This window comes from Lynx rufus, unplaced genomic scaffold (assembly GCF_022079265.1).
Source record: "Lynx rufus isolate CCGP_SWC_20201006 ecotype Redwood Valley unplaced genomic scaffold, mLynRuf1.p SCAF_14, whole genome shotgun sequence".
In the NCBI taxonomy this organism is placed as follows: domain Eukaryota; kingdom Metazoa; phylum Chordata; class Mammalia; order Carnivora; family Felidae; genus Lynx; species Lynx rufus.
The window spans coordinates 43485420-43773777 of record NW_025814828.1 but is presented as its reverse complement, the minus strand read 5'-3'; the positions used below and the strand labels follow the sequence as shown (position 1 = coordinate 43773777).

Sequence of the window (288358 nt, the reverse complement as noted above, 5' to 3'; positions counted from 1 at the left end):
GTCAGTGGGCAAGTTACCAAACCTTTCTGAGATTTAGTTTTGTCATCTGTCAAGTGGGAAAATTAATAGTACTACTTTCTATAGATCTGTAGATCTATTCCACAAAAGTGTGAATATACTTAATGGTAATGAACTGTACACTTAAAAATGGTTAAGAAAGTAAATTTTATGTTATGTTCTTTTTACCAAATTAAAAAAAAAACGTATGGGAGGAGACAAAACAACTAAATTATGAAAAATACCAACAATGCCTCCAGACTCACAGGCTAGCGGAAATCACTAGAGCAAATTCCTAGCATATACACCCTATGTCTTTAGCTCCTTTTTCCTCCCACATATTTGGGAAAATAGTTCTTCATGGTTTTTTAGCTATAAAGAAAAAAAAAAAAGAAACGTGGCACCCATTGCATCTTAAGTGTTGTGGAAAAAGCAAAGCATAGCTGCTCTAGTTGAACTCAAGGTAGTGTAGCAGCCCTGCCGTTTTCACTTGACTTTTCATCACACAGTCATCCTGTCATCAGGACTGTTGTGCAAATTAAGTGAAAATAAAATAGGTAAAAGTTCTGCTACATGGCAGATGTTCGTTAAAAGTTTGTTGATTTTGGGATGAGCACTGGGTGTTGTATGGAAACCAATTTGACAATAAACTTCATATATTTAAAAAAAGTAAAAAAAGTTTGTTGAATGTGGAGATGGAATGAGAGTAATACAGACCAGTTCATATTATAAACACATGCTGTTCTCTAAAGAGGAACCCAGGAAAGAACAAAGACCAGGACTTACTTTGTGTGCCAAGCACCATGAAAAGTAATTTATAAATGAGATATAACAGCCATTTATGAAATCCCACAGCTAATATCATCCTCAATGGAAAAAAACTGAGAGCTTTCCCCCCTGAGATCAGGAACATGACAGGGATGTCCACTCTCACTGCTATTGTTTCACATAGTGTTGGAAGTGTCAGCATAAGCAATCAGACAACAAAAGGAAATCAAAGGCATCAAAATTGGCAAAGATGAAGTCAAGCTTTCACTTTTTGCAGATGACATGATATTATACATGGAAAACCTGATAGACTCCACCAAAAGTCTGCTAGAAGTGATACATGAATTCAGCAAAGTCGCAGGATACAAAATCATTGTACAGAAATCAGTTGCATTCTTATACACTAATAGTGAAGCAACAGAAAGACAAATAAAGAAGATGATCCCATTCACAATTGCACCAAGAAGCATAAAATACCTACGAATAAACCTAACCAAAGATGTCAAAGATATGTATGCTGAAAACTATAGAAAGCTTATGAAGGAAATTGAAGAAGATATAAAGAAATGGAAAAACATTCCATGCTCATGGATTGGAAGAATATTGTTAACATGTCAATACTACTCTAAACAATCTACACGTTCAATGCAATCCCAATCAAAATTGCACCAGCATTCTTCTCGAAGCTAGAACAAGCAATCCTAAAATTTGTATGGAACCGCAAAAGGCCCCGAATAGCCAAAGTAATTTTGAAGAAGAAGACCAAAGTGGGAGGCATCACAATCCCAGACTTTAGCCTCTATTACAAAGCTGTAATCCTCAAGACAGCATAGTATTGGCACAAAAAAACAGACACATAGACAAATGGAATAGAATAGAGGCTCATATAGCCAACTAATCTTTGACAAAGCAGAAAAGAGTATCCAATGGAAAAAAGACGGTGTCTTTAACAAATGGTGCTGGGACAACTGGACAGCAACATGCAGAAGAATGAAACTAGACCACTTTCTTACACCATTCACAAAAATAAACTCAAAATGGATAAAGGACCTGAATGTGAGACAGGAAACCATCAAAATCCTAGAGGAGAAAGCAAGGGAAAACCTGTCTGACCTCAGCTGCAGCAGTCTATTACTTGACACATCCCCAAAGGCAAGGGAATTAAAAGCAAAAATGAACTATTGGGACCTCATCAAGATAAAAGCCTTCTGCACTGCAAAGGAAACAATCAACAAATCTAAAAGGCAACGAATGGAATGGGAAAAGGTATTTGAAAGTGACATATCAGACAAAGGACTAGTATCCAAATTCTATAAAGAACTCACCAAACTCCACACCTGGAAAACAAATAATCCAGTGAAGAAATGGGCAGAAAACATGAATAGACACTCCTCTAAAGAAGACATCCAGATGGCCAACAGGCACATGAAAAGATGCTCAACGTCGCTCCTCATCACGGAAATACAAATCAAAACCACACTCAGATATCACTTCATGCCAGTCAGAGTGGCTAAAATGAACAAATCAGGAGGCTGTAGATGCTGGAGAGGATGTGGAGAAACGGGAACCCTCTTGCACTGTTGGTGGGAATGCAAACTGGTGCAGCCGCTCTAGAAAACAGTGTGGAGGTTCCTCAAAAAATTAAAAATAGATCTACCTTATGACCCAGCAATAGCACTGCTAGGAATTTACCCAAGGGATACAGGAGTACTGATGCATAGGGGTACTTGTACCCTAATGTTTACAGCAGCACTCTCAACAATAGCCAAATTATGGAAAGAGCCTAAATGTCCATCAACTGATGAATGGATAAAGAAATTGTGGTTTATGTACACAATGGAATACTACTTGGCAATGAGAAAGAATGAAATATGGCCTTTTGTAGAAACGTGGATGGAACTGGAGAGTGTTATGCTAAGTGAAATAAGTCATACGGAGAAAGACAGATACCATATGGTTTCACTCTTATGTGGATCCTGAGAAACTTAACAGAACACCATGGGGGAGGGGAAGGAAAAAAAAGTTAGAGAGGGAAGTAGCCAAACCATAAGAGATTCTTAATACCTGAGAATAAACTGAGGGTTGATAGGGGGTGGGACAGAGGGAGGGTGGGCATTGAGGAGGGCACCTGTTGGGATGAGCACTGGGTGTTGTATGGAAACCAATTTGACAATAAATTTCATTTTAAAATAAATAGATAGAGAGATAGATAAATATCACTTAACCTTCTACAGTTAATGCTGAGAAAGTAGTACTATTAATTTTCCCACTTGACAGATGAGAAAACTAAAGCTCAGAAAGGTTAGGTAACTTGCCCACTGACACATAGCATAAGAAAGAAAGAAAAAGAAAGAAAGAAAGAAAGAAAGAAAGAAAGAAAGAAAGAAAGAAAGAAAGAAGCTGAACTAGGATTTGAGTGTCTAACTTCTATCTCCCTCAACCAACCATTAGATATTTATACCCTACTGTTTCTAACATCTATGCTTTGTTCCTAGTGTCCTCAATTTGGCCCCCTCTTCCTCTCCCATTTACATGGCTAAGTCACCTCTTTTTGGAAATCTTCTCTCTCCATGTCTCCATAATCTGTGCACCCTTATGACTCCTACTTATTCCCTGTGCTTATTTATATTGAATTGTCAATGTATATTTACTTTTATGTGAACTCTTTGAAGGCAAGAACCATTTCTTATTCATCTATATTGTGACTAACATGATTCCTGGTACATACTTGTTATCCAGAAAATGCTTGTTGAATGAATAAATGATTGAGTGAATGAATGAATGATGCTAAGCAGTGTTTTTTCCTCTTCAACCATTCACCTCTCCTGTTCTGAATTTTAGAGACCTATTTTTGTGCCAATTGCCTTCACTGATTATTTAATATTTTTCTTTGACTCAAGTCACTTGCAATATTTTAAATCAACTTAGTCTTGTTCTAAATACTAGTCTAGTCTAGTCTAGTCTAGAACTAGTCTAGTTCTATATACTATATACTATATATACTATGTATGCAATGTATACATAATATATAATGTATACAATAATATATATGTATGTATACATACATATGTACGTATATATGTATATAATAATATATGTATTAAGATAAATGCATAACTATTGAAATAAAAACATTCACCTGTTTACCACCTAAATAGCCTTGTGAACCTCCAGTGGTATATATACCATACATAAGGAAATAATTATCTAATGATACTGATGCTATTGCATGAAGCCTGGATCTGATGGGCAGAGGAAGCAGGGAAGGGTGAATGACAGTGGGATATCTTTGCGACAATTGCCACTAGAGCAGGTATTTGACTGAGACAGGAAGTCCCTAAACAGCAGCAGTTTCTCATGGTACTGCATGACCAGTCTTTGGAATATGGCATCCGAGACTTGAGCTCAGGATGTCTATGTGGTACAAGAGGCTCATCCCAAGCCACACCTGGCCCCATCACAATGCACCTGTTCTTTTAAAATTGAGTTTAACTCCAAGTCCAGAGTGCAAGCCTTTTCCTTGTGGCGCCCAGTGTGTGGTACTGAATGCAAGGCAGTGTAGCCTAGTGCTGGTTCTTAACTGGGTGACCTGGTGCATATTTTCTGAACTTAATTGTTCTCATCTGTAAAATGTTTTTTATATATACCTTTCATACAGTGGTTCTCAACCCTGGTTATACATTATGATTATTTGTGGATATTAAAAAAAAAACTTCTGCTAGAAATTCTGATTTAATTGGTACAGTGAAGGCTACACACTGATATTGTTTTTCAAGTTCCCCAATGTGTAGCTAAGTTTGAGAATTACTGAGTTCATTGGAGAATTAAATGAAAGCATGTATAAAGCACCTGGTACACAATAAATACACAAGAAATGTAAGCTATTATTAATATTATCATCATTACTATTAGACTTATTCATTGGTTACCTTTTCTAGTTGCCATTCTGGTAACCTATCCACAACCTCTTACTCTCACAAGCCCACGCACCTCTGGCCCCAAAGACCAGGCCAGCTGTCTGAATCATGTTTGCTGATAATGGTTTTGAACATCATCCTTTGCCCTCTTAGCAGAACCTCTGTGAATAGTCCCTGACACTGGGACCACACATATTCCATACACCCTGGGTTGAAACCACTCATGGTCAGGTTTGTGGGTGATTGCAAATAACCCCTCATGCCCTGTTTCCCTCTGTGGAATCTGAGATGCAGTGGGTGGCCATGGCAATCACACGTTGCCTCTCTCCCCCTCCTTCTTATCCAGGGACATCAGGTTACAAGAGAACAAGCTGTTCTTGTCTTAGTAATGGGCTGGGGGAAGGGGAAGAGACCAGCTGTATGCATATGAGTTGCATATGAGCTGCATATGAACCTCAGGTGAGTTTGTTATTATGGAGGGTGTTTTGCTTTTTATTTATACCATCAGCTACTAAAGCTGGTTTTGAGCCCTTAGGCCTTCCTTAGAAGGCTGTTAATGTGGCTACTTGCTAATGATCACTCTAAAAACACTAGCTAATATTTATTGAATGTAATGTACTGTCTTAAAGCACTTATATATGGGTGATCTTGTTTAATTTCCAAAGCAACCTTTGGAGACAGGGTCTATTTTTATTATCTTCATTTTTAAGGTAAGAAAACAAAGAGTCCAAGAAAGATAAAGTAACTTGTCTCAAAGTAGTAGGTAAAGGATCCTAAGAAATCTGGCTCCAGAGACTGCTTTATACCCAGATCTCTAGACTTTGTCATAGAGATGCAAAAGACCTGAGAAACCATCCATTCCAACCCTCTTATGTTATCAATGGGGGAAACTAAGACCCAGCTAAGGAAAGAAACACTTTTCTGAACCATGGGCATCTTTTAAGAAAATTCATTTAACAAATATTTATTTAGCACCTACTAATGCCAGGCCCTGTGCTAGGTGCTAGAAATATATAGTTAAAAAAAAAAAACAAAAATTCTTACCCTAATAAATCTTATTTTGTAGGGAAGAGATGGATTATAAACAAATTAATAAAATAAATAGAGTATACTAAACGTCAATAAGTACTCTAAGAAAAATAAAATAGATAAGAGAAAAAAAGAGTATGGGGTAGCTGCAACATTAAATAGAGAAGTCAGGGAAGATCTCACTGAAAGGGCATTATTTTTACTAATATATGAATGTGAAGGGGTTAATTATTTAAGTATTTGGGGGAAGATTTTTTCCAGGTAGAGAAAACAGCTGGTACAGAGCCCCTGTGGCAGGGGCAAGTTTGGTATGTCCAAGGACAATCAAGGAAGCCAAGATGGCTAGAACAGAGTGAGTGTGAGGCAAAGTAGTAGGACTCAATGTTATAGAGCAAAAGATAATGCAGGGGTTTGTAAGCCCCTATAAGGTCTTTGATTTTTACTCTGAATGAGATAATAAGTCATTGGAGGATTTTGAGCAGGGTGATATAATCTGACTTGAGAAATAAAAACATTCCTCTGACTACTGTAAGGAAAACAGATGGTAGAGGGGCAATGGTAGAAAGAGAGGGATGAATACAGAGGCTATAACGAGTGAACAGTAGCTTAGAACAAAGTGGTAGTAGTGAAAAGGATAAAAAAGTGATCAATTTATGAGAAAATTTGGAGGTAGAAAATTACCCAGTTGTAAGGGAAGCACAGTTGTGAGGTATGAGAGAGAGAGGAGTCCAGAATGTCTGGTTCACACTCCTCTAGCACACTCTCTGTTGGGCCCAAGAATTGTTTTGACCAAGCAACCGCCATTAATTTTCATCCTCTCTTATTGTCCCAGTTTTAATTCAATTCCATGGATCCTCTAGGGAGACTACTACCCTCTAGGGAATCATGGGAAAGAGCTAAAGCCAGTAGAATCAAGTCACTATACTGAAGGTGAGGCAATTTGGCCTCGTGTGGCCTATCCTAACCTGCATTACCAGGACCACTGCAAGAAAGGAGAATAGCCTGAAATTGGCAGCCACACATGCTCATTTGCCTCCTGGGTCAGGCAGCCATTATGGCCTGAGCAGGAAATAGTGTGGCTCTCCTGGAATCTCTTGCAGATGGTTATCAGAGACCTACCTGACAGCTTACAGACAAAATCTCAGAGGAAAGAATTCACCCTACTTCAGTTATGTCATCTTTAGGAAGTCCCTCAGATCCCTGTGGCAGACATTTAGAACCTAGAAAAGAGAAAATCTTTTGGTTTTCTATTTTAGGTGACAGCTGTACATTAAGATATTTGGAGACATGTGAAAAGTAAAAGGTTTTTCTCCTCCTCCTCTCCCTGAGTTTTGGTCCTGACTACTAGGATTTACAGTTTCAAGATTCTTGAGAATAGGAGCTAATCCTAGTCATGTTTTCAATTATGAACCTCTAACAATTGCATTTCCAAGAAGATATCAGGCAGATTAACAATTTCCTTAGCAAATCCAAAAACTAAAATGACATTTCATTAGAGAGGAAAGGAGGTGTACTAGCAAATGGGGAGAAGCCAGAGTCCCAGCAAGATGCCCAGACCATGTGTTTCACAATTATTCACTGCTATCTTCCCAGAACTGGACTGATATTGATAAAAGAGACTGAGCAATGAAGATATCTCCAGAGTCTAGCAGTGACCAATGGACCAATATCAATAAGAGAGTTAAGATATAGCCTCCGTCCCTTCTATCTGTCCTCATCCCAATGGTAGCACCCCAAAGGGATCACTACCTCTTAGGAATGATGAGTACACATGTGGAAAAACTACCCTAACTCAAGCCAACTGCAAATCACCAGCAACCCAAGGCTGTAGCATTCCCAATTGTCCACAAGCTATGAGGAGAAGAAATGATTTTTTTTGATTTTTTTGATTTTTGAAAGAGAGAGCATGAGTGGGGGAACAACCTGTTCCTCAAAGCAACTTTACAGAATGGCACTGACATACCCATTGGAAAGGTTAGGAAATGGAGGCCACCACTGATTTTGTCCTATGTCACACCTAGAAAACTTATCTGAGGATTAACACAACAATTTGCACAACCTGAACCACAGAATTCAGCAGGTATGTGGAGCGGAGAGGTGAACTTGGGGAGAGAGAAGCTGCGGAGGGCAGGGAGCCACTTTTGTGGGCAGAGAGAAGATGGAGATGGGGGACAGAATACACGAAAAGCACCCCTCCCCAAAAGCAGCTGGAGAGAACATGGGAAGTTGGAAACAGCTGCAGGGACTAAACTAAAAAGGGAGAAAGGAGAAAGGAGAGGGTTTAAATTCCATTAAGACTGTAAACAAGGGGAGTGCAGAGTCTGCAACTCTGAAGCTCGATACCTGGCAGTGCTCTGGTGGGGAGGGCAAATCTCCAGGAGCAGAGTGGGGCCTGGGAGGTTCTCAGACCACACAGGGAAAAGCGGTTCCACTGCTGGAAGGACATTTGGTAGAGATTGTTGAAGCCACCTGGTCCCAGCAGACCCCAGAGAATGACCACATTTGCTGGTGCTGGAACAAAGTCATTAACGGTGAAGTCTGGTGCCAGATGCATGTTGTGATTTTCCATAATCCCTGAAACGCTGCTGCTACACTGTTTGGAGAACTTATTCTGGGGTGGGCTGGCACCTGGCCACAGTCTCAGAGCTCCGGCAGCAACAGGGTGCAGCAAGCATTTCTTGGTGCACCCAAAATTCGGCCACTGTTCGGCCATTGCTCGGTGAGACCCTCCCACAGAGGGGCAGAACGGTTCAAAGCCACAGTCCTTTGGAAGTAATGGGCCGGGGATAACAGCCACATCTGATACAAAACTTGGGAGAGAGGTACTGCCAGGGGCCTGGTCATGGAGAGTGAAAAAGCGGGAGTGGACTAGAGCTGAAGACAGAGGACGGGTGCGCGATTGCTGATCCAGAACAGACTGTAGCTAGGTGGCACCGTTTTCACCACCCCGCACATGTACATAGACACCTATGAGCACAACAACCACTCCAGTAGGCTAGCAGCGCCATCTAGTGGAGAGTGGAGCTGTTACACTGAGCCCCGCCCAACAGGGCCAACTTCACTCTTCAAGAACATAAGTCTCACCGCCGGCTTGCTTTATGGACTATAAAGAGAAACATAGACTGACTTCTAGGGGAAAACGAAGCAATTTCAGTCCTTCTTCAATCTGTTAGCAGATTCATCTATTCAATTTACTTTCTTTTTTCTTTTTCTTATTTCTCTTTTACAATTCTTTTCTTTTTCTTGAATACAGAAAGAGAAAAATTTATTTTTATTTTCAATTTTTATTAAAAATATCTGTTTTTAATTTTTATTACTATATTTTTTACTTTTGTGTAATTTTTTTTTCAAATTCTACTTTACTTCCAAGATTTTATTTTAGTCCTTCAGTGTACTCACCTTTTCAAATTTTCAAACAATTTCCTTTTTTTCTTTCTTTTTCTTTTTTTTCTCTTCATTTCTTTTCTTTTTCTTGCATGCAGAAACAGAAAAACTTCATTTTTACTTTCAATTTCTATTAAAAATATTTTAATTTAATTTTATTACTATATTTTTTATGTAATTTTTTCAAATTATATTCTACTTCCATCATTTTATTTTAGTCTACTACAGTGTATTCACTTTTTCAAATTTTCAAATGATTTCTTTTTTTTTCTTCTTTTCTTTCTTTTTCTTTTTTAAATCTTTTTCCTCTTTTTTGTTTCTTTTATTTTTTCCTAAATACAGAAAATGAAAAATTCATATTTATTTTTAATTTTTATTAAAATATTTTTCTTTAATTTTTTTCTACTATATTCTTTACTTTTGCATATATTTTTTCAAATTCTATTTTGCCCCATTATCTCATTTTAGTCTACCTCAGTATATTCATTTTTTCCAATTCTCAAACGATTTCCTTTTTTTCTCACTCCCCCTTTTTTTTCTCTAATCTGTAAAGCCACTTTCAACACCCAGACCAAAACACACCTAGGATCTAGCATCATCTATTCGATTTGTGTGTGTGTGTGTTGAATTTTTAATTTTAATATTTTATTAGTTTCAATTTTTCTACCTCATTAATTCCTTTTCTCCCTTCAAAATTACAAAACGAAGGATTTCACCCCAAAAGAAAGAGCAGAAAGAAATGACAGCCAGGGATTTAACCAACACAGATACAAGCAAGATGTCTGAACCAGAATTTAGAATCACGATAATAAGAATACTAGCTGAAGTCAAAATTAGATTAGAATCCCTTCCTGTGGAGATAAAAGAAGTAAAAACTAGTCAGGATGAAATTTAAAAAATGCTATAATTGAGCTGCAATCACAGATGGATGCCACGGCAGCTAGGATGGATGAAGCAGAACAGAGAATCAGTGATATAGAGGACAACTTATTGAGAATAATGAAGCAGAAAAAAGAGGGAGATTAAGGCAAAAGAGCATGATTTAAGAATTAGAGAAATAAGTGACTCATTAAAAAGGAGCAACATCAGAATCATAGGGGTCCCAAAAGAGGAAGAGAGAGAAATATGGGTAGAAGGGTTATGTGAGCAAATCATAGCGGAAAACATTCCTAACCTGGGGAAAGACACAGACATCAACATCCAGGAAGCACAGAGGACTCTCATTAGACTCAACAACAACAAAAAAAATAGATTCAGAGAAAGCATTTGACAAAATACAGCATCCTTTCTTGAAAAAAACCCTCAAGAAAGTAGGGGTAGAAGGAGCATACCTTGAGTTCATAAAAGCCATATATGAATGACCCAACGCTAATATCATCCTCAATGGGGAAAAACTGAGAGCTTTGCCCCTAAGGTCAGGAACAAGACAGGGATGTCCACTCTTGCCACTGTTATTCCCCTTCATTTTTAAAAGATAGTTTTACTGTATATAATATTCTTGCTTGACAGTTTTTTTTCTCCAGTCTGAAGATGCCATACCACTGCTTCCTACCTTCCATTGTTTCTGATGAGAAGCCACCTGTTAATCTATTGTGTCCCCCTTGTATATAATCTGATTTTTCACTTTCTGACTTCATGATTTTCACTTTGTCTTTCAACATTTTGATATGTATGTGTGTGGCTCTCCTTGAATTTATTCTTGGAGTTCATTGAGTATCTTGGATGTGTAGATTAATAGTTTTCAGCAATTCAGGAAATTTCAGTCAGTATTTCTTTAAATACTTTTCTGCTCATTTCTCTCTCTCTTCTCTTTCTGGTATTCCTGCTATACATATGTTGGTATACTTAATTATGTGCCATATTTATCTGAATCCCTACCCCTATATTTTATTTTTTCCTTTCTGTTCAGATTGCCTAATCTTTATTAATCTCTCTTCAAGTTCATTATTTTTTTTGCCATATCAAGCCTACTTTTAAGTCCTTGTAGTAACTTTTTTTCCATTTTGTTTACTGTACTTTTTATCTCCAGAAATTATATTTGGTTCTTTTTATAATTGTTCTCTCTTTATTGATTATTTAATAAGATATTGTGATCATAGCTTATGTTAATTCTTTAAGCAAAGTTTCCATTACTTATTTGAACATATTTGTAATAGCCACTTTGAAGTCTTTGTCTACTAAGTTAGGATCTGTGTTCCCTTAAAGCAGTTTCTATTGTATTTTTTCTGTATATGGGTCATAATTTTATGTTTCTTTTTACTTGTCTCAATTTTTTGTTGTTGTTGAAATGGACATTTTAGATAATATATTAAAACAACTCTGGTTACAGATTCTCCCTCTTCTAGGATTTTATTGGTTGGTTGGATGCTTGCTTGCTTATTTTGTGATTTGGCTGGACTATTTCAGTGAAGTCTATTTCCCCCTTGATGTAGAGTTTCTGTTGCTCCCCAGAGGATACAACCTTAGGCATGCACACAGTTTTCCTAACCATCATGCATGACCGTGGTTTTAGCCTGTCTCTCTTTGTGTCTTTCCTTGATGTGCTTGTTAAAATTCTGTCTGGTATGCTTCTATTAGTATTATACCTAGCTGTTAGTCTCTATTAATTGTTAGCTGATTGCTCTTTTATTTTCAACCTTGCTCTGCAGCATAAATTGCTCCACAGTCTGATCCAATTGTGTTGGGTTCTTCAACAGGGACACAGTATTACCAGTCTTTTATGCTTTCTCAGATCTGTCCTTAAGAAGAATCTCTGAGTTATAAATCAGGAGCTGGAGGTTAGGGTAGGAATGGGAAATGTAAAACCCATTACTCACTAGATGTCCTTTCTAGATCTCTTTGTAGCAAGTGATGTGTGTATGCACATTTGCATGTACAGGAGGCATTGATACCACTCCCAGATTCTGACACTTACTATGGATCTTCTGCAGCTCATCAGTGGGAAGGATGGGATCTAAAATGATCTCTGGCTACTGATTCTCCCTGGACTAGGTCTTATACTTTGGAAATTTTGGCAAGATGGAAACTACACTAGACTGTAAAGTGCTTTGGAGCATTTCTCTCATAACACAGGACTGTACACAATCACGGGACAGTTTTGTTCACCAGATGCCCTGCCTGGATCCTGCCTACATAGTGAGAGTTGAGGGGTGGAGAACAGGCACCTCCTGGCTACTGCCACCTACTCTATATAGGCCTTCTACATAACAGAGCTGTGGAAAAAAGGACCTGATTATGTTTATCAACTGCCAAAAGCATACAAAATAGCTTTTCCATCCCAGGGGTCTGGGCAAATGAGATTTGCCACTTGACAGCTGAGCCTGATGAAATAGTTCTTCTGCATGGAAGAGCTGTCAGGGATGGCTGCAGTCTCTAGCTCAAAGGCCATGTTTTCCTACTGTTTTTATTGAGTTTCTAAACATTTTAAAAATAATTGTATCTCAACTTTTTTAAGCCTGTTAATCAACTTCCACAGATTTTGTTAATTTTGATCAGCTTACTAGATGTTTTTCTGTGAGAGTTTTCTTGAGCTCCTTACTTGCCATTCTGGGAATTGGAACATCCTCCTTTTTCCTTTTATAGCCACTTTTGAAGAATGAGTTGTTTACACTCATTACTCATTACACTCATAGTCTCTCTACTCCTTCCTTTTATTTCTTTCTCAACCTATTGAAGTTTGGCTCCTGTCCCTACTATTCCCATGTGGTAAAACTCCTAATGACCTCTTATCTGCCAGTTCTAATTTTGTGAGAAACTCTGCAGAATTTGACATTGTGGACCAATCCCCTTTTGAAACTCTCAGTCTTGCTTTTCACGATGCCATTCTCTCCTGAGTGTCCTCCTACTTCTCAGACTATGCTTTGATATTCTATCTTTTAGACTCTTCTTTATCTACCTGCCTCTTAAATATTGGGTATTCCCAGACCTCCCTCCTTGTTGTTTCTTCCTCTATGAACTCTCCCTAGGTAATCAAATCCACCCTCTTGTTGAAGTGCTATAAATATTAAAATGTCTTCCAAATTTACATCTATGTAACTTAGCCTAGAACCTGATACTTGTGTATCCAAAAGCTGCTGAAAATTTTCACACAGCTGTTTCTTGGGATTTTCAAATTTACTATCTACAAATCAGGTTTTATCATCTATACCCCCTCAATCCTGTTCCTTCTTTGTATTCTCATTTTCAATAGATTATGACAATTTCCACCTAACCCCCCAAAAGAGAAGCCTGTAAGTCATCCATAGTTGCCCTCCCTTATTACCCTCTCAATTCAATCGGATCACCAAGTCCTATTGATTTTATTCCCCAACTATCTCTCAAATTCAATTTTTTATCTCTAGTCTTATTGCCCGTGCATTAACTTAGCAACCACCATGTCTGGCCTTGACCTAATGGTCTTCATGTTCTAGTCTAGCTCCATCCCCTCCCCATCCTTTACATAGCAGCCAGGATGATGTATTTATAACACACAAATGATGTTGTCATTACCTCTGTGTAAACTTTATGACAGTTCCTCATCAGTAACAGAATATTATTCAAATTTCTTGTCCTTAAGGCCCTTCATGACCTGGTCCCTGACCACTTTCCTGGTTGCATTTTACCAATTTCTACCCTCCACCATCTTTTCCCTCATGTATTCAAAGCTACCCAGTACTGTTTTACTTTTTTTTCAACATATGAAGTTTATTGGTTTCCATACAACACCCAGTGCTCATCCCAAAAGGTGCCCTCCTCAATACCACTCACCCACCCTCCCCTCCCTCACACCCCCATCAACCTTCAGTTTGTTCTCAGTTTTTAAGAGTCTCTTATGCTTTGGCTCTCTTCCACTCTAACCTCTTTTTTTTTTCCTTCCCCTCCCCCATGGGTTTCTGTTAAGTTTCTCAGGATCCACATAAGAGTGAAACCATATGGTATCTGTCCTTCTCTGTATGGCTTATTTCACTTAGCATCACACTCTCCAGTTCCATCCATGTTGCTACAAAGGGCCATATTTTATTCTTTCTCATTGCCACGTGGTACTCCATTGTGTACATAAACCACAATTTCTTTATCCATTCGTCAGTTGATGGACATTTAGGCTCTTTCCATAATTTGGCTATTGTTGAGAATGCTGCTATAAACATTGGGGTACAAGTGCCCCTATGCATCAGTACTCCTGTATCCCTTGGGTAAATTTCTAGCAGTGCGATGGCTGGGTCATAGGGTAGGTCTATTTTTAATTTTCTGAGGAACCTCCACACTGCTTTCCAGAGCGGCTGCACCAATTTGCATCCCACCAACAGTGCAAGAGGGTTCCCGTTTCTCCACATCCTCTCCAGCATCTATAGTCTCCTGATTGGTTCATTTTGGCCACTCTGACTGGCGTGAGGTGATACCTGAGTGTGGTTTTGATTTGTATTTCCCTGATGAGGAGTGACGTTGAGCATCTTTTCATGTGCCTGTGGGCCATCTGGATGTCTTCTTTAGAGAAGTGTCTATTCATGTTTTCTGCCCATTTCTTCACTGGATTATTGGTTTTTTGGGTGTGGAGTTTGGTGAGTTCTTTATAGATTTTGGATACTAGCCCTTTGTCTAATATGTCATTTGCAAATACCTTTTCCCATTCCGTTGGTTGCCTTTTAGTTTTGTTGGTTGTTTCCTTTGCTGTGCAGAAGCTTTTTATCTTCATAAGGTCCCAGTGGTTCATTTTTGCTTTTAATTCCCTTGCCTTTGGGGATGTGTCAAGTAAAAAATTGCTGCAGCTGAGGTCGGAAAGGTCTTTTCCTGCTTTCTCCTCTAGGGTTTTGATGGTTTCCCATCTTACATTCAGGTCCTTCATCCATTTTGAGTTTATTTTTGTGAATGGTGTGAGAAAGTGGTCTAGTTTCAATCTTCTGCATGTTGCTGTCCAGTTCTCCCAGCACCATTTGTTAAAGAGGCTGTCTTTTTTCCATTGGATGTTCTTTCCTGCTTTGTCAAAGATGAGTTGGCCATACGTTTGTGGGTCTAGTTCTGGGGTTTCTATTCTATTCCATTGGTCTGTGTGTCTGTTTTTGTGCCAATACCATGCTGTCTTGATGATGACAGCTTTGTAGTAGAGGCTGAAGTCTGGGATTGTGATGCCTCCTGCTTTGGTCTTCTTCTTCAAAATTCCTTTGGCTATTTGGGGCCTTTTGTGGTTCCATATGAATTTTAGGATTGCTTGTTCTAGTTTCGAGAAGAATGCTGGTGCAATTTTGATTGCGATTGCAGTCAATGTGTAGATAGCTTTGGGTAGTATTGACATTTTGACAATATTCTTTCAATCCATGAGCACGGAATGTTTTTCCATTTCTTTATATCTTCTTCAATTACCTTCATAAGCTTTCTATAGTTTTCAGCACACAGATCTTTTACATCTTTGGTTAGATTTATCCCTAGGTATTTTATGCTTCTTGGTGCAATTGTGAATGGGATCAGTTTCTTTATTTGTCTTTCTGTTGCTTCATTATTAGTGTATAAGAATGCAACTGATTTCTGTACATTGATTTTGTATCCTGCAACTTTGCTAAATTCATGTATCAGTTCTAGCAGACTTCTGGTGGACTCTGTCGGATTTTCCACGTATAATACCATGTCATCTGCAAAAAGCGAAAGCTTGACTTCATCTTTGCCAATTTTGATGCCTTTGATTTCCTTTTGTTGTCTGATTGCTGATGCTAGAACTTCCAACACTATGTGAAACAACAGCAGTGAGAGTGGGCATCCCTGTCATTGTTCCTGATCTCAGGGAAAAAGCTCTCAGTTTTTCCCCATTGAGGATGATGTTAGCTGTGGGCTTTTCATAAATGGCTTTGATGATGTTTAAGTATGTTCCTTCTATCCCGACTTTCTCAACGGTTTTTATTAAGAAAGGTGCTGAATTTTGTCAAAGGCCTTTTCTGCATCGATTGAAAGGATCATATGATTCTTACCTTTTCTTTTATTAATATGATGTATCACGTTGATTGATTTGCGAATGTTGAACCAGCCCTGCATCCCAGGAATGAATCCCACTTGATCATGGTGAATAATGCTTTTTATATGCTGTTGAATTCGATTTGCTAGTATCTTATTGAGAATTTTTGCATCCATATTCTTCAGGGATATTGGCCTGTAGTTCTCTTTTTTTACTGGGTCTCTGTCTGGTTTAGGAATCAAAGTAATACTGGCTTCATAGAATGAGTCTGGAAGTTTTCCTTCCCTTTCTATTTCTTGGAATAGCTTGAGAAGGATAGGTATTATCTCTGCTTTAAACGTCTGGTAGAACTCCCCTGGGAAGCCATCTGGTCCTGGACTCTTATTTGTTGGGAGATTTTTGATGACTGATTCAATTTCTTCGCTGGTTATGGGTCTGTTCAAGCTTTCTATTTCCTCCTGATTGAGTTTTGGAAGAGTGTGGGTGTTTAGGAATTTGTCCATTTCTTCCAGGTTGTCCAGTCTGTTGGCAAATCATTTTTCATAGTATTCCCTGATAATTGCTTGTATCTCTGAGGGATTGGTTGTAATAATTCCATTTTCATTCATGATTTCGTCTGTTTGGGTCATCTCCCTTTTCTTTTTGAGAAGCCTGGCTAGAGGTTTGTCAATTTTGTTTATTTTTTCAAAAACCCAACTCTTGGTTTCGTTGATCTGCTCTACAGTTTTTTTTAGATTCTATATTGTTTATTTCTGCTCTGATCTTTATTATTTCTCTTCTTCTGCTGGGTTTAGGCTGCCTTTGCTGTTCTGCTTCTATTTCCTTTAGGTGTGCTGTTAGATTTTGTATTTGGGATTTTTCTTGTTTGTTGAGATAGGCCTGGATTGCAATGTATTTTCCTCTCAGGACTGCCTTCGCTGCATCCCAAAGCGTTTGGATTCTTGTATTTTCATTTTCGTTTGTTTCCATATATTTTTTGATTTCTTCTCTAATTGCCTGGTTGACCCACTCATTCGTTAGTAGGGTGTTCTTTAACCTCCATGCTTTTGGAGGTTTTCCAGACTTTTTCCTGTGGTTGATTTCAAGCTTCATAGCATTGTGGTCTGAAAGTATGCATGGTATAATTTCAATTCTTGTATACTTATGAAGGGCTGTTTTGTGACCCAGTATGTGATCTATCTTGGAGAATGTTCCATGTGCACTCGAGAAGAAAGTATATTCTGTTGCTTTGGGATGCAGAGTTCTAAATAGATCTGTCAAGTCCATCTGATCCAATGTCTCATTCAGGGCCCTTGTTTCTTTATTGACCGTGTGTCTAGATGATCTATCCATTTCTCTAAGTGGAGTGTTAAAGTCCCCTGCAATGACCACATTCTTATCAATAAGGTTGCTTATGTTTATGAGTAATTATTTTATATATTTGGGGGCTCCTGTATTCGGCGCATAGACATTTATAATTGTTAGCTCTTCCTGATGGATAGACCCTGTGATTATTATATAATGTCCTTCTTCATCTCTTGTTACAGCCTTTAATTTAAAGTCTAGTTTGTCTGATATAAGTATGGCTACTCCAGCCTTCTTTTGGCTTCCAGTCGCATGATAAATAGTTCTCCATCCCCTCACTCTCAATCTGAAGGTGTCTTCAGGTCTAAAATGAGTCTCTTGTACACAGCAAATAGATGGGTCTTCTTTTTTTATACATTCTGATACCCTATGTCTTTTGTTTGGTGCATTTAGTCCATTTACATTCAGTGTTATTATAGAAAGATATGGGTTTAGAGTCATTGTGATGTCTGTATGTTTTATGCTTGTAGGATGTCTCTGGTACTTTGTCTCACAGGATTCCCCTTAGGATCTCTTGTAGGGCTGGTTTAGTGGTGACGAATTCCTTCAGTTTTTGTTTCTTTGGGAAGACCTTTATCTCTCCTTCTATTCTAAATGACAGACTTGCTGGATAAAGGATTCTCGGCTGCATATGTTTTCTGTTCATCACATTGAAGATCTCCTGCCATTCCTTTCTGGCCTGCCAAGTTTCAGTAGAGAGATCAGTCACGGGTCTTATAGGTCTCCTTTTATATGTTAGATCACGTTTATCTCTAGCTGCTTTCAGAATTTTCTCTTTATCCTAGTATTTTGCCGGTTTCACTATGGTATGTCGTGCAGAAGATCGATTCAAGTTATGTCTGAAGGGAGTTCTGTGTGCCTCTTGGATTTCAATGCCTTTTTCCTTCCCCAGATCAGGGAAGTTCTCAGCTATTATTTCTTCAAGTATACCTTCAGCACCTTTCCCTCTCTCTTCCTCCTCTGGAATACCAATTATGTGTATATTATTTCTCTTTAGTGCATCACTTAGTTCTCTAATTTGCCCCTCATACTCCTGGATTTTTTTATCTCTATTTTTCTCAGCTTCTTCTTTTTCCATAGTTTTATCTTCTAGTTTACCTATTCTCTCCTCTGCCTCTTCAATCCTAGCCATCGTTGTCTCCATTTTGTTTTGCAACTCGTTGATAGCATTTTTTAGCTCCTCCTGGCTGTTCATTAGTCCCTTGATCTCTGTAGCAAGAGATTCTCTGCTGTCCTTTATACTGTTTTCAAGCCCAGCAATTAATTTTATGACTATTATTCTAAATTCAATTTCTGTTATATTTTTTAAATCATTTTTGATCAGTTCGTTAGCTGTTGTTATTTCCTGGATGTTTTTCTGAGGGGAATTCTTCCGTTTTGTCATTTTGGATAGTCCCTGGGGTGGTGTGGGACTGCGGGGCACTTCCCCTGTGCTGTCTTGAATAACTTGTGTTGGTGGGCAGGGCCTCAGTCAGACCTGTTGTCTGCCCCCAGCCCACCGCTGGGGCCACAGTCAGACTGGTGTGTGCCTTCTCTTCCCCTCTCCTAGGGGCGGGATTCACTGTGAGGTGGTGAGGCCCGTCTGGGCTTCTTGCACACTGCCAGGCTTGTGGTGCTGGGGATCTGATGTATTTGCTGGGGTGGATTGGCAAGGTGCACAGGGGCGGGAGGGGCAGGCTCAGCTCGCTTTTCCTTTGGAGATCCACTTCAGGAGGGGCCCTGCAGCACTTGGAGAGAGTCAGACCCGCTGGAGGGATGGATCCGCAGAAGCACAGCTTTGGGTGTTTGCACGGTGCAAGCAAGTTCCCTGGCAGGAACTGGTTCCCTTTGGGATTTTGGCTGGGGGATGGGCGAGGAAGATTGCGCTGGCGAGCGCCTTTGTTCCCCGCCAAGCTGAGCTCTGTAGTCCGGGGCTAAACAACTCTCCCTCCTGTTGTCCTCCAGCCCTTCCATTCTCTGAGCAGAGCTGTTAGCGTATAACCTTCCAGATGTCAAGTCCCTCTTGCTGTCGGAACACACTCCCTCCGGCCCCTCCGCTTTTGCAAGCCAGACTCAGGGGCTCTGCTTGGCAGGCAGGCTGCCCCTCAGCCCCAGCTCCCTCCCACCAGTCCGTGTAGCGTGCACCGCCTCGCTGCCCTTTCTACCCTCTTCTGTGGGCCTCTCGTCTGCGCTTGGCTCCAGAGACTCCGTTCTGCTAGTCTTCTGGTGGTTTTCTGGGCTATTTAGGCAGGTGTAGGTGGAATCTAAGTGATCAGCAGGATGCGCAGTGAGCCCAGCTTCCTCCTAAGCCGCCATCTTCCCAGGTTCTCCATGTCTTATTTATTTTTATAGTTCCAGTGTGCCTAGTAGCATAGTGCTTGGCAAGGAATAGGTATCATAAATATCTATTTAATAAGAATCAGCTTCCAACTTAATCCACAATTTCACCTTGAAAATCAAACAGAAACAGACATGAATCATGTTTATGGATGAAATTAGGCAAGGTAGTGTGGCTTGATCATCAATTCCATTAGTCATTAGTGGCAGGGTGATGTCTGCATATTCTGGAACCTGAGATAAGCTTCTTTTTGTCCCTCTGTCTTTCTTTCATCACTCATTCATTCAACAAACTATAATAGAGGTAAAAGCATGCATACAGCACTGAGGGAGCATAGAGAAAAGAACTAAGGGGAGGGGTGGGCAGAGGGAGGGTGTTGGAGAAGGTTTCTGAGAGAAGGTGGCATAGCCCCATTCAGCAGCCACTGCAGTACCATTTCAGTAAGTGGATGCATAATAAATGGTAATAATAATACCATTACCTAAATAAATAATGGAAATGGAATAGAGTTGGCAGAGATCACTTGATTTTAGAATTCTTAGAGAAAGAAAGTTAGGGAAAGGATCTTGAGGTTTAAGGGCATGGGATTTGCCAGGACTTATAGCATAGGTTCTTAGTAGGTAAAAGATGGGGGTATAAAAAAAGATTCCCCAGGTATTCAATGCCTCTTAGGTACCAGATGTTTGATATATATTATTTAATTTAGTCCTCAAGTTATCATGTGAAAATGAGGTTTTCCTCCCAGTTTATCATAACAATTCTGAGGACAGGAAGGTGAAGTGACTTATAAATGGTTAAGATCAGTTGCACTTGTTTTAGTGTTCTTTCATGAATATTGGTAACAAACTCTCATATAGAGTTTATTAATTACAAAACATGTTTTTTTTTTATTTTTAATGTGTATTTATTTCTGAGAGAGAGAGAGAGAGAGAACAGGGGAGGGACAGAGAGAGAGGGAGACACAGAATCCGAAGCAGACTCCAGGCTCTGAGCTGTCAGCACAGAGCCCAACGCCGGGCTCCAACCCACAAAACTGTGAGATCATGACCTGGACTGAAGTTGGACGCTTAACTGACTAAGCCAATCAGGTGCCCCACAAAGCATATTTCTTAGGATATTACGTTTATTAAGTTATTTAATTCTCTCAATACTCCCAATGAGGTAGCCATTAATATTATCATATTATTTTACAGACAATGACAATGAGACACAAGGAAATTAAGCAATTTTCCCTAGATCATATAACAAAGAAAATGATGGATCTAGAATTCAAACACAAGTCATCTATCTCTTAAATTATGTACATTAGGCTGCTTCCATTATGTTAGGCCTGGTTAGCTAGAATGAGGTATTTGCCTTCCCAATTCTACCAGGCCATTAGCACAAATTCTTCCTGTGAAGGTGACTGATTAGGGGAGGTGTGATAGAAAGTAGGAAAAGAGATTTGGTGTCAACAGAAGAAATCAGCATTTCTTTCTTTCTCTTTTCTTCCTCTGCTTTACCCCAAAGTCAGAGAGGTGGGTGTGTGGCAGCCTAGGGGCATAGAGGTCACAAACCACTTCCTCACCCCTGTCCCTGAGTCTAAAAGATCAGCAGAGTCAATCTTTTCAGAGATTCCCTCTGACTAAACTTCAACCTCATCTTACAGAATTCACAATGATTGGTGTTAGAGCATTAAATTTCTTCTCAGTTTACCCTGTTTACCACCCAGGATAAGTACCACGCCAAAGAGAAATGCCAGAGCTAACTCATGATGGGGGTGTCCCCTTTAAGGAAGTCTGAACTTAGTTAGATTCCTGTTTCCTCTTTGTTAGGGGATAGAACACAGTCCAGGGGAGAGGAGGCATGACATTTTCTAGTTTTGAACTGCAGGGATCCAAGGTAGGGAGTGTAAAAATATTCTAGACCTGAGCAAGCCCCATGAGAACTTGCTGTCCTTCCAGCAACAAACCTGTTGATTTGTCCTGATATGGGCTGTCAAAATAAATGTTTCTCCTTACCCCTTACTGTCCAACTTACCTTTCACTTCACTTACCTTTTGTTGCCTTGTTTTTTTGACAAAGTAAGTGACTATTATGTCAACAACATTTGTCATGTCACTTTGGTGAATGAGTTTTAATAATGTTGGTTTTAATGGATGGCCAAATAGAGCAGACAAGAATCTGGCCCAGACTCTGTCTCCTAAAGGCACTTCTATCTGACATGCCAATACCTCGCTGCATGCCACCCAAAGACATTCAACTTAAGGTCCCCACATATTTGGAACTGAGTTTATCATGCCAGAGCCCCCTCTGAGCTGGCTGTGATACCTCTGCTTACATAAAGGCATACACTAATTGAATTGGGCACCCCCCCAGTCCTATCATGAATAAGAAATGAAACGTATACTTGATCCCCCCGCCCGAGTTTCCAATCTGCAAGACAGTACAGAGAGTGGTTTGTAACAAGCCAGAGAATTACCATTCTAGTGTTTTCTGCAGCTTGACTTTATTACACCTTTAATTAAGTCAATGTTTTGGCACCCACCCCCAGTAGAGATGATAAAGGGTAGTTAGCTCAGGGGATCTCTGAGGGAATAAAGGGCTTCTCCAACCAGTAGACAGAGAAAAGTATTGGCTGAAACCAAGCCTGCAGCAACTGTTGTGGGAAAGAAAAGAGGGAAAAGGGAGAGGTAGAGGAAGGGAAATAAGAGGCACATAGAGAAGTATGAGAGTGAGTGGAATACTGGATAGCCAAGACCGGAGAGAAGGTGAAGGATGCAACAGCTGATGATCTAGCCCCATAGTACAGAGCTGAGATATTTGGAAAGTTTTTTTCCTCTGGGAAATAACCAGATCAGTGAGCATATTAAGAACCTCATTGAGCATAACTGTGGCTACAGCTGCTGGACCTATGGAGTGGGGGAGGGCAAGAGACAAGCTTCTGGATGTGGGAATGACTTCAAGGGGTTGGGGAAGAAGGAGGATAGAGGATGGAAGGGAAAAAAATGCAACAATATGTAGGAGAATAGGAAAAACATATTAAAGGTGGGACTCAGAATTTGACATTCTCTGTGCTGTTTAGTGTCAGAGTCTCATGGGAGAAGAAAGAATCGCACATTACTCAAGGTGAAAGGAAGACACGTGCAGAATCACTGAGGGGAAGAGAAAACATCAGTAAACCATTCAAATGATGATTTGTTGTCAGGATTAGATACCCAGTGATATAAGTAAATATTCACACAGAGACTGTGTGGTGGAAACATTAATAATTCATACATTGGGATGCTTCCCGAGGATCTATTTGCTCCTATACAAATCTGAGGCGTGACAGAATTTGATGTAAGTTGGAGGCCCCAGGGACAGCTGCATATTGTGGGATTAGAAATAAAGCTTACAAAGGAGAGAATCAGATAAATTTTAGAACTAAGGAATCAGCTAACTGAATCCTCCCTTTGACAGATAAAACACTGTGGCACAGAACGGAGAGGAATTTGCCCAGTGAATTACTATGGGATCTGGGCTTTTAGGCCAGGAACCTGTGCTCATCTCCATACAATTGGTCACTAGTGCCATCTGTATGGATCCAGAATTGAGGAGAATTGGGACAAAGAGACAATGGAACTAAATGCAATCCCTCACCCCACCCCCATCTCCAAGATTCACAAAGTAAATATATATTAAAATGGGTAATAAGAGAGAAAAATGCCTGTAAGAAAGGCTGGGCCATCATAGCAATAAAGAAATTGGCTCTTCATCTCATTATCTAAATTAATTAAATGGAAACAGCATCAAATAACTTGCAGCTAAAATGATGCTGTAGCATTATCTATAAATTGAAAAGTACATTTTGAGATGCTTCTATGTATTCCATAGTATGTAAGGCTGTGAGAGATTAGTGAGGATTGATTCTTAATTTTATTTCTTAAAGAAGACTTCCATTTGGGTGGAGAAAACAGCTCTAGCAAATGAATTTGGCTACCAAAAGCCCCGAATTTTTCAGGTCAGTTCTCATTTAAGATATTCAGGTCCATGATTCTCTTTGTATATTCATAGTTGTAAATCAACATCTTAAACTACTGGGCTTAGAAATTTTGGTCACTCATTCATTTAACATATACTTATTGGGTATCTACTGTGTGGCAAGCACTGCACAAGGTATTAGGGATCCACTTATGAACAAAACACAGTTGTTGGCTTCATGGAGCTCACAGACTGTTGAGAGACACAGACAACTAACTACAGTTACAGTCATGGGATAGGGTTATTATGGAGTGAAACATACAGTACTATAGGAACATAGAGGAGGGGACAATATTATGCCTCCTGGAGACTGAAAAGACTTCTGAGAGGAGGTGATGGCTAGGGTAAGGATTGAAGGGCAAGTAGGAATTAACAAAGCAAAAAGAGACAGTGAGGAAGGGGACAGAAAGATATTCCTGTCAAAGGAAATAGCATGTGCCAAAGCAGGAAAACAAAATATGGAAGTTATTTAATATCAACTATGTGTTAAATTGTGGGTTGCAAATATTAAGTATATTACAAGGTAAGAAAGGGAGGAAATTAAAGGCTTTTGTGGGGAATGGTAAGAGGGAACAAAGTCTGGAAGAAAATCCAAATACTTAAAGTATGCAAATAAAATTTTGATTTTAAAAAAAATGGAGAAAGAAGGATTCTGCAAAACTATTAGCCAGTGCGTTTGATGTTAATCCAGGTCCACATTTCAAAATGTATTGTTAAAGGACTGGTTTAAAAACACATTGTTTTAAAAAAGAAGGAAAAAACATAGCAGAACTCACCAAGTATTAGCCATGGCAGGCTATTTTTTTTCCTATTTATGGGATTACTAACTCAGGGAAATGCTATAAGCAGGGCATGTCTGAGTGACAGGCAGTCTCTCCTGATATTTTTTCCACAACTGAAGAAATGAGGCTGGATGATAGTAGAATTTGATGGATTTCCAACAGGGTGAATTACCATCCCCATGCATGCAAATGATAGGATATCAAATATGATGGAAAACAGAATAAGGAGCTACAAAAATCTTTTTTCTCAACCAGGTCATAAATGCTAACAAGAATGACCACATAATTTATCCAAATTGGGACATTTTGAAGTGACAGGGGTCATTTTTAACAATTATGTCAGCAAACTATGCAAAATCAGGACTGTCCCGGGCAGACTAGGGTATATGGTCCCTGATCTATATGTATTGAATGAATGAAATGAATGAGTGCACAGATGAATCTCCTCTAAGAACACCACTTCTCCTTAAATCCTTTTGAAGTGTGCCATAGTCATGAAACAGTATGACTGCAACAGCATAGTCATACAACAGTATCTCTAATTCTCCACTGTAGCTTCCAAAGAATTATTCCTCATGTAAAAATCCTCCTCTTCTGAGGTTCATATCTTCAGCACGTGGTCAGTACCATGTAAAAACCTCTTGGCCATTCTTTCACATTCATTTGAAGACTTCAGAACCCTAATCTCTCCTTCTCTCACATAAGCCTCCCTGTCACCCTTGGAGGGCTTCAGTAGTCACTAAAGCATTCAACCTTGTGCTCTCACAGTTTCTTTCTCTCTTTAATTCTGGTTAACTTCTCTTTTCTCCTTCAACTATAACCACACCTTGGACTTTTTTAGCACTTAGAACTACTCCATTTCTGAAACTTTGAACTCAAATATCCTACTGTCTAATTATACCTTCCTATCCTTCTAAGTCTCTCACTCCCTTACTCCTAGGACATCATTTTTTTAAATCTAATTGAGATATTAAGTTACTTTCTTTAACCAGCATAGACCCCCCTAAGCAATAACTTCACCTCTTCACTATCCTGTCTCTGCACTCCCTTTCCATCTTGTCCTTCCACTGCACTCTAATAACCAAACTCTTATGTGGGTCGCCTGCCCTTTTTTCACCTATCTTGGGCAAAGTATGACTAGAAAAAAAATCACACAAGCATGTGCATAACTACCAGTATAATATCTTGATGTCCAACTTTAACTTGATCTTCAAGCAGTAAGATAATCCTCCTATGTGACCCTAATCAAGTTCCTTTCCCAATACACTCAGTGGCTATTTGAAATTTTCACCAAGCACCTCAAGTCCTCTACCCACCATATTTCCCAACACATACAGTAGACGAGCTTGCCTCTTATTTCATTAAGAAAAAAGAGGTCATCAGGACACAAAATCTCCCAACTTTTTATTCCTGTACCGAGAAACTTAACTGCACTGGCAACTACCCTAACCTGATCCCGCATTCCTCAGAGGAAGAGGTGTCTCCTAATAAAGGTTTATTTCTCCATCTGTGCTCTTAATCTCACACTCTTCTTCCTCAAAAACCTTGATCCATTATCTTCTCTCTCTTTCTGTACCTTTTACATCTCCCTCTCTATTAAAATGGTCCTTTTGAAGGTCTCCAATGATTACTTGGACACAGTCTTTTTTTTCAAAAGTTGTTTAACTTATTTTGAAACACTTTAATTCACAGTAAATGGCAAAGATATTTCAGGAGGGACCCCATGTATCCTTCACCCAGTTTCCCCCCAGTGGTTACAGTTTACTTAATACCAAATTAGAAAATTGACATTGGTACAGCATGTGTGGACAGTTTATTTATTTTAATGTTTTTAATTTAATTTAATTTTATTTCATTTATTTTTAATTTTATTTATTTTTAATTTACATCCAAATTAGTTAGCTTATAGTGCAACAATGATTTCAGGAGTAGATTGCTTAATGCCCCTTACCCATTTAACCCATCCCTTGTCCCACAACCCCTCCAGTAACCCTCTGTTTGTTCTCCATATTTAAGAGTCTCTTATGTTTTGTCCCCCTCTCTGTTTTTATATTATTTTTGTTTCCCTCCCCTTATGTTCATCTGTTTTGTCTCTTAAAGTCCTCATATGAGTGAAGTCATATGATTTTTGTTTTTCTCTGACTGACTAATTTCGCTTAGCATAATACCTTCCAGTTCCATCCATATAGTTGCAAATGGCAAGATTTCATTCTTTTTGATTGCCAAGTAATACTCCATTGTATATATATACCACATCTTCTTTATCCATTCTTCTATTGATGGACATTTGGGCTCTTTCCATACTTTGGCTATTGTTGATAGTGCTGCTATACACTTAGGATGCATATGTTCCTATGAAACAGCACACCTGTATCCCTTGGATAAATACCTAGTAGTGCAATTGCTGGGTCATAGGGTACTTCTATTTTTAATTTTTTGAGGAAACTCTAGACTGTTTTCCACAATGACCGCACCAGTTTGCATTCCCACCAGCAGTGCAAAAGAGGCCCTCTTTCTCTGCATCCTTGCCAACATCTGTTGTTGCCTGAGTTGTTAATGTTAGCCATTCTGACAGGTGTGAGGTGGTATCTCATTGTGGTCTTGATTTGTATTTCCCTGATGATGAGCGATGTTAAGCATTTTTTCATGTGTCAGTTGGTCATCTGGATGTCTTCTTTGGAGGTGTCTATTCATGTCTTTTGCCCATTTCTTCACTGGATTGTTTGTTCTTTGGGTATTGATTTTGATAACTTCTTTATAGATTTTGGATACTAACCCTTTATCTGATATGTCATTTGCAAATATCTTCTCCTATTCTGTTGGTTGCCTTTTAGTTTTGCTGATTGTTTCCTTCACTGTGCAGAAGTTTTTTTATTTTGATGAGGTCCCAGTAGTTCATTTTTGCTTTTGTTTCCCTTGCCTCCAGAGACAGGTTGAGTAAGAAGTTGCTGCAGCCAAGATCAAAGAGGTTTTTGCCTGCTTTCTCCTCGAGGATTTTGATGGCTTCCTGTCTTATATTCAGGCTTTCATCCATTTTGAGTTTATTTTTGTGTACAGCATAAAAAAGTGGTCCAGGTTCATTCTTCTGCATGTCACTGTCCAGTTTTTCCAGCACCACTTGCTGAAGAGACTGTCTTTATTCCATTGGGTATTCTTTCCTGCTTTGTCAAAGATTAGTTGGCCATACGTTTGTGGGTCCATTTCTGGTTTATCTATTCTGTTCCATTGATCTGAATGTCTGTTCTTGTGCCAGTACCATACTGTCTTGATGATTACAGCTTTGTAGTATAGCTTAAAGTCTGGGATTGTGATGCCTCCTGCTTTGGTTTTCTTTTTCAAGATTGCTATGGCTATTTGGGGTCTTTTCTGGTTCCATACAAGTTTTATGATTTTTTGTTCTAGCTCTGTGAAGAATGCTGGTGTTATTTTGATAGGGACTGCATTGAATATGTAGATTGCATTGGGTAGTATCAACATTTTAACAATATTTGTTCTTCCCATCCAGGAGCAATGGAATCTTTTTCCATTTTTTTGTGTCTTCTTCAATTTCTTTCATAAGCTTTCTATAGTTTTCAGTGTATAGATTTTTCATCTCTTTGGTTAGATTTATTCCTAGGTATTTTATGATTTTGGTGCAATTGTAAATGAGATCGCTTCCTTGATTTCTCTTTCTGTTGCTTTATTGTTGGTGAATAAGAATGCTACCAATTTCTGTGCACTGATTTTATATCCTGCAACTTTGCTGAATTCATGAATCAGTTCTAGCAGTTTTCTGGTGGAATCGTTAGGGTTTTCCATATAGATGTCATCTGCGAAGAGTAAAAGTTTGACCTCCTCCTGGCCGATTTGGATGCCTTTCATTTCTTTGTGTTGTCTGATTGCAGAGGCTAAGACTTCCAATACTATATTGAATAACAGAGGCGAGAGTGGACATCCCTGTCTTGTTCCTGACCTTAGGGCCAAACTCTCAGTTTTTCCCCATTGAGGATATTAGCATTGGGTCGTTCATATATGGCTTTTATGAACTCGGGTATGCTCCTTCTATCCCTACTTTCTTGAGGATTTCTATCAAGAAAGGATACTGTATTTTGTCAAATGCTTTCTCTACATCTATTGAGAGGATTATATGGTTCTTGTCCTTTCTTTTATTGATGTGATGGGTCATGTTAATTGTTTTGCAGATATTGAACGAGCCCTGCATCCCGGGTATAAATCCCACTAGTTTGTGGTGAATAATTTTTTTTAATGTATTGTTGGATCCAGTTGGCTAATATCTTGTTGAGGATTTTTGCATCCATGTTCATCAGGGAAATTGGTTTATAGTTCTCTTTTTTAGTGGGGTCTTTGTCTGGTTTTGGAATCAAGGTAATGCTGGCCTCATAGAAAGAGTTTGGAAGTTCTCCTTCCATTTCTATTTTTTGGAACAGCTTTAAGAGAATAGATGTTAACTCTTCCTTAAATGTTTGGTAGAATTCCCCTGGAAAGCCATCTGGCCCTGGACTCTTGTTTTTTGGGAGATTTTTGATTTTTAATTCGATTTCTTTACTGGTTATGGGATGTATGGATAGTTTATTGTGACTTAATCATATGTGTGGATTCCTGCCATAGCCACTAGAATCAAGATATTGAACTATACCATCACCATAAGAATCTGATGCTACCCCTTTATACTCCAACCTTCCCTCCTTATCCTCATTATCCCTAATTCCTGGTAAACACTGATCTGTTTTCCATCTACATAATTTTGTGATTTTGAGAATGTTATATAAATGGAATCATACAGTATGTGACTTTTTGAGGTTGACTTTTTTCACTCAACATAATTCCTTTTAGATCCATCCAAATTGTTGTATGTATCAATAGTTCATTCATTTTTATTGCTAAATGTTATTTCATCATATTAATATACCACAGTTTATCCACTCACTTGCGTATGACATTTTGGTTGTTTCCAGTTTGGGGCCATGAAAAACAAAGATTCTTTTTTATTAAATATAAGTTATTGTCAAATTGGTTTCCATACAATACCCAGTGTTCATCCCAACAGATGCCCCCCTCAATGCCCATCACCCACTTTCCCCTCTCCCCCCCACCCCCTATCAACCCTCAGTTTGTTCTCAGTATTTAAGAGTCTCCTATGGTTTGCCTCCCTCCCTCCCTGTAACTTTTTTTCCCCTTCCCTTCCCCCAGGTCTTCTGTTAAGTTTCTCAGTATCCACATAAGAGTGAAAACATATGGTATCTGTCTTTCTCTGCCTGACTTATTTCACTTAGCATAATACCCTCCAGTTCCATCCACGTTGCTACAGATGGCCAGATTTCATTCTTTCTCATTGCCCAGTAGTATTCCATTGTATAAAGATAAAAACAAAGATTTTTAAAAACTATTCTCGAGCCTGTGCATTTCCATATACATTTTATAAAAAATGTGTCTAATATCTAAAATCTTGCTGGGATTTTGATAGGGACTGCATTAAAATTATATAACCCTTTGGGGAGAATTGTCATTTTTACCATGTTGAATCTTCCAATCCATGAATGCCATATGTATTTCCATTTATTTAAATCTTTTTAAAATTGTTTCATTGGCAGTCTGTAAATTCAACAAACAAATCATGTACGTGCTATGTTAGATATAAACATAAGTATTCAATTTTCATTTTTGAGTGATTTTATAAATGGTATTGTATTTTAAATTTTAGTTTCTACATGCTCATTTGCTGGTAAATGGAAATACAATTGATTTTTGTATTTAATATCATATCCTGTGTCTTCTCTGTATTTACTCATTAGTTCCATGAGTTTTTGCAGCTTTCTTGGGATTTTATACATAGACAATCATGTCCTCTGCGAATGGAGACAGTATTATTTCTTCTTTACCTATCTGTGTGTCTTTTTTTTCCTTATTGAACTGGCTAGAATTCCCAGTACTGTGTTGAATAGTCATGGTGAGAACAGATATCCTTGCCTTGTTTCAGATCTTAGGGTAACATTCAGTCATTATTTGTTAAGTATGGTGTGAGCTGTAGGTTTTTTGTATATGTTCTTTATCAATTTGAGAATGTCTTCTTCTATTCTTAGTTTCCTGAGAGTTGTTATTACTAATTAATGTTGAATTTTGTCAAATGCATTTTAGCATCACTTGATACAATCATGTGATATTTGTTATGTAAGTCAGTTAATGTGGTGGATGACATTGATTGATTTTCGAATATTAAGGCAACTTTGTACCCCTGAAATAAACACCATTTGTCTTTCTGTTAGTGATTTCTAGTTTGATTCTATTGCAATCATAGAACACATTTTGTATAATTTCACTTTTAAATTTGTTGAGGTTTGCTGTATAGCCCAGGCTATGGGCTGTCTTGGTATATGTTCTTTGAGCCCTTGAAAAGAATGTGTTTTGGGGTGAAGTGCTCTATAAATATCAATTAGATTCTGTTGGTTGATGGTGTGTTCAGTTCTGCTATAGTCTTACTGATGTTCTGACAAGTTGTTCTTTTGATTGCTAAGACAGGAGTATTGAAGTTTCCAACTTTATTTCTGGATTTGTCTATTTCTCCTTTCAGTTTTATAAATTTTTGATTCACATTCTTCTTTCAGTTCTATCAATTTTTGCTTTCTTTTTGGTTTTTTAATGCATATTTAGGATTCTTACATCTTCTTTGTGGATTGATCTTTTTATCATTATGTAATATTCCTTTTTCTCTGGTGATTTTCTTTGCTCTGAAATTTACTTTATCTAAAATTAGCCACTCCTGCTTTTTTAAAATTATTGTTTGTATGGTATATATTTTTCCATACTTTTACTTTCATTATATATATGTCATTTTATTTTAAACAAGTTTCTTACAGACACCATTAATTTTGGTCATTTTTAAAAATTTACTCTGCCGGGGCACCTGAGTGGTTCAGTCAGTTAAGCGTCTGACTTCACCTCAGGTCATGATCTCATGGCTCATGGGTGTGAGCCCCACATCAGGTTCTTGTGTTAACAGCTCAGAGCCAGGAGCCTGCTTTGGATTCTGTGTCTTTCTCTCTCTGCTCCTCCCCTACTCACACTGCCTCTCTCTGTCTCTCAAAAATGAATGTTTTAAAAAATTTAAAATTTACTCTGCCAATCTGTCTCTGAATTGATGTATTTAGACAGTTTGCATTTAATACAGAGAGGGAGGCAAACCATAAGAGACTCATAAATACAGAGAACAAACTGAGGGTTAATTGAGTGGTAATGGGTGGGGGAATGGGCTAAGTGGGTGACGGAAATTAAGGAAGGCACTTGTTCGGATGAGCACTGGGTGTTATACGTAAGTGATGAATCACTAAATTCTACTCCTGAAACCATTTTTAAAAATTGCATTAATATAATTAATGGTATGTTAGGATTTAAGCCTATGATTTTATTTTTAACAAATCTGTTTTTCTTTTTTTCTTTTTTTTTTTTTACATTTTTATTTATTTTTGGGACACAGAGAGACAAAGCATGAACGGGGGAGGGGCAGAGAGAGAGGGAGACACAGAATTGGAAACAGGCTCCAGGCTCTGAGCCATCAGCCCAGAGCCTGACGCGGGGCTCGAACTCACGGACCGCGAGATCGTGACCTGGCTGAAGTCGGACGCTTAACCGACTGCGCCACCCAGGCGCCCCAACAAATCTGTTTTTCTATTGTACTGGGTTGGGGGGATGGTTTTGGGTTTTGGGGTTTTTGGGTTTTTTTGTGTTTTTTTGTTTTTTGGTTTTTTGATTTGTTTTTTTTTTTAATATATGAAATTTATTGTCAAATTGGTTTCCATACAACACCCAGTGCTCATCCCAAAAGGTGCCCTCCTCAATACCCATCACCCACCCTCCTCTCCCTCCCACCCCCCATCAACCCTCAGTTTGTTCTCAGTTTTTAACAGTCTCTTATGCTTTGGCTCTCTCCCACTCTAACCTCTTTTTTTTTTTCCTTCCCCTCCCCCATGGTCTTCTGTTAAGTTTCTCAGGATCCACATAAGAGTGAAACCATATGGTATCTGTCTTTCTCTGTATGGCTTATTTCACTTAGCATCACACTCTCCAGTTCCATCCACGTTGCTACAAAAGGCCATATTTCATTTTTTCTCATTGCCACGTAGTATTCCATTGTGTATATAAACCACAATTTCTTTATCCATTCATCAGTTGATGGACATTGAGGCTCTTTCCATAATTTGGCTATTGTTGAGAATGCTGCTATAAACATTGGGGTACAAGTGCCCCTATGCATCAGTACTCCTGTATCCCTTGGGTAAATTCCTAGCAGTGCTATTGCTGGGTCATAGGGTAGGTCTGTTTTTAATTTTCTGAGGAACCTCCACACTGCTTTCAAGAGTGGCTGCACCAATTTGCATTCCCACCAACAGTACAAGAGGGTTCCCGTTTCTCCACATCCTCTCCAGCATCTATAGTCTCCTGATTTGTTCATTTTGGCCACTCTGACTGGCGTGAGGTGATATCTGAGTGTGGTTTTGATTTGTATTTCCCTGATAAGGAGCGATGTTGAGCATCTTTTCATGTGCCTGTTGGCCATCCGGATGTCTTCTTTAGAGAAGTGTCTATTCATGGTTTCTGCCCATTTCTTCACTGGGTTATTTCCTTTTCAGGTGTGGAGTTTGGTGAGCTCTTTATACATTTTGGAGACTAGCCCTTTGTCCGATATGTCATTTGCAAATATCTTTTCCCATTCCCTTGGTTGCCTTTTAGTTTTGTTGGTTGTTTCCTTTGCTGTGCAGAAGCTTTTTATCTTCATAAGGTCCCAGTAATTCACTTTTGCTTTTAATTCCCTTGCCTTTGGGGATGTGTCGAGTAAGAGATTGCTACGGCTGAGGTCAGAGAGGTCTTTTCCTGCTTTCTCCTCTAGGGTTTTGATGGTTTCCTGTCTCACATTCAGGTCCTGTATCCATTTTGAGTTTATTTTTGTGAATGGTGTGAGAAAGTGGTCTAGTTTCAACCTTCTGCATGTTGCTGTCCAGTTCTCCCAGCACCATTTGTTAAAGAGGCTGTCTTTTTTCCATTGGATGTTCTTTCCTGCTTTGTCAAAGATGAGTTGGCCATACGTTTGTGGGTCTAGTTCTGGGGTTTCTATTCTATTCCATTGGTCTATGTGTCTGTTTTTGTGCCAATACCATGCTGTCTTGATGATGACAGCTTTGTAGTAGAGGCTAAAGTCTGGGATTGTGATGCCTCCTGCTTTGGTCTTCTTCTTCAAAATTCCTTTGGCTATTCGGGGCCTTTTGTGGTTCCATATGAATTTTAGGATTGCTTGTTCTAGTTTCGAGAAGAATGCTGGTGCAATTTTGATTGGGATTGCATTGAATGTGTAGATAGCTTTGGGTAGTAATGACATTTTGACAATATTTATTCTTCCAATCCATGAGCAGGGAATGTCTTTCCATTTCTTTAAATCTTCTTCAATTACCTTCATAAATTTTCTATAGTTTTCAGCATGCAGATCTTTGACATCTTTGGTTAGATTTATTCCTAGGTATTTTATGCTTCTTGGTGCAATTGTGAATGGGATCAGTTTCTTTATTTGTCTTTCTGTTGCTTCATTGTTAGTGTATAAGAATGCAACTGATTTCTGTACATTGATTTTGTATCCTGCAACTTTGCTGAATTCATGTATCAGTTCTAGCAGACTTTTGGTGGAGTCTATCGGATTTTCCATGTATAATATCATGTCATCTGCAAAAAGCGAAAGCTTGACTTCATCTTTGCCAATTTTGACGCCTTTGATTTCCTTTTGTTGTCTGATTGCTGATGCTAGAACTTCCAGCACTATGTTAAACAACAGCGGTGAGAGTGGGCATCCCTGTCGTGTTCCTGATCTCAGGGAGAAAGCTCTCAGTTTTTCCCCACTGAGGATGATGTTAGCTGTGGGCTTTTCATAAATGGCTTTTTTGATCTTTAAGTATGTTCCTTCTATCCCGACTTTCTCAAGGGTTTTTATTAAGAAAGGGTGCTGGATTTTGTCAAAGGCCTTTTCTGCATCGATTGACAGGATCATATGGTTCTTCTCTCTTTTTTTGTTAATGTGATGTATCATGTTGATTGATTTGCGAATGTTGAACTAGCCCTGCATCCCAGGAATGAATCCCACTTGGTCATGGTGAATAATTCTTTTTATATGCCGTTGAATTCGATTTGCTAGTATCTTATTGAGAATTTTTGCATCCATATTCATCAGGGATATTGGCCTCTCGTTCTCTTTTTTTACTGGGTCTCTGTCTGGTTTAGGAATCAAAGTAATACTGGCTTCATAGAATGAGTCTGGAAGTTTTCCTTCCCTTTCTATTTCTTGGAATAGCTTGAGAATGATAGGTATTATCTCTGCTTTAAACGTCTGGTAGAACTCCCCTGGGAAGCCATCTGGTCCTGGACTCTTATTTGTTGGGAGATTTTTGATAACCGATTCAATTTCTTCGCTGGTTATGGGTCTGTTCAAGCTTTCTATTTCCTCCTGATTGAGTTTTGGAAGAGTGTGGGTGTTCAGGAATTTGTCCATTTCTTCCAGGTTGTCCAATTTGTTGGCATATAATTTTTCATAGTATTCCCTGATAATTGTTTGTATCTCTGAGGGATTGGTTGTAATAATTCCATTTTCATTCAATATTTTATCTCTTTGGGTCATCTCCCTTTTCTTTTTGAGAAGCCTGGCTAGAGATTTGTCAATTTTGTTTATTTTTTCAAAAACCCAACTCTTGGTTTCGTTGATCTGCTCTACAGTTTTTTTAGATTCTATATTGTTTATTTCTGCTCTGATCTTTATTATTTCTCTTCTTCCGCTGGGTTTAGGCTGCCTTTGCTGTTCTGCTTCTATTTCCTTTAGGTGTGCTGTTAGATTTTGTATTTGGGATTTTTCTTGTTTCTTGAGATAGGCCTGGATTGCAATGTATTTTCCTCTCAGGACTGCCTTCGCTGCGTCCCAAAGCGTTTGGATTGTTGTATTTTCATTTTCGTTTGTTTCCATATATTTTTTGATTTCTTCTCTAATTGCCTGGTTGACCCACTCATTCGTTAGTAGGGTGTTCTTTAACCTCCATGCTTTTGGAGGTTTTCCAAACTTTTTCCTGTGGTTGATTTCAAGCTTCATTAGCATTGTGGTCTGAAAGTATGCATGGTATAATTTCAATTCTTGTAAACTTATGAAGGGCTGTTTTGTGATCCAGTATATGATCTATCTTGGAGAATGTGCCATGTGCACTCGAGAAGAAAGTATATTCTGTTGCTTTGGGATGCAGAGTTCTAAATATACCTGTCAAGTCCATCTGATCCAGTGTCTCATTCAGGGCCCTTGTTTCTTTATTGACCATGTGTCTAGATGATCTATCCATTTCTGTAAGTGGGGTGTTAGAGTCCCCTGCAATTACCACATTCTTATCAATAAGGTTGCTTATGTGTGTGAGTAATTGTTTTATATACTTAGGGGCTCCGGTATTCGGCGCATAGACATTTATAATTGTTAGCTCTTCCTGATGGATAGACCCTCTAATTATTATATAATGCCCTTCTTCATCTCTTGTTACAGCCTTTAATTTAAAGTCTAGTTTGTCTGATATAAGTATGGCTACTTCAGGTTTCTTTTGGCTTCCAGTAGCATGAAAAATAGTTCTCCATCCCCTCACTCTCAATCTGAAGGTGTCCTCAGGTCTAAAATGAGTCTCTTGTAGACAGCAAATAGATGGGTCTTGTTTTTTTATCCATTCTGATACCCTATGTCTTTTGGTTGGCGCATTTAATCCATTTACATTCAGTGTTATTTTGGAAAGATATGGGTTTAGAGTCATTGTGATGTCTGTATGGTTTATCCTTGTAGCGATGTCTCTGGTACTTTGTCTCACAGGGTCCCCCTTAGGATCTCTTGTAGGGCTGGTTTAGTGGTGACAAATTCCTTCAGTTTTTGTTTGTTTGGGAAGACCTTTATCTCTCCTTCTATTCTAAATGACAGACTTGCTGGATAAAGGATTCTCGGCTGCATATCTTTTCTGTTGAGCACACTGAAAATCTCGTGCCAATTCTTTCTGGCCTGCCAAGTTTCAAAAGAGAGATCAGTCACGAGTCTTATAGGTCTCCCTTTATATGTGAGGGCACGTTTATCCCTTGCTGCTTTCAGAATTTTCTCTTTATGCTTGTATTTTGCCAGTTTCACTATGATATGTCGTGCAGAAGATCAATTCAAGTTACGTCTGAAGGCAGTTCTCTGTGCCTCTTGGATTTCAATGCCTTTTTCCTTCCCCAGTTCAGGGAAGTTCTCAGCTATAATTTCTTCAAGTACCCCTTCAGCACCTTTCCCTCTCTCTTCCTCCTCTGGGATACCAATTATGCGTATATTATTTCTTTTTAGTGTATCACTTAGTTCTCTAATTTTCCCCTCATACTCCTGGATTTTTTTATCTCTCTTTCTCTCACCTTCCTCTTTTTCCATAACTTTATCTTCTAATTCACCTATTCTCTCCTCTGCCTCTTCAATCTGAGCTGTCGTCGTTTCCATTTTGTTTTGCATTTCGTTTAAAGCGCTTTTCAGCTCCTCGTGACTGTTCCTTAGTCCCTTGATCTCTGTAGCAAGAGATTCTCTGCTGTCCTCTATACTGTTTTCAAGCCCAGCGATTGATTTTATGACTATTATTCTAAATTCACTTTCTGTTATATTTTTAAATCCTTTTTGATCAGGTCATTAGCTGTTGTTATTTCCTGGAGATTCTTCTGAGGGTAATTCTTCATTTGGTCATTTTGGATAGTCCCTGGAGTGGTGAGGACCTGCAGGGCACTTCCCCTGTGCTGTGGTGTATAACTGGAGTTGGTGGGCGGGGCCGCAGTCAGTCCTGATGTCTGCCCCCAGCCCACCTCTGGGGCCACAGTCAGACTGGTGTGTGCCTTCTCTTCCCCTCTCCTAGGGGCGGGATTCACTGTGGGGTGGTGTGGCCCATCTGGACTACTTGCACACTGCCAGGCTTGTGGTGCTGGGGATCTGGCGTATTAGCTGGGGTGGGTAGGCAAGTTGCACGGGGGCAGGAGGAGCAGGCTTAGCTCGCTTCTCCTTAGGTGATCCACTTCAGGAGGAGCCCTGTGGCAGCAGGAGGGAGTCAGATCCGCTGCCAGAGGTTTGGCTCCGCAGAAGCACAGAGTTGGGTGTTTGCGCGGAGCAAGCAAGTTCCCTGGCAGGAACTGGTTCCCTTTGGGATTTTGGCTGGGGGATGGGTGGGGGTGATGGTTCTGGCGAGTGCCTTTGTTCCCCACCAAACTGAGCTCTGTCTTCTGGGGGCTCAGCAGCTCTCCCTCCCTTTGTCCTCCAGCCTTCCCGCTTTCTGAGCAGAGCTGTTAACTTATGACCTCCCAGACGCTAAGTCGTGCTTGCTGTCGGAACACAGTCCGTCAGGCCGCTCCGCTTTTGCCAGCCAGACTCGGGGGCTCTGCTTGGCCGGCGAGCCGCCCCTCCACCCCGGCTCCCTCCCGCCAGTCCATGGAGCGCGCACCGCCTCGCCACCCTTCCTACCCTCTTCCGTGGGCCTCTCGTCTGCGTCTGCGCTTGGCTCCGGAGACTCCGTTCTGCTAATCCTCTGGCGGTTTTCTGGGTTATTTAGGCAGGTGTAGGTGGAATCTAAGTGATCAGCAGGACGCGCGGTGAGCCCAGCGTCCTCCTACGCCGCCATCTTCCCTCTCTCCTTGCCAAAATAATTTCTAAAAGAAAATATGAACTGTGCTTTGGAACATTTCAGGCCTGGCATGGAATGCAGTTTTTACACAAGCTGCACTGACGCAGCGGTGAGATACCGGGGAGAGAGAGCTGTTTTTTTTGTTTGTTTGTTTTTTGGGTTTTTTTTTTTTTTTTGGTTTTCTGTTTTTCCTCTAGCGTCCCTGTAGGTTACTTAAACAGTTTTAGTTTAGTTTCATTTTTAATTTTGATCTTTTTGTATAGCATCTTAGTGACTGATCTTAGTACTCCACTATACATGCATAACTTAACACATTTTACTAGTGTTAACATTTTTCCAGTTACAGTAAAGTATAGAAATCTTCCCATTATGTTCCTTTGTTGTCTTCTATTTACAATATAATTATCTTAAATATTTTCTATATATACATTGAGAACAACATCAGTGTTGTTATCATTTTTCTTTAACCACCAAACATAATTTATAAATTCATAAGAAGGAAAGCATGTTACGAGGGCTGCAATAACAAAATAACACAGATTGGGTGGTTTTAACAGAAATTTATACTTTCACAATCCTGGAGGCTAAAAGTCTAAATTCACATTTTTAGGTTTGAGATCTTCTGAGACTTCTTTGCTTGACTTGCAGATGAACATTTTCTCACTGTGGCTTCACATGGTTTTTCATTTGTGTGCATGCATTTCTGTGTCTTAATCTCTTCTTGTAAGGACACTAGTCATATTGGATCAGTGTCCACGCATATGAGCTCATTTTACCTTAATTATCTCCTTGAAGTCTTTATCTTTAAATACAATCACATTCTTAGGACCTGGGTGTTAGGAGTTCAACATATGAATGGGGGGGGGGACATAATTCAGTCCATAGCAGAAAGTGTATTGTATTTCCTCATAGTTTTGCTCTTTCTGCTGTTCTTTCTGATGTTCCAAGATCCCTTATTTTATAAATTCCTTTCTGTTTTGAGAAATTCTTTTGCCATTCTTTTAAGGTAAATAGGTCTACTAGCCACAAAATTTCTTAGTTTCTTTCCTCTGATTTCCTCTTGATTTCTCCATCATATCTAAAGGATATTTTCAGCAGCTATGGAATTCTGATACAACAGTTTTCTTTCAGCTCTTAAATCTTGTGCCATTTCCTTCCAGCCTCCATGGTTTTTGTTTTGTTTTGTTTTGTTTTGAGAAATTCACTGTCATTCTAATTGGTTTTTTTCCCCTTTAGGAAATGCATCATTTTTCTATGGTGCTTTCAAGATTGTTTTTATTTGTCTTTAGTTTTCAGAAGTTTTATTATGATGTGTCTTGGCATGCATTTCTTTTATTATGTTTTATGTTCACTTAGCGTCTTGAATCTATAGGTTTATAGTTTATGCCAAATTAGGGGAAATTTCACCCTTTTTGTTTCTCCAAATACTTTTCCAGTCTCACCCTTTTTTCCCCCTCTCCTTCTGGAACTCCAATGGCATGGAAATTAGTGAGGCTCTCTTTATTTCTTTTTAGTCTATTATTCACAGTGGGAATTTTCTGTTGCTCTATTTTCAAGTCTACAGATTCTTTTCTCTTCTTTTTGATTCTGATATGGAGCCCATCCATTGAATCTTTTAATTTAGTTATTGTATTTTTCAGTTCTAAAGTCTCCATTTGGTGTTTCTTTATATCTTGCATTTCTTTGCTGAGAATTTCCATTTGTTTGCTGATATTTTCTATTTTTTTATTTCTTTCAAACGTGTTTGTAATTGTTCATTGAAACACTATTATGATAGCTACTTAAAATTTTTTGATAGTTATAACATTGGTGTCATCTTGTTAGTGTTTGCTGATAGTCTTTTTTCATTCAAGTTGACATCATCCAGGTTCTTGATATGATAAGTCACTTTTTATTGAAACCTGGACATTTGGGAATTTTGTTATGAGACTGATTCTTATTTAAATATTTTGTTTTGCAGGTCTCCTCTAATACTACTCTGGTGTGGAAGAGTGGATGCTACCTCACTACTGATATGCTGGAATTAAAGTCCAAGTTCTCCATAGTCCTCTATTGATAATCAGGAGGAACACTGTTGAAAGTTTCAATTGTCCACAAGATGTTCTCTGACACCACTCCCCCAAGTACAGGGTAGTATCCCTCAGTACCACGAGGTGGAAATGAAAGTCCAAGCTCTCCTTGTGATTTTCACTGACACCATTGATGAAGGTTCTTGTTACCTATTGGTGAGGATGAAAATCCCAGATCCCCACTCAGCATTCTCTGACACCTCCCTGGCAGGCAGTGGTTAAGGGTTTGATGCCTTGTTACCAGGTATAAGTCTGGACTTCCTATTTGGTCTTTGCTGACAGCGATAAGGGTGGAGCCACAGATTTTTCTGTGGTGTTTAGTTGGAGTTTTCTCTTGCTACTTTTTCCCTTTCTCAGTCTTTTGTCTGAAGACAGCAGGCCTTCCTAGTTTTTTTTTAGGGGGGAGGGGGACACTCTGTGTCCATTGTTGCTGGCTTATCCAAAATCCAATCTGAGATATATGAAGAGTAAACCCAGAGGCCTCACCCTGTATCATTCATTGGGGTCCAAGGTCTCTAAGGTCTTCTCTTCACCTTGTAGAGTCTTATTTTTGTTCTATACATAATTTACTGGGGGAAATAAGGAAAAGTATGTCTACTGCATCTTACTGGAAGCAGAAGTCCCATAATCCCAAATAATCATTTTATATCTTTGATTTATTTGACCTCCCTGCAGCATTTGACTCTGTTGACTTTACGTTTCCTCTTGAAATTCTCTTTATTTGACTGTTATCTCTCTCTGTGCATTTCTTCCTAATTGTTTTGCTGTTTATTCTTAGTCAACACTGTGAGCTCCTTTTCCCCTGCCTACCTGATAGATTTTGGGGTTTCCCAGGTTTCACTATCAGATTTATAATTTTTCGCTCTATATCCTATCATGATTGACTGTCAGATTTAAATATCAAGCTCATTTCTTTTTGTCACTCCCCATCCATATATCCAATTACCTACAGGACATGAGCATTGAATACCTCACAAATATCACAAACTTAACATGTCAAAAATTAAGCTTACCATTTTCACCTGTAACCTGACTTTTTGCCTGTATTCTCAGAGAGGTGGTATGATGTAGTGGTTAAGCATGCACACTCTGGAGCCTAGATTTAAATCCAAGCACAGTTTATTACTAGCTACATGGCTATGGGCAAAGTAATTTAATTTTTCATTGCATTACCTTCATCATCTGTAAAGTGGGATACAACTACCTCATAAGTTGAAATGTAGATTATTATGACTTAAAATTCCTCAAAGGCTTTTCCTCTCTTTTAAGATCCATTCCAATCCCATTACCATGGCAAACAAGGCTTAGTCCCATGTTTTGACACCCTCCCTGTCACAACCTCCCCTGAAGGGTTGTGTATAACGCTGTCTATACTCTCCTTATGAACGTTGTATTCTTCAAAATGTACCATGTTCTTCCTATTCCTACTGCCTGCAAGATTTTATCTTGCCCCTTTAAAACAACTTCTCATCTTATAAGAAGTTGCTCAAATGTTCAAGCTTATGCTGCTGATGATCTTTCCTTGATTTATTTAACACTAACATAACCCCTATCATGCCCAAGAAAGTATGCTAAAAGCTCCATATGCATTAACATTTTTCCCTACAATTCAATTGGTGGATAATATTATTATTTCCATTTTATTGATAGAATAAGGCACAGTGGTATCACAGAACTAATAAGAGGCTAAGTGAATCTATGACTCTAGGATCATCCCTCCCAAACCCAAGCTCAGACTGGGTACCCTTTTTATGTGTTTTTACATAACCATAAACACACTTCTAACTTAGCATTTATCTTTCAGTCGTTTTATTCTCTATTCCTTTCACAATATATGAAGGTCAGGCACTGTCTGTATGATAGCATCCAGCACAAGACCTGTACACTAAATTTTTTTCTGAGTGAATGAACAGAACGATGAGTCAAATGAAACAAAATGAAATTTACCAGGAATGAATGTAAGGGACTGCCTTTGAGTTCCAAGAACCAACTGTACAGTGCAGTATGGGCATCTTTGTCTTCACACCAGCCAGTGTAAGAATTATATAGATGTGTGGTTTGACAATAACCCCTATTCCAGCCAACAGTGAGATGTAGGTGTCAAAATCTAAAGGGATAGCAATCCTCATTAGTTCAACCCCTCACAGCTAGAGTCATTGCAGCTCAGCCCTGTCCTCATCATGAGCCATCTTGACTTAGGCAAGGCATGTAGTGCATTTCAAGTCTAAAATGGCATCAAATGGAAGTAACATCTAAATTTCAAAAACATCAAAATGAAAAATGGCTGAGGGCCATTGTAAGATGCCATTGATTGTAAGATCTATCTTGTTTACAAATAAAAGAATAGTGTGCATCTTAAAGTTGATTAAACATGAATATCTGCAGCTTTAGCCCACCACTTGGTGGGACTTAACCTCACTAGCAACCCATTGGCAATGCTAGGGCTAAACACAAAGCTTTTGTATAACCTCTGACTTGCAGTACTTCTTTATAATTGTATTCCCCTTTTTCCACTCCTTCTTACTTCTCTGTGTTAGTACAAGCATTACAACAGGGTGCCTGTCTGTCTGTCTGTCTCCATTTCCTTCTTAAATTCTATTCTATAGCCTCCTTCTAAAGGTCTTACTCCAAATCTTAGTCCATGTGGATGAGGCTGAACCCAGATCTCTGGACCTTCCAGTCCCCAAATTGAATCTACAGCTAATAAGTTAATTTTCCAGAAACCCTGGCTTTGAGGACCCCTTTACCTTTTTGGTTTCTGATTTTCAATCCACTTTTTCTGATAGCCTGAGGCTTGCCCTACCCTTTAAACACTATGAACTAGACCCACTGGGGGCCCCTCAAAGGCTGGCCTCTGCAGCTCAGTTAGTGTCTGCAGTACTGCTCTTCTCTGTTATGAAAAGCAGCCTCAACAGCTGCGACAAGAACAGCTCCAAAAAACACTTCATCATGGCTTGAAGCCTGCTGCAGTGTTTAAAGCATATTCGCCACTTTATTATCAGCCTGTGGATCATTTATTTTGTGAATTATCTGTGGTCATTTAGCCCTAGTTTGCCCCTCCTCCCAATTGCAGAGGCTGAATCCAGGCACCTCCACTCCCAACCACCAGGCTCCCCTCTCCCTTTGCCAACAATTCGTGTGTGCTCAGGAAATGCAAACTCATTCTAATATCAGTCCAAGAAAAATAGAATTAGGAACAGAGGTAACTATAAAACAAATTCTTAAATACATCTCTAAACCAAAAGGAGAGAATTCAGAGCTTATCAGGACCAATGATAACTTCAAGTAGTGTGTATAATTAAGAGTAGGCTTGATTCTCTGAAGGCAACTCTGAGGTACATGAAAACATGTAACCTGATGAAACCCATGCAGTGAAAATAGACACTATATATATTTTAGCTGTCCAGACATAGATCACATTTGATATCTGGCTGAGAATATACTAGAAATCAAAGAACTAGATAAAACCCCAGAGAAAAGAATATAATGGCCTGAAAGCTCATTGCCAGTGAAAAATAAAAGATTTATAGATGCTAAAGTGATGGGGGGGGGAGATAAAGAACTAACAAACATGGTAGAGAGGAAGAGGGGAAGAATAAAAAGGGATTGGAGAGGGACTTATAGACACCCTGGGAATGTTTGATAGTAACAATGATTAAATGGAGAAGAAATTAGCAGTGCTGACTTTCTGCCTGCTGCAGGACCACGGCCATGAAGGGGACTGACTCCAAGGTAGAACACAGTCGGGGCAACTGTAGCAGGCAAGGGGCAGCTCAGAGACATCTACAGGGATGAGCTGTAGATATTTGCATTCATTTTTCAACAGGGTCAAAGTAAAAAGGACAAGTAAGAGGTGGGAAAAATGGTAAAAAGTGAAGAAAAGATGAAGAAAAGAAAAACCAGAAAAAGGAGGCCTGAAGAGGCTGGGACCAGTAAAAAGAGAAGCATGTGGTGAAAATTCAAGCTAAAAAGTACTCAGGGTACAGCTATTTTAAGAGGTGCCTGATGTGGAGAATCAAATGGACACAGCCTTAGTCATCATTGTGCCTTCCATGCCTAGTGCCTGGCATACTGTGAGTGTTCACAAATGTTTTATATGATTCAAGATATGTATGTGTGCACACGTGCACATACATATACATGAATACTCCTATAGAAAGTTGAGAGTGAGCTAAAAAATAAAATTCCCTTCAGAGATATGATGAAACTAGCAGAATTTATTTTTACCTCTGTCTCTACTAACACTTGGTACTCCAGATCACATCAAGCCTTAATAATGCCCTGCTTCTTAGGACCCCAACTGCCCTGTTTATGGCATCTATCTTGTTCTGGGAGTCTGATTATATATATTGTGGCCTTTTCTGTGCACTCATTGATGGTAAAGAGCAATTTCCCATAGCACTGCCTGGAATAGGGCTAGACACATAGCAGGTGCTCAAAAAAAAAAAAAAACAGTGGAAAATCCCACTATTCTTCAGATAAATAACAAATTGATCTTTTTCTCCAAGGAACTGCCTTAAGGTAGAAAGGGGGAATGGCAACCTCCCAGAAATGGTGGCTGAAGGTTGCTTATATGCTGGGAGAACATGGTGGATGGGACAGTTTGCTTATTCCCTCCACCTTTTCCTTCCAGAGAGCATCCTGAGATCAAGGGTAATATTGGAAATCAGAATACTCTGTATCTTGCAAACAATCTGCCTTGTTGGAAAAACCCCTTGATATACTTCTGCACAAAGTCAGTTCTGTTGCAAGTAAAGTGTGACCTCACATTTTAGGACAAAGCCAATTTTAAGTATTTTTATTTTTTTTCAAACAGATAAATATCTGCATATTATGTTAAAGAGTTTATATGCATCTTGCAGGGCTGAATTTCCTCTTACACATAATAAAAAGGGTCATTCCAAATTCATATTTCCAATGGCTTTACTGGGTGGGGTTACCCAGTTGTTTACTTTAAAATAATTTGTTAAGTTGCACATTTATGTTTCATGCATTTTTCTGTATGTGTGTTATATTTCACAAAAAAAAATTCTTAAAAAGTTCTGTTGTTTCCAATTGACACAGTGAAACGTACTTGTGGAAATTATTTGAAATCTTAGAATGTAACAAATGATTATAAGACAGTGCTTTTGAAATTTGTAAAAGTAATGGTTGTCCTTGTTATCTCTGGAGCAACATATCATATGTGATAAGACCTCCATTAACTCTGAAAGCCTCATTAAAGGGTTAACTTTGCCACTACCAAATGAAAGCAATCACCTCTAGAAGATACACAAGAATTAGTTTGGGGTTAAAATCACTGAAAAAAAAATTGTATGTGTGTGTAGTTGTCCTGTAGCATCCTGTTGACATTATCTGAAGCTAAATGACTAGATAAAATGCTGCGATGGGAGAAACAAGCACCTAAGAATGGTCATCTTACACCTCTTTCCCAACCTACCCAAGACTAGTTGGAAATACAAGAATGGTGGTAGAGTTACTTTGTTGTTTGCTATTGGATATTTCTTTGTCTTAACCAAAGATGATTCACTAAGGGTTGCTAAGTGGAAAAGAACCTGATTGCTAAGGAGCAGCTATACAAAATCTCTTGTTGCAGATTCAAATGATGGCTTACCCAATAAAATATCAGGAAATTGTTATTTTCATCCAGCCTATTCTCTCTGTCTCACTCCTTCCCTCCTTATGCATACTTCAAAGCCTTACCACATGCTGCTTCCTCTGCCTAGAACACAGTCACCCATTCCTACCCCAGCTCTGACTCAGCTAATCTGTACTCTTCTCTCTCAGCTTACATGACACCTCCAAGAAGCCCATCCAACGTTACCCAAGGCTAGAGTTGATGCCATTCCTTTGTACTCCTCTTCTCATAGCCCTGATAACACTCAATCGTAATGGCTTATTTATAGTCTTGCTCATCATGGTAGTCCCAGCATCTATCACAGTTTCTGCCACATAGTGAAAGCTCAGTGAAGGCTGTTGAATGAATAAATGAAAGAAAATTCATTTCTCTGAAGCCTTTCCCACCTCTCCCAGTCAGAAGAAATTGCTCTTTCCATGTTTCAGAACACTTTTTACAGACCTCTATTCTAGGCTGTCTCATGTTATAACTAGCTGTGTACTGGATGTCTTCCCTCACAATGTTTCATGCTTCCAGGGGCAGGGAATTAACCTTACTTATCTTTGTATTTTCCCGAGGACCTACCTTCTTCCTTATTTGTACAAAGTAGACCTCAATAAATGTTTGTTGAATTGAATTGAATTTCTCTGCCCTCTAGCCCCACTGCCACACAATTAATGATTAGTAAGGATTGCTTCATTATCTGTAAACAAAAACTTAACTGCACTAGAGAAATTGCTATTTAAAACAACAGGTTAGAGAATGTTTGGGGAAAGGAAAAAAAGGAACGTGTAATGTGAATAATTATCTCCTAATTATCTGGTTAGTAAATCCAAGACTTCATAAACAGGATTTTGGGGTTTTGTTCCTGAAAACATAAACATACTCTTGTTATTACTTTAAATTTTTCAATTTTACTGTTTTTGCTCCTTGGAATACATATTTACATATTAGGTAGAGCCAGAATTAATTTTAGGGAACTAGATGAGAAGATACTGACATCACACACACACACACACACACACACACACACACATACAGAAAAGGGGTTGTAAATCAGAGAGATCTTTTTGGTCTCAGCTCTAACCTGGGAGGGTCCCAGTTAACTAAGATAAGAGGCAGCATAATGAATATAGCATGACACTTTTGCGAGCCACTAATTTAAACTCAGGGCATGCAAATTGAGTCTTTTTAATTTGTTGCTTATACTGCATACTTGTCTGGTCACAACTTTAAAAAATTAAATGGAACATTGCCAGCTCTATTCCACTGATCTCCCAGAATCTACTTTTTCCCTTGCACAGTCCATTTTGTACACAGCTTACCAGAGTGTTCTCATGAAAATATAAATTATATCATGTATGTGCACTGCTTACAACTCTGTAAAGACTTCACATGAGAACAAAAATACATACTTTCTACCTACCAGGCCCTGAATGACTCAATCCATACCTACCACTCTTAACTAATTCTCTACCTTGCTCTGATTTTCTTTCAGTTTCTTGAACAAGCCAAACTATTCCCAGCTTAGAGACTGCAAATACTCTTCCCCATGCCTGGAATGTTCTTCCCATAGATCTTTTCAGGACCAGTGCCTTCTCATCTTTCCGGTCTCAAGTCAAATATCATTCCCTGACTATTCTATTTAGTAACCCTCCATTCTGGCACCTGAGTGGCTCAGTCGGTTAAGCGTCTGGCTTTGGCTCAGGTCATGATCTCACAGTTCGTGAGTCTGAGCCCTGCATCGGGCTCTGTGCTGGCAGCTCGGAGCCTGGAGCCTGCTTCGGATTCTGTATCTCCCTCTCCCTCTGCCCTTTCCCTCTCGTGCTCTGTCTCTCTCTCAAAAATAAATAAACATTAAAACAAGTTAAAAAAATTCCTATAAAGTAACTCACCAGTCCAACATTGGTCACTTCCTAAATCATTACTTTCATAGCACTTATCACCATCTAATATCATTATCTTATTTATATATTTACTTATTCTGTGTCTTCCTCTTTAAGAAAGTCAGTTCTAATAAAGCAAAAGCCTTATACAGTGCTGTGTCCTCAGCAGCTAGAATAGTTCCTCACACAGAGGAAGTGCTTAATAAATATTCATGAAATAAATTATTGTGAAAATCAGTTGGGATCCTTTTCAGTACCAAGTTAGTTCTGTTTTTTGCCCAGGGCTGAGAAATTCAGATTCAATTTAATTTTGTTCAACAAGCATTTATTTGTTTCATTCACCTCTGATTTTCCAGAACGTAGGAAACACCTGGCACATTGTAGATGCTCAACTAATAATGATCAAATGAAGGAATGGGCTGTGCACCTACTGTGTGCAATATTAAGATAGGGAGAGCCACTGGGAAGGAAGGCCACAATAATGAGGAAAGCAGACTAAGAGCCATTTGTTGACTGCCAACAGGCCATAGGCAGAGGCTGGGCCTGGTCTCCATGGTAACCTTTCAATAGAAAGCATAGGAAGGAATCTATCTTGTATCTTCCCACCAGGCCAAATAGAAGTTATAAGGAAGATGAAAAAAAGGAGAGGTGTTGTTTTTTTTTTCTGAGGCCCACATCACCTTTCTTTTCCATTAACAGGGTGTGGATCTCTAAACTGCTTTCAGGGTAGGCTTGGGGGAGAGGCTTCTTCATCAATCTTGTTCCCACTGGAGCTCATTTATGGGAGGAGTGCAGCACAGCGCCAGCTTCCCAGGAAGGTGATCCCTTGGGGCCTACCTGAATCACTGCCCGGGGGGGGGGGGGGGGAGTTTCCATGGAGAGGGCTGATTCCTTTAGCTCCATTAGGCCTAGGTGAAAGGTAGGGATGGCAAGGGGGAAGAGGCCTAGCCTGAATTAAAGCTGCAATTTGTTAAGCATGAGATAGGCTCTGTGCAACCTCAGGGGCTCTTTTTATAGCTGCAGCTCTCTCCTGCTGCCCTAGTTACACTATTGGTGGCATCTTTATGGAAAAGCATCATCTATACTACAGATTCTACAGAAAGCACCATCTATACTACAGATTCTACAGAAAGTTCTTTCTAAAAGCATCAGTTCAGCAGGGCTGAGCTGGACTACCTATTAAGAATTGGTCCAAGATATATGACCTCTATTTCTCTAAATTTTCCAAATTAAGATAATACTAGCCCCATTTTGCAAATGAGAAAACTGAGACTCAAGTTAAGTACAAGTTTAAAAGCTCAGACTCTGGAGCCAGACTACTTGAGCTGAGTTCCATCACTGTGAGATCTCTGACAACTCACTTAACCTTTCAGAGCCTCAGCTTCCTTGTCTCTAAAGTGAGGGTAAAAATAATATATATAACTCCATAGGGATTATAAACACACACACACACACACACACACACACACACACACGTCTCTTGAAAATGCTTAGCACATTATCTGGTAAATAGTACATCATTGCTCAATAAATATTAGCTGTTGTCATTATCCAAGGTTACCTAGGTAGTATAGCGATCAGATTCAATCCCAGGTCTCTCAGGCCCCAAAGCACAAATTTCTTCCATTATATCAGGTGTTCTCAGGCCATAGCAGGCATCAGTACAACCTGGAGCACTTGTTAAAACAGGTTACTAGGCTTCACCCTTAGAGTTTTAGGTCTGGGTAGATCCTGAGAATTTATATTTCTTACAACTTCCTGTGTGATGCTGATGCTGCTGGTCTATGGGACCATACTAAGGATCACTGCACAAAAATCCTAAACTAGAGCTTCACTCTCAAAGACCATCTAAAAGCAGCTCAAGAGATTTTAGATGATAATAAGGTATGAACAATTCCAAAGCAACTGCATTTTAAATAGGGGATTATGGTAGCTGAGAGACTGCAGCTCTGCCTATGGAAAAGCACAAAGTAGGGTTGCTTTTTTGGAACAAGAAACTTGCCCCTCCAATTATAAAAAGTTGTAAGACAGTTCTTTATCCAGAGATTATTTAGCTACTGTATGCAACATGAGAAGGGCCTAGGGAAGAATCTCCTCTTCACTGTTCATCAGAGCCACAATTGCAAACAGCCAACCCTGGGGGGTGTTTTCAGTTGTTTTAATCATGTCCAAACCACACTGTTGGCACTAGTTCATGCCCAAGCTCACATCTTGGGTATTTGGGAACTAATGGGAGACATGGAGCCTATAGGTCTGTTTTAACAGTGAGTCCACTTGGCTGGGATGGACTTTTCCTTCCAGTGAAATGACTACAGAATATTGCCTCACCAAGAATTCATTCCAAAAAAGGATGGAACTTGGATACAGGGACCTTCTCAGTTATCCCACTAACCAAAGTCTACGCTAAGAAATTCTGCACCCTGGAATATCCATATTGACATTCTTAAACTCCTATCTCTAGTAGTTACCATCAGAAGTAACAATGCACCACACAGGGCTTATGTGAAGCCCCTCTCCCCACTGTTTGTTAAGGCCCTCTTCTCTATGCTTAATGCACATAGCAGGCATCCATTTCCATGGTAGACTCTCATTTAGTTCCCCCCACACCATCACAGGCATCCAAAAACAAGATTTCAATCTCGTGATAGGCAATCATTCCTTAAATTTTCCCATAAACATTAGTTTGAAATACAGTCCTTTGGCATAGGCTTCTCAAAATGCAAATATCCCTGGCAGAATAACACTTTAAAGCATAATGAGTCTTAATAATTGAATGTCAGTGGTTCTGGGAGTCCTTTCCAAGCAAGTTAGGAGAAGATGCATAAACGTCAAGCTCCTTGAGGAGGGCTAGGCCTATGACTGACACATTTGTATATTCAGCCCCCAAGAAGGCCCTGCTTTTATTCTGCCCTGTTTTGTTTCATATTTTGCTATTTCTTTAGGAAAGGCAGTTGAATGTCTATATGCATTAGCTGCTAAGTCTTTCAAAACACATCTGCACACTGAAAATGTAGAAATTTTACATTAATGTCCCAGGCCCCTGATTTTGAATTTTGTAAACAATAGATAGCTTCTTTTGCAGAGTGAAGATATCCTCTCTCTCTCTCTCTCTCTCTCTCTCTGTCTCTAACACTCTCTCCCTCCTTCCCTCCCTCTATCTCTCATCTTGTCATGTATTGTTACAACTGGAAAGTCCTTAACAATCATCTATTGCCCATGTTTCTCTATTGGAGGTATGTGTTAGAATCAGCTAGGTCACTGTTTAAAACTTCACATACCTGGCTCTACTCTATATCTTTTGAGGCTGGGTCTCAATACAGGGGGACATAGGAATCCATATTTTACTTCCAATGCACAAACCTAACTGATCTCATTCAATCTCTTCATTTTTAAAATGTAGAACCTGAAGTCCTGGAAGGGAAGGCACTCATCCAAGGTTACACAGCCAATTAGTGGCAGGACTGACTCCCCAGTCCAATCTTGAAATAGCCAATTAATTGTCTTAACTCACAACTTTGTCCAGAACTGCTCTTTCTCTGGGTACCTTACAAACTTAAATGTACACAACAAAACTATTTTAAAAAATGACACAGAAGGGATAATGGAAAAACAGAGAGAGGGAAAAAGAAAGCACAGTAGAATTTCAAACTACTCAAGGACTTAGATGGGGATAAGAACCTGTGAAGGTCTGAAATTTCCAATGCTTACTAGCTGGACAAAATCTGCACAGAAATTATTTGAGAGTCACACTACAAACACTATTGGGAATTTTATGATCCCTGAGCTCAGCAGCTGTCATCTTTGTATTGCTATTAATCACCCAGGCTTGGTCTTCCATTCCTGAGTATAATCTTTCCAATTGTCCCTATCCCTAGGCTGTGCTATGTGATACTTCCACCCCACATTGAGTCCTACCCAATTCTCTGTCTCTTTGTAGGTCAGACAAGCTCCATCCATCCTTTCTGTATTAAAGCCACTTATGGAGTGGCAGAGACAATGTCTCCATGGACCTGATTTACATTATTTTGTTTTATTTTCAGATTTATTTGGGGGAGGGGCAACCTGGAAGCCTCCAAAGCTTTTTCTACCAATGCACCAATGACATCCCAATCTAGAGGAGGGATTTTTGGCTGTCACAATTTTCTATTTGAAATAGGATCCTGAAACAAAATTAAGCTATTGTAAATTCAACATTAAGAAAGTGGTTAGGGGGTTTGTTAGCACCAGTTTTTCAACCACCTTAAACTTCTGCCAATGCACAAGTAACCCCTGTCTTCTGCATTTGTGATTTCTGTTATTCTAAGCCTTGATAAAAGAGGTTATAAACTGATGCTGAAGTCATTTTATACATAGCTTTTGGCTCCCTGTCACATTCACCATAGTATCTGTTATACACCTCCTCTGCTCATACAAGCCCCCTCTACTCAGTCTTACCTGCCACCTTACTGAAACCAAAGTTACTCTAAGTGAGCTCCCTAGAAATCCATTCTCCCTACATTTATACCCAACATTCTATTTCCTTCTTTGCATCACTTATCTTCTTTGCAACAACTGCCTATATCCATCTACTTTCCCTTTCCTTAACCTCCAGCACTCTGGCTTCTATCCCCACCACTTTTCTATACTCCTCTACTTTCATCAGTAAACCCACGAAATGAAATAATATTGGTAGAGCAGATGGCACAGTTATTGACACAGAATAAGTACTCAATAACATTGTACGTCTTCCCAAACATAAGCAAGCATACATGTGCACCCATGCATCTGCACATGCACACACATACACAGGGTCAATTCCAATGGCTTTTCCTCTTTCATTCTTTACTTCATTGTGGTGTTTGACACTGTTGACCACTCTCCTTCCATTCTTTTTTTTTTAAGTTTATTTATTTTGAGAGACAGTGTGTGTACCCATGAGTGGGGGAGGGGCAGAGAGAGGGAGAGAAAGAATCCAAAGCAGGCTCCACACAGGCAGTGCAGAGTCTCACACTGGGCTCAAACTCATGAACCATGAGATCATAACCTGAGCCAAAACCAAGATTTGGTTGCTTAACCAACTGAGCCACCCAGGCGCCCCTACTCTCCTTCCATTCTTGAAAGTTTCTGACATTTGACTCCAGGGACACTATGCCTTGGTGTAGTGTCTTATTACTTCGTTCTGTTTTCTTCCTATCTTCTCCAAATGTGGTCACATCCAATGACTCACAACTGAAATCCCTTATCTCTCTAGATTCTCTTTCATAGATCACATAGATCATAATCTCTTTCACAGATCAAACTATAGTCTTTGTACCAGTACCCATCAGCACTAGTTACTGGTCCACAATAAGATAAGAGGCTTATCCAGAATGCAAATCACTCACATCACTAAGCACATAGATTAGTTCACTGGCATTTTTTGGTAACAAAGCTTTCTTGATGAAGGAAGCAGTGCATTGATTTACATTCTGCCACAGATGTCTCCTCTTGTCATGGCCTAGTGCTTCAAGGTTCTTTAGACTGTTATGACTTCAGTATTCATCTTTATTCAAAGAAAGTTCATTCAAGTCAACATCTCTAATCCCTGCTTCTTCCCAGGACTCCAAACCTGTATCTTAGCTGCCTGCCAGACCCCAACCACTACTACCAACCTGGATATTCCATTAGCTCTTTAAGCGCAACAAGTTAAAAACTAAACTCAAACCTGAAATTCTTTTTTAGACACAAATATACAAATAAACAAACCTACTCCAAATATGCCTTTTTTAATATAATTTATTGTCAAATTTGTTTTCATACAACACCCAGTGTTCATTCCAACAAGTGACCTCCTTCTTGTCCATCACACACTTTTCCTTCTCCCCCACCCCCGATCTGCCCTTAGTTTGTTCTCAGTCCTTAAGAGTCTCTTATGGTTTGCCTCCCTCCCTCTCTGTAACTTTTTTCCCCTTCACCTCCCCCATGGTCTTCTCTTAAGTTTCTCAAGATCCACATATGAGTGAAAACATATGGTAGCTGTATTTCTCTGCCTGGCTTATTTCACTTAGCATAACACCCTCTAATTCCATCCATGTTACTGAAAATGGCCTGATTTCATTCTTTCTCATTGCCAAGTAGTATTCCATTGTATATATAAACCACATCTTCTTTATCCATTTGTCAGTTGATGGACACTTAGGCTCTTTCCATATGTCTTTTTTATGTACTTTGTAATCATACACATAATACATGAATTCATTTTCCTTGTAAACATTTTTAAAGTTAAAAATAAAGTCCATTTTGTATACCATCAACAATCAAGGTCTACTCCTCTCCTCCTCAGGAATAACTGCTGTTGATAGTTTGGGTTTTGGTATCATTCTATATCCTTTTCTACACATTTGCATACATATACAAAATATGAACTTAAAGAAAACATAGGGCATAGTTTTGTTCTTTTTTAAAAATCTCAGTGTTAAATCATAATGTATCATTCTCAAATTGTTCTTTTCAATAACAAAATATTCAGTAGATCTTTCCATGTCAGTCCACATAGATACATCTCATTCTTTTTTTTTAAGTGCTGAATAGTATTCCATAGAAAAGACATCCATAGTTTACTTACCCATTTCCTGTTAATAATGGACCTTGTGTTAGAGACACTGGTGTGTTCAGCAAACCACTCTATTATCTCCTGGGCACACAAAGTCACAGGTGGGCAACATGACTAGTCCTGGCCAATGGAATATGGATGGAAAGAACACATCCTATTTCTAGGCCTGGCACTAAAACCTATAACAAATTCCTCTGCTCTCTCTCCTTTCTACTGTGACCATGGGGACAATATGTGGAAGATGGTAGTACTACATGTTGGGAGAAATTGGATCTCTAAATGACTGCAAGGATAATCCCTCTCCTCAGTGACCACATTATAATGCCATGTGAACAAGCAGTGTATCCTTATGGTGTTAGGTCACTAAGATTTTAGGATTGTTTATGACATCTATCATTGTTTAGCCTGACTAATACAGACTTTTAGGTTGTTTCCAAGTTTTTGCTATTTCAAACAGTGCCACCGTGAATGACTTCTGTATGTGTGCAACTGTTTTCCTATGATAAATTCCTTTCTTACAACTTATCATTTTCTCTGACTCAAACCTCATGGTCACTGTTAACTACTCCCATTTTTTTGCCCTCCTTCCCACCCAATTAGTTGCAAAGTTATTAATTTTTACTTGGTAACATCTCTTGCATTTCTCCCTTTCTCACTTGTTATAGTATCAACCCGGGCCAGGGCCTCAACCTCTTATCTGATCTCATGGCATCAATCCTCTACCCGTTCTAATTTATCCTCATAACAACAGCTGATCCAAGTTTCATAAGCCTCCACTTTGATCATACCACTATTATTTCTCAAGAAAAGATCACGAATTCCTCGTTCCATATCAGATAAAATATAAACTCCTTGACCTGGCACTTAAGGTCACAATTGAGCCCCATTCTACCTTTATAACTTTACCATCAGTTACTTCCCCAAAGAGACTCCATTTCAGTTGGAAGTACCTTCTCTTAAATCTGAATATGCTGCCTATATTCACAATACTGCTTTTGTTTAGGCCCCTTCTCTATTTATTTGAGTCCTAATCATCCTTTAAGACCAAGATTATACCCTCATTCTTCTGTGAAACCATCTGTGATCATTTGACCTCACTGGAATCTCCACAAATTCTGTCAGCCCTTTACTTCCTCATTTGGGTCGTGGATACTCTCTCTTTAGCCTTTAGAACAGTTTTATCATGCACGTCAAGACCTCTCTGTAGAATAATAAAGCTTCCCTGCCTTAGTACGCCATATTCTCTGATACTTATCATACATCTTTTTCCTTTCCACTTAGAAGTACTGTGCTCCCTCCTTTTTGTCTCTCTTCTACCTCTCATATTTCTTCTTCTGGGATTTTTAAAATAAACATTCTCATAACCTCAACTTCAGTTACTCTTTCTCTTCTAGCTCATTTAGCTCTTTTTCAGTGACCCAGAAAGACTCCCTCATCTTCTCTTGCTTAAATTAGGGTCAAAATGGGTACAGGTGGGAAGTTACAAGTACAATTGTTGCTACTTCAAGAAAAGTGGGAGCAGCAAAGATCTTGTTATGTTGGGCAGCTCTTGGAAATTTCACAAAAGATATCAGAGGCTAGGTATCAAAATGGGTAAAAGTCACCCTGGAAGTGATGAAAGGAGATGAATGGACAAATGAAAGGAGAGAATAAGGCAGTGGGAAAAAAATGGGAGGGGGGGAAAACTGAAGGCAGAAACTGGGGCAGATATGCAACTAAGTCCTTGGATTGAGAAAATAGGCTGGCTGGAAACTAGAGGCCAAATGTTTAAAAGGTGAAAAGTTTACCACTCCTAGGTAGCCAAGAATCTAAGGTGGCCTGAACATTTTCTTCTTTGTTCCATTTGTGTTTCAACCAAAAGCTCTAATTATGGTTGATGAATGTTAAGAGCAGTGCTGATGCAACCAAATCAAAGAACGAAAAGCCATATGCTTTAAAGTGAAACTAGACATGATAAAAAAAAAAAAAACCTGTGCAACATCCTCTAACGTCCTTGAAAGTGCCAAAAGTCCTATTCAGAATCTCTACTAAAGCCTTCATCTTACTTTATCCCACTCCTAATTAAACTAGCTTCTCTTAAAGTACCAGCACTAAAACTCATTCAATTTTATAGCTTATTTTATTTAATTGTTAGTACATTATTTGTCATATAAATTTTCATAACAAATATACAGAGTTTCAGCTATGCTATGGAACAAATTGGATTTATGGATGCATCTATAAAACACCCATCTTTAGCAAGTTTCTGATATAAAATGCACTCCAAGTTCCAAGCAACTGCCTTACAACTCAGCTTTAAAGGCGCTACCTATTATTTACTTTTCTATGTGTTTATTTCTTTCCTCATCAAACAGCCCATAAGCAACTCAAGAGTTAGGGAACCTACCATTTTCATCTCTTACCCTCTCCGGTGTTTCCCCAATACTAGGTGAGGAACACAGCCTATATCTTCTTCAGGACTGGGTTCAGATAAGAATTCAGTTGAATGGCAAATTAAACCTGCATTATCCATGCCTGTTCCTTTCACTTTCTCCCTTCTTTCACTACCACACTTCTTAAGACAGTCATCTGTCAGGGCAAGTTACTCAACTTCTCTGACTTAGTTTCCACACCTGTATCTTGGGTACATAACAATTTACTTAACTGATGTAAAATGTTAAGAACAGTGGTTATTTAACAAAAGTGGTCCATCATTATTTTACTCCTTGGCTCACTATCAATGAATAACTGTTACTAATAATGAAAGTCAGAACCCACCCATTGGGTGTGCTACAGTGAAAAAAGGATTGACTACCACTGCCTGAGATGGTGCCTCCATGGATTTCAGAATTTAGTCTTCATAACTGCCTTGAGGATTTCTGATAGACTCAGGAGCACTCCCCAGGCTTGATTTGCAGAGATGTCTTTATGCTCAGTAAAGGTACACAGAAAGAGGAGTGTTTCCAGCATGTGTAAATTCAGATGTTTCCAGGAGAGCTTCATGCACTGCACAATAACATTCCCCCTGGGCTAAGGATTGGGCTGCTTTGAGGCAGATAGGAGCTTTTCTAGAACCAAAAGTGTCAGTATGTCTGTGGGCCCTACTCTCCGGAAGGGATATCTAAAACTATAATTGATTGCTTATCTTATCAGAAACAAAAGATACCCTCATATATATATATATATATATATATATATATATATACATATGTATATGTATATACATATATATATATAGTATAAAACAGTAAATATACAAAAAGAAATACTAAATATTAGATACAAATCAAAAGGCATCTGTTCCTAGCCATTCTGGCTCAGTGTACAACAGACCCTCAGGCAAGATTCATTGTTATTGGAATGTTTATGAGTTTGTATTTCAAAGTAAAAAGGGGGGACAATCTGTACTCTTAGTCTCTACTTCCTTCCCTGCAATTTGTGTCTCAGCCCACTTGGCTTGGGTTTCTTCTGGCACCATTCTACTGAATATGTTCTCATTAAGGTCACCAATACCTCAAATACAGAAACAAGTGGGCCCTGCTCCTGTTATCATTTTTTTTTTTTTACTTCTGTGCAGTATTTGACACTGTGGACCAGACCTTCCATCTCTCCAGGTTTTCCTCCTATCTTTCTGATTATTCATTCTGCTCTTTCAACAATGTTTCTTCCTGTGTCTATCCCTTAAAGGCTGCTGTTTCTAGAGGTCCCATTCATAATGCCCTTTTCATATTTCACAAACTCTTCTAGGGAAATCTTCTCCACTCCCTTGGCTTCAACTATCACATTGATGATACATACATTTTTTTTATCTCCAGCCTACACATCTCTCCCCTACTCTAGACCCATTTATTCAACTATCTACTGAATCTCTTCAACTAATCTCTATTAATGGCACCATCATCCATAAAGTCATCTAAACTAGAAATCTGGGAGTCACAAGAAAGTTTTCCTTCTCCCTAGTCCCCACATTCAATTGTCCACAAAATACTATTATAACATTATTTGGAACTGCCTCTTAATCATATTCCCTCCTCATTATTTCCATTGTTACTGACTTTGTTCTGACCCTTATCACCTCTCACTTGGATTTTTGCAACAGTCTTCTAATTGGTCTCCCAGTACCCATTCTTGCCTCTTTCCAAATTGCCCTCCATGTAGCTGTTGTAGTGAACTTTGTAAATTGCCAGTAATATATCATGCCCCTGCCCCCAAAATATTCAATGCTAAATCCAAATGCTTTAGCATGGCATAGGGAGGTCCTTCCTAATTCACTCTAATTTCCTTTTTCTAGCAAGATCATCTGACATTACTTCAATCAAACTGAACTTCCTGCAAGACCCTCACCACTCTATGCCCCTTTTTATTTCTGTATCTGTGCAAATGCTGTTCCTCATGCCTACAATGACTCTTCCCTTCCTCTCCATATTTGAAACATAACTCAAATGTCACCTCCTTTATGAACACTTCCCCAGTTTCCCTGGAGCAAAGAGAAACTATCCATCTTCTGAGTTAGCATTTTGTCCAGGCATCTAATCATCACACTTATTATTCTGTATTTCAATGATTTGTGTGTGCCTTTGTCTTGAAGAAAGATCTGTGTGTAGAGCTATAAATGAAACAAAGTCAAGAAATTGTATCTTATGTATCTTCATACCTTCAATACTACTACAGTACCTGGCATATGGTAGATGATTAATAGCAGTTTGGTGAAAGGATAAGTGTGGTTGGCTGCCTAGAAAGGCACTAAACCAATAAAATCATAATTTAAAAGAATCTCCACAGAGTTGCGTGCATGCATTGAGACCCATGGATAACTCATATCCCAAATATCTGGGTTCATGGTCAATGACTATATGAACTCTATTCTAAAGGTGTCTAGAGCAATAATGAAAGACTCTATAGCAGCAACAAGAACTACAATAACCAAGAAACTAAGTTACTTAGTTATTTATGGCACTGTGATATCCCTTTCTATTCTTTAGTACATTCATTCTTGGCACTGAAGAAGAAAAACACTAACCCTTAGGCTAGTGATGGAGGTGGAGTGGAGGGGGCAGTGAGGATTAGCTGACTTCTTCATTCACACGTTTTGGTTTCCATGGGAGAGAGAGAGCACATGTGTGATGTCGTCAAGATTACAAAATCTTCCCTCCTCACTCTTGTCTCCAAAGAAGTCAAACCTCTTTTAAGAGCTCTATCCTCTGACTTATGCTCACCCACCTTCACTTGTCACAAAAAAAGAACCTTTATCAAGAGAGGGAAGTCTATGATATTTCAGTATGTAGTCAATGTAGTCACCTCTTTTATCATCATACCAGAGGGTGTCGTGATGAAGCTTAATATACCACAGAAGAAAGAGATTTACAGAATAGTAGTGAAAATCCAACCCGAACTCAGCAGAAAGAAAGTAGTTAAGGGCAAAGAGTGAGTCAGCTCTACAGACACTGCCATAGCTGATGGTACCAAGGAAAACGTGGATATTCATACAAATCTCATCGAGGTTTGCTGACTGACGCTGTTGTTAATGCCCTATGTTTTCACCATATTAATTAATACCGCAGAGAAAGTTTACTGAGGACCTGGCAGTGCAGTTTGATTCTCTGCTGTGGACTGATTTGTATGTCACCAAAATTCATATGTTGAAGCCCTAACCCCCAATGTGATGTTATTTGGAAGTGAGCCTCTGAGAGATCATTAGGTTTAGATGAAGTCATGAAGGTAGGGGCCTGTGATGGGATTAGTGACCATAAGAGAAGAGACACCAGAAAGCTTGTTATTTCACTTTCTTCATCATATGAAGACACAGTAAGAAGACAGCCATCTGCAAGTCAGGAAGAGTGCTCTCACCAGAACCCAATCAATCTAATCTCAGATTTTCAGCCTCCAGAACTATGAGAAATAAATTTATAATGTTTAAGCCACCCAGTCTATGGCATTTTGTTATGGCAACCCAAGCTGACTAAGACATCCTCCTAGGATTCTCCCTAAACTTAGCACCCCCAAGTGATTAGTGGTAAGTTACTTTAGTGTATACTTTCTGCTCCCAGTACCTTCAACTCTTCCATTCCTCAAAAAAAGCTCTAGAAAATTTTCAAATTGCATTGAAATAACTTCTCTTCACTCCTCTTGTTTGTTCTCATCAAGGCTATGTCCAGGTGAACAATTCTAGACATTTCCATCCTTATGCCTTTTGTTTATGAGACTTCAAAGAAGCTTGCAGATTGGGCAAAGTTCTCATCTCCACTCCAAGTTTCCATTTCTCCTATGAAAAATTTCTGGGGTAGAATAAAGCTGCAGTTGGAAGAAAAGTCAGTATTCTTGGGAAAGAATGCAAGTGCAAGGGAGCATTTTGAAAGGAAATAATATTCTCAGGCAATAATGAGAGGAAGTGGTTAATGGGAAGGGAAGATAGTATTGATAAAAAGCAGATGCCTCCTACCACAGGTTTGGAGTAGACAGAAAATGAGTAGAAATGGCAACGGCTAATGTAATATGCCTTTCTATCACTTCTAGAGACCCTGACAAAATTTGTAGTGAAACTATCCTTCCCAGAACTTGATTGATTTGGAAAGCATTCACTTGTAGGATTCAATGGTGTGAACTACAGATGAGTATCTACCTCACAAGGCTATTGGGTAAATTAAATGAAATAATATATGAAAAGTGTTTAGCATGGACCCTGGCTTATGGTAATCAATCCATAAATGGAAGCTGTTATAGTTGCTGTTGTTGCTGTTGGTGGTGGTTAAATTAGGGTTTCCTTATCATGGTAACTGTGTTCCTGTCAATGTCAGGTTTTCTCTAAGTTAGTTTTGTCATAACAGCAATTGTAGCGAGGGGAGACAAGAAGCTGATAGCAGTCCTGGAAATAACCTGAGAAACCATGAATCAAGAGATAGATGAAATGCACCATCCATCCCACTACATGAACTTAAGAGTCATCAATGACATCTCTCTCTCTCTCTTTCTCTCTCTCTATCTCTCTCTCTTTCTTTCCCCCTCACTCTCAATCTACCACCAAGCTCTAATATTTCTTCTCTCAAATATCTATTGACTGGCTGCCTAATTGTTCTCCCAACTTTTCTTATTGCTCCCTGATAATCTATTCTTCACAAAAAGGTCAGTGTAATCATCTTAACATGCAAATTATGACATCCTACTGACTAGAACAATTTGAAGTCACACATTTACCTCCATTCTTTTGGCAAATCTCACTAAAATGATGGTAATTTCAGGAGAGATGATGTTCACAATACAATTTTTGAAGCTAGAAAATAGAAGTACAAGGGTAACTGACTTAGCAGACCTGAGGAAATTGAATCCAAGACTGATATTGGGAAAAGTTGAAAAGCAACATAATTCATAACAAAAAATTTCCAAAGGTTCAGAAATTGGTGGTACCAGTATTTCTGGAAGTGGGGGATGAAATTGAGGCTGAAAAGGATAATATTGCTTAAAATTTTATTAAGTGGTTAGATCCCAAGATCCTGTCTACAACTTCACACAATTGGCTGATTGTCTTTGCCCTTCTCCCCATCAAATATGTGAGGTTTATTCTCTGGAGAGAGTAAAAAGAAAGGTCTCTGGACTGGGGAAACATTGAGCACAGTTGAGGCAGAGGTACTCTATGAAAAACAAACAGGAAAATTAAGAAGTTTACATATTGATTGTTGAGACTCTTAGCCCCTTACCCCACTTGGTGCTCAGAATTCTGGCAACCAGACTTACAACCTCCAGGCAGGGTATTGAAATATTCTTCTTTGGGAATATTAAAAAAATGATAAAAAGACCTAAAGATGCTTGTAGAAGTGGTTACCCAATGAAAAACCCAACCAGATCATCTTGTAGTAAATCCCATTATAGTAGACTAAAGTGATCCTCCTGGTGTTCATGCCTTTGTGTAATTCTCTCCCCTGGAATGTTGTTGAGACCTGTGACTTGCTTCTAACCAACATAATATGGAAAAAGTAATAGTATTTACTCCCACTATTAAGTTACATTATATAAGGTTCTGCCCTAACAGACTGTAGTCAAGGTGTCTTCTTGTGGGCTTGATGAAATAAGAAACCATGATGAAGAATCCCACATGGCAAGGAACTGCCAGTAGCTTTAAGGAACAGTGGGTGGCCTCTAGCTAACAGCTAGCAAAAAGCCAGGGCCTTCAGTCATATGGCCACAAAAAAATAAATTCTGCCAAAATCCTGAATGGGCTTGGAAGCAAATCATTCCCCAGTTAAATCTACAGATGGGAATGCATCCTAAACAACACCGTTATTCATCCTGTGAGACCCTGAGCATCCTATGCTGGGCTTAACTCCTGATACATAAAAACTATGAAATAATCAATATATGTTGTTTTAAATCATAAACTTTGTGGTAATTTGTTACACAACAAAATAAAACTTGCACTCATAGTCCACAAGTCTCACTAAGCACTCTGATTTTCTAATCAACTTTTTAGGAACCTACTTAGAAATATGAGCAGAGGGGCGCCTGGGTGGCTCAGTTAAGCATCCAACTCTAATTTCAGCTCAGGTCTCATGGGTTCATGAGATGGAGCCCCATGTTAGGCTCTGTGATGACAGTGTGGAGTCTGCTTGGGATTCTCTCTCCCTCTCTCTTTCTGTCTCTCTGTGCCTCTCCCCCACTCATGCACTTGTTTGCTCTCTCTCTCTCTTTCTCTCTCTCAAAATAAATAAATAAACATGAAGAAAATAAAAATAAATAAATATGGGAAGATAACCAAGGATGATGAGTTATCTGAGGCATGCTTCCAATATCAAAGATAGAAATATAAACCAACAAATAAACCAAAAACTAAAAAGAAACAGAGAGATGAAAAATAACCACTATTAACATTAAAAAGATTAAAGAAGATATTGCATCCACCAAACAAGAACAAGATGATATTTTTAAAATAGGATGCTGAGAGAAGACAATTTTAGTCTTAAAAATTCCTTGAATTTCTTATAAAGAGTTGTGTAATAAAGAATTTGTCTAGTCTTCATCACAGGTTCCTGGAAGGGAGCTTCTAAACCCCGAGAATTTCTTGAGTGATAGGACTGTCTTTGAGGTTCATGTTAGGCCTCTGGGACCATGTTTGAATTTATGCTCATGAGGTGACTCATGGTGGGCACCTAGATACTTTCAGGATGGGGGCTGGCCATGCTGGAAAGACCAATCATGCAACTAGGGCTTTGAGCCAGATGGTATCAGCTCAATTTGATTTCTGAGGAGAAGAAGGGGGTTGGAGATTGAGTTCAATTACATGGTCAATTAATTAATCAATTATGTCTAATAATAAAGCTCCCCACACATAAAAAATCTCTGGACACCAAGGTTCAGGTGAGCTTCCTGGTTGGTGAGTACATTGATGTGGCAGGAAAGTGCATCCTGACTCCATTTGTGGGGGGGCTGTGTGCAGGTAGGGCATGAAGCTCAACTTTAGGTACCCTCCCAGAATTAATTCTACAGGTCTCCTCATTTGGCTAGTCTTGATTTGCATCCATTGTAATGAAAATATAATCATAGCACTTTCCTGAGTTCTATGATTTGTTCTAGAGAATAATCAAACCTGAGTCATGGGAACACCTGAATTTGTAGCCAGCAGGGAAGAAATGTGAATGTCCTGATGACCCCTGAATTTGTGACCAGCATCTAAAATGTGGGCAATCTTTTTGGGAACTACTCACTTAACCAGTGAAGTTTATGCTAACTCTGGGTAGTTAGTGTCAGAAATGCACTGCAGTATTGCAAAAGGGTTGGAGAATATAAAACTGAAGAAATATCCCAGAAATAGAGCAAACAGACAAACAGACAAAGAGAAGGGAAATAGAAGATAAAATATAAGCAAGTTACAGGATCAGTCCAGAAAGTCCAATGTAAGAATGAGTTCCAGAAAAACAGGTTAGAAGAACTGAAGAGAATAACATGAAAAAAATAATGCAAGAAAACATCTCAGGATTAAAAGATAGTTCTAAGATTTAAAGGGCCCACAGAATTCCCAGTGCAATGGAAGAAAATAGACACATGTATGCCATGTGATGTTGCACACATAAGGGCAAAACAAAGAACCTAACAACTTATAGAGAAGAAAAATTAAAAAGATAACTTACACGAGATCAGGAAGCAAAATAACCAGTCTTCTCAAAAGTTAGGAGTCTTCAAAATTATTCAAAATTATTAGAGATATGGCAGGGTGGGAGCAGTGCCACAAATCTAAAGAACAATTAGGCCATACTGAAGCAATTCATAAGGATGTCTCCCAGAAGATGAAATTGATAGAAGAGCCAATGCTTTCAGTACTGTCCATCTTCACACATTGGGAGAAGAGTTATTCAGTTGGGGAATAGGTTATAGATAAAGTAATTTTAAATATATAGAAAAATAATAAATTGAATAAACAAGACAATTATCAGCTCTATAAAAACACAGATGTACAATAAAGAAAAGTCATCATAGTATGCTACATAGCTCATCTGTGAATAGGATTTCCATGTTCATAAAAATATAAACTCTGAATATTGATATAATCAAAATTGCAACGTAACTGTACTGACAGAGTGGTGGAATGGGAAGTGTGTGCATGGGGGCTAATGGTAATAATGAGCTAAACTTTTCTTTTCCATAGAATATTTAACCTGAAAATTATATATTAGCTTTATAACAATGTTATTTAGCTAAAGGAGTTCAGAGTAAGTTGCTTCTGGCAAATTGATAATGGGGGAGAGGGATGACAGCTGTTATAAATAACTATTTGTTTCTTTAAATTGCATACAAAATAAAAAATAATTAGAAAATAAAAACTGCTTTTAAAAGAAAATTTAAATCAAATCATGTCACCAAATTGCTTAAAACTCCTAGTGGCTTGCCACTGCACTTAGAATCAAATCCTAAGTCTTCCACGACTTATATAGCTCATCATGATTTAAATCCTGCCTATTTTGCTCCATCTCGTACCATTCCCCCCACCATCTCTAGGCTGCAGCCACTCTGGTCTACTTTTTCTTCCTCAAACATAATGAGCTTGTCCCAGTCTCACAGCCCTTGTGCTTGTTATTCTCTCTGTCTGGAATCACTCTCCCCAGGTCTTCTCATAGCTGAATCCTTCTTTTCATTCAGGACTCAGCTGAAAGTTTATTATTTGGAGATGTCTTCCACAATCAGACAAACCCAAATTGGGGGACAGTTCTGAAAGTAACTTACCTATACACTTCAAAAATGTCAATTTCAAGAAAAACAAAAGCTGGGGACTATTTTAATTTTATAAATGTTTATGTAATTTTAAGAGAGAGAGAGAGAGAGCATGAGCAGGGGAGGACCAGAGAGAGAGGGAGACACAGAATCTGAAGCAGGCTCCAGGCTCTGAGCTGTCAGCATAGAGCCTGATGCAAGGCTTGAACCCACTAACCACAAGATCATGACCTGAGCTGAAGTCAGATGCTTACCTGACACTTAACTGACTGAGCCACCCAGGCACTCCAAAGCTGAAGTCAGATGCTTACCTGACACTTAACTGACTGAGCCACCCAGGGACTCCAAAGCTGGGAATGATTTTAGATGAACGGAGACTAAAGAGATAAGAACAATTAAACACAATCTATGATTTAATCCTCTATATTTAAAAAAAGTTATACAGAGAATTATTGGGACAATTGGAGAAATTTTGATAATGTGTTATATATTAGATAATATTAATGCATCATTGTTAAACTTCCTGAGTATGATAATTATATTGTGTATATACAAGAATGGTTTTGTTCTTATGAGATGGATGCTGAAGTGCTTATGGGTGGAGTGTCATGATGTCTGCAACTAACTTTCAAATAGTTCAGCCAGAGAGATAGATAGAAAGACAGAGAGAGAGAGAGAGAGAGAGAGAAGAGTTATAGGTATCATGCAAATGTAACAAAATGATAACAATTGGTTAATATTAATGAAGAACATATATGTTCACTGTATTATTCTTGCAAGTTTCTGAATGATCAAAAACTTTCCAAATCAAAAGTTGGTGGGAAAATAAATATTGAACTTTAGTAGGTTTATCAATAGCAATACTGATGAAGTAATTGCAAACTATTTTGGATATTTTATAGGATTAAGCAGATGAGTAAATATATTGACCAAAGTAGTCCTCTAGACACTTTCTATCATATCATCCTATTTTGTTTTCTTTATCGCATTTCTCATTGTCTAAAACATTATTTTGTTTATGGACTTATTTGTCTGTTTAATGTCTGTATTTCTCCCACCTCCTATCCAATAAATGCTATTTGAGTAGAGATGGCATGTTTTTATTGGTAAATTTGCAGCATGCAAACAAGTGTCCAGCACATAGTAAATGTCTAATAATTACTTGAGGAATGAATTAATGAGTGAATGAAGCAATCCCAAGAAACCTTGGGTATAAACCATGGTCAGGCAGCTGAAATTTTGCCCCTAAGGTCAAGTTAGTACTCTGAAGCCCAGTTGGGAAAGGGCCTTGTTATTGCAGAGACCTGTGAAGCTGATAGAGGAAAAGTAGAGGGAAGTAAGCCTCATTCTGACATATGGAGTGTGGTTAAAGGGAATAAGACCTACAGGAAATGGCAGTGACCCCAAAGGTTACAACTAGAGGATAGGGACTTAAAACTAAAAGGTGAATGATGATGGAGAGGTCCTGGAAAGGACTGTTTAATGCTTTAATCTTCATCCAAGAAAACCGAGTCATATGACACCTTGCCCTTGCAAGTCACTTCAGTTGTGTAGAGACTCTTCCCTGAAATTCCCTGTTATCACAGAGCCAATGAATTGTGCATTTTGAGCTAAATCTTGGTAAGGGAGAAATAGGGGAAGAGGAAAAGGGGTATCTGAGAACACAGTAGGTGAGTCTTTGGAGGAAAGGAAAGCTGCCTTTATCCCCAACTCTTTTTATCACAACAGTTCTGCCTGTCAACCTCTTTTTTAAAAATTTCTTTTCCCTGCCTGTTTCTCCCTCCTCTACCATTCCCCTTCTCCTGACCCCACCATGGGTTGGCGCCAGAGAGAAGTGTTGGTGGAGACTGGTGGGGTAGTAATTTGTGCAGGGACAATTCTTATTAAAATAACCCTTTTGTCTTTCTGGATAAGGAAACACACACATTCCAATATTGAGAATGAATATTGCAGTTGTCTGCCTGCCTCCATTATTGACATCACACCATGAGGGTTCTAAGACAGAATTTCTTCCAGTCTTTCTAAACACCATCACCTCAGGAATCCTATCAGCTCTACACACTCTCTCACCCCCACCCTAGCACCCCCCCACACACACACCTGTGACCTGTCACACCACATTCTATCACTTCTTTCTCTGTGGCCTTAAAGCAATCTGTTTTCTCTTATTAATCCAAGTTCAGTTTAGATCCTTGGAAGTTCAGAATTTGATGACTGCTTCTCATCAGCTTTCTCCCATATCTAAGCCATAGTAAGTCAAAGATTCTGCAAAGATCCATTTTCTTATCCTCCTTCAAATTGTCCTAGATCTCTTAATCTGCTTTCAGGTCCACAACCATCCCACTGCTGCCAGCCTAAGAAGACCTTTATCATCAGTTAGATGATGTTCATTCATCATCAGTTAGAATTTGAAATTAGGAATTCCATCAGCATGTTGAGTCCATGGAAGCCAAATAAGCCATTATGGCCTGAATCCAAATGTATAGGCAGGTGGTTAAGCAGGTCAGACCAGCAGCCTTGGCAATGCAGACCCAAAACTAGAGTTTGCAGCAAAAATCAGGAAAGAATCATGATTTCACAAATGACCCTGGATTAACTGGATACCAGCTCAAGGGGTACAACATAGATTTGTAGGTGCTTCTAGAACCAAGTATACCATCAAGGATAATTTTTCTCACCAGTTGGTTCTACTATATCACCCCCATATTCAAGCAGTCTTCATTGGCTCCTAATTACCTTTAAAATCAAATCTTCAAACCTTTCAGTCTGGCATCCAAGGCGTTTTACATCTCCCCTTCTTCCCACCACTCACTCTGCTCTCACCTTATCTCTCATCAATTCTTGGTATGATCTGTCTACCTCAATCAGCCTGGCATATTCTCACTATCAAGTTTCAATTCTTGCTCCTCTCTTTGCTTATAATGTCTTTCACTTTCTCTTCCCAGACCCACATTAATTGTATCATTCAAGACCCACTTCAAGATATACTCCCTTCTAAGAAGCTTTCCCTAATTCACTCACAGTAATTAAAGCTAAAACAGACTTTAAAGCTCGCTGATCAAATTCAACTTTACCACTTCCCCCCAATTTTTTAGATGAGAAAACTTGAGGCCCAACAATATTAAGTGATTTGTATAAGGTCATGCTGTGAGTTTAGTGGTAGAAACTTAATCTGAAGCCAGATTTCCTTACTCTTTGTCCACTTTCCTTTCCACACTGCCATACTTTGTCCCCACTGCCCCATCTCACACACACAAGTACAAAGTGTGGTGTCATGATCACAAACTAAGATCTGTGTTTGGATGGCTTATTCACTTGTATTTGGTTTATCTCAACCACCAAGTTCTAATAATTCTTGAGGGAAGGGATTGTGTATAATATTTCAGCCCCCTCTTTTCTTTCACATGGCACGTAAAAGGGCTGTATATACCTCAGACTAGTGGTAAATGCATCTTAACTGTGGAGTGCTTCACTTCAAAAAAATATATAAAAACAGAACCAATAAAATGAGTACACTCAGGGTGGATTATTATATCACATCCATATTCAAAAAGGTTCCCCTAAACAGGGACCTCCTATAGTGAGCTTGGTTACATATCATTAACTACCATCCAGAGAGAGAGAGAATGAGAGCTGAGAAACCTGGAGGTAAAAATGTAAGAATACTGCTCCTCTCACAGGCTTGAGCAATAGACAGGCATTAAGGCAGACTTCCCATTTTGCGATAGAGAGGATTTACACAGCCCCTGTCTTCCAACCCCCAACTCAGCACTAGCTCTGGTCTCCCTTGGCTGGGAACTGAGTGACACAAGTTCTAAAAGTCTGTTCCACCATTAACTATCTCTGTGACCTAAGACATAGCACTTAATCTCACTGGACTTGTGTTTTCTCATCTGTAAAAGGTTAGGGGGTGGGAGTGCCTCACACATTTGCTGTGAGGCTGAAGTGAGATAATATATGTGAAAGTGCTTTAAAAATCAAAAGGCATTATATGAATGCAAGGTATTAACTTTTTAATTCCCAATCATGTATCAATTAAATCCTAGGAGACTAGAGCAAACAAAGGATAACAGGTTTACATGTTAATCCCATCTAAATTAATTGTCTGAATCCTCTACCTTCTCTGTAAATGCTGTTCTTCATCCCATCTCTTTATTTTACTTGGTAGAATATTATAAAGGTTGCTATTTTGGCTTTGCACATTGCCGAGGTGGCAGGAATGGAGGAGGTTGGCAGCTGCTAAGACTCAGGAGAGGCACCTATTTTTTTTTTTTTTACTAAATTGTTCTAAAGGGGGAGTGGTAGGGAAATTGAAGCTGTTGGTCAAGGAAAAAAGGGCTTCCACTCTAGCTCCATAGTGTCATTCTCTCATTGAATAATGAAATGAAAATGAAAAAAAAAAAAAGGAGAAATAAGAGCTTTAATTTACCACATTTCTCAGGTTTTCTTTCCTTTACCTCTCCAGAACTCCTAGTATGCCTGAAATCAAAGGATCTCTGTGCTGGCTTGGATGAGCTTTATTTTGGGTATAATCAGGATAAATGCTGGGCATGGGGATGAGGTAGCACATTACATATTCAAAGATTTGAGGGGCGCCTGGGTGGCTCAGTCAGTTAAGCATCAGACTTTAGCTCAGGTCATGATCTCACAGTTCATGAGTTCGAGCCCCATGTGCTGACAGTTCAGAGCCTGGAACCTGCTTCAGATTCTGTGCCTCCCTCTCTCTTTGCCCCTTCCCTGCTTGCACTCTGTCTCTGTCTCTGTCTCTATCTCTCTCTCTCAAAAATAAATAAACATTAAAAATTTGAAAAATAAGATTTAAGCTCACTGTACTGATCCATTCTTCATCCATCACAGTTGAGTAACTTATATAATATGTGCCAGAGTCCTATGTTAAGGACCATGTCTGCCCTGGGACATCTAGAACCACGTCCACTCAAGCCTCTATGGGAATGGTCATCATTCTTATTCTTATGCAGTTCTTGGCCTTTATATCAGTATTGTTCAATTAGAAAAGAGTCTCTTAAGAGATCATAAATCATTTGAAATATCAAATACTACTAAAAAGCCATGCAGGGAGAAAAAAAACACACCCTAACCGGTAACCTGCAATGAATCATCCACTTAACAGACATTTCCTGGATCCTTACTATGGCCTCAGCCCCAGGTTAGGTTTTGAGGAAAATGCACAAGCATCTCAGTAAAGCTTTATTTGTTAAGTGACTGGCAGACTATGGTAGAGAGGAAGGTATAGATAAGAAATAGCAAAGTTGTCTCCCCAAATCAAGCACCAGTAAACTCTAACCTTCTACTACAGTGGTCCTATATAAGCATTGTATCAATATATATCAATTTTGGGCTGAGGAAAGACTAGAAAACAAAACAAAACCTCGCAATAACATAAAGCAATAAGGCAGTTTGCGATGTACTAAAAATGTCTTTAAATTAATCATACTATAATCCAGGCAGTATATAACCCACCCTAATGGAGCAAAAGCCATACACAAACAACTATTTCAGCATTTACCCTCAAACTGACCTTGTAGCAAGAGTTTACATCATAAATTTTGGATTCCTTGTGATTGAGTATAGAATTATAGACAAGAGTATCAATGAAGATATATAAAACAATAGCTCCAAGTTGTCCCCTGGTGGTGTCCTGCTTGATGACACCTGGTCTATGCCAAACCCCACCGTGTCACTCTAACCCAAGAGGCCATCCTGCTCAGTGACTTCTCTGCCTTCAGCCCTTCTAATTATGTGCCAGGGTTTGGTTAAAATAAGATTTAAATGTGAGATACTGGTCCCTTCCAAGGACAGAGATTTCACCAAATTCTGAAAGCCTGAGAAGTGAGTTCCAAGCATAGGTGCAATGGCTGGTCAGATCTGACATCTGTGTGCTTCAGTCTGAACTCTTAAGGGTTAAAAGCAGCTTGGCTGCTTAAGTGTGGAATAGAAGAGAGGAGAAAAAGCCCAAGGAGGGTGAAGAAGATGAACCCTTTGTGTGAATTCACTGGAAGGAGGCCTGCCATCAGTGAGGGTCTTGATAGACAGTGCTCACCTCCCCAGGGTTTCCCCAGCCCCAGAGGTTAGGGATGGTCCTGGCACTAGCTTACTAAGCTGCCTAGGAATGTAACCCTTCTCCAGAAGGGTGGGCTTAGACTGTGATGCTGCAGTGAGAATCTGGGAAATGCAGATCTGATCAGAGATTCTGGTCTTTGGAGGGGGCTAGGTGAAACTGTCTTTTGTCGTATTATTTACTGCTGGTACGTGATGTAGGAAACAGAAAAATGCGGCAGGTTCTAGAAAATTCCAGGTGGGTCAGTGTCATTTGGCAAAAGAAGAGGGATTAGTGGAAGATATGGTCTAGGAGGAGATGATGAGAGGAGGGGCTGCAGAAAGAGAGCTGCCATCCACAACTGCAGTATTATGTGTGTCAGAGATAAATTAACTTGTCATATTTCAAATTAGGTTTATAGGTACTTTCCCCATCCCCCCCACAGCAGTGGCTTAACGGGTGGTGTTCTCAATTTTTAATTGCAGTTTTGCAGTATGTTGGCGTCTGAAGTCTAGGTCTGACTGAGATGATGGTTTGTATGTGTGTGTACGTGACTAACAGTCTAGGGATGTTCTAAAGTCTCCCGATGTAGTGGGAAGGGTGCTGCGGCAAGGACTGGCCTGACTCTTCTCAAGAGAATCTTACATCTCTAACGTCAGAGTGCTATCAGGAGGTGCAAAAGGTGTGGGTGATGCAGTGAAATTTCCCCTAGCCCAAGACACACACACACACACACACACACACACACACACAGTAACAAGTTCAGTAAAAAGTCCTGCTAATGCCTGGGAAGTCCACCTAAAAGCAAAGGGCGGTCTCCCATGGCCAGGGCGAGCCAGGCGGATTCCCAAATCACCGCGGAGACCAGGGCAACCTTGGCTCCGGAGCGCGCAGCCCAGGCGCCGCTTCCCTGGGAACTCTTGCCTTGCTCTAGGCGCTACATCTGCAGGCTGCTGAAAGCCGGGGCTCCAGCCGTCTCTCATCACACACCTTTCCCGAAGCACCCCAAGCCCTGTACCCAACAGCAACCCCCTGCGATCTGGCAAAAGCTCAAAAATGCAAAAAACTGAGGCGGAGTGCAAATTGTACTTCAAAGGACTGAACACACACACACACACACACACACCCCAACCCCGTGCCGCTTAAATTTCTTCCCCCGGTTAGAAAGGAGGATTACTTGCCCACTGAGGCTTGGAGATGGGGGACAGGAGGTTGGTCCAAGGCTAGGCTCACCTGCTGCTGAGGTGAGGGAGCAGACACAGGATGCAAGCTGTTAAGAGCAGCAGCTCACAGCTGAGTGGCTGGGGGAGGGGGTTCCAAAGACCCTCAAGTTTGCCTCCGGCTTTTTTTTTTTTTTTTTTTTTTTGCATTCACGTCACCAAAGGGTTAAACTGCTGGGCTCCAACCACCGCCCCCCCCCCGGCTCTCCACTCCCTCCTCCCTTTTTTTGTCTCTCCCCCCCCCTCCCCTCCAGCACGTCGCTAGGAGGTCATCAAGCGCTCTGTCCAGTCCCCGTTCGCAAGCCCCTCTGCTTCCCGCCCATCGGAACCGTGGCTGCTTAGGAAAAGGTGTGCGCTCACCGAGGGGCGTGTTCCAGCACTGGGAGACGCCGAGCGCCCCTGGGTTAGACCTCAGAGCGGAGCCAGCCATGGAGCGGGGCGGGGGAAAGTTTGGCATCCTGCAAGGGGTCATCAAACTGGAGTGGGCGGGGCGCCCGAGGGTACTTTAGCCCTCTGAGCTCCCGGGTGCTAGCTGCCCAGACCTGAGGAGGTGTGCGGCCATGGACAGCGGAGCTGCCGCGGCCCAGGGCACTGACCCGCCTCAGGATGGAGAGCAGCCCGCGGAGTCTCCAGAGCCGCCGCCGCCGTGGCCGCCGCCGCCGCAGCAGCCGCCGCCGCCGCGGGCTCCTCCGCTGCTCCACGCGCCTTCGCCGGAACCGGTACCGCAGTTCTGTCCAGAGCCTGTTCTGGAGCCCTGTCCGAGAGCTACCCCAGAACCAGCCCCAGAACTCGACACTGAAACGGTCCCAGAACCAGATACAGAACCGGCCCCCAAGCCAGCTCCAGAACCAGCCTCAGAACTCGATACGGAACCGATCTTAGAACCAGCCACGGAACCGGCCCCCGAGCGGGCTCCGGAACCAGCCCCAAAACCAGCCACAGAACCAGCCACAGAACCGGCCTCTGAGCCGGCCCCAGTACCAGCCCCAGAACCGGCCCCTGAGCCGGCCCCAGAACCAGCCCCAGAACCAGCCACAGAGTCCTGCCCTGAGCCGGCTCCAGAGTCCGGTCCGGAGCCGAGCCCAGCACCACGTCTATTGCAGTGTCCGGTGGTAGCTCCAGAGAAGGGTCCAAAGACATCATCGCCCCTAACTCCAGTGCTGTTCTCCAGTATCAAGGTAAGAAAAAGACCCCCTGGGGCGGGGGGAAAAGAAGTAAAATGAGGCCGAAAGGCTACCGAGCTTGTGGGACTCTGTACCCGAAGCATCCCGTTTGGCTGTTGCCACTGACTGGCAAAGATGCGCGGAGAGATGCAGAGGTGGGGGATCGAGTGGCAGTGGGAAATGGTTGGGAGGCGGGAAGCAACATGTGGAAGTGAGAGTGGGCTCGCTGGGGCTAAAAACAGGGGTGACTGCAAGGATTGGGAGTCGGAGCAGTTTTCCCCATGGGGGGAGAAGTGGCAGTGCAGTGAGCGCCTGTATCTTGAAAAAGAAGAGGAAGACGTCCCCGGGGAGCGCAAGAGACCTAGAGAAGTATTTTGGGCTGGCCCTGGGTACACAGCGATGGGACTGAGTGGTGGGGATGGCGGACTGGGGGGGAGGGGGTGGGACACACCTCTTAGCCGCGGTCACTACCGCAGAGGCCCAAGCTGCGGAGCCGCAGTCGTCAGCTTGGCCCCCTCCCTGACACTGGGGAGGGGGTCATTAGTGGGGGCGCAACTGGCGGCGCTCCAAGGAGGTGCCCTGCGCCTCTGTTGGCTGCTGGGAGCTGGTACTCCGGGTGGGGATGAGGGGATGGGCGGCGCCCACGCGCACTGCAGGGGAAGGGCAGGGTTCACTGGGGGAGAGCATGCGTGTGTCGAAGCCACCATTCCATCTATCTGCAGGATTTCCAGGCAGGTAGGTGATATGGTGATGGGCCGCGTCACAAGCGGGCGACTGGCATCCCGCACTGGGGCCAGTTGAAATGGTACAGGAGTCCCGGCTTAGAGACACCAAAATAGGACTTGGTATTTGAGAGCGTGTGAATGGAAATCCTCATCTCTTCCAGTCTTCAGAGATGCCTTCCTAAACGTTGCACTTAGCCTGGAGAAGACGAGTGGAGGATCCTCGCGCACCCGCGGTGGTGGGGGGAGGAGGAAGGTTTTCTGTGTTCTCCTTGGACCCCTGAAACCCCGTTGGCTCTTTGGCAGGAATCTGTTTGTCTTTCTTGCTTTCTCTGTACTCCCCCTACTCTTCCTTTCCCCTAAACTTCGTTCCATGAGACTGTGAATATCATGATAACGTATAGATACACCTTGATTTAGCTTCCGCTGCAGGAAAAAAAAAAAAACACGAAACAAAATGCAGAAACAAATAACATACCACACCAACAATACCCGTCCATCCTGCTGCCTAGCAGGGCGTAGGGACACGACTCTGGAATCCTTCTGCTGTGGAGCGCACACTTGTAGAATGTAGGGGAAGGGGGAAGAACTTGGCATCGCGAAATGGAAATGGGACCGCTGGTTGCTTCCTGAATTATGAATAGGAAGGCTTGAGTTTGCAAAATAACTGCAATGATAAATGATTGAATAAGAGGAAGCCTAAAGCGAAAAGTTTCACAGGGTGAAAAAAAAGTGCAGAGGCTTAAAAATAGATAAAATAGGACTGTAGGAGACTAAGACAAGTTGTTGTCGTTTTAAATCCAACAACCCGGCTCTCTCCAGGGGGGGTGGCTCTCCTCCTCCCTGCAGCAATCTCAGGAAAGGAAATGGCAGTGTAGCAAGACACCGGAGATCACCCTAACCTGGGACTTGCTTTTGTCATTTTGGGAGAGTTTGCAATGAAGCCGATGGGAGGGAGACCAGCAGGGACCACCTAACCTATGGCCTTCTTAAGTGAGATTTGGGGAACCTGGCTCAACACCTGGGGACTTAATTACCGGGATGTCCAGCAAATATATGGCCTCTTTGGCCTCTGGTAGACTGACTAGAGGCCAGGAGCTCTAGGGATGAGCCCCGTGACAGGGGGAAAACATGTCCCACGAGCTTAACAGGAAAAATGTCTGTTGCCAGACAGATAAGGAGGATCAAGGTAAGGGGAATCAGGTTAGCTTCCTCTACACAGTGCCCTCTCAGATGTGCTGGGTGACTGACCCATAGGCATTTGGCAGCCCTGGCAGGGGACCAGGACCTCCCCCCCCCACCAAGGTTTGACTTTGTCCTCTGTAGAGTTAGTCATTTGTCCAGTCATTTATCTTTTAAGATTGGGTTAAGAACCCTGACTATCCGCTAAGAGGGCCATGTAGATGAACCTATCAGTGGCTCTAGATGATTTTGAAGGATGCAAAGGATCTGGGTATATGTTCAGATCCCTGGAAGCCAAAGCCTCTTCAACCCCCTAGGTGTTGCTATGCAATTGCTCTCTGGCTGGGAACATCTGATCTTCAGTGATAGGACCGTTCTCTGCTGCATCCTCCTCAGGCAAATAGTACCCACAACCAGTTGACTTGCATCTTAACATTCAAGGCAAACAGGTTGCCATCTTACCTGAGGAGGTGTTGTTCTCAGACACTGCCTCCTTGAGGCAAACTTGGGGAAACACACACACACACACACACACACACACACACACACACTCAGAGATCATAACAAAATACAGCTCTTATCATACAATGAGATCCTACCTGGCAAGGCACAGTCAGTACCAGTAGCATGGAACTAACCTGATAAGTCAAAGGATGAAATGAGCAAAACAAAGTGTTTGAATGTGACTGCAGGTTTCTCCCAGATAATTTTGCTGACTGGTACTGCAGAAGGAAAGAAAGAAGAAAGAAGAAAGAAAGAAAGAAAGAAAGAAAGAAAGAAAGAAAGAAAGAAAAGAAAAAAAGAAGGAAGGAAGGAAGGAAGGAAGGAAGGAAGGAAGGAAGAAAAGTCAACATCTTCCAGTTTGGAGTCTGCTCTTTTCAGGTTTCAGAACCTGTTGGTTGCAAATCCATGCCAATCATGAGGGTAGAGACTGAGAAAAGGGGGCTCATGTGTCTTCCCAAATAGATACCAAGATAACATAATCTTATGAACCAAACCTGTCTATTTCCTTCCTTTCTAAAATGCTTTGATTTCTAGGAAATGAGCTGTAGTCTCCCACCTGGTGGCAGTAAGTGTAAGTAAGGATGTGTGAATTGGTTCTTTAACAACGTCATGACTCCTTGGGGGGGAGTGGGGTTTAAATGAAGGGTACTGTATTTGCTTCTCTCCCCTCAGTTGTGGTTGAAGAAAGATAGCTTATGTTTTTAATAATTGGGTGTAACTAGCTATGAAATTATAACCACATCATACAGGTGATCAATGAAAATCTGAAAAGAAATACAGTTTTGTGGCCTTTATTTTTTGGGGGGGAGGGGTATGTGCTAATAGATCAATTACCAGTTACCATTACACCCCAAACCATAACAGAGCAGTTTCCTGGTATTTCTTTGCACACACTTTCTTCCAAAGTAGCAAGCATTTGTTTATAGGATATCTGGTAATTCTTACCTAAATACTTTATCATTTTACTTATTTCTGAGCTTCTCAAAGGTAGCTACTCTTTCCCTCTCAGTGCCTAGTACAATTCAGCCCTCCCTATTTTTGCTCAGTAAACATTTACTGAAGCTTGAAACCTATCAATTCCATTTCCAGCGAGATGTAGAGACTGTTGCTGTGAATGAATAAAAATGCATTCTCATTGATTTCAGAGTAAGAAGTAAATGATTATTTAAATAGCCTGGAATATAAAATAAATAAATAAATAGCCTGGAATATATAGCCTTTAAAGAAATGCAGTCAGTCTTTCCCTTTTCAGAATGGATGTTAGAGCCATAATTAACAAGCAAATTACCAACAATTAAAAAAAATGTTTGGAAAGTGTCCTTATCCCTTGCAGTCCCAGCAGCAGTAGACTAATGATGATGTTGTGGGTTTCAGGGGTAATATATTTTTTCCTAAGTGAATAGAATATCTGCAATGACTATAAACAGCTTTGGGATTGTAGGATCGAATGTTTAACCTGTTGAAGGTCAAGATGAAATTATTTTCTTTCCTTTTAGGCTCTTTCCCCCCTCTTTGCCAGGTTTTGATGAAACTATCTGATTTATTTGGTATATTCTGAGAGCTCCTGAGCATTTGCGGCAGTATGTTCTAGAAAAGATAATGAGATATTTGGTCAGTGGTCTTTCCTGAGAATACAATTCTTATGTGTTTATTAAAATCTCTGACTGGGGCTTCTGCACATCTGCAGCCCAAAAGGAAAGGCTGATCCATTTCCCAAAGTGCTCCCAAGGAAAAGAGGAAAATCCATAGAAGCCAGGAAGCCATTCAGGGATATTATAATAAGGATTAGATAATCCTGCTAGTATGGACCTTTACAGTTTGCAGAATGCTTTCCTCTGCATTATTAACTCTTATTTCCCTGAAGAAGGCAGCAGGGTGGGAGAAGTGAAAAATAAAACTTGACACCTAATATAATTATTAATTTATCTAATGTGGATTTTTGAAAGTATCCAAAATAGGGCTTTCTTTGACACATAAGAGCCTCATTTGTCTAAGAAGAATCTTTAAGCTGACATTCCATCAGCCTGGAATTTGTTCAAAGCAGCAATTGCTGTTCCCAGTCTGATGCTCCCAGCGGGGGCCACCCTAGAACAGGAGCCTGAGAAGGAAGGATAAGAGGCACAAAACCCTGAACCTATTATTCCCAAAGAAGACCTTTTTCTGGAAAGAAAATAAATAGAAATTCTGCTAGGGATAGGGTGCCCAACCTTTCCAAAGACTGCTGACTGTAATTCCCTCTACGGAAAAAAAAAAATTATTTCAAGGATTAAAAAAAGAAAGCATCCATTCCTAAAGGGAGATGCCCCACCCTCACCAAAGCAAATAAACCTTATTCTCAAAATAGAAAAACAAATGTACGAATTAAAAAAGAAGAAGAAAGGAACAGTGACCCCAGATAATGAAACTTATCCCTCCCCTAAAAATTATTTTAAGAAAAAAAAGTAATTCTAAAGGGAGGTTTTCCTCACTCTCATCAAAACCCATGAAACTTATGTCCCCAAGAGGAAAATTAAAGAGAAAAAGAGAGAAATCACCTCAAGGTAAACAGTATTTCTAACCTTTAAAAAAATTATGAAATTTATAAACTTTATTTCCACCTCACGTCTCATGCTGAACCCCTTGCAAAAGTTATGGGGGCAAAAATAAATCTCCCAAAGGGGAGGTATACCAGTCTCACCAAATCTCCCTAATGTTATTTCTTCCAATTACATGAAATGTCCAGAATAGGCAAATTCTTAGAGACTGAAAGTAGATTAGTGGTAGCCTGCGGGTTGGGGTAAGAGGAAGAGGGGAGGTGTGGGTAATGGCTAAAGGGTACAGGGTTTCTTTGGAAGGATGAAAATCTTCTGAAATTAGATAGCAGTGATGATTGCATGACTCTGTGAATATGCTAAAAAACACTAACTTTGTACACTTGAAAATGGTGAATTGTGTGATATGTGAATTATGTATCAATTTTAAAAAATAAGTAAAAGGAAGGTCACTCCTCCAGCTGCAACATACTGGACCTACTATCTTCCCACAAATAAACAAAGGAATAAATGAATACATAAGCAAAAAAAGACATTTATCAAAAAGAACTAAAAGGAAGATCCTCTTAAAGGCAGGGCCTCCAACCTCAACAAGGAAAAGAACCTTTATTCACCCCCCAATTTTTTCTCTTTGGGAAAAACAAACAAAAAAGGAAGTCTTTTTAAATGTTGATACTTTCAAAATCATCAGAGTCATAGATGAAACTTAACCAATCCTTCCATCCCAGAAACACACAAACATTTTAACAAACAAAAGAAATATTAAAGGACAGAGTCCCTGATCATACCAAACATCCTGAATTTTTAATTTCCAGAAAAGGAAAAAAAAAGAAAAGAAATAAATCCTTCCCCTGCCAAGGGGAGAAGCCCCATCATCACCAAAGCACATGAACCTATCCTCCAAATACAATTTTAAGATTTAAAAGAAAAATCAATAATGGAAAGGCATGTATGTTGGGGGGGGATAATATTAATGAAATGAAAACGAAATCCTCTTAAAGAGAAGTGCTCCATCTACACAAAGACACATGAACTTTTCTGTCAAGATACAGCAAAAAAATGCAAATTTTTTAAAAAGAAAAATTAAAAGGAAATCCTTCTAGTGGGAGATGATCTGAATTTATTCAAACTCCAAAACTTGATTGTTAATATAGGAAATTTAAAAATTGGAAGTATAAATATTTTCAAAAAGAAACTTCCGTTTTAGAGAAAAAAAAATGCCTCAAAACCCACCAAAGTCCCTGGACATTTTTCTCCAAAAAATTAAATAAGTAAAAAATTAAAAAAAAAAAAGAGAGCAAAGGAGAGACCAAAGGGGAGGTGGAAGGAGAGGGAGCGAGGGGGAGGAAAGGAAGGGGTAGAGAGGGAGGGAATGAGATGCAGAAGAAAATAAATTAAGGGATAATTTTTAAAAGAAAGAAATTTTCCTCAGGAAAGGTGCACCAGTTCTTTATTGTCCATGAAGTGTATTATTCCTGATGATCAACCCACTCTACCTCCCACAAAAAGGAGAAAAAAAGAAAACCTCACAAAATCTCTTTCTAAAGCTAATTCAAGGGGAGATGACCCCAACCCCACCCAAACCCAGGGACTTTATTTATATTCCAGCCTTCAAGTATTTTTTAATGAAATAAAAGAAAAAGGAAGTCTTTTACAGAAAGATGCTCCCAATCTTATTTCTTCCAAATAAATTGCTCATTTTACAGAAAATGAAAGAAAGGAAAACCCTTTATATATATATATATATATATATATATATATATATGAAATTTATTGACAAATTGGTTTCCATACAACACCCAGTGCTCATCCCAAAACGTGCCCTCCTCAATACCCATCACCCACCCTCCCATCCCTCCCACCCCCCATCAACCCTCAGTTTGTTCTCAGTTTTTAACAGTCTCTTATGCTTTGGCTCTCTCCCACTCTAACCTCTTTTTTTTTTTTCCTTCCCCTCCCCCATGGGTTCCTGTTAAGTTTCTCAGGATCCACATAAGAGTGAAACCATATGGTATCTGTCTTTCTCTGTATGGCTTATTTCACTTAGCATCACACTCTCCAGTTCCATCCACGTTGCTACAAAAGGCCATATTTCATTTTTTCTCATTGCCACGTAGTATTCCATTGTGTATATAAACCACAATTTCTTTATCCATTCATCAGTTGATGGACATTTAGGCTCTTTCCATAATTTGGCTATTGTTGAGAGTGCTGCTATGAACATAGGGGTACAAGTGCCCCTATGCATCAGCACTCCTGTATCCCTTGGGTAAATTCCTAGCAGTGCTATTGCTGGGTCATAGGGTAGGTCTATTTTTAATTTTCTGAGGAACCTCCACACTGCTTTCGAGAGCGGCTGCACCAATTTGCATTCCCACCAACAGTGCAACAGGGTTCCCGTTTCTCCACATCCTCTCCAGCATCTATAGTCTCCTGATTTGTTCATTTTGGCCACTCTGACTGGCATGAGGTGATACCTGAGTGTGGTTTTGATTTGTATTTCCCTGATAAGGAGCGACGCTGAACATCTTTTCATGTGTCTGTTGGCCATCTGGATGTCTTCTTTAGAGAAGTGTCTATTCATGTTTTCTGCCCATTTCTTCACTGGGTTATTTGTTTTTCGGGTGTGGAGTTTGGTGAGCTCTTTATAGATTTTAGATACTAGCCCTTTGTCCGATATGTCATTTGCAAATATCTTTTCCCATTCCGTTGGTTGCCTTTTAGTTTTGTTGGTTGTTTCCTTTGCTGTGCAGAAGCTTTTTATCTTCATAAGGTCCCAGTAATTCACTTTTGCTTTTAATTCCCTTGCCTTTGGGGATGTGTCGAGTAAGAGATTGCTACGGCTGAGGTCAGAGAGGTCTTTTCCTGCTTTCTCCTCTAAGGTTTTGATGGTTTCCTGTCTCACATTTAGGTCCTTTATCCATTTTGAGTTTATTTTTGTAAATGGTGTGAGAAAGTGGTCTAGTTTCAACCTTCTGCATGTTGCTGTCCAGTTCTCCCAGCACCATTTGTTAAAGAGGCTGTCTTTTTTCCATTGGATGTTCTTTCCTGCTTTGTCAAAGATGAGTTGGCCATACGTTTGTGGGTCTAGTTCTGGGGTTTCTATTCTATTCCATTGGTCTGTGTGTCTGTTTTTGTGCCAATACCATGCTGTCTTGATGATGACAGCTTTGGAGTAGAGGCTAAAGTCTGGGATTGTGATGCCTCCTGCTTTGGTCTTCTTCTTCAAAATTCCTTTGGCTATTCGGGGCCTTTTGTGGTTCCATATGAATTTTAGGATTGCTTGTTCTAGTTTCGAGAAGAATGCTGGTGCAATTTTGATTGGGATTGCATTGAATGTGTAGATAGCTTTGGGTAGTATTGACATTTTGACAATATTTATTTTTCCAATCCATGAGCAGGGAATGTCTTTCCATTTCTTTAAATCTTCTTCAATTACCTTCATAAGCTTTCTATAGTTTTCAGCATACAGATCCTTTACATCTTTGGTTAGATTTATTCCTAGGTATTTTATGCTTCTTGGTGCAATTGTGAATGGGATCATTTTCTTTATTTGTCTTTCTGTTGCTTCATTGTTAGTGTATAAGAATGCAACTGATTTCTGTACATTGATTTTGTATCCTGCAACTTTGCTGAATTCATGTATCAGTTCTAGCAGACTTTTGGTGGAGTCTATCAGATTTTCCATGTATAATATCATGTCATCTGCAAAAAGCGAAAGCTTGACTTCATCTTTGCCAATTTTGATGCCTTTGATTTCCTTTTGTTGTCTGATTGCTGATGCTAGAACTTCCAGCACTATGTTAAACAACAGCGGTGAGAGTGGGCATCCCTGTCGTGTTCCTGATCTCAGGGAGAAAGCTCTCAGTTTTTCCCCACTGAGGATGATGTTAGCTGTGGGCTTTTCATAAATGGCTTTTTTGATCTTTAAGTATGTTCCTTCTATCCCGACTTTCTCAAGGGTTTTTATTAAGAAAGGGTGCTGGATTTTGTCAAAGGCCTTTTCTGCATCGATTGACAGGATCATATGGTTCTTCTCTCTTTTTTTGTTAATGTGATGTATCATGTTGATTGATTTGCGAATGTTGAACTAGCCCTGCATCCCAGGAATGAATCCCACTTGGTCATGGTGAATAATTCTTTTTATATGCCGTTGAATTCGATTTGCTAGTATCTTATTGAGAATTTTTGCATCCATATTCATCAGGGATATTGGCCTGTCGTTCTCTTTTTTTACTGGGTCTCTGTCTGGTTTAGGAATCAAAGTAATACTGGCTTCATAGAATGAGTCTGGAAGTTTTCCTTCCCTTTCTATTTCTTGGAATAGCTTGAGAAGGATAGGTATTATCTCTGCTTTAAACGTCTGGTAGAACTCCCCTGGGAAGCCATCTGGTCCTGGACTCTTATTTGTTGGGAGATTTTTGATAACCGATTCAATTTCTTCGCTGGTTATGGGTCTGTTCAAGCTTTCTATTTCCTCCTGATTGAGTTTTGGAAGAGTGTGGGTGTTCAGGAATTTGTCCATTTCTTCCAGGTTGTCCAATTTGTTGGCATATAATTTTTCATAGTATTCCCTGATAATTGTTTGTATCTCTGAGGGATTGGTTGTAATCATTCCATTTTCATTCATGATTTTATCTATTTGGGTCATCTCCCTTTTCTTTTTGAGAAGCCTGGCTAGAGGTTTGTCAATTTTGTTTATTTTTTCAAAAAACCAACTCTTGGTTTCGTTGATCTGCTCTACAGTTTTTTTAGATTCTATATTGTTTATTTCTGCTCTGATCTGTATTATTTCTCTTCTGCTGCTGGGTTTAGGCTGCCTTTGCTGTTCTGCTTCTATTTCCTTTAGGTGTGCTGTTAGATTTTGTATTTGGGATTTTTCTTGTTTCTTGAGATAGGCCTGGATTGCAATGTATTTTCCTCTCAGGACTGCCTTCGCTGCGTCCCAAAGCGTTTGGATTGTTGTATTTTCATTTTCGTTTGTTTCCATATATTTTTTGATTTCTTCTCTAATTGCCTGGTTGACCCACTCATTCGTTAGTAGGGTGTTCTTTAACCTCCATGCTTTTGGAGGTTTTCCAGACTTTTTCCTGTGGTTGATTTCAAGCTTCATAGCATTGTGGTCTGAAAGTATGCATGGTATAATTTCAATTCTTGTAAACTTATGAAGGGCTGTTTTGTGACCCAGTATATGATCTCTCTTGGAGAATGTTCCATGTGCACTCGAGAAGAAAGTATATTCTGTTGCTTTGGGATGCAGAGTTCTAAATAGATCTGTCAAGTCCATCTGATCCAATGTCTCATTCAGGGCCCTTGTTTCTTTATTGACCGTGTGTCTAGATGATCTATCCATTTCTGTAAGTGGGGTGTTAAAGTCCCCTGAAATTACCACATTCTTATCAATAAGGTTGCTTCTGTTTATGAGTAATTGTTTTATATATTTGGGGGCTCCGGTATTCGGCGCATAGACATTTATAATTGTTAGCTCTTCCTGATGGATAGACCCTGTAACTATTTTATAATGTCCTTCTTCATCTCTTGTTACAGCCTTTAATTTAAAGTCTAGTTTGTCTGATATAAGTATGGCTACTCCAGCTTTCTTTTGGCTTCCAGTAGAATGATAAATAGTTCTCCATCCCCTCACTCTGAATCTAAAGGTGTCCTCAGGTCTAAAATGAGTCTCTTGTAGACAGCAAATAGATGGGTCTTGTTTTTTTATCCATTCTGATACCCTATGTCTTTTGGTTGGCGCATTTAATCCATTTACATTCAGTGTTATTATAGAAAGATACGGGTTTAGAGTCATTGTGATGTCTGTATGGTTTATGCTTGTAGTGATGTCTCTGGTACTTTGTCTCACAGGGTCCCCCTTAGGATCTCTTGTAGAGCTGGTTTAGTGGTGACGAATTCCTTCAGTTTTTGTTTCTTTGGGAAGACCTTTATCTCTCCTTCTATTCTGAATGACAGACTTGCTGGATAAAGGATTCTCGGCTGCATATTTTTTCTGTCTAGCACACTGAAAATCTCGTGCCAATGCTTTCTGGCCTGCCAAGTTTCAAAAGAGAGATCAGTCACGAGTCTTATAGGTCTCCCTTTATATGTGAGGGCACGTTTACCCCTTGCTGCTTTCAGAATTTTCTCTTTATCCTTGTATTTTGCCAGTTTCACTATGATATGTCGTGCAGAAGATCGATTCAAGTTACGTCTGAAGGGAGTTCTCTGTGCCTCTTGGATTTCAATGCCTTTTTCCTTCCCCAGTTCAGGGAAGTTCTCAGCTATGATTTCTTCAAGTACCCCTTCAGCACCTTTCCCTCTCTCTTCCTCCTCTGGGATACCAATTATGCGTATATTATTTCTTTTTAGTGTATCACTTAGTTCTCTAATTTTCCCCTCATACTCCTGGATTTTTTTATCTCTCTTTTTCTCACCTTCCTCTTTTTCCATAACTTTATCTTCTAATTCACCTATTCTCTCCTCTGCCTCTTCAATCTGAGCTGTCGTCGTTTCCATTTTGTTTTGCATTTCGTTTAAAGCGCTTTTCAGTTCCTCGTGACTGTTCCTTAGTCCCTTGATCTCTGTAGCAAGAGATTCTCTGCTGTCCTGTATACTGTTTTCCAGCCCAGCGATTAATTTTATGACTATTATTCTAAATTCACTTTCTGTTATATTATTTAAATCCTTTTTGATCAGGTCATTAGCTGTTGTTATTTCCTGGAGATTCTTCTGAGGGGAATTCTTCCGCTTGGTCATTTTGGATAGTCCCTGGTGTGGTGAGGACCTGCAGGGCACTTCCCCTGTGCTGTGGTGTATAACTGGAGTTGGTGGGCGGGGCCGCAGTCAGTCCTGATGTCTGCCCCCAGCCCACCGCTGGGGCCACAGTCAGACTGGTGTGTGCCTTCTCTTCCCCTCTCCTAGGGGCGGGATTCACTGTGGGTTGGCGTGGCCCGTCTGGGCTACTTGCACAATGTCAGGCTTGTGATGCTGGGGATCTGGCGTATTAGCTGGGATGGGAAGGCAAGGTGCACGGCGGCAGGGGGGGCAGGCTTAGCTCGCTTCTCCTTAGGTGATCCACTTCAGGAGGGGCCCTGTGGCAGCGGGAGGGAGTCAGATCCGCTGCCAGAGGTTTGGCTCCGCAGAAGCACAGAGTTGGGTTTTTGCGCGGAGCGAGCAATTTCCCTGGCCGGAACCGGTTCCCTTTGGGATTTTGGCTGGGGGATGGGCAGGGGAGATGGCGCTGGCGAGCGCCTTTGTTCCCCGCCAAACTGAGCTCTGTCATCCGGGGTCTCCGCAGCTCACCCTCCCTTTGTTCTCCAGCCTTCCCGCTTTCCGAGCAGAGCTGTTAACTTATGACCTCCCAGACGCTAAGTCGCGCTTGCTGTCGGAACACAGTCCGTCAGGCCCCTCCGCTTTTGCAAGCCGGACTCGGGGGCTCTGCTTGGCTGGCGAGCCGCCCCTCCGCCCCGGCTCCCTCCCGCCAGGCCGTGGAGCGCGCACTGCCTCGCCACCCTTCCTACCATCTTCCGTGGGCCTCTCGTCTGCACTTGGGTCCGGTGACTCCGTTCTGCTAATCCTCTGGCGGTTTTCTGGGTTATTTAGGCAGGTGTAGGTGGAATCTAAGTGATCAGCAGGACGTGCGGTGAGCCCAGCGTCCTCCTACGCCGCCATCTTCCTGTCGCTCAAAGGAAACCCCCTTTTGGAGGGCTCCCAACCTCACTAAAACCAGTGGCCCTTATAGTTTCTCCCTACAAAACTTAGATTTATAAAAATGGAAATCCTCCAAACCTAAAGAGGTGTGCTCCCACAACCCAACCAAAAGCAAGGGACTTTTTTACCCAGAGATTTTTTAAAAGGAAAATCCATCCATCATAAAAGAAGCCTTCAACTTCACTAAAATCAATAGACCTTAATCCTCTCCACATCCACAAGGAAAACAAAACCAGAAAAGAACTGTAAGAGGAAAAGAAATTCTCCTAACCTTAGGCAAGTTGGCCATAATCTTACCAACATCGTTAAACTTTATTCCCCTAAAGAGATTTTTTAAAGAAAGAGGGGAATAAAGAGGGGAGAGAAAAGCCTGTCTTTTAGGAAAAAGTGCTCTCCACACCTACCCCACTCTAAAGACTAGGAAAGTTATACAAAGAAAGGGTAATATCATTCTAGAACCATGCCAATGAACCTTAAATTGAGAACCTGAAGACGAAGGGTAGTAAATGTTTAATCCCCAGCTGGTTTCCCTCTGCTCCAACTCCAGCCCATTTCTGGTTACCTTCCCCATCAGCCAGTCAGGCTGTGCACTCCAGAAAGGCAAACTCTGCCCATGGAAAATAGAATTAGGAGGGAGGCAAACCATAAGAGACTCTTATAGAGAAAAAACTGAGGAAGGAGTGGGGGAGAGAGGAAATTGGGTGATGGGCACTGAGGAGGGCACTTGTTGGGATGAGCACTGGGTGTTGTATATAAGCAATGAATCATGGGGATCCACTCCCAAAGTCAAGAACACACTGTATACACTGTATGTTAGCTAACTTGACAATAATTTAAATATATATATATGTATATATATATATATATATATATATATACATATATATATACACATCAGGTTCTGTGCTGACAGGGTGGAGCTTGCTTAAGATTCTCTGTCTCTCTCTCTCTCTCTCTCTCTCTTTCTCTCTCTCCCTTGCCCTCTCCCTTTCTCCCTCTCTCTGCTTCTCCCCTGCTTGTGTTCTCTTTCTCTCTCAAAAATAAATAAATAAACTTAAAAATTTTTAAAAACTTCCAAAATGTAAATAAAAATTATGCAGCACCCCACCACTCAAGATGAAGTATCAAGAGATAATTAATATTTTGTTGTTTTCCATTGATTTTCTCTGAATATATGCTTATATATCTTATAGTCTACAGTAGTAAGACTTTAGGGAAATGTACAATTGTGTCTCAGGCTCTCCTCCTCCCCCTGTTACCTCCCTGACTTAATTATTAGATCATGTGCTGCATTGTTCTACATTGTATTTAGGAAACAATTGTTAATTTTAGCTTAAAGTTTATCTAGTCAAACACCTGTATGATCTGATTGATAAACATAAGCTGAAAACATAACTGTTCAGAGACGTGATTGCAATGTAAAGCAATGAAAGTACACACTTTATGTAGACAAACCTTGTGTCTACACTAGCGAATGTTGCATATACAATTGGCAGTGTGATCTCACATTTACATCTATGACATCCAGATTTCATTTGTCCTAATAGCTTTTGTGATTTGGACTTGAAGAAGGAGACCCTAAGCAAAATCCACCCTCTTCCCACTGTTAAATTCCCAAAAAGAAAATCTAAATTTAAATTTCTAAGACTCAGTTGGGTCACTTTTCACCATATGCAAAAATGTACTAATGGCTTTGTCTCTAACACACAGTTACCAACCATGCTCTTTCAGGTTGCTCTTACCCAGAAGGGAAATACTTTCCTGTGAGGACATTACCAACAATTATGAGGAGATAGAATATTCATTCAGCTTTCATTAGCCAACTGTGGTAGAAAATTGAGCGAGTTAATAAACCATATACAATCCAACCAAGGTTGAATCAGTAATTTAACAGGCAAGTATAATGCGGTATTGAGTAAGATCAGAGTCTTCAGCCTCTTCTGTAGCACTTAGAGATTTTCATCTTCCAAAGCATTTCAGGCATTTGTTGGTTAAGCCTTTTTCCTTAAAGAGCCTTATAAAAGAGATTTCCGACCCTGAGGACAGTGATTCCCACCCTCTTGTTTTCCTCCTAGCACAGGGCATGGCACATGTTACCAGGGGATTCTGAAAGATAAGCGTGATGCTCCAACCCAGAGTTTTGCTGAATTCTTCTGAAACAAGAGGCAGTGGGCATGAGGAATGAGCCTGCCCCTGCCTCCAGGAGTAGGAGGGCGATGGAAGCACTGCTTGCAGGCTCAACTAAGAAATTCCAGAATCCTGGATGTTCATTCATTTGCCCTCTCCTGCAGCTAATGTCTCTACCTGGGATTTTGCAGTTTGAGACAGGAAATGAAAGGTACCCACTGAGTACAAAATTGTTAATCTCCTTGGCTATGAGTAGAGACACTTGAAACCAAGGAGTTTTTATTAACTTGGGCTCTGTCAATTGAGTCCCCCACTCTCCTGAATCCAGCTCCAGCATCACAGCACCATCCTCTGAACCCCACCTCTAACAGTAGTCCCTGCTTACTTTAATTGTTAATTTTCCTTCAATAAGTGTCATTTGCATTTATTATGTACCTTGAACATACTATTTCATGGCTTATTACATCACCATGTGTGTCCCTTCCAGTATAAAAGAAAAATGTGATGTAGCTTTATTAAAACAGCTAAGCATAAACAGCAAAGAGGCAAGTAAATCAAGCTACAAAACAAGATTATTGATTTCAGAAAATTAACAGGTTTGTGCCTTCTCACTAACCTCAATTAATGCTTACTGTGACTGTTTCCGTCCTGCCAGGCTTCAGTGGAACATAACTTTTCTCTTACTCAGAATTTGGATATTGCTGTCCCTTTCTCACTCCTTCACCTTACTCTGCTTGACTGTCAAGACAATTAAAATGATAATTTTGGCATTGCCATGGTCTCTTTTGCTTTAATTTATTCAACTTGCTGACTAGACCACCAGGGCATTTTTAAAAAAAAATTTTTTTGGTTTCACACGGAATCAAAGCACCCATTTAGTGGCTCACTTTATGGTTTTGTTAGTATATTGCTTTTCACTGGTGAGTTGTCTTTCTACAAATTCCTGGAAAAACCTTTTGTTGCCTTTCCATCGTCCCTCATCAGCACTAAATTTTTTGAGTTCCTCCATCTCATCTTCTAATGGTGAAAAAAAAAACATAGACACTCCCAGGCAGCTTGAAACTTTGCTTGCTTTTGTTTGTTTGTTTGTTTTTTGTTTGTTTTGTATCCAGTACAGTAAGGCATCATTTTGAACTACACATAGACATATCTGTCAGTTAGCTCACTAAATGTTCAATAATCACGTAATTGGTATATAAAATGCTTTACAAGAGGCATCTGGGTGTGGCTCAGTCTGTTGAGCATCCTACTCTTGATTTCCGCTGAGGTTGTGATCTTGCAGTTCGTGGGTTGGAGCCAGCCCCATATGGGTCTCTATGCTGACAGGGTGGAGCCTGCTTGTGATTCTCTCTCTCCTATCTCTTTCAAAATAAATAAGTAATTTTTTAAAAATTAAAAAAAATGTTTTACAATATGATACATATTTGGAGGATTGTTACATGGGTATTTTAGAGTACTTTACTGATATTTGGGGAAATTAGTTGAGGGTTCCAAGATGAAATGGAAATGCATTATTATTTTTTCAATGTAGAATAATGAAATAAATTTTCCCTATCCAAAATTCACTATCCAATAAGTTTTCAGGGGTGGATTAGATTCATATATGAGGGGGACTACATGATAGAAAATTCATTTTTATTGAAGAAATTTAGGGGAAAAATAAAGAAGCTGTTTGAGATAAGTGGGAACAATATATCCTCCTCAAACCTAGAGAAAATCAGAATTAAATTAAGCAGTGACAGTATCAAGTAGAAGTGAGGTTATCCCTAAATTGGGCAGGTGAGACCAAGGTCTACAGACAGAAGAATGAGGCCCTGTACAGTATCTGGAGTTGGAAAAAATGGCCATTCTAATAGAATCATAAAGACTGAAATAATATGGAAAATAAAGTGGATGGCAAAGTCCTATTAAAACTTTGAAGGAAACCGACAAAATTGTGTATATTATCCTAATGATGAGATACAACCATTGGAGGGCTGTTGACTAGCAAAATAACATGGCTGAAGCAGAGGATTGGCTGATGGGTATATACTTAAAAACTAACTTCCAATTTCTTTGTATGCCAAATTCCAAATTAAACTACTAAAGCTAAAAGTGAAAGAAAAGAATTACATTATCTAGTACCCTTTTTCTATTGTTTTGGGCTTTCTTTGACCCACACTATACTTTTGTAAGCATCTGATCCGCTTTCTCTATGATATTTTTTTTTCTATTTTATATCACAGAGTTTTGTACAGCAAAAGTAAGAAGCCAGTATGGAAATCCAGTGAAATCTTTTATCTTCAGTGTTGTAGACCCATGGAAAGTTCTAAGAAGGGCCGTTGGGGATCAGCTGTCCTAGTATGTTTATTTATTTATTTTTTGGCCTAGTATGTTTAAAACCTCTTTAGCAATAGAATCTTTTTAATGTTTTTCTCAATAAAATTTTAAATGAAAGCCTAATATTTAATATAAATACAAGAAGTATTTCATTAGTCCTTTCCTTTTATGCTAAAATGGGTTTGTAACTGATGTACCTTTCTAATTATTTATTTTAAGCTAAGAGGAGGGGTGCCTGGGTGGCTCAGTTGGTTAGGCGTCCGACTTCAGCCCTGGTCATGATCCCACCCTTCATGGGTTCAAGCCCCGTGTAGGGCTCTGTACTGAGAGCCTGAAGCCTGCTTCCAATTTTGTGTCTCCCTCTCCCTCTGCCCCTCCCCTGCTTGCACTCTCTCTGTCTCCCAAAAATAAATAAATATTTTTAAAAATTTAAGCTAAGAGGAAAGCGATTTTGCATTCCCAGTTTATTATGGCTTCTTAGCAAAGCGCTGGTGATGTAGGAACACATTGAATATGAAAAAGAAGCAAGTCACAGTTTAAAATTTGGCCTAAAATATTCCAGAAATTAATAATATTCTCCTGGAAACATGGCCATTCTGGAAAGTTCCTCCCTCCCCTGACCCCAGGTAAGTGTTACAATAGGCCTCATTAAGTGGGTTGTCATAATATGCATTGTCTTTGTTTATAGGAACATTTTTATTATGGGGGATTGTGTTCTTGGCCAAGGACACTACACCAAGTAAATTGTAGATATAATTAAAAATATGTAGTAAAAGCTAATATATAACTATAAGCTTCTGTAATAATTTAAAACAGCAAAATTATTCCATGTCCTATAAAATAGGCATAAATGTACCATATAGGTTGATTTTGTAAGGGGTCCTAATGTACTATAAAGTGTACATGCAGCACATAAAAGATCCAAGTCTACATAAATTTAACCTATTGTTATTATTTATTTAAAATTTACACTCTGCCTGCATCCAGAAAGGGTATGAAGTAGCCTATAAAATTAAACACATATAAAACAGGACAATTAAGCACAAATAAAAACAGGACAAAACCAATTCAAAGCAGTGGTGAATGAGACTTTAAACTAATATATGATAGTTATAATAAACCCTAATTATACATTTAATTAGCAGTACTTTTGTTAGCTGCCTTTGTTGGTTGAAGAACTTCAGGGAATGATTTGAGTTACTCAGACCTCTTAAAGTTGGTATCCAAGGAAGTTTGAGCTGATGCCTCATTTTTATGTGATACATCTTCCTGTAGCAAGCTGCAGCAACCACAGAATGAAGAACTAAAAGTTGCCAGGATTGTGTTACAGGTGCTAATTAACTGTCCTAGAAAGCTGCGGTTTGGGTTATTTTGGTGTGCTTGCATTTTTCTAATATCATAGGCAGGTATCTGTGAGGCATGTAAGTTTGGAACTTCCTCAAATAAAATAGTATTTCAAATAAAATTTCTCAAATAAATCCAAATGGTACTGTGTAGCCAGGGGTTCACTAGTTTGGACTCTTTCTTAGATTGGGAGTTACTTCGCATTGGTTCTAGTCATAATTCCACTCTGCATAGCTGTGCAATATGGGGCAAATTGCTTAATCTTTTCATGGCTTAGCTTTTGTGTCTTTTAAATGAAGCCAATAATGTGCTGCTGACTCAGCTCAGCCATCTCCTCTAGCAAGTCTTCACTGGTATCCCATCTAGGTTAGGTGCCCTTCCTCTGTGCTCCCATAGCACCCTACACAAACTTCTGCTTCTCAATTGCCATATAATATTGAGATTAACAGCTTGTGTATCCCATTAGGGCTATAAGGATAAGGCCCTCAGGGCCCAACATACAGCCTGCCACTCAATAAATTGTGGTGGAACTGCTTTATAAAAATATCATAGAGGTTCATGGAGAAATTAGATCTAAAACACATATTTTAAGTTTATTATTTTTTTTTGAGAGAGAGCGAGCATGCAAGTGGGGGAGGAGGGGAGAGAGAGAGAGAGAGAGAGAGAATCCAAAACAGGCCCCATACTGTCAGCATGGAGCCTGACATGGGGCTCAAACTCATGAACCACAGGATCATGACCTGAGCCGAAATAAAATCAAGTCAGATGCTTAAACAACTGAGCCACCCAGGCATCCCTAAAACGTATATTAAAAATAAAAAATGTGCAAATGCTACCTTATTTTAGTATCATTTGTATATGTGTCATGATATTTGCTGCCATCACTTTCTGTAGTCAGGTATGCAGAGGAGTTTTGATATAGTCGCCCCTCAATAAAATGGACTTAGCTATTCAAGTGCATTACCAGTAGGTGATAGTAGGCAGGGCTGCCTCATATCCTCCCAGAGGGTTGTAATTTTTTCTAACTCATACAGAGGTACCCTACTCATTAGGAGCAGCTCTATATTGATCATGTGGTCTTGAATTATTAGTCTTTGGTCATAAACATAGTTAATTCTGGTGAAAATGAGAATGAGTTATTTAGCCAGTCATTTTAAAAATGCAAATTCCTTAAAACACTCAAGTAGAGCAACACTAAAAAATATCATTCTTAAGTGTAGTATATGGAGAGAAGGGTTAAACATAGCTAGATACCATTTGGTACCCTTTTCACTATCTTAACTATTAATCAGAATTTAATCTATGTATGGTATTCTTTTCACATTAATTGAAAAGTTCCTGATTCATTACCTTGGTGTCAAATTTCTCCTGTGGCTGGAACTAGAAATTGGAGCTAGGTGTCAATGTTCCAAGGCTCTCCCTTTCTTGTGAGGACTGAGAAGAAACAACTAAGCTTTGATGTCCCCTTGGCAGTCCAAATTTCCTTCCAAAATAGCTTACAGGAAAAGCCTTAACTTGTTTTACCAATACCTGTAATCAGATCAGCACCCTGATCTTGAAAATGATTTGATCAGGAAAGAGAATATGGAGTCTCTACTTAGACACAGGAAACTCTAACAGCTATCTTTTTTCCAAACAAAAGGAACAACTTTTCCCTTAAATAAGATAGACAACTTCTATCTTTTTTAAGAATAGCAACTGGGAAAGATCAGCACATAAAGTTGTACAGTCTGTACAGTATATGAGGCTGCCATCTCTAAGGGGACACGTTTCACAAAGTAAGCCATAAAGATATATATATTTATTGTAACAATTTTCCTGAAGATGGCAGTCAAGTACCTGGTGCTAACAAAATTGGTATATTATGACAATTTTCTGACAAATGGAAGTAAAATACCTTTAGCAAATGGTACCTTTCCCTGATGTGCCCAATAGTGTGTTATGGGCTGATCCTGCTACTAATTCCTTACATTTAAATACAATGTCCCTCTTAGCAACTCCCTAGATGCCTGTACCCTATATGCTCAGAACCAATTTCAAAAAGTACCTATTTTATTCCACATCACATTTAACCTGAACATCATTTTAAAACAGAAATCTGCAACAAGGGTTTGAAAAAGGAATTTACAGGGGTACAGGAATAGGCAGGCATACATCCATAGATGCACACTGGTACATTCACTCCCAGGAACATACCAAAGGATATATATTCCAGTAGCTGAACAGCCTGGTAGGTAGGTGTACACACACACACACACACACACGCGCGCGCGCGCACGCACACAAATACAGATTTAGCTGGACATTAAAGCATAAAAAGGAGAGGACTCTGGCTGCTTGCCCAGTTTTCCTATTTAACTTATTTTTTTTTATATGAAGTTTATTGACAAATTGGTTTCCATACAACACCCAGTGCTCATCCCAAAAGGTGCCCTCCTCAATACCCATCACCCACCCGCCCCTCCCTCCCACCCCCCATCAACCCTCAGTTTGTTCTCAGTTTTTAACGGTCTCTTATGCTTTGGCTCTCTCCCACTCTAACGTCCTTTTTTTTTTTTTTTCCTTCCCCTCCCCCATGGGTTCCTGTTAAGTTTCTCAGGATCCACATAAGAGTGAAACCATATGGTATCTGTCTTTCTCTGTATGGCTTATTTCACTTAGCATCACACTCTCCAGTTCCATCCACGTTGCTACAAAAGGCCATATTTCATTTTTTCTCATTGCCACGTAGTATTCCATTGTGTATATAAACCACAATTTCTTTATCCATTCATCAGTTGATGGACATTTAGGCTCTTTCCATAATTTGGCTATTGTTGAGAGTGCTGCTATGAACATTGGGGTACAAGTGCCCCTATGCATCAGCACTCCTGTATCCCTTGGGTAGATTCCTAGCAGTGCTATTGCTGGGTCATAGGGTAGGTCTATTTTTAATTTTCTGAGGAACCTCCACACTGCTTTCCAGAGCGGCTGCACCAATTTGCATTCCCACCAACAGTGCAAGAGGGTTCCCGTTTCTCCACATCCTCTCCAGCATCTATAGTCTCCTGATTTGTTCATTTTGGCCACTCTGACTGGCGTGAGGTGATACCTGAGTGTGGTTTTGATTTGTATTTCCCTGATAAGGAGCGACGCTGAACATCTTTTCATGTGCCTGTTGGCCATCTGGATGTCTTCTTTAGAGAAGTGTCTATTCATGGTTTCTGCCCATTTCTTCACTGGGTTATTTGTTTTTCGGGTGTGGAGTTTGGTGAGCTCTTTATAGATTTTAGATACTAGACCTTTGTCCGATATGTCATTTGCAAATATCTTTTCCCATTCCGTTGGTTGCCTTTTAGTTTTGTTGGTTGTTTCCTTTGCTGTGCAGAAGCTTTTTATCTTCATAAGGTCCCAGTAATTCACTTTTGCTTTTAATTCCCTTGCCTTTGGGGATGTGTCGAGTAAGAGATTGCTACGGCTGAGGTCAGAGAGGTCTTTTCCTGCTTTCTCCTCTAAGGTTTTGATGGTTTCCTGTCTCACATTTAGGTCCTTTATCCATTTTGAGTTTATTTTTGTAAATGGTGTGAGAAAGTGGTCTAGTTTCAACCTTCTGCATGTTGCTGTCCAGTTCTCCCAGCACCATTTGTTAAAGAGGCTGTCTTTTTTCCATTGGATGTTCTTTCCTGCTTTGTCAAAGATCAGTTGGCCATACGTTTGTGGGTCTAGTTCTGGGGTTTCTATTCTATTCCATTGGTCTGTGTGTCTGTTTTTGTGCCAATACCATGCTGTCTTGATGATGACAGCTTTGTAGTAGAGGCTAAAGTCTGGGATTGTGATGCCTCCTGCTTTGGTCTTCTTCTTCAAAATTCCTTTGGCTATTCGGGGCCTTTTGTGGTTCCATATGAATTTTAGGATTGCTTGTTCTAGTTTCGAGAAGAATGCTGGTGCAATTTTGATTGGGATTGCATTGAATGTGTAGATAGCTTTGGGTAGTATTGACATTTTGACAATATTTATTTTTCCAATCCATGAGCAGGGAATGTCTTTCCATTTCTTTAAATCTTCTTCAATTACCTTCATAAGCTTTCTATAGTTTTCAGCATACAGATCCTTTACATCTTTGGTTAGATTTATTCCTAGGTATTTTATGCTTCTTGGTGCAATTGTGAATGGGATCATTTTCTTTATTTGTCTTTCTGTTGCTTCATTGTTAGTGTATAAGAATGCAACTGATTTCTGTACATTGATTTTGTATCCTGCAACTTTGCTGAATTCATGTATCAGTTCTAGCAGACTTTTGGTGGAGTCTATCAGATTTTCCATGTATAATATCATGTCATCTGCAAAAAGCGAAAGCTTGACTTCATCTTTGCCAATTTTGATGCCTTTGATTTCCTTTTGTTGTCTGATTGCTGATGCTAGAACTTCCAGCACTATGTGAAACAACAGCGGTGAGAGTGGGCATCCCTGTCGTGTTCCTGATCTCAGGGAGAAAGCTCTCAGTTTTTCCCCACTGAGGATGATGTTAGCTGTGGGCTTTTCATAAATGGCTTTTTTGATCTTTAAGTATGTTCCTTCTATCCCGACTTTCTCAAGGGTTTTTATTAAGAAAGGGTGCTGGATTTTGTCAAAGGCCTTTTCTGCATCGATTGACAGGATCATATGGTTCTTCTCTTTTTTTTTGTTAATGTGATGTATCACGTTGATTGATTTGCGAATGTTGAACCAGCCCTGCATCCCAGGAATGAATCCCACTTGATCATGGTGAATAATTCTTTTTATATGCTGTTGAATTCGATTTGCTAGTATCTTATTGAGAATTTTGGCATCCATATTCATCAGGGATATTGGCCTGTCGTTCTCTTTTTTTACTGGGTCTCTGTCTGGTTTAGGAATCAAAGTAATACTGGCTGCATACAATGAGTCTGGAAGTTTTCCTTCCCTTTCTATTTCTTGGAATAGCTTGAGAAGGATAGGTATTATCTCTGCTTTAAACGTCTGGTAGAACTCCCCTGGGAAGCCATCTGGTCCTGGACTCTTATTTGTTGGGAGATTTTTGATAACCGATTCAATTTCTTCGCTGGTTATGGGTCTGTTCAAGCTTTCTATTTCCTCCTGATTGAGTTTTGGAAGAGTGTGGGTGTTCAGGAATTTGTCCATTTCTTCCAGGTTGTCCAATTTGTTGGCATATAATTTTTCATAGTATTCCCTGATAATTGTTTGTATCTCTGAGGGATTGGTTGTAATCATTCCATTTTCATTCATGATTTTATCTATTTGGGTCATCTCCCTTTTCTTTTTGAGAAGCCTGGCTAGAGGTTTGTCAATTTTGTTTATTTTTTCAAAAAACCAACTCTTGGTTTCGTTGATCTGCTCTACAGTTTTTTTAGATTCTATATTGTTTATTTCTGCTCTGATCTTTATTATTTCTCTTCTGCTGCTGGGTTTAGGCTGCCTTTGCTGTTCTGCTTCTATTTCCTTTAGGTGTGCTGTTAGATTTTGTATTTGGGATTTTTCTTGTTTCTTGAGATAGGCCTGGATTGCAATGTATTTTCCTCTCAGGACTGCCTTCGCTGCGTCCCAAAGCGTTTGGATTGTTGTATTTTCATTTTCGTTTGTTTCCATATATTTTTTGATTTCTTCTCTAATTGCCTGGTTGACCCACTCATTCGTTAGTAGGGTGTTCTTTAACCTCCATGCTTTTGGAGGTTTTCCAGACTTTTTCCTGTGGTTGATTTCAAGCTTCATAGCATTGTGGTCTGAAAGTATGCATGGTATAATTTCAATTCTTGTAAACTTATGAAGGGCTGTTTTGTGACCCAGTATATGATCTATCTTGGAGAATGTTCCATGTGCACTCGAGAAGAAAGTATATTCTGTTGCTTTGGGATGCAGAGTTCTAAATAGATCTGTCAAGTCCATCTGATCCAGTGTCTCATTCAGGGCCCTTGTTTCTTTATTGACCGTGTGTCTAGATGATCTATCCATTTCTGTAAGTGGAGTGTTAAAGTCCCCAGCAATTACCACATTCTTATCAATAAGGTTGCTTCTGTTTATGAGTAATTGTTTTATATATTTGGGGGCTCCGGTATTCGGCGCATAGACATTTATAATTGTTAGCTCTTCCTGATGGATAGACCCTGTAATTATTATATAATGCCCTTCTTCATCTCTTGTTACAGCCTTTAATTTAAAGTCTAGTTTGTCTGATATAAGTATGGCTACTCCAGCTTTATTCTGGCTTCCAGTAGCATGATAAATAGTTCTCCATCCCCTCACTCTGAATCTAAAGGTGTCCTCAGGTCTAAAATGAGTCTCTTGTAGACAGCAAATAGATGGGTCTTGTTTTTTTATCCATTCTGATACCCTATGTCTTTTGGTTGGCGCATTTAATCCATTTACATTCAGTGTTATTATAGAAAGATACGGGTTTAGAGTCATTGTGATGTCTGTATGTTTTATGCTTGTAGTGATGTCTCTGGTACTTTGTCTCACAGGGTCCCCCTTAGGATCTCTTGTAGGGCTGGTTTAGTGGTGACAAATTCCTTCAGTTTTTGTTTGTTTGGGAAGACCTTTATCTCTCCTTCTATTCTAAATGACAGACTTGCTGGATAAAGGATTCTTGGCTGCATATTTTTTCTGTCTAGCACACTGAAAATCTCGTGCCAATGCTTTCTGGCCTGCCAAGTTTCAAAAGAGAGATCAGTCACGAGTCTTATAGGTCTCCCTTTATATGTGAGGGCACGTTTACCCCTTGCTGCTTTCAGAATTTTCTCTTTATCCTTGTATTTTGCCAGTTTCACTATGATATGTCGTGCAGAAGATCGATTCAAGTTACGTCTGAAGGGAGTTCTCTGTGCCTCTTGGATTTCAATGCCTTCTTCCTTCCCCAGTTCAGGGAAGTTCTCAGCTATTATTTCTTCAAGTACCCCTTCAGCACCTTTCCCTCTCTCTTCCTCCTCTGGGATACCAATTATGCGTATATTATTTCTTTTTAGTGTATCACTTAGTTCTCTAATTTTCCCCTCATACTCCTGGATTTTTTTCTCTCTCTTTTTCTCAGCTTCCTCTTTTTCCATAACTTTATCTTCTAGTTCACCTATTCTCTCCTCTGCCTCTTCCATCCGAGCCGTGGTGGTTTGCATTTTGTTTTGCATTTCATTTAAAGCGTTTTTCAGCTCCTCGTGACTGTTCCTTAGTCCCCTGATGTCTGTAGCAAGAGATTCTCTGCTGTCCTGTATGCTGTTTTCCAGCCCAGCGATTAATTTTATGACTATTATTCTAAATTCACTTTCTGTTATATTATTTAAATCCTTTTTGATCAGGTCATTAGCTGTTGTTTTTTCTTGGAGATTCTTCTGAGGGGAATTTTTCCGCTTGGTCATTTTGGATAGTCCCTGGTGTGGTGAGGGCCTGCAGGGCACTTCCCCTGTGCTGTGGTGTATAACTGGAGTTGGTGGGCGGGGCCGCAGTCCGACCTGATGTCTGCCCCCAGCCCACCGCTGGGGCCACAGTCAGACTGGTGTGTGCCTTCTCTTCCCCTCTCCTAGGGGCGGGATTCACTGTGCGGTGGCGTGGCCCGTCTGGGCTACTTGCACACTGCCAGGCTTGTGATGCTGGGGATCTGGCGTATTAGCTGGGGTGGGAAGGCAAGGTGCACGGCGGCAGGGGGGGCAGGCTTAGCTCGCTTCTCCTTAGGTGATCCACTTCAGGAGGGGCCCTGTGGCAGCCGGAGGGAGTCAGATCGCTGCCGGAGGTTTGGCTCCGCAGAAGCACAGAGTTGGGTGTTCGCGCGGAGCGAGCAATTTCCCTGGCAGGAACCGGTTCCCTTTGGGATTTTGGCTGGGGGATGGGAGGGGGAGATGGCGCTGGCGAGCGCCTTTGTTCCCCGCCAAACTGAGCTCTGTCGTCCGGGGGCTCCGCAGCTCACCCTCCCTTTGTCCTCCAGCCTTCCCGCTTTCCGAGCAGAGCTGTTAACTTATGACCTCCCAGACACTAAGTCGCGCTTGCTGTCGGAACACAGTCCGTCAGGCCCCTCCGCTTTTGCAAGCCGGACTCGGGGGCTCTGCTTGGCCGGCGAGCCGCCCCTCCGCCCCGGCTCCCTCCGGCCAGTCCATGGAGCGCGCACCGCCTCGCCGCCCTTCCTACCCTCTTCCATGGGCCTCTCGTCTGCACTTGGGTCCGGTGACTCTGTTCTGCTAATCCTCTGGCGGTTTTCTGGGTTATTTAGGCAGGTGTAGGTGGAATCTAAGTGATCAGCAGGACGCGCGGTGAGCCCAGCGTCCTCCTACGCCGCCATCTTCCCAGAATTCCCTATTTAACTTATTTTTAGCCTGTCTCACTCCTACAGGTCATGAGTTCCGTAAAGTTTACATGCTCTTATGAGAGTTCAAGTCATCAAACATTTCTAAGGATTTGTTAGTGACAAAGAACTGTGCTAAATAGATACGGCAAGCCACTCAGTCTTGGAACGTTGTTTGAAGGTGAGATCTCAACTGTGTCTGAAGATTAAGTAGGACTTTGATAGGCAAAAATGAAAAAAAAGAGACAAAAGGCAGAGGGAATATCCTAAGCATAGGCATGGAAGAGGTAGAAAGGGCAATGCTCTGAGAATCACACAAAGACTAGATATGGTAGAAACTTTTATTGAATCAGGAAGAAAGGCTGAAGGAACTAGGTGGGAACTAAAATGCAGAGGGCCTTGAATGCCAGGTGAAGGAATGTGTGTTCTATTCCATAAACAGTGGAGAATCATGGAAGGTTTTTGATTGGGAGTACCATGACTAGGTTTAGATTTAAGAAAACTACCAATATATAGAATGGATTAGATAGGAAGACTCTAGAGAATGGGACATCAGTCTAGGCAAGAGATGTTGAGGACCTAAGGCAATCAGTATGGGAAGAAATAGAAGAGATGCTGATAAGATTTGGTTTGAAATTGGTTGGATGTGGATGATGGGGGAGAGTTGAGTAGAAGATGATTCTAAACTTTCGAGTCTGGAGTTGTTAGAATTATAGAGAAGACAGGGACAAGAGCAGGCTTAGATAGTAACTAAAGGAAGATTATGAGTTCAGTTTTGGATAATTTGAGTTAGAGGTATTGTTAAGCCCTGTGCTCAAGACAGTGATTATAGAAAGGCAAGAACTTAAGAGTCAGAGGGCTGTTCCCCTGATCCTGGATTGAAAACAATGAAATGAAATAAATAGAATCAGATAATGGAAGAGAGACAAATGGAGACAAATACTGTTAGGGAAAATAGGCAGAGAAAAGATATTAATTTAGAAGCTGAAGTATTATAAAAGAAGGGAGAAAGAAGAGAATGTGTATTTTTTTTAAAAAAAAGTATTGTTTTTTTAAAGCAAGGATTACTTTATTTTTTAAGTTTGTTTGTTTGTTTATTTATTTATTTTTAAGTAATTTCTCTGCCCAATGTGGCACTTGAACTCATGACCCAAAGATCAAGAGTGGTATCCTCTTCTAACTGAGCCAGCCAGATGCCCCAAATGTGTACTTTTTTTAAAGGAACATTTTTTTTAAAGTGTTGATCCTGAGTATTTTTTTTTTCAATAGCTTCTCTATCCTCTCCTTTGGCTATTTTCTCCTTGTTGATGAAAATCCTCTGAATGGCCTTGAAAGGAGATGGAATATTGTTAATGTGTTGTCCTCAGACTGAATGCAAGTAGCTCTTCTCTCATTATCCAAGTCTTTATTTGTAAGCCTAGGAATATACTGTGTTTGGGGAAACCATTAAGAAAGGTTAGTAGTTACCTAGTTATTAAGAGAGAAGCATGAGAACATTTCTCTTATGTTAATATAATAAGAAGAATATATTGTCCTCTACATCAAAGATTCTATTTTAAAGCTCTTTTGCACATAGTACTCACCTAATAGCTTGAAATAACAAGAGCCACACAGCAGTCTTATATGTATAATGATATTAAAAGATCTCCAAACACAGTAAACTAAGATATCTTAAGGTACTATAAGATTTGCTCTGAATATGTTGAGGGGAGATAGGGACTTTCTTAAAGAAAACTGTTCTTACCAGGTAAACTTTGTTTTTTTAATATAAAGTGTATAATAAGCCCCTTAAAATGGCTCCAGACAGTGAAGGAAGCACAGGTAAGGCCAGACAGAATAATCATAGAAGAAAATGATAAATGTTTGAAAGTGTGAGCTGAAGTCCTAATAGGTCCCCAGCTCTTTGCTAGTTGGTGTGGAAAGAGCAAAGGTATATACGAAGTCTGCAATCTTATTTCGAAGAAAAAACATGTACTCTGGAGACAGGTACATAACAATACAAGGAAAGAAATTATTATATTACAGTATGTATAGTACAGAGAATGATGCTGTAGAATTATAAAGAGGAACAATAAAGGGTGGATTGGTTTGGGAAGGCTTCCTGATACAGGTGAGATCAATTAAATTTAGATCTGGGGGCAACATACCCAGACTTGGAAACAGCAGGGACTCTATTCAACTGGTATCAAAGAGGTTTTAGAGAAAGGCAGAGGGATTTGGACTCTATTCTGTACAGCAGGACATTATTTAAGATTCTTGAGTAAGAGAGTAATATAATGAAAGAAATTTTTCTAAGATATATATTGTGACAGTGAAAAGGATAGATTGGAGGAGAACAAGATAGAAGGCAGGGAGATTACTTAGGCTGTTGCAAAAATCCAGGTGAAAAGTGATGGTGGCCTGATTATTGCAAGTGATGATGATCATTCATTCATCTAAAATAATTTATTGAATACCTATTCCATGTCAGGCACTGTGCTGATAACTGTAATTTACCTGAAGGAAATTATAGCCAAGCAAAGGAAATAACACCAAGTATACAAATAACTGCAACCCCAAGGAGAAAATGATACTCATTTTAATATAAGAGAAACTCTGAGTTCAAAGGAGTTAAGAATTGATGGGAGCCTAGCAGAACGGGGTAGACTTAGGTTCAGAGATGAGTTAAAGTACATTCCATAATTCTTCTTATTTGGGGAGAAGTACCAGAAGTGTGATAAGAAAGTAATTCTAGGTAAACAAAACAATGTGAGCAAAGGACCTGAGGTGAGAAAACACTGGGATTTCTTTTGGAGACCCCAGGATTTGAAGCCTCAAGGATATAGACAGAAATGAAGAACTGGGAGAAGATGGGGGTTTGACAACTGAATGAGTGGTAAGGAGGAAGGGAAATTGTAGGGTATTAATAATTTCTAATCTTCTCTTACTTTGCAACTCCCCCTTTTCTGAAACTCTGTCTGGATTCTTTCTTGGTGCTATCCAAGTGTCCAGGTTGCTTTTGTTTGATTTCTGGACTGCCCACTTCCACATACCATCTTTGTCTGACATTAGGCTATAGGGTTCTGACTGATGTTCAGAGATACCCTGGTCTGAGAAGGGAAATGATTCACTCATGAAGTTCATATAGGGCCTGTTTCCACAGTAAGCAGCATCTATATTCAATCTTTGGTATCCAATAGCATCTTCCAGTCTCATTTGCTATCTGTATATGTGTGTTTGTCATGCCTTTGGAAGGCCTTGTCATGCATGTAAGGAACACCATTCCTAATCAGCTTTCTCTGTATGTTTGTAATATTAAATTTTCAGATTGAACTTTCAGAGACCCTTCCTTCCCAATCACTCATGTTATAGTGATAAAAAGTAGGGGTCTTTTGAGACTACCACTTGATTTTTATATTATACTCTACAATATTCTGTGTTTTCTTTTCCTTTTATTTAAATTTTAGTTAACATACAGTGCAATATTGGTTTCAGGAGTAGAATTCAGTGATTTATCACTTACATACAATACCCAGTGCTCATCACAAGTTCTGTCTTTAATACCCATCACCCATCTAGCCCATCCCCCACCCACCTCCCTTCAACATTCAGTTTGTTAAGAGTCTTTTGTGGTTTGTTTATCTCTTCCTTTTCCCCCCCTTTACCATATGTCCATCAGTTTTGTTTCTTCAACTCCACATGAGTGAAATCCTATGGAATTTGTCCTTCTCTGATTGACTTATTTTGCTTAGCATAATACATTCTAGCTTCATCCATGTTGTTGAAAATGGCAAGATTTCATTCTTTTTGATAGCTGAATAATATTCCAGTGTGTGTGTGTGTGTGTGTGTGTACCACATCTTCTTTATCCATTCATTAGTTGATGGACATTTGGGCTCTCTCCATAGTTTGGCTATTGTAGATAATGCTGCTATAAACATTGGGGTACATATACCCCTTCAAATCTGTATTTTTGTATCCTTTGGGTAAATCCCTTATAGTGTTATTGCTGGATCATGGAGTAGTTCTATTTGTAATTTTTTTGAAGAAACTACTATCTTCCAGAGTGGCTGCATCAGTTTGCATTCCCGCCAACAGCGCAAGAGGGTTCCCCTTTCTCCACACCCTCACCAACATCTGTTGTTTCTTGTGGTCTTAATTTTAGCTATTCTGACAGGTGCGAGGTGGTATCTCACCATGGTTTTGGTTTGTATTTCCATGATGATGAGTGATGTGGAGCATCTTTTCATGTGTCTTTTATCCATCTGGATGTCTTCTTTGGAAAAGTGTCTATATATGTCTTCAGCACATTTCTTAACTGGGCTATTTGCTTTATTTATGTGTTAAGTTTGATAAGTTGTTTATAGATTTTGGATACTGACCCTTTATCAGATAAGTCGTTTGCAAATATCTTCTCCCATTCCATAGGTTGCCTTTAGTTTTGTTGACTGTTTGCTGTGTAGAAGTTTTTTTCATCTTGATGAGGTCCAAATAGTTCATTTTTTATTTTGTTTCCCTTGCCTCCAGCAACATTCTAGTAAGAAATTGCTACAGCTGATGTCAAAGAGTATACTCTACAATTTTCTAAAATGCTTCCACATTTCCCATGTCCTGTGTCCTTGGATTCTCACCCCAATCCTCTGTGTGTGATATTGGCTTTATTCCCATTGTGCAGATGAGAAAACTAAGGCTAAAGGATACTTGGCTACTAAGGATTGAAGTCAAGATTCAAGCCCAAAGCTCCTGACTCCAAAACCAATCCCTAATCCATGTCAGGCTAGTTAGTACAAGGTTTCCAAAGCAGCCCTCTTGAGCCCAGAAATGATATAGATTCCTCTAAACAGTGTGGGATAATGGGGGCCAATTACCTTCTTTAAAGCCAACCAAATCCACAGGCTTAAGATGAGACAAGGTTTTAAGGTGGTTGTGATGGTTCTTTTTTTTTTTTTAATGCTTTAGATGCTTATAATGATGATTCATTACATAAATAATTAGAAACTTCCTAAGATCAGAATTCTCAAAAGGTTTTTACAATTCTTAAGAGATTAAAAATGCACCAGTCTTATCATATGGCCCCAGGATTGGGATTTAAGAGGCTGATTCTATTCCTAGCTGTGCCTTTGTGATTTGAGGTAAATCCTTTAACCTTTCACTTTTTATTTATCCATTTATAAATAAGTATATTTCCCACCATAGAATATCTGGGAATCACTTTAAAATTCTAGGCTCAAAAGTATTTTAAAGCCTTATAAATTCTGTAAATCACTTTGTACCGATTCAAAATGACTGTCACATCGATACAAGGTAGAATTAGTTTATTAAAAACAAGTAAATTGTATGGAGACAGGGTTAAAGCACAGATTTCTGCCTTCCTACTACTGTTTTTTAATAGGTGCAGCTCAGGTCTGTGTTCCACTTTCACCTCTGCCACAATGTGGTGTGGCCACAGCTAGTTGGATCATCTTGCATCCCACCTCCTGCAGTGCCATATGTCACTAAGACTAATATCCCTGGGTGGAGATTTTTCTATGGTAGAAGCCTAGTGAAGAAGGGTAATTCTCTAATTTCATTTCCCCCCTTTGGAGCCTGGATTATGTGGAAGGGAAAGTATTTTAGATTCTAGAATAATGTTTCTCTGTTCCATGCCTTAATGTCCTTCTGTATAAAATGGCATTATCAAGATATGCTCCTACCTGCAAAGGGGATGGTGTGAGACTAACTGTGGAAATTGCAGTATAATATAGTGGGCTTCAGAGTCAGACACATTTGGGTTGAAATCCCAGCTCTGTCATTTCTTAGCTCTGTGACCTTGGACAAAGACTCTCACTGACCTCTTTGAGTCTTATTTTCTTCATTTTACATGTGAGATTAATAATTCCCACCTACTAGGTTGTTCTAAGGATAAATGACATATCAAGTGTTTAGTTCAGTACCTGGCACCTAGTTGGTTTTTTAAAAAATGGTAAATGTGTTCTTCCTTGGAGATGTTCTTCCTTGGTAGCCATCTCCTACTTTACCATTGTAAAGCCCAAGATTGTTAAAAAGAGGATTAATTAGTTCATCCAGCGCCACTCAGACCAATATGTCAAAATTAAGTGTAACTGGTGGAAACCCAGAGGCATTGACAATAGGGTGTGCAGGAGATTCAAGGGCCAGATCTTGATGCCCAGCATTGGTTATAGGAACAATAAGAAAACAAAGCACATGCTGCCCAGTGGCTTCCAGAAGTTCCTAGTCCACAACAGTCAAGTGCTGCTGATGTGCAACAAATCTTACTATGCAGAGATTGCTTACAATGTCTCCTCTAAGAATCACAAACCATTGTGAAAAGAGTAGCCCAACTGGCCATCAGAGTCACCAATTCCAATGCCATGCTGCACAGCAAAGAAAATGAATAGACAGCTCGTGTGCACATTGTATTTGTGTTAATAAAACCATTAAACTAGGGGCGCCTGGGTGGCTCAGTCAGTTAAGCGTCCAACTTTGGCTCAGGTCATGATCTCGCAGTCTGTGAGTTCGAGCCCCATGTCGGGCTGTGTGCTGACAGCTCAGAGCCTGGAGCCTGTTTCAGATTCTGTGTCTCCCTCTCTCCCCGACCCTCCCCCATTCATGCTCTGTCTCTCTGTCTCAAAAACAAATAGATGTTAAAAAACATTTTAAAAAAACCATTAAATTATTTTTTAAAAAGGTAGCTGCTACCATGTGAAAGACACCGATTTTGTTTCAAGCAACTACTGTGTGTGTGTGTGTGTGTGTGTATAATGTATGTATTTGCTCATTGACTGTGCTCCCCTTCTCTTTTAAAAGGGGTGGTTCTCATGCAAAGTAAAGAAAACTGAAAATAACAAGGGTGGCTACCATTGCTTCTTAGTAATGTATCTTAACATCAGAATCATGTACCCCCTTTACTTACTGCTGTTTTCTCCTGCTGCTTAGAGGGGCATGTCAATAGAAAGACTTCCAATTCTATTCAACAAGTATTTTTTTGGCTTTAAAATTTTTTTATTGGGGTATAATTGACATATATATGCATATATATATATATATATTCATTTCAGGTATACAACATAATGATTCCATATTTGTATATATTACAAAATGGTAACCACAATAAGTCTAGTTAACATCTGTCACCATACACTGTTAGAACATTTTTTTCTCCAGTATAAGGTTTTTTTGAGCATTTTGTATGCACCTCTCTGACTTCTGTCATAAGTTCTCTCCTCTTGCCATGATTTACTGAGGGGACCAGATAGTTCATTAACATTAATTAATTATAGAATTTCCTAAGTTTTTAGTTAATAATTATTTCAATCCATCCTGATATCTGAGGTACCAATATTTCTCAGGATTTTTCCCCAGAAAAGCAGCAATTTTAATTTGAAAGCAATTTATGTGTGAGTGAAGGAGGAGAAAAGAACCCACAAAAAGCTGGAGGGCAGAAGTGATACAGTTGCAGCACTCTCTCCGCAGGCAGCCTGCAGGTTACACACACACACACACACACACACACACACACACATACACATATACCCAGGGTGCATAGAATTGGCACCAATTTAATTTATGCTGGCTTCTAGCAAGAATGTCGATAACACTTGAGTGATCTTCCTTCAATTATCAAGATTGATGATGGGGGCTCCTGGGTAGCTCAGTCAGTTGAGAGTCTGACTTTGGTTTAGGTCATGATCTTGAGGTCAGTGAGTTCAAGCCCCGCGTCGGGCTCTGTGCTGACAGCTCAGACACTGGAGCCTGTTTCCGATTCTGTGTCTCCCTCTCTCTGACCCTCCCCCGTTCATCCTCTGTCTCTGTGTCTCAAAAATAAATAAACATTAAAAAAATTAAATTATCAAGGATGATGAGGAACTTTCATGATCAAAGAATGAGAACTTAGTCTAGTGTTAACTTTATTCCAACTTTTGAAGAAGTGGCTGCAGAAATTTAAGCCCTGAAAGAGGCTCTTTTCACTTGGAGGCTCTCTAGGGAGATTTTTAAAGCAGATAGTAGAGGTACTAATTCAATATCTACATAGGATTTTTCCCTTAGATGGAGGACTAGATAAATGCCATTAGATTTCAAATCCCCCTTTATCACTCTTTTTCATTTAGAAAGAGAAAAAAATTAAAAAAGAAAAATAAGAAAATGATTTTGTGTTGCCTTTCTCCTCACCCCTTTTGATAACTATTCTGAAACTGCTAGCAAAGAATATATTTTCATAGTATTGCCTTTTGATTTGATGTTGTAGCATAGCAAACATGGCAGACATGATCTCTGCCTCAGGCACATGTCTGATACATATACTTCTGTCCGTGAGAAGACATGAAGAAACAAGGCTATTCTGTTTATGCACTGATACTACAAGAGCATTTGCTACTTAAGAGACTTGAACTCTGACATCAAGTTTGGCTGCTTTGACAAGGTCTCTACATCCGAAGCCTCCTCATAGTAGATGATATCATGTATAACCAACTCTCCATCACAGATTTAGGTATTTAATTTATAGTGCCAGGTAGATAAGATTTCATAGAGGAAGTTCATGGCGGACCATGTCTCTTGGCCTCTGGGAAATTCTTAAACTCAGTAGTTTAAAAATAACCTTTGAATTTCAGAGAAAGTCATTTAGATACTGCTGTGGTTAAATGGTTGTGTTTGCTAAGCACACACCTCAGAAGACAGGCAATTGATTATAAATGGCAGTACAGAGGCAGCAATGCACTTCCAGGAAGCATAAGGCAAATCTAGCTTATGTGTCACCCTGCAACAGGATCAGGTTCTGTGCATAGATGACACTCACTGGGAAGCTGCCACTTAAATCCCACCAGTGGAACAAGGTGGGCAGTATCAAAAAGTCAGGTTAGCAGGATATAACTTTCCATCATACCTCCACTCATCAGCGTTGGCACTATGTGGATTATAAATGAAAGCTAGAACTCAACAACCAGTATACAATGAGGTGAGGTTGCCAGAAGCCTAGAGGACAAAGAGAAGCTTCCAAAACACACTGAAACATAGCATGACTTAGCCTTGGACTTCTAGAACGTGAGAATGTATGTTCCTAGTCAGGAACTCTCAGAAGCAGAATCCTTTTTACATTTTAGCCAAATCTAATCTTAGTTACAAATGTATGTAAGACACCTGGCATGAAGTGGATACTCAGTGGATAAGGCTGGCCTCAAGCATAGGGTTTATGTATAGAGCGTGTTCCCACACTAATTACTTACAGCCATGTGTACACATGAGTAGTCATCACTTGCATCTGTACCACATTCCAGCATGAAGGACAAATGCTCCCTGTTTTTCAAGTCCATATCTCAGAAGTCCATATACACATTTTCTATGATTTAGGGAGTGGAGGAAGAAAAAGAAAAGAAAAAACACCACACAAACCTAGTCATTCTTTCTAGGCTAAAGTCAATCCTAGGAACTGACTCTTGATTGCCAGTAGGGAGACTTACTGGAAAAGTGATAGTAGTGTAGCTGGAGAAGTCAGGCATGAAAGCTTTAACTGCAGAAGCTGTTGACTCATCCTACACTCTGTGTGTGTTGGAACAAGGGCAGGCATCATACCAATAGCATAAATGGTAACACTGGGGTGGTTTTGAGCCAGGTCACATCTTAAGGCCAGAGTGCTTTGTTATTGGTTTTTCTTTCTAGGGAGCCTGGTAACTTGAATATGTGCATGACCGATTGCATTCTGTGCTCAGAGGCAAAGGATATCTTTCCTCTGTGTGTGGCTTCTTTTTAACTACAGGGTGGAGGGAGGAAACTCAAACAAAGTAGTAGTCAGCCTTCTCTCTCTTCAGTGTCTTTTAGTCCTATCACTGTTGAACTCTGTCTTAGCTGTTTTAATTGAGGCTTCCACTATAACAGATACTTCCTTTGTGGGATGGCTGTTGATAGGGCATTTGGGTATTTCATCACCTTTGGGCAGGCCTTTCCCACTTCTGCTTGAGGAGGGTAAAAGTGGGAGGGGAGGAAGCTCCAAGTGAGTAAATCTCAGATGCTGTTACTTCCTCTGTCTGCCTTCTGACCACTCCCTGGGCTGACATCTTGAGGGGTACATGGTTCTTGGGTTTTGGTATCAGCATGTATTTTAGCATGCTAGTCACACTCCAGAGCTTGGACTTCCTGCCCAGAAGCAGCAGAGTAGTGGTGACCTCAAGAAGGAAGTTGATAATCTTAATGAGAAACCAAGCTACTGTTGGCAGACATCTGAGACTAGGCTGACAACAATGATCTTCACCTTACCCTGCCCCCTATCTAGAAGAAAAGCCTGAAGACTCACTATAGGTAAAGATACTGCTCAATTAATTCCAATATCCTGACAACTATTTTGCTATGGTGAATACAGAGGCAACTCCCCATTCCTTCCAACTTCACAGGTTCCTGCAGTCCCCCTGGGATAGTGAAGACCATTATTCCTAGGGAATCCTAAAAGGAGAGTTCCAGGTCAGGGAGCAGGATGGAGCCATTAGCTTTGGTTGGGATACAGCTTGATTCACTGTTGGGGCACCTTTCATAGTGATTCATAGTAGGTGCCTGATCTTTTGAGTCACCATTATTAAGGGATGCTGGTCATCCAGTGTTCTTTATGAGCTCTTGATAGTTATGCAGACTTTACAAACCCTAAGAAGAATAAGAAAATCTATTTTGAATCTCACCATCCCCTACTTTATCCCCTCTGTGTATCAAGTCCATTTGTGCCTCACTGTATACTTAACGCATATTCATATGGATTTACCCCTGCTGACATATGTGTGTTTCTCTTCCTACCAGTGGAGTTAGTGTTTCTGTGTAGGAGTCTGGAATTGTATTTTTTAGTCAAATCCTATAAGGGGCATTCTCAGGAGAAATAATAGAACAATTTGTTTAGAAAACACTTCCCACCTCCAGATGTCCCTAAGCAGACCAGGCTGATTATAAAAAGGACTGATTCAAATCAGAACTCTTTGGGAAGTTCTCACAAGATCAAATAGTCCAATTTCAGATTAGACAATTGGGATCTAGGGGAAGGTATTGGGGTTAGAGCCTGCAAGATGGAGGTACTGGGGATGGGATGGTAAAAGAGAAGAGAAAGGAGGTTTGGTAAAAGGTTAAAAAGAACAACAAATAAGGACATAGCCCCTACCAGATGCCTAATTTCTCTTTCAATGTTTGCAAATGCCATACAAATAGCTCTTGCATTTGAGTTGCCCAGGTGGCTGGAGATCTATTTATTTTGTATTTAACCAAGGATCAAAGGATCTTTGCGATGTTTTTGCTTAAGGGTTCCAAATAAACTTTCTACCATGTGTATTTGGGGGTAGACTGGGGTAGAGGTGGTTTATTCAGTACTTAAGTTATTTTTAGATCACCTTTAAGTCACTCTGTTGGAAGAAAGCAGCATTTATGTCCTGAAGGATTTACAAGAAGAATACAGAAAAGCTGGGTTACTGCCCCCTCATTCCTGACTCTGGGATAATTTCCCACTGGGAATTCAAACAAGTCACTTGGACTCCCTGTTTGCCCTGATCTCAAAAGGTTATTGTGCAAATAAGTGGAATTGGTCAAATAGTGGTACAAACTAAGGCAAGGTATCAGGGATTTAGCCCTACCTCAAGCCAAGTTAAGTTTTAAGGGCTGATAATGACAAGTCAGTGGTTGACAATGTAAACTCATGGACTCTGTTCTGCTGTGAGTTCCATTTTACTGAATTTCATTCATGTTATCTTAGTAAAGGAGGTATGTCAGGCATTTGTTGTACAATGGCCTCAAGTCTCAATTTCTATAAAACTGTATACTATTTCTCCTAGAAGCTGAAGAATTTTAGATTTTTTGCCTGCATATGACCACATAATTTTCAAGCTATAAAACTCACAGATTTATATAACATTGCATATATACTAGTCATGCTTCCCTATTTTGTCTAAATAGAGGACAGTATAATTTGAAAAAAAATTGTAATTTTATGAACCATTTTCCCCTGTTTGCATCAGAGATGGTAAGTAAACTCCCCTAGATAATATATTTTGTAGCATTATACTCAGCACTAAGAGCTACGTTTCTATAAATTCCATAGTAGTACATATGCATTAATTCTTCTAGTTAGGTCAGTCAGTGTGTGTGTGTGTGTGTGTGTGCATACACATAAAAGCCTCCAAAAGCATGAAAGATACCAGAAGGAACTTTATGGGAAATGTTTCTCTGAAGGTGTTATATAATAGGTATATGACAATATGGTACCAAAAGCATGATTCATAAAAGTAAAAACTGAAAAACTGGATTTCATTCAAATGTAAAACTTAATTATAGACTGGGAAAAAATATTTTCAAATCACATTTCCAACAAAAGACTTGTTTCTAGAATATGTAAAGAACTCTATAATCTAAATATTTAAGAAACAAAGAATATAATTAGAAAATGGACAAAAAACATAGATATTTCATCCAAGAGAATATACAGATGGCATATAAGTACATGAAAAATGTTCAATATCATTAGCCATTAGGGAAATGCAAATTAAGACCACAGTAAGATGTTACTACACACCTATTAGAATGGCTAAAATAAAGTAGTGACACCACCAAGTTCTAGAGAGGATATAAAGAAACTAGATCACTCATATATTGTTGGTGGGAATGTAAAATGGTATAGGCACTCTGGAAAATACTTTAGAAATTCCCTTTCAGACTAAAAATAGATTTGCCACATAGCTCAGCAATTGTACTCCTGGGCATAGATTCCAGAGAAGTGAAAAAATATTTTCAGGTAGAACTCTATACGCATATATTCATAGAAGCTTTATTCATAATATCCAAACACTGGAAACTACCCAGATGTCCTTCAATGGATGAACAGTTAAACAAATCACGGTACATGCATACCATGGAATACAGCAATACAACTTTCATGAACTGCTAGGAAATTATCCTGAGTGTAAAAAGTTAATCTCAAAAGGATATATTCGGAATGATTCCATTTATGTAACAATTGTGAAATAACATATTATAGAAACAGAACAGATTTGTGGAGATCAGTGGTTAGGAATGGGAGGGGCAAAGGGAATAGATGTGGTTATAAGGAGTAGCATGAGGGAGTCTTGTAGTGATGGTACACTTCAATATCTTGATTTTCTGATGTTTACTCAAAGCTACACCTGTGATAAAATTGCACAGAGCTACACACACACACACACACACACACACATACACACACTGAGTTTGTGTATAACTGCTGAAATCTGGATAATCTCTATGGATTGTACCAATGTCAATCTCCTGCTTTTGATATTGTACTATAGTTATGCAAGATGGTAAAATGGAGGACGATGGGTGAAGGATGCACAGGACCTCCTTGTACATTTCTTTGAAATTCCCTGTGAATTTATAATTATTTCAAAAAACTTTTTAAATGTCTACAAAACACAAGAATAACATTTTTTGGATGCTATATATTTTGTTTTCTATGTAGGATATAATTAATTTCTTCATTTTGTGTATTAAAGATAATCCCTGTGTATTAAAATATAATTTCCTGTCTTTTTGTGCCTAAACATAGCACAATATATTTTTAAAAGTACAGCCTGTAATGTAAAAAGATATTAATTCTCTGGTGTAGGGATGTGATGGTGGAAATGGAAGGTACCTGAACACAGCTGAAAACAGGGTTTTGTGGCCCATTTTTTAAATTTTTTTTTTTAACGTTTATTTATTTTTGGGACAGAGAGAGACAGAGCATGAAGGGGGGAGGGGCAGAGAGAGAGGGAGACACAGAATCGGAAACAGGCTCCAGGCTCCGAGCCATCAGCCCAGAGCCTGACGCGGGGCTCGAACTCACGGACCGCAAGATCGTGACCTGGCTGAAGTCGGACGCTTAACCGACTGCGCCACCCAGGCGCCCCTTGTGGCCCATTTTTAAACTGTAGTTGACAAATTTCATAGGGTTGTTTGTTTAGGATAGTGTAATAATCGGTCCTAAGTTGTGACATGACTAATCAAAATACATTTATATTTGCCTTTTAGAGTGTGTTTTATACTTTCACTTAAATATGGTTATCTAAGCCTGAGGGATTCCATATTCCAATCAGAAAATAGATGGCGTGACATCTTAGACTCAAGCAAAGTATCTAACTAAGGTAGAAAGGCTGTATTGAGACTTGAAAAATATGTATTTCACAGTATATTAGTTCTTAGTTGCTTTAGGTTGTTTATTATGTGGAGAGATGGTCTTGTGACATTTACCTTGAGAAATTAATTAAGCCTTTTGATCCAAGAAGCCTTTTTTAGGGCTATAGGTTGCCTTAGAATTCAGAACTCAAGAAGAGAATAAAGAATGTTATCAATAGAATTTTTCAAGATCCTTTGTTAAATTTTATTAGCGAGACCCTAAAAACATTTTAGCCTAGGAAAATGGTATAATTTTTATTTGTTTATATCAACTTACTAAAAGGTTTATATGTAAGCTAATATATACTTACACACATATTCTGGAAAAAAACCATGTAAGTGGCAATAATGTAAAATGAACATGATCTGTAACACACTTTGACATTCTTAGATACCATTGAGAAAATATGACATTTTACCACACTTTAAACTTGGAGAAGGAAAAGCACTGTAAGTGTACCTATTGAAACAATGAGTTATGAAGATGAAAACCTACATCTTCATTGCCTTTGTGGGATGCTGAAAGGATAAATCAGGCAGAGCATATAGCATATTTTGAGCTTCATGGAAAATATATGCTTGATATTTTTTTCCTCATATAGTAAAAGATTTTACAGACTGAATTCTGCCTTCCTGATACCCTTCACTGACATCTTTTCCTATCACTACAAAGAGAAAATCTTTCATTCTCCTATCTGTTCACTCCAGAACCACCTACTTTCATCCAAATATCCATATACCTACTCTCATTTCAAGCCATCAATCAATATGTCCTATTACCTCTGAACATGCATTTTGAAGGACTTGTATATGTGGGGCTTATATAGAGAAATTGAGAATAAAGAAATAAGAAATTGAGATAGACCAAAGGGCATCTCAATGCACCTCTAAGGCCTTGAATGAGGAGATGGTATGTGCATATACTTTGCATATTTGGGGGTCAATAAGATTGTCCTCTTTCATACTTACTCAAGGTTTATGAGGTTTTCAGGTTACATTTCCCTTGTTATTTTTCATTATGTAAGGTGCTACTCCTGGGTAAAAACCATGTGATTAAAAAAAATCAGTGAATAATGAGCCTGAAAAGAGTCTTACCATGCTTCCAGGTGATAAAGACCTGGAGAAATGCAAAAGCCTATCAGTTGGGAATGTCACGGTGGAAATTCTGCCCATCAGGAAAAGCACAGAGATTATAGGTAGACAAAGTGTTTTCTTATAGATAATTTCTCTGCAATAACCAGACAGAGTTCATTGGCACAGGCAATCTCTGCCTACTCTACACTTACTTCTCTGCATTAAAAGTGCTCTTGGTTTTCTTTCTTTTTTTTTATTTTTTTAAACGTCTATTCATGTTTGAGAGACACAGAGACAGCGTGTGAATGGGGGAAGGACAGAGAGAGAGGGAGACCCAGAATCCAAAGCAGGATCCAGGCTCCAAGCTGTCAGCACAGAGCCCGATGTGGGGCTCGAACCCACGAACTGTGAGATCATGACCTGAGCCGAAGCTGGACACTCAACCGACTGAGCCACCCAGGTGCCCCAAAAGTGCTCTTGGTTTTCTGCCAGTCTTATATTGGTAGAGCAAATCTTTAGTTGCTCTTGAAGAATTGAGAGCTAAGTAGAACAAGCATTTCTTTTCTCTGCATCACGGCTAAAAGGAGGCGGAGAAATTTTTAAGAAAAGTAAGAATAGCCATTTGGAGGGGATATACTTAAGTATATAGTCATGAACAAGGATATGGATTTGTTGACCATGATGTCCATTCTAACCATCTTAAGCTTTTGAAAGGTACACAGCTAAAATGAAAAGATGCATTTGCCAGTTTTCATTGTATAACTGTACATTTAGACTTCCCTTGAAAGCCCAAGGCACGTGAATGGCAAAGTGTAATAAAAGGGGTTAGAATTTTTGCTTACAAATATACACATAGCTGTAGATTTTTGGGTTCTGTCCAGTAAAGCTATAGGCCTTGCTAGTTGGTGTGATGACACTGCTCTTAGTTGTTTGTTTTGTGGGAAATAGTCTTGTGATACTTACTTTATTTCATTTAACTAGTTTTGAGTTTGCAAGGTCAGATCTCTAAAAGATAGTCATTTCCTCCTACATACATAATTGGCTTAGAATTAGAATATGCTATCAGAATAAATTGCCACCAGGTAAATGGTGATGCCTTAGTTATGGCAGATTATAGCAGCTCTTGAAACTGTATTTCCCATAGCTGTGGTTAATAGAATACAACAAAGAAAAGGATGTTTTCAACTCAGTCATCCTTTTGGTCTTTCAAAACTTCCCTTGCTGTTTTAATATAAACATTGGAGAGGATTAGATTTGAAATATCTATGTGCTAAATTTAAAGGATACAAACACTTGGGTTCACTAATCCTAACTGTTCTAACCACTTGTTTTAACACTAGTTTCTCTTCCAGACTTCAGTAGAATATTTCTCTTACCTTAAATATTCATACCTATAATCAAAAGCCCTTATGATCTAGGTTATGTTTTCTGCGGGGCAAAGTTCAAAAGTCCCGGCACTATGACTATCTTTATGGGGACAGAATCACAAATTCCTCTACAGAATAAATTTGATTTTCTATTTATAGTCTTTGTTTCCTTTCCCAGTGATCCCTGCTCCATTACTCATGGGAAGGAGAGTGTGCTCACATGGAGTAATCCATAAAAATCAAAAGCACCCTAACCTCTGGAGTAAAGATCCACTAGTTTTGGATTATTAGTATAGTATTGACAGTATACTAAACTATGATGTCAAATTTGGGGAAAAACACTGATTTCAAATTGAACCCCCCAGTATCCTGTTGCAATCAAATATATACTTGCACTTAACAAGACTTGTGTTCCAAGTTAGGGGTCAAAAAGTAGTGTCACCATATCCACAAAAGGAAAGAAGAAATAAGTATTGAATTTATACTTAGTACTAAGCACTTTCATGTATTCTCTTGGTCTTTATTAAGAGTTGAATGTCATTATATATGTTTTTGCAGATAAAAATGCTGAGGTTTGTAAGTTGAATTACTCGCCCAAGGGCACATACCCAATAAGTGATGGAGCTGAATTTCAAATCCAGGTTTATCTGACTCCAAAATCTACACTCCTTTTTACTATACTTAATTGGCTTTTGCCTAAATATATGTGCTTGGAAATACAAGAATCTTTATCATGTGTTTCCTACAACAGCAAGTGACTTTTAGGAGCCCATCAATAGAAACATTCAAGAATACCCTTTCTCATTATTCTCTCCAAGGGTGTTTTTCCTGTACTCAATTTCATTTTATATACAACCATCAAGTACCTACTATGGGTACATCGTGGCACTCTAGGCACTGTGCTGGTCACACATAACTCAGCCATGACACATAATTGTGATTTACCAAAAATTTTGTCTTTCTGGCCTGCTCGACTTTGAAATAATATTTTAATGTTTATTTATTTTGAGAGAGAAAGAGAGAGAATGTGTGTGTGAGAGAACATGAGCATGGGAGGGGCAGAGAGAGAGAGAGAGAGAGAGAGAGAGAGAATCCCAAGCAGGCTCCACACTCAGAGTAGAGCCCAACGCTGGGCTCAATCTCACCACCTGAGCTGTGAAATCATGACCTGAGCTGATATCAAGAGTTGGACCTTTAACCGACTGAGCCACCCAGGCACCCCAGTTTTGAAATAATTTCTATTCCTGAGTCCAGGACCTATCCCTGCAGTCTTTAATTTTGTGGGAGGATACTTTATGGCAATAGACTTGAACAATATTAATAGTTTTGTCTCTTATGTCTTGGTCTTCCCTTAATGAAACATATGCCAAATTTTAGCATCTTTATCTGCATTTCCCAGCAAAGAGATGGCAGCGTGGGGAAATGATGTGACTTGCTCACATAGCAGCTTACTGCTGGGTACCAAACTCCATGGAATTCAGGGTCCATTATGCCCACTGTCTCTCCCAGGTGCCATATTGCTGCCCATATTGCTCCCATGTACAAATATTTCTATGAAAACTCCAAAACTGGATCATTCAGACCACCTGTGGTTTTGGAAACTACCCTCTCCCTCACCTCAAATCAATCATACTTTCATGGAGCCTGGGTGGCTCAATCAGTTAAGCATCTGACTTTGGCTCAGGTCATGATCTCACAGCTTGTGAGTTCAAGCCCTGCATCAGGCTCTGTGCTGACGGCTCAGAGCCTGGAGCCTGCTTCTGATTCCATCTCCCTATCTCTCTGCTCCTCCCCTGTTCATACTCTGTCTCTACCTCTCAGAAATAAATAAATATTTTTAAAAATTTTAAAAATCATACTTTCTAGGAGAGAGAGGCAGTGTGTATAGTATAATAAATCAGACAGATTTGGGTTGACAGTCATCCTCCTTTGTAACTATGTATGATGTTGGAGAATATGATTGACCATTCTGGGTTTCAGTGCCTTAGCTGTAATATTAAGGTAGTAATACTTACCTGGAAGTATTGTATTAGTAATAATGTATACAATGTGACTACAAGGATGCCATAATGGACACTTCAGAAAAGGTGTAGATATTAGAATTGTGCCTATAATAAACTTAACCAAGGAGGTAAAAGACCTGTACACCAAAAACTATAAAACACTGATGAATGTAATGGAAGGTGACACAACCAAATGGAAAGATATTCCATGCTCATGGATTGGGAAAGCAAATATTGTTAAAATACCTATACCACCCAAAGCAATTTACAGATTTAATATATTACTTTTTATCATATGCATGAAAGGATGAAAGGGACAAGAGGGATTATCTGTGCTTCATATTTCTCTGTTTATCAATTTTGGTGTTTGTATATTGCTATTAGTCTGTTTCACACTGGTCTCTCTCCTGTCTCCCCAGCCACTTCTCCTGCTCCTTCCCTTTCTTAAGCAATCCTGGTTTGTTAAGCTCTGTTTCCAATGAAAGGTTAGTCCCCTCACCCTCCCAGATGACAATTTTTCCTACTGTTTATCTTTTGTGTGATCCAGATCTAGCTGTCCCCCATATCTCAGCTGATAATCCTTCTCTTCCCAGTTTAGTCAATGCTGCATTCTCCCCAGCAACTCTGAGCAGAAAGCTGCACACATTGATTAGGACACAATCTCAGAGCTAATGAAATGGTGGTTGAGAGATGGTTCCAGGACCACTGGGAATCCTATGCATCACTAGTGGTAAAACAAACATCTTTTTTCATTTACAAGTCCGTGAATGATCATTGCCATCCCCAGCTGCTCCTCCAATGTAACATACTCATCTTATTCCTTTTTCTTTTCTATTCCTCTCTTCTTCCCTCTTTCCAGGCCTGTCAGCTTGAGTGATAATACACTTATCTCTCCCTTCCTCTCTCTCTTTCCCTCTCCCTTAGTGCATTTTTACTTTTCTGGATAGGTTATCAAGAGTTGAGCAGCACAAAATTCAGATGGTAACAGTCTGAAAATTCAGATGGTAAGCCCTGGCAGTGGGTGTTAGAATTTGATTATTGTAGTTAGTAGTCATTTAGAATCTGAGCAGTCTTAATCCCTTAAATATAGCCTGGATAGAGATGGGGGTGTAGTTTTACCAGATGTTTGCCTGCAGGGAGAAGTTAGAAAGGGATGCAGATCTGGATGGTGTTTCAACAGGGGAAAAAAAGTGAAGGTCCAAAACTATGAAGAGGGTAGCAATAGGTCTTAGGGTAAAGCATCTGAACAGGCTGTGGCAAGTGGCTCCTGGGAGGACGAGGCAGCAGTAACAGCAACGCTGTTTTATAGTCTTTTATAGCAATATTCTTAAAGAATGCTTTTGTTCACTAGTTGCATGGCCAAGTTAATCTTTTATTATTACTACTAGAAGCTGTCCAGGTCAGAGAAAATTTTCCCTTTGGCATTACCAGCATGACATTACCCTCATTAACCATGAAGATGTCTGCTAATGGCACACTTGATTATGCCATATTTCTTTACCAGAGGTCATGGCAGAGAGTTATACTGCAGGATGGCAGAAAAAGGAGGATAAGGGGAAATTAGACTTTGAAAATGCAGACTACTAATTAAAATGTTATCAAACAACACTGGAAACATAAAATGTAGAGAGATACAGTGAAAAGAGTCTTGTACTGGAAGCCAGGAGGTCAGACATAGTTTACCACATAGTGACTTTGGGCAAGTTACTTACTTCACTTTCTTGGGTCACAGTGTTCTTCTCTGGAAAAAGGCCAATAGTATTACCTACCTTGCCTACTCCACAGGGTTGTCCTCAAAGTCAAGTAAGAATCTTCAAGATTTTTATAGTTGATAAAGTGATGTATAAATTAAACAATTATCATTAACTTAATTATTTTAACATTTAATATTAAAAACAAAAACAAAACTGAACCAAATAGCTGTGATTTGCACCACCAATCTCCACCCCCACCCCCCCGCCATATCTTGCCTCCTTTTCTCAAATGACATAGGATAGGCTATAACTGGGGCACCCGGATGGCTCAGTCAGTTAACCGTCCAACTTCAGCCCAGGTCATGATCTCCTGGTTCATGACTTTGGGCCCCACAGTGGGCTCTCTGCTATCACCCTGTCAATGCAGAGCCCACTTTAGATTCTCTGTCCCCCACCATCCATCTATCTCTCTCTCTCTTTCTCTCTCTCTCTCTCTCAAAAACTAAATAAAATGTTAAAAAAAAGAATAGGATATAACTTGCAAAATGACCAGTGATTTAAACATTTTTTTTTCTTTCACTGAGGGAAAAACTGGTTTTTGATGTCCTGTGAAACTCCAAGAAAGATTTTAGCTCTGCTATTTATTAACCTGTTAGGGAAGTTACTAAATCTGTCGAAGCCTCAGTTTCTCCTTCTATAAAATGAGGATTGTTACAGCACCAATATTTTAGGGTTGCTTTTGGGCTCAAATGAGATAACTCATGTAACATGATTTAATACAGTGCTTCCCACGTAGCAAATACTCACCAACTGTTAGCAATTCACATTGTTATTACCATTATTACTACTGTTACTACTTTTACTACCACCAATGCTAAGGAAGCTTGTCCCTGGTTGCCTTTTTTGGCACAGCTTTTCAGCTTTGTTACCTGGCCAGTAATTCCTCTGGAACCAAAGCCCCCAGCATAATTTCTTCTTTGATAAATTAGTGTCTCCTGCAACCACAGCTCTCCTCTCCCATTTCCCTCCATGTTTGGTGGGCTGTCAAACTACCATTGCCTCCAGGGGAGGCAATTTTGCTTAGTCAGTCCTCTGCTCAGAGGCAGCTAAGGTAGCCACAGGTTCAGGGGCTAAGTGAAGTCTCCCATGGATCTGTCTCTCATGCTACCTCCCCCCAGCCAACCCACCCCTGAGGTCTCATTACCTGAGACCTTGTTCCTCCTCTTACCTATCACTGATGGGGCAAAGCAGATAAGGCACACACACACACACACACACACACCCAATGCGCACATATGCCTCCCATTTCCCCCCTCACATACACTAATTAATTAATTTCATCTTCCCTGGACCACTATTGCTGCAAGAAGCAAGCAGAACCAACTGGTTCTAGTATCAGTTTCCATCTGTCAACTTCATGATTCCTGTCAACACCACTTCATAAAGCTGAAAACAAATAAAAGTGAAAACTCACACATCCCCTTTTTATTATATAACCACTTCATCCCAAGAGGACCTGTTAGTAAATGTATTCTTAAGTCCTGTGCATGCCTTCAGATAGTTTGTCTGCATTCGGCCAGTTTGGCAATAAGGCAGTTTCCCCAACTCCCCAAGTACATGGGTTAGGTGATATGGGCTTGTCACACCCACATTATGAGAGACACTTGAAGCCATGCTTGGAAAGAGGTATTTTATAAAGACCAAAGCACAGAAAACATCAATTGACTCTGCATTGCTGTGCTCTTTGAGTGAATTGGAGCCGAATGAGCTATATAGTTGCATGTTTACAAGGTTCCTATGGCCCTAGGTTGCAAGCATTTAAAAATACCTCTAAAGGCTGAAGTCCCCAGGTTTAAGAGCTTGTAGGCATGGTATAGCATGTGGTTACAAAGTATAAAATTATGGAAAATTTGGGATTATGACATCTCAGGCACCTCTCCAAAGGACTGTGATTTTTTTTTCCTTCCCATGTGTGAATCATTTGCAGTATATGGTCTACTCCAGCTAAACTAGTAGGAAATCTTCAGACATTACCAGTCCATGGCTTTTTCTATTGGGTGAAATAGTGGCCACTGGGAGAAGAAAGAAGTGGACTGAAGTGATCCCCAGGTTATACCTGACACCCAAGTCAGAACGTGGTGACCATCTTGTAGATGCTTGGTATTCAGAGGGGACAGGCAGTAGAGTCAAACAAACATGGGTTTCAACCCCAGCTCTGCTACTCTGTATGACTTGGAAATAGTCACTTAAACTCTTTAAGCCTCAACTTCTCCATCTCCCTTAGAGGGTTGTTACTGTGGGCATTAAATGAGATAATGCATGTAAATCAAGGGCTAATAGTGGCATTTGTCAGCCAAAAACAACTCTCTTCTTTTGGAGTGGGATGTTTGAAGAGAAACTTAGAGAAGAATTTGCTGCCTTGGCTGCTTCAATGAGGACATCACCAGAGTCAGAACAGGAGCCAGTGGTCTCATAGGAGGTGGTGAGGATAGCATGTGGCTTGGTGGTGGGATCTCAGAGCTGGAAGCAGTAGGGGGAGTGTCCCCAAGAAGAAATACCCACAGAAGAACCTATCCATCCTTGGTAGCTGATGGTCAGGCAAAAGAGTGGGGAAGGAGGCAGTTGGAAGCAGGCATCCTTTGTCATTCTTTGTAAGTTGGTGGCACTAGATAAGATAATTGGTGCCCCAGTCTCTGTGATCTTGGTTAACTTGAAGAACAGCATCCAAAATTCCCTGATATCTTTCCTTTAGGGACCTTGTATGACCACAGAACTTGCTTTTCTAACTGTTAGCAACTGTGCTTTAGCAACAGGAGCCTTCCACTAAGCTCCCACTTACACCATTCCTTTCACTGAATTTTCTGCTTCTAAACTTTTGGTTCTCCCAAGGCTCAAAAACAATCCTCTTTCCTCTATTTGACGCCTTTAGCCTTCCCTGCATTTGCAGAGGAAGGCCAACCTTCTGTAGGAAGCCTTACCATAAGCCACTTTTCTCTCAAACTTCCAAAGCTCTGACCCAGCCCTTCCTCTTGATTCAACCCATGGAGTCAAACTATATTCCTGCTGGTCTCCTCAAATCCCTTTACATGCTATCCTAGAGCCCCCAAAATTATACACATGTTCCAGGAAGCACTGCCAATACAGAACAAACTCAATGGCTGTGGTTATAGGGAACCTTCACTCCCACTAAAGAGTCAAAGAGGATTCCCCACACCACTAAAACAGAATGGCCTGAAGCCCAGTCCTGGCTAGTCTTACCACTAATTTGCTGTTTGACTTAGGTAAATATGGTCCCTCTTAGGGCCTTATTTTCATGATCTCTAACAGTGTGAGGAGGGAGAAAATTAGTCATTGGTAAGGTCAAGGTTAGCTCTGACAATTAAAAAGCAGTTTTGTGACATGAGCACAAACTTTGAACTACAAAGACCCCACCTTCATATCCCCACCTTAAGCCAAGTTACTAGTGGTAACTTATAGCAGTGAAATAGCGTGTTCAAGTCTGCTCAGTTCAACACAGCAAAACAAGTATTCAAATCTGTGTGTAGGTCTGGGAAGACTCAGCTGAGCTCTTCCCCCTTCCTGGCTGCTGCCGGTCCCAGGGCAATTATTGAGAGCCAGGTTACAGTTTTCTGCACTTTGTCAGCCTAGATCCAAATTTCTCACCTCCTATCCAACCCCCAAGCAATTAGTTGTCCTTACCCTTCCTAGGAAACTCCAATAAGAGAAAAAGGAAAGGGAGAGCAGAGATCTGAGAAGATATATGTGTTTAGGCTTTATGGTCCCAGTAGACTAGTTTTAAAGTTACCAACCCTTGATATTTATCTTATCAATATATCATACCAGTGCAAAATGACACACACACACACACACACACATATATATATATATATATATATATATATATGCAGAAAGTCACAGCAGCATTGTTTGTAATAGAATAAGATTTTAAATCACTGTCCATCAATAGGGGACTGTTTAAATAAATCACATTACATCCATACAGTGGAATGCTATGCAGTTGTAAAAAGAAATGAGGCAGCTCAGTATGTACCAATACTGAAAGGACTCCATGATAAATTAAGCATCAAAAGTAAGAAACAAAACTGTGCATAGAATGCTATGATTTATGTGAAGGCAACATAATATGTGTATATGTTTGTGCATGTGTATAAAATATATTTTGAATTATATGTGAGAAACTGCTTAAAGTTTTTGCCTATTCAGAAAAAAAGGAGCATTGTTCTCAAATTTATTTTATTTCACTAATAGAGAACAGGGACATGGATGATTGTCTATAATTCTTCCTTAGCACAGGAAGTAGTGGGAGTGATTTGCAGCTATAGTCCTTGTAGACCTGAGCAGTAGAAAACTCTAGCTCCTCAGTGTTAGGGTGACCAACAGATCTCGGTTTTCCCATGACTCTCATGGTTTTAGCACTGAAAGTCCTAGGAAAACTGGGACAATTGGTCACCTTCTCATTCTTCTACTGTAGCCCTTGGTCAGCCAGGCTTGCTAGTGCCAAAGGAGAAGCTCCTAATAGTGGGATGAGTGGAACTGTAGCACAAGCCCCTGCTTACACAATCCATAAGGGACTCACACTTACAGAGTCACAGGTACATGCCTTGTGAGATATCCTCATCTAACAAGACAAGGAAATTGAGTCTCAGAGAGGTTAAGTGATTTTCCCAAGGTCACACAGCTAGTCAGTGCTGGAGCCAGTCTGTCTGACTCCTGCCATGTCAACAGGACCCTGGGGAATGTAAAGCTTTCAGTGAAACAGCAGGTCTGGCCTTTTTTAAAGCTTGAAGCACCCAGAGTTGCATTTTAACCAAATCAAACACTATTGCTCTGAATCAACTTTGGCAGGCCATTTTGGGAAATGGCTTTCTTCCCATCACCTCCACCCCCAAAGCAAAGAGATGTTCCAGGTTTTTAGACTGAAGGAGCCATAGGCATAAAGCTGGCTTCCCCAGCTGTGCTCATAGTGGGAGTCCAGTTCTCACTTGAAGAGTGATAAGCTACTCATCCCCCAGCTTGATCCACCTCACTCTGAAAAGCAGCATGAGAAAGTAAAACAGAAGAGCAGCCAGCTAATAACAGGTATTGGTGCATGTCATGATGCTTGCCTACTCTTTGATTGGCTGGGGGTGGAATTCAATTTGGGTATGTAATACAGGCTCGTTTTGCTAGAAAAGAGTAAAAAAAAACAAAGCCTCATCCATCAAAAAAAAAAACACTAAACCACAGAAAACATACATAGCAGATAGTTTGGGGGATTTGGGAGGAGCATAGGAAAAGGTCACAGCAACAGCTGTACTTGCCCTTTCCCAGTTAAGCAGCAGGCAGGTATTAATTATATATAGGAAATTGGGCTGCTTTTTAGACCCTGTTGAGATATTTTATAGAAGATATTTAATAAATATGGGGCAAGGGAAATGCTTACCCTCACTGCTGGCAATTAATTTGTACATGCTGAGTTGTAGAGCATCAGGGAGAGAGATCATCTGTGCCAGGATGCCAGAGTTTCTGGGAATAACAGAGATTGGCTTATCAAAGAGGATCCAAAAGGAAACTGAAACAGAGCTTTCCAAAGCTCTGACTATCTCTGAAAATGCTGTCATAGTTTAGGGAAAGACATTTTGTGTGAACCTGAACTACCTATGCCTTGATAAGTCCTGCATTCTTGGATTTGAGTGAAGCTGATCAATCTCTTTGGTAATTGAACTCAACACACACTCCCACTACAAAAGAGCCAACCTTGAGAGTTTAAGAGTAGACACTGCAGTGTAATTTGGGTTTTAGTGTCAGAACTGGCAGGAAGGACTAGGAGGCTCGCCTGTAGTATGTCCTGGTTTGAGAAGCATTAGGTGGGTCACATGACATTTCAGTATGCACAAGGATCCTATGACTCTTCCTAACTTCTTTCTAACTGAAGCATAAAAAAAATTGCCACAGAAGTGTGGCAGCTTGGACCAAAAGGATTACAGGTGTGCTCCATTTTATGAAACAGCTGTGTGCCTGTAAAGGTGGCCACCAAGAACAATTTCCCATTTAGAATCCTGTTCTTCATTGCCTTTCATAATAACATTAGAGATGCATTCTTCTGACAAATATTTTAGCCTCAAGACACTGCAAAATCTCAGAAATGCAAAATAAGCATTGGCAATCTTATTTGAGAGGAAAATGTTCAAATATCTTGATAATGTCTTAGAAACAAAAATATATGGACAAGCCACTTAAACTGAAGTTCAGGTTATCTTTCAAAGGGCAGAACTGAGTTAGATGCTTTCACTACCTACTTCAGAGGACTTCTGAAAGGATTCAATAACAAAAGTAGAAGGACTTTATCAACTGAAAATGCTGCATATATATGAATTCTCATTACTCTTCTAGTCAATCCTACGTTTACTTTAAAAAAACAGGAGAACTACCTCTTGCCCCCCATGGATTACCATTTGCCTCTTGGAGGGAAGCTCATTAACAGTTTTAGTATTGAGTATTCAGAGCTATTCTCAGAACAAGTTTTAATTCTTAAATATCTATGGCCTTGTCTTTCAGGATGAAGTTTGGAGGGTAGTATGTTCACTCTGTGTTGCATGTACTAATTAATCAGTCTCTCCCAGTTTGCTTGTCATGGACAGAGTAGTGGAAAGAGCATAGAGCCCTCCAGCATTTTGTAATTGTGGTTCCTCAAGCAAAGCAACAGAAAATGTCCAAGCCCCGGATTTACTTTCTGGAAATTAGAGATAACACTGCATGGTTGTGGTGAAGGGCAATGAGATGATATTATCTGTAGGCAGCCAGGAACTTGGAAACACTGTGCAAATCCTCTCATGGGATAGACAAGGGCTCTTCTTCCAAAGCTTCCCTTTGCAGGGTGTGTGTGTGTGTGTGTGTGTGTGTGTGTCTTCTAATTTTTGTGTCACATCCTTGTTAGGTTTAGTGGACTTGAGCAGGTAAAAGTTTGTTTGCATGCACATATTTTATTGACTTGAGACTACCCATTGACTGAGTGATTTTTAGCTTCTACTTGTTCAAACTGGCTTCCAGGAGCCACTTATTGAGTTTTTAAATAAAGAGAGGTTTATTTAAAAATAAGGATTGGGTTAGTAGGTAAGTTTCTCCCAAAAAGGAACAGAGTTGAAAAGGAAAGGAACTATAGGAACATTACCTTCTTCTACCCAGATTTGGATATTTGTAGAAGTTCAGAGTTGATGATATAGAGTCTGTGTTTAGAACTTAAACTCTTTTATGACCTTCTAACCTTCCTCCCTATTATACATAAATCACATCAACATTTACCTGCTCCTAACATGGTAATATATATCTCATATGGAGAGAATCCTCATACACAAACTCAGAACCCATACGTTGCGATCTCCTCTGACACTAGAAATACCCACCACTTGGGGCACCTGGGTGGCTCTGTCAGTTGAATGTCCAACTTCAGCTCAGGTCATGATCTCATGGTTCATGAGTTCGAACCCTGTATTGGTCTCTGGGCTGACAGCTAAGAGCCTGGAGACTGCTTCAGATCCTGTGTCTCCCTCTCTCTTTGACCCTCCCTGACTCATGCCCTGTCTCTCTCTTTCTCAAAAATAAATAAACATTTTAAAAAATTTAAAAAAAAGAAATACCCACCAATTCATTCACTTTGTCCTCTAGAGAAAGTGACAATAGTTATAGTTCAGAAATTACAAACTGGTTCCTATGCGTAGACTTTGGCCTGCATACATGTTTTGTTTGGCACTCACAATTTTTTTAAAAAATTTAATTAGTTGCTAGCATTTCAATATTATAAAAATTCACACAAATTATAGCCTAGATGGCCAGCTTGTCTTGAAAAATGTAATAAGCTTGTAACACTGGTCAGCATTCAATCATTAACGATCACTTAGAACTTAGTAGCAACTTATCTTGGTCTCTCCAATTCCCCTGCTAGGTCTTGATGAGCCTTTTGTTACCACCAACCTCCTATGGGCATTGAGTAGATAGCCATATACTTAAAGCTAGTGCATTCAAAGTGACCTGTTTAATATTATGGGACAAAGAGGAGATCATTGTGATTTGGCTGGTGTGCCCAATGACAGGATATATGAGTAGACAGCCACTGTCTTGGTGGAACACCTCATTTGAACAAGAAGGTAAAAATTTAGAGCAATAAGCATGAAGCCTCCAAGGCTCTTTTAAATAATTCTCTGATTTCACATACCTTTGAGTTTCTCTACATGAAATATCAGTCTCTCCTCCTCCACTCCCACTATCCTCATCTTTGAGATGGGGAATGTGCCTTCAGCTACTGCAAAGAGCCTACCCAAAGGTGGAGTCCATAGGAGGAGCTCATAAAATATGAATGAAGCATTCTATCCAATGATATATGCACCACAAAGTCTTTTTTTTCCTTTTTCTTGACTATGACAAATGCTAGGTTCATGAAATGAGAACTGAAGGTTTTGATGACTTGCTGTGTCCTCATATTAATAGATTAATTAATTAATTGGTTCACTGTGTCCTTGGATGGATACCAGGATGTCATTAATTAGGAAGGCACAGGTAAGAGAAGAAAAGAGAACATTTCTTAAGTACCAGGAAGTGAAATTAAAGACTGATCATTACTAAGGGTTGATGGAAGGAAGCAGCTGGAGAGAAGAGGATGAATTCTACTTATTTCAGTGTTTCAAATCACCAGGGTCTGAGAATTTTCTGAAGGCCAGAAAGGCCAGAGTTCTGGGAATCTTCTGGAAGATTCTCATTTCTCATTACTACCTCATCCCATCATGCGCCCCCCCCCCCCGCCCTCCAAAGGAACAGGAAGAAAAGAGAATTAGGCATGGCAGAGCAGTAAGAGGAATGTTGATGTTAAGGGTGGCTTTAAAGAAGTTAAGGGAACTGGAGAGTGTGATGCTAAGTGAAATAAGCCATACAGAGAAAGACAGATACCATATGTTTTCACTCTTATGTGGATCCTGAGAAACTTAACAGGAACCCATGGGGGAGGGGAAGGAAAAAAAAAAAAAAGAGGTTAGAGTGGGAGAGAGCCAAAGCATAAGAGACTGTTAAAAACTGAGAACAGGGGCGCCTGGGTGGCGCAGTCGGTTAAGCGTCCGACTTCAGCCAGGTCACGATCTCGCGGTCCGGGAGTTCGAGCCCCGCGTCGGGCTCTGGGCTCATGGCTCAGAGCCTGGAGCCTGTTTCCGATTCTGTGTCTCCCTCTCTCTCTGCCCCTCCCCCGTTCATGCTCTGTCTCTCTCTGTCCCCCAAAAAATAAATAAACGTTGAAAAAAAAAATTAAAAAAAAAAAAAAACTGAGAACAAACTGAGGGTTGATGGGGGGTGGGAGGGAGGGGAGGGTGGGTGATGGGTATTGAGGAGGGCACCTTTTGGGATGAGCACTGGGTGTTGTATGGAAACCAATTTGTCAATAAATTTCATATATAAAAAAAATAAAAAAATAAAATAAAATAAAAATAAAATAAAATAAAATTATTACAAAAAAAAACTGAGAACAAACTGAGGGTTGATGAGGGGTGGGAGGGAGGGGAGGGTGGGTGATGGGTATTGAGGAGGGCACCTTTTGGGATGAGCACTGGGTGTTGTATGGAAACCAATTTGTCAATAAATTTCATATATAAAAAAAAAAGAAGTTAAGGGAAGCTTTAAACTGAAAATGGAGGGAAGGGAAAAATATCCATCCAAAAACTATAAAATGAGCCATTACAAAGGGCACTGTATATGACAAAATAAGAACAGTACAAGGAGCACTTAGTATTCAACAGAGTAGAATAACTTGGGAAATAGGCAGAAATAATGGGCATGGATTCAGTGGTTGAAGCAGTTAAAATTTTGAGCTTAAGTCTTTAATAGAAGGAGACAAATATGACTGCTTAGGTATCATGAAGACTTAGTGTGGAAGAATATATGGCATGGAGGTGAGAAAGTTAGGATAGAAAAAATTAAATACCATCATTGAGAGTGTATATACCATAGGCCACCAGACCAGAGAAAGGAAAGAATGGTGTAATTTCAATGCTTAGAAGAGTTGTGCTCTTTTTCTGGAAGATAAATGAACATTAAAAAAAGAGAAGAGTTGTTTTCTCAATTGATGATTCAGTGTCAACAATTTAAATATAATTTCTCCCACTCCCTGACACATTTCCCCTTCCCACAACATCTTGTTGTTCTCTTTGTCTTGCCTCCTTGGCACCATTCTTTTGTAAGCATCTCGAAAGTATTACAATAATCTTGAAACTCTCATAAGTTATCAAGAGGATTCAGGTAAACTTTGCTCATGAACTTATTTTATAATTGACAGAGGTTCTCTCTACTAGTACTACCTTGTAGCTTAAAGAATTGGACAGAGAGTGTAATAGATGTGTGTATATTTGGGAGAATGGGAGTAGCAAAGTATTGCTTAGATCAGGGTCCCAAACTCAAATGCCTGCTGGAGTCAGACACCCCAATCTGAAGGGAGCAGCTGCTACTCTGTTCCACCAGATTGTTGCTATGTAAGAATATAGGTCCACACTGTTACCAGATGTTCTGGGGTTTTTTAAGAAATAGGAAACCTTAATTTTTATATGAAATATTCTGCATTTTAAATATTATCAACTGGGGCACCTGGGTGGCTCAGTCGGCTAACCATCCGACTCTTGATTTCAGCTCAGGTCATGATCCCAAGGTTGTGGGATTGAGCCCCACAACCTTGTAGAGTGTTAGACTCTACACTGAGCATGGAGTCTGCTTAAGATTTTCTCTCTCCCCCTCTGCCCTTCTCCCCCATGGTCTCTCTCTCAAATAATAAATAAATAAATACATAAATAAATACATAAAGTAATTAAAAAACAAACAAAAACAAAAACAAAAACACTAGGTGGGCCAAACAAAACACTTACACAACCACTCAGTGGTGAATTCTAATTTAGATTATGGATGGAGTTCATGGTAGAGCCTTGATTTGGTGACTTAAACTAAGTCTGGCTCTTTGTCCATTCAGTATGGGTTTGGTTCCAGCTTGGTGGATGTGAATACTTCTCCCAAATGGCAAACTTGTATGTTGGTTCGTATCCCATAAATGTAACTCTAAACTCTCTTGAGGTAAAAATGGTAAATAGACTCAATGCTTGGTTAGAGTCCGTCTGTTAAATAAAGAAGTGAAAAAGCAGTGACCAGACTTGAAGTACATAAAGAAAATAATCAGAAGGTACTTCCTTTTTGGTGCCTTTTTGTCCTTTCTTACCAGATCATGAATCCTTTGAATTCATGATAAATACTTTGGGTTTAGTTCTTAAAATTTTAGGAAACTATTGGAGTTTTGTGAGCAGGGAAGGGATATGATCCAGCTTAATATTCTAAAAGAAACGTTCTAAAGCTGATAGAACAGTATAGAGTTACAATGTGAAGACTTCCAAGAAAATCTGCCTTTTTGCCTATTAATTGTTCTGTCCTAGGAATTTCTTTTTTTTTAATTTTTTTTAAGTTTACTTATTTTTTTTTTAATTTTTAATGTTTATTTATTTTTGAGAGGTAGAGACAGAGCGCAAGTGGGGGAGGAGCAGAGAGAGAGGGAGACACAGAATCTGAAGCAAGCTCCAGGCTCTGAGTGGTCAGTACAGAGCTCAATGCGGGGCTGAAACTCACGAACTGTGAGATCATGACCTGAGCTGTGAGATCATGATCTGAGCCGAAGTTGGACATTCAACCAACTGAGCCACCCAGGTGCCCCGACTTATTTATTTTGTGTGTGTGTGTGAGAGAGAGATAGAGAGTAAGTGGAGGGAGGGACAGAGAGAGGGAGGGAGACAGAGAATCCCAAGCAGGCTCCATGCTGTCAGTGCAGAGCCTGACACAGGACTCGAACCTATGAATTCTGAGATCATGACCTGAGCCAAAACCAAGAGTCAGGTACTCAACCGACTGAGCCACCCAGGTGCCCAGGAATGTTCTTATTTTTGTGTTCATGTCGCTCATCCCTATCCCTGACCACCAGTGGAGATGTTCTCCATGGTTCTTGGGCCATATATCTCAAGGAACTTAGAGCCTATATAATCTTAATGTGATATCCAAAGATAACCAATTCCTTTTCAGACTGAACTAATTTCCTTGTATTTTTGTCTGTCCCTCAGGCCATTCCTCAGATATGTGACAGAGATAGAGCCTTCCAGATGTCTGATATTCTTAACTGAGAGGACAAATTATATGGTCTTGCAAATTCATCTAACTACTCAACCTTATGCTTCTATTTTTCAGAAAATACTGAAGGAAGGACCTCTGTTGAAGAACTGTAATTCCTTCAAGAGATGGAAGCTTAGATATTTTCTGGTTCGAGGACAAAGACTCTGTTTTGCACACCATCCCGCCGTAAGAGAATATATAGAATATTTATTCTATAGAATATCTATAGAATTTTGTCATTTGGGTTAATGGGTGGGGATTTCAGGAAATGTTTGTGTGGAGAAATAGGCTAATAGGTAAAGACATGTTGGCAAATATCAAGGTAGAAGTTGAAATCTATTTTTCTTTTAACTTGTTCTTTTGGGCCAAATGGGGGGATACTGTTCTTTCCTTTCCCCTTCCTCTTTCCCTTCCCTTTTACAGATTCCTCAGTTAGCTTCTACACTCAGAACCAACTACATAATTTGTGGGTCTTCGTACAAAATGAAAATGCAGGGCCCCTTATTTAAAAATCAAGGAAAAAATGTCATTAAAGATACAAAAATATAATGCAATGATTTGTCATGGCATCTTTTATTTGTTGTTCAATGTCATTCTAAGTGAAGAAAAAATAAAATGTTAAATTATGAGTATTTTTGCCATTCATCTGCACATTGTACAATGTCAGTTATAAAAACAAATATAAAAGCATTTAATTCATATGAAAAACCACAAAAATTATATAAGTTGTATTTAGTAGCTCATACACACACATATATATTTTGTTCTTAACAGTATACAAAACCAGCTCAACTGTTTTTATTTCACATCTTGATATTTACACATTCTACCAATGCCCTGACTAAAAGGAAAAGGAACTATGGGCTACCCTATCTTTCTTTCCTTCAATGTTATCATTTTCAACATAAATTATTGGCTAAAACAGGGAAGTAACATAAGTAAGAAAGAACACAATAGGGTTCCTTGGTTGTTCATGTTTCTTAGAACACTATTGCCTTTTTCTGTATTTGAAGCAAGTCCTGGTCTCTACAGAAATTGTGGACTCTCAGGGCTAACAGTTCCCTTACGTCCTCAATCATAGGTACAGCATGCTTACCTTATATTTGCTTTGAGTCTTACTGAACTCTTACACATCATGAGTCCACTGGAATTGTATGCTCATGGGCATCATGAATGCAAATGGAGTGACAAGGCATGGGGTGGACATGCAGATTGTGCATATCTCCCCTGCTCATGTCCATAAGCCATTGTCCCACTGGACTTCATTTACAAAATACACACTCAAGGATAAAATTATTAAAAATGTCAAGATTGCAATAGCAGAACATTAAACCAAGTGCAGGGCCCTGCTGAACATGGTGCCCTGTATGAATGCACAAGATGCATACCAGTGAAGCCAGCCCTATCTGTATTCCTAGTGCTGCTATCCTTGCTGCTGGCTGGATGTTACCTATTAGAACCAGTTTATAAGGAGATGCAGGCCTCAAACTGGATAGGACTAGTAACAAAGTCAGAGGTTGCCAGCTGATAAAATAGGAACTAATAACTTCTATCTGCTCCACTAGGCCCTTAGTTAAACCATATCCATTTATCTTCTCCAGCATAAACCCTTAGTTTTGAATAATTCTGAACCACCTAAGCCTTCCTGTAAATCCACATAAGAGTTTTAGGAAGTGTTGTGTTTTGCTTTAGTTTGGTTTGGTTTTTGTTTGTCACATGATATGTCAACAAAAAATCATGATGCTAAATAAATCCCAGCACTGAAGCCAGAGATATGATTGGTTCATGGCTGCTAAAAATGCCTATTTGTGTGTGTGTGTGTGTGTGTGTTTACCTTTTAGTGTCTGTTGACATTATTAACCAGATGATTCTTTTCCTTCTCCCTCTTATATCTTCCTAGTTTGCACGTTTTGAAACAATTGATCTGTCTCAGGTCGCCTTGGCAGAAAGCAGCTGTAGAAATCTTTTCCATAGCTTTTGTGTAAGTAACATTGGAAATGACTCAATGGGTAGAGGCGTGAGCTAGCTGGGAAAAGGGGTTGCCATACCCATGTGTTGCCTCTTTGGAGTTCAGGTTTCCCAAGTCTCCTTTGATCCTAAAGTGTATATGGGAATCCACTTAAAGTAAGCATTGCAAATGAGTGCTGAAAATTATTCATGTAAATATTTTCTACCAGCCACTGATAGGGGGGAAAAGTGATGTCCCTATTCTCTAATACCAGCCTGGTATAAATCTGAACTGACTTCTGGGTGGTGGGGAAGTGACTATTATGAAAAAAATCAATCCTCCTGGTGAAGGTGATTTAGAAGAGGATCATTGAGAGGCTTTCAAGAGACCGCTAATATGTTGTATAACATATCAGGAAAATCAAACTACATGACGCTCTCTCCTTTGATCTGATAGATAATAACCTAAATCCAAAGTGAAAACTACCTTGTGCTGAGATTACTGATAAGAGCACCTCAAAGAAAGCAGAGGATTTTCTATGGATGCATTCAAGGGTTTGGCACTGCTGAAATGTCATAAGTCTTTGCTTATTCAAGTGAATCCAGACCAGAAATCTCACTGAAAAATAGCAAGCCCATTGGCCCAGGAATTCTCCTACCCACCTCCTCCCAGAACTGTCTTCTTCCAGCCTCAGTGATGGGTTATGGAGACTGGGGTTCCCCTTCAGGAGAGCAGTACTTAGCAGACTAAAGAGCTACAGGCCCAATACCTCTACTTCTATCGCTGGGCCACACTTCATAATCTTTTGAAAGGAAAGCAATAGGCTATAAGAGGGAGACCCTACTATCATTTCTCTCATTACATCACACTGACCTAGGGTAAAGTTAAGAGTTCTGTTGGCCCAGTCCCAAAAAGCTCAACCTTTGGGTGATGAGCATACAGGCTAATGTTTTTCGTTTTTATTCTACAAAGAAATCCCAAGGACTAGGATGTCCCTTAGCCTAATTAAAACACAGAGGCACTGTTCATCAGCCCCACACAAGAGTGGGTTTGGACCAAATGAGTGGCATCATCACAGTTCCCACTAGATTCTATTCCCATCTATCACAGAATCATGCTGTGCTACATGCAAAAGGAGAAAAAACAATTGCTTGTTGGTATTGTGAGCACTAGTTCCAAGATTTGGTAGGTTTGTATTAAAGACAAGTAGGGTTACTGAAGCAATCACTGATGCTATAGCCATCTGTGTCCCTCCTACCTTCTGGCAAAAAAACAAGTCCTGACTATGGTCTACCCCTGTTAGACCCTCAGCATAGCTTTCTCATTATTCCTGCTGGGGTTCTTACACCAACCAGGATTAAGAGACATAATGGTAAAATTCTCTTCAGGTTGGCTTGACCATAAGCAAGAGAGAAACTGGATTTTTAGATTCCTCACTCTTTTTACTTTCTCCTCAAACAGAAAGAGGTACACCCTGCTGAAGCGTATACCATTTTTACCATTTTTTAAGTAGATAGAGCATCAGTGAGTAGGATTTTCAGGCAACCTCTCTGGAGTAATAGATGGTGCATGGCTTAGTACTTAAGAGTATATATTCTGGAGCCAAAGAATCTAGATTTTAATTCTAGGTCAGCTTTCTAACTACTAGGTGGCCCTAAGCAAGTCATTAAACTTTCTTTGCCTTAGCTTTCCTGACTATGAAATGAGAAAAATAATGCCCATATCATGGAGTTTTAATGAAGATTGAAATAAATAGTATACATAAAGTGTAATAGAACAGTAACTGGCACATAGTAAGTGCCATTAAAGTGTTATTTATTACTATTACCATTATTATTATTTAGGGTAGGTATCTGAGAATTTGTCTTACATTTTTTTTTTAATTTTTTTTTCAACGTTTATTTATTTTTGGGACAGAGAGATACAGAGCATGAACGGGGGAGGGGCAGAGAGAGAGGGAGACACAGAACCGGAAACAGGCTCCAGGCTCCGAGCCATCAGCCCAGAGCCTGACGCGGGGCTCGAACTCACGGACCGCGAGATCGTGACCTGGCTGAAGTCGGACGCTTAACCGACTGCGCCACCCAGGCGCCCCGAATTTGTCTTACATTTAAGAAGTGGCTTGGGTTGTGGTTGATAGTCCTGCCTAGTTCCTTAGAGAGTTCACAGGCTCTGTTTGGGGGCAAACTTGTAGAATGTGAAGTGCTAATAATGTGACTTTTTGTTTAGGTGATCACACCACAACGAAAAGTTACCCTGGCTGCACCCAACCGGAAAGACATGGAAGAATGGATCAATGTCATAAAAACCGTTCAACAGGGAGAAATTCGCAAGGTAAGAAAAATAGTAGAGAACTCACACAACTCTCAGAAGTAAATGTTTAATTGGTTGTATTAGTTAAGCCACCTTTCAAAAAGGGAAATAGAAAATGGAAGTAGAGAGACCATCTGGTCAGGAATTATAAATGGATATCATTAGGAAACTTGTTTAGAACTATTTATAAATAGGAATAATTAACTTAGACTCAAACCATGGTAAGTATGTGGTTTAGATACCTCTTTTTTTAATGAATATAATTTATTGTCAAATTGGCTTACATACAACACCCAATGCTCATCCCAACAAGTGCCTTCCTCTTTACATATCCATTTGATATGTAGATGTCACTATATGCCCGATGGATGAGTCATTCAAGATGTATGTGAGCAGCTAACCTTGATGTTCTTATGTTAGCAAAGTTGTAATCAGCAGTTTTGACCTGGGTCTGCTGAGTGACTACAATAACAGCTAATGAAACTCAGGCTCACAAAAGAGAAAAAAATAGACAAAGATGAAATAACTATTCAGTAGAAAAGGCAGGATTTGGACCCAGGCTGTGTGATTCTAAAACCTATGTCCTTAAACCCTATGCTAATGTAGGAGGAAGAGCAAGGAGCAGTCCTCTCCAAAGATTAGCAGAATTCTTCTTATTATTAATACCAAACCTCTGGCCACTGCTCCCTGCAACAAATGGTATACCATTCAAACTCTGGGCTATGCCCTCGTTCCACTCCTCTGAAGACCTACAATAGTTAGAAGTTTCAAAAGGGGAGGGATTTTTGTCATTTGTTTCCTTGTATCAGTGTGTGGCACATAGTAGAGGCTCAATAAATATTTTTTCAATGAATAAATGAATCTGAGGGTAATCTCAGAGCCAGGGTTTAGAAAGAGAATGATACATAGTTCATCCTAAAGCAAAAGAAGCTGATATTTTAATTAACTAGCGAAAGATAGAGGATTGTTATGGGCATTTGGGATGGACCAATGGTAATAATGGGTTTTATAAGTAAAAATAATGCCATGGAGAAAACCATGTGTCCTCATTTCCCTATGACTCCTCTGGCTCTTAAACACTTATTTTCATTGCTACACATGGCTATTAGTACATGATAAGTTGACTGAACTTGGGCCTAGGTATCTCTCCACATATCTGTAAGGCCTCTCCCAGGCTCACATTGTCTATGCATAATTGAGAGATTCTTGATTAGAATCTGATGATGGTCTTTATATTAAATACTCTCATTGTTTTACTCCTTTGTTATTTTCTTCTTCCTTTCCTAATAGAGGATTTCATCCCATTCCTCCCCCTCCACTCCAATTGAGCCCACTATGGCATAGAATTAGTGGTAGCCACAAAAAGTTGTGATTTGCATGCTCCTCTTCCATCATCATCCCTGTGGGTCAATCCCTTTCCTTCCCGTGGTTTATCTCTATCCAAACTGTAGCATTTCTCATGAAATACACACTTTCAATTTGGCATAAAAGGTTATATAGTATAATTTTACTTATTAGTCTAGAAATGCAAATGCTTCTAGAGAAAGCCATCAGAGCATTGATGTGCTATTCCTGATTTAGTTGAATTAAACATCTAGGTATTGACTACCAAGCACAAACCAGAAAGGAAAAAAAATAATATACCTGTTTACTCTCTTGGAAGAATTGTGAGTTTCAGGTTGCAATCACAACTTCTGTGAAGCTGCTCCAGGGACCTAAATCTATTAAGGAACACTTTTAGCTGATAGTGAAATGTCTCATCATGAGCATCTTAGCAATTCATCTTGCATGAGGCTTAAAAAGTCAAATATGCTTTCTCCCATATGTACCTTATCTCTAATGGTCTCTTTTAGTCTCTGTCACCAGCAATGCCTGATATAGGGTGAAGAAGATTAATTATAGACTTAGTGGTCTATTAAAGTCAGTATAAAGTAATTAGATAACTTACTACAAAATAGTCAGTACACATTAAGGAATATGCCCTTAGTAGGTGCTCAGTTCTGTTCCATAGAGGATCAAAAAGGTGTGTTGGGGCGCCTGGGTGGCTCAGTCGGTTGGGCCTCCGACTTCAGCTCAGGTCACGATCTCGCGGTCCGTGGGTTCGAGCCCCGCATCGGGCTCTGGGCTAATGGCTCAGAGCCTGGAGCCTGTTTCCGATTCGGTGTCTCCCTCTCTCTCTGCCCCTCCCCCGTTCATGCTCTCTCTCTCTCTCTGTCTCAAAAATAAATAAAACGTTAAAAAAAATAAAAAAAAAAAAGAAAAGGTGTGACTGGCTCCCAGCCACAGTGAGCGTTTTAGGTAGTTGGGAAGACAAGATACACAAAAGAAACAGTTAAATGACAGTACTCATGATAAATAATAGTTTTCAGAGATGTTACAAGACAGTGCATGATTGATTGCCAGAAGAATGAAACAGACAGTAAAGTAGTATAAGAGTTCAGGAGAGAAAGAGATAAGTATGGGCTGAAGTTTCCTGAGATAATAGAGGATAGATTTAAGACTGACCTTGAAAGATGAATGGGGTTTTATTGGTGACAGGGAACTAGGGGTAAGGGTAAGTCCTAAACAGGGGAATTGGTATAAGCAAAAGGTGAGTAACAGAAAAACAGAAACTTTTTGTAACAGAGTAAAAGGGGGACTCCATTTAACCAGAAGAGTTTGGGAAAGTGAGTTTAAGAAGTGTCTGGAGAGGTTGCCTGAAGTTGATTGTAGAGGATTATCAGTGCCAGAATAAAGAGTAGGGAAGAGTTGCAATATGATCAAAGTTCAGTTTAAAGACGGATTGGAAAGAGAAGAGAGTTTATCAAAAGGATATTTTAGAAGTACAAGCTGGATTAGATGAAGGAAAGACCAGAGGACAGAAGATCATAGATGAAGCTATAGATTAATGCAGACAAGACAAAGTTAAGCCCCAGAATGAAGATACAAAGGGAAGACAAATTGTAGATGCTGAGATGGAAGTGGGGAAAATCTAAATGTATGAAAGAGGCAAAGCAGAGAGAAAAGTGATAGGCAGATAAAAGGTTTGAGTCTGGGAGACTTAAGAAAGAATAGAAAGGAGAAAATTAGAAATAAGCAATTACTTAAAAGACTAGATTAAAAGGTTAGCTTTTTCTAATGACTTGTCATGGACCCATTGACTATGGGAATGGGAATGGACCTTAAGAGTCATCTAGACTCCAGATTCTAGATTTTAAAGCATCTTTAGATCAAGTCATGCAGCCTTTATTTGAATGCTTCCAAAGATGGGGAACTAAGATTCTTACAAAAGAGTCCATTCAGTTGTTAAAGGTCTAAATGTTAGAACGTTTTTCTAGTCTTTGGCCTAGTAGAATAACTTTCTAACATTTCAGTTTGTGCTACAAGAATGGCATCTGCTGCCCCTTGTGGTAGAAACCTTCCTGTTACTAGAAGCATTTAAAGCAAACTATTTAAGGAACTGCTTCTGAGAATGTTGTATAAAAAATTAATTTTTCATAGTGACATCAGAAAGATTGTGGATTAGGAGGTCCCAATGCTCATCCTCTCTCCCACAAAAACATCAAGAACAACAAATAAAGAGGTACATCCTAGCTAGAATAGCTCTGAAAGAGCTCCAGAATACAATAAAGAAGCTGTAGAAACTCTATGGAGCACAGAGACAGAATGACCATGTAGAAAAGCATAGCTAGTCATTTACATGCATTGCCCCAGCCTCCAGTCTGGCAGAGCTTGGGGCCAAAAAGAATCCCCTTAGTCTGACTTCCACATAAGGGAAAAGGAGAGCAGGAGGATTCCAACAGTCCTCATCAATGCTGTGGACACATGCAACTTCTACCATGGAGATGCTCTACAGACTTTATTGATGCTAAAACAATCAGTTACCTGGAGCCCATGCTGCTGTGATGCTCCCCAAGAGAGCTATTGCATTAATGTCCCTGAAAAAGCTGCTACCACTGTGCCTACACTGGGGAAGTGCCACTGCATGCACCCCACTAAGCTGCCAACACTGCATCTTGATCCCCCCACAACCAGAATCACAACCTCCACTCCTGCAGCCGTATGCACATCCTGGACTCCAGCTCCATGGCTGCTCAGCACATATCCATGCCACACACACCAGGGCATCATGATAAATACACCTACGCCCCAGTCCATAATACCAGTTTTTCTGGATGACCCTGAACTCCAACCCCAGTGCCATGGCCACTCTGCAGGTGCCCACAGCCCAGACATCAACACCATTGCCACGGCAAATGTGTTTGTGACCCTGATTCAGGCACCTACAGACACGTGTGTGCCCACACACTGAACTCAACAATAATAGGGATCTTCTTGGCAATGACTTCCTTTGTGGAGAAAAAGGAGAACAGGATAACCAAGGAGCCTTCACCACCAAGGAGCACAACAGCTCTTACCACCATTGTGGAATCCCACAGCCTTGACCAACACTGGCCTCAGCTGATGGAGCTCCACTGAAACTTTGCTGCTGTGCCCTTCCTAAAGCAGGAACTGCTGCTGCACACCTTGAAACCAGAGCCGCCATATCCAACCCAAATTGATATCCTTACACCCACCTATAGATAAGTCTTTATCCCCAAAGAGAATCTGTAAAGTCTGAAAGAGGTGACTGCTCCATCAAATGTGCAGACATCAATGCAATGGTACCAGAAATACAAAAAAAAAAAAAAAAAACAACAAACAAACAAGAAAACAGAGCACAACCAAAGAATTAACAATAGTTTTCTGGTAATTGACATCAAAGAAATAAAGATCTATGAATTTCCTGAAAGAGAAGTCAAAGTAATTGTTTTAAGGAAGTTCAGTGAGCTCCAAGAGAGCACAGATGGATCATTCAGTGAAACCAGGAAAATAATACATGAACAAAATGAGAACCTCAACAAAAGAAATCATTAAAAAAGAGCCAAATTTTTGAGCTGAATAATACAATAAATGAAATGAAAAAATGAAGCAAGGAGCTTTAACAGCAGACTTGATCAAGCAAAAGAAAGAATCTGCAAACAGGTCATTTGAAACCACTCAGAAGAGAAAAAAATAATGAAAAAGCATGGATAAAAGCAAACAAATATATGCATTATGGGAATCCAAGAAAAAAAGAGAAAGGGGCAGAAAGCTATTTAAAGAAATAATGGTTGAAAACTCCCCAAATCTTGGGAGAAAGTTGGAAATACAAGTTCATGCATCTTGCATCTTGATCCCCCCCACAACCAGAATCACAACCTCCACTCCTGCAGCCGTACGCACATCCTGGACTCCAGCTCCATTGCTGCTCAAAAGACTTCACACAAGATCTCTTCACAAAGAAGACTACACCAAGACATAATCAAATTGTTAAAAGTCAAGAACAAAGAGAATTTTGAAGGCAGCAAGAGAAAAGTAACCTATTACATATAAGGGAGCCCTAATAGGACTATAAGCAGTTTTTTTCAATATATATCTTCCCCACCAGGAAAGAGTGAGATGATGTAATCAAAGTGCTGAAAGAAAAAAAAAACTTACATACAAGAATACTATACCTGGTAAAATTATCCTTTCAAATGAAGGAGAGGTAAAGTCTTTCCCAAACAAAAACTGAGGGAGTTTGTCACCACTAGACCTGCCTTAAAGATGGGTACAAGAAATGCTTAGAGGAGTTCTTCAAATTGAAATAAAAACACACTAAACAATATGAATGCTTATGAAAGCATAAATCTCACAAGTCAATGAAAATATATATCTGTAGAAGGATCAATATAACAGTGGCAATTAATGTGTTAATTTATGTAGTGGATAAATTTCTTATAACCTTAAAATAAAAGTTAGTAGGTAAAAATTTGTTAATGGATACATACATAACATAAAAATAAGCAAACTCTCTCTATAAGAACACAAAGTATATGTGTTTGGTGGGGGGAGTAACAGTGTAATATTTTTGTGTGCTATTGATGCTAAATTGTTAACAACTTAAAATAGAATGTTATAACTATGAGATATTTTATACAAGTCTTGAGCTGCCTCCCCCCGAAAAACACCTATGATAGATACATAAAAGATAGAGAAGAAAACCAAAACAAATCTCTGCAAAAAAATAATCATCAAACAATAAAAAAAGACAAGAAAAGAAAACAGAGTCAAAACAACTGAAATACATATATAAAACAAATATCAGAGTGGTAATAGTCTTCACCAACAATTACTTTAAATGTAAATAGATTAAAGTCATCAATCAAAAGATATGGACTGTAATATTCTCTAGCTCCACCATGTCATTGCAAATTGCAAGATTTCATTTTTTTCTATGGCTGAGTAATATTCCATTGTGTGTGTGTGTGTGTGTGTGTGTGTGTGTGTGTATGTATATCCATTCATTAGTTGACACACACTCGGGCTGTTTTAAAATTTTGGCTATTGTAGATAATGCTACTATAAACATGGGGTGCATGTACCCCTTTGAATCTGTAATTTTTGTATCCTTTAGGTAAATACCTAGAAGTGCAATCGCTAGATCATAGGGTACTTCTATTTTTAAGCTTTCAAGCAACTGCCATACTGGTTTCCAGAGTGGCTGCACCATTTTTCATTCCCATCAACAGTGCAGTTTTCCCCATAGGTCAGTCAAAGAAAGAAAAATACCATATGATCTCACTTATATGTAGAATTTCAGAAACAAAACAAATGAGCATAGGGGAAAAAGAGAGAGAGAGAAACTAAGAAACACATTCCTAACTAAAGAGAACAAACTAATCATTACCAGAGGGGAGGTGGATGGGGGTGATGGGCTAAATAGGTGATGGGGATTAAAGAGTGCACTTGTGATGAGACCTGAATGCTGTATGGAAGTGTTGAATTACTGACCTGTACTTCTTAAACTAATATTAATCTGTATATTAACTAACTGGAATTTAAATTAAAACTTAAAAAAGACATGGAGTACCTGAATGCAAAAAAAAAAAAAAAATAAGATCCAGAAATAACACTGTCTACAAGACTCACTTTAGAATTGAAGAAATTATGGGCTGAAAGGGAACGGACTAAAAAATATATTTCATGCAAACGGCAATCAAAAGAAAGCAGAGGTACTTATAGCATATGCCTATATGATATACTTATATGCTTATATCAGACAAACTGTACTTTAAGTCTGAAACTGTTTCTAGAGACAAAGAAGGGCATTATATAATGATAAAAGGGTCAATTCAACAGAAAAATACAGTTATAAAAATATATGTACCCAGCATCAGAGTACCTAAATAGATGAAGCAAATAATGACAGATCTGAAAGCAGAAATTGACATCAATACAATAATTATAGGGAACTTCAATACTGTACTTACAATAATGTATAAAGCCTGAAGACAGAAAATTAATAAACAGTTGACTTGTATAACACTATTGACCCAATGGACCTGACATATACAGAAATTTTCACCCAACAGCAGCAAGACACATTTTTCTCAAGGGTGCATGGAACATTCTCCAGGATAGTAACAAATTATGTCACAAAACAAGTCTTAACAAGTTTAAGAAAATAGAAATCAGGGGCATCTGGGTGGCTGTCGGTTAAACGACTCTTGATTTCAGCTTAGGTCATCATCTTACAGTTGTAAGATTGAGCCCCGCATAGGGGTCCATGCTGGGTGTGGAAACTGCTTAAGATTCTTCTCTCTCTCTCTCTCTCTCTCTCCCTCCCTCCCTCTGCCCCTTTCCCACTCACTTCCACACACTCTGTCTCTCAATTTAAAAAAAAAGAAAATAGAAATCACTCCAAGTATCTCTTCTGACCATAATGGAATGAGATAAATAACAGCAATAAAATGGGCAAATTCATGTATATATGGAAACTAAACAGTACACTTTTTTATTTTTTATTTTTCCCCAAATTTTTACTTAAATTCTAGTTAGTTAACATATAGTGTAATATTGATTTCAGGAGAAGAATTTAGTGATTCATCACTTACATATAACACCCAGTGTTCATCATAATGAGTGCCCACCTTAATTCCCATCACCTATTTAGCCCATTCCCCCCCTCACCTCCCTCAATCAACTCTCAATTTGTTCTCTGTAGTTAAAAGTCTCTTAGGATTTATTTCCCTCTCTCTTTTTTTTTCCCTTCCCACATGCTCATCTGTATTGTTTCGTAAATTCTACACGAGTGAAATCATATAGTATTTGTCTTTCTTTGATTAGCTTATTTTGGTTAGCATAATACCCTCTAGGTCCATCCACATCATTGAAAATAGCAAGATTTCATTATCTTTGATGGCTAAATAATATTCCATTATATATATATATAATATATATTATATATATAGGGAACTTATATATATATTATATCATCACTCTATGGACGCTTGCACACTTTCAATAGTTTGGCTACTGTTGATAATGCTGCTATAAATATCAGGGGGCATATACCTTCTTTGAATCTGTATTTTTGTAGTCTTTGGGTAAATACCTATTAGTGCAATTGCTGGGTTGTAGGGTAGTTCTATTTTTAACATTTTGAGGAACCTTCATACTGTTCTCCAGAGTGGCTGCACCAGTTTGCATTCCCACCAACAGTGCAAAAGTGTTCCTCTTTCTCAGCATCCTCACCAACACCTGTTGTTACTTGTGTTGTTGATTTTAGCCATTCTGACAGATGTGTGGTGGTATCTCATCATGCTTTTGATTTGTATTTCCCTTATGATGAGTGATGCGGAGCATCTTTTCATGTGTCTGTTGGCAATCTGGGTGTCTTCTTTGGAAAATTGTCTATGTCTTCTGCCCATTTCTTAACTGGGTTATTTGTTTTTTGAGTGTTGAGTTTGATAAGTTCTTACACATTTTGTATATTAATCCTTTTCAGATATGTCATTTGCAAATATCTTCTCCCATTCCATAGGTTGCCTTTTAGTTTTGTTGATTATTTCCTTCACTGTGCAGCTTTTTATTTTGATGAAGTTCCAATAGTTTCTTTTTGGTTTTGTTTCTCTTGTTTAGTAAGAACTTGCTCTAACCAAGGTCAAAGAGTTGCTGCCTGTGCTCTTCTCTTAGATTTTGGTGGTTTCCTATCTCACATTTAGGTATTTAATCCATTTTGAATTCATTTTTGGTATGGTGTAAGAAAGTAGTCCAGTTTCATTCTTTTGCATGTTCCTGTCCAGTTTTCCCAACATCATTTGTTGAAAAGAATGTCATTTTTTTTCATTGGATATTCTTTCCTACTTTGTGGAAAATTAGTTGACCGTATACTTATGGGTTCGTGTCTGGCTTTTCTATTCTGTTCCATTGATCTATGTGTCTGTGTTTTGCCCATACCATACTGTCTTGATGACTACAGCTTTAAAATATAGCCTGAAGTCTGGAATCATGATGCCTCCCACTTTGCTTTTCTTTTTCAGGATTTCTGTGGCTATTCGGGGTCTTTTGTGGTTCCATACAAATTTTAGATTGTTTTTTCTAGTTTTGTGAAAAATGCTGGTGGTATTTTGATAGGGATTGCATTAAATGTGTAGATTGCTTTAGGGAGTATAGACATTTTAACAATGTTTGTTCTTCCAATCCATGAGCATGGAATATTTTCCCATTTCTTTGTGTCCTCTTCAATTTCTTTCATAACTGTTCTATAGTTTTTAGAGTACAGATCTTTTACCTCTTTGGTTAAGGTTATTCCTAGGTATCTTATGGTTTTTGGTGTAAGTGTAAATGGGATCAATTCCTTGATTTCTTTTTTTTTCCGCTTCATTATTGGGGTATAGAAATGAAACAGACTTCTATATGTTGATTTTATATCCTGAAACTTTGCTAAATTCAAGTATTCGTTCTAGCAAATTTTTGATGGAGTCTTTCAGGTTTCCTTTTCTTTTCAAAAAAATTTATTTATTATTTCTTTTGAGAAAGAGAGAGAGCATGAGTGGAGAGAGGGGCTAGAGAGAGGAGAGAGAATCCCAAGTAGGCTCCACGCTGTCAGCACTGAACCCAGTTCAGGGCTGGATCTTACAAACTGTGAGATCATGACCTGAGTCAAAACGAAGAGTTGGACACTTAACTGATGGAGCCACCAGGTTCCCCCTTTCAGGTTTTCTACATGGAGTATCATATCGTCTACAAATAGTGAAAATTTGACTTCTTCCTTGCCTAATTGGATGCCTTTTATTTCTTTTTTTTTTTTTTGCCTGATTGCTGAAGCTAAGACTTCCACTACAATGTTAAATAATAATGATAAAAGTGAACATCCCTGTCTTGTTCTTGACCATAGAGGAAAAGCTGTCAGTTTTTCCTATTGAGTATGATATTAGTTATAGGTCTTTTGTATATGGCCTTTATGATGTTGAGGTATGTTGCATCTATACCTACTTTGTTGAGAGTTTTTTTTTATCAAGAATGAATGCTGTACTTTGTCACATGCTTTTAATGCATCTATTGAGAGGATCATATGGTTGTTATCCTTTCTTTTATTTATTAATGTGGTGTATCATGTTGATTTATTTGCAAATATTGAACCACCCCTGCATTTCAGGAATAAATCCCACTTGATCATGGTGAATCATTCTTTTAATGTACTGTTGGATTTGATTTGCTAGTATCTTATTGAGAATTTTTGCATCTATGTTCATCAGGGATATTGGCCTGTAATTCCCCTTTTTAGTGAGGTCTTTGTCTGGAATCAAGGTCTTGGAATCAAGGTAATGCTAACCTTATAGAATGAGCTTGGAAGTTTCCTTCAATTTCTGTTTTTTGGAACAGTTTGAGAAGAACGTATTAACTTTTTTAAAAATATAATTTATTGTCAAATTGGTTTCCATAAAACACCCAGTGCTTATCCCAACAAGTGCCATCATCCCTGCCCATCACCCACTTTCCCCTCTCTCCCACCCCCCATCTACACTTAGTTTGCTCTCAGTCCTTAAGAGTCCCTTATGGTTTGCCTCCCTCCCTCTCTGTAACTTTTCCCCCCCTCCCTCTCCCCCCCCCCATGGTCTTCTGTTAAGTTTCTCAAGATCCACATATGAGTGAAAACATATGGTATCTGTCTTTCTCTGCCTGGCCTGTTTCAGTTAGCATAATACCGTCCAGTTCCATCCACGTTGCTGCAAATGGCCAGATTTCATTCTTTCTCATTGCCAAGTAGTATTCCTGGTAAAATTCCCCTTGGAAGCCATCAGGCCCAGGACTTTTGTTTGTTGGGAGATTTTTTTTTTTATTAATGATTCAATTTCTTTGCTGGACAGGGGTCTGCTCATATTTTCTATATCTTTCTGTTTCTGTTTTGATAGTTTGTATGTTTCTAGGAGTTTTTTCATTTCTTCCAGATTGCCCAAATTGTTGGCATATAATTTTCCCTAATATTCTCTTTTAATTGTTTGTATTTCTGTGATGTTAGCTTTGATCTCTCCTCTTTCATTCATGATTTTATCTGTGTCATTTATCTTTTTCCTTTTGATAATTCTGGCTAGAGAGTTATCAATTTTGTTAATTCTTTCAATGAACCAGATCTTAGTTTCATTGATCTGTTCTACTGTGTGTGTTTTTTTTTCTATATGGTTTATTTCTGCTCTAATCTTTATTATTTCCCTTCTTCTACTGACTTTTGGCTTTATTTGCTGTTCCTTTTGTAGCTCATTAAAGTGTAAGGTTACGTTGTATATTTGGGACTTTTCTTGCTTCTTGAGGTAGGCCTGTACTGCAATATACTTCCCTTTTTAGGACCGCCTTTGCTGCATCCCAAAGGTTTTGGTCTGTCATGTTTTCATTTTCATTTGCTTCCATGTACTTTTTTTATTTCTTCTGTGATTTCCTGGTTAACCCATTCAATCTTTAGTAGGATATCCTTTAATTTCCATGTATTTGTGGTCTTTCCAATTTTTTTTCTAGTAGATGACTTCAATATTAATAGCATTGTGGTCTGAAAACATGTATGGTATGATCTCAATGTTTTTGTACTTGTTGCAATCTGGTTTGTGACCCAGTAAGTGATGTAATCTTGAGAATAGTCCATGTGTACTCAAAAAGAATATGTATTCTGCTGCTTTAAGATGAAATGTTCTGACTATATCTGTTAAGTCTATCTGGTCCAGTGTGTCATTTAAAACTATTGTTTCTTTGTTGATTTTCTTTTTTTTTAATTTTTTAAATGGTTATTAATTTACTTATTTACTTAACATAATTTATTGTCAAGTTAAGTAACATACATTGTATGTATGCAGTGTGCTCTTGGTTTTGGGGGTAGATTCCCATGATTCATCGCTTACATACAACAGTCAGTGCTCATCCCAAAAAGTGCCCTACTAAATGCCCATCACCCATTTCCCCCATCCCCCGCTCACCCCCATCAACCCTGTTTGTTCTCTGTATTCAAGAGTCTCTTATGGTTTGCTTCCCTCTCTGTTTGAAACTATTTTTCCCTTTTTCTTCCCCCATGGTCTTTGTTAACTTTCTCAAGTTTCATATATGAGTGAAAACATGATATCTTTCTCCGACTGACTTATTTTAATTAGCATAGTACCCTCCAGTTCCCTCCATATTGTTGCAAATGGCAGGATTTCATTCTTTCTTACTGCCAAGTAGTATTCCATTGTAAATATAAACCACATTGTCTTTACCCATTCATCAGTTGATGGACATTTGGGCTCATTCCATAATTTGGCTATTGTTGAAAGCATTGCTATAAACATTGGAGTACAAGTGCCCGTATGAATCAGAACTCCTGTATCCTTTGGATAAATTCCTAGTAGTGCTATTTCCGGGTCTTAGGGTAGTTCTATTTTTAATTTTTTGAGGAACCTCCACACTGTTTTCCAGAGCAGCTGTACCAGTTTGTATTCCCACCAACAGTGCAAGAGGGTTCCCATTTCTCCACATCCTCACCAACATCTGTTGTTTCCTGAGTTGTTAATGTTAGCCTTTCTGACAGGTGTGAGGTGGTATCTCAATGTGGTTTTGATTTTTATTTCCCTGATGATGAATGATGTTGGGCATCTTTTCAGATGTCTATTGGCCATCTGGATGTCTTCTTTGGAAAAGTGTCTATTCATGTCTTCTGCCCATTTCTTCACTGGATTATTTGGTTTTTGGGTGTTGAGTTTGGTAAATTCTTTATAGATTTTGGACACTAGCCTTTAATCTGATATGTCATTTGCAAATATCTTTTCCCATTCCGTCGGTTGCCTTTTAGTTTTGCTGATTGTTTCCTTTGCAGTGCAGCAGCTTTTTATCTTGATGAGGTCCCAATAATTCATTTTTCCTTTTATTTCCCTTGCCTTCAGAGACGTGTTGAGAAAGAAATTGCTGCGACTGAGGTCAAAGAGGTTGTTGCCTGTTTTCTCCTCTAGAGTTTTAATTGTTTCCTGTCTCACAATTAGGTCTTTCATCCATTTTGAGTTTATTTTTGTGTATGATGTAAGAATGTGGTCCAGTTTTATTCTTCTGCATGTTGCTGTCCAATTCTTCCAGCACCATTTGCTAAAGACACTATCTTTTTTCCATTGGATGCTGTTTCCTGCTTTGGCAAAGATTAGTTGGCCATACATTTGTGGGTCCAATTCTGGGTTCTCTATTCTATTCCATTGGTCTATGTGTCTGTTTTTGTGCCAATGCCATACTGTCTTGTTTATTACAGCTTTGTAGTAGAGGCTAAAGTCTGGGATTGTAATGCCTCCAGCTTTGGTTTTCTTCTTCAATATTACTTTGGCTCTTTGGGGTTTTTTGTGGTTCCAAACAAATTTTACAATTGTTTGTTTTAGCTTTGAGAAAAATGCTGGTGCGTTTTTGATTGGGATTGCTTTTAATGTGTAGATTCCTTTGGGTAGTATTGACATTTTAAAAATATTTGGCCACCAATACATGAGTATGGAATATTTTTCCATTTCTTTGTGTCTCCATAAATTTCCTTCATAAGTTTTCTTTACTTTTCACTATACAGATCTTTTACATCTGTGCTTGGGTTTATTCCTAGGTATTTTATGGTTCTTGGTGCAATTGTATACTGGATCAATTTCTTGATTTTTCTGTTGCTTCATTATTGGTGTATAGAAATGCAATTGATTTCTGTACATTGATTTTTTATTCTGCGACATTGCTGAATTCATATATCAGTTCTAGCAGCTTTTTGGTGGAGTCTTTCAGGTTTTCCATATAGACTATCATGTCATCTGCAAAAAGTGGAAGTTTGACTTCTTTGCCAATTTGGATGCATTTTATTTCATTTTTTTGTCTGATTGTTGATGCTAGGACTTCCAGCAATATGTTAAACACCACTGGTGAGAGTGGACATCCCTGCTGAGTTCCTGATCTCAAGGGAAAGCTCTCAGTTTTTCCTAATTGAGGATGGTATTAGCTGTGGGCTTCTCATATATGATTTTTTTGATGTTAAGGTATGTTCCTTCTATCCCGACTTTCTTGAGGGTTTTTATTAAGAAAGATGCTGTATTTTGTCAAATGCTTTTTCTGCATCTATTGACAGGGTTATATGGTTCTTATCTTTCATTTTATTAATGTGGTGTATCCCATTGATTGATTTTCAAATATTGAACCAGCTCTGCAGCCCAGGAATGAATCCCACTTGATCATGGTGAGTGATTATTTTGATATACTGTTGAATTTGATTTGCTAGTACCTTGTTGAGAGTTTTTGCATCCATGTTCATCAGGAATATTGGCCTGTAATTCTCCTTTTTAGTGGGGTTTCTCTCTGGTTTGGAATCGAGGTAATACGGGATTCATAGAATGAGTCCAGAAGCTTTCCTTCCACTTCTATTTTTTTGGAACAGCTTGAGAAGGATAGGTATTAACTCTGTTCAAATGTCTGGTGGAATTTCCCTGGGAAGTCATCTTCTCCAAGATTTTTATACGTTGGGAGATTTTTTATAACTAATTCAATTTCTTTGCTGGTTATGGGTCTCTTGAAATTTTCTATTTCTTCCCATTTGAGTTTTGGTAGTGTGTGGGTGTCTGGGAATTTATCCATTTCCTCCAGGTTGTCCAGTTTGTTGGCATAAAATTTTCATAGTATTCTCTGATAATTTTTTGCATTTCTGTGAGGTTGGTTGTGATCCGTCCTCTTTCATTCATGATTATATCTATTTGGGTCCTCTCTCTTTTCTTTTTGAGTGGTCTGGCTAGGAGTTTATCAACCTTGCTTATTTTTTTTTTTAAAACCAGCTCTTAGATTCATTGATCTGTTCTGGGTTTTTTTATTCTATATTGTTTATTTCTTCTCTAACCTTTATTATTTCTCTTCTTCTGCTGCTTTTGGGGTTTCTTTGATGTTTTTCTTCTAGTTTCTTTAGGTGTGTTGTTAGATTCTGTATTTGGGATTTTTCTTGTTTCTAGAGATAGGGATGAATTGCAATGTATTTTCTTCTTAGGACTGCCTTTGCTGCATCCCAAAGGATTTAGACTGTCATGTCTTCATTTTCATTTGTTTCTATATATTTTTAAATTTCTTCTTTAATTGCCTGGTTGACCCAGTTCATTATTTAGTAGGATGTTCTTTAACACCCATGCATTTGGATGCTTTCCAAATTTTTTCTTGTGGTTGATTTCAAGTTTCATATTGTTGTGATCAGAAAATATGCATGGCATGATCTCAGTTCTTTTATATTTATTGAGGGCTGTTTTGTGACCAAATATGTGGTCTATCATGGGGAATGTTCCATGTACACTCAAAAGAATGTGTATTCTGCTGCTTTTGGATGAAAAGTTCTGAGTATATCTGTCAAGTCCATCTGGTTCGGTTTATCATTCAAGGCCATTGTGTCTTTATTGAATTTTTGCCTAGATGATCTGTCCATTGTTGTAAGTGGAGTATTAACGTCCCCTGCAATTACAGTATTCCTCTCAATAAGATTGCTTATGTTTATGATTAATTGATTTATGTATTTGGGTGTGCCAAATTGGGGGCATAAACATTTACAATTGTAGCTCTTCTTAATGTATACACCCCATAATTATTATATAATGCTCTTCTTCAGCTCTTGTTACAGCCTTTAGTTTAAAATATAGTTTGTCTGATATAAGTATGGCTACTCCAGCTTTCTTTTGACTTCCAGTAGCACGAAAGATAGTTCTCCATCCCCTCACTTTCAATCTGAAGGTGTCCTCAGGTCTAAAATGGGTCTCTTGTAGACAGCATATAGATGGATCTCATTTTTTTTACCCATTCTGATACCCTATGTCTTTTGATCAGAGCGTTTAGTCCATTTACATTCAGAGTTATTATTGAAAGATATGGATTAATGTCATTGTGTTATCTGTAGGTTTCATGCTTATGGTGATGTTTCTGGTCATTTCTAGTCTTTGTAGTGTTCCACTCATAGTCTCCAGGACTGGTTTAGTGGTCATGAACTTCAGCTTTTGTTTGTCTGGGGAAGCCTTTATCTCTCCTTCTATTTTGAATGACAGCCTTGCTGGATAAAGGATTCTTGGCTGCATATTTTTTTTCCTATTCAGCACATTGACTATTTCCTGCCACTCCATTATGGCCTGCCAAGTTTCAATGTTTATTTATTTTTAAGAGAGAGAGAGAGAGTAAGTGAGCGAGCATGAGCGGGGGAGGGGAAGGGAGAGAGGGAGACACAGTATATGAAATAGGCTCCAGGCTCTGATCTCTCAGCACAGAGCCTAACGTGGGAGTTGAACTCACAAACTGTGAGATCATGACCTGAGCCAAAGTTGGATGCTTAATTGACTGAGCCACCCAGGCGCCCCTCCTTGTTGATTTTCTGCTTAAACTATCTGTCCATCGCTGTAAGTGAGGTGTTAAAGTCCCCTGCTATTATTGTATTATTGTAAGTGAGTTTATGTTTGTTATTAATTGATTTATATATTTGGGTGCTTCATGTTAGGGGCATAAATACTTGAAATTGTTAAATCATCTGGATGGATAGACCCGTTAATTATGATATAATGCCCTTCTTTGTCTCTTCCATTTAAAATGTAATTTGTCTGATATAAGTATGACTACTCCAGCTTTCTTTTGGTGTCCATTAGCATGATAGATGATTCTCTATTTCCTTACCTTCCACCTGCAGATGTCTTTAGGTCTAAAATGAGTCTCTTGTGAAAGGATATAGATGAGTCTTGTTTTTTCATCCATTCTGATACCCTATGTCTTTTGATTGGAGAATTAATCTATTTGCATTCAGAGTGATTAGTGAAAGATAACAGTTTAGTGCCATTGTGTTACCTGTAAAGTTTGTGTTTCTGGTTGTGCTCTCTGTTCCTTTCTAGTCTTTGTTGGTTTTGGTATTTTCACCCCCAAAGTGTCCACTTTAATATTTCTTAAAGTGCTGGTTTAGTAGTCCTGAATTCCTTTAGTTTTTGTTTGGGAAATTCTTTATCTCTTCTTCTATTCTTAATTACAGCCTTACTGGATAAAGTATTAGTGGCTGCATATTTTTCCCATTAATCATGTTGAATATATCACACCACTCCCTTCTGGCTTGCCAAGCTTCTGGAGCAGATCTACTGTGAACCTGACCTGTCTTCCCTTATGGGTTAAGGACTTTTTTACCCTTGTTGCGTTCAGGGTTCTCTCCTTGTCTGTGTATTTTGTGAATTTGACTATGATGTGTTTTGGTGATGGAGGGCTTTTGTCGAATTTAATGGGAGTTCTCTGTGCTTCTTAGATTTCAATGTCTTTTTCTGTCCCCAGATTGGGAAGTTTTCAGCTTTACTTTGCTCAAATGAACCTTCTGTTCCCTTTTCTTTCTTATTCTTCTGGGACTCCTATGATACAAATGTTATTATGCTTTAAGTAGTGGCTGAGTTCCCTGATTCTATATTTGTGATCCAATACTTTTCTTTACCTCTTTTTGTCAGCTTTATTATTTTCCATAAGTTTATTTTGTATATCACTGATTCACTCCTCTGCTCCATCCATTTCATTGTCATGGCATTTTTAAATTTTTGCCTGACTAGTTTTTTAGTTCTTTTATCTCTGCAATAAGGGAACCTCTAGTGTCTTTTGTGCTTTTCTCACATACAGCTAGTATCCTTATGATTATTGTTTTAAATCTAGTTCAGCCATATTATTTCTATCTATAATGATTAAATCCCTGGTCATGGCTTTTTCCGGGTCTTTCTTTTGGGGTGAATTTCTCCATCTTGTCATTTTGTCTGGGTCACTGGTTTTGTGTGTGTGTGTGATTGTTATGAAAGCCTGTTGTATTCTCTCTCCTTTCATGATGTGGCCATTTTTTCTATCTCTAGTTGTGCAGTTTTGCTCTCTTAGCCCTCAGATTGATTTCTTCAATGTTCAAAATGATTTGATATTTATCTAGCTATATGCAAGGGACAAGACAATCTTAGGGTCCCCCTATGCCTCCACAATCTTAACTCCTCCTAGTACACTTTTTTGGGCAAGTTTTTATTTATTCACTTAAGTAATCTCTACACCCATTGTGGGGCTCAAACTCACAACCCCAAAATCAAGAGTTGCATGCTCTTCCAACTGAGCTAGCCGGGTACCCCTAAATACTTTTGAACAATTGGGTCAAAGAGGAAATCCAAAGGGAATTTTGAAATATATTTAGAAAAACAAAAATGACGATAAACTATACCGAAACTTAGGCGTGTAACAAAAGCATGTGTAACAGGGAAGTTTATACTAAATGCCTCCATTAGAAAAAAAGGACCTCAAATAAACAACCTAACTTTACACCTCAAGGAACTAGAAAAACAACAAACTAAGCCCAAATTTAGCAGCAGTGAAGAAATAATAAAGATTAGAGAAGAACTAGCGGAGGGAAGAAGATGGCAGCGTAGGAGGACGCTGGGCTCACCGCACTTCCTGCTGATCACTTAGATTCCACCTACACCTGCCTAAATAACCCAGAAAACCGCCAGAGGATTAGCAGAATGGAGTCTCCAGAGCCAAGCACAGACGAGAGGCCCACTGAAGAGGGTAGGAAGGGCGGCGAGGCGGTACGCACTCCACAGACTGGCAGGAGGGAGCCAGGGAGGAGGGGCGGCTTGCTGGCCAAGCAGTCTGGCTTGCAAAAGCAGAGGGGCCAGATGAACTGAGTGTGTTCCGACAGAAAGCGCGACTTAGCATCTGGGAGGTCATAAGTTAACAGCTCTGCTCAGAAAGCGGGAAGGCTGGAGGACAAAGGGAGGGAGAGCAGCTGAGCCCCCGGAAGACAGAGCTGAGTTTGGTGGGGAACAAAGGCGCTCACCAGCACCATCTCCCCTGCCCATCCCCCAGCCAAAATCCCAAAGGGAACCAGTTCCTGCCAGGGAACTTGCTCGCTCCACGCAAACACCCAACTCTGTGCTTCTGCGGAGCCAAACCTCCGGCAGCGGATCTGACTCCCTCCCGCTGCCACAGGGCCCCTCCTGAAGTGGATCACCTAAGGAGAAGTGAGCTAAGCCTGCCCCTCCTGCCCCCGTGCACCTTGCCTACCCACCCCAGCTAATACGCCAGATCCCCAGCACCACTAGCCTGGCAGTGTGCAAGTAGCCCAGACGGGCCACGCCACCCCACAGTGAATCCCGCCCCTAGGAGAGGGGAAGAGAAGGCACACACCAGTCTGACTGTGGCCCCAGCGGTGGGCTGGGGGCAGATATCAGGACTGACTGCGGCCCCGCCCACCAACTCCAGCTATACACCACAGCACAGGGGAAGTGCCCTACAGGTCCTCACCACTCCAGGGACTATCCAAAATGACCAAATGGAAGAATTACCCTCAGAAGAATCTCCAGGAAATAACAACAGCTAATGAACTGATCAAAAAGGACTTAAATCATATAATAGAAAGTGAATTTAGAATAATAGTCATAAAATTAATCGCTGGGCTTGAAAACAGTATAGAGGACAGCAGAGAATCTCTTGCTACAGAGATCAAGGGACTAAGGAACAGTCACGAGGAGCTGAAAAGTGCTTTAAACGAAATGCAAAGCAAAATGGAAACGACGACAGCTCAGATTGAAGAGGCAGAGGAGAGAATAGGTGAACTAGAAGATAAAGTTATGGAAAAAGAGGAAGCTGAGAGAAAGAGAGATAAAAAAAATCCAGGAGTATGAGGGGAAAATTAGAGAACTAAGTGATACACTAAAAAGAAATAATATATGCATAATTGGTATCCCAGAGGAGGAAGAGAGAGGGAAAGGTGCTGAAGGGGTACTTGAAGAAATTATAGCTGAGAACTTCCCTGAACTGGGGAAGGAAAAAGGCATTGAAATCCAAGAGGCACAGAGAACTCCCTTCAGACGTAACTTGAATCGATCTTCTGCACGACATATCATAGTGAAACTGGCAAAATACAAGGATAAAGAGAAAATTCTGAAAGGAGCAAGGGATAAACGTGCCCTCACATATAAAGGGAGACCTATAAGACTCGTGACTGATCTCTCTTTTGAAACTTGGCAGGCCAGAAAGAATTGGCACGATATTTTCAGTGAGCTAAACAGAAAAAATATGCAGCCGAGAATCCTTTATCCAGCAAGTCTGTCATTTAGAATAGAAGGAGAGATAAAGGTCTTCCCAAACAAACGAAAACTGAAGGAATTTGTCACCACTAAACCAGCCCTACAAGAGATCCTAAGGGGGACCCTGTGAGACAAAGTACCAGAGACATCACTACAAGCATAAAACATACAGACATCACAATGACTCTAAACCCGTTTCTTTCTATAATATCACTGAATGTAAATGGATTAAATGCGCCAACCAAAAGACATAGGGTATCAGAATGGATAAAAACACAAGACCCATCTATTTGCTGTCTACAAGAGACTCATTTTAGACCTGAGGACACCTTTAGATTCAGAGTGAGGGGATGGAGAACTATTTATCATGCTACTGGAAGCCAAAAGAAAGCTGGAGTAGCCATACTTATATCAGACAAACTAGACTTTAAATTAAAGGCTGTAACAAGAGATGAAGAAGGGCATTATATAATAATTACAGGGTCTATCGATCAGGAAGAGCTAACAATTATAAATGCCTATGCGCCAAATACTGGAGCCCCCAAATATATAAAACAATTACTCACGAACATAAGCAACCTTATTGATAAGAATGTGGTAATTGCAGGGGACTTTAACACCCCACTTACAGAAATGGATAGATCATCTAGACACACGGTCAATAAAGAAACAAGGGCCCTGAATGATACATTGGATCAGATGGACTTGACAGATCTATTTAGAACTCTGCATCCCAAAGCAACAGAATATACTTTCTTCTTGAGTGCACGTGGAACATTCTCCAAGAGAGATCATATACTGGGGTCACAAAACAGCCCTTCATAAGTTTACAAGAATTGAAATTATACCATGCATACTTTCAGACCACAATGCTATGAAGCTTGAAATCAACCACAAGAAAAAGTCTGGAAAACCTCCAAAAGCATGGAGGTTAAAGAACACCCTACTAACGAATGAGTGGGTCAACCAGGCAATTAGAGAAGAAACTAAAACATATATGGAAACAAACGAAAATGAAAATACAACAATCCAAATGCTTTGGGACGCAGCGAAGGCAGTCCTGAGAGGAAAATACATTGCAATCCAGGCCTATCTCAAGAAACAAGAAAAATCCCAAATACAAAATCTAACTGCACACCTAAAGGAAATAGAAGCAGAACAGCAAAGGCAGCCTAAACCCAGCAGAAGAAGAGAAATAATACAGATCAGAGCAGAAATAAACAATATAGAATCTAAAAAAACTGTAGAGCAGATCAACGAAACCAAGAGTTGGTTTTTTGAAAAAATAAACAAAATTGACAAACCTCTAGCCAGGCTTCTCAAAAAGAAAAGGGAGATGACCCAAAGAGATAAAATCATGAATGAAAATGGAATTATTACAACCAATCCCTCAGAGATACAAACAATTATCAGGGAATACTATGAAAAATTATATGCCAACAAATTGGACAACCTGGAAGAAATGGACAAATTCCTAAACACCCACACACTTCCAAAACTCAATCAGGAGGAAAGAGAAAGCTTGAACAGACCCATAACCAGCAAAGAAATTGAATCGGTTATCAAAAATCTCCCAACAAATAAGAGTCCAGGACCAGATGGCTTCCCAGGGGAGTTCTACCAGACGTTTAAAGCAGAGATAATACCTATCCTTCTCAAGCTATTCCAAGAAATAGAAAGGGAAGGAAAACTTCCAGACTCATTGTATGCAGCCAGTATTACTTTGATTCCTAAACCAGACAGAGACCCAGTAAAAAAAGAGAACTACAGGCCAATATCCCTGATGAATATGGATGCAAAAATTCTCAATAAGATACTAGCAAATCGAATTCAACAGCATATAAAAAGAATTATTCACCATGATCAAGTGGGATTCATTCCTGGGATGCAGGGCTGGTTCAACATTTGCAAATCAATCAACCTGATACATCACATTAACAAAAAAAAAGAGAAGAACCATATGATCCTGTCAATCGATGCAGAAAAGGCCTTTGACAAAATCCAGCACCCTTTCTTAATAAAAACCCTTGAGAAAGTCGGGATAGAAGGAACATACTTAAAGATCATAAAAGCCATTTATGAAAAGCCCACAGCTAACATCATCCTCAATGGGGAAAACCTGAGAGCTTTGTCCCTGAGATCAGGAACATGACAGGGATGCCCACTCTTACCGCTGTTGTTTAACATAGTGCTGGAAGTTCTAGCATCAGCAATCAGACAACAAAAGGAAATCAAAGGCATCAAAATTGGCAAAGATGAAGTCAAGCTTTCGCTTTTTGCAGATGACATGATATTATACATGGAAAATCTGATAGACTCCACAAAAAGTCTGCTAGAACTGATACATGAATTCAGCAAAGTTGCAGGATACAAAATCAATGTACAGAAATCAGTTGCATTCTTATACACTAACAATGAAGCAACAGAAAGACAAATAAAAAAACTGATCGCATTCACAATTGCACCAAGAAGCATAAAATACCTAGGAATAAATCTAACCAAAGATGTACAAGATCTGTATGCTGAAAACTATAGAAAGCTTATGAAGGTAATTGAAGAAGATTTAAAGAAATGGAAAGACATTCCCTGCTCATGGATTGGAAGAATATATATTGTCAAAATGTCAATACTACCCAAAGCTATCTACACATTCAATGCAATCCCAATCAAAATTGCACTAGCATTCTTCTCGAAACTAGAACAAGCAATCCTAAAATTCATATGGAACCACAAAAGGCCCCGAATAGCCAAAGGAATTTTGAAGAAGACCAAAGCAGGAGGCATCACAATCCCAGACTTTAGCCTCTAGTACAAAGCTGTAATCATCAAGACAGCATGGTATTGGCACAAAAACAGACACATAGACCAATGGAATAGAATAGACACCCCAGAACTAGACCCACAAACGTATGGCCAACTCATCTTTGACAAAGCAGGAAAGAACATCCAATGGAAAAAAGACAGTCTCTTTAACGAATGGTGCTGGGAGAACTGGACAGCAACATGCAGAAGGTTGAAACTAGGCCACTTTCTCACACCATTCACAAAAATAAACTCAAAATGGATAAAGGACCTGAATGTGAGACAGGAAACCATCAAAACCTTAGAGGAGAAAGCAGGAAAAGACCTCTCTGACCTCAGCCGTAGCAATCTTTTACTCGACACATCCCCAAAGGCAAGGGAATTAAAAGCAAAAGTGAATTACTGGGACCTTATGAAGATAAAAAGCTTCTGCACAGCAAAGGAAACAACCAACAAAACTAAAAGGCAACCAACGGAATGGGAAAAGATATTTGCAAATGACATATCGGACAAGGGCTAGTATCTAAAATCTATAAAGAGCTCACCAAACTCCACACCTGAAAAACAAATAACCCAGTGAAGAAATGGGCAGAAAACATGAATAGACACTTCTCTAAAGAAGACATCCGGATGGCCAACAGGCACATGAAAAGATGTTCAACGTCACTCCTTATCAGGGAAATACAAATCAAAACCACACTCAGGTATCACCTCACGCCAGTCAGAGTGGCCAAAAGGAACAAATCAGGAGACTATAGATGCTGGAGAGGATGTGGAGAAACGGGAACCCTCTTGCACTGTTGGTGGGAATGCAAATTGGTGCAGCCGCTCTGGAAAGCAGTGTGGAGGTTCCTCAGAAAATTAAAAATAGACCTACCCTATGACCCAGCAATAGCACTGCTAGGAATTTATCTAAGCGATACAGGAGTACTGATGCATAGGGGCAATTGTACCCCAATGTTTATAGCAGCACTCTCAACAATAGCCAAATTATGGAAAGAGCCTAAATGTCCATCAACTGATGAATGGATAAAGAAATTGTGGTGTAGGGGCGCCTGGGTGGCGCAGTCGGTTGAGCGTCTGACTTCAGCCAGGTCACAATCTCGCGGTCCGTGAGTTCGAGCCCGCGTCAGGCTCTGGGCTGATGGCTCAGAGCCTGGAGCCTGTTTCCGATTCTGTGTCTCCCTCTCTCTCTGCCCCTCCCCCGTTCATGCTCTGTCTCTCTCTGTCCCACAAATAAATAAACGTTGAAAAAAAATTTAAAAAAAAAGAAATTGTGGTGTATATACACAATGGAGTACTACGTGGCAATGAGAAAGAATGAAATATGGCCTTTTGTAGCAACGTGGATGGAACTGGAGAGTGTGATGCTAAGTGAAATAAGCCATACAGAGAAAGACAGATACCATATGGTTTCACTCTTATGTGGATCCTACGAAAGTTAACAGAAACCCATGAGGGAAGGGAAGGAAAAAAAAAAGAGGTTAGAGTGGGAGAGAGCCAAAACATAAGAGACTGTTAAAAACTGAGAACAAACTGAGGGTTGATGGGGGGTGGGAGGGAGGGGAGGGTGGGTAATGGGTATTGAGGAGGGCACCTTTTGGAATGAGCACTGGGTTATGTATGGAAACCAATTTGACAATAAATTTCATATATTAAAAAAAAAGTTTAGAGAAGAACTAAATCAAATGAACAAAAATTACAAAAGTTAACAAAACAAAGTGGTAATCTTTTTGAAAGGGTGAACAGAATTTAAGAAAAAAAGGTTCAAAAAAAGTCAGAAATGAAAGAATAGACACTACAATAGATACCTCCAAAATAAAAAGGATCACAAGAAAGTACTATGACAAATTAGATATCCTAAAATAAACAGATAAATTCCTAGAAACATACAAACTATTAAAAATAAATCAGGAAGAAATATAAAACATGAATAGACCAGTAACAAATAAGGAGACTGAATCAGTAATCACCAGTCTTCCAAGAAAGAAAGGTCCGGGACCTGATGGCTTTACTGATACCATGGGTGAATTCTACCAAGCATTCAAAGAAAATTAATATCAGTCCTCTCTAAATTCTTCCAAAGTTTAGATACCAAATCAGACAAAACCAGGCAAAGATACTACAAGAAAGGAAAAGCACAGGCCAGTATTCCTGACAAACATGAATGCAAAAATCCCTAGTAAAATACTAGCAAACTCAATTCAGTAGTACATTAAAAAGATCATATAACCAAGAAGTATTTACCCCAGAAATGCAAGAGTGGTTCAACATAGATAAATTGATCATTCTGATACAACACATTAACAAAGTGAAAGGAAAAACATGACCATCTCAATAGATTCAGAAAAAGTATTTCATAATGTTCAACAATAACCAATCATCAAAACGTTTAACAAAATAGGAACATAAGGGCCTTACCTTAAGACAATAAAGGCCATATGAAAAGTCCATAGCTAACATCATAATCAATGGCAAAAACTGAAAGTTTGCTTTCTAAAAGCTGGTACAAGGTAAAGATTCCTACTCTCACCACTTATTTTCAACATAATACTGGAAATCCTAGCCAAAGTAATTAGGCAAGAAAAAGAAATAAAAAGCATCCAAATTAGAAAGAAAAAAAGTAAAATTTTCTCTGCAGATGACATAATCATATACATAGAAAACCCTAAAGCCTCAATAAATTTTTTTTTATTTTTTAAATTTTAATTGCAGTGTAGCCAAAATACGGTGTTATATTAGTTTTAGGTGTAGAGTGTAGTGATTCAACAATTACATGCATCATCTGGTGCTTATCATGACAAGTGTACTCCTTAACCCATCCCCACCTGCCTCCCCAATAGTAACCAAGAGTTTGTTCTCTATAATTAAGAGTCTGTTTCTTGGTTTGTTTCTCTTTTTTCCTTGCCCATTTTTTGTTTCTTAAATTCCACATATGAGTGAAATCATAAGGTACTTATCTTTCTCAGACTGACTTATTTGGCTTAGTATTATAGTGTCTAGCTCCATCCATGTTGTTGCAAATGGCAACATTTCATTCTTTTTTATGGATGAAAAATATTCCATTGTGTGTGTATACATACACATATTTACCCATTCATCTATATATGGACACTTGAAGCCTCAGCAAAATTGTTAGAACTACTAAGTGAATTCTGTAAAGTTGTAGGATGTAAAATCAACATACAACAACCAATTGGGTTTCTATACATAAACAACGAACTATTTGTAAGAGAAATTAAGAAAAAAACCCATTCACAATAGCAACAACAAGAATAAAATACGTGGGAATAAGCTTAACCAAAGAGGTGAAATACTTGTACAATAAATATTATGAAACATTAATGAAGGAAATTAAATAAGACATAGATAAATTGATAGATCTCCCATGTTCATGGATTATAACAGTTAATATTATCAAATTAATATTATCAAAGCCATCTACAGTTTCAATGTAATCCTGATCAAAATACCAGTGTGATTCCTTACAGAAATAGAAAAAAAAACAATTCTAAAATTCGTATGGAACCGCAAAAGATCCTAAATAGCTAAAGCGATCTAGAGCAATAAGAAAAAAGCTAGAGACATCACATTCCCTGTATCCAAATATATTACAATGTTATAGTACTAAAAACAGTACTGTAGGGACGCCTGGGTGGCTCAGTCAGTTGGGCGTCTGACTTCGGCCCAGGTCATGATCTCACGGTTTGTGGGTTTGAGCCCCGCATCGGGCTCTGTGCTGACAGCTCGGAGCCGGGAGCCTGCTTTGGATTCTGTGTCTCCCTCTCCCTCTGCCCCCATACCCATCCTCGCTCATGTCTGTGTCTGTCTGCCTCTCTCTCTCTCACAAAAATAAATAACAAAAAATTAAATAAAAATAAAAACAGTACTGTACTGGCATAAAAAAGGCATATAGGTCAATGGAACAAAATAGCACATAAATACATCCATGCTTCTACCCCCATTTGATCTTGGGCAAGTGTGCCAAGAACACCAAATAGGAGGATAGTCTCTTCAATCAATGGTGCTGGGAAAATTGGATATCTGTAAGCTTAAAAGTGAATTGGACTCTTACACCATATACAAAATCAACTGAAACTGAATTAAAGACTTAAACATGAGACCTGAAAGTATAAAACTACTAGACAAAAACAGAGAAAAATTTCTGTACATTGTTTGGGGCAATAATTTCTTAGATATGACACCAAAAACACAAGCAAATAAGCAACAATAAATAAGTGGGATTACATCAAACTAAAAAGCTTCTGCACAGCAAAGAAAATAGTCAACAGTGAAAAGGTAACCTAGGGAATGAGAGAAAATATTGCCAAACCATATATCTGATAAGGGGTTAATATCCAAAATATATAAGTAACACCTACAACTCAATACCGAAAAAAACAAACTCTGATTTTAAAATGTGGAAAGGTACTGTATAGACATTTTTCCAAAGAAGATGTAAAAATGGATAACAAGTACATGAAAAGTTGCTCAACATAACTGATCATTAGGAAAATGCAAATCAAAAGTACAATGATATTTTACCTATTTTACCCATTCTTCCCTATGATGAGGATTAAGGATTGCACTTGTCATGGGGCGCCTGGGTGGCTCAGCTGGTTAAGCGTCCTACCCTTGATTTTGGCTCAGGTCATGATCTTACGGTTCATGAGATTGAGTCCCACATCGGGATCCATGCTTTTAGTGTGGAGCCTGCTTGGGATTTCCCTTCTCTCTCTCTCTCTCTCTCTCTCTCTCTCTCTCTCTCTCTCCTTCCCTGCTCATTCTTCTCTCTCTTTCTCAAAAATAAATAAAATAAACTAAAAAAAAAAACGATTACACTTGTCATGATGAGCACCAGGTGATGTATGGAATTTTTAAATCACTATATTGTACACCTAAGACTACTATAATACTATATGTTAACTATACTGGAATTTAAAATAAAAAACACAATGATATATTATCTCAACCCAGTTAGAATGCCTATTATCAAAAAGACAAAAGATAACAAATTCTGGTGAGGATAGGGAGAAAAGGGAACCCTTGTTCACTGTTGGTGAGAATGTAAATTGGTGCACTGACTATGGAAAACAGTATGGATATTCTTCAAAAAAAATTTTCCCCAAGTTGTTTGTTTGCTTGCTTGTTTATTTGTTTATTTTTTAATTTTAATTTACATCCAAGTCAGTTAGCATATAGTGCAATAATGATTTCAGGAATAGAATCCAGTGATTCATCCCCTGTATATAACATTCAGTGCTCATCCCAACAGGTGTCCTCCTTAATGCTCCTTGCCCATTTAGCCCATCCCCCCACCGAAAATGCCTCCAGCAACCCTCAGATTGTTGTTTATATTTAAGAGTCTCTTATGTTTTGTCCCTCTCCCTATTTTTATATTATTTTTGCTTCCCTTCCCTTATGTTCATATGTTTTGTATCTTAAATTATACATATGAGTGAAGTCATATATTTGTCTTTCATGTGACTAATTTCACTTAGCATAATACACTTTAGTTCCATCCACATTGTTGCAAATGGCAAGATTTTATTCTTTTTTGATTGCCAAATAATACTCCATTGTACATATATACCACATCTTTTTTTTTATATATATGAAATTTATTGACAAATTGGTTTCCATACAACACCCAGTGCTCATCCCAAAAGGTGCCCTCCTCAATACCCATCACCCACCCTCCCCTCCCTCCCACCCCCCATCAACCCTCAGTTTGTTCTCAGTTTTTAACAGTCTCTTATGCTTTGGCTCTCTCCCACTCTAACCTCTTTTTTTTTTTCCCTTCCCCTCCCCCATGGCTTCCTGTTAAGTTTCTCAGGATCCACATAAGAGTGAAACCATATGGTATCTGTCTTTCTCTGTATGGCTTATTTCACTTAGCATTACACTCTCCAGTTCCATCCACGTTGCTACAAAAGGCCATATTTCATTTTTTCTCATTGCCACATAGTATTCCATTGTGTATATAAACCACAATTTCTTTATCCATTCATCAGTTGATGGACATTTAGGCTCTTTCCATAATTTGGCTATTGTTGAGAGTGCTGCTATGAACATTGGGGTACAAGTGCCCCTATGCATCAGTACTCCTGTATCCCTTGGGTAGATTCCTAGCAGTGCTATTGCTGGGTCATAGGGTAGGTCTATTTTTAATTTTCTGAGGAACCTCCACACTGCGTTCCAGAGCGGCTGCACCAATTTGCATTCCCACCAACAGTGCAAGAGGGTTCCCGTTTCTCCACATCCTCTCCAGCATCTATAGTCTCCTGATTTGTTCCTTTTGGCCACTCTGGCGTGAGGTGATACCTGAGTGTGGTTTTGATTTGTATTTCCCTGATAAGGAGCGACGCTGAACATCTTTTCATGTGCCTGTTGGCCATCTGGATGTCTTCTTTAGAGAAGTGTCTATTCATGTTTTCTGCCCATTTCTTCACTGGGTTATTTGTTTTTCGGGTGTGGAGTTTGGTGAGCTCTTTATAGATTTTAGATACTAGCCCTTTGTCCGATATGTCATTTGCAAATATCTTTTCCCATTCCGTTGGTTGCCTTTTAGTTTTGTTGGTTGTTTCCTTTGCTGTGCAGAAGCTTTTTATCTTCATAAGGTCCCAGTAATTCACTTTTGCTTTTAATTCCCTTGCCTTTGGGGATGTGTCAAGTAAGAGATTGCTACGGCTGAGGTCAGAGAGGTCTTTTCCTGCTTTCTCCTCTAAGGTTTTGATGGTTTCCTGTCTCACATTTAGGTCCTTTATCCATTTTGAGTTTATTTTTGTAAATGGTGTGAGAAAGTGTATACCACATCTTCTTTATCCATTCATCTGTCGATGGACATTGGGCTCTTTCCATACTTTGGCTATTGTTGAAAGCACTGCTATAAACATTGGGATGCATATGCCCCTTTGAAACAGCACACCTCTATCCTTTGGATAAATACCTAGTAGTGCAATTGCTGGTCATATGGTAGTTCTATTTTTCATTTTTTGAGGAACCTCCATACTGTTTTCCAGAGTGGCGGCACCAGTTTGCATTCCCACAAGCAATGCAAAAGCGTTCCTCTTTCTCTGCATTCTTTCCAGTATCTGTCACTGCTTGAGTTGTTAATATTATCCACTCTGGCTGTTGTGAAGTGTTATCTCATTGTGGTTTTGATTTATATTTCTCTGATGATAAGTGATGTTGAGGAATTTTTTATGTGTCTCTTAGCCATCTGGATGTCTTCTTTAGAAAAGTATCTATTCATGTCTTTTGCACATTCCTTCACTGGATTATTTGTTTTTTGGGTGTTGAGTTTGATAAGTTCTTTATAGATTTTGGATACTAGCTCTTTATCTGATATGTCGTTTGCAAATATCTTCTCCCATTCTGTCAGTTGCCTTTTAGTTTTGCTGATTGTTCCTTTGCCGTGCAGATTTTATCTTGATGAGGTCCCAATAATTCATTTTTGCTTTTGTTTCCCTTGCCTGTGGAGACATGTTGAGTAAGAAGTTGCTGCAGACAAGATCAAAGAGGTTTTTGCCTGCTTTCTCCTCTAGGATTCTGATGGCTTCCTGTCTTACATTGAGTTCTTTCATCCATTTTGAGTTTATTTTTGTGTATAAGTAAGTGGTCCAGGTTCAATCTTCTGCATGTCTCTGTCCAGTTCTCCCAACACCATTTGCTGAAGAGACTGTCTTTATTCCATTGAATATTGTTTCCTCCTTTGTGAAAGACCATATATTTGTGGGTCCATTTCTGGGTTCTCTATTCTGTTCCTTTGCTCAAGATGTCTGTTTTTGTGTCAGTACCATACTGTCTTGATGATTACAGCTTTGTAGTACATCTTGAAGTCTGGAATTGTGATTCCTCCAGCTTTGGTTTTCTTTTCCAGGATTTTTTTTTTTTTGGTTATTCAGTGTCTTTTCTGGTTCCATACAAATTTTAGGATTGTTTGTTCTAGCTCTGTGAAGAATGCTGATGTTATTTTCATAGGGATTGCCTTGAATATGTAGATTCCTTTGGGTAGTGTCAACATTTTAACAATATTTGTTCTTCCAATTCATAACATGGAATATTTTTCCATTTTTTTGTGCCTTCTTCAATTTCTTTCATAACCTTTCTATAGTTTTCAGTGTATAGGTTTTTCACCTCTTTGGTAGGTTTATTCCTAGGTATTCTATGGTTTTTGGTGCAATTGTAGATGGGATAGATTCCTTGATTTCCTTTTCTGCTGTTTCATTATTGGTGTATAGGAATGCAACAGATTTCTGTACATTTATTTTATATCCTGAGACTTTGCTGAATTCATGGATCAGTTCTAGCAGTTTTTTGTTGGAATCTTTTGGGTTTTCCATACACAGTATTATGTCATCTGTGAAGAGTGAAGGTTTGATTTCCTCCTTGGTGATTTAGATGCCTTTTATTTCTTTGTGATGTCTGATTACTGAGGCTAGAATTTCCAATACTATGTTGAATAACAGTGGTGAGAATGGATATCCCTGTCATGTTCCTCACCTTAGGGGGAAATTTTTGTTTTTCCCCAATGAAGATGATATTAGTGGTGGGTCTTTGGTATATGGCTTTTATGATCTTGAGGTATGATCCTTCTATCCATACTTTTTGAGGGTTTTTATCAAGAAAGAATGCTGTATTTTGTCAAATGCTTCCCCTATGTCTGTTGAGAGGATCATGTGGTTCTTGTCCTTTCTTTTATTAATGTGATATATCACATTGATTGAACGAGCCCTGCATGCCAGGTATAAATCCCAAGAGATCGTGATGAATAATTCTTTTAATGTATTGTTGGATGCAGTTGGCTAGTATCTTGTTGAGAATTTTTGCATCCATGTTTATCAGGGGATTTGGTCTGTACTTTGTCTTTAAGTGAGGTCTTTGTCTGATTCTGGAATCAAGGTAGTGCTGGCCTCAAAAAATGACTTTGGAAGTTTTCCTTTCATTTCTATTTTTTGGAACAACTTCAAAAGAACAGATGTTAACTATTCTTTAAATATTTGATAGAATTACCCTGAAAGCCATCCAGCACTGGAGTCTTGTTTTTTGGGAGATTTTTGATTTTTAATCCAGTTTCTTTATTGATTATCATTCTGTTCAAATTTTCTAATTCTTCCTGTTTCAGTTTTGGTAGTTTATATGTTTCTAGGAATTTGTCAATTTCTTCCAGATTGCCCAACTCATTGGCATATAATTGCTCAGAATATGCTCTTATCATTATTTGTATTTCTGTGGTGTTGGTTGTGAACTCTCCTCTTTCATTCTTGATTTTATTTATTTGGGTCCTTTCCTTTTTCTTTTTGATCGAACTGGCTAGGGGTTTATCAATTTTGTTAATTCTTTCAAAGAACCAGCTCCTGGTTTCATTGATCTGTTCTACGGTTTTTTTTTTTTTTGTTTGTTGTTTTTTGATTTGTTTTGGATTGGTTTTGTTTTGTTTGTTGTTTTTGTTGTTTTGTTTTGGGTTTGGGTTTGGCTCTGGTTTCCATAGCATTGATTTCTGCTCTAATCTTTATTTCCCATCTTCTTCTGGTTTGGGGTTTTATTTGATGTTCTTTCTACAACTCTTTTTTTTTTTTAACATTTATTCATTCTTGAGAGAGAGAGACAGACAGAGCGTGAGTGGGCAAGGAGCAGAGAGAGAGGGAGACAGATTCCAAAGCAGGCTCTAGGCTCTGATGCAGGGCTCGAACCCACTGACTGTGAGATCATGACCTGAGCTGAAGTCAGATGCTCAACCGACCGAGCTACCCAGGCGCCCCTCTTTTTCTAGCTCTTTAAGATGTAAGGTTAGGTTGTGTATCTGAGATCTTTTTTCCTTTTTTAGGAAGGCCTGAATTGCTATATACTTCCCTCTTATGATCGCCTTTGCTCATCCCAGAGGTTTTGGGCTGTGGTGTTATCATTTTCATTGGTTTCCATGTAGCTTTTAATTTTCTCTTTAACTTCTTGGTTAACCCATTCATTCTTTAGTAGGATATTCTTTCATCTCCAAGTATTTATTGTCTTTCTAAATTTTTTCTTGTGGTTGATTTCGAGTTTCATAGTGTTGTGGTGTGAAAATATGCATGGTATTATCTCAATTTTTTGTACTTTTTGAGACGTGACTTGTGTTCCAGTATATGATCTATTCTGGAGAAAGTTCCATGTACACTCTAGAAGAATGTGTATTCTGGTGCTTTAGGATGAAATGTTCTGAACATATCTGTTAAGTCCATCCGGTCCAGTGTGTTATTCAAAGCCATTGTTTCCTTGTTGATTTTCTGCTTAGGTGATCTGTCCATTGCTATAAATGGGATGTGGAAGTCCCCTACTATTATGGTATTTTTGTCAGTGAGTTTCTTTACATTCGTGATTAATTGTTTGATATATTTGGGTGACACACGTTGGGGCATAAATGTTTATAATTGTTAGATCTTGGTGGATAGACACCTTAATTATGATATAATGCCCTTCTTCATCTCTTGTTATGGTCTTTATTTTGAAATACAGATTGTCAGCTATAAGTATGGTTACTCTGGCTTTCTTTTCATGACCATTAGCATGATAGATGGTTCTCCATCCCCTTACTTTGATCTAAAGGTGTCTTTAGATCTAAAACGGGTCTCTTGTAAACAGCCAATAGATGGATCTTGCTTTATTATCCATTCTATGGATAAGATTGGAGTCTTTAGTCCATTGACATTTAGAGTGAGTACTGAAAAATATGTATTTTTTACCACTGTATTTCCTGTGGAATTGGAGTTTCTGGTGATGTTCTCTGGGCCTTTCTAATCTTTGTTGCTTTTGGTCTTTTTTGTTTTGTTTCATCTTTTCTCCCCTCAGAGAGTCCCCCTTAAAATTTCTTGCAAAGCTGGTGTAGTGGCCATGAACTCCTGTAGTTTTTGTTTCTCTGGGAAACTCTTTATCTCTCCTATTTTGAATGACAGCCTTGCTGGATAAAGAATTCTTGGCTGCATATTTTTCTGATTCAGCATGCTGAATATATCCTGCCACTCCTTTCTGGCCTGCCAAGTTTCTGTGGACAGGTCTGCTCTGGACCTGATCTGTCTTCCCTTATAGGTTAAGGACTTTTTTTACCTTGCTGTTTTCATAATTCTTTCCTTGTCTGTGTATTTTGTGAATTTGAGTATGATATGCCTTGGTGATTGTCATTTTTTGTTGAATCTAATGGGAGTTCTCTACACTTCTTGGACTTTCATGTCTGTGTCTTTCCCCAGGTTAGGAAAGTTTCCACTATAATTTGCTTGCATAAACCTTCTGACCCTTGTTCTCTCTCTTCATCTTCTGGGACTCCTATGATTTGGATGTTATTCCTTTTTAATGAGTCGCTGAGTTCTCTGATTCTTAAATCGTGCTCTTTTGCCTTAGTCTCCCTCTTTTTTTTCTGTTTCATTATTCTTCATAAGTTTGTCTTCTATATTGCTGATTCACTGCTCTGCCTCACTCATCCTTGCTGCATTCGTTCAAGACTGCATCTCAGTTATAGCATTTTTAATTTTGTCCTGAGTAGATTTTCCTTCTTTTATCTCTGCAGAAAGGGATTCTATGCTTTTTTCAACCCCAGCTTGTATTCTTAATTTCGTGATTCTAAATTTTAGTTCAGACATCTTGCTTATATATCTCTTTTGGTTAAGTCCCTGGCTGTCATTTCTTCCTGTTCTGTCTTTTGGGGTGAATTCCTTCTTTTCATCATTTTGGATGAAGAAAAAGAATGAATAAAATTTTTAAAAAGAAAATTAAAAAGATTAAAAAGAACACAAAAAAAGTCAAATAATGGAAGCTAGATCCTAGGTATGTTTTGTTCTGGTTGTTGAAATAAGCTTGCTAGAATAGAGAAAAAGGAAAAGAAAAGAAAAGAAAAAGAAAAAAAGAAAGAAAATGTTTAAAAATTAAGGAAATGTATACAATTAAATAGAATAAAATGAATTAATATAGATAAAATAGAGATAAAATTCCAAAAAAATAAAGTAAAAAATTAAAACAAATTTTTGTATAGAAACATAAACTAAAAAATTTTTATCTTTCCATATTCATGAAAAAAGAAAAGAAAAAAAGGAAAAGAAAATACAAAACCAACAAAAAAAACCCTCAAATAGATGGACCAGTATACAGAATGAAATTTGAATAAAATTACATCCCGTTTTCCCTAGAAGTCATATATGAAGCACTTTATAGTCTGTACACTAATCAGGCAGAGAGACTTGTGGTTGTCCTCTGGGGCTTGGTTGGTGCAGTTGGACAGGGCTTGGTGTAATGGCTCCATTTTCCACTAGGTGGCACTGCTTAGCTTAATGGGGTGGATTGGTGTGGCACGCATGCATTTGTGTGTGTGTGTGTCTGTGCACACGCACACATTCATGCACAGAAGTAAAAATGGCATCACCCAGCTTCCCAGGCTCTACCTTCTACCTTCAGAATTCTGTGCTCTCACCAACTGGCCATTACACACCCCTCCTTTGTCTCCAGCTTCCTTCCACTCCCTGCTTCTACACTGCCTGAGTCCAAGATGTCAGCCTGCCAAGTGGCACCCCCCTCCCTAATTTTATCTCAGATGGGGTTGTGTTTCCAAACCCTTCACTCCTGAGGGCACTGCGGCTTGGATCCACTCATACCCTTTGGGGGAGGGCCTCTCCAAGCAGTGGCCAGATGCTGGCTTGCCCCCTGGGAATGTTCACATAACCATGCTGTGGCAGAGGTTCAGAGGTTGTGACTGGATGCTGGCTTGCCCCAGAATAAGTTCGTGCAATCTCATAGCTGCAGCGTTTCAGGGATTATGGTAAATCACAGCACACAACCCACATAAGGTTTCAACATACCCTGCCATCTTTGTTCCAGTACCAGCAATTGTGTTCTCTGGGGTCCACTGGGACCTATGCTTGTGAGGAGGCCTACCAAATGCCTTCCTAGCAGGGTAGCAGGGGAACCACTTCTCCTTGTGTGACCTGCAGACCCCTCGGACCTCACTGCCAGCTCCTGGGGATTTGCCCTTTCCACCAGAGCACTGCCAGGTATTGGGCTGCAGCATTTCCAAAGCTTCTCTGCCCTGTTTACATGATATTGAAACCCTCTCCTTTCTCCCTTTCTTGTTCAGGCAATTGTAGTGCTTCCACTCTTTGTTTTTCTCTCCAGCCACTTTTGGGGGGAGTGCTTTTCCTGTACTCTCCCCACTTTCTGTGTCCTGTCTTCACAAATACTGCTCCCTACCCTCCATGGCTTCTCTCTCTCCCAGTTAACCTCTCCATGCCATGTAACTGCCGAGTTCTGTGGCTCAAGTTATGCAGATTGTTGTGTTGATCCTCAGACAAATTTTCTAGGTGTGCAAAAATGGTTTGATGCTGATCTAGCTGAATTTCAGGGACAAAAGAAGCAGAGAACTTCCATGTTACTCAGCCATCTTGGCCCCTCCTCCCTCCTCCCTGTTTTTAAATTATTTTTGCTTCCCTTACCTTATGCTCATCTGTTTTTAAAATAGAACTATTTTATGTTCCACCATTCTCACTTTTGCATATATATCCAATGGAAATGAAATCCAGATCTCAAAGAGATATCAACACTCCCATGTTTATTTCAGCATCATTTACAATAACCAAGATATGAAAACAACCTAAATGCCCCTCAATGGATGAATGGACAAAGAAAATGTGATACACACACACACACACACACACACACACACATACATAATGGAATATTGTTCAGCCTTTAAACACAAGGAAATTCTTCCAGTTGCAACAACATGGATGAACCTAGAGGACATTATATTAAATTTAAAAAGCCAGACACAGAAAGACAAATACTGCATGACCTCACTTATATGTGGAATCTAAAATAGTCAAATTTAGAGAAGCAGAGAGTAAATGGTAGTTATCAAGTGCTAGGAGAAAGAGAAATGAGATGTTGGTTAAGGGGTACAAAGTTTCAGTTATGCAGGAAGAATAAGTTCTGGAGATCTAATGTACAACAATGTGTTTAAGTAACAATCATTCATTGTATACTAAAATTTGCTAAGAGGGAAGATCTTAAGTGTTCCCAACACACACAGAAACATAGAAGGAAAAAAAGTGGTAACTATCTGAGCTGATAGATATGTTAATTAGTTTGACTTTGGGTGTGTGTGTGTGTTTGTATCAGATCATCAAATTAAATTAAAATATATAATTTTTAATTGTCAAATACACCTCAATTTTTAAAATTCATTTTAAAGCAAAAACTAGTCTTTTTTCTGATAGGTAGACTAGATGAATTCTAACATTCATTTCAATTTCAGAACCTTATGATTCTAAGATTTAATTAAGCAGATGAGAAAACTGAACTTTGGAGGAGTTCAGTTGTCTTGCCTAAAGTCACAGTTTACTGTTGAAGAATTGAGATTTCAGATCTCCTAACTCTTAATCCATGCTCTTGGAAGGACATCTTAAATTCTGGCTAATTAATTATCTTCACTCTCTCTCCTAGTCCCCACCACTTGTGATTATGGGGTAGTCTGATAGACACCTTAGTGGCACTAAGCCAGACAACTAGACTGTGTAGATCAACAAATAGATTCAAGTTGACTAAATGATTGTCTAGCTCATGCATACTCAGGATGAGCACAGTTTACACTTATTATCCCAGCATAATTACTAATAGCCTTCCCTTTTACTGTTAAAGTGTCCTGATTTGGATGATATGGTTATGCTACCAATGGCTAACCTGGAAGCCCTAACATTTTGTAGTTACTAATCCTTGAAATAACAAAGCAATTGAGTTCAAGTTACAGCACAAATCACAGATTCCATTATATCTAAACATAGCCTTTCATCACATAAGCCATCCCAAACAATATTCCTTTAAGAAAATACATCTTTAGAAGATTTTGTGTTTTATGAGATATTTCATTTGAGATTATTAAGCACTTTTCAGATAAGTAATGTTATTTGGATAGTGCTGTAGAGTTTGCAAAAAGCCTGGACTAACAAGAACTTCTTTAATAGAAAAATAATTACTGTGCCTATCTGGGTTCTGGATTATGCTGAGAGAGATTCAGTAGATGGAGGAAATAGCCTTAGCTGCCCTAAAAGAGCAAAGAATATGATTGGAGTGATGGTCTCTGCACAAATGTAATTCACCTAAATATTTTAGAGGGGATAAAAATTCAAGCACAAAATCCAACACCCATGCACTGAAAGCCTTAAGTTAAACTGTCCTCCTTAGCATCCAGAGATGAGTTATTTGTATACATGCCAGTTTTTCATCTGTCTTCAAAATGTATTTTTAATCTGTGTCAACTACTGGAGAAGCCTGTAATGATATACTATATTAGTTTCTTAGGACTGCCATAACAAATCACCATAAACTGGGTGAATTAAAACAACAGAAACTTATTCTCTCACAGTTCTGGAGTCTAGAAATCCAAAACCAAGGTGTCAGCAGAACCATGCTCTCTCTGAAGTCTCTAGGGGATGATCCTTCTTTGTCTCTTCTTAGCTTCTGGTTATTGCAGACATTCCTTGGATTGTTAAACATATTACTCCAATCTCTGCTTCCATCATCACATGGTTTTACCCTCTGAGTCTACATGCCCTGTATCTTCACGTGGTACTCTTTTCTATGTGCGTGGTTGTGTCCAAATTTTCCTCTTCTTATAAGGACACCAGTCATTGGATTAGGGCTATGTGTGGTCTAATCCAGTATGGCCTCTTTAAATTAACTATATCCGCAAAGACCCTATTTCCAAATAAGGTCACATTCACAGGCACTGAGAAATAGGACTTGACATATTTTGGGGGAAATACAATTCAACCATTAAGAGTTTGTCCCCTGCCCTCATCCCCCCAAAACTTATATCCTTCCTATATTCAAAATACATCCACCCCCTCCTGGCATCCCCCAAAGTCTTAACCCATTCCAGCATTAACTCTTAACTCTAAACCTTACCTTCTACATAATCTAAATCACGTATGAATGAGACTTTTGGTATGGCCCAATTGGGGAAAATTTCCTCTCTATTTGTGGACTTGTAAAACCTAGAAAACAAGTTATTTCTCTCCAAAATACAATGTTAAGACAGGCATAGAATAGACATTCCCATTCTGAAAGAGAGGAAATGGAAGAAATAAAAGGGTTGCTGGTCTAGAGCAAACTGACAACCCAGCAGAGCAAATTCCGTTAGGTTTCCAGGCCTCAGAATAATTCTCTGGTGACTTGATATTCTTTCCTCTGGCCCCATTCTCTCAATCCCACAGGGGTGGCAGCCACCCTCTCTAACCAAGGAAGTGGCCCAACTCTCTGGGTCCAGAGGATAGTGGCCTACTTCCAGGCCAGCCCTCTCTGGATCTATGGTGGTAGGGGCAGCACCTCTGGCCTCTGAGCCACTCTCAACATCCCTGCTTACCTCTGAGCCCACGTGGAGTCTTTCTTACATTTTCTTGAAGAATAACACATATTCACAGCCAAGTAACTCTATCAGCCTATTTTCTGCCTGTAGAATCCCCAAAGTCTGACAGCCTTTCTTCATTTGGTCCCATATCTGATCCTTCAGTCCAAGCTGGCAATGTTTCTGCTGAGATAGTTTATTGGATCCATGTGTCACACATCTAATCCCTCCAGCAAAAGTTTGTCCGGCCACACTCTTTGTGTTCTCTCCAGAGCACAGTTTCTTATGGTTTGCAATGAACATAGGGTAATAATTTTCCAAATCTTCAAATTCTGGTGACATTTTACTTAATAATTCTTAAATCGACTAAGCCTTGCACATTCTAGGAGAGCTCACTTGTCACTCTGTAATGAAATGATCTGTTTAGGAAGTTGTTTGCTCTACTAGACTATGAGCTCCCTGGAGGCAAGAAGTTTAGATCATTTATCTCTGTGTCTCCAGTGTCCAGCTTCATAGATGACACAAATTTGGCTTTTAGTAATTATTGGAGAAGGGAAAGATATTGGAAGGAAGGAACATACTGGTAGAGTTATAATTTCGTGGGAAGTAGAAAGGTGCTGGGAGCTCAGACTTCCAAAGCGAAGACTATGTCACTTCCTCAGGACTCTTAGCCATCTACTCTGATCTTCTTAGAGCCTTGTCAGGATTTAAGCATGCAAGAAACATTGCGATCACAAAGTGATCCCAGGCCAGGTAAGCCTTTAGCTCATCAAAGTAGCTTTTCTTTCCAGAAGCTTCCTGGTCAATTCAACAACAGCTTAGCACATATCCAGCATACCAGAAGGGGTAAGGAGGGATCATAGAGTGCCATGTGTAGGCTATGGTTTAGATGGTTAATTCCTGTAAACTGATCAAGGCTGAATATTTAATGTGCTAGAACCCTCAATAGCGCTCTCTCTCTCTCTCTCTCTCTCTCATTCTCTCTCTGTGTGTGTCTCTAATGGACATCTATAAGCTGGGATAAGGGAGAGTATATATCTCTTTTTACAGTCTTGTTATGCCTTTACACACCAACCCGTTATATTATATAAATATAGTCCATTACTTATTGTCAAGAATAAAAAGCTAAATGTGTACAACTATGTCTACACTCAACAGGAGTGCAGAAAAGTAACAAATCAGACATTCAGAGGAGTGAGAAAAGTGGAAGAGTCCCATGGAATGCACACCCAGAACAAATAAGAGTGTTTGGTGCCCACCACTTCCTTTCTCCTTTTAACCCCCAAACTAGTTGCTGATATACCCTCTGCCTTCCCCATAGTCATGAGAGTCAGGCTGTGATAAACAAATGCAGCATTTATAGACTGGTTAACAGCAAATGTCAAGTTTAATACCATGAGAGAGGACCCCAAACAGAATATAATTTCATGAGGGCAGGGTCTTTGTCTTGTTCTTATAGCTCCAATGCCTTGAAAGGTGCTAAGCACATAGTAGTTACTCAGTAAATATTTGTTTAATGAATTTTGAATGAATTAAATTGATTAAACAGGAGACTGCTATAGGTAGTCAGAGCGTGGCATTCAGAAAAAAAAAATCTTGGGCAAGAAACCCCTGAGATGAAACTATTGTCCAGGTAATGCAGTGCTCTGATTACGTGGCAGCAGCAAGGCCAGGAAGGAGAATGTATGTCTCCAGGAGGTAGTTAAAGCATTCCTTACCCCAGAGTCACAGAGCCCTGCCATCTCCCTCTCTTGCTTGGCAAGATGACTTGGATTATCACTGTATTTCCAGGTAACTACCTCCTTTTCCTGACTACTCAAAGAGAACCACAGCCAAGACTAACAGAACTAATTTTGCTTAGACTAAACCAATACAGTGGTTTAGATATCATTGTTCCTGTATCCAGCTCCAATTGCAGGATCTACCCCCCTATTCTTTTTCCCTTTCCAAAACTACTGAGGGAAAAAATTGGAGGTGGGAGATTTGTTAGGTATTGGCTCCAATATTTGGTTTTCCTCTTCACATGCTCTGACACCTACGTGGCCCTTTCAGCCTTAGGAGCAGATTTTCTGGCCTTCCCTAACATGTCTTCCTTAACTCTATTCTCTCTTCTCTTTGACTTATTTTAGATACCTGCAGCAGAAAACAACCCTTTCCTTGTTGGAATGCACTATTGGTACTCCAGCCAGAGCCACCGGACCCAGCACTGCAATGTCTGTCGGGAGAGCATTCCTGCCTTATCTAGAAATGTTATAATCTGTGAAGGTACCTTTTCTGATTACTTTAGGAAATGGAGTCCAGTGGGTAGAGATAGGGGTAAAGGAGTTCATGTGGCTTTAGTGTCACTGACTCACACTAAGTCACTGACTCTAATGTAAGGTTAATTCTGACACTTAACAGACTAAAGAAAAGAGATGGAAAGAAGCTGGCAAAGGGGGGAATTCTCATGAACTAAAATGGAGGGTTGGATCTGACAAGATTGGACAACATGGTCACAAGAATTGGAAAAACAGAAATCACCTCATCCTTGCCATCAATTTCCATTCAAATCAGATAAGTAGAAAATTTAGTCCGTAAGAATAAAAAGGAACTAGATCATATGAGAATCAGGCCTTTGGAGATTGGTCAGAACTATTTAGATTCACCTAGGTTCTAACTTTCAGAGAGATTAGGGAAGGGCTTTAGAATCTTCATTGTCACCAGATTCACATCCATCTTTTCTCCTCCTTTTATCATAGTGTGCAAAGTAAAGTCTCACAAATTATGTGCTTTGAGAGCAATCAAAGACTGTAAATGGAATACTTTGTCTATCACTGATGACCTCCTCATGCCTGCAGATGAAGTAGTAAGTACCAGCCATCTTCTCTTACAGCCACTCTTTCCCATCTCCCCTTTAGCCAGGACACACAGGGGAACGAAGACTTCTCATTACATACAGCCCAAGTAGACTTCCTCCTTAGGCTTACAATCCAGCCAATCTAGAAGAATGAAAGCCCCCACATCCAGCTGTCATCATTTGCTAGCATTGGAGTGGGGAGGGCAAGACCATGAAGAACCTTGTTGGGGGTCACTTAATGTCCCTCATGGGGTAGCATAGTTACTCCAGCTGGCCCTTTCTCTCTTTTATATCTCTAACTTCTATCTCTTATCTTTTTATTTACTTTTCAGAAGACTATGCCTCATCAGTGGGTAGAAGGAAATATATCTGTCAGTTCTCAGTGTGCAGTATGTCATGAGAACTGTGGCAGTTACCAAAGACTTCAAGACTTCCGATGTCTCTGGTGTAATTCTACGGTAAGACTCTTCTCGTCTCCTTGAGAACTTGACTTCTAGAGAGGGGGTGGAGTTAAGCTATGTGCCTACACATAGAAATCTAAGAGACCCTTACCCCAAATATATTATGCAGGTTACATAGTATAGAGCTCAGTAGTTAGCCTTTCCAGATCTGGCTACAGAGTCTTGAAGAGAAAGACTTGCTAGTGAGGTCTACTAGTAAATGGGAAAATCTTAACTCTGTTATGACAGGACAGGCAACTAAAAAAAAAATAAGTTCTGAGTCTATCTTTAAGAAACCTCCTTTCTTCATTCACCATTTTCTGGGAACTTGTAATCTTTGTTAATTAATAATGGTTAATAATATTAACATACTGCTATTGCCACTATTTACTGAGTGTTTTATGTACATGATCTCATTTAATCCCTACAACAACCCTAAACAGGGCTTCATTGTCCCCACTTACAGATGAGGAAAGTGAGGTTCAGAAAAATGAAGTGATTTGCTCAAGGTCATGCAGCCAGTAAGCAAAAAGAGTCTTGATTCACATATAATTCTGCAAAACCATATTCTTAACTACAACACTACCATTCCTCTATACCAATTTTTCTTAACTGGGGATGATTTTGTCCCACTTACAGGAGACATTTGACAATGTCTGCAGGCATTTTTTATTGTTACAACTTGGGGAGTTGCTAAACCTCCCATAATGCACAAGGCAACACAAAAAAAAATCTATCTGACCCAAAATATCAATAGTGCCAATGTTGAGAAACACTTACCTAGACCGTTTAGATTTTAGATGCTCCTGTGAAGCTGGTTATTCTAGGCAAGAAGAAACTAATGCCTGAGCTTCTTTTTAGAAGACTCTGGATCCCTCTACCTTGCTCCAGGCCATAAGTTTCTCCTGGAAAGGAGCTTGTATCCCCATCAGGCACCCCAAGTTTTGCAGCTGTCCCCAGGGGACAACTCTAGATCACGTGGATCTGGTGACCAGTGGGTATAGGTCCCAAGAACTGTAACTAATGGAGAAAGAGTTCTTACCCAGCTACCACACCCAGGATAAAGCAAGAAGCAACAATCTGAGGATCCCAGTGTTACTGTATAAGAGGACTCTTACCATATCTTCATAATTATGGCCTGAGGAGCAGGCTTCTAATTGAACACATATCTAAGAGTGTACTGTAAAACATTTTAGAGACCTAGGAGGATAAGCACCACATTGGCGCTCTCTCTCTGCCACACTCCGGAGTACCAGTATCTCCCAGGGGGGAACTTTTACATGCATCTGGTATGTTGGCTTTTCACAGCTGCTGCCCAGGTGATCCCCTTTATTTCCTGGTTCTGCTGGCCAGCAGGACTTGCATTACTGGGTCCTATAGGACTGTGACAAATGGAGAGAGGGTTCCTGGCCCACTACCATAAACAGGACATAGCACAGACAACAGACTGAAAAGAGGCCTATTTGTCCAGCTTCAGCCTCAAGGGCAGGCTTCTGGTCTGGCACACATCTAGGGGCCTACTAAGGTGTTATCTCAGGATGAAATCCAGTGGATGCTATCTTTGTGCTTTCCTTCTGACTTGCTCCAGGTTGCCACTATCACCCAAAAAGGAGCTTGTACACTTGTCTGGAACACCAATATTTGCAACTGCCATACAGGAAGCACCTCTAGGTCTCCCAGCTCTGGTGGCCATGGGCCTTATGCCTGCAGTCCCACAGGATTATATATAGTTGCATACTTTAAAAGCTGCTATTTAAGGGTCTGGCTTCCAATCACTCGAACTAGGTGCTGATTAAAATCCCCCCCTTTGGGACAGTGACATGTTTTGGCACACTCTCAACTACTAGGAGCCACTAGACAACCAAAAGGTGGGCAGGGCTGAATAAGTTTCATCCCCTACACAAGGCCACACTCTCAAGACCGAGAGGTGGCTGTTTAATCTAATTGATATAAACCAACCTAGAGAATGAAGGAAAATAAAGAAACAGAAGAATATATTCTAAATAAAAGACCAAGATAACACATCAGAAAAAAAAAGTCCTTCATGAAATGTAGAAGAGTTACTTACCTGATAAAGTGTTCAAAATAATGACCATAAATGCTCACCAACCTCAGGAGAATGGATGAACATAGTGAGAACTTCAACAAAAAGAGAAAATATAAAAATTAAGAGACAAATGAATGGAAAAATATTCTGTGCTCATGGACTGGAAGAATTAATATTGTTAAAATGTTCATACTGCCCAAAGCAATCTAAAGACCTAATGCAATCTCCATCAACATTCCAATGGCATTTTTCACAGAAATAGAACAAGCAATCTCAAAATTTGTATGGAGCCACAAAAGACCACAGACAGCCAAAACAATCTTGAGAAAGGAAGAAGTGGGAGACATCATGCTCCCTGATTTTAAATTCTATTACAAAGCTATAGTAATCAAAACAGTATGGTACTGGTAGAAAAACAGACACATAGATCAATGGAACCGAATACAGAACCAGAAAGAAACCCATGCATATATGGTCAATTAATTTATGACAAAGGAGCCAAGAATATACAACAAGGAAAGGACAGTCTTTTCAATAGTGCTGGAAAACTGATCAACAACATGTAAAAGAATAAAACCAGACCACTATTTTACATTATTCACAAAGAATTAACTCAAAATAGATTAAAGACTTGAACATAAGACCTGGAACCATAAAATTCCTAGAAGATAACATAAGCAATAAGATATTTGTCTTGGTGATGATTTTTTGTATTTAATACCAAAGGCAAAGGAAACAAAAGTAAAAACAAAAAAGTGTGATTACACTTCTGGGTATTTACCCAAAGACAATTAAAACACTAACTTGAAAAAAAATCTGTGCACCAACATGTTCATTGAAGCATTATTTACAATAGTCAAGATATGGAAACAACTGAAGTATTCAACTAACAGATGAATGAATAAAGAAAATGTGATATACACAATAATGGAATATTATTCAGCAATAAAAAATTAAATCTCACCATTTGCCACAACACAGACTGACTTTGAGGGCATTTTGCTAAGTGAAATAAGTCAGGGAAAGACAAATATTATATGATCTCATGTATATGCGAAATCTAAAAAAAAACCCACCAAGCTCATAGATACAAAAACAAAAAAAGGTCGTTACATAATGATAAAGGGGACAATCCAACAAAAGGAGATAACATTTGTAAATATTTATGCACCCAACATAGGTGAACCTAAGGGAGAAAAGCACAGCAATATGATATTAGAGGATTTAAATAATAGATTTGTAGTTGCCAAAGTGAGGGTTGGATGAAATGAGTCAAGGGGAGGATTATAATATACTTCTAGTTCTGAAATAAATAAGTCATGAGATGTAATGTACAATGTGATGACTATAGTTAGTAATACTACATTGCATATTGGAAAGTTACTAAAGAGTGGATCTTAAAATTTCTCATCACAAGGAAAAGATTCTGTAACTATGTATAGTGACAGATGTTAACTAGACTTATGGAGATGATTATATCACCATGCATTTAAATATCAAATTATTGTGCTGTACACCCAAAACTAATATAATGTTGTATGCTTATATCTCAATAACAAAAGACAGAAAATATAAGAAAATAGCAAATAAAAGTCACAGAACTTTAGAATACAATAACTGAACTGGAAAAGTACACGAGAGAGGTTCAACACAGACTAGACAAAGCAGAAGAAAAGATGAGTGAATTCGAATACAGGGGAGTGGATCACACCCAATCTGAGAAGCAAAAAGAAAAAAAATACGAACAAACCTGAAGATAGCAAAAGAGATCATGAGACATCAAGTGGACCAACATTCTCATTATAGGGTTACAGAAGGAGAAGAGAGAGAGAAAGAGAAGGGTTATAAAACTTATTTGAAGAAATAATGGCTGAAAACTTTCCTAACTTGGAGAAGGAAACAGACCTACAGATACAAGAAGATAAGAGAGTTACAAATAAGATGAACCAAAGAGACTCATAAAGACCAAAGAGACACATTATAATTGAAATATCAAAACTTAAAGACAAGAAAAGAATATTAAAAGCAAGAAGACAAAAACTTGTCATGTACAAGTGAACCCCCATAAGACTATAGCATATTTTTCAGCAGAAAATTTGCAAGCCAGAAGGGATTGGGACAATATATTCAAAATGCTGGGGGAAAAAACTTCAAGCAAGAATACTCGACACAGCAGTGTCAATCAGAATTAAAGGAGAGAGAGTTTTTCAAACAAAAGCTAAATGAGTTCATTACCACTATACTGGCCATATAAAAAAAAATGTTAAAGGGACTTCTTTAAGCTGAAATTAAAGGGCACTAATTAGTAAGAGGAAAACATGAAAAATATAAATCTCACTGGTAAGGGTAAATATATTGTAAAATTCAGAATAATCTAACAGTGTAAAGGTGGTGAATTAATGATTTATAAAGTTAGTATGAAAGATAAAAATAGTAAAAGTAACCATAACCATAATTTTATAAGGGATACACGACATAAAAAGATTGTAAGTGGTGGAGCACCTGGGTGGCTCAGTCAGTTGGGCGACCGACTTCAGCTCAGGTCATGATCTCACGGTTTGTGAGTTCGAGCCCCGCATTGGGCTCTGTGCTGACAGCTCAGAGCCTGGAGTCTGCTTCGGATTCTGTGTCTCCCTCTCTCTCTGCCCCTCCCCCATTCATGCTCTGTCTCTGTCTCAGAAATAAATAAACATTAAAAAAAAATTTTAAGATTCTAAATAGTAATATCAAAAACACAAAAGGTTTGGAGGGAGTAAAATACAGAGTTTTAGAATGCATTCAAACTTAAATTGTTATCAACTTAAAACAGACTGTTACACCTCCCCCTGCTCATGCTCTGCCTCTCTCATCTTTCAAATATAAATAAGTTTTAATTTAAAAAAAAATGGGGGAGCACCTGGGTGACTCTGTCGGTTGAGCCTCCAACTTCAGCTCAGGTCATGGTTTCGCAGTTCTTGAGTTCGAGATCCACTTTGGGCTCTGTGCTAACAAACAGCTCAGATCCTGGAGCTTTCTTCAGATTCTGTGTCTCCCTCTCTCTCTCCCCCTCCCCTGCTCATGCTCTACCTCTCTCTGTCTCTCAAAAATAAATAAATGTTAAAAAATTTTTAATAAAAAGAAACCAGACTGTTACAAAAGGTGTTATATGCAAGCCTCATGGTAACCACAAAGCAATAATCTTAGTAGATACACAAAATATAAAGAGAAAGGAATATAAGTATACCACTACAGAAAATCTTCAAATCACAAAGGAAGAGAGTAAGAGAAGAAAAGAGCGGAGGATCTACAAAACAACCAAAAAACAATGAGCAAAATGTCAATAAGTACTTACCTATCAGTAATTATCTTAAATAATATACATGAACTAAATTCTCAAAACAAAAGACATAGAGTGATTGGATGGATTTTAAAAAGACCCATTTAATTGAGGAGGGCACCTTTTGGGATGAGCACTGGGTGTTGTATGGAAACCAATTTGTCAATAAACTTCATATATAAAAAAAAATAAATAAATAAACTTCTAAAAATAAAAAAAAATAAAAAATAAAAAGACCCATTTATATCTTGCCTATAAGATATTCACTTCAGATATAATGACACACAAAAACTGAAAATGAAGGGATGGAAAAATATATTCCATGCAAATGGAAATCAAAAGAAAGCAGGGGTAGTTATATTAGACAAAATAGGCTTTAAAACAAAGACTGTAATTAGAGACAAGGAAGGTCATTACATAATGATAAAGAGGACAATCCAACAAGAGGATATAACATTTGTAAATATTTATGCACCTAACATAGAAGTACCTAAGGGAGAAATGCATAGCAATACAATATTAAGGAAATTAAATACTCCACTGTCATCAATAGAAAGAGTATCCAGACAGAAAATTAATACAGAAACATTGGCACTAAATGACACATTACCACAGATGGATTAAATAGATATATACTGAACATTTCATCCAAAAGCCACAGAATATACATTCTTGTCAAATGCAAATAGAATATTCTCCAGGAGAGATCATATGTTAGACAACAAAACTAGTCTTAATAAATTTTAAAAGATTGACATCATATAAAGCATCTTTTCTGACCACAGTGGCATGACACTACTAATCAATTACAGGAAGAAAACTGGAAAATCCACAAATATGTGGATATTAAACATGCTACTGTACAAAAATGGGCCAAAGAAGAAATCAACAGAGAAATAAAAAGATACCTTGAGACAAATGAAAATGGAAAAAAACATACCAAAACTTATGTGATGCAGAGTAGTAGGATCCTGAACTCACCTCATTCCACAGACACACTGAGATAGTAGTCACATCAATGCAACTAATTCAGAAAATGACCCAAAGACTGGCAGAAGAGACCTTCCACAGTTAATTGTAGTAAGGAGGCCACAATAAAAAGGGTAAGAAGGGCAGAGATACAACTGGGAACCAAACCCTTAGTGAGACACAATTGGGAAAGAAACCACAAATGGAAGAGACACCACAGGTACAGAGAAGAGAATCAGACCCTACCAACAGGCACCTCAGGCACAGGGTACCTGAACTAGGAAGATGAGTTCCCATAACATTTGGATTTGAAAAACAGTGGGCCTTAACTTCATGAGTTTTTACAATCAACAGGGCTTAATTCTGAATACTTTAAAAACCAGTGAGCTTAGCTCCAGGAGAACCAGAGGGTGATAGGAAGCTAGGTCCTTGTTGTTAAATAGACAACATAACAACCCAGCCAAGATAGAGCATAGAAGCAGCAGTTTGAGCACCTGGGGTATAAGTGAAGATTTGTTTATTAATCCCAGAACGTGTGCTGGAAGAGATCTGTAGAAGACTTCTCCAAGAACAAAAGAGCTATTGGGTGCCATTTCTCTCCCATCCTTCCCAGCCTAAATAGCTGCACACCTACAGGAACCAGCGAGAACACTCTCCACCCAACTTACTAACACTGTGCGCCCTACCCCCATTCTCCTATTCTCCTGCAGATCTGCCCCATTCAACCCACAGATAGTCCCTCCAAAGCAGCTCCTGGTAAACTGCATCCTGCAAGCAACCCCAGCAGGGACAAACACTACTCCAAAGTTGACTTCTACCTTGGAAGGAGTAGAAGATAACCACACACACCAGTGCACCACAGCCCTAGCATCCAAACCTTATGGTTGGCTGTGCAGAGAGGGTATCCTGCTGATCAGTGTAACTACAGCCCTGGCAGATGGATGGGTGCAGGCATCTGATCTTACCGCAGGCCTTGCCGACCAACAAAAGCCTCTCAGGAGAAAATGCAGGGAGAGTGTCCTGCAAGTCAGTGTGACTGCAGCCCTGGTAAGTGAGCTTAGGACAGACATTTGGTTTGATTGCCAACACTGCCCAACTATAAGCCTACAGCCCCACACAAGTTTCTTAACAGCACAGGGATTAAACTGTGCCTACTATGCCACAAAAGTCAAAGTGGACCATTGCAGCCAACTGTACTGAAGGCAGACAAGGTGCAGCCACAACAGAAGGGCACAAACAACCCACATAGGAGACACTACTGAAGTGCCTGGTTCTGGTGAATAAGGGACATTATGCTACATGGAACTACAAGATATCTTCTTCATAGGGCCACTATTTTCAAGATCAGAAGACATAACTGACTTATCTAATACACAGGAATAAACACAAAGACTTAGACAAAATGAGGAGACAGAGGAATATTTCAAAGAACAGGACAAAACCACAGCAAAAGAGCTAAATGAAATAAAACTAAGCAATATACCTGATAAAGAATACAAAGTAACGCTCATAAAGATACTTACTGGACTTAAGAGCAGAGGATCTCATTGAGAACTTCAGCAAAGAGATAGAAAATATTAAAAAAGAACCAACCACAAATGAAGAACTCAATAACTGAAATTAAAAATACACTACAGGGTCATAGACAACATGATAGTCTACTTGGAAAACCCGGAAGACTCCACCAAAAGGCTGCTAGAACTGATTCATGAATTCAGCAAAATCTCAGATACAAAATCAATGTACAGAAATCGGTTGCATTTCTATACATCATTAATGAAGCAACAGAAAGAGAAATCAATAAATTGATCCCATTTACAATTGCACCAAGAACAATAAAATACCTAGAATAAACCTAACCAAAGATATAAAACATCTGTATGTTGAAAACTATAGAAAACTTATGAAGGAAATTGAAGAAGACAAAAAAAATGGAAAAATATTCCATGCTCATGGATTGGAAGAATAAATATTGTTAAAATGTCAATACTACCCAAAGCAATTTACACATTCAGTGCATTCTCAATCAAAATTGCACTGGCATTCTTCTCAAAGCTAGAACAAACAATCCTAAAATTTGTATGGAACCACAAAAGACCCTGAATAGCCAAAGTAATATTGAAAAAAAAAAAGCAGAAGTCATCACAATCCCAGACTTTAGCCTGTACTACAAAGCTATAATCATCAAGACAATATGGCATTGGCACAGAAACAGACACAGAGACCAATGGAATAGAATAGAGAACCCAGAATTGGACCCACAAATGTATGACCAACTAATCTTTGACAAAGCAGGAAAAATGGAAAAAAGACAGTCTCTTTAGCAAATGGTGCTGGGAGAACTGGATGGCAACATGCAGAAGAATGAAACTAGACAACTTCTTACACCATACACAAAAATAAACTCAAAATGGATGAAAGAACTAAATGTGAGACAGGAAACCATCCAAACCCTAGAGGAGAAAACAGGCAATAACCTCTTTGACCTCAGCCACAGCAATTTCTTACTCAACACATCTCCAAAGACAAGAAAATTAAAAGTAAAAATGAACTACAGGTACCTCATCAAAATAAAAAGCTTCTGCACTGCAAAGGAAACAATCAACAAAACTAAAAGACAACCGATGGAATGGGAAAAGATATTTTCAAATGACATATCAGATAAAGGGCTAGTATCCAAAATCTATAAAGCACTTACCAAACTCAACAACCAAAAAACCAATAATCCAGTGGAGAAATGGACAGAAGATATGAATAGACACTTCTCCAAAGAAGACATCCAAATGGCCAACAGACACATGAAAAGATGCTCAACGTCACTCATCATCAGGGAAATACAAATCAAAACCACACTGAGATACCACTTCACACCTGTCAGAGTGGCTAAAATGAGCAACTCAGGAAACATCAGATGCTGGTGAGGATGTGGAGAAAAGGGAACGAACCCTCTTGCACTGTTGGTGGGAATGCAAACTGGTGCAGCCACTCTGGAAAACAGTGTGGAGGTTCCTCAAAAAATTAAAAATATAACTACCCTATGACCCAGCAATAGCACTGCTAGGAATTTACCCAAGGGATACAGGAGTGCTGATGCATAGGGGCACTTGTACCCCAATGTTTATAGCCGTGCTTTCAACAATAGCCAAATTATGGAAAGAACCTAAATGTCCATCAACTGATGAATGGATAAAGAAGATGTAGTTTATATATACAATGGAATACTACTTGGCAATGAGAAAGAATGAAATCATGCCACTTGCAGCAACGTGGATGGAACTGGACGGTATTATTCTGAATAAAATAAGTCATACAGAGAAAGACAGATATCATATGTTTTCATTCATATGTGGATCTTGTGAAACTTAACAGAAGACCATGGGGGAAGGGGAGGGGAAAAAATAGTTGCAAACAGGGAGGGAGGGAGACAAACCATAAGAGACTCTTAAGTACAGAGAACAATTTGAGGGTTGATGAGGAGGTGGGGGAAAGAGGAAAATAGGTGATGGGCATTGAGGAAGGCACTTGTTGAATGAACATTGGGTGTTGTATGTAAGTGATGAACCACGGGTATCTACCCCAAAAACCAAGAGCACACTTTACACACTGTATATTAGCCAATTTGACAATAAATTATATTAAAAATACACTATAGGGAATCAATAGTAGATTAGAGGAGACAGAGGAACATGTCAGCAACCTGGAAGACAGGGTAATTGAAAGCAACCAAGCTGAAGATCAAAAAAATACAAACGAATATTTAAAAAATGGGAATAGGTTAAGGGAACTCAGCAACATCATCAAGCATAATAACATTCCAATTACAGGGATCCCAGAAGGAAAAGTGATAGAGAGGGCAGAAAATTTATTTGAAGTAATAATAGCTGAAAACATCCCTAATCTGAGGAAGGAAACAGAGATCCATTTTCAGGCAGCACAGGCAGCCCCAACAAAATCAGCCCAAAGAGGTCCACACTGAGACACATAATAATTTAAATGGCAAAGCCTAATGATAAATACAGAATTTAAAAAGCAACAAAAGCAAACTGTTACATACCAGGGGAACCCCATAAGTCTATCAGCTGATTTTTCAGAAGAAAGTTTTCAGGCCACAAGGGACTGGCATAATATATTCAAACTACTGAAAGGAAAAAACCTGAAACTTGGAATACTCTACCCAGAAGGGCTATCATTTAGAACAGAAGAAGAGATAAATAGTTTCCCAGACCAAAAAAAAAAAAAAAAAAAAAAAAAAAGCTAAGAGTTCCTCACCATTAAACCAATTTTACAAGAAATGTTAAACAAAATTCTTTGAGTGAAAAGAAAAGGCCATAATCATGAGTAAGAAAATTATGAAAAGAAAAAAACTTCACAGGTAAATAGAAGCATATAATAAAAGTATAAGATTAATCACTTAGAAAACCAGTATGCAGGTTAAAGCATAAAAACAGTAAAATCAATTATACCTATAGAAATCAGTCAAGGGATTCACAAAATAAAAGGATGTAAAATATGACATCCATAAAACATGTGAAGGGAGGAGTAAAAATTTAGTGCTTTTAATGAGTTCAAACTTAAGTGACTATCAACTTAATATCGACTGCTATATGCATAAGATGTTATATACAAACCTAATGGTAACCACAAATCAAAAATCTATAGTAGATACACAAGAAATAAAGACAAAGAATCCATCCAAGCATATCACTAAACAAAGCCATCACAACACAAGGGAAGAGAGTAAGGGGAAAAAAGGAACAGAGAAGAACTACAAAAATAACCATACAATAAGTAACAAATGGCAATAAGTACATACCTAGTAATAATTACTTTCAATGTAAATGAAATAAATGCTTTATTTAAAAGACATAGAGTGACTGAATGGATAAGAAAGCAAGACCCATCTGTATGTTGCCTACAAGAGACTCACTTCAGACCTAACAACACATGCAAATTGAAAGTGAAGGGATTGGAAAACATTTATCATGCAAATGGAAGCAAAAAGAAAGCTGGGGTAGCAATACTTATATCAGAAAAAATAGACATTAAAACAAAGACTGAAGACAAAGAAGGACACTACATAATGAGAAAGGGAACAAACCTACAGGAGGATATCACAATTATAAATATTTATGCACCCAATTTGAGAGCACCTAAATACATAGTGTTAACTATTAACAGACATAAAGGGAGAAATTGACAGTGATACAATAATAGTAGGGGACTTTAACACCCACTTACATTGATGGATACATCATCCAGACAGAAAATCAACAAAGAAATGGTGGCTTTGAATGACACATTGGACCAGATGGATCTAACAGATATATTTAGAACATTCCATCCAAAAACAGCAGAATATACATTCTTTTCAAGTGCACATGGAACATTCTCCAGAATAGATCACATGTTAGGTCACAAAACAAATCTCAATAAATTCAAAAAGATTGAAGCCATATTATGCATGTTTTCCCACCACAACAGTATGAAACTAGAAATCGATCACGAGAAAAAATGTGGAAAGAACACAAATACACGGATGCTAAATAATATGCTACTAAACAAAAAAGGGTCAATGAAGAAATTAAAAAGGAAAACACAAATACATGGATAGAAATAAAAATGACAGCAAAATGGTCCAAAATCTTTGGGATGCAGCAAAAGCTGTTCCAAGAAGGAAGATTATAGCACTACAGGCCTTCCTCGAAAAGAAAAAAAAACCCTCAAATAAACAACGTAACTTTACATCTAAAGAGCTAGAAAACAAAAAAATAAGCAAATCCCCGGACCAGTAGAATGAAGGACAAAATAAAGATTAGGGAAGAAATAAATGAAATAAAGACTAAAAAAAAAACAATGGAAGAGATCAATGAAACCGGCAGCTGTTTTTTTTTTTAATAAACAAAAATGACAACCCTTTAGTGAGACTCATTAAGAAAAAAAAGAGGTTTAAAATAAATACAATCAGAGATGAAGGAGGAGAAATAACAAACAACACCACAGAAATACAAAAGATTTTAAGAGAATATTATGAAGAATTATATGCAACAAAATTGGACAACCTAAAATAAATGCATAAATTCCTAGAAACATATAACCTTCTAAAAATGAATCAGGAAGAAATAGAAAATTTGAACAGACTGATTACTAGCAATGAAATTGAATCTTAACAAACAAAAGTCTAGGACCAGCTGGCTTCACAGGTGAATTCTACCAAACATTTACAGAAGAGTTAAAACCTATTCTTCTTAAACTGTTCTAAATAACAGAAAAGGATGGAGAGCTTCCAAATTCATTCTATGAGGACAGAATTACCCTGATACCAAAGCTACATAAAGATACTTTAAAAAAAAATACTTACAAGTCAATATCTCTGATGAAAATCCTTCACAAAATATTAGCAAACCAAATCTAAGAATACTATAAAAAATCATTTGCCACAATCAAGTGGTATTTATTCAAGGAATGCAAGAGTGGCTCAATGTTTGCAAATCAATCAACATGATACATCACATTAACGAGAGAAAGGATTTTTAAAAAATGATCATTAGAAGAGATTCAGAAAAGCATTTGACAAAGTAAAACATCCATTCATGGTAAAAGCTCTCAACAAAGTAACCTTAGAGAGAACATACCTCAATATAATAAAGGCCATATATGACAAACACACACCTAACATCATGCTCAAGGGTGAAAAACTAAGAGATTTCCTGATAAGATCAAGAACAGGACAAGGAAGTCTACTTCCAACTTCTAGTCAACAAGTACTGGAAGTCCTAGCCACATCAGTCAGACAAGAAAAAGAAATAAAATGTATCCAAATTGGTAAGGAAGAAGTAAAACTTTCATTATTTGCAAATGACATGATACTATGGATAGAAAACGCTAAGGACTCCACCAAAAAACTACTAGGACTGATAGCGGAATTCAGTAAAGTCACAGGATACAAAGTTAATAAACAAAAATCTGTTGCACTGTATACACTAATAATGAAAAAGCAGAAAGAGAAAATAAGAAAACAATCCCATTTACAATTGCAGCAACAACAAAAATTAAAATACCTAGGAATAAACTTAACCAGAGTAGTGAAAGATCTGTATTCTGAAAACTACAAAATATTGAAAGGAAGGAAATTTATAATACAAACAAATGGAAAGATATTCCATACTCATGGATTGGAAGAACCAATATTGTTCAAATGTACATTCTACCTGAAGTAATTTACAGATTTAACACATCCTAAAGAACCAACATTTTACACAGAATCCTAAAATTTGTATGGGACCACAAAAGACCCCAAATAGTCAAAGCAGTCTTGAGAAAAAAGAGAAAAGCTGGAGGTATCATGCTTTCTGAGTTAAAACTATACTACAAAGCTATAGTAATCAAAACAGTATGGTACTGGCAGAAAAATGACAGAGATCAATGGAACAGAATAGAGAGCTCAGAAGTAAATCCACACTTATATGACCAATTTTTCTATGACAAAGGAGTCAAGAATATATGATGGGGAAAGGACAGTCTATTCAACAAATAGTGCTGGAAAAAATGGACAGTGACATGCAAAAGAATGAAAGTGTACCACTTTCTTGCACCATAAACAAAAATAAAGTCAAAATGGATTAAAGACCTAAATGTGATACCTGAAACCATAAAACTCTTAGAACAAAAAATAGGCAGTAATTCCTTTGACATCAAACATTTTGCTAGATATGTCACCTCAGGAAAAGAAAACAAAAGTAAACTAAACTATTGTGACTACACCAAAATAAAAAGCTTTTGCACAGCAAAGGAAACCATTGACAAAACAAAACTCCACTTACTGAATGGGACAAGATATTTGCAAATGATATATCAGATAAAGAGTTAATATTCCAAAATATATAGAGAATTTATACAACTCAACATTAAAAAATAATAATAATCCACTTAAAAATAAGTAGAGGACCTGAATAGACATTTTTCCAAAGAAGACATACAAATGGCCAAAAGAAACATGGAAAGATGCTCAGTAACACTAATCATCAGGGACATGCAAAACAAAACCACAATGAGCTATCATCTCACACCTGTCAGAATTGCTAGTATCTAAAAGGCAAAAAACAACAAGCATTTGTGAAGATGTGGAGAAAAATAAACCCTCGTGCAAAGGTGTAAGTTGGCAGGAATGCAAATTGGTGCAGCCACTGTGGAAATCTCTATAGAGGCACCTCAAAAAATTAAAAATAGAATTACCACATGATCCAGTAATTCCACTACTGAATATTTACCCACAGAATATGAAAACACTATTTTGAAAAGATATATGCACCCCTATGTTTATTGCAGAATTATTTAAAATAGCCAATATATGGAAGCAACCCAAGTGTCCATCCATAGATGAATGGATAAAGAAGTGATAAATGAATATATATATATATATATATATATATATATATATAATAAAAAGAATGAAATCTTGCCATTTGCAACAACATGGAATGATCTAGAGGGTATAATGCTAAATAAAATAAGTCAGTGAAAGACAAATATCATGTGATTTCACTCGTGTGGAATTTAAGAAAGAAAGCAAATGAACAACAAAAAAAGTGACAAATAAGACTCTTAAATACAGAGAACAAACTGTTCTCTGGTTGCCAAAGCAGAGGTGGGTGGGGGTATGGGTGAAATAGGTGAAGGGGATTAAGAGTACACTTTTCCTAATGAGCACTGAATAATGTATAGAACTGCTGAATCATTATATTTTATACCTGAAACTAATATAACGCTATGTTAATTGTACTTTAATTTTTAAAAAGAAAAAAAAACTTATGGGATGCATCAAAAGCAGTTCTAGGAGAGAGGTTCATAGTGATAAAAACCTGAAGAAAAAAAATCTCAAATGAACAACCTAACTTTACACTTTAATGAAGTAAATAAAAAGAACAAACAAAACCCAAAGTTAGTACAAGTAAGGGAATAACTAAGATCAGAGCAGCAATAAATGAAATTGAGACTAAAAGGACAATAGAATCCATGAATTTAAAAGGTGATTCTTTTAAAAGATAAAGAAAACTGACAAACCTTCAGCTAGACTCACCCTGAAAACAAAAAGAAAGCTCAAATAAATAAAATCAGAAATGAACAAGGAGATGTTACAACTGATACCACAGAAACACAAAGAATAATAAGGGACTACTATGGACAATTATACACCAACAAATTGGAAATATAGAAGAAATGGATAAATTACTAGAAACATAAAAGCACAAAGACTGAATCATAAAGAAATAGAAAATCTGAACAGATTATTAGCAGGGAGACTGAATCAGTAATCAAAAACCTCCCAAAAAACAAGTGTCTGGGACCAGACACATGCACTGGTAAATTCTATCCAACATTTTTAAAACAGAATTCATACCAATCCTTCTCAAAATCTTCAAAAAAATGTAAGAGGAAGGAACACTTCCAAACTCCTTCTATAAAGCCAGCATTACCCTGCTACCAAGACCAGATAAGGATGTCACAAGAAAAAAAAATTACAGGTCAATATCTCTGATGAACACAGATGCAAAAATCCTCAACAAAATATTACCAAGACAAATTCAACAGTACATTAAGGATCATACACTGTAATCAAGTACGATTCATTCCAGGGGTGCAAGTCTGGCTCAACATGCAGAAACCAATCGATGCAGTACACTACATTAACAAAATGAAGAATAAAAATTATATGATCATTTCAATAGATGCAGAAAATCATTTGGCAAAATTCAACATCCATTTATGATAAAAACTCTTAACAAAGTCGGTATAAAGGAAACAATTCAACATAATAAAGGCCATATATGACAAACCCACAGCTAACATCATACCTAATGGTGAAAACATTTCAGCTTTTCCTCTAAGATCAGGAGCAAGACAAGAATGCCCATTCTCCCTGCTTTTATTCAGCATAGTATTAGAAGTCCTAGGCAAGAAAAAGAAATAGAAGTTATCCAGTTATAAAATAAATAAGTCACGGAGTTGAAAAGTACAGCAGAGGGAATAGAGTCAAATAATGTAGTAACATTGTATGGTGACGACACTAATCATGGTGAGCACTGAGTAATGTATAGAATTGTTGGAGCAATATGTTGTACACCTAAAACTAATATAACATTGTATGTCAATGATACTCCAATAATAAATTTTTCAGCATCCAAATCATAGAGATAGAAGTAAAACTGTCACTATTTGTGGATGACATATTATATATAGAAAACCCTAAAGAGGGTTGCCTGGGTGACTCAGTCAGTTAAGCATCCAACTCTCAATTTTGGCTCAGGACAAGCCCCATGTTGGGCTCTGTGCTGATAGTGTGGAGCCTGCTTGGTATTCTGTCTCTCCCTCTTTCTCCAGTCTTTCACTCTCTCTCTCTCTCTCTCTCTCTCAAAATAAATAAATAAACTTTTATTTATTTTTTTAAATTTTTTTTCAACGTTTTTTATTTATTTTTGGGACAGAGAGAGAGCATGAACGGGGGAGGGGCAGAGAGAGAGGGAGACACAGAATCGGAAACAGGCTCCAGGCTCCGAGCCATCAGCCCAGAGCCTGACGCGGGGCTCGAACTCACGGACCGCGAGATCGTGACCTGGCTGAAGTTGGACGCTTAACCGACTGCGCCACCCAGGCGCCCCATAAATAAATTTTTAAAAAGAAAAGAAAACCCTAAAGAGTTTACCAAAAAAAAAACCTGTTAGAACTAATAAATTCCATAAAATTGCAGGATTCAAAATTAATATACAAAAATCTGTTGCATTTCTATATACTAATAAACTATCAGAAATTAAGAAAACCATCTCATTTATAACTGCAACAAAAATAATAAAATACCTAGGAATAAACTTAACCAAGGTGATGAAAGACCTGTACTCTGAAAACTACAAGATATTGATGAAAGAAATTTAATAAGATGCAAATAAATGGAAAAATATTCTGTGCTCATGGATTGGAAGAATTAATGTTAAAACATCTATATTTCCCAATGCAATCTACAGATTCAATGCAGTCCCTATCAAAATTCCAATGGGATTTTTCACAGAAGTAGAACAATTCCAAAATTTTTATGGAACCACAATAGTCCCCAAACAACCAATGCAACTTTGAGAAAGAAGAACAAAGCAGGAGACATCATGCTCCGTGATTTAAAACTAAATTAAAAATATATAGTAATCAAAACAGTATAGTATTGGCATAAAGACAGACACATAGATCAATGAAACAAAATATCCCAGAGGTAAACTCATGCACATATGGTCAATTAATTTATGGCAAAGGAGTCAAGGATATACAATAGGGAAAAGATAGTCTCTTCAATAAATGGTGCTGGGAAAGTTGGACACCCACCTGCAAAAAGATTGAAACTGGACCGCTATCTTATACCACTCAGAAAAATGAATTCAAATGGATTAAAGACTTGAATGTAAGACTTGAAACCATAAAACTCCTAGAAGAAAACATAGATGGTAAACTCCTTGAGATCAGACTTGTCATGGATTTTTGGATTTGACACCAAAAGTAAAGGCATCAAAAGAAAAAATAAACAGATGAGACTACTAAACAGCTTCTGCACAGCAAAGGAGCCATCAACAAAAGGAAAAAGGCAACCAACTAAATGAGAGAAAATATTTTTAAATCATATATCTGATAAGAAGTAAATATCCAAAATATATAAAGAAGTCATACAACTCCATAGCACAAAGCAAGCAACAATCCAATTAAAAAATGGACAGAGGATCTACATAGATATTTTTCTAAAGACATACAGATGGCAAACAGATTTATGAAAAGGTATTCAATATCGCTAATCATCAGGCAAATGCAAATCAAAATGTCAATGAGATACCACCTCACACCTGTCAGAGTAGCTGTTACTGAAAAGACAAGAAATAAACGTTGACAAGGATATGGGGAAAAGAGAACCCTTGTGTACTGTTGGTATAAATGTGAATTGGTGCAGCCACTGTGGAAAACAGTAAAGAGTTTCCTTTAAAAATTAAAAATATAACTACCATATGACCTAGCAACTTCACTTCTGAAGAGAATGAAAACACTAACTCAAAAAGATATAGGCACTCTTATGTTCACAGCAACATTATTTACGATAGTCAAGATATGGTAAGAACCTAAGGGTCTAGTGATGGATGCATGGATAAAGAAAATGTGGTAGATGTATATGCAATGGAATATTATTCAGCCCTAAAAGTGAAGGAAATCATGGCATTTGCAGCAACATGGATAAACCTCAGGGCATTATGCTATATAAAATGGGTTAGAGAATGAGAAATACTATATGATCTCACTTACGTGTAAAATCTAAAAAAAATGAGCTCACAGATATGGGGATGGGGGTTAGGATATGGGCAAAATAGGTGAAGGTGGTCAAAAGGTACAAACTTCCAGTTCTAAAATAAATGAGACATCAGGATATAATGGGCAGCATGGTGACTGTAGTTAATAATACTGTTTTGCCTACTTGTAATTTGCTAAGAATGTAGACCTTAAAAGTTATCATCACAAGAAAAGAAATGTAATTATATATGGTGACACATGTTAACTACACTTACTGTAGTGATACAAATATCAAATCATTAGGTTGTACCCCTGGAGCTGATATAATGTTATATGTCAATTATATCTCAATAAAAAAAAAGAAAACTCTGGTTGTCCTTTGGCTTTCCTTTTAATTGCTCTTGCGTAATCAGGCCAGATTCATGTCCACTAGGAACTATGTCATTGTCCAGGAAGTGGTACTTAAAAATATCAGAAATTTGGGAAATATGACCACTTGTGGAGAAGGCAGCAGAATCTCAGCTCTGCCAATTCCCAGGTATTTGACCATGAGCAAGACTCTTCACCTCTCTGACCTTTGGTATCCTCATTTCTAAAATGAACCTAATAATGTATTCCCTACTATACATGATTGATGTAAGGATTGGAGTGTAATAGTATATTATCAGGATTAGCATTCTTAAATTGCAAGTAAGCTCCCTATTGTGTAGGCCACTAAGATTGTGCCCTAGGACTTGTGTCTTCTTAATGCCTGTGATGGGTGTCTTCTAAAAGCTACCTTTGAAAGGAACAGAGCTCAGAGGCCATCTTCAGGGATGGTTCAAGCTCTGAGTGGAAAGTGGGTGTCCAGGTTAAGTCAGGGGAAAGTGTATGGCACCAAATCTCAGAAAGGGAGATTTTTAATACTGGGGACTGAAACCTTGGAATTTGACCTCAAGACTGATCAATTGTATCTTTTTCTCTCCCCCTTCCTTTTTTTCTCTCTGTTCTCTTGTCGTTTCAGGTGCATGATGACTGCCGTAGACGGTTTTCCAAGGAATGCTGGTTTGGAAGTCATCGAACATCAGTCATTCCTCCCACTGCCCTCAGCGACCCTAAAGGAGATGGTGAGTACCTAAACTTTAATCTCAGAATGTATTTCATTGGGACAGGAGGGAAGGTGCTAAGACTGGGGAAATTTTTTTAATATGAAATTTATTGTCAAATTGGTTTCCATACAACACCCAGTGCTCATCCCAACAGCTGCCCTCCTCAATGCCCATCATCCACCCTCCCCTCCCTCCCACCCCCCATCAACCCTCAGTTTATTCTCAGTTTTTAAGAGTCTCTTATGGTTTGGCTCTCTCCCTCTCTAACTTTTTTTTTTCCTTCCCCTCCCCCATGGTCTTGTATTAAGTTTCTCAGGATCCACTTAAGAGTGAAAACATATGGTATCTGTCTTTCTCTGTATGACTTATTTCACTTAGCAGAACACTCTCCAGTTCCATCCACGTTGCTACAAAAGACCATATTTCATTCTTTCTCATTGCCAAGTAGTATTCCATTGTGTATATAAACCACAATCTCTTTATCCATTCATCAGTTGATGGACATTTAGGCTGGAAATGTTTTAATTAAATTATTATTCTCAACCAGTCAAACATTTTTGGGGAGTAGGAATGTGCATATATGTAAAGACAGCTCATGTTTCTTTTTAGACCTTTGGGATAATGAATGTTGGTATTTATGGTGTATATGTATGTGGGCATATTCTCTGTAGGCTCTTTCCCAGTTGCTTCTAAATTATCAGAATTGATTTCAGGTTTTTCGTGATTTTCAGCCACTAGATAATCCATAAGAGAAGTTTGCTTGCATGCAGGTGGGCAAGGAAGAACTACATGAAGGCCCAGGTTATGTTACTCTTAGAATGGACACTAATACCAAGGTTGTCTCCAAATCTGAAATTAGCATGATTATTGTCCCAGCATGCTCTGCTCATGTTTTGTCAATTCCTAAACACTAGTGTTTTATTGAGAATTCTATTCATAAGGTGTTGGAAGGCTACAAAGAGATCCAAGATAAGAGCATAGCTAGAGTTTATGGTTATTGTCGACCCAGGACATGGATATGACAATTGATATGACATATGGATATAATATGACAAAAGGTAGCATATGCTAAGCTCCAAAGGAGTGACACTTGGAGGCACTTGGAGTTCAGAAAATGTTACCACTGTCAACTAATTATAGGAGGTTTCACAGAATGGAGTTAGTAATGAAATCAAAGCAGCAAGACTAAACTTTCTATAGGGTCTCCTATCAGAGGGTTGGAGATGTTAGAACAGATAAAACAGGGGCCAAGGGGAGGGACGTTTTGTTTAGTTTTGTGTTTGCTTTTTAAAGTATGATATGACATAGAAGCAACATGGTATAAAGGATAAAATAAAGGCCAGGCAACCATGAGTTTTAGTTACTTACTAGCTAGGTGACCTTGGGTAAGTCACTTACATTCTCTGAGTTTCACTTTCCACATCTGTAAATGGAATGATACTGTATATTGTAAGGATAAGTAATAATATGTAAAGGGCCTGAATATGAAGGAACATAGCCCAAAGGACAACAAAATTAAATCACTAGTCTTGTAGCCTAATGAAAAATGTAGACTCCCACAGGAATACTTCACTTTTTAGCAATTGCTAACAATGAATGCTTTTTTGAGTATACCTCTACTTCCCCACTTTTTCTTTGCTTTTGAGAGACTCTCCTTTGTGCCATTGAGTTGTTCATTTGCTTCTCCCATTATTCATTACTAAATAATGGGAGCTGTCAATATCAAAATCACATATCACAGCTAAAAAGAGCTGACCTATTTTACTAACACTAAGGAATTTAGAAATCTAATATATTTACCAACTGACACACTACTGTTTCACTAAACCAGCAAAGAGATACACTATCCATCAATTTCAGTTTGTGTATGGTTAACTTCACTCTATATATGGTCAATTTCACTTACTGGAGGGGAAAGTTCAAATCCTTCATGAAATGTTTTCATTTATATTTCACTAATATGCTAATTTATCCAACTCTAACATGTGGTGGTCTACTCACCCGGGAGTGGTTAGTGAACCAGAATTTCATTGACTTAAAAATTATCCCCATATCGATGCTTACTGCACATTTTGTTGCCAAGGAAGAGCCAACATTAGCTGACAGCAAAGAAAAGAAAGAAAAGTATATAGGTTCCTTAGTCAGAGAACAGAAGTGGGCAAGGATTCTGCAGCTGGTACAGCAGAGTTTTAGAAGTGGACATAGCACATGTGCACATGTGTACATACACATCTGCACACACTCAGAGCCACTCTAGTCTTTTCCAGTAATTTTCTAACCCTAACACAGATACATCCAGATAGACATTGGTACAGGGAATGAGCCATTCACACAGGTTTCTTCAGGTTTCTGTCGTGTTTCCTTAATGACATGCACAGACACAAAGCTAACTTCACTCAGGGATGCATACATATATTATTCTCAAATCTACTCAAATATTTACACACATAAAGTCACCTACCAGATATTTAACTAGAGAGGTGATGAGGTGGATGACTTGGTAAATTAAAGATGCTTGACTGGACAGGGAAAGGAAGGGAGTAGGAGGAAAATAGGACTGATAGAAGAGAAAAAGTAACAAACTAGTCAACCAAGCAAACTCAAGCTGCTATGAAAGTCAATTTAGTCTTGAATCTGAGATTTTGCTCACCCCAACAGGGGGACCTGGGGAAGATATCTAAGCAGACTGAAGGATGCGCTCCTCAGCATCCCTTCTATCACCCTAAATAGGTATTAAGGGGCTGCAACCTATTTGTAATTAGCCCAACAGGTTCTGTGCTTCCTGTCCTTAGGAAAGTTGGAGTTTCTTAGTTTGTTTTTTCCTATCCTATCACTTATTACTCTTGTTATAGACAATCAACTAATGGCATTGCTTCTTTCTTTTGTTTTCCACCAATGACGTAGTATTATTGCTTAGAAGCACCTGAGCTAAGCCATTCTTTTTGTGTAGTATTTCATCTAATGCCCCATGAGCTAGGTTTTAGCCTTTCCTTTTACTCATCTGCAGTCTTGATCCAATTGAATCTCACTCTTGAGAAGCTTTCTTTCAATAACAGTTATACTCAGGTGCATTGTGAGGGTTAGATGAACTAACATCTGTTAGAGATCATTTTAAAATATAGGAAGGGGGTAAGTAAGCTGTCTTTATGCTAATTTAACATCCTTCTGTGGTACAAACTGAACAAATTTGAGAGGGACTATAGGCTTCCTGGTTTGGAGAACTGTGGTTGTATTAAGGAAGCTCAAAGAAGCATGAGCTTTTATTTGTTTGTTTTTTGAAAGGCTCTTTCAGGCTGTTGAGTTATCTAAAGTCAACTAAATTCTCTAAGCCCTTTTCACACTTGATCCTGCCAAACCAAGTTCCTATTGTCCAATTCTGGTACAATTTATGTCCTCAGGTGTAAAATCCAAGCTTCACATTTATCCCTTTTTCATCTTGTTGACTTTGATCTATCTGCCCATTAGGTCATTTTTCAATCTAGATTCTGTCATCCAATAGCTTTCCCTCCAGCTTTGAGTACTTCAAATTTGAGAAGCCAGCCTTCTATGTTTTCATTTGAATTGTTGATTAAAATTGCTGAACAGTACAGGACACTCCATTATAATTAACATCAGCCTATTCAAAAGCAGCCTTGTGGGCACAATTACTTACCTGGTTATGAATCTGCCTAACATTGCTATATTCCAGTCCATGATGCCACACAATTTTCTCACCTTGTTCACAGATTCTCTTGACAAACTTGGCCTTGCTCAAATTCAGATGTTCTCTGACTCTAAGAGAAATGCTAGATGGGTCTGCCCTTGTCTTTTCCAAAGAATAGCTTTCTGCCAACACTGCTTCCCTTTGTCTTCCCATCTGTAACCAAATTAGGTTTGACACTGAAGCGTGAGTTGCCTTAATTATAGAATTTTCTCCTTATCTCACAGTTTTCCATCCCCATCCTGGATTATTTTTATTAATCATTGCAACATGATGTATTGTACATATGGAGAAATGAATACCCAGAGAAGTTAAGATGTTTGCTCTAGTTTAGTGAATAAATCTAGAGGGCAACCAGCTGTGGCATGCAGCTGCATTATGTTGTAGAAGTACATTGCAGAAGGCAATCCATGATCCAAGCTGCCAAATGGATCTACAAATGATTTCAGCTACACCCTCGTGGCTATTTAACTTATTGATAACATTAGCATAATTCTTTCTTCCTATTTCTTAATTTAATCCTTAAATAGTTGATATATTCACATGGTTAAAGTTTTTCTAAAAAATAGAAACACACATATGCACATATTTAGTTTAAAAATATTACTATCCTTTCTCTCAATCTTCTCAATCTCCTGTAGTCCCATCCCATGACCACTCACAAAAAGTTGACTATTGCCATTGGTTTATTCAATAGCTTCGAGTATGTCTTCCAGTATATACTAGTAAATATAAACATATATTCTTATCCCTCCCCTTTTTAACACTGTACACATTGCTCTAAACCTTGCTTTTATTTTATCCTTCATAGTATATTTAGGAGGTCGTTTTGTATCAAAATATTGCCTCCTTGTTCTTTTTTACAGCTATAAGATAACCCATTATATGGATATACCATAATTTACTTAACTAGTTCTCTATTGGTAGATAACTTGGTGGTTTTCACTCTTTTGCTATTACAACAATGTTGCGATGAACAATCTCATACAGGTCATTTTACATATACATCTATAGGAAAAATTCCCCGAAGTGTAATTACTGGGTCATAATGAATAGGCCTTTGTAATTTTCATAGATGCTGTCAAATTACCCTCCATAGGGCTTGTTGTCACTTTGCACTTCCACCCTCAGTGATAGTGCATATTTTTCCATGTCTTCCTCAATCAACTGTATCACCTATTTTTTTTTATTTTTGCCAATCTTCTGGATAAGAAAAAAAATGGTACCATGGCCAGTTTTAACTAGTCTCTTACTATAGCGAGTTTGTTCATCTTTCACATTTAAGAAACAATTCATATTTCCTTTTCTCCTCAATGTAACACCTAGTTTATTTTCATCTCAACACTGGGAAACAAGTTAGTTTTTGGAATGGCCCACTTTGCAGATAAGGAAACTGAGGCCCAAATAGTTCATAGCAGTTGGTATCAGTGCTACTGCTGTCTCATCTTTAAAAAGGGACTAACCCATTGGACCTTTGGCACTGTTAAAAATCATTGAGCATAGAAAGATCTATACCATAACCTCTGGCAGAGGGAGTCCTTGCTTCTAAGCATAGCTCACAGTTCCATTAGATGTTGGCAGGAGGCTGTTTCCATAAATCCTTTCATTGAAGTGCATACTCAAAGTTATATGCTCACCTAGAGGGAGTTGGCGAGAGGTTGCTGAATAAAAGGAACCACAGAGCAGAATCAGATTCTCAAAGCAGAGGTAAGCCTGAGACCAGGTGGTGAGTTGGGGCCTGATTGTTGTTTGGTAAAGGAGCAAGCGCATAAAAAGACACTACCTTTTTTTTTTTTATTTTCTTCAGGTATCTTATGACTTGACCCTAATGTTTCATACCATACTAGCCACACCCTTATTTTTGAACTGCGTCCTCTAACATCTTGTTATCATTTTATATGGTCCCTGTCATCTCTCTGACCTCATTTCTGCCACTCCCCCCCCCCCACTCACTCCACAACAGTCATGCCTTTCTGTTTACTGGTCTTCAGACACCCCAGACAGTCTCCCTTCTCGGGGTCCTAGCACTTACTCTTTCTTCTGCCCCAGAAACTTTTCCCCCTAATATCTGCATTGCTCAGTTCTTTATTTCATTTAAGTCTCATCTCACATGTCACCTCCCCAGAGAAGCTGTCTCTGACTACTCTGTCTAAAATTACACCCCCTTCAGTCACCATCCCCTTACCCTGACTTCTTTTTCTTCAAATTATATTATTTTCTTTTTTTAATAATGTTTATTTATTTTTGAGAGAGAGAGAGAGAGAGTCAGAGAAGGGCAGAGAGAGAGGGAGACACAGAATCTGAATCAGGGTCCAAGCTGAACTATCAGCACAGAGTTTGATGCCAGGCTCAAACCCATGAACTGGGAGATCATGACCTGAACTGAAGTTGGACACTCAACCAGGCGACCTGATATTATTTTCTATATTTCTTTGTTATGGTGTGTCTCCCACCATTAGAATATAAGCTCCACAAGAACAGAGACTATTTCTATCTTTTCCACCATTTATTCTCAGAACACAAGAAGGACAATCACAGAGAATGCCCTCAATACATATTTGTTGAATGAATGTCTTAACTACCATTGTGTCAACATATTACCTTTTGTAAAACAAATGTTGAAAAGGGCACTATTTTTGGATAATGTGTTCAGGGAGAGCAACTACTTCTAAGCTATGCTATTGAAGGGATATAGCAGACTTCCCTTATAGCTGTGAGTCCTAGCAAGCCCTGAAAATTTGGTGCATGACTGGCTAGCTGGGTTAGGATCCCTTTGAGTTCTACTGGCCATTGAGTAGGAATTGGCCCATAGAGGAAGCCTGCTTTAGCTTTTCCAGGAAGCAAAGGAGCAAAGGAAGCAAAGGAAGCCTTTGCTTTTCCAGGCAAAACAGCCATGAAATCTGCTCAAGTCAGCAGAATTCCTCCAGGCACCCTTTCACCCAGGTTACAACAAATGGGATATCTCACCTCCCTCCCCATGCCCCGCATCATTCAGGAGTGAGCCACATACCTTTTTCCCTTTGCATTTATTTTTGCTGGGGTATCCCTGGCAAGTCATAAGCTCAGAGGTTTGGGGGCTCACGATTTGTCTACCATCTCCTAGGGGGCCATTTCTCACTACCTGTCTCCCTGCCCACAGGCTCTAAGACAGCACAAGCTGGCAGACTTTGGCAATTTAGACTGCTATAACTCCACTTCACTGTAGGGAACTTCAGAGTTAGGGATTATTAAAAGCATCTCTCTTATTCAGACAATTTCCCTATAGTCTTGTTTCCCCTGGAAGTTGGTGTGATAACTTGGATTGCTCTGCCAGAGCCTTAAAGGAGTGATTAAAGCTCCCTGCTTCATCCCACTTTGATATGTTCTGTAATTAGCTCCTAGCTAAAAGACAGCTTTTCCTCCCCCTCTCTCCTTACCTGGTACCTTCTCACTGTGAGAACTGAGCTATCCCAGAGAGAGGACTAGTTGGTACGCTGATCCTCCTCCTGGGCTCCCAACACTCTCCTTCAGATTTCCCACAGTGTTTTATTAACCCTTCATTATGGCACCAATTTCCTTAATCTTTGTGTTTGAACATATTATTGTGTATGAGTCTGTTCCTCCAGCTTGAGGGCAGAGGCTATACCCCTAGCAGTATCTAGCATGATGATTGGCATGTAGTAGTTGCTTAACAAATGTTTGCCTGGCAACAGCTGGGCAAACATTAAATAAAAGCCCCTTTGGGTTGTGTTCTGAATTCCCCTCTAGTTCTCATTCTCAGGGGTCTGGGCATAAGGAAAATCTGGGAGGCGTTGGATATGTGTTTGGCCTTGTTTGTGGTGATTGTATCATGGGTGTTTACATATATCTAAACTCATTAAATTGCACACATTAAATATGTACAATTATTTGTATATCAATTATACCTCAATAAAGCTGTTTTTTAAAAAGTCTTTCCAAAATGTGATGTTAAGTCATGTCTTGTTTCCATCTCAATGGCCCTGTTCTTTGTTCTCCTTTTTCTTTTTGTTGTGTGCATATATCAGGCCAATTAGTAGTATCTTCAGACTTCTGGAACCTTGATTGGTCATCAGCCTGTTCATGTCCCCTTCTCATCTTCATCAACTCCAAAAGTGGCGATCACCAAGGGATCATCTTCCTCCGAAAATTCAAGCAATACCTTAATCCTTCTCAAGTTTTTGACCTGTCGAAGGGTGGACCTGAAGCCGGGTAAGCATGGGGTAAGGGATATAGTTGGGTATATATATGGAACTTTTCACTCTATATATTCTAGACTAGGATAGGTTTCCTGAAATCAGTTCTAGTACCTGGGTAGGAAAGATATATTTTCTCAAGTCAGGACACAAACATATAACTTCAGAACATTTCAGGTTGGGTATTTGGAGAACTTTTAGCCCTCTCCCAGAAATACCTTCAGGACCATGTCCTGGTCTCAGATTTGCTTTACCTTTCCTGTTTGGAAGAAGTCTAACTATATCTCCTGACCTCAGAGGAGAAGACAAATGGATATTACTGCTCACCTTTCCTGTCCCTCATTCCTTCCGGTGACCAAATAGATATATCTCTACTATAGGCCTGTTTTATTTAGGGACCATCTGACTGTTCAGCTCTGGTTTTTGTGAGGCCACTGGCCAATGTGCAAGGCATTCTTCTTGGGCTCAACAAGGAGTTTAGCTATGTTATTGTAGCTTCTAAAGTATGATTAGGCATCGAAGATGGTAGGCTGAAGCAAGGCCTCATCTCCAGGATTGCTTATGGGAGCATTGCCTGTGATGTTAGGAATACAGAGAGATAGGAGCTAAGTGAAAGAAGGAAGGTAGCCTGTTAGCAGGATGCAGAATCAGCAGTCCTTAGCTCTTGGCACAGTATAGAAAAGAGTTGTGAACCCTAACCATTCATGAAATTACTCTTTTTCTCCCTCTTTCTTTTAGGCTGTCCATGTTCAAGAATTTTGCTCGTTTTCGCATTGTGGTTTGTGGTGGAGATGGCAGTGTGAGCTGGGTCTTATCTCTGATTGATGCCTTTGGATTACATGAAAGGGTGAGTTCCTGGCTGACTCAGTTTAGCCATTGCTAGAGAGATTGGGAGTATGGAGCTGCTCATCCCAAAAAGTCCCTGGTCTTCATGCTCCTTATGTATATAACATGTTTTCCACTGGTTTCATAGCCAACCTGGCTGGCAGATTCCCAATCTAAGCTTCATCACCTAAACCATTTTCTGGTTATCTATCTGTGAGAAGGAGAAATGAGGGAGTTATCAGAAAGAATGAGCAATGCTATATTCTCCAGGCCACAAAGTGAAGAATCAAAGGGGAGGAGAGCAAACAGAAAAGAAGTGGCTTCAGGCAACATTCAGCCCCCAATTTTCTTACACTCCTGAGGCCACTGATTTTCTTCCCCAAGTCTCAAGAGTAGCAGAAACTTTCCTCTAACTTTCCCTTCTCTCCCTAGATAGCTCCATGCCCTTCTGACTCTTTTTTTTTTTTCTTCAACGTTTATTTACTTTTGGGACAGAGAGAGACAGAGCATGAACGGGGGAGGGGCAGAGAGAGAGGGAGACACAGAATCGGAAACAGGCTCCAGGCTCTGAGCCATCAGCCCAGAGCCCGACGCGGGGCTCGAACTCCCGGACCGCGAGATCGTGACCTGGCTGAAGTCGGACGCTTAACCGACTGCGCCACCCAGGCGCCCCTGCCCTTCTGACTCTTATAGCTTTGTCTCCCAAGTCACCTTATCTCCTTGGCCAACCCTTGATAGAAATTTATGGCTATACTTCTCTTTCATAAGCATGGCTATAAATACTGGCATATTCTAGCAATGTTTTCTTTCACTGAGTAGGTTCTATATTGCCAAAAACGGGGGCCCAACCCCTTAGTAAAAAGTTCACTCAACATCAGACATCTTCCTATTACACTTCCTAAAATCAGAAGTCTCCTATTGCCACTGGTTTTGAGACCACAATCTTTCCCAAGGAGCACCTTCTGGGTTTGTTTATGGGTGGATCTTGGTAGGATTGTCTGAAGGGGGTGCCTGTTTTTGTTCTTGCAGTGTCAGTTGGCAGTCATACCACTTGGAACCGGCAATGATCTGGCCCGTGTCCTAGGCTGGGGTGCATTCTGGAACAAAAACAAGTCGCCTGTCAACATCCTCAACAGAGTGGAGCAGGCTAGTGTGAGAATTCTAGACAGGTGAGTGGCTGAAAGATCAGGTCATTGTGCCTATTCCAGTCCCACATCAGTTATTCTGTTACATCATCTCAACCATGAATGTTGTAACGTCCCTCATAGTGCCTCATTTCCTGTCTAGCTTCAATGCAGGGCAGTTTGTGTGGGGCAGCACTTATCTATTAGGAAGTCAGGGTCCACTATGTATCCTTTAGACATCACTAAAGCCCTTCTCCAAACTCAAAAGATCCTAAATCAGGAGCCCCATGGGTAAATTTTAAGGGTTCTGTCAACCTCCTTCAAGTTGCATAGCTAATAGTCTATGTAAGCATATTTTTTCCTTGGGAGCATTTCTATCTTTCTGTTCTATTCTAGAATAGTATAGAAACTATTCTATAGCTCCGTCAGTTTTTCAAAGAAACTCATAAAAATGAGGGTTCAGAAACAAATGGCCTAGATTGTCTCTGCTCTAGAGAGGAATGAGTATTGCCGTCCTAAGTCCTGAGAAGAAAGACTTTCAATGCTGGGTCATAGTATTTGATTTCTGGCTGCCTATAAGGATATTCTGAGAAGCTTTTTCAAGATACCAAACTAAGCTACCACAAAGACTCTTATTCAGTAGGTCTTGGGTAGGGCCCTGGTATATGTATTTTACAAAATCACCTTAGGTGATCTTGATAGTTACCTCTCTATCTGTTCTCTGAGAACCCTATGATGGACTTCTTTCCATCACATTGGCCTTAAGAAGTCCTGAGGCAGAGGCTCTACTTGTGGTATATCTTGAGATCAGGTGACCTGGAATAATGCGGGCATCCCTACAACTTATCTTCACCCATCACATAAACATTTTGACCTTTTTATTGATAAGTGAAGCATTGATGCCAGCTTTTGATGAAACAGAGTCTAAATGTCTTTCTTTGACCTTCATTTCAGATGGAGTGTGATGATACGTGAGACTCCTAGACAAACTCCATTGCTAAGAGGACAGGTTGAAATGGATGTACCCCGATTTGAGGTAACTACTGCCCAGCTGTAATTCAGGCCAACACCTTTGTTACACAGTGAAATAATAGGCAAAACCCAGATAGAAGCTTTTGTATTATCCATGGGCTCAATGTGGATGAGATCATTGAGGATTGGAGACATATCAATCAGCAGCTTTTCTAAGAACTGTGTTAAGCACTAGGAATATAACTCATTCATCCATTTACTTATTCATTCACTCAAAGTATCTATGGAAAATTTTATGGATTACCTACTATGTGTGAGATACTGTTCTAGGAGCTGTTCTCATATGCTAGTGGGTAAAAAAGAATGAAACAGTTCATGCTGTCATGGAGTTCAGAGCCCAGTTGAAGTGATAGAAGCAATACTTTTAGTAAAGTAGTATGAGTGTTAGTATGTAAGGAAGTAGAGAGGGGTGGGAACACCCAGCAGGTGTACCAAACCCTTCCCCCTTTTTGGGGGAAATCAAGGAAAGTTTCTCAGAAATGACATTTCAGAAGAGATCAAAGGACCAGAGGGAGTTAACCAGGATACTAAGAAAGAGGTGACCTGTTTCAGAAAGATGGAATAGTGTATCTTGTTCCGATGGCAAGAGAGAGCATAGAATATTCACTGAACGGAACAGAATATTCACATACATTTGTAATGGCTAAGGCATAGGGGACAGGGAAGAGATATGCTGGGAGAATGACTAAAGATGAGACTAGAGAAGCTATCAAGGGCCAGGCCAGGAAGAACCTAGTAATCCATGGTATAAAATTTGGGCTCTTATCTTAATAAGAATTATAGAAGTGGGTTATTTTTTCTTATTTTATTATGAGAAGTTTCAAACATACTAGCTTCTTGAGCTAAATAGTAGAACTAGTTACAACTCTAGCCTGCAAGATATAACTCTCAAAGACATCAAAATGCTGATTTCAATATCACAGTACATATCATTAGGCATTATATTAAAGTTTGAGACATATAATGCCAATAAGTATACAGAATCCTAACATAGAAACTATCAAAACTTTGTGTTTATCATAAATTTAAAAAATAAAAATAAAATAAAATGGTAGAGTCTACCATTAACATTTCATTATACTTGCCTTATCACATATCTGTTCATCTATCCATTCTGCTATCTAATAGAAGGGTTTTAAGCAGAAGTGCTCCATGGTACGTGGAGAAACATTTGAAGGAATAAAGACTAGAGGCAAAACGAAAAGATAGGAGATGCTGCAATTGTCTAGGCAAAAGATGATGGTGATTTGGACTGGTGAAGTTGTAACAGGGATAAGGAGAAGTGACATATTTAAGACATATGAGGAAGATAGAATCATCAGGACCTGGTAGTTGTTTGAATGTAGGGGATAACAGAGAGGGTGAAGTAGAAGTAGTAGTTGAGAATATAGACTCAAGAGCCAGACTACTTAGAATCAAATCCAGGCTCTACTACTTATCAGCTTCCCATTTCCTGTGCCTCAGTTTGCTGTTCTGTGAAATGGAGTTGTTATAAGGATAAGAAAGTATTTATGTATACCTTAGAACAGAGTCTGGTACAGAGTAAATATAAGTGAATACTTTTATTATTACTAATATTATTATAGAAGAGCTGCACTCTGGCATTGGGAAGATGTGGGTTCAAATCCCAGATCTATTATTTACTAGCTATGCAATATGAGATTGGTTGTTCATTTGAAACATGGAACAAAAAGTACCTCCATGAGTTTTTGAGAATTATTTAAATGAGAGCAAGCAATATACGTCTCTTATTTTTAGAATGACCACAGAGCTAAGATTATATATGGGGATCTTCAACAAGAATTCTTTGATTATGATTATTTTCAGAGAGGCAGTTGAGTTGTTGGCAGTCAGTAGAAAATAATGAGGGGATAAGGATGGGCAGCAGACTATGTCCCAGTGCTAAGATTCCAGGGCTGAACACTCCTTTTCCCCCTAGGCTGCTGCCATCCAACATCTAGAATCTGCAACCATTGAGTTGAACAAAATCCTGAAGGCCAAGTACCCCACAGAGATAATTATCGCAACCAGGTCAGTCTTCCTTTCGCTCTCAAACTGGGGTGTATTTTTGCCCTCATGGGCTGTTCCTCAGTCAGACAAGGAGCTCATTTTGATAGCTTGGGGCCTAGGAAAGTATTAAATTACTGCCAACTGAAACCTGCTGATTGGAAAGTTTAGGAAAAAAATAGATGAGATTAGGGTGAGTGTTCCTGCTATTCCAAAAAGACAAAATTTCAAGCCATAGATTTAGAAGAAGGGTTACAGAAGGGAAACACAACATTCCATACTATTCAAGAGCATAGCCTAACTCCTACAGCAGGGATACATTGATTTCCATCTGACAATGGAAGAAGTCTCTGTAGAACCTACAGAGTTGCTTTCTCATAGCCTGAGCAATACATTCTCCCCTTCCAAGTAGGTGGGTCATTCATTCCTCCTGGGATTCTTTGGAGGTTTCCTGCCAAGTCTGCCACATTCTCCTTTGATAAACACTCCGCACCCAGGAACAGTCCTCCCAAAGTCATTATCTTTGTATTAAATTATATGGGCCCTTGAACCATAGCTGATTTGACCCAGGATGAAAACCTGACCTAAGTTGGATCAATTTAATTTTCTTTTCTGAAAATTCTGAATTTATGCTACGAAATTCCAGTTAAATTCTCATAGGTACTCACGCATATGACCATATGTACATGAAAAAATGGGAAAACAAAGGGAGAGGAGAGAGGAAGGACAGGGAGAGAAGGGAGATCAGGAAACAGAGACAGAAAGAACGAGAAGGAGGAAGATGTACTTTATAATAAAAAAGGGCTCTGGATATTATGGTCCATGTCACATTGCCCATCTATCTTATCTTTGCAGATTCCTGTGCTCAGCAGTGGAAGATTTTGTGGTGGATATCGTAAAGGCCTGGAGTCAGATAAAACAGAACAATACAGCAATAGAATCTGTGATTTTGAAAGTAAGTTTCCATTCCTTTTATCTAGTACTTTTAGTGGAGCCAGGGCCTTTTGATTTGTTATCTTTTAATTTATTATTTTAAGTCCAGTATAATTAATGTACACCATTATATTAGTTTCAGATGTACAATATAGTGAATCAACTACTCTATACATTACTCAGTGCTCATCATGATAAGTTTACTCTTAATCCCCTTCATCTATTACACCCACCCTCGCATCCACCTCCCCTCTGGTAACCATCAGTTCGATCTCTATATTCAAGAGTATGTTTTTTGGTTTGTTTCTTTTTTCTTTGCTCATTTCTTTTGTTTCTTAAATTCCACATATGAGTGATCATATGCTATTTGGCTTTTTCTGACTGACTTATTTTGCTTAGCATAATGCTCTCTAGCTCCATCCATGTTGTTGCAAATGGCAAGATTTCATTCTGTATTATGACTAATATTCCATTGAATATATATACCAATTTTTTTCAATTCTCATTATTTTTATTTTTTAAATATACTTTATTGTCACACTGGCTTTCATACAACACCCAGTGCTCATCCCAACAAGTGCCCTACTAAATGTCCATCACCCATTTTCCCTCTACCCCACCCCCCATCCACCCTCAGTTTATTCTCTGTATTTAAGAGTCTCTTGTGGTTTGCCTCCCTCCCTCTCTGTTTGTAACTATTTTCCCCCTTCCCTTCCTCCATGGTCTTCTGTTAAGTTTTTAAAGATCCACATATGAGTGAAAACATATCTGTCTTTCTCTGACTGACTTATTTCACTAGGCATAATACCTTCCACTTCCATTCACATAGCTGCAAATGGCAAGATTTCATTCTTTCTCATTGCCAAGTAGTATTCCATTGTATATATAAACTATATCTTTTTTATCCATTGATCTGTTGATGGACATTTAGATTCTTTCCATAATTTGGCTATTGTTGAAAGTGCTGCTATAAACATTGGGGTACATGTGCCCCTATGCATCAGCACTCCCGTATCCCTTGGGTAAATTCCCAATAGCAGTGCTATTGCTATTGCTATTGCTGGGTCAAAGGGTAGTTCTATTTTTAATTTTTTGAGGAACCTCCATACTGTTTTCCAGAGCAGCTGCACCAGTTTACATTCCCACCAACAGTGCAACAGAGTTCCCATTTCTCCACATCCTCACCAGTATCTGTAGTTTCCTGATTTGTTCATTTTAGCCACCCTGACAGTTGTGGGATAATATCTCAGTGTGGTTTTGATTTGTATTTTTCTAATAATGAGTGATGTTGGGCATCTTTTCATGTGTCTGTTGGCCATCTGAATGTCTTCTTTGGAGAAGTGTCTATTCATGTCTTCTGCCCATTTCTTCACTGGATCATTTGTTTTTCAGGTGCTGAGTTTGGTATGTGCTTTATAGATTTTGGATACTAACCCTTTATCCAATATGTAATTTGAAAATACCTTTTCCCATTCCATCAGTTGTCTTTTAGTTTTGTTGATTGTTTCCTTTGCAGTGCAGAAGTTTTTCTCTTCATGAGGTCCCAATAGTTCATTTTTGCTTTTAATTCCCTTGCCTTTGGAGATGTGTCAAGCAAGAAATTGTCACAGCTGAGGTGAAAGAGGTCATTGCCTGCTTTCTCCTCTAGAGTTTTGATGGTTTCCTGTCTCACATTTACGTCTTTCATCCATTTTGACTTTATTTCTGTGAATAGTGTAAGAAATTGGTCTAGTTTCATTCTTCTGCATGTTGCTGTCCAGTTCTTCCAGCACCATTTGCTAAAGAGACTGTCTTTCTTCCATTGGATGCTCTTTCCTGCTTTGGCAAAGATTAGTTGGCCATACATTGGTGGGTCCAATGCTGGGTTCTGTATTCTATTCCATTGGTCTCTGTATCTGTTTTTGTGCCAATACCATGCTGTCTTGAAGATTACAGCTTTGTAGTAGAGGCTAAAGTCTGGGATTGTGATGCCTCCCACTTTGGTTTTCTTCTTCAATATTACTTTGGCTATTCGGGGTCTTTTGTGATTCCATACAAATTTTAGGATTGTTTGTTTTAGCTTTGAGAAGTATGCCAGTGCAATTTTGATTGGGATTGCATTGAATGTATAGATTCCTTTGGGTAATATTTTCATTTTAAAAATATTTATTCTTCCAACCCATGAGCATGGAATATTTTTCCATTTCTTTGCGTCTCCATAAATTTCCTTTATAAGTTTTCTTTACTTTTCAGTATGCAGATATTTTACATCTTCGGTTGGGTTTATTCCTAGGTATTTTATGGCTCTGGGTGCAATTCAAAATGGAGTCAGTTTCTTTACTACTCTTTCTGTTGCTTCATTATTGGTGTATAAAAATGCAACCGATTTCTGTACATTGATTTGTATCTGAGACTTTGCTGAATTCATGGATCTGTTCTAACAGCCTATTGGTGGAATCTTTCAGGTTTTCCATGTAGAGTCTCATGTTGTCTGCTAAAAGTGAAAGTTTGACTTCTTCTTTGCCAATTTGGATGCCTTTTATTTCATTTCATTGTCTGGTCGCTGATGCTAGGACTTCCAACACTATGTTAAACAACAATGGTGAGAGTGAGCATCCCTGTCGTGTTCCTGATCTCAGGGGGAACGTTCTCAGTTTTTCCCCATTGAGGATGATATTAGCTGTGGGCTTTTCATATATGGCTTTTATATTGTTTAAGTATGTTCCTTCTATCCCGACTTTCTTGAGGGTTTTTAAGAAAGGATGCTAAATTTTGTCAAATGCTTTTCTGCATTGATTGACAGGATCATATGGTTCTTTTCTTTTCTTTTATTAATGTGATATATCACGTTGATTGATTTACAACTATTGAACCAGCCCTACAGTTCAGGAATGAATCCCACTTGATCATGGTGAGTAATTCTTTTTATATGCTGTTGAATTCAATTTGCTAGTATCTTGTTGAGAATTTTCGCATCCATGCTCATCAGGGATATTGGCCTGTAATTCTCCTTTTTTGTGGGGTATCTGTCTGGTTTAGGAATCAAGGTAATGCTGGCATCATAGAATGAGTCTGGAAGTTTTCCTTCCACTTCTATTTTTTGGAAAAACTTGAGAAGGATAGGTATTAGCTCTACTTTAAATGACTGCTAGAATTCCCCAGGGAAGCCATCTGGTCCAGGACTCTTATTTTTGGGGAGATTCTTGATAACTGATTCAATTTCTTCACTAGTTATGGGTCTGTACAAATTTTCTATTTCTTCCTGTTTGAGTTTTGGTAGTGTATAGGTGTCTAAGAATATAGGTGTCCTTTTCTTCCAGATTATACAGTTTTTGGCATATAATTTTTCATACTATTCTCTTTTAATTGTTTGTATCTCTGTGATGTTGGCTGTGATCTCTCCTCTTTCATTTGTGATTTTATCTGTTTGGGTCCTTTTTCTCTTCGTTTTGAGAAGCCTGGCTAGAGGTTTATCAATTTTCTTTATTTTTCATAAAACCTACTCTTAGTTTCATTGATCTGTTCTACTGTTTTTTAAATTCTATATTGTTTATTTCTGCTGTGATCTTTATTATTTCTTTTCTTCTGTTGATTTGGGGTTTCTTTGTTGTTCTGCCTCTAGTTCCTTTAGGTGTGCTGTTAGATTTTGTATTTGAGGTTGTTCTTGTTTCTTGAGATAGGCCTGGATTGCAATGTATTTTCCTCTTAGGACTGCCTTTGCTGCATCCCAAAGGGTTTATATTATGTTTCATTTTCATTTGTTTCCATATATTTTTTAATTTCTTCTCTAATTGCCTGGTTGACCCATTCATTCTTTAGTAGGATGTTCTTTAACCTCCATGCATTTGGAGGTTTTCCAAACTTTCTCCTGTGGTTGATTTCACGTTTCATAGCATTATGATCTGAAAATGTGCATGGTATGATCTCAATTCTTTTACATTTATTGAAGGCTGTTTTGTGACCCAGTATGTGATCCGTCTTGGAGAATGTTCCATGTGAACTTGAGGAGAATGTGTATTCTGCTGCTTTAGGACGCAAAGTTCTGAATATATATGTCAAGTCGATCTAGGCTAGTTTATTGATTATTGTTTATTGGCCATTGTTTATTGATTTTCTGTCTAGATGATCTGTCCGTTGTTGTAAGTGAAGTATTAAAGTCCCCTGCAATTACCACATTCTTACCAATGAGATTGCTTATGTTTATGATTAATTGTTTTATGTATTTGGATGCTATCGAATTGGGTGCACAAACATTTATAATTGTTAGCTCTTCTTGATGGATAGACCCCATAATTATGAAATAATGTCCTTCTTCACCTCTTGTTACAGCTTTTAGTTTAAAATCTAGTTTGTCTGATAGAAGTATGGCTACTCCAGCTTTCTTTTGGCTTCTAGTAGCATGATAGATGGTTCTCCATCCCCTCATTTTCAATTTGAAGGTGTCTTCAGGTCTAAAATAAGTCTCTTGTAGACAGAAAATACATGGGTCTTTTTTTTTTATCCATTCTGATACCCTATGTCTTTTGATTGGAGCATTTAGTCTATTCATATTCAGTGTTATTATTGAAAAATATGGGTTTAGAGTCATTGGGTTATCTGTAGGTTTCATGCTTGTAGTGATGTCTCTCGTACTTTGTGGTCTTTGCAACATTCCACTCACAGAGTTCCCATTAGGATCTCTTGTAGGGCTGGTTTAGTGGTGATGAATTCCTTCAATTTTTTGTTTGTTTGGGAAAACCTTTATCTCTCCTTCTATTCTTAATGACAGGCTTGCTGGATAAAGGATTCTTGGCTGCATATATCTTCCTATTCAGCATATTGAAAATTTCCTGCCACTCCTTTATGGCCTGCCACGTTTCAGTAGGTAGGTCTGTTACTACACTTACATGTCTAACCTTGTAGGTTAAGGCCCATTTATACCTAGCTGCTTTCAGAATTCTCTCTTTATCTTTGTATTTTGCCAGTCTCACTATGACATGTTGTGCAGAAGATTGACTCAAGTTACGTCTGAAGGGAGTTCTCTGCGCCTCCTTGATTTCAATGTCTGTTTTCATTCCCCAGATTGGGGAAGTTCTCAGCTATGATTTGTTCAAGTACATCTTCAGCCCCTTTCTCTCTATCTTCTTCTTCTGGAACTCGTATGATACAGATATTGTTCCATTTCATTGAATCACTTAGTTCTCTAATTCTCCCCTCATGGTCCAGAATTTTTTTCTCTCTTTTTCTCAGCTTCATCTTTTTCCATAATTTTATCTTCTATTTCACTTAATCTCCCCTCTGCCTCTTCAATACTCGCTGTCACCACCTCTAGTTTATTTTGCACCTCATTGACAGCATTTTTGAATTCATCCTGACTATTTTTTAGTTCCTTGACCTCTATAGCAATAGATTCTCTGCTGACTTCTATGCTTTTTTTCAAGCCCAGCAATTAATCTTATGACTATTATTCTAAATTCTTGTTCAGTTATATCGTTTATATCTGTTTTGATCAATTCTTTAGCTGTCATTTCTTCCTGGTATTTCTTTTGGGGAGAATTCTTCCATTTCATCATCTTAGCTAGTTTTCTGTCCCTTCTGCATTTTAAAGACTTGTTATGTGCCCTGTGAGCACTACTATATTAAAGAGACATCACACACTGTCCAGGGCCTGGCCCTGCAGGAGGTGTTTTTTTGGAGAGTGTTACTTGCTCTCTGTTGTTGTGACTTTGGTTACTTTATCTCCCTCCTCGTAGTTTTGGACCCTCCACCAAGTGTGCTTTGATTTGTTCATTGAAATAGACCTGGAAAGGAAAGCAAGCAAACAAACAAACAAAAAACAAAGACACAAAACAAAAACACACACACACAGAAACAAACCAAAAAAAAAACCCACAAACAACCAGAAACACCAGCTACAAGTAAACAACAGGGTGGAGGCATGCTGATGGAAGAGGCCTTATCCCATACAAAGAGAGAAATGACAGGGAAAAATAAAAAATAAACATTGACCAGACAGAGAAGCTGTATGGCTTAATCCAGAGAGAGAGAAAGGAAAATAAAGGAGGTGGGGAGAAAGAAAAGAAAAGAAAATTGACCAAAGAAACTCTACAGCTTAATCCAGAGAGAGTAAGGAAAGTAAAGAAGGAGGCAGGGAAAAAGAAAAGAAAAGAAAATTGACCAGACAGAGAAACCATTCAGCTTAATACAGAGAGAGAGAAAATAAAATAAAGAAGGTGTAGAACATGTATCAAGAGAACAGATTAAATATTTCTGCTTAAAAAAAACAACAACCAAAGTAACCAGACTAGAGGAGGGAGGAGATAAGAAGGAAAAAAAGAAGGAGGAATATATCTATATAATAAGAATTGTCCAAGAGTTACGTCAGACAATGCAATAGCACTGGTCTGGAGGAGGGGATGTCTGGTTTGTCAGTGTCAATCCCACTCTAGTAGATATGCAGTTAACAGGCGAGGAGGAGCGTGGTTTGGTGAGGCGGGTCCCGCCTCCACTGTGGGCCCTCTGTCCATTCTCTGAAGCCCCACTTATGGCCCATCAGGTTGTCTTGGTGGGACCCTGGACACAACTGTTTCCTGCCTCCCAGATTCTTGGAGTTCAAAGTCCTTTGGATTCAACACTGCTTTGTTTGAGAGAGGAGGGAACCTTGGATCCCCCTACTTCTCCACCATGTTGGCCCCTCCTTCCATCTCCTCACTTCTGAAGGACTTCAGCTTTGACCCGCTCAGATCCTTTGGGGGTGGTCGTGCTGAGCAATGGCCAGGTGCTGGCCCACCCCCAGGAACATGCACGAGACTGCATTGCTGCCGATGCCCAGAGACTGTGGTTGGGTGCCAGCCCTCCCCAGGAAAAGTTCACATGATCTTGTAGCAGCAGCACTTCAGGGATTATGAAAACTCATAACACACATCTAGTGCCAGGCTTCACCCTTAACATTCTTGTTCCAACACCAGTAAATGTGGTTGTTCTCCAGGGTCCGCTGGGACCTTTGCCTGTGGGGTGACCACACAGCCTCTACCAACCAAATGTCCCAGCAGGGGAACCGCTGCTCCCCATATGGACTGAGGACCCCTTGGACCTCACTCTCTGCTCCCAGGGATTCGCCCTTCCCACAAGAGCACCGCCAGGTACCAGGCTGTGGAATTTCAGACTCTGCGCTCCCCTGTTTGTAGAGTCCTAATGGAATTTAAACCCTCTCCTTTCTCCTTTCTCCCTTTTTTGTTCAGTACCTGTGGCTATTTCCACTTTTCCCCTTTCTCTCCAGCTTATTTTTGTGGGGGTTGGTTTTCCTGTACTCTCCCCCCATCTCTGTCCTCTCTCTGCAAGCAAAAACAGCTCCCTGCCCTCCACAGCTTCTCTCTCCCCTCGTTCACCTCTCTGCACTGTGTACCTGCCAAGTTCTGTGGTTCAGGTTGTGCAGATTGTTGTGTTAATCCTCAAATCAGTTTTCTTCATGTGTAGGATAGTTTAGTGTTGATTTGGCTGCATTTCAGGGACAAAAGATACAAAAAACTTCCATGCTGTTCCGCCATTTTGGCCCCTCCTATACCACTTCTTTATCCATTCATCAGTCGATGGACACTTGGGCTGCTTCCATATCTTGGCTATTGTAAATAATGCTACAATAAACATACAGTTACATGTATCTTTTTGAATTAGTGTTTTCATTTTCTTTGGGTAAATAGCCAGTAATGGAATTACTGGATCTCATGGTAATTCTATTTTAGTGTTTTGAGGCGTTTCAATACTGTTTCAGTTGTTGCTCCACCAGTTTGCATTCTCACCAACAGTGAACGATGGTTCCATTTTCTCCACGTCCTTGCCAACACTTTTTTCTTGTGTTTCTGATGTTTGCCATTCTGACAGTTGTGAGGTGATATCTCATTGATCTTTTGATTTCCATTTCCCTGGTGCTTAGTGATGTTGAGCATCTTTTCATGTGTCTGTTGGCCATCTAGATGTCTTCTTTGGAGAAATGTCTGTCCATGCCTTCTGCCCATTTTTTAATTGGGTTATTTGTTTTGTGGGTGTTGAGTTTGATAAGTTCTTTATATATTTTGGATACTAACTTTTTATTGGATATGTCATTTGCAAATATTTTCTCCCATTCCATAGGTTGCCTTTTAGTTTTGTTGATTATTTCCTTCTCTGTGCAGAAGCTTTTTATTTTGATATAGTCAGAATATATTTTTTTCCCTTGCCTAAGGGAACCTATCTAGAAAAAGTTGCTATGGTTGATGTCAGAGAAGTTACTGCCTGTGCTCTCTGCTAGGATTTTTATGGTTTCATGTCTCACATTTAGGTCTTTAGTCCATTTTGAGTTTTTGTGTGTGTGTGTGTGTATCGTGTAAGAAAGTGGCCCAGTTTCTTTCTTTTGCATGTTGCTGTCCAGTTTTCCTAACACTATTTGTTTAAGGAACTGTCTTTTTCCCAGTGGATATTCTTTCCTGCTTTGTCGAAGATTAATTGACCATATAATTATGGATTTATTTCTAGGTTTTCTATTCTGTTCTATTAATCTCTGTGCCTATTTTTTGTGCCAGTACCATACTGTTTTGATCACTACAGCTTTGTAATATAACTTGAAGTCTGGAATTTTGATGCCTCCAGCTTCACTTTTCTTTTTCAAGATTGCTTTGCCTATTCAGGGTCTTTTGTGGTTCCATATAAATTTTAGGATTGTTTCTTCTATTTTTGTGAAAAATGCTGGTGGTATTTTGATAAGGATTGTATTAAATGTGTAGATTGCTTTGGGTAGTATAGACATTTTAATAATATTTGTTCTTCCATACCATGAGCATGGAATGTCTTTCCATTTCTTTGTGTCATCTTCAGTTTCTTTCATCAGTGTTTTACAGTTTTCAGAGTACAGGTCTTTTACCTCCTTGGCTGGGTTTATTCCTAGGTATCTTAATGTTTTGGTTGCAATTGTAAGTGGGAATGTTTTCTTAATTTCTTTTTCTGCTACTTCATTATTGGTGCATAGAAATGCAACAAATTTCTATACATTGATTTTGTATCGTGAGACTTTACTGAGTTCATTTGCCAGTTCTAGCAATTTTTTAGTGGAGACTTTCTGGGTTTCTATGTACATGTAGTATCATGTCATCTGCAAAAAAAAGTGAAAGTTTGACTTCTTCCTTGCTCATTTGGATGCCTTTTATTTCTTTTTGTTGTTTGTTTGCTGTGGCTAGGACTTCCAGTACTGTGTTGAATAAAAGTGGTGAGATGGGACATCCGTGTCGTGTTCCCAACCATAGAGGAAAAGCTCTCAGTTTTTCTCCATAAGGATGATATTAGCTATGGGTTTTTCACCAATGGTCTTTATTATGTTATGTTTGTAAGTTTATTTCTGGGCTCTCTATTCTGTTCTATTGATCTATGTGTCTATTTTTGGGCCAGTACCTTACATCTTGAAGTACATCTTTGTAGTACATCTTGAAATCTGGGACTGTAATACCTCCTATTTTGTTCTTCTTTCTCAAGATTGCTTTGACTATTTGGCGTCTTTTGTGGTTCCATACAAATTTAAGGATTATTTGTTCTAGTTCTGTAAAAGCTGCTGTTGATAATATGATAGGTATTGCATTAAATGTGTATTGCTTTGGGTAGTATGGACATTTTAACAAATTTTTTTTTCCCAGTCCATGAACATGGAATATCATTCCATTTGTTTGTGTCATCTTTAATTTCTTTCATCAGTGTTTTCTGGTATTCAGGGTACAGATCTTTCACCACCTTGGTTAAATTTATTCTGAGATATTTTATTATTTTTGGTGCAATTGTAAAAGGGATTGTTTTCTTAATTTCTCTTTATGCTACTTCATTATCAGTGTATAGGTTTCTGTATATAAATTCTGTATCCTGTGACTTTACTGAATTCATTTATCAGCTCCAGTAGTGTTTGTGTGTGTGTGTGTGTGTGTGTGTGTGTGTGTGTGTGTGTAGTCTTTAGGGTTTTCTATATACAGTATGATGTCATCTGCAAATAGTGAAAGTTTACTGCTTCCTTACCAATTTGGATGCTTTTTATTTTTGTTATCTGATTGCTGTTGCTAGGATTTCCACTACAATGTTGAATAAAAGTGGTAACAGTTGGCATCCTTGTCTTGTTTCTGATCTTAGGGGGAAAGCTCTCAGTTTTTCACCATTTACTATGATGTTCACTGTGGGCTTTCATATGTGATCTTTATTATATTGAGGCATGTTCCCTCTAAACATACTTTATTGAGGATTTTTATCATAAATGGATGTTTTACTTTGTCAGATGCTTTTTCTACATCTGTAGAAATAATCACATGGTCTTTATCCTTTCTCTGGTTGATGTGATGTATCACACTGATAAATTTGCAAATACTGAACCACGTTGCATCCCAGGAATTGATCCCATTTGATCATGGTTAATGATTTTTTTAATGTATTGTTGGATTTGATTTGCTAGTGTTTTCTTGAGGATATTTGCATTTATGTTAATCAGAGATATTGGCCTATAGTTTTCTTTTTTTTTTTTTTGTATTGTTTTTATCTGGTTTTGTTATCATGGTAATGCTGGCCTAATATAATGAATTTGGAAGCTTTCCTTGCTCTTTTGTTTTTTTGGAATAGCTTCAGAAGAATGGGTTTTACCTCTTCTGTAAATATTTGGTAGAATTCACCTGTGAATCCAGATGGTTCTGGACTTTTGTTTATTCAGAGTTTTTTTGATTGCTGATTCAATTTCATTGCTGGTAATCAGTCTGTTCAAATTTTCTATTTCTTCCTAATTCAGTTAAGGGAAGTGACTTGTTGCTAAAAATTTATCCATTTCTTCTAGGTTGTCCAATTTGTTGGCATATAATTTTCATAATATTCTCTCATAATATTTTACCATTCTGTGTTATCATTTTTTATTTCTCTTCTTTCATTTCTGATTTTGTTTATTTGAGTCCTCTTTTTTTTCTATTGTTTTGGGGTTTTGTTCTTTTCTTTTTCTATCTCCTTTAGGTGTAAGGTTAGATTGTTTATTTGAAAATTTTCTTGCTTCTTGAGGTAGACCTGTATTACTATTAATTTCCCTCTTAGAACAACTTTCCTGCATTGCAAAGACTTTGGACTTTGTGTGTTCATTTTCATTTTTCTGTATATATTTTTTGGTTTCCCTTTTATTTTTGGTTGACCTATTCATGTTTAGTAGCATGCTATTTAACCTCCATGTATTCGTTTTCTTTCCTGATTTTGTCTGGTGGTTGATTTCTAGTTTCATTGTATCAGAAAAGATGCATGATATGACTTCAATCTTTTTTAATTTGTTGTGACTATTTTATGGCCAAACATGTGATCTAACCAGAGAATATTCCATGTGCACTTGAAGAGAGTGTGTATTCCACAGTTTTAGGATAGAATATTCTCAATATATCTATTAGATCCATCTGGTCAACAGTATCACTTAAAGCCACAGTTTCCTTACTGATTTTCTGTTGGATGATTTACCCATTGATGTAAGTGAGGTGTTAAAATCCCCTGATATTATTGTATTACTATAAGTTACTTCCTGTATGGTTTTTAATAGCTGCTTTATGTATTTGGATGTATCCATGTTGGGTGCATAAATATTTATAATTATTATATCTTCCTGTTGGATTGGTCCCTTTATGATTATATAGTGTCTTTCTTTGGCACTTGTTAGGGTCTTTGTTTTAAAGTCTATTTTGTCTGATATAAGAATTGCTACCCTAGATTTCTTTTCACTTCTATTGGCATGATAAATGTTTTTTCTATCCCTTAACTTTCAGTCTGCATGTGTCTATAGGTCTGAAATGAGTCTCTTGTATGCAACATATAGATGGTCTTTTTTCTGTATAAATTTTTAAGTTTATTTGAGAGAGAGCATGAGTGTGGTAGGGGCAGAGAGAGAGGGGAGAGAAAGAATCCCAAGAAGGCTCTGCACTGTCAGCACAGAGCTTAATGCGGGATTCAAACTCATGAACCATGAGATCTTGACCTGAACCAAAAGCAGTAGTCGGATGCTTAACCAACTGAGCTACCCAGGCACCCCAGTGTATAGATGGGTGTTACTTTTTTAGCCATTATATCACCCTATGACTTTTGAGTCCATTTGCATTCAAAGTAATTATTGAAAAGTATGTACATATTACCATTTTGTTACTTGTTTCATGATTGTTTTTATAGTTCTTCTGTGTTCCTTACTTCTCTTGCTCTCTTCTCTCATGGCTTGCTGGCTTTCTTTAGTGACATACTTGAATTCCTTTTTCTTTATTTTTTTGGATATCCACTACTAGTTTTATTTGTGGTTACCATTAGGTTTGGATATAACATCTTCTGCATATAGCAGTCTATATTAAGTTGATGGCCATTTAAGTTTGAACCCATTCTAAAAGCAGTAAATTTTTACCTCTCTCCAACTCCACGTTTTAGGTATATGGTGTCATTGTTTTATTTTGTGACTCCCTTAACTGATTTTATAGATATACTTAATTTTACAGCTTTTGTGCTTCCTACTTGTCTTACTTCTGCCTATGGTTTTTCTTTCCACTCAAAGAATCTCCTTTAACATTTATTGTAAGGTTGGTTTAGTAGTGATGAATTCCTTTAACTTTTGTTTGGGAAGCGATCTTTCCTACTATTCTGAACTATAGCTTTGCTGGATCGAGTATTCTTGGCTACAAGTTTTTTTCTTTCAGCACTTTGAATATATTATGCCACCCCTTCTGGCATGCAAAGTTTCTGCTGAAAAATCAGCTGATAGCCTTTTGTGGTTTTTCTTGTAAGTAGCTATCTCTTTTTCTCCTGCTGCTTTTAAAAATTCTCTCTTTATCACTATTTTTTGCCATTTTAATTACCATGTGTCTTGGTATGGACCTCCTTGGGTTGATTTTGTCAGGGAATCTCTGTGCTTCCTCGATCTGGAAATTTTTTTTCCTTAGATTAGGGAATATTTTCAGCTATTATTTCTTCAAATAAATATTCTGCAATCTTTTCTCTCTCTTCTCCCTCTAGGATCCCCACAATGTGGATGGTGTTATGCTCGATGGTGTCACTGAGCTCCCTTAATCTATTCTCATTTTTTATTATTCGGTTTTCTTTCTCTTGTTCACCCTGCTTGATTTTCATTACTCTGTCCTGCAGGTCATTCATCTGTTCTTCGGCTTCTGTATATTTAATTTCAATTTTTGAATTTTTCATCTCTGATTGATTCTTTTTTATGTGTTCTGTTTCTTTGTTGAGGGTCTCACTAAGGTCCTCCACTCTTTTCTCAAATTCAGTGACTATATTTATGGCCATTACTTTAAATTCTCTATCAAGCATATTAGTTATATCCATTTTGTTTAGCTCTCCTGCTGTGATTTTGCCCTGTTCTTTAATTTGGGACACATTCCTCTGTGTCATTTTTTTATAACTCTTTATACTTGTTTCTATGTGTTAGAAAAGTCAGCTATGCCTCCTGTTCTTGAAAGTAGTAGCTTTATTAAAAAAAAAAAAAGAGGCCCTGCAGTGCAGTGTCCTCTGCTTACCAGAACCTGGCACTTCAAGGGTGTCTCCTGTGTGTTGTGTGTACCCTGGTCTTGTGGCTGAGCTGTTTTTGTCTTTAGTCGAGTCATCTGAAATGGTTCTCTTTGCCTGTTGCGGGTAGTGTTTCATCCTTGTGTGGTTAATGGGCCAGTTTGGAGCCACATTAGGCTTGAGGTGGGTCAGACCAGGCATTTGTCAGATCTGCCGAGACCAAACTGCAGGATGCTCTCCCTGTGTTGCCCCCTGAGAGGCTTTTGTTGGTAGGCAGGGCACTCTCCCTGTGTTGTACCCTGAGAAACTTTCATTGGTGGTTGAGGCCTGCAGTCAGACGATATGTCTGCCCCCAGCCCACTGCTTGAGCTGCAGTAGAACTGATGTGTGTGGTTATCTTCCCCTCTGCCCAGAGCAGGAGTCACTTTGGAGTGGTGCTGGCCCCTGTCCTGGCTGCTTGCACAATGCCATGCTTGTGTCCTCACTTTGGATGGACTCCTGCCAAGGGCATGTTTGATGGGGTGGGTCCACGGAATTCAGGGAGTGGGGTGCCCAATATTAGCAAGGTGTGTGCCGGTCTCTGTGGGAGGGGACATGTAGCTCCTTTGGAGAACTGCTGAGGATGGGTTGAAGGGGGCAGGTCCACAGAAGTGCACAGGGGTGGGGTGTGCTGTTAGCAAGCTGGGTAGAAAGTGTTCCTCTTGGTTCCCACAGGTGTCTGTGTTTCTAGGCTGGGAGCGGGGGAAGGAAATGGCACCTGCCAGCTCTTTTATTCTTGGAGAAGTCTCCTAAGGATCCCTGTCCTTCCAGCACACGTTCTGAGATTAGTAAATAAATCTCCTTCCCATATGCCTCCAAGTGTTTATCAAACTGCTGCTTCTATGCTGTATCTCAGTGGGGTTGTTTTGTTGTGTCTTTAAGAGTAGAAACTCAGTTTCCTCTCACCTTCCAGCTCTCCCATAACTGAGCCCACTGATTTTTAAAGTTCCTGGTGTTGAGCCCCACTGATTATAGGAACTCACAAAGCCCCTCTGGTTTCCAAAGCCAAATGTTATGGGGGTTTGTCTTCTCAGTGTGTGTCCCCTGTACCTGGGGTGCCTTGTGTGGTGTCTTCTCTCCCTTCTCTGTACCTTTGGTGTCCTTCCACCCTGCGTACAGTCTCACAGTTCATTTTGGTTCCCAACCATGTCTCTGCCCTTCCTCCAACTGTCAATGTGGCCTCTTCTCTGTGATTAGCTGTGGATAATCTGTTCTGCTGGTCTTTGGGTCATCTTCTGCATTATTTACACTGATGTGGCTGTTATGTAGTGTATCCATGGGATGAGGTGATCTTAGGATCCTCCTACTCTGCCATCTCCCTGGAAGTCCCAAGGCCCCCTTTTTGATTAAAAGCAAATGTGAAGGCGCCTGAGTGGCTCAGTCAATTAAGTGTCCAACTCGAGATTTCAGCTCAAGTCATGAGCTCACAGGTTTGTGAGTTCAAGCCCCGTATGGTGCTCTGAGTGTGGAGTCTGCTTGGGATCCTCTCCCTCTCTCTCACCTCTCCCTTGTGCTCTCTCTCTCTCAAAATAAATAAATAAACTTAAGAAAAGGAAATGTGCCTTTCACTGGGTATTGTAAAAGAAAGGGAACGAGAAGAGCCTGGTATGCCTCCATTATGGGAGAAGTCTGACCTCATCAAACTTCCATCTCACCAAATGAAGAGTGGCATTATGCATGCTAATACATGTACCATGTACCTAAGCATATGCCAAGCATCTGCTTACACATAGACACAAGTGTACACCAAGCATGTATGCACATGGTTGTATACTAGAACATACATGAAAATATGTACAAATACATGCTAGAAATGCACCCACATTAACCTCTATAATAACCTCTAAATAATAACCTCTGTATAACAGCCTCTCTATAATAACAACAGCACCAATAGTTAACTTATATAACACTTACACTATGCCAGGAAATGTTTAAGGATTTTTAATGCATTAATTTATTTAATCTTCACAACTGCCCTAGAATATAAAAGCACATAGAGGTTAAGTAACTTGCCTCAGGTCACAAACTATTAAGTGATGGAGCTGGAAACCAAGCCATAATCATTGAATGCAGTCCCCAAACATATGCATATACCAAGGCAGACACTAGGCACCCATGCAGAGGTACACCCACATCCATAGGAGCATGCCCATAGAAACGCCAATCCAGTAATTTTTCTCTTTCCTCAAGTTTGCCACATTACATATCATTTTACAGGCCAGTCTGACATGAGAAAAACTTGGCAATATACATTGATGCCTATAGCTTCTCAAAAGCAAACGATATCTGTTTGATACCCTAGCACCCTTTGGCTATCTCATCACATCTACCAAGTACTTCTTTCCTCAAACTTTTATCTCCTCACATTCAACTTTCTATGCTCAGGGTTCCTGGCCAACTACTACCTCTCCCCATCTCTCACATACCACCCAGTTCCTTATTCTGTCCTTTCAAGCACTAACCTCTCATAACAATGCCCTGTCCCCTTCATCGTTACACAGAGCGACATAATGTATGACAAGCTCAGTGCCCTGATTGATATCCTGGCTGAGGAGGCAGCAGTTGAGAAAAGTGCTACAGTATGTGCAGACAGTGGAAAGGCAGATGGAAAGCCCTTCATCCCTCAAATAGACCACATAGCCAAGTGCAAGTTGGAGCTGGCCACAAAGGCCCAGAATCTCCAGAAATCCTTGAAGCTCATCATATTCCAAGTTGAACAAGGTAAGGGTCCCAGAGTTGTGGCAATTGAGGTAAAGGAAAGAGAAGGCTCCAGTGGATGGTTTACTGGTCTCCCTCACTCTGGGCACTCCGGGTCTGCTATTTGACTCCACTGCCAAAACTTGACTAGATTCTCTATTCATATAGTATTCAAAGTCAGTCTTCAGACTGATAATTTGAAAAACCTCAGTCCTAATAAGCTGTCTCTTTGGCTCCTCCTACCTCCCAGACACTCAATCCTTGCAACTCATTTATTTTTGGAACTAACACTCATCCTAAACAATTACAGCTCCCAAGAGGTCTGGCTCAAAGCTCTGTCAGCTTCCACCACCAGCCATGGAATTTTTTTCCACCTATTCCTGTTTCCTTCCAACCCACAAGCCTGTGACTATTTTGAAAAGAAAATAGTGTTCATCTCTGCATGTCTTATATAGTATTAATCAGGCACAAGGGCCCTGAGAGTGGTCCTGGCATTGACTGCCATTTCCCACAACTCATGACATCTGTAAGCTTCCAACTCAGTATGAAAACTCTTTAAACTCCTCCAAATTCTTAATTTAACATTTTGGCTCCCACTTCTACCCACAATGTTTCCTTGAAAAACATATCAGAAAATGGTATAAGACCATGTGTTCTTGAACTGGTGGAGTTGAGAAGTCCACGTAGCAATGAAGTCCCTTGGATGGCCTCTGACTTTTAGCCATGGCACTTTCTCCTGCCTTGGTTCCTTTAGTTACAGCCTCAGCAAGTTTCCAAAAAAGAAGGAAAATCTCCATTATGCACTGGGAATGAAGTAAACAGCTTGTTTGCCTCTATTTCTGTAGTTAAGTTTCCAAGTGGGGATGTACCCATAATCTTATCACAACTAACTCTCAGTCTCCTCCATGAACATATAAGTCAGATTTAGAGGTGCAGCTTGTGGCCATGGGACAGAGAAAGGCACATCTAGTAGAATAGGGATTGAACCTATGAGGTTTGGCACAGGCTGAGCATCTGAGCCATACAACATATACGCTGGTGAAAGGAAGGAGGCTTCTCAAATATTCTTGGAATGGGTGAAACATTTGGATGAAAGAATGGCATGGTCCTAGAGGCTCAAGTCTGGAAAACAGTCCTGTGAGTAAATGTATTAACAAAGATGATAATGGAGGTAGAAGAGCAGAGGGTTTTCCACCTTTCTCCCTCTGCCCCTGGCTCTGAGCTTCTACTCACACCACATTTACTGAGTGAAAGAAAAAGAGTAACCAGTAAAATAGAGAAAGCTCAAGTATGGATATGAAGAGACATGGGGGCAACACTGTAAGAAAGCTAAGACTACAAACAGCATTATGGAGGAGAGGAGATGGTCAGATGGGGGTCTCTACTGGCATTAACTAAACGAAAGAGATGCTTAAGAAAAGTTCAACAAATGTGACCAATCCTCCTTCCTTTATTTCTTCCTCCTTCCTTCCCTCCTTCTCTCCCTCCCTCGTTCTCTCCTTTTCTCTCTCCCTCCTTTCCTACCTTGCTCTCTCCCTCCCTTCCTACCTTGCTCTCTCCCTCCCTCCCTCTCATCTTTCCTTCCTACCTTGCTTCCTCCCTCTCTCCTTCCTTCCTTTTTTCCTTCCACTTTTTCTCTGTAGTTCTTGATGAGCAAAGCCGTCAGACAATATCGGTTAAGAACTTTACTTCAACTTTCTTCCTGGAAGATGACTTAAAAGACATTAGCCAGATGAGCCCAAGACACCGTAAGGATCTTTCTCTCCTTCTCTTATTCTATCCTTTATCACTGTTTTCTAGTTCCCATGGAATTAAGATGTGTTTTCATGCATCTTTCTTTAGCCATAATCCTACTCTGTGGTAGATATCTCTCCCTATGTCCTAGAAACTTCACAGTATAAGATCCCATGCCAATGTCCAGAAGTAATGACCTCATTAAGTACTTTGAAAAGGCTGGCCTGATGAAACCCAAGATTTGAAGCAAGCAACCCAACCTTACTGTTCTCTCAGAGGAAGTCCCTGTTCATCTAAGATGATCCCTCTTTGGAATGAGAACCTTGATTATAATCTAAGAGAAAGTCATTGAGTTTGACCATGGTTCCACAGAGAAAATAGGGTGAAATGCAAGTGGGGGGAAGGGCTTTCTTGTTTGTATCTGACACCAAGGTGACATCTTTTGTGTCTAGGTTCCCATCGTGGCACTTTGTCTTCTATATCTTCTCTCAAAAGTGAAGACCTAGACAACCTCAATTTGGAGCACTTATATTTCACACCTGAAACTATGTAAGTATTTAGCCCTACCACCATTTTATGACTTTTCCTTTCTCTGGTTAAGAGTAGCCTAAGGATATTGAGTCAAATCCTGACTCTACTTACTAGTTGTGTGACCTTACACAAGTAATTCAACCAATCTGAACCTCAATTTTCTCATGTATAAGATGAAGATAATTGTAGAACTAGCCACATAGGCTTCTTGTGTTTATTCAGTTTATATACACACAGTACTTGCATTGAACAGTGCTTAGCATCCACAGTTAAGTACTATATGTGTTAACATAATTATTGTTATTCTTATTGTAAATACTTGATAAATATTAGCTGTTGTTATTGCAAAGGACCTGTTTTTCCATTGTTGCCTTTAACAATAAATAATTGGAGACACTAAAAAATAAGTGATCATTTAGGGGGCTAGATAGGAAATCTAAAAACATCTGTATCACTAGCCCTACCTCTTTAAAATATTCCCAGGAGCCAAGTTCCACCACATTTACTCATTTTGAGTTTCACTAAGAACAGTTTGGACATCACTTGGAGAAACCCCAATCTCTGGACTGCAGCTGAGGGAGGCAAATCTCATGTGAGAGATGTGGGGTCAGTTTAGTATCAAATAAAAATATATCTATGAGTAAATAACTGTATTCATTTTCAGTTGCTCAAAAGAAGGACACAGTTGGCAGTTATTTAAGCTAACTGCAGCTTCTCATTTATTCCTATCTCCAACCCCCACTCCCCTCTATTTCATTATTGGCTTATACTCATGTCTGAGGTCTCATGGACCTACCTTATGAGCTTTGATCAGTGGTATGCTGCCAAATGTTTAACAACTAGCTCTCTGGGGGGAAAATCCTGATTTATTCCTGGTGCAAACCCTCCCACCATGGCCTATTTCAAGCTACTGATATAATTCCATTGAATGCAGAGTTGGGACATAATAGGCACAATCAGCTTATATGAGCTGGTACTAACTGGCTTTAGCACATTACTGGTTTTGATGTTGACACCCAAGGTGGTTGCAGAAGAATCAAGAAACTGGTTGGCTTTTCCCTCAAATGTGTGGTCACTTTGACCTTTGATGTGAAAGTGGTACAAAGGAGTTCAGACATCTCTGAAAACGGTAGTACAGACTTTACTTTCATCATACATTTTTATCTGAGATACTTATTCTTTATGGGAATAAGTCAATGACTATTTCCCTTTATTATATGTGAAGAAAATATTGGCCACTCATATCTAAGGGCCTCCAAGGATGATTTCTTTATTATGAGTTTCATGCCACTGAATCCTCCCAACTGCTGGGTTCCCTCTCTTAAAGCTAACAAGCTAATTGTTAACATAATAGGGTATTTGTATATGCCTGTCAAGAGCATAAAGTCTTGTGCCCAATGTAAGGGAGGCCTCCCTCAGTGGTTTTCAGTTATATAGATGAAGCCTCCAGCCTAATGATAATGGCACTTCTTTCCTGCACCAATGTCTGTCCTCTTCTTCCCGTTGGTGAATTTAAGACGCTTCAAAGAAAGGTGTGTCATGAACAACTATTTTGGAATTGGACTGGATGCTAAAATTTCTCTGGAATTCAACACCAGAAGAGATGAACACCCAGGACAATACAAGTAAGGAAAAGAAACTCCCCTCCCTATATCCAAACACACAATCATAATATACACATATCCTCCTACATCCCCTAACTTCCAGACAAGAAAGAGAAAGAAAGAGGTTCTTTGGAAGTAAAACACATTGGTCCCAATGTTGGCCTAGTGTGATGGCTTGCCCCAAATGTTGACCTGGTTTGTGATGACTCTGCACTGGTATCCTGAACTTGGAGCTGCCTACAGAGTTTAGACCTATAGATTGCTGTGTAATACAGCTCATGGTGTTACTATTATTGAAAACAGATTACATTGACTATTCAGCAAATTTCCTACCTTTGTTCTGTATGTGAGAGCTTCACCAGGTCCTAGGAGTGGCTTAAGTCTGTTTTTGCTTGGCAAGCCTGCAAATTATCAAAGATTTCCCTACTAGTTCTTGGTGTCCCTAATCTGGTCCCCCTGGACCCACTGATTTTACCTTATCTGGTGTTAGCTTACTTGGCACCTTTTGGTACTTTTGTACTACAGACATACCTAAATGCAGCCTCAGAGTTCTTGTAAATTGAAACCTCAAGTAAAAAAAAAAGCATGCCTCCTCCCACCACCCCTGCCATCTGCCACCAGAACCTCTTTCTCAGAGCAGACATGGGCTGAGGAACAAGTACTTTATCAGATACGTGCTTTGCAAATAGTATTTTCCAGTTGCTTGTCTTTTTTATGACTCATTTTATAGTAAACATTTTTAAATAGGTATGCATAGATGTATATAGGAAAAGATTTATAATTATAAGACAATGTTACCAGTGATTATTTCATAGAGATTCAGTTGCAGGGTAATTTTGCTTTCTACTTTATATATTTCCTTTTTAATTATTGAAATATAATTGACATGCAATGTTATATTAGTTTCAGGTGTACAACATATTGATTCGACAATTCTCTACATTTGCTCAATGCTCACCAGGATAAATGTAGTTACCATTTGTCACTACACAATGTTATTAAAATATTACTGACTCTATTCCCTATGTTGTACATTTCATCTCTGTGACTTATTTGTTTTATAATTAGAAGTTTGTACCTCTTAATCCCCTTTATCTGTTTTGCTCATCTTCCCACCCACATCTGCCTCTGTAAACCACCAGTTTATGTTCTGTATTTGTGAATCTTTTTTGGCTTTGTTTTGTTTTTATTTTTTAAATGTTTATTTATTTATTTTTGAGAGAGAGAGAGAGAGAAAGCAAAAGCCAGGAAGAGGCAGAGAGAGAAGGAGACACAGAATCTGAAGCAGACTCCAGGCTCTGAGCTGTCAGTGCAGAACCTGATGTGGGGCTTGAACCTACAAACCATGAGATCATTACCCAAGCTGAAGTCAGAAACTTAACCAATGAGCCACCCAAGCACCCCTATTTTGTTTTTATATTCCACATACAAGTGAAATTATACAGTATTTGTCCTTCTCCGTCTGACTTATTTCACTTAGCATAATACCCTCTGAGTCCATCCATGTGGTTGCAAATGGCAAGATTTAACTCTGTTGCTTGTCTTTTTTTGTTGTTTATCTTTTAATTTTCTCAGTAGTATCATTTGAAATACAAAAGTTTAAAATTTGATGAGTTCCAACTGATCAAGTTTTTTCTTTTATGGACCATGCTTTTGATGCCACATCTAAAAAAGTTTCGTCTAACCTAAAGTATCAAAAATTTGCTCCTAAGTTTTTCCCAAAATTTTTGTTGTTTTTGCTCTTACATTTAAGTCTATGATCTGCTTTCAGGTAGTTATTGTGTATGGTGTGAGGTAAGGGTCTAGGTTCATCTTTTTGCACATGAATATCCAATTACCATATCACCAGTTTTGAAGCTATCCTTTCCCCCAAGGAATTGCATTAGCACATTTGTCAAAAATAAATTGATCATAAATGTAAAGTTTTTTTCCCCTAAACTCTCACTTCTGTTCCAGTATTCTATATGTCTAGCTTCACGCTATCTTTATAACTGTAGCTTTATAATAAGTTTTGGAATTGGGAGATGAAAGTCCTCCAACTTTGTTCTTCTTCAGAATTGTTTTGGTCGTTCTAGGTATTTTGAATTTCCATATGACTGAACTCCTATTTTTATAGATGAGAAAACTAGATTGCCCAGAGAACTTATGGTTTCAAAGAGAGCCCAAGTAATTTTGTGCTAGCTTTCTTGCATTTCAAGACTCATGCTTTGTAGTGACTCATCGTGGCTCTACTTTAAAAGCTCATAGTAGGGCACCTGAGTGGCTCAGTCAATTGAGTTTCCAACTCTTGATTTCAGCTCAGGTCATGATCCCAGGGTCATGGGCTCAAGCCCCATGTCAGGCTCTGCACTGAGCATGGAACCTGTTTAAGATTCTCTCTCTCTCTCTCTCTCTCTCTCTCTCTCTCTCTCTGTGTGTGTGTGTGTGTGTGTCTCCTCTGCCCCTCTCCCTCACTCATGCTCTCTTTCTCTCTCTAAAATTAAAAAAAAATAAAAATAAGTTTATAGTAAACTCTATCCAACCTTTAGAGTGATTGTAAGTCCCCTGCCTGTTTTTATCAGATATCCTATAGTCAGTAGAACCCTGTCTTTCCCACCTCCTCCCCAAGTCTCCCGATATCCTTTGGCTGTCCCACATTCTCTCCACTGGCTCCTCCTTTATAATCTGCCTAGTAAGCTTAGCCCTATTCTATAGCACTGAATTAAGGGCTTGATATACAGGTCTTGGAAATCCCTCCATTTTCCCAGAAAGGTTACGCTTCAAATATATGGCAGTATAAAAGTCACATGTTTCTAATGAAATTGATCCCAAGCAGCTGAAATTTTATGCTCCTGGAATGGCACTTTCCAGGCTAGCTGGTGTGTATAAACCAGTTACGCTCATAGCTTTTTATGAGTATTGCTTTCTGAATATAGCCTATCTCTTCCAAGTCTGAGCTAATATCAACATCAAGGAAAATCAGCAAATTGGGGGGATGCTGGGGCTTCCAGGGTGCCCAGGAACCCATTTCAGCAGGTGTTTGCATAGGGATACCCTTTATATTATCCTAGCATCCCCTCTTGTGTTCAGTTACCATTTGACATGACTCCTCTCTATAAGAAGGCACTTGAAGATGGTTCTGGCACAAATATAGACACATAGATCAATGGAACAGAATAGAGAGCCCAGAAATAAACCCACAATTATATGGTCAATTAATCTACAACCAAGGAGGTGTGAACATGCAATAGGAAAAATTCTCTTCAACAAATTATGCTGGGAAAACTGTACAACTACATGCAAATGAATGAAACTGGACCGTTTTCTTACAGCATACAAAACAATAAACTAATAATGGATTAAAGACCTAAATGTGAGACCTGAAACCATAAAAATCCTAAAAGAGAGCACAGGCCAATAATTTCTCTGGCATAGTCTATAGCAACATCTTTATAGATATGTCTCCTCTGGCAAGGGAAACAAAAGGAAAAATAAACTATTGGGACTACATCAAAATAAAAGCTTTTGCACAGCAAGGGAAAAAATCAACAAAACAAAAAAGACAACCTACTCAATGGGAGAAGATATTTGCCAATGATATACCCAATAAGGGGTCAGTATCCAAAATATATAAAGAATTTATGCAGCTCAACACAAGAAAAACAAAAAATCCAGTTAAAATGGGCAGAAGATGTGAATAGACATTTCTGCAAAGAATACATCCAGATGTCCAACAGACACATGAAAAGACGTTCAATATTATTAATCATCAGGGAAATGCAAATCAAAACATCATCACCACCTCATACCTATCAGAATGGCTAAAATGAACTACACAAGAAACAGGTGTTGGCAAGGAAGTGGAAAGAAAGGAACGCTCTTTCACTTTTGGTGGAATGCAAACTGGTTCAACCACTTGGAAAACAGTTTGGAGGTACCTCAAAAAATTAAATAGAATTACCATATGATCCATTAAGTCCACTACTGTATATTTACCCAAAGAAAATGAAAACACTAATCCAAAAAGATATATGCACCCCTATGTTTATTACAGCATTATTTACAATAGCCAAAATATGGAAGCAACCCAAGTGTCCATCCATAGATGAATGGATAGAGAAGATGTGTGGTGTGTGTGTGTGTGTGTGTGTGTGTGTGTAATGGAATATTAGCTATAAAAAAGAATGAAACCTTGACATTTGCAATAACATGGATGGATCTAGAGAGTATAATACGAAGTGAAATAAGTCAGAGAAAGACAAATACCATATTATTTCACTCATACGTGGAATTTAAGAAATTTAAGAAAACAAATGAACAAAGAAAAAAGAGACAAACCAAAAAACAGATTCTTAGGTATAGAGAACATACTGATGGCTACCAAAGGGGAGGTTGGGGGGTGGGGATGGGTGTAATAGGTGATGGGGATTGAAGATGAGCCCTGAGTAATGTATAGAATTGTTGAATCACTATATTGTACACCTGAAACTAATATAACACTGTATGTTAATTATACTTCAATTTTTAAAAACTTTTTTAAAAAGGAAGGCACTTGAAGAATAAGATGGTGTCTCCTCTTGCTTTTGTTCATTCATTTATCTTTATATTATTCAACCTCTGACTATCTTTCTCTACCTTTATCTCCCCATAGTAGCCGCCTAAAGAACAAGATGTGGTATGGCCTTCTGGGAAGCAAGGAACTTTTGCAGCGCTCTTATAGGAAACTAGAAGAACGAATACACCTGGAGGTGAGTGCAAAAAGAGGGCAATACTTCCTGGACATGGAGAAAGGAAATCTCATTACTTTGGGAACCAACCTTCCCCTATATCTTTTGTTCTTCCCAAGCTTTAACTCTGATCCTCCCTCGCAGCTCAAGGGAGGAAGGCATGAGGATAGATTTCCATTTTATGGATTAGAAAATGATAGCATGAAGAGAAAACAGAGCCCTCCCCCCATATCTGTAAATGTCCCTTCATACTGGTATCTGAAGGGCCAACCAATGAGAACTACTCTTTTCTTTCAGTGTGATGGAGAAGCCATCTCCTTGCCAAACCTGCAAGGCATCGTAGTGCTCAACATTACCAGCTATGCTGGGGGTGTCAACTTTTGGGGCAGCAGCACAGCAACCACAGTGAGTATGGAACAAGGATCAGGGAAGGAAAAGGCTTAACCTCTCTAAGGTCTCTCATAAAGGGTAGCTGCACTGACTGGTGTAGGAAGTAGATACTGGGGAAATAGGAGGTAGACTGGGAACATTTATTAGCCCAGATATATGATCAGGGCCTTTGTAAAAGGCAATTACCATTCCAGAATCAACCAAAGACCTCAGGATCAAACCAATTCTTAATTTTGCCCAGACTTCAAATTTTCTACTCCTAGGCCTGCCTGAAAGATCTTTGAAAGATTTCTCTCTTTTCCAAGGAGTTCTGTCAATAAAACCTCCTGGGAAATTTGCCATGGCCCCTTTTCTCTGAGCTCACCCAAGGTTATCAGGACAGTGGGACTGGCCTTGGGGATTTATGATGCTAGATTGGACAGCGAGGAACCAGCTAAGAGTTGTAATCTCAAAAGGGGCTAAAAATTATGATCTCAGTGCCCTTTTCCCAGATTGGCTTCCTGACCTCGTCTCTCCCCTTTTAATATGTAGTTTTTCTACTCTTCATGAGCTAGAAAAATTCTCACCAGGATCCTTAAAAGCATATGTACTTGTGATAGATAAGGGGTCTCTCAAGAGTGGAATGACACAGTTTTTCCTCCTCAGGAATATGAGGCTCCTGCAATAGATGATGGGAAGCTGGAGGTAGTGGCTATCTTTGGCTCCGTACAAATGGCAATGTCCCGTATCATTAACCTGCATCATCATCGTATCGCCCAGGTAGGCAGGGGCTGGGTAGGTATCAGAAAAAGGCTGGGCTTTGTGGCTACAACTTAGAATGTGGAGTACTCCCACGAATTAACTAGGTGTAAGAGTGCCAGGGTAGAGGGAAATTATTTGGTGGGTGGGAAGGTGCTGGCTAAGGTTGGAAACAGAGTTTGTGAGGAGCAAAAAGCCCATAGGAAACAGATGTTTTTCCCTGAGATAATCTGATTCACATCCTTGCCAGTCCTGCTTCAGATACACATTAAGGCCATTACTGTGGGATTATCAGATTGGTCTGTAGCGGTTACCTCATTTTTCTCCCCCATTCTCCCTCGTCTTCTGTGACAGTGCCGTGAGGTGATGATAACTATTGATGGTGAAGAAGGTATCCCAGTTCAGGTGGATGGGGAGGCCTGGGTTCAGAGGCCAGGACTTATCAAGATCAGATACAAGAATGCTGCCCAAATGTTGACAAGAGATCGGGTAAGAAAGAAAGTCTCATCTTTCTCCTACATTGTCTCATCTACAGCTATCAGTTGAGTATTGAATACTTCCATCAAGCAGAATTCCTCAAAGGGAGGTCTGCATGCCAATTATATCAGAGTCACCTTGGGTGCTTATTAGAAATGCACATTCCTGGGTCCCACACCAGACCCACTGAATCAGAATGGGGGTGGGTAGTTCCTGGGAATTGCATTTGTAAACAAGCTCTCTGAGACATTCTGATATATACTGACATTTGCAAACCACTGTCCAAAAGAAGAGAGTGAGACAAGGAGCTCCCTCCTTTGGTTTTGGACAGTTATTCTGCTCCCTCTACTGCACAGAGTGCTAAAGTTAAAGTGCTAAAGAAATCTTCAACAAGAGATTCTTCATTGAATATGGTCTTTAGGTTCCTCTAAGTTTCAAAATGCTGCATTCACAAATGTCACCCATTTAAGTCAAAGCATCTAAAGCTAGAAAGAAGACATTAATGATCAGATATTCAGTACTTAGAGGCTTTCTTCCACTCTAACCTGTGAACAGTCCATAGAAACAGTAATAGAGAGGGGAGGGGATGTCTAGTTTACAAACTGCCTATTTTGTGCTAGTCACATGTAGTCTCTCAGGTACTCCCAACAATCCTATGAGGTAGATACTCTTATTTCCATTTTACAGGTGATGAAAATGAAAACCAGAAATGTTAAATAATATGTGCTGAAGGTCACACAACCAGTAAATGATGAAGCATAATTCAAAATTAAACTAGATATGTCTGGCTCTAAAATCCGTCACAACATGTGGCCTAGATTTGGCAAAGAAGGGAGCATGAAAGGTGTTCCACTGTCTTATGATTGTGATGCCCTCATATAAGAGCTTCTGGAAGGTTAACATCTATCTGACTGAAGCATGTTGTCTCAAGATGCAGCACGGTAACAACAACAACAACAACAACAAAATTTAATAGTGCCTAGTAGGAAAGAGTAAGTAAAATGAAGAAAAATGAAGGATAGATGTGGATGTGTGTAGATGAGTGTATAGCAGAATGGATGGGGTCCTCTTTCTCCTTTACCCACCATACCCACAAATATAAGACTCACAAACAGATCTGCCATGTACCCTCTTAGCTATAGCAATCACCAGGATATGCCACCATCTTCATTTCCAGGACTTTGAGAACTCAATTAAAATGTGGGAGTACAAACATAGTGAAATTCAAGCTGCCTCTCAACCCCAACTGGACTCCCAGGAATCTCAGGATAGCCTCTCTGATGAAGAGTATGCCCAGATGCAGCACTTAGTTCAGCTTGCAGAAAACCTCATCAGCAAGTAAGTAGACTGACCCAAATACAGGGCTGGGAATCCCGAGAACAGAGAGGGACACTTGTCTGTGTTGGCTACTAGAGAGCCTGGCCTAAGAAAGGAGTCTTTTCCAGAGCCCTGAAGATTGACAGGGACCCTGATAATCTAGGCAGAAAATACTCTTTGGCTTAGCAATAAGCCAGCTTGAACCTCTCCCTTTAGCCCCAGAGATGAGCTTTCATCTCCTGCTACCTCAGGCCCAATAAGACTATTTATCCTTGCCCTTAAATATCAGGAGGGCCCCAGAGTTCTTGGAGTCAGCTACCCTTCTCTAACCTGGTCTCCCACTCGCCCAAAGCATCCAGCATCTAATTCAGGTGAGACAAGGATCAAAAAAGACAAATACCTAGAGAAGAACAGAAATATTTTCTGGCATAGTTGCCTACCCAACTTGAATACCCAGAGCTCTCATTTCTATCCTCAGCTCACCTCTCACCAGCACCCCACGTCAGAAGTTTGTTTTTAGAATTTCCAGACCCATTTATCTGTTCTTGCTTTATTACAGACTTACTGACCTGAGCAAGGTCCACCAGCATGTGTCTGTCCTCATGGATTCTGTGAATGCCAGTACTAACATCCTGAATGACATATTTTACAGCCAAAACAGTGGCAATGAGGCAGGTGCAGCTTCCTGCATTCCCAATGAGGTAAGAAAGGAAGGGGCAGATGAAGAAAAGGAGTCAAACCAAATAGGTAAGAAGGTGAAAGTGAAGGAAAGTGAGCCAGAGGCTGGGTGGAGAAACTGGGCAAATGATATGGCAGGAAACTGGTCTATAGAGTGGAAGGGAGGGCAGGTATTCCTTGGCTTGTTACAGGTCCAGAATGGCTGGGCGGGGAGGGACAGGAATCCCTTAGCAGATTTCATCAGCCTGAGAACTAGCCCTCTTCCTGATAGCTATCAACCACACTGGCTTCAGGGAAGAAATAGCCAATAGATAGAGAGAAACTTGGCATTGGCACTTCCTCATCTCTGGTGGATCCCTGTATAACCTGTTAAGGCAATGCCTGTCGTTGAAACCTGAGCTCCAGGCTGCCTTGGTTTCCCTCTTGAGGGTAAGGTCCAGATTAGGATACTTGGTGTTAAATGTACCATCCCATGACTTTACCCATTGCTGGGAGATTTAAGTGATTCTTTTAAAAAGTAACTTTAATGCTAGACAAATAATACAAAAGGGCCATATATAGGATCAGGGCCTCTTGAAATGTGGATTACCTATTTATTTTAGGCCATATCTTAGTTGGTGGAGGCCTGGAACTCAAAGCCTGGAGTTTCTTTTATTTATTTTTTCCTAATGAGCAAGTGATTTGTTTGAAAAGTTTATTTGATTTAAGCTACTAGAGAATTCTCCAATTATTCTGATTTTTACTTTATACTACATCTTTCATTTTAAAAAGACATGATCAGTAAATTTAGGGTTTTTGTTTTGTTTTGGTTTTACATTTCAGTAATTTGGCCACATTACAATTTAAAGTAGGTTTTATAATTTGTTTTTGAGTGTATCTGTTTTCTTAGACATAATGTAAATTCTTGGTAGAGATTTTTCTTATGCTTATTTTAATTTACCACCACTTATTTACACTCAAGAAGTCAAAGAATCACTTGTATACAATAAATTTGGACCCTTAAGTGATGCTACTATTAAGCTGAATATTTTTCACACTCATGAAGCTATAATGAATGAATTGGGAAATCTACCACCCTTCTCTTCTGATTTAAAGAATGCTATAAATTATCATTAGTTGATAGAATTTCAAGTGAATCTTCAGGTGCCTATATATTTGAAAAATTAAAACAATTGATGGAAAACATTAATTAACAAAAATTTAATTGTCAAAAGTAATACGGATTATGTAATATTTCATTACATGTTTATATCAGAAGTAAATTTATATTCAGGCAGCTTAATTTAAAATTTTAAAATAATTATGTTATTTTGCATTTTTATAATCTACAGGAAGTGATGCATTTATTTTTCAATTCCAAAAGTAAAATAAACCTGAACTTGAAATATTCTAAGTTAATCTCCTTTTGATAGGCTTCTGTATTTTTTTGTAGAAACACAAAAGTGGACTTTTCAGACAGCAGAATGTTTTAGTACCACATTTTATACTATGTGTATAAAGTAATAAATAGCTAGCTTTTGCATATCCTGTGAAGAGAATAAGCCTGGAGTTTCAAAAGAGATGGTTGGACTCAACCGCACCTACCATGGGGAAGGTGATTGTAGTATATCAGCAACAAGTAGCATCAGATTTACTCTCTGGTTTACATACTTCCTATTTCACTATATCCACAGCACTTGATCAATGGTGCCAAATGCCAAGGTGTGCTGCACCACTTCGTAGGACACACCAATAAAGCTGTACCAGTAGTTGACACCTCTGGTTCTGTCAGTTCTGATTGGTTGATGCCCATGCTATACTAGTTGTACTATATTTTGAAAATTACTTTTTCACCTACAGCCACATCCTACTAGCCTTCTCCTACTTTCCTACAGAGAAGCCAGCTGCATGCTTACTAACCAACTCCCCTGTCTTTGTCCTTTCCCTTCCGTTCTTTTCCTTTCTCTTCCTCTCAGACTCTAAGCAGAAACGATGCAGTAGATGTTACATTTAGTCTTAAAGGGCTCTACGATGACACCAAAGCTTTCCTGGATGAAAACTTGGTGAGTGGAGGGGGTTGGAATAAGGGAGGGCAAAGTATCCCATCTGAAGATGGTCATGTTCTATGCTTGGTTCCAGAGTATTGGAAGACATGTAGGAACATTTTGGCCAGATGCTTACCCTGGAAGTCCCTGATGTGTCATCCTCACCCAGGATTGTCATTGATTGTATCAGTTCACAGGTTATGCTAAACCATAGGGACTACCATATCCTTGAAAAAAAAGTCTCTCCTTCTCTGACACATGTCTCCTGGGTCCAGACCAAGCCAATCAAAAGTAGGGTGTTCTCATCATACATAACACAGCTTCAGTAGAAAAGGGTGAGCTCTTTTGAGTTGCTTTAAATCTTCCAAGTTTCCAAATACATTTGTCACCATGTGGGAAATTCAAGGTTCAAATCCAAAATCTGCCACTTACTAACTGTATTAGTTTCCTAAGGCTGATGTACCAAAGTACTGAAACCTGGGTAACTTAAAACAACAGAAATTTATTGTCTAATAGTTTTGGAGACAATCAAGGTGTCAGCAGGGCCATATTCCCTCTGAAAACTGTAGGCAAATCCTTCCTTGCCATTTCCTAGCTTCTGGTGACTGGCTGGCAATCTTTGATGTTCCTTGGCTTGTAGATGCATTACAATCCTTCATCTTTATATGGTATTCTCCCTGTGTCTCTGTCTTCACATGACCATCTTCGTATAAGGACACCAGTCACACTGGATCAGGGCCTACCCCACTCCAGTATGACCTCACTGCAATGACCCTATTTCCAAATAAGGTCATATTCTGAGGTACTGGGGGCTAGGATTTCAACACATCTTTCTTGCGAGGAGGGAGACACAGTTGAATACATAACACTAGCTGTGTGAAGTAACATCACATCTCTGGGTCTCAGTTTCCCTATCTATAAAATAGTAATTGTAATCTCTACCTCTCCAGGTTGTGAAAATTAAATTAACTGTCGTATATTAAGTACATAGCTAGCCTGGAACCTAGTACCAGCCTGATAGATGGTACATTTTTATTAGTGTTAGGAAAAATGGACTGACACTCAGTTTTTGAGCTATAAGAATAGTTGAATGTTTCTTATAATGCAAAGCCCATAGGCACACTTCACGAGTGTGCTCTGATGAGTCAACTGATCGTGACCACCCCATTTTTGGGTTGGCTGCTAAAGCCCTGAGGCAGGTGCTGTTCTTGCCTCTTATCTAATTACGGTTTATTTGAAGAGGGGCTTCTGAGTTGATATTGAAAGAAGTGCATCCACTTCCCCTTTTCCATTTGCACATCTAATTGGCACACTGCACAGGTGGCAGAGTGGCTAAGGCAATCAGGCCAGGCTGTCCTAGCATCTGAGCCCAAGCTAGAATCTTTCAGCCTTAAACAACAGCAACAGAAGTACGTTCTATACATAGGCAGAGCTCAATGGCCTTTCCAGTCTGAGCAGCAGGAAATATGAGAGCTTGGCCTCTCATTGCCACTCAGGCTTTCTTGAAGCTCATGGCATGAAAATTGGTTTGTGCCAGCCAATAACCCAAATTGAGAATATACCACACTTAACACAGGTTAAAGGCCTGATAATGACCACACACACATTACACACATCTACGTGAAACCAGGGGACAGGCAGCAGCTAAGAATGTCCACATATCTCCAGAAAGACTATGTCAGAGGTGGCATGGAAATAAAGCTTATTTCATTTTGGTGTTGTCATTCTTCCCCTTGAAGAAAGAGGGCAGTAAGGAGCTCAGTGTTGGCAGAGTGATGTAGACTTATGATTAAGTAAATCCCACCCAGTAACTCCCACTTTCTTTATTTGGCATCCTCACTTATGCTATGTATGGCCAGTGATGTGTTAGAATAGGAACTAAGAAATAAGCAACAAAGTCCTCTGAGTCACTTTGCACATTTACCTCAGAGAAAATTCCTGGACAATGTCTCCAATACAGCCAGAAGGATAGGAGAATAGAGCATGAGATTCAGTCCCACCAACCTACAATATTTTGAGCCTGAGTCTCTGGATGCTAAATAGGAAGTCATTAGGAAGCCATTTTATTATTCTCCTGTTAAGATTAGAAATCATTTTCCAAGGTCCCAAATCCCTATTTCTTCTCTGTGGCTTTGGGTTGACCACCAAACCCCTTTTGAGCATTGCTGGTAAGTATGCCCCTATGGACTCCCTGCCCCTTCTCCCTTACCTTGAAGTGATAGCCATTTCTACCTGACACCTATCCCCCATCCCACTGCCATCTGCATACACATGTCCCATGCATCTGGGCTACTCTGTACTGTCCTAAATCATTACTTGTAAAGCAAACACAAAAGATTGTCATCACTGACTTGTTTCTCTCTCATATCCCATCCTGATGGACCATAATCTCCAACCCCATCCCCCACCTATTCACCTGCCCCTCATTTGTGACAGTGGGCAAGGCTCTGTTTGTGGCTGGAGGATCAAGTGGCCCATGCACAGCTAGAAGCCACATAAATGCCAGATTGAAAGTAAAGTATATGACAGGGAGGAGAGGTGAGGCCAAGTTAGGTGGGCTGGAAAACATGTCCGGGCTGATGATAGCAACATGCATCTATTCTCCTAGCTCACTAAGGGAAATTATTTCAACTATGTTGCTAGTCTATGACTTGGTTCTTCTAAATTGGAGATGGTCCCAGAAGAATTCGTTTTAACTCTCCATAGACTCTAAAGTGTTCATCCAGTGGGTTCTGTGGGTTGTTAGGGAATGCTTAAGCTTTGTTTGCTGAACCTATGGGAAAAGCCATCTGGATCTCATTTCTTAATTACAAACAGTGACTAGCTGGGGGCTAAAGCACAGCTTGGGGAGGCAGACCTTCTCCGCCAGAAAGGGAAAATTTGAGCCAGTCTCTCTCTAGCCTTCTCCTTGCTTCACAAAGTAGCCTTTAATTTGTGGTGACTGTGTAATAAAGATTCCCCTCAGCATCTGACCACCCCACATATCCTTTCTGGGAAGTGTGGTGTATAGGGTGGGCTACAGAGTTAAACATATCTGAGTTTCTGTCTAGCTATGTGATCTTGATCACCAAACTTCTTTGAGTCTGTTTTCTTGCCTATAAAATAAGAATAGTACCTTGTAAGGTATTATAAAGTTATTGGAAAGATAGAATATCATGTAGGCATAATGTCTGACATACAGCATGTGTTAGAAATTGGTAGCTGTTATTTAGGGGGACACTTTGATGTCTCCAGGGATTTGAGGGTCAGGGATAAGACCTTTGTTCTGGATCCTAAGCTGTAGGAGTATAACTCAAGTGTTCACTGGTACTGATCAAAGGACCTCTCTGCTTGCCAGACTGTGAGCAAGACCAGACCCAAGGAAATCACCACAATATGGTTGTTTCCTGGATCTCCCCATTGAGAAAGTAAAGAGCTAGCTACACTTTCTATTGACCCCATGACCAAAGGATATACAAGTGCTACCCAAAGAAATACCGTGTGGTCTCATGGCCACTAGCAGGGAATGGGAGTGTGGGAGACAGCCAGAGTTTATGAAGACAGGGTGTTAAGAGTTGGACACCCACTCATTTTCCTGTCTTTGCCAGCTGAGAAGTGCTGAGGATGAAACCACACTGCAAACTACCCTGGATACCATGAATAAGGAGTTTCAAAAGCTATCTGAGATCAACTGGATGAATTCAATCCTTGTTTCAGAGGTGTGTTAACTGGGGATTAGGAAATAATGAGGAAGAGGGATTCTTCCTTGGTTCCCTCCTTTCCAGTGTGGACCAGGAGGGCACAGTGACTGATGTAGCAAAAGGCGTCCAAGTAGTGGCTTTCAGCTTGAGCTTAAAGGAGCCTCCTCCACCCATCTCCTCATCATAAGCATACAGGACATGGTGGAAAGCACACTGAAAACTAGATGACCTTGTGTAAATAACCAAAAAGAAGAACTATTCTGTGGCAGGGGGTTATTGGGAAAGAATAAGCAAGATTGTTTTTTTCTGTGCTGTTCTCTGGTCATAATTCCCCTTCCCTGCCCAATACCTGCTACTAGGAATTAGATTTCATCTGGCACATACAATTATGGCCAATACCAGTTGTGTGCATCCAACATTTGTTCTAAGTGGTTGGTGCCCAGGCTATATGGTGGTTAAAACACCTCTCTCTGCTACTTCCTGTCCCTCCCACTCAGGGAGCATAGCAGGCTCTCTCAGTGCCTTCCCTTAGCAGGTGTATGGCTTGAAAGAAAATCAAGCATGGCAGCAGTGGCTACAATATAGCTGTGAGGATGCTGTCATTTTTAGAGAGATCAGGAAAAAGAGGAAGACAGGTTTATACTCTTCTTCTAATGGAGAGGATTGGAGGTATAAATATCTTGAGAAGAAAATCCCAAAGTTTCTTGGAATGTGTTTGGCTGAACTTTCTGGCAACAAAGTTAACCTGGGAATTATGCTTTATTACAACTAGTAGTAAAATAAGTACACTTTAGCAGGAGTGAGAGGACTAGGAGGCTAGGCTGGAATTAAAGATGATCTGTACAGCAGAGAATCCACATTCATAATTAAGAGCTACGTGTGGAGAACACTCTTTGCATTCCAGACAAGGAAGCAGGTGGCCTGTGAGGCAGGTTCTTCCATATATGAAGTTATTTGGCCAAGAAGTATGTTGCAGCTCACCAAACCATATGTATGGAAGAAGGGGTGCCTTTTTCTAATTCATGCAGAGGTGCCATATGAGCTAGCAGTTCTCCTAGCAAGCTCACCCTTCCAATCCCTATCCAAATGACCTCAGGCAAAATATTTTACCTCTCTGAGCCATTGCTTCCTCATTTCTAAAATAGTGATGAAAATATCCACCTTGAAGGTTGTTTGGGGACTTAGAGTATTTATTAAAGCACTTAGCAAGGCACCTGGCATGGAGTAGGATCTTGGTAAAGATCATTTGCCTTCTTAGGGGATGGGACTAGTTTCCAATGCCTGGATAGATAGCAAATCCGTCTGCTTTCTGCAGTCATCCTTGTTCAGCAACTTGCCAGGTCTCTAGGAATTGTTTCTGAATGTTAGGCAACTAATGTTGACCTTCCTCTTGCTGTGGTTTCCCAGGAAAAATCTTCAGACACTGATAGCAGAAGCATCAAGTTGAAAGTTAAGTTCCTCAAATTGGGGAAGAAGAAGGTAGAAGAGGGAGACAAGCCTAAATCAGGCCAAGGAGTCCAGGGTTTTATTGGTAAGTGCCCCCCACAGGCATAGGGGTCATGAAGACTTTCCCAGAAGCTTGGGAACCTCCCAGGGACCTAAATCTCCCATTAGAAATATTCATGGGTATGGTGGTAATGGAGGAGGAGACGGACTGGGAGCCAACCTTAGGCAATGCCAAGCAGCCTCTTAGACAAAGTGTGAGTTAAAAAGTGATATTGACACTGGCAGTGGGACAACCTGAGAAGTAACCATGCTGTGTGGTCTCTGTGATACAGACAGCTGAAGAGAAAGATGGGAACAGGCAGTTACTTTTCTCCTTGACCCATTCCTGTGCTTGGTCAATAAAGTATGGCAAAATAGTCATACTTAGATCACTCTCACAGTCAAATACAGCTACAAGCTTTTGGTTGTGCTCCAGAAAGCAGTATTGTTTGATATGGTTTGGGGGTGTCAGTGCTGGGCACCTACAAGGTGAAGAGTAGTTTCTGTGACCAATCTAAACCTATTCATCTGTAAATCCCTGGAAATGCAAGTTTACTATATTTTATCATTTGAATTTTGGTTTCACCCCTTCTTCAGAGTTGGACTTAAGTGTTATTGATATGTCAGTGGGGCTCAAAAGAAGGTTCTAGAGTTGTCAGTTATGCCAATTCTGATGTCAGTGGTATTTCCTAAATTTGGAGCCTAGACAACCTGAAAGCTTGAAAGATATACCAATAATGGACATGAAAGGGTGGCTGTTTGTTTTTGAGGAAATGAGAGTCTGCACAGATGCCAAGAGAGAATTTCTTGGATCAAGCTATGTTTTCTCAGGTTTGGTCTAACTGGGTTGATTTCCTAAGAATCTGCCAGTTGGAGACCATGGTGTTTGAGAGTCTTTCTGAAAACTCTGAAGGGGTCAATAGCAGTTCCATGGATTATCAGGTTCTGAGAATGCATCCCATTTGTGTTTGCCACACATGGTTTCGGCTAGTATTTTTAGATGGTTCAGAGCCAGTTGGTACAATAGGAACAAACCAGTCTGTCTCCTAACAGACTCTTGTTGGGCCTCTTTAGGGTCCACACATTTGGGTATCTGGCAATGTGCTAACCTCATTATTTGTATACTTGTATTTTCTCTAAAGGAAGTTTGTGGCATCGCAGAAATCATGAAGATGAAGCAAAAGATGATGATCCTCCAACATCAAGATTTCAACTGTAGTCCTTAAAATCTGGAAGGAGAACTCACAATGTTTAGAATTCTACTACAAAACTCTCAAAACCTCAATACAGGCTAGACTAAATTATTTCAGAACAAACATGAGCACCACCAAGAAAGAGTCTCCAATTCTTTACACTAATATGCTTTTCCTGGACTCAATCAGGTCTCCTTAGAGGTTTACATTTTCTCATTGGCCAAAGATTCTTGTTCCGAGTTGTCTTGTTCAGTTCTCCTCTGTGCATCTTGAGCAACTACAGTATTTAATTAGGATAAGCTCATTATGAATGCCCTGGGATCTACAAAGGATTCAAGAAAGTTCACTTGTTCAGGGAATTTGGGAATGTTCTTCTCTGATGAGCAGAGAAACTGTTGATACCAGGGAATGAGTGAAAGAAAGAAATACTCTCAGGGAGATAAGGAGAGGGGTGAGGCCAGCCAGGCTTGGTTGTTTCTCCCCCAGTTCCTGCCAGTTGCAATTTGTAACTTTAGGAGGCATCTTCTAGTTGGCTTATTAAGATGAGAACTAGGTCCTGGGGGCTTGTCCACTTGCCTGTTAAAATTACCATGTGAAATCTTTTCTTGTAGACATGGTGACTGCATTCTCTGAAAACTCTTTGTGTTTTTCCATGTGTGCATGTACGTCTTTGCACATGTCCAGGTGGTGCTCTGGTGGCTGGGTGGGCCCACTGGTTGGAACTCACCTCAATGGCAACCATACAGGATCCCCTGCTACTGCCTTGATCCTAGCCTGCATGCCTCCATGGAGTGTTTGCCTGCATTCTTGCTGGGTTTTTTAACTAAATGTTTTGCCGCTGTGCTGCAGTATAGATTATGTACAGAGACATAAAGATGTGTATATATATATGTAATATATATAATATATATATAATATATATAGTATATATATATTTTAAAGAACTGAAAGTACAACTCGACCTCTAAGTGACCCTATACTTTACTGTGCTAACCCAGGAATCCTTCCCCACCTTGATCCCACCCGAATTCCCATAACCATACACCCATATACACGCCTCTACCAACTGCCCTAGTTCTTGGTGGAGTTTCTAATATTTTGGTGCATTTTCAGCGTCTTAGAAGTGGCTGGGATCTATAGTCCAGCTGATTCTGACGACCCCCTTCCATAAAATTCTGAGCCAGGCCACGGAAGGGGGAACAAAAACATCAATGCCCTAGAGAAGGGGCTAAGCTGGCATGCTGCCTTGTTTGCTCTATTTGTCCTGGACTCTACATCAGCAACTGCCCCAAACTGTACTGTCCCCTTCCCCAGTAAAGACTATATGGAGCAACCAGGCCTTGAGCTCTGTGACTTAGATGCCTAAGCTAGGGACTGCCTGACAAGTCACAGCCTAGGCCTTCCCCACAAACTCCATCTTGGCCTGAGTCTTCTGGACAGGCTGTTGGGTCAGTCCCCAAATCACCTTCAAATCTCCCATCTTGCTCCTTTCCCTTGAGTACAAAGGGACATTCAGAGTGATCAGAAACAACACGGGCCTGGGAAAATGGAGGCTAAAAGCCTCTGCTTCTCCCATGGTTCCTCCAAATTTCTCATGGGAACAAACTAGGCAAAAGTTGCTCCAAATCCCAATTAGCATTTTTTGAATGCCTGCACCCGGTCAGGCAAATCTAATCAAACTCATTGTCCAGAGAGGTTCTCTCTGGTCTCCCTTGTATTCCCATCCCCATCCCCTTCAACTCATACTTTTGGTAAGTGTCCCTTCCCACTTATAAAGAGAAAGCCAGAAAACTGGCCTTTCCCCACGTCTCAAACAGCGTGCTCAATTACCTGACTCAGTCCATTGGCTGGTTCATCGAGGTGCACAATCCAGACTCCAAGCACTGGTTCTCAACTCTGGAACTCCACCAGCCTAGCCCACTTAAACCAGCCACCTGTGTTCCACCTCTACAGGGGTGAGGAGAAAAATACTAACAAGGGGATAGTCCCCAGACGTCTGATTGCTGTGCCAAACAACAAAAAAAGTCCTAGCTCTACAACTGGAGAAGAAAGTTAATGGAAAAAGATGAGAGAAAACATTTAAAACTTATTTGAGCATCAGAATAGGTTAACTTACTGTATGTATTTGAGTGGGGACTGTGCTGTTGCTGTGTCTTTGGCTTTCTCTGCATCACTCTTTCTTCCCAGAAGGAGGTATTAGATCAAATCAGCAAGGTCACCATTGCAGCCCGACTTGGCTTCTCTGTGGCTTATACAGTCTTGCATACACAGTCACTCACAGAGTTGGGTACCAAGTTACATTTTTTTTCTCAGAAGAGCCTTTTTCAAAATGGAAAATTTCCAAATGAGCAAATTTTGGGAATCAGAAGGAAGTCCTAGGAGAAGCTAGCCTTATCTTGGCAGTGCCTAAGCAGGGCTGTGTCTTATAATTATTTTCATCACCGATGATAGTAAACTGTAATAGGGCTCCATCTCTTGTGCCTACTTTGCTGACTTACTATATGTCTTTGTACATTGTAAGGCTATTGTTGCTCTATGGTACCATCTGGATTCCCTTTCACCCATCCTGTCCTCCCACAGAGTCAAAATGATATTGAATGAAACCACTAGGATTTAAGGTTGAAGTCAACTCATAGAGCAGAATCAATAGCTGATGAGACCCAGGAGCAGGTGTGGCTTGCTAAATCATTTGCTTACCTCCTAAATTGCCTAGTTACCAGTTGATTGCCATAAAGGAAGATAGCTTGCTGAGCACCTGTTCTTGCATGTCCTGTCTTGGAAGCAAAGCAAGAAGTGGTGATCTCTTTCTCAAGGGGAGCTGGCTAAGCCTCTAGAAGAATAAGCTCCTTTCAGAACTTCATTGTTAAATACTTGCAGTAATACAGTCGCTCAGGTGGTGGAATCAGACACCAAATGTCCATCTTAATTATGTTCAGAGATGCCATTAAGAGCTAACCTTCTGGGGTTTGGTTGCATTTTTGGTAGTACTTTCTGAGGGATTGATTCAGTGGGCAATTCTTGGCCGGAAGATTAGTGGGGAAAGAGAATATCAATAGCTTTGGACTGCCATCAACTGCCTCTGCTGTCAATACTACAGAAGGTCAGCAGCTTTCAGTCCCCACTCCAAAAAGGGCCTATGCTGTGTCCAAATGTGCAAGAATAAGGAGGACATTTTCAACTTAAAAACTTAGGTTTCAGGTTCATAAGAAGAAACAGTTTGGGTCAACATCATCTTCCCTCAGGACAGAGGTAGAAGAACTGTAGCTTCATAAGAGGTAGAAACTAATACCAAAACAACCAAACCCATGAGCACCATTCCATCCTGTAAAGAACCTTGACTGGCTATATGGTTTATGGAATTGGATTTGTCTATATTTCTGCTAATCTGTAAACCACGTTGTTTCCTGTTTTGTGTTTTTTGCTTCCTCAGAGGTCCCTGCAAATAAGCAGCAGGGCCAGGGTCTGGTTGGGGGAGGAAACTAGGGTAATTAGGGATAGTAGCAAAAATCAGAAAGAAAAGGTCCAAAAAGTGTGCCTATTCCTCCTCCCCCCCCCCAATGGAACACCAGTCCTCAAAGTTAATAAAGTTTTGCTTCTTAAAATATTTTAATAAATGGATAAATGTAATCAACACCAGTGTCTCATCATTTACCTTGGCATGGGGGGAATTGGACAGTAATGGAAATGGGGGGTGAGCTTGGGTAGTCATCCAAATTCTAAACAAGCCACAATGTGAGGGGATGGCAGGTGAGGAGGACATAGGGATGGCAGGTGAGGAGGACAGCAGCAGCACAAGGCAAGAATCTCCATCAGGATGATCATAACACTAAAAGGGCTGCCACAAAAAGTTCTAAAACCTAGCTACAACTCAGGATAATCCTGTGGGGAAATACCTGCCACTGTAATTATTCTAGAGGCCAATTCTCCTCAGGATCCAGATTTCAATGAAATGAATTAGTTACCGGAGAGGTAAATGAGGTAGAATAGTACATCCCAGACTGTTAAATAGATGCAAAAATGCAAAAAGCACCTTGAAAACTTTTGATAATATAATCTGCCCCCCTAAGACATACATCATGTAACTCCTCTCCCTTCCACAAAGGTTTTCAGTGAGGAGGAGTGTGTTTTGTTCAGATGACAAAATTCGTTAAGTCCAAGATCAAAAATGGTTCAATTTCTGTCCTAACAATGACCGGGGGTGGGCAGTTAGTCACATTTCATAGGTAGGCCATTGAGGCTTATGTAATAGACAAGATTCCACAAAATGCGACACCTGAGTGAGAACTCAGATCTAAATCTTTGACTTTCCAATATTAAAAGCTGTCTCTTAGTCAAAGACAAAAAAGTTGTGACTTTCAGGACCATATTTAAGTCTACCCACATAAAAACTACATTCTTGGGCTTTATGAGGGAAAAAGCCCTGTTGCTGAAGAACTACCACCAGAATGGGCCCTGTAATTCATGTTAAGAAGTTTAAGACTAATCCTGTAGGCTAGTGAATTACCATCAGAATTCAATTTGTCTCAGTTTTTAAAAAATTATTATACAATAAAATTGTTTTTCTTCTGGTGTATAATTCAGTGAATTTTGACACATGTAGACATTCGTGTAACCACTACCACTATCAGGATACAGAACAGTTTCCACTGTCCCAATAAATCTGTTGTATGATTCTTGATTTAAAGACTTATTTCTGAGGTGCCTGGGTCACTCACTTGGTTAAGGCCTCGACTCTTGATTTCGACACAGGTCAGTCATGATCTCACAGTTTGTGGGATCAAGCCCCATGTTGGGCTCTTTGCTGAGCATGGAGCCTGAATGGGATTCTCTCCCTTTCTCTCTCTGCCCCTCCCCCACTCATGTTCATCTCTCAAAATAAACATTTATTTCTTTTCAATATATGAAGTTTATTGTCAAAATTGTTTCCATACAACACCAGTGCTCATCCCAAAAGGTGTCCTCCTCAATACCCATCACTCACCCTCCCCTCCCTCCCACCCCCCAACCCTCAGTCTGTTCTCAGTTTTTAAGAGTCTCTTATGCTTTGGCTCTCTCCCACTCTAACCTCTTTTTTTTTTCCTTCCCCTCCCCCATGGGTTTCTGTTAAGTTTCTCAGGATCCACATAAGAGTGAAAACATATGGTATCTGTCTTTCTCTGTATGGCTTATTTCACTTAGCATCACACTCTCCAGTTCCATCCACGTTGCTACAAAGGGCCATATTTCACTTTTTCTCATTGCCATGTAGTACACCATTCTGTATATAAACCACAATTTCTTTATCCATTCATCAGTTGATGGACATTTAGGCTTTCCATAATTTGGCTATTGTTGAGAGTGCTGCTATAAACATTGGGGTACAAGTGCCCCTATGCATCAGTACTCCTGTATCCCTTGGGTAAATTCCTAGCAGTGCTATGGCTGGGTCATAGGGTAGGTCTACTTTAATTTTCTGAGGAACCTCCACACTGTGTTCCAGAGTGGCTGCACCAATTTGCATTCCCACCAACAGTGCAAGAGGGTTCCCGTTTCTCCACATCCTCTCCAGCATCTGTAGTCTCCTGATTTGTTCATTTTGGCCACTCTGACTGGCGTGAGGTGATACCTGAGTGTGGTTTTGATTTGTATTTCCCTGATGAGGAGTGACATTGAGCATCTTTTTATGTGTCTGTTGGCCATCCGGATGTCTTCTTTAGAGAAGTGTCTATTCGTGTTTTCTGCCCATTTCTTCACTGGGTTATTTGTTTTTCGGGTGTGGAGTTTGGTGAGCTCTTTATAGATTTTGGATACTAGCCCTTTGTCCGATATGTCATTTGCAAATATCTTTTCCCATTCCATTGGTTGCCTTTTAGTTTTGTTGGTTGTTTCCTTTGCTGTGCAGAAGCTGTTTATCTTCATAAGGTCCCAGTAGTTCATTTTTGCTTTTAATTCCCTTGCCTTTGGGGATGTGTCGAGTAAAAGATTGCGACGGCTGAGGTCAGAGAGGTCTTTTCCTGCTTTCTCCTCTAGGGTTCTGATGGTTTCCTGTGTCACATTCAGGTCCTTTATCCATTTTGAGTTTATTTTTGTGAATGGTGTGAGAAAGTGGTCTAGATTCAACCTTCTGCATGTTGCTATCCAGTTCTCCCAGCACCATGTGTTAAAGAGACTGTCTTTTTTCCATTGGATGTTCTTTCCTGCTTTGTCAAAGATTAGTTGGCCATACACTTGTGGGTCTAGTTCTGGGGTTTCTATTCTATTCCATTGGTCTACGTGTCTGTTTCTGTGCCAATAGCATGCTGTCTTGATGATGACAGCTTTGTTTTTTTTTTTATATGAAGTTTATTGACAAATTGGTTTCCATACAACACCCAGTGCTCATCCCAAAAGATGCCCTCCTCAATACCCATCACCCACCCGCCCCTCCCTCCCACCCCCCATCAACCCTCAGTTTGTTCTCAGTTTTTAACAGTCTCTTATGCTTTGGCTCTCTCCCACTCTAACGTCCTTTTTTTTTTTTTTTTCCTTCCCCTCCCCCATGGGTTCCTGTTAAGTTTCTCAGGATCCACATAAGAGTGAAACCATATGGTATCTGTCTTTCTCTGTATGGCTTATTTCACTTAGCATCACACTCTCCAGTTCCATCCACGTTGCTACAAAAGGCCATATTTCATTTTTTCTCATTGCCACGTAGTATTCCATTGTGTATATAAACCACAATTTCTTTATCCATTCATCAGTTGATGGACATTTAGGCTCTTTCCATAATTTGGCTATTGTTGAGAGTGCTGCTATGAACATTGGGGTACAAGTGCCCCTATGCATCAGTACTCCTGTATCCCTTGGGTAGATTCCTAGCAGTGCTATTGCTGGGTCATAGGGTAGGTCTATTTTTAATTTTCTGAGGAACCTCCACACTGCGTTCCAGAGCGGCTGCACCAATTTGCATTCCCACCAACAGTGCAAGAGGGTTCCCGTTTCTCCACATCCTCTCCAGCATCTATAGTCTCCTGATTGGTTCATTTTGGCCACTCTGACTGGCGTGAGGTGATACCTGAGTGTGGTTTTGATTTGTATTTCCCTGATAAGGAGCGACGCTGAACATCTTTTCATGTGCCTGTTGGCCATCTGGATGTCTTCTTTAGAGAAGTGTCTATTCATGTTTTCTGCCCATTTCTTCACTGGGTTATTTGTTTTTCGGGTGTGGAGTTTGGTGAGCTCTTTATAGATTTTAGATACTAGCCCTTTGTCCGATATGTCATTTGCAAATATCTTTTCCCATTCCGTTGGTTGCCTTTTAGTTTTGTTGGTTGTTTCCTTTGCTGTGCAGAAGCTTTTTATCTTCATAAGGTCCCAGTAATTCACTTTTGCTTTTAATTCCCTTGCCTTTGGGGATGTGTCGAGTAAGAGATTGCTACGGCTGAGGTCAGAGAGGTCTTTTCCTGCTTTCTCCTCTAAGGTTCTGATGGTTTCCTGTCTCACATTTAGGTCCTTTATCCATTTTGAGTTTATTTTTGTAAATGGTGTGAGAAAGTGGTCTAGTTTCAACCTTCTGCATGTTGCTGTCCAGTTCTCCCAGCACCATTTGTTAAAGAGGCTGTCTTTTTTCCATTGGATGTTCTTTCCTGCTTTGTCAAAGATGAGTTGGCCATATGTTTGTGGGTCTAGTTCTGGGGTTTCTATTCTATTCCATTGGTCTGTGTGTCTGTTTTTGTGCCAATACCATGCTGTCTTGATGATGACAGCTTTGTAGTAGAGGCTGAAGTCTGGGATTGTGATGCCTCCTGCTTTGGTCTTCTTCTTCAAAATTCCTTTGGCTATTCGGGGCCTTTTGTGGTTCCATATGAATTTTAGGATTGCTTGTTCTAGTTTCGAGAAGAATGCTGGTGCAATTTTGATTGGGATTGCATTGAATGTGTAGATAGCTTTGGGTAGTATTGACATTTTGACAATATTTATTTTTCCAATCCATGAGCAGGGAATGTCTTTCCATTTCTTTAAATCTTCTTCAATTACCTTCAAAAGCTTTCTATAGTTTTCAGCATACAGATCTTTTACATCTTTGGTTAGATTGATTCCTAGGTATTTTATGCTTCTTGGTGCAATTGTGAATGGGATCAGTTTCTTTATTTGTCTTTCTATTGCTTCATTGTTAGTGTATAAGAATGCAACTGATTTCTGTACATTGATTTTGTATCCTGCAACTTTGCTAAATTCATGTATCAGTTCTAGCAGACTTCTGGTGGAGTCTATTGGATTTTCCATGTATAGTATCATGTCATCTGCAAAAAGCGAAAGGTTGACTTCATCTTTGCCAATTTTGATGCCTTTGATTTCCTTTTGTTGTCTGATTGCTGATGCTAGAACTTCCAACACTATGTTAAACAACAGCGGTGAGAGTGGACATCCCTGTCATGTTCCTGATCTCAGGGAAAAAGCTCTCCGTTTTTCCCCATTGAGGATGATGTTAGCTGTGGGCTTTTCATAAATGGCTTTTATAATGTTTAAGTATGTTCCTTCTATCCCGACTTTCTCGAGGGTTTTTATTAAGAAAGGGTGCTGGATTTTTGTCAAAGGCCTTTTCTGCATCGATTGACAGGATCATATGGTTCTTATCTCTTCTTTTATTAATGTGATGTATCATGTTGATTGATTTGTGAATGTTGAACCAGCCCTGCATCCCAGGAATGAATCCCACTTGATCATGGTGAATAATTCTTTTTATATGCTGTTGAATTCGATTTGCTAGTATCTTATTGAGAATTTTTGCATCCATATTCATCAGGGATATTGGTCTCTCGTTCTCTTTTTTTACTGAGTCTCTGTCTGGTTTAGGAATCAAAGTAATACTGGCTTCATAGAATGAGTCTGGAAGTTTTCCTTCCCTTTCTATTTCTTGGAATAGCTTGAGAAGGATAGGTATTATCTCCGCTTGAAACATCTGGTAGAACTCCCCTGGGAAGCCATCTGGTCCTGGACTCTTATTTGTTGGGAGATTTTTGATAACCGATTCAATTTCTTCGCTGGTTATGGGTCTGTTCAAGCTTTCTATTTCCTCCTGATTGAGTTTTGGAAGAGTGCGGGTGTTTAGGAATTTGTCCATATCTTCCAGGTTGTCCAATTTGTTGGCATATAATTTTTCATAGTATTCCCTGATAATTGTTTGTATCTCTGAGGGATTGGTTGTAATAATTCCATTTTCATTCATGATTTTATCTCTTTGGGTCATCTCCCTTTTCTTTTTGAGATGCCTGGCTAGAGGTTTATCAATTTTGTTTATTTTTTCAAAAAACCAACTCTTGGTTTTGTTGATCTGCTCTACAGTTTTTTTAGATTCTATATTGTTTATTTCTGCTCTGATCTTTATTATTTCTCTTCTTCTGCTGGGTTTAGGCTGTCTTTGCTGTTCTGCTTCTATTTCCTTTAGGTGTGCTGTTATATTTTGTATTTGGGATTTTTCTTCTTTCTTGAGATAGGCCTGGATTGCAATGTATTTTCCTCTCAGGACTGCCTTTGCTGCATCCCAAAGCGTTTGGATTGTTGTATTTTCATTTTCGTTTGTTTCCATATATTTTTTGATTTCTTCTCTAATTGCCTGGTTGACCCACTCATTCGTTAGTAGGGTGTTCTTTAACCTCCATGCTTTTGGAGGTTTTCCAGACTTTTTCCTGTGGTTGATTTCAAGCTTCATAGCATTGTGGTCTGAAAGTATGCATGGTATGATTTCAATTCTTGTATACTTATGAAGGGCTGTTTTGTGACCCAGTATATGATCTATCTTGGAGAATGTTCCACGTGCACTGGAGAAGAAAGTATATTCTGTTGCTTTGGGATGCAGAGTTCTAAATATATCTGTCAAGTCCATCTGATCCAATGTATCATTCAGGGCCCTTGTTTCTTTATTGACCGTGTGTCTAGATGATCTATCCATTTCTGTAAGTGGGGTGTTAAAGTCCCCTGCAATTACCACATTCTTATCAATAAGGTTGCTTATGTTTATGAGTAATTTTTTTATGTATTTGGGGGCTCCCGGATTTGGCGCATAGACATTTATAACTGTTAGCTCTTCCTGATGGATAGACCCTGTAATTATTATATAATGCCCTTCTTCATCTCTTGTTACAGACTTTAATTTAAAGTCTAGTTTGTCTGATATAAGTATGGCTACTCCAGCTTTCTTTTGGCTTCCAGTAGCATGATAAATAGTTCTCCATCCCCTCACTCTCAATCTAAAGGTGTCCTCTGGTCTAAAATAAGTCTCTTGTAGACAGGAAATAGATGGGTCTTCTTTTTTTATCCATTCTGATACCCTATGTCTTTTGGTTGGTGCATTTAGTCCATTTACATTCAGTGTTATTGTAGAAAGATACGGGTTTAGAGTCATTGTGATGTCTGTATGTTTTATGCTTGTAGCCATGTCTCTGGTACTTTGTCTCACAGGATCCCCCTTAGGATCTCTTGTAGGGCTGGTTTAGTGGTGACGAATTCCTTCAGTTTTTGTTTGGGAAGACCTTTATCTCTCCTTCTATTCTAAATGACAGACTTGCTGGATAAAGGATTCTCGGCTGCATATTTTTTCTGTTCATCATATTGAACATCTCCTGCCATGCCTTTCTGGCCTGCCAAGTTTCAAAAGAGAGACCAGTCACGAGTCTTATAGGTCTCCCTTTATATGTGAGGGCACGTTTATCCCTTGCTGCTTTAAGAATTTTCTCTTTATCCTTGTATTTTGCCAGTTTCACTATGATATGTCGTGCAGAAGATCGATTCAAGTTACGTCTGAAGGGAGTTCTCTGTGCTTCTTGGATTTCAATGCCTTTTTCCTTCCCCAATTCAGGGAAGTTCTCAGCTATTATTTCTTCAAGTACCCCTTCAGCACCTTTCCCTCTCTCTTCCTCCTCTGGGATACCAATTATGCGTATATTATTTCTTTTTAGTGTATCACTTAGTTCTCTAATTTTCCCCTCATACTCCTGGATTTTTTTATCTCTCTTTCTCTCAGCTTCCTCTTTTTCCATAACTTTATCTTCTAGTTCACCTATTCTCTCCTCTGCCTCTTCAATCCGAGCCATGGACGTTTCCATTTTATTTTACATCTCGTTTAAAGCGTTTTTCAGCTCCTCCTGACTGTTCCTTAGTCCCTTGATCTCTGTAGCAAGAGATTCTCTGCTGTCCTCTATACTGTTTTCAAGCCCAGTGATTAATTTTATGACTATTATTCTAAATTCACTTTCTGTTATATCATTTAAATCCTTTTTGATCAGTTCATTAGCTGTTATTTCCTGGAGATTCTTTTGAGGGGAATTCTTCCGCTTGGTCATTTTGGATAGTCCCTGGAGTGGTGTGGAACTGCAGGGCACTTCCCCTGTGCTGTGGTGTATAACTGGAGTTGGTGGGCGGGGCCGCAGTCAGACCTGATGTCTGCCCCCAGCCCACCGCTGGGGCCACAGACTGGTGTGTGCCTTCTCTTCCCCTCTCCTAGGGGCGGGTTTCACTGTGGGGTGGCGTGGCTCGTCTGGGCTACTTGCACACTGCCAGGCTAGTGGTGCTGGGGATCTGGTGTATTAGCTGGGGTGGGTAGGCAAGGTGCACGGGGGCAGGAGGGGCAGGCTTAGCTCGCTTCTCCTTAGGTGATCCACTTCAGGAGGGGCCTTGTGGCAGCTGGAGGGAGTCAGACCCGCTGCCAGAGGGGTGTCTCCGCAGAAGCACAGCCTTGAGTGTTTGCGTGGAGCTAGCAAGTTCCTTGGCAGAAACTGGTTCCCTTCGGGATTTTGGCTGGGGGATGGACGAGGGAGATGGCGCTGGCGAGCGCCTTTGTTCCCCACCAAACTGAGCTCTGTCGTCTTGGGGCTCAGCAACTCTCCCTCCCGTTGTCCTCCAGGCTTCCCGCTTTCCGAGCAGAGCTGTTAACTTATGACCTCCCAGATGCTAAGTCCCGCTTGCTGTCAGAACACACTCCATCCGGCCCCTCCGCTTTTGACAGCCAAACTTGGGGGCTCTGCTTGGCCGGCAGGCCGCCCCTCCGCCCGGCTCCCTCCCGCCAGTCCGTGAAGTGGGCACAGCCTCTCCGCCCTTCCTACCCTCTTCCGTGGGCCTCTCATCTGCGCTTGGCTCTGGAGACTCCGTTCTGCTAATCCTCTGGCAGTTTTCTGGGTTATTTAGGCAGGTGTAGGTGTAATCTAAGTGATCAGCAGGACGCGCGGTGAGCCCAGCGTCCTCGTACGCCACCATCATCCTAGTCCTATAAATAAACATTTAAAAAAGTGAACATCCTTGCCTTGTTCCCAGTTTTAGGGGGAACATATTCATAGTCTTTCACCATTACATACATTACCTGTAGATTTTTGGAGACAATCTTTATCAGGCTGAGAGAGTTTCCATCTATTCTTTGTTGATTCTTATTTTTCTTTTGTCTTTATCTTTTTAATGAATATAATTTATTGTCAGATTGGCTTACATACAACACCTAGAGCTAATCCCAACAAGTGCCCTCCTCAATGCCCATCACCCATATTCCCCCCTTTCTCACCCCCCATCCACCCTGTTTGTTCTCTGTATTTAAGAGTTTCTTGTGGTTTGCCTCCCTCCCTCTCTGTTTGTAATTAATTTTTACCCTTCCCTTCCCCCTTGGCCTTCTGTTAAGTTTCTCAAGATCCACATATGAGTGAAAACATATGATATCTGTCCTTCTCTGACTTATTTCACTCAGCATAATAACCTTCCAATTCCATCCACATTGCTGCAAATGGCATGATGTCATTCTTTCTCACTGCCAAGTAGTATTCCATTGTATATATAAATCATATCTTCTTTATCCATTCATCCGTTGATGGACATTTAGGTTCTTTCCATAATTTGGCTACTGTTGAGAGCGCTGCTGTAAACATTGGGGTACATGTGCCCCTATTCATCAGCGGTCCTGTATCCCTTGGGTATCCTAGTAATGCTATTGCTGGATTATAGGGTAGTTCTATTTTCAAATTTTTGAGGAATCTCCACACTGTTTTCCAGAGCAGCTTCACCAGTTTGCATTCCCACCAACAGTGCAACAGAGTTTCCATTTCTCCACATCCTCACCATCATCTGTAGTTTCCCCATTTGTTCATTTTAACCACTCTTATTGTTTTGAGGTGGTATCTCAGTGGGACTTTGATTTGTATTTCCCTGATGATGAGTGACATTGAGCATCTTTTCATGTGTCTGTTGGCCATCTAAATGTCTTCTTTGGAGAAGTTTCTATTCATGTCTTCTGCCCATTTCTTCACTGGATTATTGGTTTTTTGGGTGTTGAGTTTGATAAGTTCTTTATAGGTTTTGGATACCAGCCCTTTATCCGATATATCATTTGAAAATATCTTTTCCCATTCCATCGGTTGCCTTTTAGTTTTGTTGATTGTTTCCTTTGCAATGCAGAAGATTTTTATCTTGATGATGTCCCAATAGTTCATTTTTGCTTTTAACTCCCTTGCCTTTGGAGATGTGTCAAGCAAGAAATTGCTGTGGCTAAGGTCAAAGTGGTTATTGCCTGCTTTCTCCTCTAGGGCTTGGTTTCCTGTCTCCCATTTAGGTCCTTCATCCATTTTGACTTTATTTTTGTACATGGTGTAAGCAGGTGGTCTGGTTTCATTCTTCTGCATGTTGCTGTCCAGTTCTCCCAGCACCATTTGCTAAAAAGACTGTCTTTCTTCCATTGGATGCTCTCTCCTGCTTTGGCAAAGATTAGTTGGCCATACATTTGTGGGTCCAATTCTGGTTCTCTATTCTATTCCATTGTCTCTGTGCCTGGTTTTGTGCCAATACCATACTGTATTTATGATTACAGCTTTGTAGTAGAGGCTAAATTCTGGGATTGTGATGCCTCCCGCTTTGGTTTTCTTCTTCAATATTACTTTGGCTATTCGTGGTCTTTTGTGGTTCCATAAAAATTTTCAGATTGTATGGAAAAACATTCCATGCTCATGGAGTGGAAGAATAAATACTGTTAAAATGTCAATACTACCCAAAACAATCCACACATTCAATGCAATCCCAATCAAAATTGCACCGGCATTCTTCTGATTTTTCTTCTTTAAACCTTTAATATGGTTGATTACACTGTTTGATTTTCAAATATTAAAACAGCCTTATATTCCCAGAATGAACATCACTTGTTTGTGGTATATTATTTCTGGGTTGGATTTGTTAAAGATCTTTGAGTCTATGCTTATGAGGGATATTTGTCTGTAATTTTCATTTTTTATACTGCTTTTGGTCTTGGTATCAGAGTAGAGTTAGCCTCATAAAATGAGTTGAAAGTATTTCCTTTTCTATATTCTGTAAGAGGTTGTGTGGAATGTGTACGTTAATTCTTCTCTAAATGTTTGGTAGAATTTCCCAATGAAAACACTTGGTAATGGAGATTTCTTTCGGAGGTTTTTAACTATGAATTCAATTTCTACATTAGCTATAGAACTACTTAGATTATCTATTTTATCTTGGATGATATTGGTAGTTTGTGCTTCTCAGGAAATCGGTTCATTTCATCTAAGTTGTCAATTTATGTTCATAATAGTTGTTTTTAGTATTCCTTTAATAGCCTTTTAATGAAGGTAAGGTTTACAGTGATTTCCCCTATTTCATTCTTGATACCGGCAATTTGAATCTTCTCTCATTTTGCTTTATTTAGCCTAACGAGAAACTTATTCCTTTTACTTATCTTTTAAAAGAACCAGTTTTGGGGGTGCCTGGGTATCTCAGTAGGTTAAGCATCCAACTCTTGATTTCAGCTCAGGTCATGATCTCACGATTGTGAGATCAAGCCCTGTCAGTCTCTGTACAGAGCATGGAAACTGCTTGGGATTCTCTCCCTCTCTCTCTGCCCCTCCCCCAACTTCAAAATTAGAAAAAAAAAACATTAAAAAAATAAACAGTTTTGGGTTTCATTGATTTCCTCCATCTTTTTTAATTTTCAATTTCATTGATTGTTATTCTTTCTGTATGATTTAGTTTGTTCTTTTTCTAGTTTAATATGAAAGTTTAAGTTATTGATGTCAGATCTTTCTTGTTTTATAATACGACCATTTAGTGCTATACATTTCCCTCAAGTCACTTTCTTACTGTATTCAACTAATTTTGATATATACTATATTTTAACTTTCATTGTGTACAAACTATTTCTTTTTTTTTTTTTTTTTTTTTTTTTTTTTTTTTTTTTTATTTATTTTATTTATTTTTTTTTTATATGAAGTTTATTGACAAATTGGTTTCCATACAACACCCAGTGCTCATCCCAAAAGGTGCCCTCCTCAATACCCATCACCCACCCTCCCCTCCCTCCCACCCCCCATCAACCCTCAGTTTGTTCTCAGTTTTTAACAGTCTCTTATGCTTTGGCTCTCTCCCACTCTAACGTCCTTTTTTTTTTTCTTTTTTTTTCCTTCCCCTCCCCCATGGGTTCCTGTTAAGTTTCTCAGGATCCACATAAGAGTGAAACCATATGGTATCTGTCTTTTTCTGTATGGCTTATTTCACTTAGCATCACACTCTCCAGTTCCATCCACGTTGCTACAAAAGGCCATATTTCATTTTTTCTCATTGCCACGTAGTATTCCATTGTGTATATAAACCACAATTTCTTTATCCATTCATCAGTTGATGGACATTTAGGCTCTTTCCATAATTTGGCTATTGTTGAGAGTGCTGCTATGAACATTGGGGTACAAGTGCCCCTATGCATCAGTACTCCTGTATCCCTTGGGTAGATTCCTAGCAGTGCTATTGCTGGGTCATAGGGTAGGTCTATTTTTAATTTTCTGAGGAACCTCCACACTGCTTTCCAGAGCGGCTGCACCAATTTGCATTCCCACCAACAGTGCAAGAGGGTTCCCGTTTCTCCACATCCTCTCCAGCATCTATAGTCTCCTGATTTGTTCATTTTGGCCACTCTGACTGGCGTGAGGTGATACCTGAGTGTGGTTTTGATTTGTATTTCCCTGATAAGGAGCGACGCTGAACATCTTTTCATGTGCCTGTTGGCCATCTGGATGTCTTCTTTAGAGAAGTGTCTATTCATGTTTTCTGCCCATTTCTTCACTGGGTTATTTGTTTTTCGGGTGTGGAGTTTGGTGAGCTCTTTATAGATTTTGGATACTAGCCCTTTGTCCGATATGTCATTTGCAAATATCTTTTCCCATTCCGTTGGTTGCCTTTTAGTTTTGTTGGTTGTTTCCTTTGCTGTGCAGAAGCTTTTTATCTTCATAAGGTCCCAGTAATTCACTTTTGCTTTTAATTCCCTTGCCTTTGGGGATGTGTCGAGTAAGAGATTGCTACGGCTGAGGTCAGAGAGGTCTTTTCCTGCTTTCTCCTCTAAGGTTCTGATGGTTTCCTGTCTCACATTTAGGTCCTTTATCCATTTTGAGTTTATTTTTGTAAATGGTGTGAGAAAGTGGTCTAGTTTCAACCTTCTGCATGTTGCTGTCCAGTTCTCCCAGCACCATTTGTTAAAGAGGCTGTCTTTTTTCCATTGGATGTTCTTTCCTGCTTTGTCAAAGATGAGTTGGCCATATGTTTGTGGGTCTAGTTCTGGGGTTTCTATTCTATTCCATTGGTCTGTGTGTCTGTTTTTGTGCCAATACCATGCTGTCTTGATGATGACAGCTTTGTAGTAGAGGCTGAAGTCTGGGATTGTGATGCCTCCTGCTTTGGTCTTCTTCTTCAAAATTCCTTTGGCTATTCGGGGCCTTTTGTGGTTCCATATGAATTTTAGGATTGCTTGTTCTAGTTTCGAGAAGAATGCTGGTGCAATTTTGATTGGGATTGCATTGAATGTGTAGATAGCTTTGGGTAGTATTGACATTTTGACAATATTTATTTTTCCAATCCATGAGCAGGGAATGTCTTTCCATTTCTTTAAATCTTCTTCAATTACCTTCATAAGCTTTCTATAGTTTTCAGCATACAGATCCTTTACATCTTTGGTTAGATTTATTCCTAGGTATTTTATGCTTCTTGGTGCAATTGTGAATGGGATCAGTTTCTTTATTTGTCTTTCTGTTGCTTCATTGTTAGTGTATAAGAATGCAACGGATTTCTGTACATTGATTTTGTATCCTGCAACTTTGCTGAATTCATGTATCAGTTCTAGCAGACTTTTGGTGGAGTCTATCGGATTTTCCATGTATAATATCATGTCATCTGCAAAAAGCGAAAGCTTGACTTCATCTTTGCCAATTTTGATGCCTTTGATTTCCTTTTGTTGTCTGATTGCTGATGCTAGCACTTCCAGCACTATGTTAAACAACAACGGTGAGAGTGGGCATCCCTGTCGTGTTCCTGATCTCAGGGAAAAAGCTCTCAGTTTTTCCCCGTTGAGGATGATGTTAGCTGTGGGCTTTTCATAAATGGCTTTTATGATCTTTAAGTATGTTCCTTCTATCCCGACTTTCTCAAGGGTTTTTATTAAGAAAGGGTGCTGGATTTTGTCAAAGGCCTTTTCTGCATCGATTGACAGGATCATATGGTTCTTCTCTTTTTTTTTGTTAATGTGATGTATCACGTTGATTGATTTGCGAATGTTGAACCAGCCCTGCATCCCAGGAATGAATCCCACTTGATCATGGTGAATAATTCTTTTTATATGCTGTTGAATTCGATTTGCTAGTATCTTATTGAGAATTTTGGCATCCATATTCATCAGGGATATTGGCCTGTAGTTCTCTTTTTTTACTGGGTCTCTGTCTGGTTTAGGAATCAAAGTAATACTGGCTTCATAGAATGAGTCTGGAAGTTTTCCTTCCCTTTCTATTTCTTGGAATAGCTTGAGAAGGATAGGTATTATCTCTGCTTTAAACGTCTGGTAGAACTCCCCTGGGAAGCCATCTGGTCCTGGACTCTTATTTGTTGGGAGATTTTTGATAACCGATTCAATTTCTTCGCTGGTTATGGGTCTGTTCAAGCTTTCTATTTCCTCCTGATTGAGTTTTGGAAGAGTGTGGGTGTTCAGGAATTTGTCCATTTCTTCCAGGTTGTCCAATTTGTTGGCATATAATTTTTCATAGTATTCCCTGATAATTGTTTGTATCTCTGAGGGATTGGTTGTAATAATTCCATTTTCATTCATGATTTTATCTATTTGGGTCATCTCCCTTTTCTTTTTGAGAAGCCTGGCTAGAGGTTTGTCAATTTTGTTTATTTTTTCAAAAAACCAACTCTTGGTTTCGTTGATCTGCTCTACAGTTTTTTTAGATTCTATATTGTTTATTTCTGCTCTGATCTTTATTATTTCTCTTCTTCTGCTGGGTTTAGGCTGCCTTTGCTGTTCTGCTTCTATTTCCTTTAGGTGTGCTGTTAGATTTTGTATTTGGGATTTTTCTTGTTTCTTGAGATAGGCCTGGATTGCAATGTATTTTCCTCTCAGGACTGCCTTTGCTGCGTCCCAAAGCGTTTGGATTGTTGTATTTTCATTTTCGTTTGTTTCCATATATTTTTTGATTTCTTCTCTAATTGCCTGGTTGACCCACTCATTCGTTAGTAGGGTGTTCTTTAACCTCCATGCTTTGGGAGGTTTTCCAGACTTTTTCCTGTGGTTGATTTCAAGCTTCATAGCATTGTGGTCTGAAAGTATGCATGGTATAATTTCAATTCTTGTAAACTTATGAAGGGCTGTTTTGTGACCCAGTATATGATCTATCTTGGAGAATGTTCCATGTGCACTCGAGAAGAAAGTATATTCTGTTGCTTTGGGATGCAGAGTTCTAAATATATCTGTCAAGTCCATCTGATCCAGTGTCTCATTCAGGGCCCTTGTTTCTTTATTGACCGTGTGTCTAGATGATCTATCCATTTCTGTAAGTGGAGTGTTAAAGTCCCCAGCAATGACCACATTCTTATCAATAAGGTTGCTTCTGTTTATGAGTAATTGTTTTATATATTTGGGGGCTCCGGTATTCGGCGCATAGACATTTATAATTGTTAGCTCTTCCTGATGGATAGACCCTGTAACTATTATATAATGTCCTTCTTCATCTCTCGTTACAGCCTTTAATTTAAAGTCTAGTTTGTCTGATATAAGTATGGCTACTCCAGCTTTCTTCTGGCTTCCAGTAGCATGATAAATAGTTCTCCATCCCCTCACTCTGAATCTAAAGGTGTCCTCAGGTCTAAAATGAGTCTCTTGTAGACAGCAAATAGATGGGTCTTGTTTTTTTATCCATTCTGATACCCTGTGTCTTTTGGTTGGCGCATTTAATCCATTTACATTCAGTGTTATTATAGAAAGATACGGGTTTAGAGTCATTGTGAAGTCTGTATGTTTTATGCTTGTAGTGATGTCTCTGGTACTTTGTCTCACAGGGTCCCCCTTAGGATCTCTTGTAGGGCTGGTTTAGTGGTGACAAATTCCTTCAGTTTTTGTTTGTTTGGGAAGACCTTTATCTCTCCTTCTATTCTAAATGACAGACTTGCTGGATAAAGGATTCTCGGCTGCATATTTTTGCTGTCTAGCACCCTGAAAATCTCGTGCCAATTCTTTCTGGCCTGCCAAGTTTCAAAAGAGAGATCAGTCACGAGTCTTATAGGTCTCCCTTTATATGTGAGGGCACGTTTACCACTTGCTGCTTTCAGAATTTTCTCTTTATCCTTGTATTTTGCCAGTTTCACTATGATATGTCGTGCAGAAGATCGATTCAAGTTACGTCTGAAGGGAGTTCTCTGTGCCTCTTGGATTTCAATGCCTTTTTCCTTCCCCAGTTCAGGGAAGTTCTCAGCTATTATTTCTTCAAGTACCCCTTCAGCACCTTTCCCTCTCTCTTCCTCCTCTGGGATACCAATTATGCGTAGATTATTTCTTTTTAGTGTATCACTTAGTTCTCTAATTTTCCCCTCATACTCCTGGATTTTTTTATCTCTCTTTTTCTCAGCTTCCTCTTTTTCCATAACTTTATCTTCTAGTTCACCTATTCTCTCCTCTGCCTCTTCCATCCGAGCCATGGTGGTTTGCATTTTGTTTTCCATTTCCTTTAAAGCGTTTTTCAGCTCCTCGTGACTGTTCATTAGTCCCCTGATGTCTGTAGCAAGAGATTCTCTGCTGTCCTGTATGCTGTTTTCCAGCCCAGCGATTAATTTTATGACTATTATTCTAAATTCACTTTCTGTTATATTATTTAAATCCTTTTTGATCAGCTCATTAGCTGTTGTTATTTCCTGGAGATTCTTCTGAGGGGAATTCTTCCGCTTGGTCATTTTGGATAGGCCCTGGTGTGGTGAGGGCCTGCAGGGCACTTCCCCTGTGCTGTGGTGTATAACTGGAGTTGGTGGGCGGGGCCGCAGTCCGACCTGATGTCTGCCCCCAGCCCACCGCTGGGGCCACAGTCAGACTGGTGTGTGCCTTCTCTTCCCCTCTCCTAGGGGCGGGATTCACTGTGGGGTGGCGTGGCCCGTCTGGGCTACTTGCACACTGCCAGGCTTGTGATGCTGGGGATCTGGCGTATTAGCTGGGGTGGGAAGGCAAGGTGCACGGCGGCAGGGGGGGCAGGCTTAGCTCGCTTCTCCTTAGGTGATCCACTTCAGGAGGGGCCCTGTGGCAGCCGGAAGGAGTCAGATCGCTGCCGGAGGTTTGGCTCCGCAGAAGCACAGAGTTGGGTGTTCGCGCCGAGCGAGCAAGTTCCCTGGCAGGAACCGGTTCCCTTTGGGATTTTGGCTGGGGGATGGGCGGGGGAGATGGCGCTGGCGAGCGCCTTTGTTCCCCTCCAAACTGAGCTCTGTCGTCCGGGGGCTCCGCAGCTCACCCTCCCTTTGTCCTCCAGCCTTCCCGCTTTCCGAGCAGAGCTGTTAACTTATGACCTCCCAGACGCTAAGTCGCGCTTGCTGTCGGAACACAGTCCGTCAGGCCCCTCCGCTTTTGCAAGCCGGACTCGGGGGCTCTGCTTGGCCGGCGAGCCGCCCCTCCGCCCCGGCTCCCTCCCGCCAGTCCGTGGAGCGCGCACCGCCTCGCCACCCTTCCTACCCTCTTCCGTGGGCCTCTCGTCTGCACTTGGGTCCGGTGACTCTGTTCTGCTAATCCTCTGGCGGTTTTCTGGGTTATTTAGGCAGGTGTAGGTGGAATCTAAGTGATCAGCAGGACGCGCGGTGAGCCCAGCGTCCTCCTACGCCGCCATCTTCCCAGAATCGAGCGTGTACAAACTATTTCTAATTACTCTCAGGACATCTCTTTGACTCATGAATTAGTTAGAACTGTATTATTTAATTTCAAATCATTTGAAGACTTTACTATTATTTTTTGTTACTGATTTCTAGTTTAATTTCACTGTGGTTAGATAACACACTTTGTATGATTTCCATTATTTTTAATTGCATAAGGCCTCTTTTCCAGATGCAAGAGACCAGAGAACTCCCATCAAAATCATCAAAAGCAGAACCATACAAAGACATATTAAAATTATATTTGCACAATATAGTGATGAAAAAAAATCTTGGGAAAGGAGGGTTAAGATGGCAGAAAGTAGTGTGACCCTAAGCTTACCTTTTCCTCTGAACAGCTAGATAGATAGCCGATCATTCTGAATACCCAATAAATTGATCAGAGGTCTTAGAGAACAAACATGTCTGCATGTCTACAAACAGAAAAAGTGACCTGTGGAAGGTAGGAACTGTGGAGAGTTGATTTGTGGGAGAAAAGAGCCATGGGCAGTGCGGTGGGGAGGGATCCTTGAATGTAGAGAGGTGAACTAAGAAGAAAAAAGAGTTAAAACACACACAGGGGACTGCACAACAAAACCGTTTCTCAAAACCATTGACAAGGAAAAAGGAGAGGACTTCAAGAGTGCCAGGTTTTTTTTTATAAACAGTGGAGTAGAGTCTGAAGTTTTGGAGGTCAGCACCTGGTGGTGCTCTGGTGAGGAGGTAAGGCAGAGCCCTGGGAATGGACAGCTCAGTCTGAGGATCCCACAGATCACACAGGGAAAAGCAGTTCTCCTGCTTGAAGTGCATTTGGTAGAGGTGATAAGGCCTCTCTGGGGGCAAAAGACCCAACACATGCCATAGGGCTGCCCCTTTCACCAGTGTAGGAACAAAGACACCAGCAAACCCTGGTGCTGGTGGTGTGTTGTGATTTACCATAAACCCAAATTGCTGCCACTGTGCAGTTCACCCAACTGCTTTCTGGGACAAGCAGGTACCAGCTGCCCTGCAGCAAGACCCTCCCCCAGAGGATCAGCACAGGTCCAAACCGTGGGGGTCTCTGAAGCATAGGGTTTTTAAATACAATCATGTCTGTGATAAAACCCAGGAAAGCAGCATGGCCTGGTAGGTGGAAAGCTCAGATACAGACAGGGTGAAGGCAGAGATCTGACAGAAGCCAGAGACACAGGAGGGGTGAGTGACTGCACACCTGTGAAGGGGGAACTTCCTGCTCCAGAGACTAGAGAACAAGGTGAAGCCATTTTCACCCCTAGCCCACCAGTACTGATCAACCTCAGTGAGCTAAACAGTGTCACTAAATGAAGCCATTACACAAAGCCCTGTCCCACTCCAAGCACATCTCCACTAGGGCAAGTCATCCTAAGAATCAGAGCAGCACTGCCCTCCCCTAGAAGACTAGCACAAACCCATTCTGTGCACTAAGTCTACCGCTCATAGAGTGTGGCAAGGCTTCAGCTCTAAGGGAAACAGGATCTAGCTTTCTTTGGGTTTTACTTGTTTTTTTTTTCTTAGATAAAGAAAGAGCAAATGTTTTATTTATTTTATTTTTTAATTAAACTTTTAAAATATTTTTGAGAGAGAGCAAGCATGTGAGTGGGGAAGGGCAGAGAGAGAGGGAGACACAGAATTCAAAGCAGGATCCAGGCTCTGAGCTGTCAGAACAGAGCCTAATGCAGGGCTCAAACTCATGGACCTGAGCCAATGTCAGATACTTAACTGAGCTACCCAGGTGCTACTATTTTTTTATTTTTAATTTTTTTCTTTTTTTTTTCTATCATGCTTCTCTTAACAAGCAGACCAAAATACACCCTAGGATCTAGCTTCCTTTTTTACATTTTTTAAATTTGTAAATTTTTATTTTTTTGCCTCCAAAATGACAAGATGGAAGAATTCACCCCAAAAGAAAGAACAGGAAGAAATGACAGTCATGGATTTGAACAATACACATATAAATAAGATCTCTGAACTACAACTTTTGTCAAGTTTATTTATTTTGAGGGGGGGAAGAGAACCAGTGTGGGAGGGGCAGGGAGAGAGAGGCGGGGACAGAGGATCTGAAGCAAGCTCTGTGCTGACAGTAGAGAACCTGATGCGGGGCTCAAACTCACCAACCATGAGACCAAGACCTGAGCCTATGTCAGACGCTTAACCAACTGAGCCACCCAGGTGCCCCTGAACTACAATTTAAAACAACAATTATAAAGATTCTATCAGGGCTAGAAAAAAGCATGGAATATTCTACATAATCCCTTATGCAGAGATAAAAGAGCTAAAATCTAGTCACGCTGAAATTAAAAATGTTATAACTGAGATGCAAACTCGAATGGATTCCATAATAGCAAGGATGGACAAATCAGCAGAATGAATTAGTGATACAGAAGCCAAAATTATGGAAAATAATGAAGCTGAAAAGAAGAGAGAAACAAAGGTAATGGATTACTAAGGTAGACTTAGGGAACTCAGCAAATTATTAAAGTAAAATAAAATTCTGAGGTGCTTCAGAGGATCAGTCAGTTGAGCATCTGATGTCAGCTCAGGTCATGATCTCATGTTTCATGAGTTTGTGCTCCACATAGAGCTCTGTGCTGACAGCTCAGTCTGGAGCCTGCTTCAGATTCTCTGTCTCCCTCTCTCTGCCCCTCTTCCCCACTTGTGTGTTCTCTCTCTCTCCTTCCCTCCCTCAAAAATAAAGCATTAAAAAAATTTAAGTACAAAATTCATATCATAGGAATCCCAGAAGATGAAGAGAGAGAAAAAGTAGAAAGTTTATTTGAGCAAATTATATCTGAAAACTTCCCTAATCTGGGGAAGGACACAGATATCAAATTCCAATAAACACAGAGAACTCCAATTAAATTCAACAATAGCCAGCCATTGCCAAGGCATTTGTAGTCAAATTCACAAAACATACAGACAAGAAGGAAAGAATCATGAAAGCAGCAAGGGAAAAAGAATCCTTAACCTACAAGAGAAGACAGATCAGGTTATCAGCAGATCTGTCCACAGAAAGTTGGCAGGCCAGAAGGGAATGGCAAGATATATTCAACGTGCTGAATGGGAAAAATATGCAGCCAAAATATGCAGTCTTGATTTATCCAGCAAGACTGTCATTTACAATAGAAGGAGAGATAAAGAGTTTTACAGACAAAAACAACAACAACAACAACAACAACAAAAACTAAAGGAGTTTGTGACCATTAAACCAGCCCTGCAAGAAATATTAAGAGGGATTCTTTGAGTGGGGAAAAAAAGATCAAAAGCAGCAAAAACTAGGAAGTAACAGAGAGTATCACCAGAAACACCAACTTTACAGGTAACATAATGGCACTAAACTCATACCTTCCAATAACCACCCTGAATGTAAACAGACTGAATGCTCCACTCAAAAGACATAGCATATCCAAATGGATAAAAAACCAAGAATCATCTATGTGCTGCCCACAAGAAACTAATTTTACACCTAAAGACACCTGCATATGAAAAGTGAGGGCATGTAGAACCATCTATCATGCTAATGGATGTCAAGTGAAACCCAGAGTAGCCATATTCATGTGAGACAAACAGGATTTTAAAACAAAGACTGTTAACTAGAGATGAAGAAGGGCATTATATCATAATGAAGTGGTCTATCCACCAAGAATATCTAACAATTATAAATATTTGTGCACCCAACTTGAGCACCCAAATATATAAATCAATTATAACAAACATAAAAAACTCATTGATAATAAAGCAATAATAGTAGGGGACTGTAACACCCCACTTGCAGCAATGGACAGATCATCTAAGCAGAAAATCAACAAGGAAACAATGGCTTTGAATGACACACTGGACTGGATGGACTTAACAGATATAGTCAGAGCATTCCATCCTAAAGCAGCAGAATACACATTCTTTTCAAGTGCACTTGGAACATTCTCCAGAATAGATCACATACTGGGTCACAAACCAGCCCTCAACAAGTACAAAAAAACTGAGATCATACCATGCATATTTTCAGACCACAGTGCTATTAATCTTGAAGTCAACTACAGTAAAAAAAAAAAAAAAACAACTGGAAACACCACAAATACTTGGAGGTTAAAGAACACCCTACTAAGAAACGAATGGGTCAACCAAGAAATTAAAGAATAAATAAAAAAATATATGGAAGTAAATTAAAATGAAAACATGATAGTACAAAACCTTTGGGATGCAGCAAAGGTCATCCTAAGAGGGAAGTAAATTACAATACAGGCCTACCTCAAGAAGCAAGAAAGATCTCAAGTACACAACCTAAACGTACACCTAAAGGAGCTCAAGAAGGAACAGCAAATAAAGCCTAAAGCCAGCAGAAGAAGGGAAATGATAAAGATTACAGCAGAAATAAATGATATAGAAACAAAAAAAATCCCAATAGATCAGATCAACAAAACTAAGAGCTGGTTGTTCAAAAGAATTAACAAAATTGATAAACTCCTAACAAGAGTTATCAAAAAGAGAAAGGACCCAAATAAATAAAATCACAAATGAAAGAGGAAAGATAACAACCAACACCACAGAAATACAAACAATTATAAGATAAAATTATATGCCAACAAACTGGGTAATCTGGAAGAAATAAATTTCTAGAAACTTGCAAACTATCAAGACTGAAACAGAAAGAAATAGAAAATTTGAACAGACCCATAACCAGAAAAGAAATTGAAACAGTAATAAAAAATGTCCAAACTAAAGTCCAGGGCCAGATGGCTTCCCAGGGGAATTCTACCAGACCTTTAAAGAAGAGTTAATACCTATTCTTCTCAAACTGTTCCAAAAAATAGAAATGGGAGGAAATCCCCCAAACTCATTCTATGAGGCCAGCATTACCTTGATTCCAAAACCAGACAAAGGCCTGACTACAAAGAATTATAGGCAATCCCTGATGAACATGAATGCAAAAATTCTCAAAAAGATACTAGCAAACTGAATCCAATGGTACATTAAAAGAATTATTCACCATAATCAAGTGAGATTTATTCCTGGGATGCAGGGCTGGTTCAATATTCACAAATCAATCAACGTGATACACCACATTAATAAAAGAAAGGATAAGATGTAGGAAATAGATGTAGGAAAAGAATTTAACAAAATATATGTAGGGAAAGCATCTGACAAAATACAGCATACTTTCTTGATAAAAAGCCCTCAACAAAGTAAGGATTAGTTGAACATACCTCAAGATCATAAAGGACATACACAAAAAACCCACAGCTAATATCATCCTCAATGGGGAAAAACTGAGAGCCTTTTCCTTACTGTCAGGAACAAGACAAGAATGTCCACTCTCACCATTACTATTTAACATAGGACTGGAAGTCTTAGCCTCAAGAATCAGAAAACAAAAAGAAATGAAAGGCATCCAAATTGGCCAGAAAGATGTCAAACTTTCACTATTTGCAGATGACATGATACTCTATATAGAAAACTGGAAAGGCTCCACCAAAATTGCTAAAACTACAACATGAATTTAGCAAGCTTGCAGGATATAAAGTTAATGTCCAGAAATCTGTTGCATTTCTATAATGAAGCAGCAGAAAAAGAAATGAAGGAGTTGATCCCATTTGCAATTGCACCAAAAACAATTAAATACATAGGAATAAACCTAACACCAAAGAGGTAAAAGATCTGTACTCTGAAAACTATAGACCACTTATGAAAGAAATTGAAGAGGACACAAAGGAATGGAAAAGCATTCCATGCTCATGGATTGGAAGAACAAATATTGTTAAAATGTCTATATGACCCAAAGCAATCTACACATTTAATGCATACCCATAAAATACCACCAGCATTTGTCACAGAACTAGAAGAAACAATCATAAAATTTGTATGCAACCATAAAAGACTCCAAATAACCAAAGCAGTCTTGAAAAAGAGAAACAAAACTGGAGACATCACAGTTTCAGATGTCAAGATATACTATAAAGCTGTAGTCAAGACAGCATGGTACCAGCAGAAAAACAGACACATAGATTAAAGCTACAGAATAGAAAACTCAGAAATGGACCCACTATTATATGGTCAACTAATCTTCAATAAAGCAGGAAAGAATATCCAATAGAAAAAAGTCTCTTCAACAAATGGCGCTGGGAAAACTGGACAGCAATATTCAGAAGAATTAAACTGGACCACTTTCTGACTCCATACACAAAAATAAATTCAAAATGGATTAATGTGGGACAGAAAACCATCAAACTCCTAGAGAAGAACACAGGCAGCAACCTCTCTGACCGCAGCCATAGCAACTTCTTACTAGACATGTTGCCGGAGGTGAGGGAAACAAAAGCAAAAATGAACTGTTGGTACTTCCTCAAGATAAAAAATTTCTGCTCAGCAAAGGAAACAATCAACAAAATTAAAAGGCAACCTATGGAATGAGAGAAGATACTTACAAATGACATATCTGATAAAGGGTTAGTATCCAAAATATATAAAGAACTTATAAAACTCAACATGCAAAAAATGATCCAATTATAAAATGGGGAGAAGACATCCAGATGGCCAATAGACACATGAAGAAATACTCAACATCACTTAGCATCAGGGAAATGCAAATCAAAACTATAATGAGATATCACCTCACTCCTGTCAGAATGGCTAAAATTAACAACTCTGGAAACAATAGGTATTGGTGAGGATGTGGTGAAAAAAAGGAACCCTCTTGCACTGTTGATTGAAATGCAAACAGGTGCAGCCACTCTGGAAAACAGTATGGAGTTTCCTCAAAAAGTTAAAAATATTTTTTCTCCTTCCCTTCCCCCATTGTCTTCTGTTAAGTTTCTCAACTTTCTTTTTTATTTTATTTTTTTAATATGAAATTTATTGTCAGAGAGGGAGGGAGACAAACCATAAGAAACTCTTAAATACAGAGAACAAACTGTGGGTGGATGGAGAGGTGGGGGAGAGGGGAAAGTGAGTGATGGGCATTTAGGAGGGCGCTTGTTGGGATGAGCACTGGGTGTTGTATATAAGTGATGAACCATGGGAATATACCCCCAAAACCAAGAGCACACTGTATACACTGTATGTTAGCCAATCTGACAATAAATTATATTATAAATTTTAAAAAGTTAAAAATAGAACTACTCTATGATCCAGCAATTACACTCCTAGGTATTTATCCAAAGCGTACAAAAATACTAATTCAAAGGGATACATGCACCCTGATGTTCACCAGCAGCAATATCTACAATAGCCAAATTATGGAAACAGCCCAACTGTCCAGCAACTGATGAATGGATAAAGAAGATATGAGATATAGATAGATGATATATAGACATATATCTCATACACACAAGAATATTACTCATAGATAAAAGAATGAAATGTTACCATTTGCAATAAAATGGATGGAGATAGAATATTATGCTAAGTAAAATAGATCAGTCAGGAAAGACAAATATCATATGATTTCACACCTATGTGGAATTTAAGAAACAAAAGAAACAAGCAAAGGGGAAAAAAAGAGAGAGGCAAACCAAAAACAGCTTCTTAACTATAGAGAACTGGTGGTTACCAGAAGGAAGGTGCGTGGGTAGATGGGTTAAATAGGTGATGGGGATTAAGCAGCACACTTGTGATGAGCACCAGGGGATGTATGGAATTGTTGAATCACTATATTGTACACCTGAAACTACTATTACACTGTATGTTGATCAACTGGAATTTAAATAAAAACTTGGGGGGGAAAGGCTCATTTATGACCTACTAAATAGTCTGTCTTGGTGAATGTCCCACATGCACTTGAGAAGAATGTGTATTCCAGCTGTCATTGGGTGTAGTATTCTATAAATGTCAGTTGGAGTCAGTCAGTTGATGCTGTTCAAATATCCTTTCTGGGGCACTTGGGTGACTCAGTTAAGTGTCAGACTTCAGCTCAGGTCATGATCTCACGGTCCGCGTGTTTGAGCCCTGTGTCAGGTTCTGTGCTGACAGCTCATAGCCTGGAACCTGCTTCAGATTCTGTCTCACTCTCTCTCTGCCCCTCCCCCACTCATGCTCTGTGTCTCTCAAAAATAGAACACTAAAAAAATTTAACCTATAAAAAAATCCTTTTTTATTTTGTCTGCTACTTTCCATCAATTACTGAAACTATAATTGTAGATTTGTTTCTTCTTTCAACTATGTTAATTTTTGCCTCTTGTATTTTAAACTTGTTATTAGGAGTAAACATAATTTGGATCATTATGTCTTCTTGGTGAATTGGCATTTTTATCAATATATAATATCCCTCTTCATCCTTGGAAATTTCTTTGTTCTGAAGTCACCTTTGATGTTAACAAAACACTCCAACTTTCTTTTGATTAGTTTTTTGAATGCCATCTGTTTTCATCCTTTTGCTTTTAACCTATCCATGTAATTAACTATTTTTGAAGTGAGTTTCTGTAGGTACCATATGGTTGGGTCTTGTTTTTTAATCCATTCTGACAATCTATTAATTGATGTGTTTACCATTTAATATAATTATTGATATGACTGGATTAAGATTTGCCATTTTACTTTTTGTTTTGTTTGGTCTCTCTGATTTTTAATCCTGTTTCCCTTTTCATGCTTTCTTTTAGATTATTTGAATATTTTTGTATCTCATTTTAATATATTTATTGTAACTTTGACATCTCTTTTTATAATTTTTAGTAGTTGCTCTAAGGATTACAAAATACAAACCTTTCACAGTTTACTTAGAATCAATATTTTACCACTTCAAATACAATGTAAAATCCTTATCAGCATATTGGGTCCTTTACCTTCTCCACTTTATATACTGTCATTGTCTTACATACTACATCTACATACACTGAATATCCTATCAGAAAATGTTGATAAGTTTTACTTTCAATCAAAACTCAAGATAAAAAAAATAGTTGATTACATTTACCTAGGTATTTACTACGTCTGTTGCTCCTCAATTCCCAATGTTCCAATTTCCCTTTTGGTATCATTTCATTTCTGTATGAAGAAATTTCTTTAACAATTCTTTTTCAGCAGGTCTGTTTATTACAAATTTTCTTAGTTTTTCTTCATCTGAAATTTGTTTTAAATTTAATATTCATTCCTAAAAAATATTTTTTCTGGATGTTGAATTCTGGGATGACAAATTTTTCAATACTTGAAATATTTTGTGTTGCTTCCTTCTGATCTAGAGTTTCTGATGAGAAATCTGCAGCCATTCAAATCACCATTCCCCTATACATAAAGCATCATTTCTCTCTTGATGTTTTCAAGATTTTTCTGTCTTTATTTTTCAGCAAGTTAATTATGATGTATCTATCTATGAATTTCTTTTAGTTTATCCTGGTTGGAATTTACTCATTTTCTTGAATCTATAAATTGGTGTAAAGTTGGCAATTTTTCAGACACTATTTCTTCAAAGATTTTTTTCAGCACTTCTTTCTCTCTTTCCGGGACTCCAGTGCTACAACTGATATATTTTTTATTAAACAGTCCCATATGTCCCCGAGACTACTCTTTTTTCACTCTGTTGTTTATATTGCATAATTTTTATCTACCTTCAAGTTTACTCTTTCCTCTGACATCTCATTTTTTAATTTTTTAAATTTTTATTTACATACAAATTAGTTAGCATATACTGCAACAATGATTTCAGGAGTAGATTCCTTAGTGCCCCTTACTCATTTATCCCATCCCCCTCCCACAACCCCTCCCGTAACCCTCAGTTTGCTCTCCATATTTATGAGTCTCTTGTTTTGTCCCCCTCCCTGTTTTTATATTATTTTTGTTTCCCTTCCCTTATGTTCATCTGTTTTGTCTCTTAAAGTCCTCATATGAGTGAAGTCATATGATTTTTGTCTTTCTCTGACTGACTAATTTCACTTAGCATAATACCCTCCAGTTCCATCCACGTAGTTGCAAATGGCAAGATTTCATTCTTTTTGATTGCCGAGTAATACTCCATTGTGTGTGTATACACACACACACACACACACACACACATATATATGCCACATCTTCTTTATCTATTCATCCATCGAGGAACATTTGGGCTCTTTCCATACTTCGGCTATTGTTGATAGTGCTGCTATAAACATGGGGGTGCATGTGTCCCTTCAAAACAGCACACCTGTATCCCTTGGATAAATGCCTAGTAGTGCAATTGCTGGGTCATAGGGTAGTTCTATTTTTAGTTTTTTGAGGACCTCCATACTGTTTTCCAGAGTGGCTGCACCAGCTTGCATTCCCACCAACAATGCAAAAGAGATCCTCTTTATCCGCATCCTTGCCAACATCTATTGTTTCCTGAGTTGCTAATGTTAGCCATTCTGACAGGTGGAAGGTGGTATCTAATTGTGGTTTTGATTTGTATTTCCCTGATGATGAGTGATATTGAGCATTTTTTCATGTGTCGGTTGGCCATCTGGATGTCTTCTTTGGAGAAGTGTCTATTCATGTCTTTTGCCCATTTCTTCACTGGATTATTTGTTTTTTGGGTGTTGAGTTTGATAAGTTCTCTATAGATTTTGGATACTAACCCTTTATCTGATTATCATTTGCAAATATCTTCTCCCATTCTGTCGGTTGCCTTTTAGTTTTGCTGATTGTTTCCTTCGCTGTGCAGAAGCTTTTCCTTTTGATGAGGTCCCAGTAGTTCATTTTTGCTTTTGTTTCCCTTGCCTCCGGAGATGTGTTGAGTAAGAAGTTGCTGCGGCCAAGATCAAAGAGGTTTTTGCCTACTTTCTCCTCGAGGATTTTGATGGCTTCCTGTCTTACATTGAGGTCTTTCATCCACTTTGAGTTCATTTTTGGGTATGGTGTAAGAAAGTGTTCCAGGTTCATTCTTCTGCATGTCGCTGTCCAGTTTTCCCAGCACCATTTGCTGAAGAGACTGTCTTTATTCCATTGGATATTCTTTCCTGCTTTGTCAAAGATTAGTTGACCATTTGTGTGTGGGTCCATTTCTGGGTTCTCTATTCTGTTCCATTGACCTGAGTGTCTGTTCTTGTGCCAGTATCATACTGTCTTGATGATTACAGCTTTGTGGTATAGCTTGACATTTGTGATGGTGATGCTTCCTGCTTTGGTTTTCTTTTTCAAGATCACTTTGGCTATTTGGGGTCCTTTCTGGTTCCATAAAAATTTTAGGATTACTTGTTCTAGCTCTGTGAAGAAGGCTGGTGTTATTTTGATAGGGATTACACTGAATATGTAGATTGCTTTGGGTAGTATCAACATTTTATCAATATTTGTTCTTTCTATCCAGGAGCATGGGATCTTTTTCCATTTTTTTGTGTCTTCTTCAATTTCTTTCATAAGCTTTCTATAATTTTCAGTGTATAGATTTTTCACCTCTTTGGTTAGATTTATTCCTAGGTATTTTATGGGTTTTGGTGCAACTGTAAATGGGATCAATCCCTTGATTTCTCTTTCTGTCACTTCATTTTTGGTGTGTATGAATGCAACTGATTTCTGTGTGTTGATTTTATATCCTGCCACTTTGCTGAATTCATGAATCAATTCTGGCAGTTTTTTGGTAGAATCTTTTGGGTTTTCCATATGGAGTATCATGTCATCTGCGAAGAGTGAAAGTTTGACCTCCTTCTGTCTGATTTGGAGGCCTTTTATTTCTTTGTGTTGTCTGATTGCAGAGGCTAAAACTTCCAATACTATGTTGATTAACAGTGGCAAGAGTGGACATCCCTGTCTCATTCCTGACCTTAGGGGGAAAGCTTTCAGTTTTTACCCATTGAGTATGATATTAGCATTGGGTCATACACATATGGCTTTTATGATCTCGAGGTATGCTCCTTCTATCCCTACTTTCTTGAAGGTTTTTATCTAGAAAGGATGCTGTATTTTGCCAAATGCTTTCTCTGCATCTATTGAGAGGATCATATGATTCTTGTCCTTTCTTTTATTGATGTGATGAATCACATTAATTGTTTTCCGGATACTGAACCAGCCCTGCATCCCAGGTATAAATCCCACTTGGTGGTGGTGAATAATTTTTTTAATGTATTGTTGGAGCCAGTTGGCTAATATCTTGTTGAGGATTTTTGCATCCATGTTTGTCAGGGAAATTGGTCTATAGTTCTCCTTTTTAGTGGGGTCTCTGTCTGGTTTTGGAATCAAGGTAATGCTGGCTTCATAGAATGAGTTTGGAAGTTTTCTTTCCATTTCTATTTTTTAGAACACCTTCAAGAAAATAGGTGTTAACTCTTCCTTAAATGTTTGGTAGAATTCCCCTGGAAAGCCATCTGGCCCTGGACTTTTGTATTTTGGCAGATTTTTTATTATGAATTTGATTTCCTTACTGGTTATGGGACTGTTCCCATAGAAATTTTCTATTTCTTCCTGTTTCAGTTTTGGTAGTGTATATTTTTCTAGGAATTTGTCCATTTCTTCCAGATTGCCCATTTTATTGTCATATAATTGCTCATAATATTCTCTTATTATTGTTTTTATTTATGCTGTGTTGGTTGTGATCTCTCCTCTTTCATTCTTGATTTTATTTATTTGGGTCCCTTCCTTTTTCTTTGTGATCTAAGTGGCTAGTGGTTTATCATATTTTGTTAATTCTTTCAAAGAACCAGCTTCTGGTTTCATTGATCCATTCTACTGTTTTTTTGGTTTCGATAGCATGAATTTCTGCTCTAATCTTTATTATTTCCTGTCTTCTGCTGGTTTTGGGTTTTATTTGCTGTTCTTTTTCCAGCTCCTTAAGGCATAAGGTTAGGTTGTGTATCTGAGATCTTTCTTCCTTCTTTAGGAAGGCCTGGATTGCTATATACTTTCCTCTTATGACCGCCTTTGCTGCCTCCCAGAGGTTTTGGGTTGTGGTGTTATCATTTTCATTGACTTCCATATACTTTTTAATTTCCTCTTTAACTTCTTGGTTAGCCCACTCATTCATTCTTAGTATGTTAGTCTCCAAGTATTTGTTACCCTTCCAAATTTTTTCTTGTGGTTGATTTTGAGTTTCATAGCATTGTGGTCTGAAAATATGCACGGTATGATCTCGATCTTTTTGTACTTACTTAGGGATGATTTGTGTTCCAGTATATGGTCTATTCTGGAGAACATTCCATGTGCACTGGAGAAGAATGTATATTCTGGTGCTTTAGGATGAAATGTTCCGAATCTATCTGTTAAGTCCATCTGGTCCAGTGTGTCATTCAAAGCCATTGTTTCCTTGTTGATTTTTTGATTAGATGATCTGTCCATTGCTGTGAGTGGGGTGTTTAAATCTCCTACTATTATGGTATTACTATCGATGAGTTTCTTTATGTTTGTGATTAACTGATTTATATATTTGGGTGCTATCACATTTGGCGTATAAATGTTTATAATTGTTAGGTCTTCTTGGTGGATAGACCCCTTGATTATGATATAATGCCCTTCTGCATCTCTTGTTACACTCTTTATATTAAAGTCTATATTGTCTAAGTATGGCTACTACGGCTTTCTTTTGTTGGCCATTAGCATGATAGATGGTTCTCCATCCCCTTATTTTCAGTCTGAAGGTGTCTTTAGGTCTAAAGTGGGTCTCTTGTAAACAGCATATAGATACATCTTGTTTTCTTATCCATTCTGTTACCCTATGTCTTTTGATTGGAGCATTGAGTCCATTGATGTTTAGAGTGAGTACTGAAAGATATGAATTTATTGCCATTATGATGCTTGTAGAGTTGGAGTTTCTGGTGGTGTTCTCTGGTCCTTTCTAATCTTTGTTTCTTTTGGTATTTATTTATTTATTATTTATTTCTATATATATATATATATATATTTTTTTTCATCTTTTCTCCCCTCAGAGAGTCCCTGTTAAAATTTCTTGCAGGGCTGGTTTAGTGATCAGAAACTCCTTTAATTTTTGTTTGGGAAACTTTTTATCTCTCCTTCTATGTTGAATGACAGCCTTGCTGGGTAAAGAATTCTTGGCTGCATATTTTTCTGATTCAGCACACTGAATATATCCTGCCACTCCTTTCTGGCCTGCCAAGTTTCTGTAGATAGGTCTGCTGCAAACTTGATCTATCTTCCCTTGTAGGTTAGGGACTTTTTTTCCTTTGGCTTTCATGATTCTCTCCTTGCCTGAGTATTTTGTGAATTTGACTATGATATGCCTTGTTGTCAGTTTTTATTGAATCTAATGGGGGTCCTCTGTGCTTCCTGGATTTTGATGTCTCTGTTTTTCCCCAGGTTAGGAAAGTTTTCCACTATGATTTGTTCACATAACCCTTCTACCCCTATTTCTCTCTCTTCCTCTTCTGGGACCCCTATGATTCTGATGTTGTTCCTTTTTAATGAGTCACTAATTTCTTTAACTCTTAAATTGTGCTCTTTTCCCTTAATCTCCCTCTTTTTTTCTGCTTCATTATTGTCTATAAGTTTGTCCTCTATATCACTGATTCTCTGTTCTGCCTTGTCCATCCTTGCCACCGCTGCATCCATCCATGATTGCAGCTCAGTTATAACATTTTTAATTTCATTCTGGCTATTTTTTACTTCTTTTATCTCTGCAGAAAGGGATTCTAATCTATTTTTGATTCCAGCTGGTATTCTTATTATCATGATTCTAAATTCTGGTTCAGACATCTTGCTTGTATCTGTATTGGCTAAATCCCTGGCTGTTGTTTCTTCCTGCTCTTTCTTTTGGGGTGAATTCCTTGGTTTTGTCATTTTGAAGGGAGAAAAGGAATTAATGAGGTAGAAAAATTAAAATTAAAAAATAAAATTAAATTTTAAAATTAAAAACACACACACACAAAAATTGAATAAATGATGCTAGATTCTAGGTGTGTTTTCTCTGGGTGTTGAAAGTGGTTTGACAGATTAGAGAAATAAAGGGGGGGGAGAAAAAAAGGAAATCATTTGAGAATTTGAAAAAATGAATACACTGAAGTAAACTAAAATGAGATGATGGGAATAAAATAGAATTCAAAAAAAATACACAAAAGTAAAGAATAAAGTAGAAACAAATTTTGAAAATTAATAAAAATAAAAAATAAATATGAATCTTTTCCTGTATTCAAAAAGGAAAGAAATGAAAAAGAGAAAAAAAAGATGAAAAAAAAGAAAAAAAAGGAAATCGTTTGAAAATTTGCAAAAGTGAATACACTGTATTAGACTAAAATAAAATGATGGAAGTAAATAGAATTTAAAAAATTTACAGGGGTGCCTGGGTGGCTCAGTCGGTTGAGCGGCCGACTTGGCTCAGGTCATGATCTCACGGTCCGTGAGTTCGAGCCCCGCGTCGGGCTCTGTGCTGACAGCTCAGAGCCTGGAGCCTGTTTCAGATTCTGTGTTTCCCTCTCTCTGACCCTCCCCCATTCATGATCTGTCTCTCTCTGTCTCTCTCTGTCTCAAAAATAAACGTTAAAAAAATTTTAAAAATTTACATAAGAAAAATATAGTCAAAAAAATAAAAATATTTTTAATAGAAATTGAAAGTAAAAATGAAGGTTTTCTCTTTCTGCATTCAAGAAAAAGAAATGAAAAAGAGAAAAAAAGAAAAAGAAAGCAAAAAAAGGAAATTGTTTGAAAATTTGAAAAGATGAATACACTGAAGCAGACTAAAATAAAACGATGGAAGTAAAATAGAATTTGAAAAAACTTACACAAAAGTAAAAATTATAGTAATAAAAATTAAAGAAAAATATTTTTAATAAAAATAGAAAATAAAAATGTTTTTCCTCTTTCTGTATTCAAGAAAAAGAAAAGTGTAAAAGAGAAAAAAAAGAAAGAAAGAAAATTGAATAGATGGACCTGCTAACACATTGAAGTAGGACTGAAATTATTTCATTTTCCCCTAGAAGTCAGTCTATGTAGTGCTTTATAGTCCATAAACTAAGCCGGTGGTGAGACTTGTGTTCTTGAGAGAGAAGTTGGCCCAGTTGGGCGGGGCTCGTGTATCGGCTCTGTTCTCCACTCGATGGAGCTGCTAGCCTACTGGGGTGGATTGTTGCAGCGCTAGTAGGTGCATATGCACATGCGCGGTGATAATGATGACACCCAGCTACCTGACACCCAGCTACCCAGTCTGTTCTCCCGGATCAGCAATCACGCACCTGTCCTCTATCTTCAGCTTTTGTCCACTCCCTGCTTTTTCACTCTCTGTGACCAGGCCCCAGGCAGTACCTCTCTCCTGAGTTTTGTCTCAGATGTGGCTGTCTTCCCCGGCCCCTGACTTGTGAAGGACTGCGGCTTTGATCTTTTCCGCCCCTCTGCGGAAGGGTCTCACCAAGCAATGCCCGAATGAGCAATGACCAAATGTCGGCTGCACCCAGGAATGCTTTCTGGACCCTCCTGCTGCTGGTGCCCCAAGACTGTGGCCAGGTGGCAGCCCGCCCCGGAAAATGTCCGCAAGATAGTGTAGCAGCAGCGTTTCAGGGATTATGGAAAATCACAACACACACCTGGCACCAGGCTTCACCCTTAATGACCCTGTTCCAGCACCAGCGAATGTGGCCATTTTCCGGGGTCTGCTGGGACCAGGTGGCTTCAACAGCCTCTACCAAATGTCCTTCTAGCAGTGGAACCGCTTTTCCCCTTGTGGCCCGAGAACGTCCTGGACCCCACTCTTCTCCTGGGGATTCGCTCTTCCCACCAGAGCACCGCCAGGTATCGAGCTGCAGAGTTGCAGACTCTGCGCTCCCCTTGTTTACAGTCTTAATGGAATTTAAACCCTCCTTTTTCCTTTCTCCCTTTTTAGTTTAGTCCCTGCAGCTGTTTCCAATTTTCCACTTTGTCTCCAGCTGCTTTTGGGGAGGGGTGCTTTTTCCATATTCTCCCCCC

The 288358-nt window shown here is 39.2% G+C and overlaps 1 protein-coding gene across 1 annotated transcript; it reads left to right on the top strand.

Annotated features, from left to right (window-relative positions):
- The first annotated feature begins 73284 nt into the window (after positions 1-73284).
- DGKK (diacylglycerol kinase kappa) lies at positions 73285-250461 on the top strand. The gene is made up of 28 exons (XM_047075727.1): positions 73285-73902; positions 133110-133220; positions 134935-135015; positions 137212-137316; positions 178977-179112; positions 179586-179692; positions 180019-180141; positions 199768-199870; positions 207578-207761; positions 208484-208592; positions 209600-209739; positions 210649-210730; positions 212666-212757; positions 213589-213688; positions 229683-229902; positions 231522-231626; positions 232065-232161; positions 233661-233768; positions 238378-238474; positions 238751-238858; positions 239489-239602; positions 239936-240070; positions 241236-241396; positions 241935-242076; positions 244009-244095; positions 247665-247775; positions 249165-249292; positions 250389-250461. Exons 1-28 carry the CDS (start codon positions 73285-73287, stop codon positions 250459-250461), a joined length of 3777 nt encoding a protein of 1258 aa, XP_046931683.1.
- Positions 250462-288358: the final 37897 nt, after the last annotated feature.

Excerpts from the sequence above, each read along its gene's own strand:
- DGKK (XM_047075727.1), top strand. The coding sequence starts at position 73,285 with ATGGACAGCGGAGCTGCCGCGGCCCAGGGCACTGACCCGCCTCAGGAT. Across the intron at positions 238,859-239,488 it reads GCAGCAGCACAGCAACCACA|GAATATGAGGCTCCTGCAAT; the intron begins GTGAGTATGGAA and ends TTTCCTCCTCAG. Across the intron at positions 241,397-241,934 it reads GCAGAAAACCTCATCAGCAA|ACTTACTGACCTGAGCAAGG; the intron begins GTAAGTAGACTG and ends GCTTTATTACAG.